Source organism: Ranitomeya variabilis, chromosome 5 (assembly GCF_051348905.1).
Source record: "Ranitomeya variabilis isolate aRanVar5 chromosome 5, aRanVar5.hap1, whole genome shotgun sequence".
Classification (NCBI taxonomy): Eukaryota; Metazoa; Chordata; class Amphibia; order Anura; family Dendrobatidae; genus Ranitomeya; species Ranitomeya variabilis.
The window spans coordinates 551,218,179-551,463,044 of record NC_135236.1 but is presented as its reverse complement, the minus strand read 5'-3'; the positions used below and the strand labels follow the sequence as shown (position 1 = coordinate 551,463,044).

Below are 244,866 nucleotides of genomic sequence, written 5' to 3'. Positions count from 1 at the left end.
ATTTAAGCAGGTGTCTGTTTTAGAACCCTGCTTTTGGTCACATTCTCATCATGGAGGAAAGTGATAGTGAGCAGCAGCCTCAGCTGCTGGATGAAGTGCGACAGAAGCCCAAGGGAAAGGAGCATGTCGGGAGTGACCAGTCTAGTCGTAAGAGCTCATCCAAGCAGGGATCCAGAGCATCGACTAGCAAAGAACCCCCTCGTATTCCGGTACCTGTTTTGGCGTGCATTGGTAAGTGATCTACGTGAATGTTCACTCAGTGTCGCGGGCCCCTTATACTTTGTCATTTTAGGGGAAGAAAAGTACAGGCAAGACGAAACATAAGGAGTGCGGGATCCCCTTACCAGATTCTTACCCAAAAAAATTATGCGCCACCTGTATACAGCAGACGGTGAGGTCTACAGGAGTGGTGGGGTTGAGTGACATCAGGTCGGTTAGAGGTTACCACCCTTATTGTCCTCCCCTAGGTAGCGGAAGAATCTGCGAGTGCGGCCAGTTTAAAGGAGATGATCCGCATGGAAGTAAGGGAATCTCTGCGATCCCTATACCAGGCGGGTGGTCCAAAGCATAAATCTCCCTTGGTGTCTGATTCTTCGGAGGAAGAAAGAGAAGAAGGTTCTTATGCCTCTATTCCCTCTTCATCTGAAGAGGACTCTGGCCGATTTTTGCCTACCTCTGGACCGGGTTGACAAATTAGTTAAATCAGTCAGAGGCACAATGGGCCTGGAAGAGCCTAAAATTCAACCTTCCAGGCAAGAGATTATGTTCAACGGGTTGGATCATAAAAAACGTAGATCCTTTTCCGGTGAACGATAAAATTCAGGATTTAATTCTACGAGAGTGGAAGAAACCTGAAAAGAAAGGCTCATTACCACCAGCATTGAAGCGCAGATACCCCTTCGATGATACAGCGGTGGTTACCTGGGACAAGGCCCCTAAATTAGATGCTGCAGTGGCGAAAGCATCAAAGAAAGCCTCATTACCATTTGAGGATATGGGGACCCTTAAACATCCTCTTGATAGGAAGGCAGACACCTTCCTTAAAGGTACCTGGGAGATGGCGACCGGATCTTTGAGACCGGCAGTGGCCGCAACATGCACGGCCAGATCGTTAATGGTCTGGCTGGATCAGTTGGAGTCACAACTTAAAGAAGGCGCGTCCAGGAATACAATCTTCAATGCGCTCCCGGTAATTCAAGATGCTGCGGCCTTCCTGTCGGACGCTTCGGTTGACTCAGTCAGAATGGCGGCCAGGGCAGCAGGACTTTCCAATGCGGCTCGTAGAGCCCTATGGTTGAAGTGTTGGTCTGGAGACATTCAATCAAGATCCAAGCTCTGCGCCATCCCATGCAAGAGGGAATATCTCTTCGGGCCAACTCTGGATGAGTTGCTTGAGAAAGCAGGGGATGACAAGAAAAAGTTCCCCAATTTAGCATCAGCATCTTACCGTCGCCCTTTCAACAGGAGGAGATTTGGTCGCGGAAGGAAACGCGTATCCTCACCCTCTAGAGATAATTTTAGATGGGAGGATAGACGCAGGAGAGGTACGGGCTACATGTTTCTCCGTTCCTCAAAAGAACGTAAAAAGCCAGACCAATGACTAGCAATCCCTGTGGGAGGGAGATTGGCAGCCTTCTCTTCCGCATGGTCTGACATCACAAATAGTGACTGGGTCCGAGGCATTATATCAGACGGTCTGAGACTGGAGTTTAACCACTGGCCTCGTGATAAATTTAAATTAATCCCCTTACGTTCCTCCACGGTTGAACAAACAGCTTTGGAAGCTGAAGTCATGAATTTATGTCTTAAAGTGCTGGTTGAAATCCCAGATTCAGAAAGAGGAAGAGGGTTCTACTCTCCTCTATTTCTGATTCAAAAACCAGATAAATCATTTAGAACTATCATTAATCTTAAATCCCTTAATGAGTTCCTGGTTAATAAAACCTTCAAAATGGAGTCAATCAGTTCTACAATAAAGATGTTGTTCAAACACTGCTTCATGGTAGTTGTAGATCTAAAGGATGCATACTATCATATACCTATCCATGAGAACTTCCAGAGGTTCCTAAGGGTTGCGGTGTCTATAGAGGGAACTGTTCGTCATTTTCAATTTAGAGCCCTTCCCTTCGGTATTTCAGCAGCACCTAAGGTGTTTACTAAAGTAGTCGCTGAGGTTATGGCGCATTTACGGGAATTCAACATCCTCATTATTCCTTATCTGGATGATTTCCTTATTTTGGGAAATTCAGCAGATCATTGCCTTTCACAAGCAAAGATAGCTGAGACCAAACTAGAACATCTGGGCTGGATTATAAATTAGGAGAAATCCCGTTTACAGCCCATAAAAATTCAAAGATTCCTTGGCCTGTTATTAAATTCAGAGACCCAACAATGCTGTCTTCCACCTGATAAATTGCTCCACATCCAACAACAGGTGTTAAAGGCGATTAATAGACCGTCCATGACCCTTAGGCAGGCTGTCACTGTTAGGATCCCTAACTTCGTGTATTCCCGCTGTGCGTTGGGCCCAATACCATACCAGACCTTTACAGTACGAGGTACTGGATAATGATAGAGCCTTACAAGGGTCCTTGCAGGGTCAGGTGACATTAAGTTCGGTAGTTCTTACGTCTCTCAGATGGTGGCTAGAAGAAGATAATCTGTCAGCAGGAGTCCCCTGGGTGACACGTGACTCGTGTAATAACAACTGACGCCAGCCCTACGGGGTGGGGGGCACACATGGGTGACATCGTAGTTCAGGGGCTATGGGACCCCCGAACATCAGCCTCTTCTAATCAGAGAGAGTTAATGGCAATTGAACTGGCAGTTAAGGAACTCCTCGTGTATCTACAGGGTCACCATGTCAAGATCCTCTCCGACAACCAGGTGGCAGTGGCCTACGTAAATCACCAGGGTGGAACACATTCCGAATCTCTGATGGAAGTAGCGGACCGCCTGCTTCAGACAGCAGAAAGCCATTTACTATCTTTAACTGCGCTGCATTTAAAAGGGAAAGAAAATATAAAAGCAGACTTTTTAAGCCGCAACACCTTAAAACAAGGAGAATGGTCTCTGAACAGAGACATCTTCAATCAGATTGTCCACATGTGGGGTCATCCAGAGGTGGACCTGTTTGCCACCAGGGACAACAGGAAAGCAAAAAAGTTCTGTTCCCTAAATCCCAGGGAGAATCCGTTGGCAGTGGATGCTTTCCTGATCAGATGGGATTTCCAATTGGCTTATGCGTTTCCCCCACTGGGCCTATTGCCTCTTGTGGTCAGAAAGATAAGGGAGGATCAAGCAAGAGTCATACTGATCGCCCCCTTCTGGCCCAGAAGGGCTTGGTTTCCATGGCTCAGGACCATGTCAGTGAAAGACCCCTGGGTACTCCCGGACATTCCGGATTTACTCCATCAGGGTCCAATCAGCCATCCGCAAGTGAAGGGGCTCCACTTGACGGCATGGAGTTTGAGAGGTCGTTGTTAAAAAACAGAGGTTTTTCCCCAAATTTAATTGATAGCCTTATGAAGAGTAGAAAACATATAACAACAAAGATCTACTCTAGAACCTGGAGGAAGTTCCTGGCCTCTTCAGATTTTAAAATCGAAAAAGGGATACCAATTAACCAGATTTTAGAATTCCTGCAGAAAGGGTTAGAGCTAAATCTATCTACAAGTACGTTAAAAGTACAAGTCTCAGCCCTAGGGGCCCTATTTTCTTGTAACATTGCTAATTATTTGGTATCAAGGTTTATAAAAGCATCTAGTAGAGATAGACCTATACACAAGAACAGGTCGGTGCCTTGGGATCTCAACCTAGTCCTTTCAGCCTTGACTAGAGAACCGTTTGAGCCCTTACATTCAGCCTCAGTTAAATTATTGTCCCTCAAAACAGCATTTTTAGTAGCAATAACATCTGCTCGTAGGGTAGGGGACATACAAGCACTCTCTAGACTCTCCCCTTATACCGAGTTTCTACAGGACAGAGTAGTCCTCAAACCGGACCCAGCCTATTTGCCAAAAGTGGCCTCACATTTTCACAGATCACAGGAGATGGTAACACTATCATTTCTCCCTAATCCTTCTAATTCTAAGGAAGAACTACTCCATACATTAGATGTTAGGAGATGCCTGTTAGAATATATCGCAGTCACTGACGCTTGGAAGAGAGATAATGCGTTATTTTTATCCTCCTAAGGTCCTAGGAAAGGGCTTAGAGTATCGAAGTACACACTAGCGAAGTGGATTAGGGAGGCTCTCTCTCTGGCTTATACTATAGGTGGAGGTCCGGCTCCGCAGAATCTGAGGGCGCATTCCACCCGGGCCATGGCTACATCCTGGGCGGAAAGGTCTGGAGTATCAATCGACCAGATATGTAAGGCAGCTACGTGGTCGTCCCCTTCCACTTTTTTCAAACACTATCGGTTGGACTTGGGGTTCTCCTCTGATCTCACCTTCGGGTTAAGGGTGCTACAAGCTATAGTCCCTCCCTAAGGTAGTTTTACATCTCTGTAATTCTCTCGTAGTGCTGTCATGGGAGTCCGAATAAAGCATTAAGCTGCTTACGGGTAGCGGCATTTTTCGGAGGCCCATGACAGCACCCTTAGTTCCCTCCCTTTTCACGTGGGGGTTGCACTTCCTATAATATATATAAAGAGATATATAGATCTCACGTGTGATTTCTAGTTATATTACAATGGATTGATTTGGTATATAATCTGTATATAATGTATATTTGTGTGCTACTAACCGCGGTAGTCCTCTCAGGCTCTAATATACAACTGATGCATGGGGAGAGGTGCCGCCCTTTTGTATCTGTAGGTTTCCTGTTCCTGAAGGGCGGATCCCCTCTCTCGTAGTGCTGTCATGGGCCTCCGAAAAATGCCGCTACCCGTAAGTAGCTTAATGCTTTTTGTTCAGTGAATGTGACCTCCTAATGCAGCAAATTCCACAAATGAGCATTTTCAGTTCTTTAAAACATCAAATGTTTAGAAATTCTACTGTGCCTAATAATTTGGAACAGTGCATTTTGAGTTTTTATTCATTTTGGAGATTATACTGTTATCATTGGGAGGTTTATTCAATAAAACTCGATGTATACTCTAACAGGTGATTACTTTTATTAGACTGACTGTCATTTGCACCGACCATTTAGGAAAATCAGAGAAAAATGTCATTTGCATAATAATTTGGAACATAGTGTATATGCACACTTTGGAGATCCCCTGACATTTAAAATCCTAGAACATGCCCATTGCAAACCTGTTTAGGGTAAAGTAATTAATTTTCTCAAGTGCTGCACAAATAAGGTAATTCTGTGTTGACACCATTGTGACAATATCAAATTGATATGGTTTTATTACTTTTGCAAAATACAGTGTCAATAGAGCTTATGTTGAGATTATAAGGGTTTATTTTTTAACAATATATAGTTTTGAGTGATGTCAATTTCTGGAACTATTTTTATTTACAGTGGGGCAAAAAAGTATTTAGTCAGTCAGCAATAGTGCAAGTTCCACCACTTAAGAAGATGAGAGGCGTCTGTAATTTACATCATAGGTAGACCTCAACTATGGGAGACAAACTGAGAAATAAAAATCCAGAAAATCACATTGTCTGTTTTTTTATCATTTTATTTGCATATTATGGTGGAAAATAAGTATTTGGTCAGAAACAAAATTTCATCTCAATACTTTGTAATATATCCTTTGTTGGCAATGACAGAGGTCAAATGTTTTCTGTAAGTCTTCACAAGGTTGCCACACACTGTTGTTGGTATGTTGGCCCATTTCTCCATGCAGATCTCCTCTAGAGCAGTGATGTTTTTGGCTTTTCGCTTGGCAACACGGACTTTCAACTCCCTCCAAAGGTTTTCTATAGGGTTGAGATCTGGAGACTGGCTAGGCCACTCCAGGACCTTGAAATGCTTCTTACAAAGCCACTCCTTCGTTGCCCTGGCGGTGTGCTTTGGATCATTGTCATGTTGAAAGACCCAGCCACGTTTCATCTTCAGTGCCCTTGCTGATGGAAGGAGGTTTGCACTCAAAATCTCACGATACATGGCCCCATTCATTCTTTCATGTACCCGGATCAGTCGTCCTGGCCCCTTTGCAGAGAAACAGCCCCAAAGCATGATGTTTCCACCACCATGCTTTACAGTAGGTATGGTGTTTGATGGATGCAACTCAGTATTCTTTTTCCTCCAAACACGACAAGTTGTGTTTCTACCAAACAGTTCCAGTTTGGTTTCATCAGACCATAGGACATTCTCCCAAAACTCCTCTGGATCATCGAAATGCTCTCTAGCAAACTTCAGACGGGCCCGGACATGTACTGGCTTAAGCAGTGGGACACGTCTGGCACTGCAGGATCTGAGTCCATGGTGGCGTAGTGTGTTACTTATGGTAGGCCTTGTTACATTGGTCCCAGCTCTCTGCAGTTCATTCACTAGGTCCCTCCGCGTGGTTCTGGGATTTTTGCTCACCGTTCTTGTGATCATTCTGACCCCACGGGGTGAGATTTTGCGTGGAGCCCCAGATCGAGGGAGATTAGCAGGGGTCTTGAATGTCTTCCATTTTCTAATTATTGCTCCCACTGTTGATTTCTTCACTCCAAGCTGGTTGGCTATTGCTGATTCAGTCTTCCCAGCCTGGTGCAGGGCTACAATTTTGTTTCTGGTGTCCTTTGACAGCTCTTTGGTCTTCACCATAGTGGAGTTTGGAGTCAGACTGTTTGAGGGTGTGCACAGGTGTCTTTTTATACTGATAACAAGTTTAAACAGGTGCCATTACTACAGGTAATGAGTGGAGGAAAGAGGAGACTCTTAAAGAAGAAGTTACAGGTCTGTGAGAGCCAGAAATCTTGATTGTTTGTTTCTGACCAAATACTTATTTTCCACCATAATATGCAAATAAAATGATAAAAAAACAGACAATGTGATTTTCTGGATTTTTTTTTCTCAGTTTGTCTCCCATAGTTGAGGTCTACCTATGATGTAAATTACAGATGCCTCTCATCTTTTTAAGTGGTGGAACTTGCACTATTGCTGACTGACTAAATACTTTTTTGCCCCACTGTATTTAGTGAAGGGTTCACTATTTCAAGAGCTATTACTCTATTTTTGCAGGACAAGTTAGTTTTAAATTATGCTTTTTTTAATATTTTTTTAATTTAAAGTTGAGGCTGGATGAGCAAAATACAATAATTCTGGAATTTTATAGCTAACAGCATCATGTGGGAAAATGTCATATTTTACAGTACAGGTCAATATGATTACAGGGATATCATGTTTGCTTTTTTACGTCTGCAAAACGTTTTTTAATGATTTGTTTGTATAAGTCAATTGTTATATCATTTACGGAACTGTATGATGGCTTGTTCGTTCCTGGCAACCTATAGCATTGGTGGTACTTTCTTTGTTTTGATTAAAAAAAAAAAAAAAAAAAAATTAACCAAGCAAATTATTTTCTTGCACTATTGCTATTAATTTTACTTACTGCAGAGTATTTGCGCATTTTCTTTCTTGGGTTTTGTCTGTCTTTGTGGCCAGTGTAACCATGCACATAAACGTGTATACCAACTTATATTCCAGTTAATTTCTATCGGTTTTTGCTTAGAAAAGAACAAAGAACTAACTTTGGGATCATATTGCAGTACTATTTTGTTGGTAACTGCAATGTGATACTGACGTGTGGACAGTGCTGTCAAAGAAATTTATAGGGTTTGTGGCACCACTTTTGAGACCCATAGTCCTTTTTCCATTGTGGCTTGTATTTTTCTTTGAGCTAATTTTATTTTTTAATGCCAATTTGTAGTATATATTTTGGTTTGATTGCTTTTTATTGCATTTTTTTTTAGGATAGGTGAGATGACCGAAAACCTGCAATTTTGGCATTGATTTTTCTTGGTGCTTATGAAGTTTACTGTAGTGCATTGATTTTAAATTGATTGACTATATTCATCATCAGCATATCCCTATAGGGACATCATTATGTGGCCTGTAGATACCAAGGACCTAACTCACTCCAAGCTGGAGTTCCAGACACTTTCATATTTCCAGGTACACAAATCCTCCAATAGATCTGTGCGTGGGGTTTGGTTATTTCTCATATGTGCCAATAGTTGTTAGACACTCCATGCTAAGCAGTGTCTCTTAAGGTACCGTCACACTAAGCGACGCTGCAGCGATACAGACAACGATGCCGATCGCTGCAGCGTCGCCTTTTGGTCGCTGGAGAGCTGTCACACAGACCGCTCTCCAGCGACCAACGATGCAAAGGTCCCTGGGTAACCAGGGTAAACATCGGGTTGCTAAGCGCAGGGCCGCGCTTAGTAACCCGATGTTTACCCTGGTTACCAGCGTAAAATGTAAAAAAACAAACAGTACATACTCACCTTCGCGTCCCCCGGCGTCCGCTTCCTGCACTGACTGAGTGCCGGCCCTAACAGCAGAACGGTGACGTCACCGCTGTGCTTTCACTTTACGGCCAGCGCTCAGTCAGTGCAGGAAGCGGATGGCGGGGGACGCGAAGGTGAGTATGTACTGTTTGTTTTTTTTACATTTTACACTGGTAACCAGGGTAAACATCGGGTTACTAAGCGCGGCCCTGTGCTTAGTAACCCGATATTTACCCTGGTTACCATTGTAAAACATCGCTGGTATCGTTGCTTTTGCTGTCAAACACAAAGATACACAGCGATCTGAGGACCAAATAAAGTTCTGAACTTTAACCCCTTCACCCCAAAGCCTGTTTTCACCTAAGTGACATGGCCAATTTTTACAATTCTGACCAGTCACTTTATGAGGTCATAACTCTGAAACGCTTCAACGGATCCTGGTGATTCTGAGATTGTTTTCTCGTGACATATTGTACTTTATGATAGTGGTAAAACTTCTTCGATATGACTTGCATTTATTTGCGAAAAAAACAGAAATTTGTCGAAAATTTAGCAATTTTCAAATCTTTCGTTTTTATGCCCTTAAATTAGAGAGTTATATCACATAATATAGTTAAATAGACAACATTTCCCACATGTCTGCTTTACATCAGCACAATTTTGGAAACAATTTTTTTTTGTTAGGGAGTTATAAGGGTTAAAAGTTGACCAGCGATTTCTCATTTTTGCAACAAAATTTGCAAAACCATTTTTTTTACGGACCACCTCACACTTGAAGTGACTTTGAGGGGTCTATATGACAGAAAATGCCCAAACGTGACACCATTCTAAAAACTGCACCCCTCAAGGTACTCAAAACCACATTCAAAAAGTTTATTAACCCTTCAGGTGCTTCACAGGAATTTTTGGAATGTTTAAAAAAAATTGAACATTTAACTTTTTTTCACAAAATTTTTACTTCAGATCCAATTTGTTTTATTTTACCAAGGGTAACAGGACAAATTGTACAACAACTTTTTTGGTCCAATTTCTCCTGAGTACGCCGATACCCCACATGTTGTGGTAAACCATTGATTGGGCACATGGCAGAGCTCGGAAGGGAAGGAGCGCCATTTGACTTTTCAATTAAAAATTGGCTGGAATTGAGATCGGAACCCATGTCGTGTTTGGAGAGCCCCTGACGTGCCTAAACAGTGGAAACCCCCACAAGTGACACCATTTTGGAAAGTAGACCCTCTAAGGAACTAATCTAGATGTGTGGTGAGCACTTTGAACCTCCAAGTGCTTCACAGAAGTTTATAATGTAGAGCCGTAAAAAAAAATAATAATTTTCACAAAAAATGATCTTTTTGCCCCAAATTTTTTATTTTCCCAAGGGTAGCAGGATAAATTGGACCCCAAAAGTTGTTGTGCAATTTGTCCTGAGTACGCTGATACTTCATATATGGGGATAAACCACTGTTTGGGCGCATGGCAGAGCTCGGAAGGGAAGGAGCGCCATTTGACTTTTCAATGCAAAATTGGCTGGAATTGAGATCGGAACCCATGTCGTGTTTGGAGAGCCACTGACGTGCCTAAACAGTGGAAACCCGCACAAGTGACACCATTTTGGAAAGAAGACCCCCTAAGGAACTTATCTAGATGTGTGGTGAGCACTTTTAACCCCCAGTTGTTTCACTAAAGTTTAGAATGTAGCCCTGTGAAAATTAAAAAATCATTTTTTCTTTCCACAAAATGATGTTTTAGCCCGCAATTTTTTTTTCCCCAAGGATAACAGGAGAAATTGGACCACAAAAGTTATTGTCCAATTTGTCCTGAGTACGCTGATACCCCATACATTGGGGGGAACCACTGTTTGTGCGCACGGCAGAGCTCGGGAGGGAAGGAGCGCCGTTTGAAATGCAGACTTAGATGGATTGGTCTGCAGGTGTCATGTTGCATTTGCAGAGCCCCTGATGTACCTAAACAGTAGAAACCCCCCACAAGTGACCCCATATTGGAAACTAGACCCCCCACGGAACTTATCTAGATGTGTTGTGAGAACTTTGAACCCCCAAGTGCTTCACTACAGTTTAACGCAGAGCTGCGAAAATAAAAAATATATTTTTTTTCCACGAAAATTATATTTTAGCCCCATGTTTTTATTTTCCCAAGGGTAAGGCTGGTTTCACACTTGCGTTTTTATCTGCATGCGTTTTTTAAAAAAACGCATGTGTGAAAAAACGCATGTAAACGCGGTAAAACGCATGCGTTTTTTTAGACGCATGCGTTTTTATAGAAAAACACAAGAAAAAACCAAATAACCCTACCCCTAACCTGAAATACATGGCACTGAAATACGTTTATATACGTATATAAGTGCCACGATATTTCAGTGGCCACGTATATAAGTGCCACGTATTTCACGTAAATGCCACGATATTTCAGTGCCACGTATTTCACTGAAATATCGTGGCACTTAAATACGTGGCACTGAAATATCGTGGCACTGAAAGACGTGGCACTGAAAGACGTGGCACTGAAATATCGTGGCACTGAAATATCGTGGCACTATGACTGTCAGAAAATGTTCATTAAACGGTTAGGGGTGAGTTTAGGGGTAGGGTTAGGGTTTGGATCCCTTTATCACCTTGATGGTGGTGAGTGACTTTTCAGTGTGTTCTGGTTTTTTCTATAAAAACGCATGCGTTTTTAACGCAAACAAACGCGTTGAGATCGGACACCATGTCGCGTTTGGAGAGCTCCTGATGTGCCTAAACAGTGAAAACTCCCCAATTCTAACTGAAACCCTAACCCCAGCCCTAACCCCAGCCCTAACCCTAACCCTAGTCCTAATCCTAGCGCTACTTTCACACTAGCGTTTTTTTGCACACGTCGCAATGCGTCGTTTTGGCGAAAAAACGCATCCTGCAAAGTCATCTGCAGGATGCGTTTTTTCCCCATAGACTAACATTAGCGACGTATTGACACACGTCGCAAGCGTCGTGCGACGGTTGCGTCGTGTTGTGGCGGACCGCCGGCAGCAAAAAACGTTACATGTAACTTTTTTTGTGCCGACGGTCCACCATTTCCGACCGCGCATGCGCGGCTGGAACTCCGCTCCCATCTCCCCGCACCTCACAATGGGGCAGCGGATGCGTGGAAAAACAGCATCCGCTGCCCCCGTTGTGCGGCGCTTGCACAGTATGCGTCGGTATGTCGGGCCGACGCAGCGCGACGGCCCCGTACCGACGCTAGTGTGAAAGTAGCCTAACGGGAAAATGGAAATAAATATATTTTTTAAAATTTTATTATTTTTCCCTAACTAAGGGGGTGATGAAGGGGGATTTGATTTACTTTTATAGTGTTTTTTGGGCGGATTTTTATGGTTGGCAGCCTTCACACACTAAAAGACGCTTTTTATTGCAAAAAATAGTTTTTGCATCACCACATTTTGAGAGCTATAATTTTTCCATATTTTGGTCCACAGAGTCATGTGAGATCTTGTTTTTTGCAGGACGAGATGACGTTTTTATTGGTTCCATTTTCGGGTACATGACATTTTTTTGATCGCTTTTTATTCCGATTTTTGGGAGGCGGAATGAACAAAAACCAGCAATTCCTGAAATTCTTTTAGGGGGGGCGTTTATACCGTTCCGCGTTTGGTAAAAAGGATAAAGCAGTTTTATTCTTCGGGTCAGTACGATTACAGCGATACCTCATTTATGTAATTTTTTTATGTTTTGGCGCTTTTACACAAAAACTATTTTATATAAAAAAATAATTGTTTTTGCATCGCTTTATTCTGAGGACTATAACTTTTTTATTTTTCTGCTGATGATGCTGTATGGCGGCTTTTTTTTTGCGGGACAAGATGATGTTTTCAGCGGTACCATGGTTATTTACATCCATCTTTTTGATCGCGTGTTATTCCACTTTTTGGTTTGGCGGTATGAGAATAAAGCGTTGTTTTTTGCCTTTTTTTTTTTTACGGTGTTCACTGAAGGGGTTAACTAGTGATATAGTTTTATAGGTGGGGTCGTTACGGACGCGGCGATACTAAATATGTGTACTTTTATTGTGTGATTTTTTTTTTATTTAGATAAAGAAATTTATGGGAATATTTTTTTTTTTTCTTTATTTAGGAATTTTTTTTCTTTTTACACATGTGGAAATTTTTTTTTTTTTACTTTGTCCCAGGGGGGGACATCACAGATCGGTGATCTGACAGTGTGCACAGCACTCTGTCAGATCACCGATGTGACAGGCACATTGCAGAGGCTTGCCGGCGCCTGCTATGAGGAATTCTCAGCAGACGCCGGCAAGCAGGGTCATCTCATGACCCGGAAGGCCATCTTGGATCCGGGGACTCCTTCCAGGTCATCGGAGCAGCACGATCTCATCGCGTTGCTCCGGTGGGAGAGCGCAGGGAGCCCCCGTCCCTGCGCGATCCCCCTCTATGCCACTGTCACTATTGACAGCGGCATCAGAGGGGTTAAATGCCCGCGATCGGCGACAGCGCCGATCGTGGGCATTGCTGCGGGGTGTCAGCTGTCATATACAGCTGACACCCGCACCCGATCACCGCAGCGCTCAGCACGAGACCGCGGTGATCGGGGCGCCGTACTAGTACTGCGGCTGGCACTAATGCAGTGCCGGCAGCGCAGTACTAGTACGGCGCATGTCGCGAAGGGGTTAATCAACGACCAGCGATATCACAGCAGGATCCTGATCGCTGCTGCGTGTCAAACACGATATCGCTATCCAGGACGCTGCAACGTCACGGATCGCTGGCGATATAGTTTAGTGTGACGGTACCTTTACTGGTTACCATCTACGTTCCCCCACCAATTTACTTTGCCTTTTTTAAATTGATCTCCCATAAGGTTGTGTCATTTTGCAGTTAGCCCTATAGTGTGTAGGTGACTTTAATGCAGTCCCTTAAGCCACTATTGACCAGATATGGTGGTCCAGATATGTCGCCCACTCATGTAAATGCCTAGTTTTCAGCTGTTCAATTAAGCCATGCTGAAAAAGTGGTCATTTCTTACGTACAGCTGAAATAAGTCCTTTTCCAGGATAGATCTGGCCTATGCATCTCTAAATCTTCTACCTTCAGTTCAATATGGTAAAGGAAGCCTGTCAGGGGAGAGAACCCTATTAGCCTGCAGGTTATTACTCTGCCCATACTAAAACAAATGCTATGGGGAGAAAATGAACTATATTCCCCCTGAAGCATTCCGGCTTTAGCTACAGTGTTTCAGCCACCGCTCTTGTTTATACAGAGTCAGCTGTAAGCTCGCCCCTACCCTGACGGCCCCCGATGCAGAGTGTCAGTCAGGGGCGCGGTCACTGCTCTAGCACCGCCCACATGGCTGAAACTGGAATGCTGCCAGGAAGAGTAAAGTTAATTTTTAAGTGCAGGCATTGGGCAGGTGAGTAGCTATAGTCATCTGCAAATTAACACATCTCCTGGTTAATGGCTTTTTTTTCTAGTGATAGGCTCCTTTTAACTATACATCTATGGAAATTTCAGATCACTCTGCATTAGTAATTAGTGAGGCTAGGTTGTCCGATTAATTCTAAAACCTGGGGTATGCATCATGTTTGGCTACCTGGCTGCTCAGTTAGTGTACTCTCACTAGTGAATAGATATTGATGAGGGGAACACAAGTCACTCATGCTGAAAGTAGAGAGATGATAAAGCAGGGACTCAACTGCTTTCTAAAGTGACAAATTTCCCTGCCTGTTATGAGAGTATTTCTAAATGTTTCTAGCCCTCTGCGCTCATCAAATCACGTCTGACACAAAAGCTCAGTGGACACTGAGCTTATATATGTCAGACTTTATTTATAACTAGCTGTACTACCCGGCTTCGCCCGGGTTAATGACTGCTGTTAGCAAAATAGAATGTGTTAACAAAAATTTATTCTGCACACAAAAACCACAAAACAAATAGATAGAAATGTAATTATTAAAAGGCAAAAACTAAGCAAATAGAAGCATTTCACAACATATATTAGCTTTGTTATACTGAGAATGTCTTTGTTGCCTATATTAACCAATCAGAGCTCAGGTTAATTAACTGTAGCAAAATAGAAGCTGAGCTGTGATTGGTTGCTATTGGCAGCCTGATAAATCCCCAGCCAACAGGAAGCCCTCCCCCCTGGCAGTATATATTAGCTCACACATACACATAATAGACAGGTCATGTGACTGACAGCTGCCGTATTTCCTATATGGTACATTTGTTGCTCTTGTAGTTTGCTTATTAATCAGATTTTTATTTTTGAAGGACAATACCAGACTTGTGTGTGTTTTAGGGCGAGTTTTATGTGTCAAGTTGTGTGTGTTGAGTTGCGTGTGGCGACATGCATGTAGTGACTTTTGTGAGATGAGTTTTGTGTGGCGACATGCGTGTAGCAACATTTTGTGTGTTGAGTTGCATGTGACAGGTTAGTGTAGCAAGTTCTGTGCAGCAAGATTTGTGCATGGCGAGTTTTGCGCGTGGCGAGTTTTATGTGTGGTGCATTTTGAGTATGTGCAAGTTTTGTGTGAGGCAACTTTTGCATGTGGTGCAACTTTTGTACATGTGGCAATTTTTCTGTGTGTGCAAGTTTTGCATGAGGTGAGTTTTCCATGAGGTGAGTTTTGCACGTGTGGCGAGTTTTGCGTGAGCCTAGTTTTGCATATGGCGAGTTTTGCATGTAGCGAGTTTTGAGTGGTGACTTTTGTGTTTCGACTTTTATGTGGCGAGGTTGGTGTGTGTGTGTGGTGAAATGTGTGCTGAGGGTGGTATATGTGTTCAAGCACGTGGTAGTGTGTGGCGCATTTTGTGTTTGTGTTCATATCCCCGTGTGTGGTGAGTATCCCATGTCGGGGCCCCACCTTAGCAACTGTACGGTATATACTCTTTGTCGCCATCGCTCTCATTCTTTAAGTCCTCATTGTTCACATCTGGCAGCTGTCAATTTTCCTCCAACACTTTTCCCTTCACTTTTTCCCCATTATGTAGATAGGAGCAAAATTGTTTGGTGAATTGGAACGCGCGGGGTTAAAATTTCACCTCACAACATAGCCTATGACGCTCTCGGGGTCCAGACGTGTGACTGTGCAAAATTTTGTGGCTGTAGCTGCGACGGTACAGATGCCAATCCCGGACATACACACATACATACATACACACATTCAGCTTTATATATTAGATATACCTGTATGTAATCTCCTGTATATAGTATATACCTGTGTGTCATCTCACCTATATATAGTATATATCTGTGTGTCATCTCCTGTATATAGTATATACCTGTATGTCATCTCCTCCTATACATAGCATATACCTGTGTCATCTCCTCCTGTATATACTATATACCTGTAGGTAATCTGCTCCTGTATATAGTATATACCTGTGTGTCATCTCCTCCTGTATATAGTATATACCTGTATGTCATCTCCTCCTGTATGTAGTATGTACCTGTATGTCATCTCCTCCTCTATATAGTATATACCTGTGTGTCATCTCTCCTGTATATAGTATATATCTGTGTGTCATCTCCTCCTGTATATAGTATATACCTGTGTGTCATCTCCCCTGTAAATAGTATATACCTGTGTGTCATCTCCTGTATATAGTATATAGCTGTATGCCATCTCCTCCTGTATTAGCCCTCGTTCACACGTTATTTGGTCAGTATTTTTACCTCAGTATTTGTAAGCTAAAATGGCAGCCTGATAAATCCCCAGCCAACAGTAAGCCCACCCCCTGGCAGTATATATTAGCTCACACATACACATAATAGACTGGTCATGTGACTGACAGCTGCCGGATTCCTATATGGTACATTTGTTGCTCTTGTAGTTTGTCTGCTTATTAATCAGATTTTTATTTTTGAAGGATACCAGACTTGTGTGTGTTTTAGGGCGAGTTTCGTGTGTCAAGTTGTGTGTGTTGAGTTGCGTGTGGCGACATGCATGTAGGGACTTTTGTGAGATGAGTTTTGTGTGGCGACATGCGTGTAGCAACTTTTTGTGTGTCGAGTTGCATGTGACAGGTTAGTGTAGCAAGTTGTGTGCAGCAAGTTTTGCGCATGGCGAGTTTTGCGCGTGGCGAGTTTTATGTGTGGTGCCTTTTGAGTATGTGCAAGTTTTGTGTGAGGCAACTTTTGCATGTGTTGCAACTTTTGTGCATGTGGCAATTTTTCTGCGTGTGGCAATTTTTCTGCGTGTGCAAGTTTTGCGTGTGGCGAGTTTTGCACGTGTGGCGAGTTTTGCATGTGGAGAGTTTTGCGCGTGGCGAGTTTTGAGCGGCGACTTTTGTGTTTCTACTTTTATGTGGCGAGGTTGGTGTATGTGTGGTGAAATGTGCACTGAGGGTGGTATATGTGTTCGAGCACGTGGTAGTGTGTGGCGCATTTTGTGTGTGTGTTCATATCCCCGTGGTGGTGTGATTATCCCATGTTGGGGCCCCACCTTAGCAACTGTACAGTATATACTCTTTGGTGCCATCGCTGTCATTCTTTAAGTCCCCCTTGTTCACATCTGGCAGCTGTTAATTTGCCTCCAACACTTTTCCTTTCATTTTTTCCCCATTATGTAGATAGGGGCAAAATTGTTTGGTGACTTGGAAAGCGCGGGGTTAAAATTTCACCTCACAATATAGCTTTGACGCTCTCAGGGTCCAGACGTGTGACTGTGCAAAATTTTGTGCCTGTAGCTGCGACGCCTCCAACACTTTTCCTTTCACTTTTTCCCCATTATGTAGATAGGGGCAAAATTGTTTGGTGAATTGGAAAGCGCGGGGTTAAAATTTCACCTCACAACATAGCCTATGACGCTCTCGGGGTCCAGACGTGTGACTGTGCAAAATTTTGTGGCTGTAGCTGCTACGGTTCAGATGCCAATCCCGGACATACATACATACATACATACATACATACACACACACACACATTCAGCTTTATATATTAGACTAGCTGTACTACCCGGCTTCGCCCGGGTTAATGACTGCTGTTAGCAAAATAGAATGTGTTAACAAAAATTTATTCTGCACACAAAAACCACAAAACAAATAGATAGAAATGTAATTATTAAAAGGCAAAAACTAAGCAAATAGAAGCATTTCACAACATATATTAGCTTTGTTATACTGAGAATGTCTTTGTTGCCTATATTAACCAATCAGAGCTCAGGTTAATTAACTGTAGCAAAATAGAAGCTGAGCTGTGATTGGTTGCTATTGGCAGCCTGATAAATCCCCAGCCAACAGGAAGCCCTCCCCCCTGGCAGTATATATTAGCTCACACATACACATAATAGACAGGTCATGTGACTGACAGCTGCCGTATTTCCTATATGGTACATTTGTTGCTCTTGTAGTTTGCTTATTAATCAGATTTTTATTTTTGAAGGACAATACCAGACTTGTGTGTGTTTTAGGGCGAGTTTTATGTGTCAAGTTGTGTGTGTTGAGTTGCGTGTGGCGACATGCATGTAGCGACTTTTGTGAGATGAGTTTTGTGTGGCGACATGCGTGTAGCAACATTTTGTGTGTTGAGTTGCATGTGACAGGTTAGTGTAGCAAGTTGTGTGCAGCAAGATTTGTGCATGGCGAGTTTTGCGCGTGGCGAGTTTTATGTGTGGTGCATTTTGAGTATGTGCAAGTTTTGTGTGAGGCAACTTTTGCATGTGGTGCAACTTTTGTACATGTGGCAATTTTTCTGTGTGTGCAAGTTTTGCATGAGGTGAGTTTTCCATGAGGTGAGTTTTGCACGTGTGGCGAGTTTTGCGTGAGCCTAGTTTTGCATATGGCGAGTTTTGCATGTAGCGAGTTTTGAGTGGTGACTTTTGTGTTTCGACTTTTATGTGGCGAGGTTGGTGTGTGTGTGTGGTGAAATGTGTGCTGAGGGTGGTATATGTGTTCAAGCACGTGGTAGTGTGTGGCGCATTTTGTGTTTGTGTTCATATCCCCGTGTGTGGTGAGTATCCCATGTCGGGGCCCCACCTTAGCAACTGTACGGTATATACTCTTTGTCGCCATCGCTCTCATTCTTTAAGTCCTCATTGTTCACATCTGGCAGCTGTCAATTTTCCTCCAACACTTTTCCCTTCACTTTTTCCCCATTATGTAGATAGGAGCAAAATTGTTTGGTGAATTGGAACGCGCGGGGTTAAAATTTCACCTCACAACATAGCCTATGACGCTCTCGGGGTCCAGACGTGTGACTGTGCAAAATTTTGTGGCTGTAGCTGCGACGGTACAGATGCCAATCCCGGACATACACACATACATACATACACACATTCAGCTTTATATATAGTATACACCTGTATGTAATCTCCTGTATATAGTATATACCTGTGTGTCATCTCACCTATATATAGTATATATCTGTGTGTCATCTCCTGTATATAGTATATACCTGTATGTCATCTCCTCCTATACATAGCATATACCTGTGTCATCTCCTCCTGTATATACTATATACCTGTAGGTAATCTGCTCCTGTATATAGTATATACCTGTGTGTCATCTCCTCCTGTATATAGTATATACCTGTATGTCATCTCCTCCTGTATGTAGTATGTACCTGTATGTCATCTCCTCCTCTATATAGTATATACCTGTGTGTCATCTCTCCTGTATATAGTATATATCTGTGTGTCATCTCCTCCTGTATATAGTATATACCTGTGTGTCATCTCCCCTGTAAATAGTATATACCTGTGTGTCATCTCCTGTATATAGTATATAGCTGTATGCCATCTCCTCCTGTATTAGCCCTCGTTCACACGTTATTTGGTCAGTATTTTTACCTCAGTATTTGTAAGCTAAAATGGCAGCCTGATAAATCCCCAGCCAACAGTAAGGCCACCCCCTGGCAGTATATATTAGCTCACACATACACATAATAGACTGGTCATGTGACTGACAGCTGCCGGATTCCTATATGGTACATTTGTTGCTCTTGTAGTTTGTCTGCTTATTAATCAGATTTTTATTTTTGAAGGATACCAGACTTGTGTGTGTTTTAGGGCGAGTTTCGTGTGTCAAGTTGTGTGTGTTGAGTTGCGTGTGGCGACATGCATGTAGGGACTTTTGTGAGATGAGTTTTGTGTGGCGACATGCGTGTAGCAACTTTTTGTGTGTCGAGTTGCATGTGACAGGTTAGTGTAGCAAGTTGTGTGCAGCAAGTTTTGCGCATGGCGAGTTTTGCGCGTGGCGAGTTTTATGTGTGGTGCCTTTTGAGTATGTGCAAGTTTTGTGTGAGGCAACTTTTGCATGTGTTGCAACTTTTGTGCATGTGGCAATTTTTCTGCGTGTGGCAATTTTTCTGCGTGTGCAAGTTTTGCGTGTGGCGAGTTTTGCACGTGTGGCGAGTTTTGCATGTGGAGAGTTTTGCGCGTGGCGAGTTTTGAGCGGCGACTTTTGTGTTTCTACTTTTATGTGGCGAGGTTGGTGTATGTGTGGTGAAATGTGCACTGAGGGTGGTATATGTGTTCGAGCACGTGGTAGTGTGTGGCGCATTTTGTGTGTGTGTTCATATCCCCGTGGTGGTGTGATTATCCCATGTTGGGGCCCCACCTTAGCAACTGTACAGTATATACTCTTTGGTGCCATCGCTGTCATTCTTTAAGTCCCCCTTGTTCACATCTGGCAGCTGTTAATTTGCCTCCAACACTTTTCCTTTCATTTTTTCCCCATTATGTAGATAGGGGCAAAATTGTTTGGTGACTTGGAAAGCGCGGGGTTAAAATTTCACCTCACAATATAGCTTTGACGCTCTCAGGGTCCAGACGTGTGACTGTGCAAAATTTTGTGCCTGTAGCTGCGACGCCTCCAACACTTTTCCTTTCACTTTTTCCCCATTATGTAGATAGGGGCAAAATTGTTTGGTGAATTGGAAAGCGCGGGGTTAAAATTTCACCTCACAACATAGCCTATGACGCTCTCGGGGTCCAGACGTGTGACTGTGCAAAATTTTGTGGCTGTAGCTGCTACGGTTCAGATGCCAATCCCGGACATACATACATACATACATACATACACACACACACACATTCAGCTTTATATATTAGATAAGCTCAGAGGGCTACAGATGTGGCAGAAACACTCACTCCTGTGATAACGGGCAGAAAAATGTCACCTTTTAAAAAGCATTTAAAACCCAAATTTAAAAGCGGAGTGTTTATGTATGTATTATATGGATCAAAGAGAAATGGTAAACAAATAATCTTAATATAACCTTAACCCATTAGTGACGGAGCCACATTTTTTTAAATCTGACCAGTGTCACTTTATGTGGTAACTAACGTTTCAACAAATCCCAGTGATTTAGATTGTTTTTTCGTGACACATTATACTTAATAGTAAATTTAGATCGACATGTTGTGTTTAATTATAAAAAATATCAGAAATTTGAGAAGTTTAGAAGAATTAACAATTTTCAAACTTTGAATGATTATCCCTTTAATCTAGATGGTCACACCACAGAAAAACATTAATAAATAACATTTTACATCAGCACCATTTGTAAAATGTTGTTTTATTTTGTTAGCATTTTAGGTGGTTTCAAAATATAGCAATTTTTCATTTTTACAAGGAAGTTTACAAAATTTTTTTTATCCATGTTTGAAGTACCTTTTAGGGGTCACATATATTGGGGAAACCCCCAAAAGTGATACCATTTTATAAACCGCACCCTCTGACATATTGAAAACTGAAAACCAAACACCAATAACAAAGTGCTATAGAGCAAACCAATGGCCTATATCTATTAGGAAGACCATACAGGCATGTAATGGTCCTCACTAAATTATGTTTCTCTTTCCCCCATGACGGCACCACGGAGAGAGAGGGATCCGCCCTCAGGGACAGGAAACCTACAGGTGAAAAAGGCGTTTCCTGTCCCTGATGGGGAACCTACAGCTCACCCTCCCTGGGACCTAAACTTAGTCCTGAATGCTCTAACTAAAAACCCTTTTGAGCCTCTATCTGAAGTTCCTTTAAAAATCTTATCCCTCAAGACCTCCCTTTTAGTAGCTTTAACTTCAGCCCGTCGAGTTAGTGATATGCAAGCCTTATCAGCGTACTCGCCCTTCACGCAAATACTTGATGATAGGGTCATTCTTAGAACCGACCCAGCTTACCTCCCGAAAGTTGCATCACAGTTCCATAGAACTCTACCTTCCTTCTGCCCCAATCCCAAAACTGAAGGGGGGAAAAAGTGTTACATATCTTAGACGTAAGGAGATGCCTGGTCCAATACCTGATAGCTACTAGGGAGTGTAGGAAGGATAGGGCTCTGTTTGTCTGCTTCCAGGGTCCACGGAAGGGACAAAAAGCGTCAAAGGCCACACTGGCAAGATGGATAAGAGATTCCATCACCCTGTCCTATTCCCCCTGTGGAACAGAGAGGGGATAAGAGCCCATTCAACGAGAGCAGTGGCGTGGTCCTGGGCGGAGAGAGCCGGCGCTTCAATAGAACAGATATGTAGAGCCACCACTTGGTCTTCTCCCTCTACATTCTTTAAGCATTACCGTCTGGACCTATCCTCTTCTTCAGATCTTACCTTCGGGAAAAGGGTGCTGGAAGCAGTGGTCCCCCCCTAATGTAAAATCTATTTCAATCTTCAATGGTGCCGTGATGGGGGAAAGAGAAAATCGTAGTTACTTACTGATAACAGTATTTCTCTGATCCCATGACGGCACTCGTACATTCCCTCCCTTCACACATAGGTGTACACACTAGAATTAATTAATAAATTAGTCACGCGGTGCCTCTAAGTTTAAAGCTGAATAATTTTTTGTTTGCATAATCATTTCAATTGCCGCTGAAAGTTCTGTATAATGCTCTCTAAGGCTACGTTCACATTTGCGGTGTGCGCCGCAGCGTCGCCGCCGCAACGCACAGCGCAAATGTGAACACATGCACAACGCTGCTTTTTGCGCCGCATGCGTCCTTTTTTCCATTGATTTTGGACGCAGCAAAAATGCAACTTGCTGCGTCCTCTGCGCCCCGACGCGGGCGCCGCAGGGACGCATGCGGCGCAAAAAGCAAGTGCACCGCATGTCCATGCGCCCCCATGTTAAATATAGGGGCGCATGATGCATGCGGCGCCGCTGCGGTGCCCGACGCTGCGGCGCTAGCCGCGAATGTGAACGTAGCCTAAAACAGATGTGGGAGAGCGGTACCGCCTTTTTCACCTGTAGGTTTCCTGTCCGAGGGCGGATCCCTCTCTCAAAGTGGTGCCGTCATGGGATCAGAGAAATACAGTTACTGGTAAGTAACTACTATTTTCTTTGCTTTTTTTTTTTTTTTTTTGTTAAACAGCACAATAATAAACACAAAATAGGGAGAAGAAACCGACCCATATAACAATGGAGTCAACAACATTAGTTTAGTAGTTAAAGGTTTTCAACAGAATGTCTTTATAATAGCCATTGCACCTTAGCTGTGTACCTTAAAGGGGTTGTCCAGTCCAAACCGGTAAGTTTGCAGACTTATGAATCCCGCTGCTCACACGCTGGGGATTCGCCGGCTTCAGACCCATATCAGGATGAGTTATACATACTCCTGGCCAGTGGAGGGGAAAGCCTTAAAACACAATCTCAGGTCCATAGTACGGTGCATACAAAATTGCTTTATTAAATATTTTATACAGGCATGGTTGGGTGTGAACAAACACATAGATCAACATACAGTCTGTATGCTGAGGGCCTACCGGACCATAAGATCACATAGAGCTAACTAAACATGCAGTATAATTATTGATAGGTACAATCCTGGATGCAACAATGTGATAGATGGCTTGTTATAGGTGAAACACGCTGCTCTGAATATATAGCTTTAAACAGGAACCTGAGAGTTATCCATGAATATTACTTTACAGAGGATGTAAGATAAATGCTTGCGATCCGAGAAATACATATTGGATGTTTCTTTACCTGAAGCAGTGCACCAGAAAGGGGCTCGTTTGGTCCGAATGCCCACCCTCATTATGTACAACTCATAACATACCCTCCAGTCTCGGGTAAGAAACCAGTGAATTCCTGCAGTTCACAATGTATGAGGATTTATCAGTTTGGAGTGGACAACCCCTTTAAAATGTGTATTCCCATCTCAAAGACCCTATCCCAATGTGTAATATTAGCAAATACCTTTAATTAGAAATGTAGTACAGTTCTTCCGATTTGCTATGTTGCTTACTCCATGTGCACGGCACTGCAGTAACTTAGTGGTCGTAACCATGGATACCCCAGAGCCAACTGTCAGTATGAGTGGTCATAACCATGGATACCTAAGCTTATTGCAAGTCCCTGTATGGATGAGGCATGTCAGAACTATACTACATTTTTAATTGGTGGTTTTCACTATTACTATACCTACTACATATTGTGATAGGATCTTTGAGATGGGAATACCCCTTGAGCAGGACCAGCAGTACAGAGCAATAAGTGGCACAGGGAACTCAGGCTTGAATGGCACAGTGCTGTGGCTACTCCAGACCACCAAGTGGCAGTGCATGGCACCTACCATTTTCTGGAGTATTGAAGGGCACAAACGCTGATAAAAGTGATAGGTAGTGTAGTTGCATGACTAGCTCATTTTGCCATGGTAATACCCCTTTATCGCTTCATTGGGGGACACAGGAAACCATGAGTGTATGCTGCTGCCACTAGGAGGCTGACGTAATGTACAAAACATTAGCTCCTCCTCTGCTGTGTACACCCCACCGACACCGACTGGCACTAGGTTAATCCATTTTAGGTAGGAGGTGGATACGGGTCTTTCACTAGACCCATATCTACCCCAGGTTTCGTTGTTTTCCTGGAACGTCTTTCTCAGATGGACCTTCTCCTTCCTCTGGAGGGATAGTGTGAAGTCGCGCTGTACTCCTACCCCATATGACTATCCGGCAGGACCCTAGCCCCTTACATATGAAGCCTGTTTAGGTGATCCGAACATTGGTCCTGCCCTGTCTCCTACTCACTCGCCCACCAGTACTTGTCGGTTTTAGGAGTCATGAACGTCCCACATCCCCAAGAAGTTCGGATGTCTATGAAAGATAACATGGATGGAGAGGTACATCTTTTTTTTTTTTTTTTTTCCTTCTCCATCAGGTTTTCTCCAGTGGCGACGAGGAGAGGGCTCGAGTAAAGAAGATTCAAAGTAATAAAGATGAAGATTTGAATGGATAGGCTCAGATGGCACAGCACATCAGGTGCTCAGATTCCCTCACTGTTAATGCTGTGGCAATCCTCATTCCCAACAGTGGGGCACTCTTTTCACTTATTTCCCCATGGGCTTGGTGGTGCAGACTGTATTACCAATAGGTTTTTCAGCCTTCGCGCCCCCTCCCATACCTCTTCGGCCACTGTGCTGAATCTAGGCCCCGGCCTAGTTCCTCCTCAGTGTCTTCAGCGGGCTTTTCTCCCACCTATTATTCACACACCTCCTTCCTGGCTTCGGCTCCAATGAGGGGGTTTTTCTTCTGCCTCTTGCTCTGGCGGTTAGCTCTTCCCCTCATTCCGGCCTCAAGAGCGGACTATTGCAGTTTACGCCTGCGCTCTCCCTGCAGCATGGCATCTGCGCTCGTTTTCTTGGCATTACCAGTTCCCCTCTTACTTTCTGCGGTTGCCATTTTCTGGCATCTGGACCCGAAAGGTGGCTTATCTCAACAGGTTCTATATCTTCTCCTGCAGTCACCCTGCTTGTGTCCTGGGCAACAGCCTGGTAGCAGTGTTTTCAGGACTGGCATCTTCCTGTGAATAGCTCTGCTTTGCCCTAACCTGGCATTAGTTAGAGAGGGTCTATTTCTTATCATGCCTAATCCAAAAGGAGAGTGCTCTCGCCCTCTTGCTTCTTCTGCCTCTGCTCGTCAGGCAATTTGTCTGCTTTTCATGTAATTGCAAGCTCCTTTCAGGCCAGTCCTCCCTCTGTCAGGCCTGCAACTGTCCCAAAAGATAATGGTGCCCCAAGCCCAGTGTGGGTTACCTCCCTGTCTCAAACCCTGGTGTTCGTTCTTGACAGGTTGCCCCTTCCTGCCTTTGCCGTCACTAGCGGATCGCAGAACTCACCGGCTGTGCCTACCAACATGGGCCATAAGAGATCCAGGCAGGAGCATCGTTCTAGGTCCTCCCGCTCTGTATCTTCCCCCTTGTCTTTCCCGGCAACTGCCTCTTCCCGGTCTTCCTCTCCCGAGTCAGGCGAGGCGGTTTCAGACACACTGGATTCTGACCATGTCTCTAATATGAGACGTGGTCCAGAGCCTCATTGTGGCAGTCAATCAGAACTTTATTATGGATACTGCTACGGAACCTGCAGAACAGGCTGTTTCGTTTACAGTTGAGATCAGCTCCCAAGTCTTTAACACAGAATTTGAGGAGGTACTTTCCAGAGAACGGGAAAACCTAACCAGATGCTTCCAAAGAGGGAAGTGCCTCGGCATCCTATATCCCTTCGCTCCTGAGCTAACGGCGAACTGGACCGCTTCTCCATCTGTGGACCCTCCAGATTATCAACCAGCACTGTCGTCCTACTTACGAATGGAGCATCCCTTAAGGACTCCAATGACAGGATCATACTCTCTTGCTACATCTGCCTTTGAAGCGGCTGCTTCTACATTGTGCCCTGCCTTTGCCACCACCTGGGTGCCAAAGTCCACAGCTGCATGGGCTAAGAAACTCAGTCAGGGCGTTCTTGCTGGTGCCCAACCAGAGGAATTGGCCGACCTCGCGCACCAAATTTCTCTTGCAGGGAAGTACATGGTATCCACCTCCCTGCTTCATGCGTGGCTCAGATGTCCAGCAATATTGTGACTATCCAAAGGACTACTTAGCTTAAGGCGTGGCAGGTGGACTTATCGTCAAAAAAGTCCCTTACCAGCTTACCTTTCCGGGGTTCCCGTCTATTCAGTTCCAAGTGGGACCAAATTATTAAGGAGGCCTCCGGGGGCACAAGCTCCCGCTTTCCAGACTTCGCCGGCTTCCTCTGAAGCATAGGTTTCTGCCGTTTGTCGGAGAATTTTTCCCTACCAGAGGTTCGCCAGGATGGGAAAAGGGCTTCCTTTTAAGCCCACACCCTACCAGCGTTCCCATAAGGTGAAGGGTAGAGCCACCAGGTCTAGACCTGGCAGACCTTCCGCTGCATAACTCATCTCTAGCTTCCAGGGAATCTCCCAGGCTAGGTGGCAGTCTCCAGTTTTTCAGAGACGTCTGGCTTGCCTCTGTAGAGGACTCATGGGTCAGGGAGGTTGTATCCTTAGGATACAAAATATTTTGTTCCTCACCCTGAGATCAATTCTTCAAATCTCGTCCAAGAGATGCTTCTCTAGGTCCGGGCTTTGCATCCATTGCCTCCCTTCTCGGTTCAAGTGTCATCGTTACAGTCCCAGACCACGACCGTTTCACGGGGTTATATTCAAACCTATTTGTTGTGCCAAATAAAGATGGCGCAGTTTGACCCATCCTGGATTTAACCCCTTTCTGCCAGCTGACTGAATAGTACGTCAGCTGGCAGATCCCCCGCTTTGAGGTGGGCTCCGGCGGTGAACCCACCTCAAAGCCGCAACATGTCAGCTGTTTTGTACAGCTGACATGTGCGCGCAATGAGCACGAGCGGAATCGCGATCCGCCCGCGCCCATTAACTAGTTAAATGCCGTCGTCAAGCGCTGACAGCGGCATTTAACTAGCACGCGTGGCCGGAAGTGCTCGCACCGCTGACCCCGGTCACATGATCAGGGGTCAGCGGTGCATTGCCATAACAACCAGAGGTCTCCTTGAGACCTCTATGGTTGTTGATGGCCGATTGCTTTGAGCGCCACCCTGTGGTCGGCGTTCAAAGTACACCACCATTTCTGCTACATAGAGGTGATCTGTACTTCACCTCTATGTAGCAGAGCCGATCGAGTTGTGCATGCTTCCAGCCTCCTATGGAGGCTATTGAAGCATGCCAAAATTAAAAAAAAGTGTTTAAAAATATAAAAAAATGAATATAAAAGTTCAAATCACCCCCCTTTCGCCCCAATCAAAATAAAAAAAAATAAAAAATCAAACCTACACATATTTGGTATTGCCGCGTTCAGAATCGCCCGATCAATAAAAACAAAGGATTAACCTGATCGCTAAATGGCGTAGCGAGAAAAAAAATCAAAACGCCAAAATTACATTTTTTGGTCGCCGCGACATTGCATTAAAATGTAATAATGGGCGATCAAAAAAAGTATCTGTACCAAAATGGTATCAAAAACGTCAGCTTGGCACGCGAAAAATAAGCCCTCACCCAAGGGCAAAGTTTGGAATTTTTTTTTCACCACTTAGACACCTAACATGTCTAGGTTATTTTTTATCTATGAACTCGTAATGACCTGGAGAATCATAATGGCAGGTTAGTTTTAGCATTTGGTGAACCTAGCAAAAAAGCCAAACAAAAAACAAGTGTGAGATTGCACTTTTTTTGCAATTTCATCACACTTGGAATTTTTTTTTCCCCATTTTCTGTTACACGGCATGGTAAAACCAATGGTATTGTTCAAAAGTACATCACGTCCCACAAAAAATAAGCCCTCACATGGCCATATTGACAGAAAAATAAAAAAGTTATGGCTCTGGGAAGGAGGGGAGCAAAAACCGAAAATGAAAAAAGCTCCGGGGGTGAAGGGGTTAAAGTTGTTAAACAAAAGGGTCCGTCTGTGACCTTTCAGGATGGAGTCTATTTGGTCAGTAATTGCTTCCATGGAGTCGCAGGAGTTCCTGTGCTCCATAGACATCCAGGACACCTATCCATGTCCGTATCGGAGGGCATCAGATTCCTGCGTTGTGCAGCAGGACCATTTTCCGTTTGTTGCCCTGCCGTTTGGGCTTGCAACCGCTCCCAGGGTTTTCACAATACATTTTGCGGATCAGGTCTTGAGCTCATGCCGCATCTTGATGACATCCTCATTAAGGCTGGGTTTTTTTGTTTTTTTTTTTTCAGGCGCAGGAAAGACTGTTCATCTTTCTCAACACCCTGCCCTATTGTTTAACCATCCAAATTGGGACAAAGTCTTGACTTGTCCCGACTCAGCACCTCATTTTTCTAGGCATGCTGTTCAACACCCGCCAGACAAGGGTTTTTCTTCCCAAGAAGAGTGCAATCCTCCACTTTCTTCCTTCCGCTCGGCCATGGTGGTCCTGGGAAGGATGGTGGCAGAATTGGAAGCTATACTTTTTGCGCAGTTCTTTGATCGCTTCAGCAGCCCATCCTCTCTCAGTGGAACAAGTCTGTTCTCTCTGGAGCGTCCGGTTCGGCTCTCCTCCCGAGTCAAACAATCTTTCAATTGGTGGCTGTCTTTCCTTCTAATAGTCCAGAGTGTCATTCCTTCCCATTCACGGGCAGGTACTGATAGGCGCCAGCCTTCGCGGCTGGGGTGCGGTCTTACGCCACCTGACTGTCCAGGGACGTTTGTCTGCCTATCAACATCCTCGAGATAAGGGCCATTCTTCTGTCCCTGCACCACTGGCAAAAGCAGCTAAGGGGTCTGCCAATCAGAGTTCAGACAGACAATGCCATGGTAGTGGCATATGTCAATCACCAGGGAGGAACTGAGTCCTTTGGCGATGGCCGAGGTATCCAAGATTCTCCTCTGGGCAGAGGCAACTGTTCTGGCGATATCTGCAGTTCATATCCCCGGCTTGGACAATTGGGCCGCGGCAGGAGAGTGGTCCCTGCATCAGGAAGTCTTCCATCAAATTTGCCTTCAATGGGGTACTCCGGATGTGGATCTCATGGCGTCCGAGCTGAACAGAGGTTCCATGGTTCATTTCCAGGTCCTGCGATCCTCTTGCGGTGGGCGCCGATACTCTGGCAATACCCGGGTTAGTTTATTTTTTCCCTACCTGGTTTCTCCCCTTCTTCCAAGGCTGTTGGAAAAGATCAAGGTGAAAGGGGTGTTGGTCATTCTGATTGTACTGGATTGACCCAGGAGGTCTTGGTTCACAGAGATAGTCAATCTTCTCGCGGATGCCCCCTGGAGGCTTCCAGACAGACCAGATCTTCTGTCATAAGGACCGATCTACCGCAAGAATTGTCACTCGGATTTAACGGCGTGGCTGTTGAAACCGTGGTTCTGAAAGCGTCGGGTTTTTTTTGATCGGGTAATTCGGACCATGATCCAGGCTAAAAAGCAGTCTTCGTCCAGGGTCTATTATCGGACCTGGAGAGCCCATTTCAGCTGGTGTGAATCTAATCACATCCTGCCTATGTCCTTTGCTCTCCCTTCTTTTCTGGCTTTTCTCCAGGCTGGACTTTGCTGTTCTGGCTCTTGGTTTGCTAAAGGGCCAGGTATCAGCGCTTTCTATTCTTTGTCAGAAATACGTATCTTCCGTTCTCAGGTCAGAACTTTTTCTCCAAGGGGTAGCACATGCTGCGCCCCCGTACTGGACACCCGTGGACCTTAATCTGGACCTAGAGGCCCTTAGGAGTTCTCCTTTTGAACCTCTGTCCTTTCCGTCTTGAAAGGTGGCGTTTCTTGTGGCCATCACCTCCATTAGATGCGTCTCGGAATTGGCAGCTCTTACCTGTTGCCCCCTTTCCTTGTTGTCCAACAGGACAAGGTGACTTTGCAGCCTCCACCTTCTTTCCTTTCCAAGGTGGTGTCCACTTTTCACCTAAATGAGGATATCCTAATCCTTTCCTTTTGCTCGACTCACTCATCCTTTGGGGCATTCACTTAACAGGTTAGACCTGGTCAGGGCGGTACGGGTCTGTTTGGCTAAGACAGCCCCCTTTTAAGACGACCGACTAATTCTAGAGGGTGCGTGTAGAGGCCTGCCTCCAAGGCCACGATTGCTTGCTGGATCTGGACAGCGATTTTTGGAGGCATACCTCCTGGGTGGTACACCACAGGGCATCCGCCCTGCAACTCTGCAAAGAGACAACCTGGTCTTCCATCCACACGTTCACCAAATTTTACAGGGTCCATACCTAAGCTTCGGCGGATGCCAGCCTAAATAGGATCTTGCAGTTTCTATTGTTCCGTCCCCAGGGACTGCTTTGGGATGTTCCATGGTTTCCTGTGTCCCTCAATGAAGTGATAGAGAAAACAGGATTTTTGGTTACTCACCGTAAAATCTCTCGGAGCCATTATTGGGGGACACTGCACCCTCCCATGTATATCAGCTCTACTTACTTTGTTATTGTTACAGTTTGAGTTGTGTTCATTTCTTTTACAAGTTGCTCCTCCTACTGCTTTCTCACTAATTGATTAACCTAGTGCCAATTGGTGGGGTGTACACTGCAGAGGAGGAGCTAACTTTTGTGCTTAGTGTCAGCATTATAAACCCATGGTTTTCTGTGTCCCCCAATGAAGGCTCCGAGAAACAGATTTTATAATAACCAAAACCCTGTTATAATTTCCATTCAACAATAAGCAAGCTCTGCCAAGTGCAAATACCGATGATGTCCTCACTTAAGGAATGACAAACCCCTTTTAACGGCCCAGTTTGAGACTTTGTAAAGTGAGTCGCAGAACGGTAGAAATGTGACTGCTAATAAAACTTTTTAAAGAACAAGGACTCAAACCAGAGACACTTTTTAAATGGGAAAATTGCTTTAAGAAAAAAAAAAAATTAAATTTCCTTGTTCTTAAACTTCCTCTTTATCGCTAAAGAACTTTGTTTACTACATGAGCGAACCTGCCAACTTTGGTCTTAATTTACACTTTTTCGTTGATATTGCTGTAAGAGATTGTGTTGCAGGATGAGTTGCATTAGTCAGTGGCACTTTTTGGGGGTAAATGCAACCTAATGCCCAACGTTGCTTTTAATTTTTTTTACATAATTATGCTGTTTAACCCTTTATGGGATGCTATGTAAAAACCAACGAACATGGGCAAAAACCTGCTTTTTAGGAATCAACTAAATGTCACGTAATGATGCTTTGTTTTTGTAGACATTATTAAACGACATTGTGAACTGGCACTATATTAGGCTCATTGGTGTCTACAGCAAGTGCAGTAGCTCAGGTCTCTACTTCCATAGCGGAGCAGGAAAGGCTAGAACATTTGAGGAGACTTGATTTCTTATGGCTGCTCAAGAAGTGGGGAATTAATCCACTCAATTACCAGGTTTTTTTTCAACAACAAAAATTTTTTTTACATAAATCCCTAGCATTAAGTTATGCTTCTGCCACAAACTGCAGGTTAATTAGGTCAATAAGACTGAATACCACATTGCTCTAGTAAAGAATGAGGGCACAATGGTACTACTCAAAATCCAAATATCTTATTACAAGATGTATTCTTTATAAGCAAATTATTCTTACAAATACATGTCAAACTTTTATACAAAGCACAACCTATTTACATAAATAAAGTGCTGAATCCTGCAGCCACGACAGATTAAAACTACCTGCATACCTCTAAAATTTATTAAAACAGAACATTTACCTTCGGTTTGGGAACTGCCAATAAAAACGAATAGCTAGGATATTTTTCTAACTATACCTTTTAGCAGCGGTACATAGCAACGAGCGCAAGAGAAACAGTTTATTCAGAAGAGCAGCAGAAGGCTCGGCTCCTAGACAAGTCCGTTGCTTGAAGACTGCGAGTGAATTTTCCACTTCTGATTCAGTGATGCCCCCTGAAAGAACTAATCGACTCTGTGGTCTTTTCAAAATTTCATCTGTGCGGTCCGTAACAGGGATTCGTAAGTGATCTACAAGAGAAGGTCTGTTCTGGTTTACAGCTGCATTGAAACATTTGCATGAAAGCGGTGTATTTACATGATGGCTACAGGCTGATTTTCAATTCACTGTTTTGTGAAGTGTATGGAAATGTGGATTTCTAATCCTTTTTAAAATAATCTGAAAACTGACACGCATTTGTCTCCAGCGCTAAGTAGTCTGACACCCCTAAACAAAATCCTGAGTGACCAGCTGCCCCCAGAAGTCAGTTAGTAAATTGGGTCGACCTGGCTGGAATTTTTCTTTAACTACAGCTGTTCTGTGAAGGCCTGAGGGATTTGTCTGAAATCATTAAGGATCAAACAGCATCGTGAAAACTAGGGAAGACACAAGACAGGTCATAGATAAAGTAAAGCATGGCTAGTAGTGATGAGCAAACGTGCTCTGATAACCTATTATCAGAGCATGCTCGGGTGTTATCAGTATCTTGGATTTGCTCGGATATGTCCGAGTAACTGCGGCTGCATGTTTTGCAGCTGTAACAGCTGCAAAACATGCAGCCGCAGGGACTCGACTGGAACATATCAGAGCACGCCAAAAATGCTCAGATAAAATGTTATCTGAGCACGTTCATTCATCAGTAAATGGTTAGGTTACATAAAAAAAAATCTGAACATGTCAAAGCGCTATTCAATCCATCATCCAAAAAAAATGGATTGAGTCTGACTCAACTGCAGACCTATTGAGACATGGCCTCCACCTAAATGGACATCCCAAGCAAGATCACCAATTAAAGAATCTGCCAAGTGGCCCATGGTGTCTCTAGAGGAGCTGCAGAGATCCACAGCTCAGGTGGGAGAATTTGTCAGCAGGACTACTATTTGTAGACACCAAAAATCTGGCCATCATGGGAGACTGGCAAGAAGAAAGTATTTTTTGAAAGCAAGCCATAAGATGTCCCATTTGCAGTTTGCAAAAAGCCATGCATGGGATGCAGCTAGCATGTGGAAGAAGGTGCTCTGGTTGGATGAGACCAAAGTTGAACTTTTTGGGTTAAAGCCAAAATGCTATGTGTTGTGGAAAACTAACACTGCACATGACCCTGAAAACACCATCCCCACTGTCAATCGTGGTGTTGTCAGCCTCGTATTGTGGGAAGCTGGTCAGAGTTGATTGGAAGATGGATAGTGCTAAATACAGGGCAATCCCGGAGAGAAAAACCCGTTAGAGGATGCAAAAGACTTGAGACTGTGGTGTCGGTTCACCTTCAAGCATGACAATTACTTTAAATATACTTTCAGATCTACAATGGAATGGTTTAAGTCAAAGCAGACTCATGTATTTGAATGACCCTGTAACAGTCCAGACTTAAATCCCATTGAGACTCTGTGACAAGACTTGAAAATTGATGATCAGAAGTCACTGAGCTAGAGTTTATTTGCAAAGAAGAATGGGCAAAAAAAGTCAGCCTCTGTGCAAATGTGATGGAGACATCCCCCAAAATACTTGCAGCACTAACTCAGGGGGCCTAAATACAAATGCACATCACAATTTTCATATTTAGATTTTAAAATAATTAGAACACCATGTATCATTTCCTTTACACTTCACAAATACTTGTTACTTTGTTGGTATAGCACAAAATCCAAAGAAAATGCTTTTAAAGGGAACCTGCCATCAGGATTGTGCAAATTAAACTACAGACAGTGTCAGGTTGACGCCTTTATACTGAATAAAACTATACCTTGGTTGGTTGATTAAAATCTGTCTTGTGGTTTAATCTGGGTTTGTAGTTTTCTGTTTGTTTCTGGTGCTCGGGAGTGGCCTTTGGGCGAGGCTTTATGGTGGCTTTATGACAGGTCACTGATACCTCAGTGATAGTCACCCTATTTTACATAATGCACATAACATTGTGGGCTTAGGAGAAAAAAAAAAAAAAAAAAAAATACATCCAGCGAAACGGCACCAGCGCTTGCGCAGTAGTTTCGATCGGTAAGAGATAGATGCTACTGTGCTGAGGCAGCCGTCATTTTTCTGGATGTATATTTTCTAAACTCACATTATATGCATTTTGTAAAATATGGGGCAGGTGAATGAAGGATCAGTGACCTTTCATAAGCCCATGAAGATACATATGTAAGCTGAGCACCACAAAGCCCCCCACAGGCCGCCCTGGATCACCATAATCTCATTAACTGAAAACTACAAATACAGATTAAACAACCACAAGATGGATTTCTTCACCCACGTATCATTTTAATCAGTATAACAGCGCCACCTGACAGTGTATGCAAATAAAGTTTGTGGGTGTTGTGTGGGAAAAAAGAGGGGGGGGGGAGTTCATGGGGTATAAATACTTTCAAGACCTTGTACATGTAGTTGGATTGAAGTTAACTACTGTACTCGCCATTTACTACAATGCTCATGCATTGTTAAGGACATGAAATATGCAAATTGCCTCTTCAGAGAGGAAGTGGACTTGAACTCTAGTGCCACCTATGGGAGGTAGAAATCCTAAAATTCAATATCAACCCTTTAAACGAGCTTTGCTTTATGACTTACTGTCTGCACTGATTAGGGGCAACACCCTAAAACACCAAAATTTCAATTTGCAAAGTATGAGATCTGATTTGGCTAGGTGAGAGGCTTAACACTGGGTTCTAAGGGGGTGACCAGCCAGTCCTGGCATGTCAGAGTGAGGAGACTTGTATGTAATGCATGCTCCTCTGAGAAATTAAATATGTACATTTTCTTCAGAGAAGAAGAGGACTAGAACTCTAGTGCCACCTATTGGAAGTAGCAATCCTAACAGTCAATACTGTTTAAGACTGTATTGCATTTAGTACATATTCTGGTAGAAGATACTATTCGATGACTTGCCAAGTTTTAGACCTTATCCAAACTGAAGGCAATAGTTCAAGTTTATGAACAATTTTTATATGTCCAGGGAATGAATAGGTTGCAGACTCTGGTACATTACATGCCACTTTTTCCCCCCATCTTTCTGTGAGGAATACAGATTCATATGCTAGGTAACAGCTTATGCAGGTGTTCTACTACTGAGACATTGCGTAATATCTAGTGAACAAGAGGTGTATGAAAAAGTGTATGCACTAACTTACACCTTGTAATGATGGGGGCATGCTGGCAGCAGTAAATAGTGCCTGCAAGAAGGTACAAGAATCATAGAAGCTGTTGAACTGTGTATTTGAATCCACCCAGAGAAAGCCATGACCGTCAAAGCAAAGGTATGACATACACATATCTATGGTGTCATTTTCTGGTGACCTTTAAAACACATGGAGATGCAATTTCCTATTTTTTTTTTTTTTTATAAGCTCTTAAAAAAAAATGTAAATTTAAAAAATTGTTTTCCTCAGCTGAGACAGTGACAATGTGGGCAGGGGCTTGTCTCCTTACCATCTTAGGCTGCAGCTAGTGATGGGCGAGTATACTCGTTGCTCGGGTTTCCCCGAGCACACTCGGGTGGTTTCCGAGTATTTGACTACTCGGAGATTTAGTTTATCACTGGGAGTTGAATGATTTACAGCTATTAGCCAGCTTCAACACATGTGGGGATTCCCTAGCAACCAGGCAACCCCCAAATGTACTAAGGCTGGCTAGTAGCTGTAAATCCATTCAGCTGCCAGTGATAAACTAAATCTCCGAACACTAACAAATACTTGGAGACCACCAGAGCGTGCTCAGGAAAACTTGAGCAACGAGTATACTCGCTCATCACTAGCTGCAGCCTCTAGCTTTCTGACACTGCGAGAGACGGGGTGCATTTCACTCTTGCCCTATGTCTACCACAACTTTTAGAATTCCTCAACTGCAGCACTGGGCTAGGCTGTATTCTCCTGGCCTTCACCATGTCCTACTCCAGATTCAGTAAATGGTTATTCCTTGAGCAGGAAATTAATAATGGTTCACTCTCCTGATCTATAGTTAGGAGGACATAAGGGAAAGGAAGGGTCTGGTTTAGGACAACAAAAGTCTTGTTACTACTTATGCTCACTCAGATGTATGGTTTCTGCTTATTTTTATAGTGGCAAATTGCATTAACTCTAGGTTATATAGAGTGATCAGATGAATTGCAAAAAACTGCAGACATCCATTGCCATAGAAAAACTTAATTTCTGCAGAGCTGGAATTCAATGGAAAACATTTTTTTGTGATTTAAGCAAGATAGTTATTAACAAAAAGGCAGCAGAAATAGGAGCAGACTGGTTCATTTCAAATGAGGGTTGGTGCTTGAAAGCGTTGTCTTCTGTTAACACTGGTTATCACCAAGGAAATACGTCATCATTGCTTTGAATCAAACAGGCTTTACAGGCACCTAAAATCACCCACTTACCAGATATCAAGAACTTAAAGGTTCATTTGCTGTAAAAGAGACTTCAAGGACCCGAAGAGTCTAGCAAGTGCCAGGATTGTCTCCTAAAGAAGATTCAGGTATCTGTTGGTTCAATACCAATAGAGAGCTTGTGGTGCATCTGGGCGTACAGTGAAGTGAAAGCTTTTGAATCCTGGCTTGGTGTCGAGAAGGCAGCAAAAAAGCAATTTATCGCTAAGAAAACCTACAAGGATTGGATGGCAGAGGAAAGTTTATCTGATGAAGCTCCCTTCAGACTGGAACATTTGGAAAAACTATTGTCCGAAGAAGAAAAGTTGATCACTACTATGAGTCCTGTGTCAATTCAACAGTAAAGCATCCAGAGACCATTCATGTGTGGGAATGCTTTTCATCCAATGAAGTGGGCTTACTCAGTTTTGCCCAAGAACACTGCCATGAATATAGAATGGTAAGAATACACATTCTCCAAGAGCAACTTCTTACACAAATCCAGGAGCAAGTTGGTGATGAGCAATGCTTTTTCAAGCATGATAGAGCACCCTTTCACATGGCAAAAGTGATAAATAAGTGCCTCAGTGGCTAAAAGTGTTAAATGTTGGATTCATAGCCAGGAAATTGCTCTAATCTCAATTTTATTGGTCAATCCTCAAAAGGGTGGGAAAACCCCCCACAAATAATCTCCAAACACTTTGGACCAGAAGTGTACATAAAAACTTATGAAATGCTTATTTTACACCATAGAAACATCCATTTCATTAAAAGCTAAAAGAAAAAAAAACAACACACATTTGGCTTTGACAAAATGTGTGCTTCAGTCTCAAAACTTTTGGCCACAACTCTACTCTAACATTACTGGCCAAAGAGTGATCAACATGCATCTAGCAATCACTAAATTCAATATAGTGGAAGCAATCATTCCTGGGCTACCTCAGAACCCAGATAAGAAGACAGCCTGTTAGGGGGCAACCTACTATATTCACACAAAGCACCCTGTTATATAGCAACATTTTTGGCGTTCCTGGGTGGGCTGGTCAAAACGGAAGACTACCAATATCTGAAGTCCGGCAAACCGCAGGCTTGAGATCAGAAGGACACAGACTAAATCCCAGGAAGGTAAGAACTTTGTTTTCTTGCAAACGTTCTCTGTGTCTGTCTCCACTTGTCTCACAGTCTGCAGCCAAGCTCCAGGTATGTTATAGTTAAGTCTTTCTAAACGACCAGCCCATATTGTTTGGCAAAGAACCGTAGAATATCCAAGTGATACTTAAAGTGTATATTGGATTGGTCAATTTTCTGTGTTGCTGTCCCTGTCATATGGGTTTTGTTATATATCTAGCGTATGGCTGAAGTGTGAATGTGTTCGTTAACCTTGAGGATACATCCTCTTGGGTGATAGAGATACAGTGTAAAAAGCTGATCAACTCGGGATAGGTGCTCTGCAGTTCTCTCCGGTGACCCAGTGGGCATCCTGAGTCAGGGGACAAGTCCGTCTGTCTTTCATGGTGTAAAGTCTGTCTGTCTTGTTCTATATGTACTAGGTGCTCCCATACGATGCAAAGAGATCTTGAGAGAATCATACTAATCTGCCTATTGTTTTGCTCTCTGGTTGATTTATAAGAATATCTGTGCTTACTAAAATTTAAAATCTGGGGAACATGCCACTTCTCTATAAGAGGCCATGAGGATTTGATGACTGTGACCCTGGAGAAGTCACATTGGCCAAGTCATTGTTCCTGAGGTCCGTAAGTTGAGGACAATAAGAGGAATTATTGTTTTTGGGAGTCTGCACACCTACAAACCATGAAAACAGTAAAGGTTTTGCAAGTTGTGGGCAAAAACGGGCACCATAGAAGCCAATCGAGGGCCAGGAGAAGTAGGCATAAGTAGGGCTGCACATCAGGACTGCAGTAAGGCATCAACCAGAGAGCGAGGCTAGGCAGAAGTAGAGCATATACATAGCAAAGAGCACCAGGAAGAAGGGGAAGGTCGCAGTGCATATGACATAATGAAAGACAGTAAAGGTCAGGTAGCTGTGAAAGACATGGACGTTCATTGTATTGAATAATTGTGTGTGGAAGAAGGTGAATGATATGAGACTCCTTGCATAAGCTGAAAGACTGTATGTATGTAATAAGGATTTGAAAATAAAACTCCTGATTGTATAAGGGTATGTTTCCACGTTCAGGAAACGCTGCGTTTTTGACGCTGCGTTTTTCTGCTGCGTCAAAAACGCAGCGTCCAGATGTTACAGCATAGTGGATGGGATTTTATGAAATCCAGACTCCACTATGCATTTAAAAACGCATGCGCTTTTGCCGCGAAAACGCATGCGTTGTGCGTTTTTCCAAAACGCTGCATGTTGCTACTATGAGCAAAACACGCAGGTACACCACAGGTGACCTGCCAGTGACCTCAGGTGCAGTTTTGGTCAGGATTTTACTTGCATAAAATCCTGACCAAATCCTGATGCAATCCTGAACGTGGAGACTTACCCTAAGGGAGTCTGATTAGGTGTGATCCTTGGTCAACAGGTACCAGGGATAAAACAAAGGAACACTAACAAGTAAAAATAGTCACACGTTTTTATAACCCCAAAATATTCTTTAACTACATAAATAGTAAGAAACTAAAAAATGACAGTGTTGGCCCCCTTAAAAATAGTCTGGGTGAAATGGTGGATGAGGATGAGGAAAAAGCCAATAAGCTAAATGACTTTTTCATCAGTATTTACAAAAGAAAATCCCATGGCAGCCAATATGACTAGTGATAATAATTCCCAATTTAATGTTACCTGCTTAACCCAGCAGGAAGTACGGCGGCGTCTAAAAATCACAAAAATTGACAAATCTCCGGGCCCGGATGGGATACACCCCCGAGTACTGCAGGAATTAAGTGCAGTCATTGATAGACCATTATTTTTAATCTTTAAAGAGTCCATAATAACAGGGTCTGTACCACAGGACTGGCGTATAGCAAATGTGGTGCCAATATTCAAAAAGGGGACAAAAACTGAACTCGGAAATTATAGGCCAGTAAGCTTAACCTCTACTGTGGGTAAAATCCTGGAGGGCATTCTAAGGGATGCTATACTGGAGTATCTGAAGAGGAATAACCTCATGACCCAGTATCAGCACGGGTTTACTAGGGACCGATCATGTCAGACTAATTTGATCAGCTTCTATGAAGAGGTAAGTTCCGGACTGGACCAAGGGAGCCCAGTGGACGTAGTGTATATGGACTTTTCAAAAGCTTTTGATACGGTGCCACACAAAAGGTTGATACATAAAATGAGAATAATGGGGATAGGGGAAAATATGTGCAAGTGGGTTGAGAGTTGGCTCAGGGATAGGAAACAAAGGGTGGTTATTAACCCCTTCCCGACCCATGACGCCACATAGGCGTCATGAAAACCCGTGCCAATCCGACCCATGACGCCTATGTGGCGTCATGGAATGATCGCGTCCCTGCAGATCGGGTGAAAGGGTTAACTCCGATTTCACCCGATCTGCAGAGACAGGGGGAGTGGTGCTTCAGCCCAGGGGGGGTGGCTTCACCCCCCCCGTGGCTACGATCGCTCTGATTGGCTGTTGAAAGTGAAACTGCCAATCAGAGCGATTTGTAATATTTCACCTGAAAAACTGGTGAAATATTACAATCCAGCCATGGCCGATGCTGCAATATCATCGGCCATGGCTGGAAACACTAATGTTACCCCCCCCACCCCACCGATCGCCCCCCCCACCGCTCTGTTATGGGGTCCGGTCCCCTCGGTGCTGTGCTCCGCTGCCCCGTGCTCCTGCCCGCTCCCCCCGTGCTGCTGTGCCCCCCCCCCTGTGCTCCGACGCCCCCCCCCGTGCCCCGATCTCCCCCCCCTTATACTCACCGAGGCTCCCGGTGTCCGTCCGCCTCCACGCTGGGCGCCGCCATCTTCCAGTCGGCAGATTCGTTAAAAGTACATTTTGATCGCTGTGACAGGTTCTATCACAGCGATCAAAATAAAAAAAATAATAAATAAACCCCCCCCCCCCCCCTTTTATCACCCCATAGGTAGGGACAATAATAAAATAAAGAAAATATATATATATTTTTTTTTTTCTTTTTCCACTAGGGTTAGGGTTGGAACTAGGGTTAGGGTTACGGGTAGGGTTAGGGGTAGGGTTAGGGTTACAGGTAGGGTTAGGGTTAGGGTCATGGCATGTGTGGATTTGGCTGCGGATCCGCAGCGGATTGGCCGCGGATCCGCAGCGGATTGGCCGCTGTGAATTCGTAGCAGTTTTCCATCAGGTTTACAGTAACATGTACACCTATGGAAAACCAAATCCGCTGTGCCCATGGTGCGGAAAATTCCGTGCAGAAACGCTGCGTTGTATTTTCCGCAGCATGTCAATTCTTTGTGCGGATTCCGCAGCGTTTTACACCTGTTCCTCAATAGGAATCCGCAGGTGAAATCCGCACAAAAAAACACTGGAAATCTGCTGTAAATCCGCAGGTAAAACGCAGTGCCTTTTACCTGCAGATTTTTCAAAAATCGTGCGGAAAAATCTTAAACGAATCCGCAACGTGGGCACATACCCTTAGGGTTAGGGTTGGAATTAGGGCTAGGGTTGGAAATAGGGTTAAGAATAGGCTTGTGGTTAGGGTTACGGATAGGGTTAGGGGTGTGTTGGGGTTACAGTTGTGGTTAGGGTTGGGATTAGGGTTAGGATTAGGGTTGGAATTAGGGTTACGGGTGTGTTGGGGTTAGGGTTGGGATTAGGGTTATGGCTACAGTTGGGATTAGGATTAGGGGTGTGTTGGGGTTAGTGTTGAAGTTAGAATTGAGGGGTTTCCACTGTTTAGGCACATCAGGGGTCTCCAAACGCAACATGGCGCCACCATTGATTCCAGCCAATCTTGCATTCAAAAAGTCAAATGGTGCTCCCTCCCTTCCAAGCCCCGACATGCGCCCAAACAGTGGTTTACCCCCACATTTGGGGTACCAGCGTACTCAGGACAAACTGGGCAACAACTGTTGGGGTCCAATTTCTCCTGTTACCCTTGCAAAAATAAAAAATTACTTGCTAAGACATAATTTTTGAGGAAAGAACAATTATTTTTTATTTTCATGGCTCTGCGTTATAAACTTCTGTGAAGCACTTGGGGGTTGAAAGTGCTCACCACACATCTAGATAAGTTCCTTCGGGGGTCTAGTTTCCAAAATGGGGTCACTTGTGGGGTGTTTCTACTGTTTAGGCACATCAGGGGCTCTGCAAATGCAATGTGACGCCCGCAGACCATTCCATCAAAGTCTGCATTTCAAATGTCACTACTTCCCTTCCGAGCCCTGACGTGTGCCCAAACAGTGGTTTACCCCCACATATGGGGTATCAGCGTACTCACAACAAACTGGGCAACAAATATTGGGGTCCAATTTCTCCTGTTACGCTTGAGAAAATAAAAAATTGCTTGCTAAAACATCTTTTTTGAGGAAAGAAAAATGATTTTTTATTTTCACGGCTCTGCGTTATAAACTTCTGTGAAGCACTTGGGGGTTGAACGTGCTCACCACACATTTAGATAAGTTCCTTGGGGGTCTAGTTTCCAAAATGGGGTCACTTGTGGGGGGTTTCTACTGTTTAGGCATATCAGGGGCTCTGCAAACGTAACATGATGCCCGCAGACCATTCCATCAAAGTCTGCATTCCAAAACGTCACTACTTCCCTTCCGAGCCCCGGCATGTGCCCAAACAGTGGTTTACCCCCACATATGGGGTATCAGCGTACTCAGGAGAAACTGGACAACTTTTGGGGTCCAATTTCTCCTGTTACCCTTGCAAAAATAAAAAATTCTGGGCTAAAAAAATATTTTTGAGGAAAGGAAACACATTTATTATTTTCACGGCTCTGCGTTATAAACTTCTGTGAAGCACTTGGGGGTTCAAAGTGCTCACCACACATCTAGATAAGTTCCCTTGGGGGCCTAGTTTCCAAAATGGAGTCACTTGTGGGGAGTTCCTACTGTTTAGGCACATCAGGGGCTCTGCAAACGCAACCTGACGCCCGCAGAGCATTCCATCAAAGTCTGCATTTCAAAACGTCACTACTTCCCTTCCGAACCCCGACGTGTGCCAAAACAGTGGTTTACCCCCACATATGGGGTATCAGCGTACTCAGGAGAAACTGGACAACAACTTTTGGGGTCCAATTTCTCCTGTTACCTTTGGGAAAATAAAAAATTGTGGGCTAAAAAATCATTTTTGAGAAAAGAAAAATTATTTTTTATTTTCACGGCTCTGCGTTATAAACTTCTGTGAAGCACTTGGGGGTTCAAAGTGCTCACCACACATCTAGATTAGTTCCTTGGGAGGTCTAGTTTCCAAAATGGGGTCACTTGTGCGGGAGCTCCAATGTTTAGGCACACAGGGGCTCTCCAAACGAGACATGGTGTCCGCTAATGATTGGAGCTAATTTTCCATTCAAAAAGCCAAATGGCGTGCCTTCCCTTCCGAGCCCTGCCGTGCGCCCAAACAGTGGTTTACCCCCACATATGGGGTATCATCGTACTCAGGACAAACTGGACAACAACATTTGGGGTCCAATTTCTCCTATTACCCTTGGGAAAATAAAAAATTCTGGGCTAAAAATCATTTTTGAGGAAAGAAAAATTATTTTTTATTTTCACGGCTCTGCGTTATAAACTTCTGTGAAGCACCTGGGGGTTATAAGTGCTCACTATGCATCTAGATAAGTTCCTTTGGGGGTCTAGTTTCCAAAATGGGGTCACTTGTAGGGGAGCTCCAATGTTTAGGCACACAGGGGCTCTCCAAATGCGACATGGTGTCCGCTAACGATTGGAGCTAATTTTCCATTCAAAAAGTCAAATGGCACGCCTCCCCTTCCGAGCCTTGCCGTGCACCCAAACAGTGGTTTACCCCCACATATGAGGTATCAACGTACTCAGGAGAAATTGCCCAACAAATTTTAGGATCCATTTTATCCTGTTGCCCATGTGAAAATGAAAAAATTAAGGCTAAAAGAAATTGTGTGAAAAAAAAGTACTTTTTCATTTTTACGGATCAATTTGTGAAGCACCTGAGAGTTTAAAGTGCTCACTATGCTTCTAGATAAGTTCCTTGGGGGGTCTAGTTTCCAAAATGGGGTCACTTGTTGGAGCGCTCCAATGTTTAGGCACACAGGGGCTCTCCAAACGTGACATGGTGTCTGCTAGCGATGGAGATAATTTTTCATTCAAAAAGTCAAATGGCGCTCCTTCCCTTCCGAGCCTTACCATGTGCCCAAACAGTGGTTTACCCCCACATGTGAGGTATCGGTGTACTCAGGAGAAATTGTCCAACAAATTTTAGGATCCATTTTATCCTGTTGCCTATGTGAAAATGAAAAAATTGAGGCTAAAATAATTTTTTTGTGAAAAAAAAGTACTGTTTCATTTTTACAGATCAATTTGTGAAGCACCTGGGGGTTTAAAGTGCTCACTATGCTTCTAGATAAGTTCCTTGAGGGGTCTAGTTTCCAAAATGGGGTCACTTGTGGGGGAGCTCCAATGTTTAGGCACACGGGGGCTCTCCAAACGCGACATGGTGTCCGCTAAAGATTGGAGCCAATTTTTCATTGAAAAAGTCAAATGGCGCTCCTTCCCTTCCGAGCCCTGCCGTGCGCCCAAACAGTGGTTTACCCCCACATATGAGGTATCAGCGTACTCAGGACAAATTGGACAACAACGTTCGTGGTCCAGTTTCTCCTTTTACCCTTGGGAAAATAAAAAAAATTTCGCTAAAAGATCATTTTTGTGACTAAAAAGTTAAATGTTCATTTTTTCCTTCCATGTTGCTTCTGCTGCTGTGAAACACCCGAAGGGTTAATAAACTTCTTGAATGTGGTTTTGAGCACCTTGAGGGGTGCAGTTTTTAGAATGGTGTCACTTTTGGGTATTTTCAGCCATATAGAACCCTCAAACTGACTTCAAATGTGAGGTGGTCCCTAAAAAAAATGGTTTTGTAAATTTTGTTGTAAAAATGAGAAATCACTGGTCAAATTTTAACCCTTATAACTTCCTAGCAAAAAAAATAATTGTTTCCGAAATTGAGCTGATGTAAAGTAGACATGTGGGAAATGTTATTTATTAACTATTTTGTGTCACATAACTCTCTGGTTTAACAGAATAAAAATTCAAAATGTGAAAATTGCAAAATTTTCAAAACTTTTGCCAAATTTCCGTTTTTTTCACAAATAAACTCAGAAATTATCGACCTAAATTTACCACTAACATGAAGCCCAATATGTCACGAAAAAACAATCTCAGAATCGCTAGGATCCGTTGAAGCGTTCCTGAGTTATTACCTCATAAAGGGACACTGGTCAGAATTGCAAAAAACGGCAAGGTCATTAAGGCCAAAATAGGCTGGGTCATGAAGGGGTTAATGGAGCACACTCGGACTGGGTCACGGTTAGTAGTGGGGTACCACAGGGGTCAGTATTGGGCCCTCTTCTTTTTAACATATTTATTAATGACCTTGTAGGGGGCATTCAGAGTAGAATTTCAATATTTGCAGATGACACTAAACTCTGCAGGGTAATCAATACAGGGAAGGACAATTTTATATTACAGGCTGATTTATGTAAACTAGAAGCTTGGGCTGATAAATGGCAAATGAGCTTTAATGGGGATAAATGTAAGGTCATGCACTTGGGTAGAAGTAATAAGATGTATAACTATGTGCTTAATTCTAAAACTCTGGGCAAAACCGTCAATGAAAAAGACCTGGGTGTATGGGTGGATGACAAACTCGTATTCAGTGGCCAGTGTCAGGCAGCTGCTACAAAGGCAAATAAAATAATGGGATGTATTAAAAGAGGCATAGATGCTCATGAGGAGAACATAATTTTACCTCTATACAAGTCACTAGTTCGACCACACTTAGAATACTGTGCACAGTTCTGGTCTCCGGTGTATAAGAAAGACATAGCTGAACTGGAGCGGGTGCAGAGAAGAGCAACCAAGGTTATTAGAGGACTGGGGGGTCTGCAATACCAAGATAGGTTATTACACTTGGGGCTATTTAGTTTGGAAAAACGAAGACTAAGGGGTGATCTTATTTTAATGTATAAATATATGAGAGGACAGTACAAAGACCTTTCTGATGATCTTTTTAATCATAGACCGGTGACAGGGACAAGGGGGCATCCCCTACGTCTGGAGGAAAAAAGGTTTAAGCATAATAACAGACGTGGATTCTTTACTGTAAGAGCAGTGAGACTATGGAACTCTCTGCCGTATGATGTTGTAATGAGTGACTCATTGCTTCAATTTAAGAGGGGACTGGATGCCTTTCTGGAAAAGTATAATATTACAGGGTATATATATTAGATTCCTTGATAGGGCGTTGATCCAGGGAACTAGTCTGATTGCCGTATGTGGGGTCGAGAAGGAATTTTTTTCCCCCATGATGGAGCTTACTCTTACCACATGGGTTTTTTTTGCCTTCCCCTGGATCAACATGTTAGGGCATGCTAGGCTATGGGTTGAACTAGATGGACTTAAAGTCTTCCTTCAACCTTAATAACTATGTAACTATGTAACGTGTAAGAATATCAGGTGAAACCAAATATTTTGTTAATATGGAAGTTAAGCAGAAAGACTAGGAAGCATGTAAACGGACCTGTCTTGTCCGTGCCACTGGTGGTGTATGACTCAACAATAATTTGACTAATATTTGGGGAGGCTGTAAGTGAAGCAACTGTGCTAAATGCTCTGCAGATTTTGTGTGGGTTGTGTATGTTTCACAAAATTAATAGATGAGAATAATGTCCTTTATGGTAGGTGGAAACTAACCAAGGTATTTCCCAGGACCGAAATCAAGCAAAGTCCAGCTCACCATGATTGACATCCTTGGACACTCGGAGCACGGAACCGCTGTGTCAGGGCGTGGAAGAATCAAGGAAATGATGAGGAATCCAGCTCAACGAGATGGTGAAAAAACCTTTTCTTTATTCACTTGAAAATTGTGTTCAGAGGAGGATAAAAACATCAGCAATAACAGAAAATAAAATGTGACATCAACGCGTTTCTGGTGACCAAGCACCCTTAGTCATGAAGTCTAACCCAACCATATAGCCCAGCTGAGCATAAGAACCCAAAGCACCTTCAACGGTAAGGATATTGGTTCTAGACATTTGGACTAAACATTTGCCAAAATATACATTCTGCTTCTGTTCATAGCCATATGTTTGGTCTACCAAGGTAACACCTGTATAAATTGTCCACAATGCAACATCTGCAGGGTTTCCATATGTTCTGTCCACCAAGCAATCATCTGCATAGATTCTGTATGTCTGCCCACCAATCTTCACAGAACATGCATGTTTCACAAACACCATTAGCATGGAATATGCATGTTATGCCAACTAGGCACATTCTACTTAGAATCTGCCATTTTGGGCAACATCCCCATAAAATCTATTGTATTCCCACCAGGGCGACATCTGCATAGAATAATAAGTCAATAACACTAAGAAAAAACAGCGACACTCAAATGCTATAATATGCAAACATTGAATATATGAAATTGTAACTGCATTACTGCTACAGAAAAAACAGCAAAACAAGGCAGAGATGCTTACCTGCCTAGGCCTCCAAACAAATGCACTATCAGGATGCAGTGGACCCATGTGGTCAAGATGAAAAAAACACAGGTGCAGCATAACCGATGAGGCAGCCACTCACGGCCTACCAAACTAATGGAGGGGGTGGCTGCTTGGCACATTGCTGCACATAAAAAAATATATAATATAATATAATATATAAAGTTTTTTATGTGCAGCAATGTGCCAAGCAGCCACCCCCTCCATTAGTTTGGTAGGCCGTGAGTGGCTGCCTCATCGGTTATGCTGCACCTGTGTTTTTTTCATCTTGACCACATGGGTCCACTGCATCCTGATAGTGCATTTGTTTGGAGGCCTAGGCAGGTAAGCATCTCTGCCTTGTTTTGCTGTTTTTTCTCATTTTTGGAGGATCTCTGAATCCTCTTTTTGTGCTTTTAGCTATTTTAGAGTTAGGACTCATGAGCGTGGGGACCCTTGACGTGGGTCATGAGCTTCTTTATTTTGGCCAAAATATCAACTAATACCTCACATAAAAATATATTTTTTTATGTGTTTTTTGCACTTTTTTTCGGGGTGCAGTTGGGCCCTATTTTCTCTTGTAAACTGTGGTGTCTGTTCACATGGGGTGCATTTGGATAGCGCTGGGCAGGCCCGCCTGATCTAATAGAAGGGTGTCACTACTAGGCCTGCCTGGATGCTGTGCATCTCCATTGTGTGAACAGCGCCACATACAAGTTTTTTATGTGCAGCAATGTGCCAAGCAGCCACCCCCTCCATTAGTTTGGTAGGCCGTGAGTGGCTGCCTCATCGGTTATGCTGCACCTGTGTTTTTTTCATCTTGACCACATGGGTCCACTGCATCCTGATAGTGCATTTGTTTGGAGGCCTAGGCAGGTAAGCATCTCTGCCTCTTTTTGCTGTTTTTTCTCATTTTTGGAGGATCTCTGAATCCTCTTTTTGTGCTTTTAGCCATTACTGCTACAGCAAATATATTTACCCCTTCATGACTGAGCCTTTCGTTTTTCGGGTTTTTTGCTTCCCTTCTCAGAGCCATAACTTTTTTTCGCGTCAATATGTCCATGTGAGGGCTTGTTTTTAGAGGGACAATTTGTACTTTTGAAAAACACCTTTTGTTTTACCACATAGTGTACTCAAAAATGGGAAAAAAATTCAAAGTGCGGTGAAATTGCAAACAAAGTGGAATTCCACAACGGTTGTTTTTTTTTTGTTTTTTTTACCATGTTCATCAAATGCTAAAACTGACCTGACATTATGATTCTCCAGGTCATTAAGAGTTCATGGGCGCCAAAAATGTCTAGGTTCTTTTTTTTTAAGCAGTGAAAAAAGAATCCAAAGTTTGTTTAAAAACAAATAAACTGCTTCATTTTTCGTGATCTCTGGTTGGGCAAGGGCTTTTTTTTTTTTTTGCGTGCCGAGCTGACTTTTTTAATGATACCATTTTGGTGCAGATGCGTTCTTTTGATTGCCCGGCATTGCATTTTAATGCAATGTTGCGGCAACCAAAAAAAAAGTAACTCTGGCGTTTTGTTACGCCTTTTAGTGATCAAATTAATTCTTTTTTTTGTTAGATTGAGATCCGGCGATTCTGAACGCGCTGATACCAAATGTGTATGTTTGATTTTTATTTTATATTGAATGGGGAGAAAGGGGGGGGGGGGGGTGATTTGAACTTTATATATGGGAGACAGGAAGCTGCCATAATCTGATCAGCTCTGCTACATACAGGCGATAATCAGATCGCCTGTATATAGCAGAATTGCTGACTTGCTATGAGCGCCGACCACCGGCTCATAGCAATCTGGCATTGACAACCATAGAGGTCTGCAGGAGACCTCTGGTTGTCATGCCTACCCATCACGTTATGGGGTCACCGATGGGAAGGATTTCTGGCAGCGTACATTAAATACCGCTGTAGCATTTAATGGGTTAACAGCTGCAGGTGGATTGCGATTCCACCCGCGGCTGCTCAGGGCACATGTCAGCTGTTGAAAACAGCTAACGTGCCAGGAAAGATGTGGGCTCACCACCGGAGCCCACATCAAAGGGGGAGACATGACATGTACGGCGCATGTTGTGAAAGGGTTAAAAATGAAGCTACTTAATGCACAATTGGATAATTCTTGAAAGTCCAACAGTCAGCGACCAGGCATACCCCCTTTGTTGAGGACGCTAACCTAATATGCTTCTCTCGGGGGAAGTCTACAATTTTAAGGGAAAGTAGGATCCAGCTCTAATAGAACCTGTATGTTTTGTCCTCCACATCAACAGCCGCCTACAATCTGTATGTTCACTAGAATGATGTCTGGGTAGAACATTTATGTCCTGCACTAAAGGACAACTGCATGCTATCAGAATGTGCTCTACACCAGGGCAACACCTGCATAGAACCCGTTTAATCTCATCGTCCCTAGGTAAGTATGAACTAGTCAACTGCACCATCCCAAAAGTAACTTATCAATGAATCTCTACACACCTCATCCAAAGTGTGGTCTTCCCAAGGCTCGACACCAACTCAGCATGCCCGCTTAGTCAATGCTGTCAACCCTTAAGTGCACAGGTAAAACCTGTCAAACCAGGCAGAATGCAAAGCTAATCTATTTACATCAGCGGTAGACCCCATAGAGCAGAACAGTAACTACTGTGGAACACATCATTTACAATGCTAGAGTCCATATGGAAACATGTGGCTTTCCCACGGGCTTCAACTATGCAGCACTTAAGTTTGGTTGTTTTTTTTTTTTCCCCACAGTTGGGGTTGATAGATTTGATGCTCACTGGATTTGGCACAAGTGTCAAAACACTTGAGGGCCTTGGTATGAACTTGCACGTATCCGGGTCAGAATATCTATTTACTGGCCTTTTTTCTCCGGTCGGATGACTGTCCTACACATGGTAATGTCTTACGCTTTTGAGGACTATGATAACGGAATTCCTTTCCCAGATCTACCTTGGGAACAGTCATTAGCTCTGCCCGTAACAGATGGCATAGCTACAACTGAATGAGCCAGTGTCAAAGATTATATTTGCGCCTCTTCAAAGAGTTAGGTTGATGACACTGGCTAAGTGCTAGTCAGATCAGAATCTTACCATCCTAGTTTTATCCCCATGCTGGGATCTCCTCTTCCAGAAGGGGTTTAACATTCGCTTTGAGCTCGTTTTAGAGCTAGCCTTTTTTTCCTTCTCATCTCCCTCAAAACATAAATCCTCATTATCTCAGTCCTTTAGCCTGTATACCTCAGAAGGCAAAGCTTATTACTACAAAAGTCTTTCTTCTACACCACCGCTCATAGTGTACCAATTCATGTTAACCTACATGCATGTGAGCCATCTTTACAAGGAGCGGCCTTCCTGAGCTGCTCAAGTAGCAGATGGGGGGCCTTTTTTTCCCTTTGGGACATGCATTCCCCTTTCCTTTTAACCCCTGGGTTCGTGACATACTTTCTATGGGCTACAAGACTCAATTTCCCCTTAGTACTGACTTTTTTTTGTTGGGGATTTGTGAGGCGCAGCCCTTCCTTAGGAATAGGGTCATTGCAGTTTTCAACCTCATCTATCCTGTCCAAAGGAAGCAAGTCTAAGAGTGCAGGCAGAGCTTGAAACACATCAGGTGATTATACTACCCCCAATCTCACCCTCACTTGATTGCTGGTGGTGTCAATCTTCTTGTCAAATACTAATTTTTTGGCAATAAAGGAATCATATATACCTGGTTCGGAAGCTGGATCTTTTCTTCTGCAAAGAAACAAGTGACAAACCTGGCCTCAACCTTGAAATCTAATCACTTCAATCTACAGTTGGCCTTCTTGCAAGTGCAGTCCCACCAAGTACATTTACAAGAGAGTACATTTAATCTTTTCCCATTGTTTAGCTTTGCTATAGCAGCTTCCAGGTTTCTGCATTTATAGATTGTCCTCCTCACCACCTACCTTAAGGCTGAGTCACACATAACTATATCGTTAACGATATCGTTGCAACATCACGCTTTTGGTGACGTAGCAACGATCCCGCTAACGATCTCGTTATGTGTGACAGCGACCAACGATCTCGTTATGTGTGACAGCGACCAACGATCAGGCCCCTGCTGGGAGATCGTTGGTCGATGGGAATGATCAGGGCCATTTTTTGGTCACCCGCTGGATCGGCGTGTGTGACGCCGATCCAGCGATGTGTTCACTTGTAACCAGGGTAAATATCGGGTTACTAAGTGCAGGGCCGCGCTTAGTAACCAGATATTTACCCTGGTTACCAATGTAAAAGTAAAAAAACAAAACAGTACATACTCACATTCTGATGTCTGTCACGTCCCCCGGCGTCCACAGGGTTAAAACTGCTTTCGGCAGGAGCGCTGCTATGCACGCGCTGCTGCCGAGAGCTACTCTGCACTGACTGTCAGCACCGGCCGTAAAGCAGAGCACAGCGGTGACGTCACCGCTGTTACTGCCGGCGCTGACATTCAGTGCAGGGAAGCTCTCTGCAGCAGCGCGTGCATTACCAGCGCTCCTGCCGAAAGCAGTTTTAACCCTGTGGACGTCGGGGGACGTGAGACATCAGAATGTGAGTATGTACTGTTTTGTTTTTTTTACTTTTACATTGGTAACCAGGGTAAATATCTGGTTACTAAGCGCGGCCCTGCACTTAGTAACCCGATGTTTACCCTGGTTACCCGGGTGCTGCAGGGGGACTTCGGCATCGTTGAAGACAGTTTCAACGATGCTGAAGTCGTTCCCCTGATCGTTGGTCGCTGGAGAGAGCTGTCTGTGTGACAGCTCCCCAGTGACCACACAACGACTTACCAACGATCACGGCCAGGTCGTATCGCTGGTCGTGATTGTTGGTAAGTCGTTTAGTGTAACGGTACCTTTAGTGAGAAAAGCGGGCCTCATCACATTTCAGACCTAAAAAGGTCCACTTTCACTGTAAGTGTCTGGTTGTTCCAGCACACTTTACATTTTTTATATCCATCCACACAAGTTGTGGGCTTTGATAATCCTTCAGTAAAGATTCCCTTAGTCCAACCCTGTGTTGAAGCTCTTTCTTCCTACTCTGATACAGGCCCACAAACATTCTGGACCACATCTCTATTCCGTTCTAGCAGAGGTGTGGCCACACAGTGATTAATCATTCTCTATGGAGGGCTTCGGCCAGTTGATTCTATTGCAATTGTGGCACTTGCCATTTCGGACACCAGCGGCGTCATTTTCAACCTAGTGGCTTAATCATAGTCCAACTATTCTTAATCCATCTGCGCTGGCCCAAGCTCCGGCCTGTTTCCTGGTGAAGATAACAATGCCAAGCCACTTTATAACAAGTCTCAGCTACGCAGCCATGTAAAACATTTCCTTAAAAGAAATTTTTCAACATCTGCATCGAGCAGCAGAGTGCCATAGATTTAGTCCCAAACTTGACATAAGAGTAATCCAAGAATCTACAGTAACTTCTGAACACCTATTCACAATAGAGCAGAGCGATTCCTAGGGTTTCTCCTGGCTCTGTATTTTTTTTTTTTTTTTTTTTTTACTTAGAACAGGTATCCTTGCCTATTCATTTGACTGCCAACACCTCCTGGTGTTCGTTTTTACTGAAAAACTTCTAGGATTCATTCCCACACCCAGGTTTTCCACCTAAAATCTTAACATCCTTGTTCTTAGTACTGCAACCTTAGAGAAAAACACAGTTGTTCGGTATAGATCTTCCAAAGAAAGGATTTAATCCAGAAAGCAATTTCCCGTGCATTGTTTTTTTTAGAACACACAATTATGTGATAATGAGGCACATTGCCAAATTGAAGATGTGATGAGCAATCCATTAGGGTGTGTACTTTCATCATGCAACGTCTTGCAGATTGCATGCTTGAGGAACAGCAGCCTTTGTACAAGACTGGCCCAAAAAGTCCTTATGAATTTTGCAAGGTTTATGTCCCCCAATAGCATGGACAAGAAACCAGTATTTTCTTACCATAAAATCCATTTCTTATCACATCCATTGGGGGGACAGAGCCACCTACCCATTTTTTTTCCCCCTCTTTACATTTAAAAGGTGCTGTATCTTAAAGGGTATAAAAAGGCTGAGTATAAAAAATAGCCAAAGAATAAGGCCTTATTTGGTTGATAAGAAAAACTATCGATACATGCTGACCTGATCCAAGATTTTATGACTGATGCGGACCCACAGGTGATTTCACAAAAAAAAAAAAAAGGCAAACATGGAAAATTTGTGGCGCATATCCGCGCTACCGACTTGTAAAGAAATGTTAAAAGCCATTCTATTTTTCTGTGCGTTTTGAAGTGTAACCCACTTCTCGGGAAGTAAAAAAAAAAAAAAAAATCAAAAGTGGGGCATTTTTCACAATAGATCTCAGATGCTCCACTTTATGAGAACCAAACATTCTCATTCTCATGTTCTCAGAGCAAACTGCAGTGCGCAGGCGCCGGGAAAGGTCAGAGGCCCGGCGCCTGCGCACTGCAGTACTTTGCTCTGCCCTCAACAGGGCAGACAAAGTACGCCTGCGCCAGAGCCGCAGCGTGAAGACAAGAAGAGGACCCCATCCTATGAAGATGGGAGGCCCCGGACCGGACCGTGACGCCCATCAGATCGGACCGCCCCCCAGGTGAGTTATAATCTAACCTGTTTTTCTCATCTTTCAGGTTACATCGGGGGCTTATCCTACAGCATTCCAGAATGCTGTAGATAAGCGCCTGATGCTGGTGGGCTTAGCTCATCTTCGATTTTGGGGGCGACAGGTTCCCTTTAACATGCCAGTCATTGAGTTTTAGTTTTTTCCTCTTTCCCACAGCCTTAACTTTCTGTCCACATAGACATGAGGGCTTTTTTTTTTTTTTTTTTTTACAGGACTAGTTGTACTTTTGAACAATAATTCATTTTACCACACCGTGTACTGGAGAATGGGGAACAAAAATTGGGGGTCAGGGAGACATGCAATTCTGACTTTTGAATAGTCTTAAACTGCCTCGCAATATGATTCTGCTCATCAGTATAATTACGATGATCCCAAATATCCATTTTCGAAAAAATTATTTTAGTTGTGGAAAATAAAAGATCAGAAGGTTGCAAACAAATTTTGGTGTTGCCATTTTCCAAGACCTCTAACCCGGTTGATCGAGCTGCGTGATGGCTTATTCTATGTGGGATGAGAATGTTTTTATTGATACCATTTTCAGATAGATATGACATTTTGTGGTGTTAGAGACCAAAAAAAAAAAATTCTTCATTTTGGCATTCTTGAATCTTTTGCGTTTACCGATCAGGTTAATTTTAATATTTTGATCAGACTTTTCTGAACACCGCAATACCAAGTGGGTATTAAATTCTTTATTTTTAAAAGGGGTTTTGAATTGAATTTTTATTTTATACTTTTTTTTTTTTTTTTTACTGTTAATAGTCCCCCTTAGGTGGCTTTAAGCTGTGATAGTTTGATTACTTGCGCTTATTTTGTCTCCCTCATTTTTGTGTGCTATACTATTAGTTTATCCGTATTCATCATCTGTATGCAACTCGCGTTGTATATCATTAAAGGGAACCTGTCACCCCGTTTTTTCCGTATGAGATAAAAATACTGTTAAATAGGGCCTGAGCTGTGCATTACAATAGTGTATTTTGTGGACCCCGATTCCCCACCTATGCTGCCGAAATACGTTACCAAAGTAGCCGTTTTCGCCTGTCAATCAGGCTGGTCTGGTCAGATGGGCGTGGTGTCTTCCCCCAGATCTTGCTTATTTTTCCGTTGGTGGCGTAGTGGTTTGCGCATGCCCAAGTCCCGAATCCACTGCACAGGGGAGGGAAAAGAGTGCGATCTGCGCTATTCCCCTGGTGATCGGTGGGGGCAGCCATCTTCCTGTGGCCGCGCGTGCGCAGATAGAGCGCTCTGCTGCCCGGGGCTTCAGGAAAATGGCCGCCGGATGCCGCGCGTGTGCGGATGGAGATCGCGGCGGCCATTTTCCTGAAGCAGAGATGCGAACTCTGCTTCAGGAAAATGGCCGCTGCGATCTCCATCTGCGCACGCGCGGCATCCCGCGGCCATTTTCCTGAAGCCCCGGGCAGCAGAGCGCTCCATCTGCGCACGCGCGGCCACAGGAAGATGGCCGCCCCCACCGATCACCAGGGGAATAGCGCAGATCGCACTCTTTTCCCTGCCCTGTGCAGTGGATTCGGGACTTGGGCATGCGCAAACCACTACGCCATAAACGGAAAAATAAGCAAAATCTGGGGGAAGAAACAGCGATGTCACCACGGCCATCTGACCAGACCAGCCTGATTGACAGGCGAAAACGGCTACTTTGGTAACGTATTTCGGCAACATAGGTGGGGAATCGGGGTCCACAAAATACACTATTGTAATGCACAGCTCAGGCCCTATTTAACAGTATTTTTTATCTCATACGGAAAAAATGGGGTGACAGGTTCCCTTTAATTTAATTCAATGATGTCAGGAAGGGGAGTGTTTTAAGGGTTCGAGCAGCATATTAGAATTCTATCAAGTCTGCTAAGTCGAAACGCATCTACATGAATCTGAACTGACCTGCTACGACTTTTTTAAATGCATAAAATTATCTAAAAAAAAAAACAATTATGCAAATTCTCTTGAAGTGTATTTTCCTGCTCTGGCAGACAGGCTTTCTGCAACCCAATCTTTCCAAGCGGTGGTGGGGATGTTTATCTGGGGAGTTATCATCTTTTGCAGAATACTACCTACGGTACTCAAATCTGTACAACCTTAGCTCTGGACTCTTCTGTCCCACAACCTCAAGGTCCTGATATACGTAACTTTCTAGACTCCATCCATCTCCCTAAAGCCAGAGAGTTAATTGGAATACCTCACTAGACCCTTTTCTGTTAAATATATACCTTTATTAAAACAACAAAACCTTAGGTTCCTGGACTGGATGGTCTTAAGTACTTTAATCTTTTTATTCCTAGTCTTTATTTCAAGGCTTTTTAGTTATTGGTAGCAATCCAGCTCCATCTCCACATCTAATATAGAGGTGACAATTTCTGCTCTCCCAAAGCCAAGTAAACCATCTAATAGGCAGAGAAATGGGACTGACATTTTTAGACTTAATTATGACCTTAAGTAAAGGTTTTTGACAGAGTGCACTGGCAAAACCTAAATTTGGATTCTTTGGCTTTATCATCCAAGCTGTGATAACACCATTACCTTCTACCAATCTCAGGGCAAATGTCCTGGCTTTTGGGTTATCATCTCATCTCCTTTTTGCTTTAGCAATGATACTGGCCAAGGGTGTTGCCTGTTTATTTTTTGGCTGCTAATGGGTCCCCTGAGTTAATATCAGGGGCATTCAGGTTACAACTTTGTTCTGCTCTACAGGTCTGCATGCGGACAATGTCATATGTTCAGGACAGATCAGAGATCTTTTCCTGTCAGTATCCACACGTTTACCAGTTTTTCTGATGGGTCATACATCAAATTAAAATTCTCATTATACTGACTGCCACTGTCCGCTAAAACCCAATTTTTTTCTTGGCCAGAGGTTGGCATAAGATTTAGGTATAACTTTATGCTTTCTGACCTGGAAAAATATCAGTGAACTTGTCGCCTCCCGTAGGCTCATACCGTATATTATAGTATATAAGCCGACCTGAGTATAAGCCGAGGCACCTAATTTTGCCTCGATAAATCGGGAAGTCTTACTGACTCAAGTACAAGTTGGGTATGCATTGTTCCCTAATCCCTATTCTGGAATGCATGGCTCCTTGTGCCTGTCCTTATGTGCATGGTTCCTTATTCCCATCCTTGTCTGCATGGCTCCTCATCACCATACTTGTATGTATGGCCCCCATGAGAGAAGCAAAAAAAAAAAAAAAAAAATCCTACTTACCTTCCCTACGTGCCCTTGCAGTATCTCATTTCGGTGCCAGCAGCTCTTGAGGCAGAGCGATCACGTGTTCCCGCTCATTAAGGTAATGAAAATTCACCTCTCCACGCCTATGAGTGGACAGAGGTGAACATTCATTACTTTAATGAGGGTGCACCTGTGATAGCTCGACAGCTGCTTTGAAGCCAGCGGCTGTGTGTGCTATAAGAGAAATTAATGTTCACTGCAAGTGCAGTGAATATGAATTTATTTTTAGCAGCGGGCACAGGCTTTAGCCGCAGGAGCGGGATTCTGCCTCCTGGCACCTGCTGCTCCCCCTCCCTCGCAGTCTTCTGGGACAATGACTCTTGTATAAGCCAAGGGGGGGCATTTTCAGCACAAAAAAAGTGCATAAAAATTCTGCCTATACACGAGTATATACGGTATGTATTTTATTTATATACCTTTTTTTAAACAATAAGTTAGGTTCATCTTTTTACATATTCATTTTACTATTTTTTTTTTTTTTTCAAATATCCCAAAGAGGATTTGTTTTTCACATTAGACAATCCAACTGGATTTATTTTCTAAAAAAAAAAAAGGAAAAAAGTCAAAAGTATTTAAAAATACACAGGGGAAAAAATGATTTATATAATAGGTCATTTTTTTTAATCACAACCCTAAAGAGGTTTTTTTGTTTACGTTTCAGAACACTCCAGAACAGACAAGATGAATGAGGAAAATGTTACAATGAATCCACGTACCTGTTATAATAGTCTGTAAACTCAGGCAAAGAACAGTCAAATGATGAAGCATTTCATCCCATTTTTGCCACTCTGGACCCTGTATATTTAAGCAATATATAAGTGGTCATTAAAGAAAGTGGGAAAAAAATGTATTGGATTACAACTGGCAAATTTAACAGTAAGATGTGAGTCTACAGAGATGATCATTTATCTGGTGAATCAATTGCATAAGATATCAAAACCTATTTTAGCTTATGTAAGGTTTGTTGAAACTACACACTGAACATTATGCGGCTGCCACCTTGAGCAGTTTCGAGAAGTTCAGCATTATATTTACAACACTAATGTGGAACAATGGATTGCTTTCTGTCCGAGGTCTGTGGTTGCTATAAAGAAAATCCTGAAGGTTCTTAATGGCTCTTAGAATTGGGAGAGGTAATACAGGTCCTTCTCAAAAAATTAGCATATAGTGTTAAATTTCATTATTTACCATAATGTAATGATTACAATTAAACTTTCATATATTATAGATTCATTATCCACCAACTGAAATTTGTCAGGTCTTATTGTTTTAATACTGATGATTTTGGCATACAACTCCTGATAACCCAAAAAACCTGTCTCAATAAATTAGCATATCAAGAAAAGGTTCTCTAAACGACCTATTACCCTAATCTTCTGAATCAACTAATTAACTCTAAACACATGCAAAAGATACCTGAGGCTTTTAAAAACTCCCTGCCTGGTTCATTACTCAAAACCCCCATCATGGGTAAGACTAGCGACCTGACAGATGTCAAGAAGGCCATCATTGACACCCTCAAGCAAGAGGGTAAGACCCAGAAAGAAATTTCTCAACAAATAGGCTGTTCCCAGAGTGCTGTATCAAGGCACCTCAATGGTAAGTCTGTTGGAAGGAAACAATGTGGCAGAAAACGCTGTACAACGAGAAGAGGTGACCGGACCCTGAGGAAGATTGTGGAGAAGGACCGATTCCAGACCTTGGGGAACCTGAGGAAGCAGTGGACTGAGTCTGGTGTGGAAACATCCAGAGCCACCGTGCACAGGCGTGTGCAGGAAATGGGCTACAGGTGCCGCATTCCCCAGGTAAAGCCACTTTTGAACCATAAACAGCGGCACTGGACTGTTGCTAAGTGGTCCCAAGTACTTTTTTCTGATGAAAGCAAATTTTGCATGTCATTCGGAAATCAAGGTGCCAGAGTCTGGAGGAAGACTGGGGAGAAGGAAATGCCAAAATGCCTGAAGTCCAGTGTCAAGTACCCACAGTCAGTGATGGTGTGGGGTGCCATGTCAGCTGCTGGTGTTGGTCCACTGTGTTTCATCAAGGGCAGGGTCAATGCAGCTAGCTATCAGGAGATTTTGGAGCACTTCATGCTTCCATCGGCTGAAATGCTTTATGGAGATGAAGATTTCATTTTTCAGCACGACCTGGCACCTGCTCACAGTGCCAAAACCACTGGTAAATGGTTTACTGACCATGGTATTACTGTGCTCAATTGGCCTGCCAACTCTCCTGACCTGAACCCCATAGAGAATCTGTGAGATATTGTGAAGAGAAAGTTGAGAGACGCAAGACCCAACACTCTGGATGAGCTTAAGGCCGCTATTGAAGCATCCTGGGCCTCCATAACATCTCAGCAGTGTCACAGGCTGATTGCCTCCATGCCACGCCGCATTGAAGCAGTCATTTCTGCCAAAGGATTCCCGACCAAGTATTGAGTGCATAACTGAACATTATTATTTGATGGTTTTTTGGTTTGTTATTAAAAAACACTTTTATTTGATTGGACGGGTGAAATATGCTAATTTATTGAGACAGGTTTTTTGGGTTATCAGGAGTTGTATGCCAAAATCATCAGTATTAAAACAATAAAAGACCTGACAAATTTCAGTTGGTGGATAATGAATCTCTAATATATGAAAGTTTAATTGTAATCATTACATTATGGTAAATAATGAAATTTAACACTATATGCTAATTTTTTGAGAAGGACCTGTATTTTGCAGAGCCACGTTGGGCTCGTACAGGACTGTGGCCTGTACCATTGTTAGCCACTGCAGTATATGAATTCGACCTAGTGGAAGGTACCAAAGAATTGTGAAACAAGCTACGACTTGGATATACCAAGCCGTTTGCCAACTCTTGGGGGTTGTTAACAGATATCAGCTGGAAGAGTATATCCCAATAGGTAAAACGTAACTTTTACTGAAATATATTAAAATGGAAATAAACTATAACACAAACAAATAAGTGCTCACGCCGAAAACTGTGCTCAAGATAAAAAACTGGCTTGATCTCACCAATTACGGACAGGGGATCCCCAAGACGGTAAATCGGATGATCCCAGGGAGGGTCCACACAGTAGAGTAATAAAGGGGACAGGAACCTACTACCCTGTCGTGCCCCAGTATCAGACTCCTGTCCTCACAAGGACAGGCCCAAGTATGCTCTACTCTGGACACCCCCCACCACATGTATATGACGCCTCCCTACGCGTTTCTTCACCAATAGCGGAGATTCATCAGGGGAGATATTTGGGCCATTCAGGCCTGGACATCAATTTCCAAGTCCATAGATAAAGTCCACTCAAGCATTCAAAAATACAGGGTATACGCAGTGGCTGTATAGCATCCTGAAGGTAAATAGTCTGGCACTCCACCCTGGTCAGTGAGTCAGCCCAGAGTGGTAGAAACATCCCTTTATATATGTAACCTCTTTGTAATGTCCCTCCTCCACCAGACAAGTATGTAGTGGCTAGTTCCCACCCCCATCCGGTTCCGTTGCTTACCAAGTACATGTATGCACTATTATCCGAGTGCCCGCCATCCCACCATGTGTTCCATGGCCGCCGGCATCCTCACAGTGCGTATCCCGCAACCGGAAGTGCCGGCGCCATATTAGGTGCCTCACTTCCGGTGCGCGGTAGCCGCTATGCGCTTCAGCCTGGAACGCAAGCGGTTGAAGCAGCCTGATACCAGTCTCCTCCCCAAACGTGCCGCGCAGATGGAAGCGCCCACGCCATCCCTGGTGCCTCACGTCCGGTGCGCAGTTACCGCTATGCGCTCCAATATGGATCGCAAAGCGGCTGCGCAAAACCCAGGACTACAGGATGACAAGGTCCAATTCATATAATTGTGCTGAGTTAGAGTAACAAAAACCCCCCCGGCACCTATATAGTTCACAAGTACATATACACCTACATCAAATGGACCATATTAGGCAGAAAATTATCATTAAGATGAGTACCCTAAATCACTAAATATCTAAATATCAAGTGGACCGTGTCAGGCAAAAAATTATCATTAAGGTAGGTACACCCTATACCGCTAGATATCCAGTGGGTAGACTATAACAGTAAAGCCATATTCTATTTATGGGAACTGGAAGTGTCCAGACCAAACATGAGATCATACACACATTTCTTGTAATGGAGAGAAGTATCCCAACATAACTGACACAAAAAAGGTGTAAATAGTACCATGCCCTCTACAGTAGCCGGTATACTACCAAAACCTTATTTGATATAGGGAAGTATATAGACGTAAGGGGGCTCAACCCCCCTATGTTACAACCAGATGGAAAAAACAGGGGGACATGCTGCATTATGAGACCCGGGGGGGGGGGGGGGGGGATTTGGGTGGAGAGGTTTGGGGAATAATCACTTGTTACACTTATGTGCCGTATGCGTATATACTTAATTTGTTCAAAGTTAAATAACCATTAACCCAATCTCTGGAACCTAATAGAGTTTGCAGGTAGGGTCCTGATCCAGTAAATCAGAGATATAGTCAAAAAAATGGCCCTATAAGGAATAAGAGCCCTGTGCATAAATATGCAGGCATAGAAATGTTTTGTTAATTATAGCTGGTTTAATGGACCGGAGGTTAGAGACCACCTACAGGAGAAGCCCTAATAAAGGATTGGGTCAGACAAGAAACAAAGAGAAAAGAAGGATAGAACAAGGTAGCAGAGGCCTATTACAGGAAGGGAGGGAAAACCGGGATAGAGACATAATATCAAAATATACAGGAAGCAACCCTGCTCGGCATGTACTGGGTCCCGCTTTAGGTGGGGCACGAAGTTACAGAAAACAACCGAAATTCAATTGTTCATTGAGTCCATGGGGATGACAGGTGTCCAACATAAAGATCCATCTAGTTTCCCTTTGTAGTAGGGCTTTGTCAAAATTACCTCCTCTGGGAGATGGAGACACCTTGTCAATCCCCATGAAACTCATGACACCCACATCACCCCCATGGTTCATTACCACATGTCTTGCAATTGGGGTATCCCTCTCATTGCGGATATCCCCCAAATGTTCTCCCACTCGTCTTCTGAGTTCTCTGACAGTTTTGCCAATATATGTCATACCGCAAGTACATGCTGCTCTATATACCACCCCTTTTGATTTGCAGTTGATAAATTCCTTGATGGTATATGTTCTTTGGGTATGGGCGTCATAGAAATCCTTACCCACCCGTATTGACTCACAGGCCACACATCCTCCACATCTATAGCATCCTTTCGGTCTCTGTGGTAGCCAGGTTGTTTTATTGGGTGTAGTAAGGTGACTATGCACTAGTCGATCTCCCAACGTCTTGCATTTCCTATATGTTATCTGAGGACATGTGCCCACAACCTCCCTAAGGTCCTCATCCATGCTGAGGATGCCCCAGTGTTTCTCAAGAATTGTTCTCACCGAAGAGGCGCCATTATCAAATGCACAAATCATTCTGATAGCCTTGTGGCTATCCCTCTCCTTCTTATGCGGTACCAACAGGCTATTTCTAACCTGGGCCCTAGCATGATGGTAAGCCTCCCTCAGCACCCGATCCGGGTACCCCCTATCCAAAAACCTAGATCTAAGGTCCATTGCCTTGATTTTAAAGTCCGCATCGTTGGAACAGTTCCTTCTCAGGCGGAGATACTGGCCTTTGGGAATGCCTTTTTTCAGGGAATACGGGTGGTGACTATCCCATCTTAATACCGAATTTGTAGAAGTAGGTTTTCTGAAGATTGTGGTTGTGAGGCCATCGTTATTGCCATTTTTTGAAACCAAAATATCAAGAAAGGGTAGAGTTTTTTCCTCTATTTCAAAGGTGAACCTGAGACCTATGTCGTTTAAATTTAGTGATGATACAAATTTATGGAAGACATCTCTAGTTCCCTTCCACAATATGAATACGTCGTCTATATATCGAACCCAAAGGTCGATATAGACAGTATAGATCTCATTCGCTTCCGAGAAAACGACATTGTCCTCCCACCAGCCCAGGAACAAGTTGGCATAGCTTGGCGCACATGGACTGCCCATGGCCGTGCCCCTGAGCTGGTGGAGGATCCTACCATCAAAACAAAAATAGTTGTTGTTCAAAACGAACTCCAAGAGTGTCATCACGAATTCGGTATGAGGGCCAAATTGTTGACCTCTTGTCCTCAAAAAATGCCGTACCCCTCGCATCCCACACTTATGTGGGATCGATGAGTACAATGCCTCAACGTCTATACTTGCCAACAAGGTACCAGATTCCAGGGAAATTCCCTCGAGCCTCCGCAGAAGGTCCATGGTGTCCCTAATGTAGGATGGGAGCGATATCACAAACGGTCTTAAAATTTGATCAATATATGTTCCTGCATTGTGGCAGATGCTCCCTATCCCCGAGACAATTGGTCTCCCCCTCAGAGGCTCGACTCCCTTGTGGACCTTAGGCCAGGCATAGAAGGTAGCCATAACCGGGTGCTGAGGGAGGAGGAAAGAGAATTCCTCTTGACTGATAAGTTTATCTATCAGAGCATGCTGAAGTATATTTTCCAACTCCTTTATGCAGGGTGTTATTGGATTATGCATCACTCGGGTATATGTGGTTGGATCATTTAACAAAGCAAGGCACATATCCTTATACCCCTCAACATCCATCACAACCACATTGCCCCCTTTGTCAGAGGGCTTCAGAATAATAGTTTTATCAGTTTCCAGATTGTGGAGTGCTGCAATCTGTGCCTTGCTAAGATTATGTCTGGACCATGTTCCCATAAGCTGTTTAACCTCCTTAATAACCAAATTTAGGAAGACGTCTATTGCTGAGACGTCCCCTCCTACAGGAGCCATTTTCTTGCTCGGGTTCTTCAATTGCGTAAATGGACCCATGCCTCTCTCTGTTTGGGGTATAGTGTCTAGATTGGCCAATAACTGAACATCCTGCATCATATCCATAGGAATCCCTAGATCCGCCGCGATTTTTTTATCTTTTTGTTGGAACAATTTGTGCCACCTCAATTTTCTGACAAATAAGTGTACATCCTTCACCATATCAAATACAGCGAAGTCTGTAGTTGGTATAAAGGACAGACCCTTTGAGAGAACCGACATTTCAGTAGAATTGAGATGCCTCTTAGATAGATTGATAACCTGTGGGGCTACTCCTAGTTCTAACTGTTGTGACTCCTTAATTGGTAGGGCCGGTCTAAAAAACCGGGCCTTGAGGTGGACGAATGGTATCTTCCTCCCCTTTGGTAACCTCTATTTTTGCCTCGTTGTCGACCTCTAAAGGAACCCACTCTACTTTCTGTGTCAGATATGTCGGTTTCAGTTGAGGAAAAATCAGTCTCTCTATCCCTTTCTCTTCGGTCTCCCACCACCTGATAGATTTTGTTGTCTTTAAAATCTTGGAGGTCTCTCAAATATTGCTTATGTTTCCTCTCTTTAAGGTTGTATTGAAATTTTTCAATAGTACTCTGCAGCTGGCTTTCTTTAGTAATAAAGTCACTTTCTGAACTAAACTTCTTGGTGATCTCTATTTGTTCCCTAAGTTTTATATTGAGCCTTTCAAGATTGGTCTTCTCTTCGCTAACCAAAATTTGCATTAATTTGAGGGAACTGGAGGTAGCTTCCTTCTCCCACAAGCTCATAAGCTGTGGTGTTCTACACCGCACAGCCGGTAACAGGGAGATTCGCAAACCCCTGGGTACGATGCTGTTAGCTAAATAATTTTCTAAGCTCTGTAGTTCCCACCAAGAAACTATTTGTTCCTTATAGATTCTGGTTAAATCCTTAAACACCGTGCCATATGTTGGTGTGTACTTTTTTTGGGCAAAGGTCTTTTCTGAAAAAATGTCTTTTGCTTCAGTCAACCATAGATTAGTGTCCGGCCCCGCTGCCAAAAAACCAGCCATACCAAAACCATATAATTGTGAAACAAGCTACGACTTGGATATACCAAGCCGTTTGCCAACTCTTGGGGGTTGTTAACAGATATCAGCTGGAAGAGTATATCCCAATAGGTAAAACGTAACTTTTACTGAAATATATTAAAATGGAAATAAACTATAACACAAACAAATAAGTGCTCACGCCGAAAACTGTGCTCAAGATAAAAAACTGGCTTGATCTCACCAATTACGGACAGGGGATCCCCAAGACGGTAAATCGGATGATCCCAGGGAGGGTTACCAAAGGGGAGGAAGATACCATTCGTCCACCTCAAGGCCCGGTTTTTTAGACCGGCCCTACCAATTAAGGAGTCACAACAGTTAGAACTAGGAGTAGCCCCACAGGTTATCAATCTATCTAAGAGGCATCTCAATTCTACTGAAATGTCGGTTCTCTCAAAGGGTCTGTCCTTTATACCAACTACAGACTTCGCTGTATTTGATATGGTGAAGGATGTACACTTATTTGTCAGAAAATTGAGGTGGCACAAATTGTTCCAACAAAAAGATAAAAAAATTGCGGCGGATCTAGGGATTCCTATGGATATGATGCAGGATGTTCAGTTATTGGCCAATCTAGACACTATACCCCAAACAGAGAGAGGCATGGGTCCATTTACGCAATTGAAGAACCCGAGCAAGAAAATGGCTCCTGTAGGAGGGGACGTCTCAGCAATAGACGTCTTCCTAAATTTGGTTATTAAGGAGGTTAAACAGCTTACGGGAACATGGTCCAGACATAATCTTAGCAAGGCACAGATTGCAGCACTCCACAATCTGGAAACTGATAAAACTATTATTCTGAAGCCCTCTGACAAAGGGGGCAATGTGGTTGTGATGGATGTTGAGGGGTATAAGGATATGTGCCTTGCTTTGTTAAATGATCCAACCACATATACCCGAGTGATGCATAATCCAATAACACCCTGCATAAAGGAGTTGGAAAATATACTTCAGCATGCTCTGATAGATAAACTTATCAGTCAAGAGGAATTCTCTTTCCTCCTCCCTCAGCACCCGGTTATGGCTACCTTCTATGCCTGGCCTAAGGTCCACAAGGGAGTCGAGCCTCTGAGGGGGAGACCAATTGTCTCGGGGATATGGAGCATCTGCCACAATGCAGGAACATATATTGATCAAATTTTAAGACCGTTTGTGATATCGCTCCCATCCTACATTAGGGACACCATGGACCTTCTGCGGAGGCTCGAGGGAATTTCCCTGGAATCTGGTACCTTGTTGGCAAGTATAGACGTTGAGGCATTGTACTCATCGATCCCACATAAGTGTGGGATGCGAGGGGTACGGCATTTTTTGAGGACAAGAGGTCAACAATTTGGCCCTCATACCGAATTCGTGATGACACTCTTGGAGTTCGTTTTGAACAACAACTATTTTTGTTTTGATGGTAGGATCCTCCACCAGCTCAGGGGCACGGCCATGGGCAGTCCATGTGCGCCAAGCTATGCCAACTTGTTCCTGGGCTGGTGGGAGGACAATGTCGTTTTCTCGGAAGCGAATGAGATCTATACTGTCTATATCGACCTTTGGGTTCGATATATAGACGACGTATTCATATTGTGGAAGGGAACTAGAGATGTCTTCCATAAATTTGTATCATCACTAAATTTAAACGACATAGGTCTCAGGTTCACCTTTGAAATAGAGGAAAAAACTCTACCCTTTCTTGATATTTTGGTTTCAAAAAATGGCAATAACGATGGCCTCACAACCACAATCTTCAGAAAACCTACTTCTACAAATTCGGTATTAAGATGGGATAGTCACCACCCGTATTCCCTGAAAAAAGGCATTCCCAAAGGCCAGTATCTCCGCCTGAGAAGGAACTGTTCCAACGATGCGGACTTTAAAATCAAGGCAATGGACCTTAGATCTAGGTTTTTGGATAGGGGGTACCCGGATCGGGTGCTGAGGGAGGCTTACCATCATGCTAGGGCCCAGGTTAGAAATAGCCTGTTGGTACCGCATAAGAAGGAGAGGGATAGCCACAAGGCTATCAGAATGATTTGTGCATTTGATAATGGCGCCTCTTCGGTGAGAACAATTCTTGAGAAACACTGGGGCATCCTCAGCATGGATGAGGACCTTAGGGAGGTTGTGGGCACATGTCCTCAGATAACATATAGGAAATGCAAGACGTTGGGAGATCGACTAGTGCATAGTCACCTTACTACACCCAATAAAACAACCTGGCTACCACAGAGACCGAAAGGATGCTATAGATGTGGAGGATGTGTGGCCTGTGAGTCAATACGGGTGGGTAAGGATTTCTATGACGCCCATACCCAAAGAACATATACCATCAAGGAATTTATCAACTGCAAATCAAAAGGGGTGGTATATAGAGCAGCATGTACTTGCGGTATGACATATATTGGCAAAACTGTCAGAGAACTCAGAAGACGAGTGGGAGAACATTTGGGGGATATCCGCAATGAGAGGGATACCCCAATTGCAAGACATGTGGTAATGAACCATGGGGGTGATGTGGGTGTCATGAGTTTCATGGGGATTGACAAGGTGTCTCCATCTCCCAGAGGAGGTAATTTTGACAAAGCCCTACTACAAAGGGAAACTAGATGGATCTTTATGTTGGACACCTGTCATCCCCATGGACTCAATGAACAATTGAATTTCGGTTGTTTTCTGTAACTTCGTGCCCCACCTAAAGCGGGACCCAGTACATGCCGAGCAGGGTTGCTTCCTGTATATTTTGATATTATGTCTCTATCCCGGTTTTCCCTCCCTTCCTGTAATAGGCCTCTGCTACCTTGTTCTATCCTTCTTTTCTCTTTGTTTCTTGTCTGACCCAATCCTTTATTAGGGCTTCTCCTGTAGGTGGTCTCTAACCTCCGGTCCATTAAACCAGCTATAATTAACAAAACATTTCTATGCCTGCATATTTATGCACAGGGCTCTTATTCCTTATAGGGCCATTTTTTTGACTATATCTCTGATTTACTGGATCAGGACCCTACCTGCAAACTCTATTAGGTTCCAGAGATTGGGTTAATGGTTATTTAACTTTGAACAAATTAAGTATATACGCATACGGCACATAAGTGTAACAAGTGATTATTCCCCAAACCTCTCCACCCAAATCCCCCCCCCCCCCCCCCCCCGGGTCTCATAATGCAGCATGTCCCCCTGTTTTTTCCATCTGGTTGTAACATAGGGGGGTTGAGCCCCCTTACGTCTATATACTTCCCTATATCAAATAAGGTTTTGGTAGTATACCGGCTACTGTAGAGGGCATGGTACTATTTACACCTTTTTTGTGTCAGTTATGTTGGGATACTTCTCTCCATTACAAGAAATGTGTGTATGATCTCATGTTTGGTCTGGACACTTCCAGTTCCCATAAATAGAATATGGCTTTACTGTTATAGTCTACCCACTGGATATCTAGCGGTATAGGGTGTACCTACCTTAATGATAATTTTTTGCCTGACACGGTCCACTTGATATTTAGATATTTAGTGATTTAGGGTACTCATCTTAATGATAATTTTCTGCCTAATATGGTCCATTTGATGTAGGTGTATATGTACTTGTGAACTATATAGGTGCCGGGGGGGTTTTTGTTACTCTAACTCAGCACAATTATATGAATTGGACCTTGTCATCCTGTAGTCCTGGGTTTTGCGCAGCCGCTTTGCGATCCATATTGGAGCGCATAGCGGTAACTGCGCACCGGACGTGAGGCACCAGGGATGGCGTGGGCGCTTCCATCTGCGCGGCACGTTTGGGGAGGAGACTGGTATCAGGCTGCTTCAACCGCTTGCGTTCCAGGCTGAAGCGCATAGCGGCTACCGCGCACTGGAAGTGAGGCACCTAATATGGCGCCGGCACTTCCGGTTGCGGGATACGCACTGTGAGGATGCCGGCGGCCATGGAACACATGGTGGGATGGCGGGCACTCGGATAATAGTGCATACATGTACTTGGTAAGCAACGGAACCGGATGGGGGTGGGAACTAGCCACTACATACTTGTCTGGTGGAGGAGGGACATTACAAAGAGGTTACATATATAAAGGGATGTTTCTACCACTCTGGGCTGACTCACTGACCAGGGTGGAGTGCCAGACTATTTACCTTCAGGATGCTATACAGCCACTGCGTATACCCTGTATTTTTGAATGCTTGAGTGGACTTTATCTATGGACTTGGAAATTGATGTCCAGGCCTGAATGGCCCAAATATCTCCCCTGATGAATCTCCGCTATTGGTGAAGAAACGCGTAGGGAGGCGTCATATACATGTGGTGGGGGGTGTCCAGAGTAGAGCATACTTGGGCCTGTCCTTGTGAGGACAGGAGTCTGATACTGGGGCACGACAGGGTAGTAGGTTCCTGTCCCCTTTATTACTCTGTGTGGACCCTCCCTGGGATCATCCGATTTACCGTCTTGGGGATCCCCTGTCCGTAATTGGTGAGATCAAGCCAGTTTTTTATCTTGAGCACAGTTTTCGGCGTGAGCACTTATTTGTTTGTGTTATAGTTTATTTCCATTTTAATATATTTCAGTAAAAGTTACGTTTTACCTATTGGGATATACTCTTCCAGCTGATATCTGAAGGTACCAAAGACCAACCACTGCCGCCAGAAGACAAGATTTTGTTGCCCACAGGACCGCGTTGGAAAAGACACCGCGCCAGCCGTTGTCAGTGCTATTCACTTCGTAAACTTAGTAACCACTGATTTTTCATCAGGACTGCCTTTATTTGAGCCATTATTTCTTCACCCCACCGTATCCTTTGCTAACTGAACTGTTTTTACCCTGTTTAACCCATTGCCTCCCTGCATGGAGAATTCCACTGTTTTAGTACAATTATTTCACCCTTGCTCTGCCTCGTGTCAGTCACTGCATCTGGCAACCTGCTTACACTTGGCGTAGTCGGCAGGATGCAGTCTATGGTCACGGAGGGGGCAGACCAAACGGTTAGGGGAGCTTCAAGGGCCAGTATACCGCTGGGGACAATATTGAGTAACCTCTCTAAGTTTACAGGGAGCAACATTCTATAAAGGAGCTGGACTGAGTGGGGTCAGGGGTATGTAGAGGATGTACCCCATGACCCCTGTAATGGAAGCGGATGTGGCCATGATGGCTCTTGACAGAGGCAAGGAATCCAGTCATGTTATGACTCCCTAGAGAACGGGACACTTGACAAGGTGTTAAAGATACTGGAGGAGACACACGGAGACCCCACAGACGTAAGGGAGTTACGCATGCGCTTTTTCCACAGTGTCCAAAAGGAGGGGGGAGTCCGTGATTCAATACATGAACGTGTTGCAGGAGATCCAAGCTGCGATTGTTAAGCAAGAGACATAGGGGGTAGGACTCCGACATAGTGCTGCGGAACCAGCTAGTGACAGGCTTTAGATATGCGCTGCTTATGCAAGCCCTGCGTATGCAAGCCCTGCGTGAGCACCTTCGATGACTCTTAGAAGTGGGAGCAGAAGCACGCAAAAGAGAGCAGGAGCAGGGGGTAGCAGCCTTGGCGGGGATGGTCTGGACCTGCAAGGTATCCACCTCGAACGAGGAAGAGCCGAAGTGGTCCCGCGAATTACGGCAGGGAATGCAGAAAATATGGGAAGAAAACGGGAGCTTGCAGAAAGCCCTTGTTGCTGTCTTGGGAGTCCAACGCCATACCCCGAGGTAACTCACGGCAAAAGATGAAAGTTAAAGGAAAGGTGCGGAGCATGAAAAAAAACAAAAAAAAAAAACAGCAGCAGCGCCAGAATTTAACCCCGTATCGTGGGGAGGTGAGCGAGTGCAGAGGCGGTATGCTCCCCGTAGAGGATGGCGATCCCGACCAAAGCGCCCACCAGACATACGTAGAAGTGGTTGTTGAACGTGTGGAAGGCTGGGACACCTGTCCAGAAGTTGCCCTATCCAAGACAGCCGACAGCAAAGGGCCGCTCACCCCTCCGAAGGTCCTGCTAATTGGAGAGAATGCCACCCCTTGGAGAAATGGTATGGTGAGAAGAGAGGAGCTGCACCAATAGCCAGGCGAACACGACGTCAGACGCCAAGAAGAGGAAGAAGGTGTCGACTGTCCACAGTGAGATGACTGCGCTGCTCAGGAGTGTGGAGGCGAATCTGCTGAAGCTCCAAATTGGATCCGAAGTTTCCATCTGTTAAGATCAACCCGAAGGGGAAGAAGGGACGCCTACCCAAGTAGTCCCCCTAAGTATATCGCTGCCTTGCCTGCCACAAGTTCCCAACGGAGGAGAGAAAGTGCCAAGTGTACCTGAAATGCCCACTCCCACAGTTCCAGATTGTGAAGAGGAAGAATTTCTCGACCCGCCAGATGTTGACCCAGAAGAGGAACAGCCTCCAAAGATGGCTGTTTTGTTGAACCCAGATGCACTCCCATTCCCTACGACCCAACCTGAAGTTCTGAGTACTCCTAATGAGCAAATCCAAGAGGATCCTCAAAGTGCTCAGTGTGCACAGAACAAACTTTTCTGGTAGAATGTGGTGCAAGAGGCAAGAATGGATGCGAAAACTGGGCAACTGTCCCACCTCAGAACAGAGGAGCCTGAAGAACTCTCGCCTTTGGAATGGCAAGTTAAAGGAGAGGGGGAATATAGGCAGGACAACCAGACCGCGGGTACCTGCATGGCCTATTCATCATCAATGTTGAAAAAAAATTGTACAAAATAAAATTTTTATTAAAGTTAAGATTAACTTCAAACATCAATCATACTTATCACTATACTGACACCTAATAACGGACCAGTGAAATACTCAAGACTTTCTATGAATTGAATGTTCTGCTGCTATCTTGTGACTTAGAAGGGAAATTAGAGCTAACTACCAAAATTATCTACTTTCTTTTCCTCTATTATGTCATTTAAAACTGAAGTGTTCCTAAAGAGTAAGATGATCATATGAAGTGAAGGTTCCTAATGGCTGTTAACAGAACAGGCTCAGAACCAACCCTTTACTAGATCTGATGGGGAAGGGGGGAGATAGCCCAGTTCAAGTCAACCTTCATCAACTGGCATCCGGATAACGTTCAAAAAAAAAAAAAAAAAAAAAAAAAAAAGAAGGACATCCAGACACCAACATAAACATCTAAATCTTCAAGGATATATCCTCTGCTCCACACAGCATTCTGGAAACACCTACAGCTGTTCAGACTCCAAGGGATAAATCGCCAGAAACATTCCTTTCTATTAACAGCACGTCTCCTAAACCACGAAGATCACAACAAAAAGAACAAAACTTGAAGCTCCTATTTCAGGAGAATGGGAGGACCCCTCTGAAAACTTGGGGGATACTCCCTCCATCCCAGGCTTAGTGGAAAGACCTGATCCATGGAAGACTCAAGACCCTTCCCACTCCACTGCTAAACTTGTCAACAAGGTCACCTATTCCTTGAAAGGAAAACTTCCTCAGAAGTGAAATCCACATGCAGAAATAACTGCGATGTGCCAAGACATCAAATTTATTGCAGACAGTGTGGATTTATAAAAGTCCATGATGATACACAAAAACATATGACCCTCATACAAAAGTTTCCTCCCATGCTGAAGCTCTCAGAAACACAAACAAACCTTAGAACACAAAAATACACCTTTCCAACTTTCTAGATCTCTCCTGGATAACTTTGCAAAAAGAATGGTACTTGGGTCCACTCTATCTTAAAGGACGGTCAAATTGTCTACAGTTGGGGTTTTCCCTTCTCACTCACAGCCAGAAAAGTCCTACTAAAACCTTGAACTTTGCAAAATACTGGACATTCCTTTTCCTGATCTCCTGGACTGGGAATTGGGATCTCCAGTGTGGCAAACAACAAACAAATGCAGAAGACCAAAATTCTACCCAATATTCCCCACTACCTGAGGGTCAAGATCCCCCATGAGAATTTGCACAGAAAAGTTATTTACTCATGATAATACAGCGTTGTTACAACGCTTTCGTGAAATGTTGCATTATAGTCTATTGGGTAAATGACAGGAAAGTTGTCAACACAATATTCCTGTCATCTGTTTACTAGTTCTACTGGTTATACTCATTCGCTCTCCTTTACTGGAGTATTTATAATCCTAAAACTCCCAAGGTAATCCTTGACTTGTATGTGGGAATAGGAAGGTTGGAAAATCCTTTTTCTATCTCCTGCTTTCTCAAGGACGTCATCTAATGTTGACCCAAACAAAAATGAATCTTCACAGGGAATGGAACATAATTTTGATTTTGTTTCAACATCTCCAGGCCAACACTTAAGCTAGAGAGGGCTCTAAGGGCTGCATTGGAGAATGCAGCAGATCTGGCCGCCAGTCTAACTGAAACAGCCGGTGAATTAGCCAGGAAAGTTGCAGCCCCCCCGCAATAAGAGAATGAAATCTAGAATTTTATCCCTAGATACCCTATCCCATTTAACTGTTAAATTACCGAATATTAAAAAAAAAATGAATCACAATTTTTTTAAAAAATTAAACCCAAGAATAGCACCTTCAAAGCCTTTAGTATAGCGGAAATAATTTTAAGTACTAACACAACAGGGAGTTGACCAGAATGTGGCATAATAATCCTACATTGGCCCTCATGAGTCCCTGTTGAGCTGGTGGCTTACCTAGCAGCAGAGGTTGGCACCCTAAAATTTGATACAGCGCCCCCGCTCAACGTTGGCAATCCCTCAAAATTCCTTTGTGCCCCTATCCTAAAGTTATAACTAGTGATGAGAGAGTGTAGTCGTTGCTCGGGTTTTCACGAACACGCTCGGGTGACCTCCAAGTATTTATAATCAAAAAGAACCTAGCACTCAACTTGATGCTTTAGAGTGAGTTTTATTGTAGTGGTACTTCAAAAAACGTTTCGGTCCTACACCTGGACCTTCGTCAGTTACTACATGTGAAATATAACCAAATGTGAAAACAATACAAAAAGGGTAAACCATAACAAAAACAATTATACAAAAAAAGTATATACAAATGCTGAGGAGAGAATATAGCATCGATTCCATACATGGTCAAGTGTATCCAAGTAACATATGCTAGAGAGAAACCCCAAGAATCTAGGCTAGGGTGCTCCACCTATGCTCAGAAGTGAGGGACCCCCCCTAAATAGAACAGTGAGGGGTGAGGTGAGGTACATACCGTACTGCAGAGTATAAAGAGGGACCAAGGGGTCAGAAGACACACAGGGGCGGCGTCTGTAGATGTGCAAACAAACCCCCAGGGGTTGTGTGAGATATGCATAACAGTTGGTGGATGTGAGAGGAGACACAAAGGATGACTCATACCTTACAAAAGAACCGGACAGGAGCGGTACTATGGGTGTGCAATGAAACAAAGGAGAGGGTTAATTACCTTCTCAAAGGAAACATGAAGGGGTGAGACAGGCGCTCCTGTGAAAATTACCTGTGGAGACCGTGGCAGATTGTATAGAGGAGCAGACGCGGATTCCACCGCTGGTCTGCCGGTGAGGAGACACATCGCCGTTTAAGAGGAAGTAGGGCGGGACTGACAGTGCCAGAGAGCCAATCAGCGGCAACACCGCTGACCGGAAGTGACGTCGCGCGGGAATAACCACATGATGCAGATGCATACAGAGATGTGATGTGTGGCGAGCGGAGATGACGTCAGGTTGTCAGGGTAACTGGGCGATACACAACCCCGGCAAGGGATAGCTAAGCGCTATTGTGAAACATAAATGGACACAAGTGTGGAGAACATAGGTACATTGCAGGAAGAGTGGACCTAGAGCTGAGGTGCCCAAATGGAGAATTCTGTAGAAGGTGAACGGACTCCTTGGTGGTGGTGATCCTATGTTTTATTATTTTGCCATATAACGATAGGCCGATGTGTATAGTGGACCTGGTTCAATGTGACATGCGGAAGTGACACAGATCTCAATACAGGCGATTCTAATGGCAAAAAAGAAAACTCCAGATGACTCCAGCCATCCTATTGTTTATATACCATTACAGTGTGTATCTACAGTGAGCTAACTCTCTTTTTCTTTTTTGCCATTAGAATCGCCTGTATTGAGATCTGTGTCACTTCCGCATGTCACGTTGAACCAGGTCCACTATACACATCGGCCTATCGTTATATGGCAAAATAATAGAACATAGGATCACCACCACCAAGGAGTCCGTTCACCTTCTACAGAATTCTCCATTTGGGCACCTCAGCTCTAGGTCCACTCTTCCTGCAATGTACCTATGTTCTCCACACTTGTGTCCATTTATGTTTCACAATAGCGCTTAGCTATCCCTTGCCGGGGTTGTGTATCGCCCAGTTACCCTGACAACCTGACGTCATCTCCGCTCGCCACACATCACATCTCTGTATGCATCTGCATCATGTGGTTATTCCCGCGCGACGTCACTTCCGGTCAGCGGTGTTGCCGCTGATTGGCTCTCTGGCACTGTCAGTCCCGCCCTACTTCCTCTTAAACGGCGATGTGTCTCCTCAGCGGCAGACCAGCGGTGGAATCCGCGTCTGCTCCTCTATACAATCTGCCACGGTCTCCACAGGTAATTTTCACACGAGCGCCTGTCTCACCCCTTCATGTTTCCTTTGAGAAGGTAATTAACCCTCTCCTTTGTTTCATTGCACACCCATAGTACCGCTCCTGTCCGGTTCTTTTGTAAGGTATGAGTCATCCTTTGTGTCTCCTCTCACATCCACCAACTGTTATGCATATCTCACACAACCCCTGGGGGTTTGTTTGCACATCTACAGACGCCGCCCCTGTGTGTCTTCTGACCCCTTGGTCCCTCTTTATACTCTGCAGTACGGTATGTACCTCACCTCACCCCTCACTGTTCTATTTAGGGGGGGTCCCTCACTTCTGAGCATAGGTGGAGCACCCTAGCCTAGATTCTTGGGGTTTCTCTCTAGCATATGTTACTTGGATACACTTGACCATGTATGGAATCGATGCTATATTCTCTCCTCAGCATTTGTATATACTTTTTTTGTATAATTGTTTTTGTTATGGTTTACCCTTTTTGTATTGTTTTCACATTTGGTTATATTTCACATGTAGTAACTGACGAAGGTCCAGGTGTAGGACCGAAACGTTTTTTGAAGTACCACTACAATAAAACTCACTCTAAAGCATCAAGTTGAGTGCTAGGTTCTTTTTGATTATGGTTTGAGAAGGTGTGGGAACCTAACCTTAGCACCTTCCTTTCCAGTAGTGCACACGGCAATTTTTTATGGTTACTTTTCCCTTACGTTGTGCACACTGACGGGTCATGTCCACATTCTCCTATAATGCTGAGGAGACCTCCAGTATCCTGGCACGCTCCACCTACAATAGTGATTTCCTGAAAATCCCCCCTAGAGAGGCGAGAGGCCGAGATTTAGAACGGGAGCTCCGTCACTTTACCAACATTGAACTCCACTGTGCCACACTCTCTGAGTATCTTCGAGCACAACGAATCCCTAGGGGTCTACGGGTCTCACTACGTCCCACACGGTTTCGGGACTCTCCTGAATATTGCATTAAATACGAACAAATACTAAACAAGTGTTCTTTTGATATTATCACGCTCACGATTGAGCATCTACAGAAGGCGATCACTGCCAGCTCCGAGACCATAAAATCCATTGAGGCTCAACTATCTTCATCCGGATCTCCAGAGGAACTCTCCATCCTTAAGGACCAGATAACAAAAAATATCGAGAAACATCGACGGGAGACACAGGACAGGAAACGCAGTAAGTTCAACAGGGACACAGAGGACTACGAGCGCCAGCAGGTATACAGATGGCAGGACTCCTTCTCTGGTCGACGAAACACATCTCGCCAAGGTCTACGCACCTCCCCAGACTATTCGACATCTGGCTCAGAACAGGAGTCGGGGGCCCCTGCTACTCTCCCACCGCGTTTTTTAGGCCAACGACACCGCTTCCCGAAAAGAAGGCCACGAGGCGCGGCCACGGACATAGGAGGAGACCCGTTCCAAGGGAGGATCACGAGATCACAGGTACGACCACCCCGTTGGTGATCAACATCTCTGATAGACTGTTGGGAGTTGCTGAATACAAAATCCTGCAGAAGGGCTTGTCCTTTTGCCCCTCTTACCAATGCCATACATTCGACTTGGAGATGGACCTCCAGAGGTTCTTTAGATCCCTAAGATTGAAAGCTTTCTTCTCTACCTCCCCTGAGTTACCCTCCATTCAGCCCCCTACTGTCTCACCTGATAATTCTCTCTCATCACGAAGCCTAGGCCTGTATACTAAAAGCCATTTCAGACCACCACAAGGCTCACATGCCATGGAGTCTTTTATAGGCTTCGTTAAAGAGTCATTTAAAACACTTTGTGATGACATCCGTAGGGGAAAGCTATTCTTCCCCTCTAACCTTTCCTCCATTGAACGACAAGCTCTAAGGAGCTTACAGAATGACAGTAATCTTATTTTCAAACCCGCAGACAAAGGGGGCGCCCTTGTCATTATGAATAGATCCGACTATCTCCAAGAAATAAAACGCCAACTTGATAACTCCACGGTCTATACTAAGTTACAACATGATCCCCAGTCCGTAACCCGACAAATCATTTCAGAGACACTTATAAAGTATACGGAACTAGGTGTCTTAGATCCCAAAACACGGGACTTTCTTACCAAATTACATCCCATCACTCCAGTGTTCTACACTATTCCGAAAATTCATAAAAACTTAGAGAGACCCCCAGGGAGGCCTATAGTTGCCTCCACCGACTCTATTCTTTCCCCGTTGGCTATTTATTTGGAAAAAATCCTCACCCCAATGATTAGGTCATCCAGATCCTTCATCCTGGATACAGGCTCGTTCCTCAGCACCCTGAAGGATATATGTCCCATCCCTACACATTCCATACTAGTAACCATGGACGTTAAGGATCTTTATACATCCATTCCTCACATGGAGGGCATCAACTCGGTCCATAAACTCCTGACCCAATCCGGCCTCTCACCAGACCAAATACAATTGTGTATCGAATTACTTACTATTATTCTCACCCGGAATTACTTTCTATTTCAGGACGATTTTTATCTACAGATCCGTGGCACCGCGATGGGCTTTAACGTAGCGCCCCCCTATGCTAACTGCTATATGGCGGATTTTGAGGAAAGTCTGATATACCCTCACCCGCTTGTCCGCGACAACGTCATCATGTGGAAACGATACATCGATGATGTGTTCTGCATATGGGGGGGCTCGTTAGAAGCCCTCACGGTGCTCTTTGACTGGCTCAATACGGCCTGGCCAGGAATCTCCTTCACCATGTCTCATAGTACTACACAGATTAATTTTCTAGATACCCTGGTCATACTCCAACCAGATGGCTCCATAACTACGGATCTCTACACGAAAAGCACCGATCGCAACAGCCTGTTGCACTTTACAAGCTTCCACCCCCCTGCTACTAAAAATTCAGTACCCAAGTCACAATTTCAACGAGTCTCCAGGATCGTGTCCGATACGGAGCTCAAACCGGTGCGCCTCCAAGAGATGGCCACTAAGTTTACCCAACGGGGTTATCCACCCTCGGTACTGGAAAAGGCTGCAGCCCCATCTACCCCACGACCTAACAGAGCCTCTAATCGGATTCCATTTGTTCACTCTTATCATCCGTATTCGTACATCTTACATAGGTCAATACGCCAACACTGGCACCTACTATCAAAGGGATACCCAAAAATACCTGAATTCCAGAACCCTTTCCTCCCCTGTTTCAGACGTCCACCCAACCTCAGGGACTCATTAGTTAGGGCGGACCTGGGTTCAGGCACGTCCACTCCTCGTCAACGGTTCCTACAGAATCCACGCATGGGGACCTTCCCATGCTTAAACTGTGCCCAATGCCATAATGTTCTTAAGGGCTCTTCCTTTCATCATCCTAGGTCCGGTAAGTCATTTCGCATTTCGGATTATTTCACGTGTGCTTCATCATGGGTTATATACCTAATCAAATGTCCCTGCGGACTTTTATACATAGGGGAAACCACACAACCTATACGAGACCGTGTCTCAACACAAATCGACAATCCGCCGCAAGAACTTACTGTTACCCATTCCCCTTCACTTTCACAACCAGGGCCACACTGTCTCTCAGCTACAGTATCAGGTCATAGAGCATGTTCCCCCTTTCAGGAGGGGTGGGGACCGGGTGGCCCGTCTCAAAAGACGGGAGGCATTTTGGATCCATACATTAGAGACACTTCATCCGCTGGGACTTAACAGAGACTATGATTTAGCCTCTTTTATATAAAAATGATTGATATGTATTATTCCATCTGTTGATTGTTCCATCAATTTGACATCAGCCACTGGTTTGTACGGACTCCAGCCATCCTATTGTTTATATACCATTACAGTGTGTATCTACAGTGAGCTAACTCTCTTTTTCTTTTTTGCCATTAGAATCGCCTGTATTGAGATCTGTGTCACTTCCGCATGTCACGTTGAACCAGGTCCACTATACACATCGGCCTATCGTTATATGGCAAAATAATAGAACATAGGATCACCACCACCAAGGAGTCCGTTCACCTTCTACAGAATTCTCCATTTGGGCACCTCAGCTCTAGGTCCACTCTTCCTGCAATGTACCTATGTTCTCCACACTTGTGTCCATTTATGTTTCACAATAGCGCTTAGCTATCCCTTGCCGGGGTTGTGTATCGCCCAGTTACCCTGACAACCTGACGTCATCTCCGCTCGCCACACATCACATCTCTGTATGCATCTGCATCATGTGGTTATTCCCGCGCGACGTCACTTCCGGTCAGCGGTGTTGCCGCTGATTGGCTCTCTGGCACTGTCAGTCCCGCCCTACTTCCTCTTAAACGGCGATGTGTCTCCTCACCGGCAGACCAGCGGTGGAATCCGCGTCTGCTCCTCTATACAATCTGCCACGGTCTCCACAGGTAATTTTCACAGGAGCGCCTGTCTCACCCCTTCATGTTTCCTTTGAGAAGGTAATTAACCCTCTCCTTTGTTTCATTGCACACCCATAGTACCGCTCCTGTCCGGTTCTTTTGTAAGGTATGAGTCATCCTTTGTGTCTCCTCTCACATCCACCAACTGTTATGCATATCTCACACAACCCCTGGGGGTTTGTTTGCACATCTACAGACGCCGCCCCTGTGTGTCTTCTGACCCCTTGGTCCCTCTTTATACTCTGCAGTACGGTATGTACCTCACCTCACCCCTCACTGTTCTATTTAGGGGGGGTCCCTCACTTCTGAGCATAGGTGGAGCACCCTAGCCTAGATTCTTGGGGTTTCTCTCTAGCATATGTTACTTGGATACACTTGACCATGTATGGAATCGATGCTATATTCTCTCCTCAGCATTTGTATATACTTTTTTTGTATAATTGTTTTTGTTATGGTTTACCCTTTTTGTATTGTTTTCACATTTGGTTATATTTCACATGTAGTAACTGACGAAGGTCCAGGTGTAGGACCGAAACGTTTTTTGAAGTACCACTACAATAAAACTCACTCTAAAGCATCAAGTTGAGTGCTAGGTTCTTTTTGATTATGGTTTGAGAAGGTGTGGGAACCTAACCTTAGCACCTTCCTTTCCAGTAGTGCACACGGCAATTTTTTATGGTTACTTCTCCAAGTATTTATGACTGCTCGGAGATTTAGTTTTCATAGCGGCAGTTGAATGATTTACAGCTATTAGCCAGGCTGAGTACATGTGGGGGTTGCCTGGTTGCTAGGGAATCCCCACATGTAATCAAGCAGGCTAGTAGCTGTAAATCATTCAGCTGCCACGATGAAGACGAAATCTCCGAGCAGTCAAATACTCAGAGGTCACAAGAGCATGCTTGTAAAAAAACCCGAGCAACGAGTACTCGCTCATCACTAGTTATAACACAAAAGACCATCATGCACACACTTCAGATTGTCTGACACTAAGCTGTATGAAAAATGTCTCTGATATTCAAGTGAAAAACATCTCTGATGGTCCTAATATCAGAAAGCCAGTTCACATAGCTCTAGGTGGCATCTCTGCTTGTCCACTAAATCAGATAGGATCTTCGACTCCTAGGCTGTGTATGAGAAATATCTCTGATATTGTAGCTCAGTGTCAGAGAGCCACATTTTCTAAATGGCATCTGTTTGTCCACTATCTCCTAGGTCAAAATAGCAGCTTTGACATTTAAAGTGCATGTGTGCTAAAGATGGGATGCATACACTATGAATGTACATAGACCACCCTCAGATATAAAGTGCTATATGCAAGCACTAAAGAGTCTTGTCATTAGTCAGACAGGAAGCCATTTCAGTTTGTGAAAGATCACAGTGGATCACTTAGCTGGTTGTTTAGTTCCCAGTATTGATGTCCCTTGAACCTACGTGGTTTGCCCCCTCCTGTTATCAGGACTCATCAGGGGGCCAGAAATAGGAGTATGCCATCGTAGGAAAAAAGGATGGGTGGGGGTGGACTGCAGGTACCTCAATTAATTCCGGGATTACCGTAATTACCGCTTTCGGTTTGGTAGGAAAGAGGGGAGAAGGAAGAGGCCCGTTATAGCATGTATACCTGCTCTTCACTCGTGCTCCATCCACGCTTGGTAGTGCATCCGGTATCCAGTCCGTGACACACTTCAAGTTAGTGAAACGCACGAGTGTCAGCCCGAATTCCGGTCTAGACGAATCCACTTCCGGGGTTGAGACGCAGATGCGTCTGATCTTTGTGACCTGCGCAGTGCATATTCTTTTGTGCATCCGCATATCTGGTATTTTAAACACTGCACAGGCATCACAATAGAGTGCAGATTTGTCCTGTTTATTTCAAGTGTCCCCCCAACTTATATCTACCAGTGCATATCAGGTCTGTCTGTATGGTGGGACCCCAAAGTGGGATTATGTAAAACCCCCCTCCCACACACACAAATTGTGGGTGCTTAATTAGCCAATGGCTCACACATACCATTAGTTGGTTACTTGGCATTAAATGGGTTATCTATCAGATATGGTACAAGAGGGCTCACATGAAGCTAGTGAAGCTGAGCTGTTTGTTCAGACCACTGGGGTTTATGCTCTCCAACCAAAAAACCCACCTGCTCGCCCTTTGCATAATTTTGTTATCCCAGTCACCTGCCTAGTAGATGGATTAACCACTTCTATAACTTTAAATGTAATACCATCAGGGTTACCTCCATGTTGGAATTCACGTGTCTTGCTAATGGGGTGTCCCTCTTATCCAGCCATGCACCCTCTTGTTTTGGGGGGACATAGTGGCTGTTGACAACTTGGTCCTTTATTGATCTTCCTCTTCTATAGGTCACTGATGGGAATGGGGAGATCCATTTGGCCAAAATCGGGATCATTTCTTAAAATCCCCCAATGCTTTCTCAAAAGTCTAGTCACTTATTTGTTGGTCATCATATGTGCCTATTACCGATGAGCGAGTATGCTCGTTACTTGAGTTTTCTGAGCATGCTTGGGTGTTCTCAGTATTTTAGGCGTGCTTGGAGCTTTAGTTTGTGTCGCCGCAGCTGTATGATTTGCGGCTGCTAGGCAGCCTGAATACATGTGGGGATTGTCCGTTTGTTAGGAAATCCCCACATGTGTTCAGGCTGTCTAGCAGCTGCAAATCATGCAGCTGTGGTGACAAACTAAATCTCCGAGCACGCTCAAAATACTCGAACAGCCGAGCATGCTCAGAAAAATAGTAACAAGCATACTCGCTCATCACTAGTGCCTATCAGTCTGGTTATAGGGTCCTTGTCCTTTTTCGTGGGTTGAGTAGTGTGGGTCTATCAATGACCCAAGCATCCTAACACTCGGATATCCGTGGTCACAGAACCTTTTCTTCAGGTCCTTAGACTTGCAGTAGTAGTCAGTCTCCAGGGGCAGTTCCTCCTGAGTCTGAGGAACTGCCCCTTGGGAATCCCACATTTTAGGGGAGCAGGATGGTGACTCAGACTTAAGCAGGTTACTGGCTGCTGTGAGTTTCCGATATAGTGTGGTTTTTAAGGACATATCAATTCATGACATCGAGGAAGGCCAAGTTGTTTCCACCTACTTCATATGTAAATCAATCCTAATTGGCTGTCATTTAGATGATCAATAAACTCAAAATCTGGATAATCCTCCCTTCCAGAGGACGGGGATATCTATGTAACGACCCCAGAACTCTATGTGGGGGACTCGGATGACATTCTTGTCCCCAAAGACCACTGTATTTTCCCACCAGCCCAGGAGTAGATTAGCTTATGTGGGAGCACATGGGCTCCCCATTGCTGTGCCCCTGAGCTGGTGGTAGAATTTTCCATTGAACAGAAAAAAAAAATTATGTTGTAGGATATACTCAAGCAATTCCAGAAAAAAGTTGTGTGGAAAGAGATGCCTTACCCTTGTGTTGAGGAATAATTCTTCTGACGAAAGGCCTGCTTTGTGGTGAATACTTGAGTATAAAGCCTCCACATCAATTGAGATCAGGATAGTGTTTGGTTCCACTATTATCCCATCAAGTTTGGTTAAAAGATCGGTGGTATCCCTTAAATAGGAGGGTAATGCCATGACGAAAGGTCTTACTATCTTATCAAGATAGACAATACTGTTCTGGGGCAGAGTGTCTATCCCTGACAAATCGGTCTCCCTCTTTGTGAGGAATCCTTTCCGGATTTTGGGGATAGCATAAAATGTTGCTTTCACAGGGTATTTTGGTAAGAGGTAGTTGTACTCATTGGTTGAAATCAGGCCAGCTGTTTTAGCTCTAGCCAAAATGCCAGTGAGTTTTTTTTATATTCAGGGGAGGGGTCCTGACGAAGGATCTCAGGTTGTACTGTCAGATATGTTAGTACACATCAACATATTGATCTCTAATCATGAGCACTGTGTTTCCCCACTTTTCAGAGGGCTTAATCACTAATGATTTGTCTGCGTGAATAGTTTCTAGAGGTCTTTTTTTCGCCTTGGGTAATGTTAGAGGGAATTGGCATGTTTCTTGGATTGATTCTTTTAAGGTCATCCGTGACCAGTTTAAGAAAAAGGTCTTTAGTTCCCTGGTCTTTTAAGGGTGGCATTTTAGTGCTCGTGGGTCTAAGGTCTGTAGATTGACCTTCCCCCAGGCCTCTAGCACCTTCTTCCGCTAAGTCTGTTAGGAGGAGTACATCAGCTAATTCATCCAATGCAATTCCCAGTTGTTGGCATTTGGTCCGATCGTTGTGAGCAAAGCGGATATCCTTCACCACAGGAATGGATCAAGTCTCGATACTTGTAGGTACAAAGGACATGTCTACTTCAAGGATTCCTTTCCTCTGGTGTTAGAATGTGATTTGATTGAGGATATTGTTTTTACCCTTGGTCCCTTTTAAGTATTCTCTCACTGATTCCTTCCTTTACTTGTTGTGGACTACTGTGGGTCCCTGGAGGTGGTATCGTATATCTGCTCTTTAAAAAAAGGAGTGGCTGATGAGGTACCCAAAGATGATGAAGCAAAGGTGTGGCCCTTTCCACACAACTACTTTGTTTTGGAATTCCTTGAGTATATCCTACAACAATTTTTTTCTGTTCAATGGAAAATTCTACCACCAGCTCAAGGGAACAGCAATGGTGAGCCCATGTGCTCCCACATATGCTAATCTGCTCCAAGGCTAGGTGGGGAAGATACGGTGGTCTTTGGGGATGAGGATGTAGTCTGGGGTCCCCACATTCAGTTCTGGGGTCACTATATAGACCAGAGGTGTCAAACTGCATTCCTCGAGGGCCGCCAACAGGTTATGTTTTCAGGATTTCCTTGTATTGCACAGGTGATAATTTAATCACCTGCACAGAATGATTCCAGCACCTTGTGGAATGCTAAGGAAATCCTGAAAACATGACCTGTTGGCGGCCCTCGAAGAATGCTGTTTGACACCTCTGATATAGACGACATCCCAATCCTCTGGACGAAAGGATAATTCACCTTTTGAGTTTATTGATCATCTAAATGACAACCAATTAGGGTTGAGAAGTAGGTGGAAAAAACTCAGCCTTCCTCGATATCATGATCTCAATAAGAATAGGTCCTCAAAAAAACACTATATCGGAAACCCACAGCAGCCAAAAGCCTGCTTAGGTGGAAGAGTCATTATCCTGCTCCCCTAAAACGTGGGATTCCCAAGGAGCAGTTCCTCAGACTCAGAAGGAACTGCTCTCTGGAGAAGGTTCTGTGACCACGCATGTCCCAGAGCCCTGATAGATCAAGCATGTCAGGATGCTTGGGTCATTAACAGACCCACACTACACAACCCACGAAAAAAAGGACAACGAAGACCCTATAACCAGATTGATAGATACTAGTGATGAGCGAGTATTCTTGTTACTAGAGTTTTCCGCGCATGCTCGAGTGTTCTCCGAGTATTTTGCGCGTGCTCAGAGATTTAGTTTGTGTCACCCGCAGCTGCACGATTTGCGGCTGCTAGACAGCCTGAATACATGGGAGGATTTCCAAACAAACATTGGGGGATCTTAAGAACTGATCCTGATCTGGCCAAATGGATCTCCCCATTCCCATCAGTGACCTATAAAAGAGGGAGATCAATAAAGGACCAAGTTGTCAACAACCACTATGTTCCCCCCCCCCCCCCTCCAAAAAAAAAAAAAAAAGAGGGTGCATGGCTGGATAACAGATCTGTGGGTACCTTTAGGGTGGACACTAGCTTTTGTATTACACCATCTAATATTTCAAGGCTCAGCAACTAAAAACGTATCAAAATAAATGTTTTGCAAACTGCAAAACTGAGGGAGTAGTGAATTTTTGCACCTCTTCATGCCCCAAGGACTATGAGGAAAACGAAGACAGTTACAGTCACAATAGGAAAACAGCCCTGATAGTATTAAATTTTGAGTTCTAGAAGTGGTTAATCCATTAGGCAGGTGACTGGAATAACAAAATTATGCAAAGGGAGAGCAGGTGGATTTTTCGTTTGAAGAGCATAAACCCCAGTGGTCTGAATAAACAGCTCAGCTTCACTAGCCATATAAGCCCTCTTGTACCATATCTATGATAGATAACCCCTTTAATGCCAAGTATCCAACTAATGGTATGTGTGAACCATTGGCTAATTAAGCATCAATGGCATTGTAAAGCACCTACAATTTTTGTGTGTGGTAGGGAGGTTTTACATAATCCCACTTTGGGGCCCCACTGTGAAGGAAGAAATTAAGAAAGATTCTCCATTTTGTGCTTTTCGACTCCATTTTCTTGTTGTTAAAGATAAATTCTGTTATTTAATTAGGTAAAAAGGTTATAGCTGCCATGAAATAACTATCTTGTTGTTCACAAGCCTGGTATTCAACTAGGCTATGGTTCATAATTGGTATAAAGACCTTGAGTCTTCTGACTCGAGCCAGATAATAGATTCGGGGGTGTATTGCTATACAAGATTGAAGCACCTGTTAATGTGTTTTTCTATGCCAAGAAGATATGACCATATATGTAGTTTCCGGTTTTTCTGTATTCTCATGGGTTAAGTTTTTCCTGCATTCTTATAGGTTAAGAACTGTGAGCGTGTTCTTATGCTGATTGGTTGAAGGTTAATTTCTATGATTATGAAAAGCGATACACAATAAAACGGGGGCCAGAGATCTGCTCGATCCCCCATACAGAGGCACACGTCTCCGTCTGGTCATTTTCAGTTGCCGGCAACGCCCTGTAGATTAATTTGGAAATCACTGAGTCAACCGTGAAGGATCAATTTAGATCCTCCCTCAACAGTTGGCGCCCGAAAACGTGGGGCCCCAAACAGGAACGCCTCTGCCCCCCAGAGGACAACAAGACAAAGGACCCTCGGACCGGACACAGGCAGTGGAAAATTGGGACTGATCATCCCCCACAACAACCACGGTAAGTTGGCAGTTATGCTGTCCAGACTGACCGTTTGGTGTGGTTTTCCTGTGTTTGTGCTGCAAAGAGGATCTGAGGTTTGTCCCCGATGGTGGGGTGATTTTTGGGTGGAATCATATAGAGGTGTAGTTCCGTTGGCAGCCCAGTGCTCGAACCGTACCTCATAAGGGACCGACACCCCGGATTGACCAGTGATGTAATTCTCTTTATAGTCAAAATATCCTGAATTCCTGATCACTGTTAGAATCAGGCGCGGTGAGGTGATCGAAGATTGGGTAGGATGCGTAACTCAGGAATTATATATATTTATATATGTCCAGAGGTGTCCGGAGGGAAAGTCTAAGACGCCCTCCTCCTTTCGCTGAGTACTGTGTTTTTGGGTTGTCCCAGCGGGGGACAGAGAGACCCAGTGGAACAAAACCGTAAGGCCGTCGGTATTGTGCACAACAAAGTAAGGATAGTTAGCTCTAAAGGAGAATCCGTTTCCGTGGAAGAAGACGACTTTCAATTTGTGTGATGAATCTGATATTGTTAGCCCAAAGACGGGAAAATAAATCTGTCAGGAATGCAGGAAAAATATTCTCAATTATGGGTTTTTCTAAGGTGGTCTGGCATATGAATTGTGTGATGAAGGTTTTGTAGAAATTAATTAAGTCTGAGAACTGCTGTATTCCGTTTCCGTTCATTATCTCTAAGATACCCGATGGGAGAGGTCAAACAGCTGCGTTATTGCTTTCTCTGTGTTGAGGAATGCTGTGATTTTCTTATCTCTACTGTCTTTCTGGTATGGAGGGGGCACGTAGCTGCTTTCTAAGTTTCTCTATATTTTCTGTCGCGCTGGGAGATTTGTGTTTAAACAATAGTTGAAATATGGTACCTAGTTTTAGAAGGAAACTTGTAAGAGATAGTTTGATTATCAGTGTAATTGAAAGATTGGTAAAAGATTCACCTGCTTCAAGTTGAGTGGTTGATATATAGCAAATTGAGGATCAACAGAGGAAGTGAATTACGCTGAAAAAGGAAAGTTGTCTATTACTATGACAAAAAACTGGATGTTTTGTGGTGCAAGAAGGAACTGAGAAAGTGACTGAGATTAATGTGTCGGGAAAGCAAACAATCAAATTTGGGACAGGGGGTCTCCCTGCTAGATAATATGGTCCCTCCCCAGGAAATTAAGCCTCTACTCCCGACTGTAAGCCCTATGCCCCTTAACCCCAAGGCACCAATATATCCTGGACTGCCGAGAAGTTCTATGGGCGTCTTATGGTAGTGTTTAAAGATCAGGGATTCTCACTGTATAATAAAGCCCATTCACACATTTTTGTGGCAGCTTTGATGTCCAGCCTTAAATCTGAATTGAAAGAGGCAATAATGTCAGTTAGACCGGATATCGAGACTTCCATTCCAGATGATGCATTAAAAGTAGTAAAAAAAGGTTTTAAGAACTTACCCCACTCTGCATCAGCAGGGAAATTAAAGGTTAAATCAGTGGCCGCAGTGATTTCTGCTCCAATCTCAGCCCCCCCACAGCTGCAAGGACGCAGCTCTGTTCCTTATCAGTGGCCCATGTAACAGACTTCAGCTCCTGCCCTCCCCACCTTACACAAATCCAATATCCCTTTTAACCCTATATCTGGGAATCTCCCTCCCCAGCCCCGCCATGTCAATTCTCAGACCAAGCGCTTGTGAGCTTGTTTAATCGGTGTAGATGGCAGACCTAATAAATATACTCTTATAAAACCTATCCCTGTGGGACCCTTTCCCTGAGGTTACTGCTCAGTTTCTAATCTCTCCTATATGTCCGGTAAATTTACTGGGGGCAGATTTATTATCACAGTTCCGCTCCAGAATACAATTCCAAGATGATGGTCAGATGGTACTTACGTTATATAACCCCTATACAGATGAACACAATGAGGAGATCTGTATCCTACACGCCCTTCCCACGGTTATGATGGCCCTGATAGGCCCAGATCCACCCCCAATAATGCCTGTAGAACCAGTAAAAGTGTTTTTCAAACCTGGTACCCCTTTTCCCAAAGTCCATCAGTACCCTTTGAAACATGATCAGGAGCGGGGCCTCAAGGGGCAAATACAAACGTTACTCGATAATGGTGCCCTAGTACCCTGTGTTTCGCCATGTAACATGCCCTTGTTTCCCGTTAAGAAAAAGACCCCACCCGGCCAACCCCCTGTGTACCGGCTGGTACAAGATCTACGGGCAGTTAATGCAGCTACTGTTATGGAAACTCCGTGCCTAATCCACATACTCTTGTCCCAGATACCTCAGGATGCTGCTTGGTTCACAGTCATCGACCTTGCCAATGTCTTCAGCATTCCATTACACCCAAATTGCCAGTTTCTGTTTGCATTTATTTATCAGGGATGACAACAGAGCAGGAAGCCATTGCTGCCACTGTTAGCCTCCTAAAGTATCTGGCAGATCTGAACTGTCGGGTTTCGGCCTCGAAACTTCAGTTCTGCCTTGGTCAAGTGATATTTTTGGGTCACTGTCTCCTTCAGGGTGTCAGACACCTCTCAAAAGAAAGAATAGCAGTCAGCTCCCTTCCTTTTCCAAAAGATGAGACTGAACTCCAGCGTTTTCTTGGACTATGTACTTATTGTTGTCAGTGGATACCGGATGCATCCCACATAATGCAACCTCTCTACAATGCCCTGGAAGACAGTTTAAGATGTGCTGATGATTTGGCAGATTCCACACCGGATACGCTGTTACTACGGAAAATACTGTAGTGCATGGAGCTGCACTCCCTCCCTAACTGTCAGCACAAGAAGTAGAACTTCAGACTCTGTCTACTGCATGTGTTCTGGTCAAAGACAGGTGGGCTAATACATACACGGACTCACAGTATGTGTTTGGTATTGTTTATGATTTCGGAGCCCAATGGGCCAATCGAGGGTTTATTACCACCGCCGGGACTCCAGTGAAGAATGCTGAAGCTCTTAAAACCCTCATGGACTCAATCAAATTACCTACCCAGGTGGCCATTATCAAAATTAAGGCGCACGGTCCTAGGAACAGTCCACAGACTGTTGGTAATGCCCTTGTGGATATGCAAGCAAAAGCTGCTGCTCTCCTACCCATTGACCTGACCATACCAACTATGGAGACCACATACTCTCAGCGTAAACAGTTACAAGAAACACTGACTCTACAGGAACCTGATGATCCACGACAGACTGAGGTTTTCTGCCGGACCCCGCGAGACCGCTTAATGACGATGCAGAGAATGTCCCCAAAGGAAGAAGTGAAGCAGTGGAAGGCTGATGGAGCATGTATGGACAATGGTCTCTGGAAAAATGACCAACTTGTGTGTCTCCCTAAGCAGATGTACCCTGCTATTGCCACGTGGGCATATGGGCCCACACATCGGGAAAAAAAACAAAAAACAGGCCTTTGCCCTGGTACAAAAATTATTCTGGGCTCCAAGTATTTCTACAGTCCTGACAGCACTCAACCATGCATGTAATATCTGTCAGACCTGCAATCCCGGTCAACTTCAATGTGTACCCCCGAAGCACCTTGCTAAGCCCGACTATCCTTTAGAAAGGCTCCAAGTGGACCACATCACGTTGCCTAAGTCTGGAAGGTATGAATATTGTCTGGTGGTTGTCGACATGTTCTCCAGTTGGCCAGAAGCATTTCCCGTTACTAACATGACTGCAAAGACCACAGCAAAGAAACTGGTGATGGAAGTTATATGCAGATATGGTGTTCCAGAAGTCGTCCAAAGTGACCAAGGCCCGGCCTTTTCTTCTCATGTGTATCAGGAGGTTTTGATAATGCTTGGATCCACTGTAGCTCTCCATACTCCGTACCATCCACAATCCAGTGGGAAAGTTGAGAGGCTGAACGGCACACTGAAGGGACAATTGACCAAAATGATGCAGGAGACTACGGCTCCATGGCCAGAGCTCCTACCCATTGTACTGTACCATATTCGTACTACCCCTAAGGCAAAATATGGCCTGTCCCCATATGAGATATTGTTTGGTGCTAGGCCCCCAGTTGCAAATTTCCAGCCTCAGTAGTTATCAGAGGAAACTGACCGTGCTGTTCAATATGTTATTCAGCTTAGTAAAAATCTTGCTAACACCCATGTTTTAGTTTCTTCTTCCCTTCCAGATTCAGCAGAAACCGGACACTTGTCACAACTTAAAGTCTGGTGGTTTTGTGGTCGTGAAAAGCCATGTCAGAAAACACGGACTAGAACCCTTGTATGACAGTCCCTACCAAGTCCTCAGTATCATTCCTATGTCAGTAAAGCTGGAAGGAAGGTAGAGGTGGATCCACGCATCGCACTGCAAGCTGGTCAAACAGACTAGTAGCAAATAAGGGGACATAATGTTTTGGTTTTTCGTATTTCCATATATTATTATTGGTAACCGCATGGGACAGCCTAAATTCCCCAATATCCTTGAATAATAAGTTTGTACAATATCATGAAAGATTAGTAGTACAGATGGGTATAGCCGATAAAATTATCAGTTCTATTTTTATTTACCCTATGATTACACAAATGTGGGATAAATTGGTTAGGGCCACAGATTTTCTAGATGATCAAATTTGAGATATATTTAATACCATTTAATACTACTGTTGCTGTCCAAAACCAACTTTTCATAGTCACTAATCAATATACTATAGCACTGGATTACTTAACAGCAGCACAGGGTGGTACGTGTCAGGTTATTGGACCCGCTTGCTGTTATTATATAGATCCCAATAGCACTATGAAGTTAAAGTTAGAAGATATTCAAAGACTCAGATCAATATAATAAAGACAATGACCGTAATAAGGACAGTTGGTGGGCAGACACCTTCTCCTTTCTTAATCTAGCCAGTTGATTTGAGGGACTTGGGGGCTGGATAGCTGGAATCTTGCAAAGTTTGTTATATATTGTTGCCTTTATCCTTGTCATGTATGTAATACTAAAACTTGTTCTTTGGTGTATTTCTGTATGTATTAGGAAATTCTGCACTAAGACAACTAATGATGAAACCAAAAGCGTTGCCACCCCTGCTCTTCTCTACACCGATTTCACAAAGATATCTGATGAAGATGTTGAAGCCAAGCGCATGGCTATCTTCAAAAGATCCCCACTACTGTTATCAATAATTGTTATTCGTAAATTCTAGTATACAGGGGGGACGGGTACGCCGCAACAGCCATGGCTGGTAACAAGGCACCAGCCATGTGAAGACCAGTACCCCTCGAGCTTAGAGCTTGGGATAGTACCTCTGATGCTGGACATTAATTAACAAAATTTATCTAGGGGGGAATGTGAAGGAAGAAATTAAGAAAGATTCTCCATTTTGTGCTTTTCGACTCTATTTTCTTGTTGTTAAAGATAAATTCTGTTATTTAAATAGGTAAAAGGTTATAGCTGCCATGAAATAACTATCTTGTTGTTCACAAGCCTGGTATTCAACTAGGCTATGGTTCATAATTGGTATAAAGACCTTGAGTCTTCTGACTCGAGCCAGATAATAGATTCGGGGGTGTATTGCTATACAAGATTGAAGCACCTGTTAATGTGTTTTTCTATGCCAAGAAGATATGACCATATATGTAGTTTCCGGTTTTTCTGTATTCTCATGGGTTAAGTTTTTCCTGCATTCTTATAGGTTAAGAACTGTGAGCGTGTTCTTATGCTGATTGGTTGAAGGTTAATTTCTATGATTATGAAAAGCGATACACAATAAAACGGGGGCCAGAGATCTGCTCGATCCCCCATACAGAGGCACACGTCTCCGTCTGGTCATTTTCAGTTGCCGGCAACGCCCTGTAGATTAATTTGGAAATCACTGAGTCAACCGTGAAGGATCAATTTAGATCCTCCCTCAACACCACCATACAGACAGACCTGATATGCACTGGTAGATATGGGTCAGGGGGACACTTGAAAAACATGACAAATCTGCACTCTAATGTGATGCCTGTGCAGTGTTTAAAATAGTTTGTGCAACTGCATATCTTATTACGCACTGCACAGGTCACAAAGATCAGACGCATCTGCATCTCAACCCCAGAAGTGGATTCGTCTAGACTGGAACTCGGGCTGACATTCGTGCGTTCCACTAACTGGAAGTGCGTCCCGGACTGGATACCGGTTGCACTAACAAGCGTGGATGGAGCATGAGTGAAGAGCAGGTATACATGCTATAACGGGCCTCTTCCTTCTCCCCTCTTTCCTACCAAACCGTAAGTGATAATTACGGTAACCCTGGAATAAATTAAGGTACCTGCAGTCCACCCCCACGCGTCCTTTTTTCCTACTATGGCATACTCTTATTTCTGGTCCCGTGATAACAGGAGGGGGCAAAACACGTAGGGACAAGGAACATCAATACTGGAAACTACCACAGCCAGCTAAGTGATCTACTACGATCTTTAACAAAGTGAAATGGCTTCCTAACTGTCTGACTAATGACAAGACTCTTTAGTGCTTGCATATAGCACTTTATATCAGTGGGTGATCTATGTACATTCATAGTGTATGCATCCCATCTTTAGCACACATGCACTTTAAATGTCAAAGCTGCTATTTTGACCTAGGAGATAGTGGACAAACAAATGCCATTTAGAAATTATGGCTCTCTGACAAATAGCTAAACTCTCAGAGATATGTCTCATACACAGCCTAGCAGTCGAAGCTGCCATCTGATTTAGTGGACAAGCAGAGATGCCACCTAGAGCTATGTGAACTTCTGCCTTTCTGATATTGCATTAAACCATCAGATGTTTTTCATTTGAATATCAGATACATTTTTCATATACACAGCTAAGTAGTGTCATAGACCATCAGTAGTGTGTGCATGATGGTCTTGTGTTATAACTTTAGGATAGAGGCACACAGGGATTTTGAGGCACTGCCGACGTTGAACAGGGGTGCCGTATCAAATTTTAGGGTGCCAACCTCTGCTGCTAGGTAAGCCATCAGCTTAACAGCGACTCATGAGGGCCAATGTAGGATTATTATACCACATTCTGGTCAACTCCCTGTTGTGTTAGCACATATTATTCCCCCTATTCTAAAGGCTTGGGAGGTACTATTCTTGTGTTTAATGTTTCTTCAAAAATTGTGATTTTTAATACTCTGCAACTAAAAGTTAAATTATATAGGGGTTTTGTTATGACCTAGCCATGCAGGTTGCTCCTATAGCAGGTTTTAGACTGCCCAGGAACCCTTAAGGAATCTGCCCTTTTATCTAGTGGATCCTTTAATACCCCCATGTCTTCAAAGGGAAGGACAAATTTCCTGGAAGCTTTAGCAATAACCACACCTAACTTTGAGGCTGTCACAGGATGTGGATGCCGGATCATCAAAAGGATATTTGCATTTGAGGGACAGAACACAGGAGTCCTTTCTTTCGTGTCTATTCCATTCTCTCAGAGATTGTATCTTCTTATTAAAAGGGGATGACTTACGTTTTTTCTGTCCAAGCCTACGAAACATTACATCCTGCACTGACTTTTCAGGGCGAGGGCCTATCACTCCCATTGTGGACCTTACAGCCTTAATAAGACTGTTTCCTCCACTGGAAAACAATGGCCCCCTCATATCTTCCTCTGATGAGTCCGATAAACCAATGTTTCTGCTCTTCAACTGTACTAGAGGCCCCGGTTTCAGAGCACCTCCTCCTGGATTTTTGTTTCTTGATACTATCCCACCCCTCGGGTGTGTTTGACCTCCGTCCTGTTCACAGATCTTAATTCGGAGGCAACATTTTGGGTCTCCTCACATAGCATCTGCTGTATGCACGATTTGCAGACTCTTTACCCCCAGGTGACAGGCAAATCTTCATTAGATTGGGCAACTTCTGTGCTTGGTCTTAGCAAAGCATTTTCCTTCTTATATAAAAGAGGGGGACCCCAATTACAAAGTTAACTTTCACGAAGGACACTTACCAATCAGACGCAGCCACGGGTACAGGTTTAGAAAGAGGGATCAAATCCACTGATTGGTTTCCTCTTGAGGCCGGGGATTCGGCCACCACACCAAGGCTCCTGTTCTGGTAGGTAGATCTGCTGCCAGAACGTCCTATGCGCCTGTGAGGGACAAAGTAAATGTCTCTCCACTCCTGAAATGTGCCCCCTCACTTGGCATCCCCCAAGGCCATAAAATGCCATGCAGTGTTTACCTTTAATTAACTCAAGCTTTTTGAAGCTCTTAACACAACGGTGTGAACTCTTCTGCAGCTATAGCAACCTGAACCTCTTTGTGTGACTAAGCACATGGTACAAGTCACAGCAGACTGAGTTGAATCTGGAAAATGACCTATAATAACAGAATGCAATATCTCCAAGATGAGCTGAGCACATATTCCGAATCGGCGTTCCTTTCCCCACGCGCCCATATTATTTAGTCACCTGTAGCACTCTGGATTATGGAGTTATAAAGCATAGCTAACAGACTAAATATACCGTTTGTAATTCCTATGCGCAGATAAAATCCAGCAGAATCCAGTGGTGGTACAACCAACCCATTCAGAGCTTCGGGCGCAAAGTTATGGGCCAGCCAAAGTTCTAGGCAGAAAATCATATTCTCAGACATGGGAGGAGAGACGCTGCACCACTCAGGGGTGGGAGCAGATGTGTGAGGTAGCAGCTTAGGAGATATAAGGCAGCCCCTCATTTTGAATGGTTTTCTGATGGCCGGAGGATACATTTGCTGACGCAGCCCAGAAAGCCTGTAACTAAGATTTGGAACTGATCCATCAGCAACTCCCTGTGGTCACATGCTACATAACACGGTAACTGCAACCTATCTATACCCCATCCCTGTACTACACTCCTGACTGTATATATTTGCTCTAGTATGTATGGCTGTATTTTAAAGTGCGCCTCTTCGGCGATTAAATATAAAATTAATCTTGGGCTGCTCTTATCTTGAGCAACAAATCCCCACGTCTGCACGCTCCGTTGGTTATTATACCCTATCCCAGGGTTGGTTCCTGACCCGATATAAGCCTGCTGTCGGACGGGGCTATTTTAAATGACGAACTGGTGGCAGAATACCGTACTGTTTCAGTGACGAGCTCTGGCAGTAACGGCCGGGAGGTTTAGATATACACTCACTGGCCACTTTATTAGGTACACCTGTCCAACTTCTTGTTAACACTTAATTTCTAATCAGCCAATCACATGGCGGCAACTCAGTGCATTTAGGCATGTAGACATGGTCAAGACAATCTCCTGCAGTTCAAACCGAGCATCAGTATGGGGAAGAAAGGTGATTTGAGTGCCTTTGAACGTGGCATGGTTGTTGGTGCCAGAAGGGCTGGTCTGAGTATTTCAGAAACTGCTGATCTACTGGGATTTTCACGCACAACCATCTCTAGGGTTTACAGAGAATGGTCCGAAAAAGAAAAAAAATCCAGTGAGCGGCAGTTCTGTGGGCGGAAATGCCTTGTTGATGCCAGAGGTCAGAGGAGAATGGGCAGACTGGTTCGAGCTGATAGAAAGGCAACAGTGACTCAAATCGCCACCCGTTACAACCAAGGTAGGCCTAAGAGCATCTCTGAACGCACAGTGCGTCGAACTTTGAGGCAGATGGGCTACAGCAGCAGAAGACCACACCGGGTACCACTCCTTTCAGCTAAGAACAGGAAACTGAGGCTACAATTTGTACAAGCTCATCGAAATTGGACAGTAGAAGATTGGAAAAACGTTGCTTGGTCTGATGAGTCTCGATTTCTGCTGCGACATTCGGATGGTAGGGTCAGAATTTGGCGTAAACAACATGAAAGCATGGATCCATCCTGCCTTGTATGGAGCATCTTTGGGATGTGCAGCCGACAAATCTGCGGCAACTGTGTGATGCCATCATGTCAATATGGACCAAAATCTCTGAGGAATGCTTCCAGCACCTTGTTGAATCTATGCCACGAAGAATTGAGGCAGTTCTGAAGGCAAAAGGGGGTCCAACCCGTTACTAGCATGGTGTACCTAATAAAGTGGCCGGTGAGTGTATATTCCCAGGCTGGACTAGTGATATGTATCCCCCCCTCACTGGGAGCGCCTCACTAACTCGTACCTATAAGGGAAGCCTTTCCGGCGACTATTTGCCCTCGGTGCAGTTCCCTGACTGACCTGAGGCAAGTGGTGGCACCAGAGAGCCGATCCCTGCTGGGTCCTTCTTTCCCCTCCCCAGAGGTGAGGGAAGTAGACGCCCCCCCTTCCCCTGTGAGATCCCTCACAGCACCGTGATGAAGCTTTGTGCTGCCGCATCTCTTTCTGCCTTTGTCTCCCTGCCTGCTGCTGAAGTGGTGGTTCTCCCTCCAAGACCTACAGGGGACCCCTTAAGCTGCTGGGAGGGTCACTCCTCACCAACCCCCTCCCATAAATATGTTTATCCTTTTCCCATGTTGTCTAGTATAATTACATTTTCTCCTATTAAATTGTTTACAATTCTAATTTCTTAATATCTTAAGCATAATCTAATGCCAATTATGCATTAGGGTTCACTAGTCATTGAAAATCTTGTTACATGTTTATATATCGGTCTTTTATATTTTTTTATTTTACATTTTGTGAAATATGAAAATCCTTAAAATGTACAATTGGAAAAAAAAAAAAAGTCTGGTTGAACTCAAATGGACTCAACATAGGGGCTTGTGGGACCATTAAAAAAAAACATTCATGGGTACAATCACTGGTCAACTAAAAGTTCCAAAAGGGACAGTCAGGGGCTGTACTCTATGGAGAGTTGCTTGCCCTCAAGTATAAGACAGATAGGGGCTCTGCAAATGCCATTGTTGTCAGCCAACGATTGCAGCCAATTTTGCATTCCAAAAATCAAATGGTGCCACATAGGGGTATCTGCGTACTCAGAATAAATTGTACAACTAATGGTGCATTTTCCTGTAAAATTTGGAGGTAAAGTAACATTTTCATGGGAAAAGGTAACCAATTTTCTTCAACATTGCTTTAGTTTGTGAAGCATCTGAAGGGTTAATAATCGTGGATGTGGTTATGAGCAGCTTGAGGTGTGCAGTTTTTAGAATAGTGTCACTTATGGGTATTTTCTGTTCTATAGGACCCTCAAATTCACTTCGAATGTGATTTGGTCAGTGAAAAACATTGGTTTTTCAAATTGGTTGGAAAAATCTGTTTTCTGTCTTATAAAATTGTTTCAAAAATTCTGCTGATGTGAAGTAAACATGTAGGAAATATTAACCATTTTGTATGACAAACATGAGTTAAGGGCATAAAAATGAAGTTTGAAAATAGCAAAATTTGGGCCGAATATCAGATATTTTCAGAAATGAAAGTAAATAATATCGAACAAATTTTGCCACCCCACCATGAAGTACAGTATGTCATGAAAAAGAATCGGTGGAATCCTTTGAAGCGTTCATAAAGTGAACTGGTCAGAATAAAAAAATTGGCCTGGTCAAAGGAAAAAACAGACAAGCGCAAAAGGGTTAAAGATAGCTTTCATAGATCAATGAGCACACATCCCCATCAGAGGATATACAGCAGGACAGGCTGCGTAAAGAACATACGCTGGAGACATGTCACAGCAGCTTCTGATCAGGCTCCGTGAATGCACATTGCTCTGTTCAGTCTACTTGACAGGACACGGAGTGGAGGGGACTAAGGAGAAGAAACCTTTTAGCTGACTGTGAATGAACATCTACAACCCCTGGCAAAAATTATGGAATCACTGGCCTTGGAGGATGTTCATTCAATTGTTTAGTTTTGTGCCATGTCTGATCTGCTTTTTTTTCTACAAAATTAAAGTAATTTCAAATGGCAACTTTCTGGCTTTAAGAAACACTAAAAGAAAAAAAAAAAATGTGGTAGTCAGTAATGATTACTTTTTTAACCAAGCATAGGGAAAAATTATGGAATCGCCCTGTAAATTTTCATACCCAAAAACAACACCTGCATCAAATTAGATCTGCTCGTTAGTCTGCATCTAAAAAGGAGTGATCGCACGTTGGAGAGCTGTTGCACCAAGTGGACTGACATGAATCATGGCTCCAACACAAGAGATGTCAATTGAAACAAAGGAGAGGATTATCAAACTCTTAAGAGGGTAAATCATCATGCAATGTTGCCAAAGATGTTGGTTGTTCACAGTCAGCTGTGTCTAAAATCTGGACCAAATACAAACATGGGAAGGTTGTTAAAGGCAAACATACCGGTAGACCAAGGAAGACATCAAAGCGTTAAGACTGGAAACTTGAAGCAATATGTGTTAGGGTTGGCAGAAAGCACCGAGTGTATGAGTGTGTGTATATATATATATATATATATATATATATATATATATATATATATATATATATATATATATATATATATATATATATATATTTATTAATCGGTGCGTTCAGAACCCGGGGTCCACAGTTCAGGAGAGGGACCTGCTGCTGGCAAATGGCGGCACTATATGGCAGTATAAGCGAACTCTTAACGCCACAGATTCGCTAGAAACCAGATGCTGTGCCGATAACCTCACAGAGGTACACAGCTACCAAACAGAGCAAAACTGTGGTCATGCAGTCAGGGAAACAGGCAAACAACTCCTCACCGGAGGTGCCGGTATTCTAGCGGCTTATTTCAGCTAAGGCCCTGAATACACACATACAAACTCCTCAACGGATGTACCGGTATTCTAGGGGCTTATTTCAGCCAAACCCTAACCACATCCAGACATGACCACACTGGCCCTGAGCTCATAGACTTTGGTTTGATACTAGCGCATGGCCATGTGAACCTTTTATAGCTGTAGCAGACAAGGACCTTATAAGTGGTCCAATAGGAGCTGCTACAGGGCCTGAGCATGTGACCCCCAAGCTCCAATTAGAGGTCCTCCCGTGGGCATGCTCAGTGTGTGCAAAGCAGGACTTAGTCCCAGAACCGCTGACCAGTGCTGGCTACAAAAGCAGAACCTGGAAAGGCAGCAGTAACCCTTTGCACAGTATCAGGCTGAGCGAGACGCTGGGACCGATGTCTCCACTGAGCAGGCTCCACTGCAGCTGAAACAGAATGGGAGACCGCAGCAGACATGGCTCAAGATTCCCCCTGTGCAGTGGCAGGAACTCGACTCCTAACAATATGTTTCCAAAACAGGAAATTAACAACAAAACAAATGAGGAACAAATCTGTGGAAACTGGAGTCAACGTCGGTGACCGAACTGTAAAGGTACCTTCACACGAAGCGACGCTGCAGCGACAACGATGCCGATCGCTGCAGCGTCGCTGTTTGGTCGCTGGAGAGCTGTCACACAGACTGCTCTCCAGCGACCAACGATGCCGAGGTCCCCGGGTAACCAGGGTAAACATCGGGTTGCTAAGCGCAAAAAAAGTAACCATTACTGAGTACCGCATTTTTTGTTCTTGATTTCTTTTTCTGTTTCTTAAAGCCAGAAAGTTGCCACTTGAAATGACTAGTTGTGTGCCATGTCTGCGATATGCATTTTTTCTACAAAATTAAACAACTGAATGAACATCCTCCAAGGCCGTTGATTCCATAATTTTTTGCCAGGGATTGTATCTGAGGCAGTCTGGCAGTTTTATTACAATACAGGGAGTACTAAGTCTTTCTTGCTCTTCAAGCAGCCAGTTGTAAGACTTCTGCACACTGATAGATGGAAACTGCCATCTTTAATATACTGACAATTTACTACATAAAAGCATATCTTTTTGCTAAATAAAAGTATTTGAATACTTTTAATTAAATAGCAAACATTTTTGTAATTTATTTTACCATATTTCTTGGAGAACTCCCTTTAAAGACATTACAAGACAATCTAATATTTTTTTTACTTATATAGCGCCATTAATTGCACTGGGGCTCACAATCTAGAATCCCTATCAGTATGTCTTTGGAATGTGGGAGGAATACGGAATACCCGGAGGAAACCCACGCAAACACAGGGAGAACATGCAACTCCTTACAGATGTTGTCCTTGGTGCGATTTAACCACTGAGCCACCTTACTGGTAGATATATATGTATATATAGTGGTATAGTGACCCCTGTGGCAGATAGGGGGCGCTGTGTGTGCTCCTTGAGATATGCATTGAGGCATATATATGGTGTGCAAGGACCTGTGGTGATGTCACGCTCACGTGACTAGCCATGTGACAGGTACCTGGGTGTGGTTACACCTATGTAAAGGAGGTGTGTGGAGCACATGGTGGAATGTGAGTGTTAGTGGGTAAGTGTCCGTCAGGGTGGACACACTTCCGTGTGTCCTGGCAGGACACTGCAAAGTGGCCTGTGTGCTGGACGGTCCCAGGTGGGGACAGACGTCCTGGAAGCACACAGTGACCATTCCAGGCTGGAGAGCCTGCGTGCTGGACATAGCACAGACGGTTGGTGTTGGAGGCTCCGGCGAGTGGAGTCGTCCTGGAAGCACCTGGAGACTGTAGACCTGGGAGGTCTGTGTTGAGGACCTGGGACTGACCTGAAGTCAGTGTGAGTGAGAAACGTCTGATGGATACCTCTGTGGAAAAGAGGGATCCGGGAAACCTGTGCGGCACCAACAGGTAACGGGAAGGAACTGTGTGACACTGACCGGGGTCAGAGTGAGAGACATTGTGTATGGGCACCTCGGAGGCCAAGGGGTGTCCAGGAACCCGTAAAGGTTGCCAACGGGTAACGGTCTGAAAACCGTGTATAATGCTGACTGGGGTCAGAGACGAACTGTGGTAAAGATGAATATATGCAGACTGTGTTCAAACTGTTACCAAGTTCCTGTGGATGTGGTTTACATTATGTGAAATAAACCGAAAAGACTGTTTTTGATAGAAAACCGTGCCCGAGTGCTTTGATTCTGCTGCCAAGCGAATGTTCCCCAAGACACGTAGTAGGCGCTATGCTACAATATATATATATATATATATATATATATATATATATATATATATATATATATCTCGTGTGTTAACGGGTTAAAGTGCGCTGCTGTAAAGTACTGGAGAGCCAGAACTGCAGTATTGTGTGCATTGTTAATTAATTCTTTGGATATTTGAGCTTAATGTGATAATTTTAGATTTTAACATTTCTGTTCTCGGATACACATTTATTTTCATAAATAAGCACGTTTACACCAAAATTCATAGATGATTTTAAGGCCTGCACAATGCTTTATTCCAGCAGATTGGTGCTCACCTGATTCTCCAGTTGTAAGGTAGAGTTACTGATGAAGTAGAGGATTTCACCAAAACTAAGCGATAGCTGTGGGGCTGGAGGTATTGCACAGCTATGGAGGAATATCAGCTCCAGGATCTTTGCTCGAAGCAGAACATTTCCTGTACTACTGAAGAACAGTGCTCTGTGGAGAAGAAAAAAACAAAACGTTCACAACAAAGTGCAGTTTTCCTACGAACACAAACTGTAGCTTCACACCTCTCATTCTTTTTTTCTGATTAACACCAAATGATTTGTGACTATTGAAAAAGTTGCATAGGGATAGTATGAAAAAACAGTGGACTGTAATACATACAAAAATCAAAGTTTCTATAATGCATTCCTATTTACTAATCTATGCCAAGAAGCCTCCACGATTGTAGAAAGGGTTGAGATTAGAAAGGTATGAAGGACTTCTGTAGTGGTAATTCATGTTCTACATACTCATTACCCCTACCCAAATCTTAGACAGTTATATTTAGATTAGGTTTTTCTTTTTTCACTATAAAATGGTCAGTTAGGGTACCGTCACATTAAGCGACGCTGCAGCGATAGCGACAACGATGCCGATCGCTGCAGCGTCGCTGTTTGATCGCTGGAGAGCTGTCACACAGACCGCTCTCCAGCGACCAACGATGCCGAGGTCCCCGGGTAACCAGGGTACACATCGGGTTGCTAAGCGCAGGGCCGCGCTTAGTAACCCGATGTTTACCCTGGTTACCAGCGTAAAAGTAAAAAAAACAAACAGTACATACTCACCTGCGCGTCTCCCAGCGTCTGCTTCCTGACACTGACTGAGCTCCGGCCCTAACAGCACAGCGGTGACGTCACCGCTGTGCTTTCACTTTCACTTTAGAGCCGGATCTCAGTCAGAGCAGGAAGCAGACGCTGGAGGACGCGCAGGTGAGCATGTACTGTTTGTTTTTTTTACTTTTACGCTGGTAACCAGGGTAAACATCGGGTTACTAAGCGCGGCCCTGCGCTTAGTAACCCGATGTTTACCCTGGTTACCAGTGTAAAACATCGCTGGTATCGTTGCTTTTGGTGTCAAACACAACGATACACGGCGATCGGACGACCAAATAAAGTTCTGGACTTTATTCAGCGACCAGCGACATCACAGCAGGATCCTGATCGCTGCTGCGTGTCAAACTAAACGATATCGCTAGCGATGACGCTGCAACGTCACGGATCGCTAGCGATATCGTTTAGTGTGACGGTACCTTTAGTCTATAGAAAGATCATTACCATATAATCTCCCCCCGCCTCCATTTCAGTTGACTTCAGAATAAGCTGTTGCATGTGCCTGTAAGAAAGGACACCATTTCTGGCCATTGTTTGAAATGTAGACTTGATTGTTTTCACCCACTTCAGGCTTTATACCACATCAGATATCTTGCCTTGTGGGTGGAGAATAGCTGAAATTGTGACCGATTTCCAAAAACGCCGCAAATACTGAGACAAGCACATACAAGACCCTTGTTCCAATATTAAAGTTCTCAATCAACAACATTAAATTCCCTGCTGAAAACCACAAATGTAAAAAAAATATTGCAGAAATAAAATATCAAGATAAATTGACAAATCTAAATCTGCACCAGGCAGACCCCTTTTATTGGAATATTCAATACTTCCTAACAGATCAGTCACTGAACTTAATACACTGCTCAAAAAAATAAAGGGAACACTTAAACACCACAATATAACTCCAAGTCAATCACATTTCTGTGAAATCAACCTGTCCTGTAATGAAGCAATACTGATTGTGAATCAATTTCTCCTGCTGTTGCACAAATGAAACAGACAACAGGTAGAAATAATAGGAAATTAGCCAGACAACACCTATAAAGGAGTGATTCTGCAGGGGATGACCACAGACCTTTTCTTGGTTTTCAACCTTTTTGACTGTTTTGGTCACTTATTTTGTCACTGCTCTCCCCCTAGAGGTACAGTAGCATAAGGCGGTGTCCGCAAGTCAAAGAGGTTGCTCAGGTAGTGCAGCTCCTCTAGGATGGCACATCAATGCGAGCTGTGACAAGAAGGTTAGCTGTGTCTGTCGACAGTGTCCAGAGCAGATAGCAGGAGACCAGCCAGTACACCAAGAGATGTGGAGGGGGGGCCGTAGGTGCAGGACTGCTAACTCCTCCTTTGTGCATGAAGAACCAGTTCCAGAGCTCTGCAAAATGATCTCCAGCAGGCCACTAACATCCATGTGTGTGCTCAAACTCAGACTCAATGAGGGTGGTATGAGGGCCAGACGTCCACAAGTGGGTATTGTACTTACAGCCCACAGTGTTGGGCGTTTGACATTTGCCAGAGAACACTAAGATTGGCAGATTCGACACTGGCGTCTGGTGCTCTTCACGGATGAGAGCAGGTACAAATTGAGTATATGTAGCAGGCGCGAGTCTAGAAACGCAGTGAACAACATTCTGCTACCTTCAATATCCTCCAGCATAATTGGTTTAGCAGTAGGTCAGTAATGGCATTAGGAGTAATTTCTTTGGAGAGCCACACAGCCCTCCATGTGCATGTACCCCGACTGCCATTAGGTACCAGGATGAGATTTCCAGACACTTTGTGAAACCTCAAGTTGATGCAGTGGGCCGTGGGTTCTTTCTGATGCATGACAATGCTAGGCCTCAAGTGGCTGAAGTCTGTCAGTAGTTCCTGTATGATGAAGGCATTAATGCTATGGACTGGGCTGCCTGTTCTCCAGATCTGAATCCAATTGATCACATCTGGAACATCATGTCTCGTTCCATTCAGATTGTCCAGGATTTGACTGATGCATTAATCCAGGTCTGGGAGGAGATCCCTCAGAACATTCGCCGCCTCATCAGAAGCATGCCCTGGTGTTGTAGGGAGGTCATACAGGCACGTGGAGGCCACATACTACTGAGCATTTCCTTGCCTTGAGGCACTTCCACTGAGACGCGGAGTCAATTATTAGGTCCTCGACAACCCTTTTAACAATTTATGTGGCCCATGTCTCCAGAAGCACAAACCATACACTGTATGAAGCACTAAAATGGCTTATTTGCCTTATTTGCGATTTTCACTCTGCCACATACGTTGCACACTACTTTCTGGAAACTGCCAGTGGGATCAAAAAGGTAATTACACCCCTAACTGATTTTCCCAAATGCAATTCTGGCTACAAGGGATCTACAAATCCAGTATGGTGCCCGTAAACCATATGAGCAAAGTCTGTTTCCCAAAACAGAACTCGTTTTGGAGCTCTACTGTGCATCAGAACACTAGTTTTCCCTCACATATGGGGCATCTTTGTACTCAGGACAATTTGCCCACCAAATTGGGTGGACCATTGTCTCTGGTTACGGGCTCTGCAAACGAGGCATGGCAACCGCTATTTATTACAGCCAGTTTTGTGCTCCAAAAGACAAATGGTTCTCCTTCCCCTCTGAGCCCTGCCAAAATAGTAAATTTTCAACACAAAAACGGCATCGGCATACTTAGGAGATATTGCACGACAAATTTTTGGGGTCCATTTTCTCCTATTATCCTTGTGAAAATGGGTTCATTTTTAACTTCCTTATGGCTTTAATTCCTGTGAAGAAACTAAAGGGTTAATGAACTTCTTGAATGTGGTTTTGAGAACTTTGAGGATTATTTTTAAAATGTAGTCACTTTTGGATATTTTCTGCCATGTAAGCCACAAAGTCCACAAGGGATGTAGTCCCCAAAGGAAAGAAAAAAAGTTTTGTAAATTGTTGGGGAAAAAAATGCTGATATGTTAAAGAAGTTGTCCACTACTATAAATTTTTTCTTTTTTTTTCATAAATCTTGCTATTATGTGCCACTGAAAACATCTACTGTGTTTATTGTAGCAATATTACCTTTTATCATGCAGTAGCAGCACATCTTTAGTGCTGGATTCAGCTCTCATGGGGTTAATCGACAACTTCCTTTCTCCTTAGTTATTGTGCTCTAATACTACAAGTTCCATGATGCATTGCACTCGCCTGTAACTCTGCACCTGGCACACCCACTCCAAAACACACCCCAACCCCTCCCTCCTCTCCCTCTAGCTTCAAAAAGATTTGTGATGTCATTTCTGTCCAACCTCCTCTTTTACATTTGTCCAACCTACACACCATTACAGATAGATAGATAGCTAGATAGATAGCTAGATAGATAGCTAGATAGATAGCTAGATAGATAGCTAGATAGATAGCTAGCTAGATAGATAGCTAGATAGATAGATAGATAGATAGATAGATAGATAGATAGATAGATAGATAGATAGATAGATAGATAGATAGATAGATAGATAGATAGATAGATAGATAGATGGGATTTTTTCTCTATTTAGTTATTGGATGTGACTGATCTTGCACTCCTCCCATTGACCTTGCAGGTGGCGGTAATCAGCTCTACCTGCCCATAAATTGTAGGTTTAGCCCAGAGTGACATGTTTTGTCCATAGTAGTAGGCTGGTGGCCCAAGAGTGGCATGTACGGTACAGTAGGACCCATCAGAGGGAGATCACCTTGCCGTGGTTGATGGGCACACATGAATTGGCCAATTTATGCGCTAAGAATCTTCATTACTGTAAATTTTATGAAAAATTTTTTTAAAAAAATTTTGTAAAAAAATATTTTTGAAGTATAATTCATATTGAATATTTGTCTGTGTTTTCACATGGCTTAGATTCATGTACATGTGCTGCTGTGTTTTTTTGTCTATAGGATAACAAATAGATAGATGAATACATACAGATATATCTATATATCTATGTCTATTTCCATAGATATGTCCATATCCATGTTTCTAAACCCCTTCACCCCTGGAGCTTTTTTCGTTTATCGCTCCCCTTCTTTCCAGGGCCATCATTTTTCCGTCAATATGGCCATGTGACAGCTTATTTTTTGCGGGACAAGTTCTACTTTTGAACGACACCATTGGTTTTACCATGTCGTGTAACAGAAAATGTGAAAAAAATTCAAAGTGCAATGAAATTGCAAATAAAGTGCAATCCCACACTTGTTTTTTGCTTGGCTTTTTTGCTAGGTTCACTAAATGCTAAGGCTGTGTGCACACGTTGCGGATTTAATTGCAGATCCGCAGCGTTTTTTGCCGCACAGAATTGCATCAAATCCGCAGTGTAGTGCACAACCAATGTAAGTCTATGGGAGCCGCAGACTTGTTGTGCACATGCTGCGGAAAAAGCCGCACCGAAACGCTGCTTTTTTTCTCGCAGCATGTCACTTTTGTGCGGAACTGCAGCGTTTATGCCCCCTGAGACTTTCATTGAGTCGAGCACATCCGCAGCAAAACCGCAGATGTAAAAAAGATCTGCAGTTTTGCTGCGGATGTGGGTCCGAGAAACGCTGAAGTTCGGGAGGAGGGAAGTGTGTGGGCGGAATGTTGGCAGTGACTGAGTGTATGTGTGTGCTGGGTCTGCGGGCTGTTCAGATGTGTGCGGGACTGTTCGGGTGTGTGCGGGGCTGTGCGGGGGGTCTTTTGGGGTGTGTGCAGGCATCATCCGATGGGACTACAAGTACACAGCATCCAATCTGCAGCTCATTCTGATGTAATCTGGACAGTGGACACATCCTACGCTATCCATACATCTATCAATAGATATATCTATCCAGCTATATGTATAGATATATGAATAGATAGATGTATGCATCTATAGATCTATCTATATGTAGATCGGTCTATCCATTTCATCTATCATCTATATGTCTATCTGTTTGTGTAATGGAGTGTGGGTTGGACAAATGTAAAAGAGGATGCTGGACAATAATGACATCACAAATTGTTTTTTTGTTCAATACATCTTTATTTAGCTTTCAAAAACGCACCAAAACGCATAAAAACCACGCAAAAACTACACCAAAAGTGAATTAAAAAATGCATCAAAACCGTGCAAAAAACTGCATAAAAAAACTCATCAAAACCGCACCAAAACTGCAAAACTGCACCAGGTTTTGATGCAGTTTTTGGTGCAGTTTTGATGCAGTTTTTGATGCTGTTTTTGGTGCAGTTTTTGGAAATAAACGGAAAATGTGCATGATTTGAATGGAAACATGCATGAAAAAACGGATTCAGAGGCTGGATTCATCATTTCACATCTCAGTTTCATACGTTTTTTGCCGGATCCGTCGCTGTGCGCTTTTTTGCTGGACAGAAAAAACGTTCCTCTGTAGTGTTTTCCGTCCGGCAGAAACAGCTTTGACGGATCTGGCAAAAAACGATGAAACGTGTGGCCATCAGGCGCAATCCGGCGCCAATACAACTCTGAGAAAAAAAACGGATCCGGTGGAGAAAAATTTATTTTACAAAACTCGCCGGATTGTGCCTGACGGCAAAAACCTGATGTGTGAAAGCAGCCATATATATGGATAGATACATCTATATCTATAGATATATCTATCTATAAATATAACTATAGATAGATATATCCATAGATATATAATAGAAAGGCCGATGTTTCTAAGGCTACTTTCACACCGGTTTTTAGCAATCAGTCTTTTTGGGAAAAAACGGATCCTGCAAATGTGCTCGCAGGATGAGTTTTTTACCCATAGTCTTGTATTAGCGACGGATCGCGATGGATGGCCACACGTCACGTCAGTCGTGCAATGGATCCGTCATGTTTTGGCGGACCGTTGGCACAAAAAAAGTTCAAGTGAACGTTTTTTGTCCGTCGCGTCCACCATTTTCTACCGCGCATGCGCGGCCAAAACTCCGCCCCCTCCTCCCCGGACTTCAGAATGGGCAGCGGATGCGTTGAAAAGCTGCCCACGTCGTGCACAAATTTCACAACGTGCGTCAGTACGTCGGCCCGATGCCTTGGCGCGGACCCGTACCGACACAAGTGTGAAAAAGGCCTTAATGAGCGTTTAATTTAATTAAAAAAAAACACGGCGTGGGCTCCCACGCAATTTTCTGCACCAGAGGGGGGAAAGCAGACGGCCGGGGGCCAATATTTGTAGCCTGCTATGCATATCAGCCCGCAGCTGTCTGCGTAGCCTTTACTGGCTATTAAAATATGGGGTCCCCCTATATTTTATAGCCAGAAAGGCTATGCAGACAGCTGTGGGCTGATATTCATAGCCTAGAGAGGGGCCATGGATATTGGTCCCCCCCAGCTACAAATCAAAGTCCGCAGCCGCCCCAGAAATGGCGCATCTGTAAGATGCGCCAATTCCGGCACTTAGCCACTCTCTTCCCACTCCCGTGTAGCGCTGGGATATGGGGTAATAAGGGGTTAATGTCACCTTGCTATTGTAAGGTGACAATAAGCCAGGTTAACGGAGAGGCGTCAATAAGACACCTTTCCATTATTAATCCAATACTAATAAAGGGTTAATAAAACACACACACTAGGAAAAAAGTATTTTAATATTCTTCATTTAACCATACTTACCATACTTCAGCGCCTGCAAAAAACGTAAAATAAACCGTATACTACCTGTCCGCCGTAGTCCAATTAATAACGAGTGTCCCACGACTATCTCCCCTATAGAACAGTGACATCGGGTGATGTCACTGCTCTACAGGACCCTCAGTGACACACTGACAGGAGACAATGGCTCCTGCAGTGCATCACTGAGAGGTTACCTTAGGACAAAGTCTCACTTTATGCCATTGCTGTGTGAGAAATTTTCCCAGGCAGCAATTGCCATAAAGTGAGACTAGGGACTATTTTCTCACAGGGGTGTAGGAATACATTGAGGAATACATTGTGGAAGGATACCTTCCATCATTGTATTCCTGGAGCCCCTGGAGAGCGGTCGCATCAGCTGATGCTCCTTGCTCTCCACGGGAGATCGTCGAGGGACACTCGTTTTAATTGAATTTCTGCGGATCAGGGAGTATAGTGTTTATTATTTTAATATTTTTTACTGATGACACTGGCTTCGGGGATCAAGGTAACAAGTGATGGTGAGTATGTACTCTGTTACAGTACATACATACAGTACATATATGTGGCATGTCGCATGTTGTTGCATGGTGCATGTCTTTGCATGTCACATCATTGCATGTCACATCGCATGTTGCATGTCATATGTTGCATGTCGTCGCATGGTGCATGTCGCATGGTGCATGCTGCATGTCATCGCATGTTGCATGTCATTGCATGCTGCATGTCGCATGTTGCCGAATGGTGCATGACGCATGGTATGTCATATGTTGCATGTCACCGCATGGTGCATGTCGCATGGTGCATGTCGTCGCATGATGTCACATGTTACATGTCACATGGTGTGTGTTGTATGTATGTACTCTATATGTGTATGTGTTTTGGTTTTTTTTACATTCAACACATTAGCCGGATGATGGGACTACTACTGTCCCATCATTGGCTAATGTGTCACTTACGGTCACTGTAGCAGGCAGAGCACGATGGGACTTGTAGTCCCATCGGACAAAGCCTGCACAGACACCCCCGCCGCCACCACCACCACCGCACTGCAGCAGACCCCAGCATGGCCAGCAGACCCACCGCAGACCCCAGCACCGCCCACACATACCGGCGCCGGCCCACACATACCGGCACCAGCCCACACAATCATCCCAGCCTAGCCCCGCCCGCCCCCAGCACAGCCCTGCAGCCCCCAGCCCAGTCACTCTTGATGAGTGACTGCTGACTGAGGCTGGTCACGCCTGCTCATGACGTCACATCAATTTCCAGAGTCTGGAAATTGACGTGACGTCGGCAGAAATAAGCGGTGGCTGCAGCCTGGGGGTCACGTGACCCGGACTCAGCCGCCAGCATAGCGCCGCTCACAGGCAAAAACGGCAACGGAAGGTATTTGCACAATTCATCAGGGGCCCTGGGGGGATACATTGGGGGGTTAATTGAAAGTAGTGGACAACCCCTTAACCCTTCTAACTTCCTAAAAAAAAAAAAAATGAATACAAAGTTTGTGCTGTATAACTATCTGGTTTAGGGGCATATTAAAGGTTTGACAAAATATATTTAAATATATTTTATTTGGAGGATCACTGTCGGAGCACAGAGATGGACAAATGTTCAATATGGATATCAAGACAATGAAAGTGATTAGAATCGATGTGCATCTGCTTCCCCTTGATATAGAAGGGTTAATAGGTTGCCTTTAAGTGCCTCTTGCCTTTAATTGATAGAATTACTAGAATCTGTTAACGCAGTAGTCTGATGGTCTCCCCCTCAAGGAGACTATACTTCTCATCATGTATGTTCTCAATAGTCAGTCACAACATGTTTTTGGTACGTTGTGAGGAATAAAGGTCAGTATGACCCTGGGTGATGGTGGGGGCTACATGAATTGCATTGTGTGTTACATTTGTTGTAAATGGTATAAAATACTGCATCTTGCTGCATTACATCAGATAAAAGTGACTTGCTCACAGGATATGTGTGAGGTGTCTTTGTCTCCAAGCGCGCTTGTAAAATGACGGGCGTAACTACCTGATTTGGTCTCACTGGTGATCTGGCGTACTGACATTGGGTCAGAATGAAAACAGCTACGACAGTTTTGGCGCCCGAACGGGGGCCGTGGTAACCAGCCTATTCGGAATCCGTATGTGGGAGCTTCCTGAGAGATTGGACATGCAAAACACCAGCTGCAGCAAGGTGAGAAATTTTATTCTTACAATCTGTTTTGCATTTGCAATCTCTCTTCTGGATCTCTTCATATCTCTGGGTAAAGGCTGCTAACACGGTTCAAAGAATCCACATCACCAGTGAGTTTTGTGTTTTGTCTGTTTATGTCCGTATGAGAGTTGAATAATAGAGTTATAAGATGATAACTGTGATAATTGTTCTGTATTATTTGTCAATATCCTAATTGGTTATGTATTTGTTTAGTGTGTGTAATACAGAGCTGGGATAGGCTCTGTGCAGTGTCAGTGTTGTTATTTTGGTCATTTTGGATTGGCAGTACATTATATGAAGCTGTATTTTGTATAAGGCCGTGGTTTTTGTTGTTTGGCCTTAAAGTGCTTTCAGAGTGTCAGTGGACACTGCTGCAGTTTTATTTATATAGAGTTGTGTTAATTCCAAAGTGCAAAATAGGCAGGCTGTGTGAAGTATGTATGTATGTATGTATGTATGTATGTATGTATGTATGTATGTATGTACTGTATGTACTGTATGTACTGTATGTACTGTATGTACTGTATGTACTGTATGTACTGTATGTCTATGAGAACCTCTGAATGAGATGAGAGGTGAGTAAATAAGTATAAGGGATAAGTAAATAAATCCATCCCTGATTGATGAGGGGTTCCGTTAGGTGTGGTCCTCTGTATGTGACAGAAGACATTATTCAACTCAATATGAGCTGAATTAGGTGGAGGGATTGAGATAAGGGATTTTCCTCTTGGAAAAAAAAATCAACTGAAAAGTGAAAGGAAAAGAAAAAACAATCCCTGAATGAGCATGTATGAATGAGTGATCACATAAGTATCATTACTTATCTAAATGTTGTTGAAGGTCCAGGATGAATGAGTTGTGGATATTTTTAATGTACATTTAATTTACATCTGAGATTCAGTGAAACCAGTGTTATATATGGTTTGATACTGGATAGGTTTCTATATGTGGTTTGGCTGGACGCGGTCAGAATCAGATTCAAGTTGTGCAGTGATCTGCCTGTATAGAGAAACTGTTTTTAATTCCGAGAGGATGAATGTTTTGTAGAGATAAGTCTGAAAACTGCTGCATTCCGTTTCTGTGTAGAAGACACTGAGCTCTTATCTGTGCAGAATACCAGATGGGAGGAGGGAAGCGAACCCCTGCGCAAATTGCTTGTGATTTCTCCTCTGTCTTTATCAGTCCTGAGTGCCCGAGGAAGGGGGGCATAGAGCTTGGTTTAGTACATGCTGAGAGAGTTGTGTTTAAGGCAATAATACTGTATGTATTGAAGTAGAAAGAAATATTGTAAGTTGAAGTTGAAAGTAAAAGAACTGTGCCTAGTCTTAGAAGGAAACTTGTAAGTGATTGAAAAGATTGGTAAAAGATTCACCTGCTTCAAGTTGAGTGATTGATATATAGCAAATTGAGGATCAACAGAGGAGGTAGCCAACTGCACGGCTAGGTGGATGGAACCTTGCCATTTCATGGAGCTGTGCTAGCCAGCTGATCTACCGGGTGATAGGTGGATGTAACCATCCCCGCTAAATCCTTTAGGTCTACCGGGTAATAGGTGGGTGTAACCATTCCCGCTAAACCTTGACACTCGCTCTGACTTGTCACGTGTGGCCGTCTGGTTAAGGCAAGGCACACTAAAAAGGGCATTTGCAGAATAAAGGTGAGTTTGAGCGGATAAGTTGAAGCCATGGGCAACTTATTCTGTGTGCAGTCAGGGCCCCCAATGGGATCCAAAAACCGCTGTATAGATTGGAAAAAGGAAGCAGTGAAAGATGTGAGAACCGAGATTGAAAAAGGCAAAAATGCCAGTGTGTGCCTTTTTGAACATCCAAACATCCACAGACAAGGGAGGAAAAATAGTAAGTGAATTGCACTGAATCCTGTCCAGAGAAGATCACATGTAGTGACATAAGAAGCTGACACAGGATTGTGGTTGCTGGAATTGTGGAGAAAATGGACACTCAGACCAATCTTCCACCTTCTTCACCTCCAGACTAGGAAACTGACAACCCAGTGACAAATGTGTGCCCTGTTCTTGTCCCCTCCGGACCTGGTACTGCCTTGATGACCACCATACCAATACCGGGAGGGAAAAACAGAATTTTTGATTGACACTGGGGCAGCCGGAACTGTGGTACACAAAGACTTGATAATGCCAGACATGATTACTGACCAGACTGTGGAATGTGTGAGTGTAGAGGGACAAGCGACTGAAGTCCCTATGACTAAACAAATAAGACTAGAATCACGAGACAGCCAAGAGGTGCTTACAAACTTATTGTTAGTGACAATACCCCTATGAATTTGCTGGGAGCAGAGTTGAGTGCTGGCTAGGCCACTATACAGTACTCTGAGGGTATTACAGTCACAAGTCCCCTTTCATATAAACACTTGGGTCAGAGGGACGCCAGGGTCTTCCACGTGCACACTATACCACAGGTAAATCATGCCCTATTATAGTTTAGTAGTTTCATTACACAAGATGGTATAGTTACCGTGTATTTCTAGGTTGTCTTCATATGATATATAGTTTTTTAGCCATTCATTATATTGGCTCAAACCATAGTCACTGTTTGTCTTTTCCACTTCCTATACCTTATCGCAAGCAACTGGCATTGATATTTGGTATTTTTCAAATCCCTTCGTTTTGTATTTGGAACTGTTAGTTATGGATTTATATAGGGCTGCTTCTTTCTTAGAATAAGCTTGTGCTTTGCTGTGCCCTATGGCATTGTGCTCCCCCATTTTATGACTCAGTATCTTTCGTAATTATATATTTTCACACACACATATATATATATTTTTTTTTCTTTTGGTAACATTCTGTGAATCAAATTTAGTTCTTAAGGGATACTCTACCCAATCAAATATGGGTATAAATAATATTTGGACATTAATGTGTGACTTATATAAACACTTGTGTAATATTGCAGAAGTGGTGTATATGGCAAGAGTAGTGGAAAGTAACACCTGACACTAGAATGTCTGAGGACAGGGAAGAGTCAGGTACCAGACACCGTTTGGGCAAGGGGAAAATCTGATGTGGGTCAGCTGCCCATTCCCCCTGTCATGATTAAATTAAAAGAAGGAACCACTCCCTTTTGGTTAAGGCAATACCCCTTAAGTCTAGTCAAATCAATGGCCCTGAGCAGGGATATTAAAGTGTACGTTAAGGCAGGGGTTCTGGTGCAAAGATCTTCCCCCTGCAACACCCCTTTGTATCCCATTAAGAAGAAAAAGGACCCAAGGGTTCCCCTGACACAGAATAGTTCATGACTTACAGGCTATTAATGATGTTACAGTGAGTGTGATCTCAATTGTCCCTAATACACACACCGTACGGTCACAAAATGTTTTGGTCATTAATTTGGCAAATGCATTCTTCTCTGTACCCCTGCACTCTGACTGTCAGTATCTTTTCTCTTTTACTCACGAAGGTAAACAATACTGTTGGATGGTCCTCCCACAAGGGGGAAAGAACTCCCCAACCATCTATCCAACAGCCATGGCAGGGATTCTTGAGCAGTGGCAAACACCTCATCCACAGACTGTACTATTGCAGTACGTGGATGACCTCTTGCTCTGCTGCCCGGACCAGACGTCCTGCAAGGAAGCTACAGTTTCCTTGCTGTGTTTTTTGGCAGAGAAGGGTTGCAAGGTCTCACGTGACAAATTACAGTATTGCAAACAAAAGGTGACATTTTTAGGACATTGTATTGCTGAAGGTACAAGACACCTGACTGAAGACAGAAAACAGGCAATACAAAATCTCCCTTTACCCAGGTCACACCAGCATCTATGCATTTTCCTAGGTTTGGTGACCTACTGTAGGCCTTGGATAAGGTCTGCTTCACAAATGATGCAACCACTCTATGACAGGTTGTCATCAGACCCCTACAATCTCACTCAAGAAGCAATTGATTCCTTCTATTCTCTGGAGCTGCTCATTGTGTCAGCCCCGGCCTTAGGCATTCCAAACTATGATCAGCCATTTTTCTTATTTTGCACAGAGCAGGGAGGACATGCTACCGCAGTACTGACACAACAACATGGAGAGAAATAGAGACCAATAGCTTACTACTCAGCACTAGGGTTGAGCGACTTTAGCTTTTTTAGGGTCGAGTTGGGTTTTGTGAAACCCGACCTTCTCGAAAGGTGGATCGCGTGAAATCAGCCGATTCTGCTGTAAAGTCGGGTTCCGGACCGGACCACGAGACCCAATGCAAGTCAATGTAAGTCAATGTGGATTATTTAGTTCTCTCTCTCTCTCCCCTCCGTGCAAGGCATGTGTTGTGTTTGACTTCGGAAATCACTGCAGCCCAAACGGTAATATGGCTCTATGACGCCGCAGAAACCAGGCCGGAACCTATGTCATCACGCTGCCCACACTCCTTAATTGGCTGAAAAAATGGCGGGGGAGGAGTCATACAAAACGCGACTTTGGCGCCAATATCGCCGACCACGTGGCCGATCCCACGCTGGAGTCGGGTCGGGTTTCACGAAACCCGACTTTGCCAAAAGTCGGCGACTTTTGAAAATGAACGATCCGTTTCGCTCAACCCTACTCAGCACAATTAGACCCAGTGATTAGAGGGTCTCCTACGTGTGTCCGTGTTGTAAGAGCTGCTGTATTACTGCTAGGCATGTGAGCCCACACTGACTTTCTTTTGACAATTTGTTCCCCACATGACATTAATGCCATACTCATACAAGTTCAACCAAAACACCTGTCTATGGCTAGATAGATCAGACTTGAATGTGCTCCAATACTAATTCCTGAATACGTCACCCTCAAAAGACATAATGTTCTGAATCCAGCCACTCATTTGCCTGTGGATTCAGAAAAGGGGGAATTGGTGACAGCATTAGAGAAAAAAAAAAAAAGTACTCTGGTACGTTGACATGACGCACAAACATAACTGCATAGGAACTGATGAGTCAGGAGAAAGTATGTTTTACATATGTTCATGAAAAACCTGTTCCTAATGCATATTTTGAGGTTTTTATTTTTGTAGATGGCTCCAGATACCACCAGGATGGGCGATTCTACACTGGACATGCAGTAGTATCCTCACATGAGGTAATCCGAGCTGAACCACTCCCTCCTCACGTCGGTGCAGGAGGCAGAGTTGAAGGCACTCACTGAGGCGTGTAGAGCTGCTGCAGGTAAAGTCGCTAATATTTACACAGATTCGAATTGTGCATGGGGAATATCCCATGATTATTGCCCTATCTGGAGAAGCAGAACATTTCTTGCATCAGCCGGTAAGCCCATTAAAAAAAAATGCAGAGCTGGTGAAACAATTAGTGGAGGCATTGACGTTACCAGTCCAGGTTGGCATCGTCAAGGTAAAAGCACACAAGGACGGTGACTGTGGAGGTAGAGGGCAACAGAAGGCCGGACGAGACTGCTAAGTAGCAGCAAGGTGGCCTAGGGAGCAGTAGACGATGGCGGGGAGTCAGCGTATTCCAGCCACACTGAGCCTAGAGGTCCTGAAATCCCTCCAGCTGCCCAAACAGAGAAGGAACATGGGGGAGAATGGGAGCTGAGCTCAAAAGGAGTTTTGTGAGAATAAGGATAAATTGTATATACCAAGGTCCCTGTTCCTAATTATGGCGCAAGCAACACCTGGCCCCACTCACACCTCAAAATGTCACATGTGTCCATGGTAGATGCCTTCTGGATCGCTCCTGGTTTCAGTTACGCAGCAGCAAAGCTCGTACAGTCATGCCTCATCTGTGCACAGCACAACCCTGGTAAAACAGTAAAAATCCCTAAGAAAGCGACACCCAGGCCTCTCTACCCATTTCAGAGACTGCAGACTGGCTACATACAGCTACCCAAGGTAGGAGTGTGTGGAAAAGAAAAAAAATGTCCTAGTATGTGTGGATCTCTTCTCTGGTTGGCTGGAAGCCTATCTGGTAAAATGTGCAAATGCTAAAGCGACTGCAGACAAACTGATGAAAGAACTGATCTGCAGGTATGGTGTCCAGAGACCATAGAGAGTGATAGGGGTACACTCCACGGGAGAAATAATGAGGGAAATCATGCAGGCCCTGGGAGCACAGCAAGCATATCATGCACCATATAGACAGCAAAGTAGTGGGAAAGTGGAAAGACTAAATGGGACACTTAAACTGAAAATTCAAAGGCCATGACAGACACAGGAAAGAGCGGGATAGAGTGCTTGTCTCTTGCACTCGTCAGTCAGACACATTCAAAATAGAAAGACAGGCTCATCTCCTTTTGAAGTCCTGTTTAGTAGTTTGCCAGAGACTGGTCTGTACTTCCCACAGGTGCTACAAATGCAACACGGTGCTATGACCGCCCATGTCCAGGCCAGGCGCGGGCTGGGCCGGGTGGCAAAGGGGCGTGTGCCCCCCGGGCCGGTCACTTAGCAGCGATTCGGGCTGCTGGTGGCCGGCGCTGTTCTCTATGTCCGGCCAGCTGCATCATCACACTCACAGTGGAGCTGACACGCCCCCTCCTGCTCCCTGTGTGCGGCCTCCTGAAGAGGGAACATGGCTGCATTTACCTGCAGGAGAGGATCTAGTGGATGACTCAGACTGACATCAGGGGGAGCTTCAGCTCTGTGTGCGGTGAGGAGATGGACGCTGCTGCTCACCTCCCGGTGATAAGTCCAGGGCCGGTCCCTCTATAGTATTAGCGGGCGCTCTGCTGATGCTCACAGATTTATTGCAGGAGTCTGAACTTTCAGGGTCACCCTGTCAGTGCCAGGTCATCGGCTCCAGGAAAGTTCAGTCTCCTGCAATAAATCTCCCTATACTGATAGTGAGCAGAGACTGTCTGCAGAATCCAGCACTGGAGTGATCACGCCTGAACCTGGTGACTGGACATCACATGCTATATACATGGCCCTGTATATATACAGTGCATGTATGTCCAGGGCCAGGTGCAGGATGGATCCATCCAGTGTATATAATGTTGTGTATCTGTGCCCATAGTATACAACTATCAAGGGCCTGGAGCACTCTGAGCTACAAAATGGGTCGCCCGCCCCTCAAATCCTCTGCACAGGCCTTTGTGCGCACTCTCTCGGTGCCCACGCTGACCAAGGCCATGGCAGCCCTCATTCGTGCTTGCGTATGTAGCTGAGGCCTTTGTCAGTGAGGGAAAACAGGAAAGCGCACGCACCTGGACCTGTGCAGAAGATTGAAAAGGCCGCCACTGCGTGCACAGATGCCCGAGCCTCACTGTGTCTGACCCTGGCCAGGACCAGTGTAAGAGAACAGCGCTCTCCTCACCAATCCCCGGCCGGCATCCGATCCATTATATAGGTGATACTGCAGCTGATGTGTATATACATTATATAAGTGATACTGCTGTATATATATACTGGAACTATACACTGCAATCATAGTATCACCTATATATTGTATATGCAGCATTTGCAGTTTGACCTGTCTAATGTATATTGACTGTTGTATATACAGTATATAAGTGATACTGCCATTATATACCGCAGTAGCAGTATCACCTATATAATGTATGTACAGCAGTCTATCAGTCTATATACATTACATAGGTGAAACTGCGACTACGGTATGTACGTTATATAGGTTATACCACTGTAATATACTGCGACCGCTGTGTATAGCCCATATAGGCCAGCCACAGTGTGTGTGTATGCATATATATACACACACACACACACACTCTCTGTAGCTGCCCTATATGGGCTATACACAGCGGACGCAGTATATTACAGTGGTATAACCTATATAATGTGCATACCATAGTCACAGTTTCACCTATGTAATGTGTGTATGAGTGTGTGTCTATGTATGTGTGTGTGTGTATATTATACCCATACATACACAGACACACACCACTCTGATTAATCGTGAAAAAAGTGCGGACTCTTTATTGGCCCAAATGGCAATGTTTCAGATCAATAACAGAGCATTTCTCTGATATGGAACTGAAATGTTGCCACATGGGCCAATAAAGCGTCCACTGCTTTAAGGGATTGTCTCCCACTAGGACAACCTCTTCTTAAACTAAAGCCTATACTCACCTCCTTTGCCAGCGCCGTTCCCACAGTGGCTGTGATGTGTTGTGACACGTGATGCCCGGCGCCAATCAGCGCTGGTGTCACTGTCTCTGCCTTCAGACAAACTGAACATGAAGAGGAAGTCCAGGATGAGCTGCTTGATCCTGGACGCTGGCACGGGAGGCAAGTGTAGGCTTTATAATTTTATCAGGGCCAAACATTTAGGGGTTGTCCTAGTAGCGGACAACCCCTTAAAGATTTGGTGCTGCTCAGTTATGATATATATATATTGCCTGCGTGGTGTAAATCTGTAAATCTAAGTATCTGTATATATACACTGCAAAGTACCACTCCTCCTGTCCTGTATATATACACTGCACAGTACCACTCCTCCTGTCCTGTAAATATACACTACACAGTACCACTCCTCCTGTATATACAGTTAGGTCCATATATATTTGGACAGAGACAACATTTTTCTAATTTTGGTTATGGACATTACCACAATGAATTTTAAACAAAACAATTCAGATGCAGTTGAAGTTCAGACTTTCAGCTTTCATTTGAGGGTATCTACATTAAAATTGGATGAAGGGTTAAGGAGTTTCAGCTACTTAACATGTGCCACCCTGTTTTTAAAGGGACCAAAAGTAATTGGACAATTGACTCCAAGGCTATTTCATGGACAGGTGTGGGCAATCCCTTCGTTATGTCATTCTTAATTAAGCAGATAAAAGGCCTGGAGTTGATTTGAGGTGTGGTGTTGCATTTGGAAGGTTTTGCTGTGAAGTAAACATGCGGTCAAATGAGCTCTCCATGCAGGTGAAACAAGCCATCCTTAAGCTGCGAAAACAGAAAAAACCCATCCGAGAAATTGCTACAATATTAGGAGTGGCAAAATCTACAGTTTGGTACATCCTGAGAAAGAAAGAAAGCACTGGTGAACTCAACAATGCAAAAAGACCTGGGCGCCCACGGAAGACAACAGTGGTGGATGATCGCAGAATAATCTCCATGGTGAAGAGAAACCCCTTCACAACAGCCAACCAAGTGAAGAACACTGTCCAGGAGGTCGGCGTATCAATATCCAAATCTACCATAAAGAGAAGACTGCATGAAAGTAAATACAGAGGGTTCACTGCACGGTGCAAGCCACTCATAAGCATCAAGAATAAAAAGGCTAGACTGGACTTTGCTGAAAAACATCTAAAAAAGCCAGCACAGTTCAGGAAGAACATTCTTTGGACAGATGAAACAAAGATCAACCTCTACCAGAATGATGGAAAGAGAAAAGTGTAGCGAAGGCGTGGTACAGCTCATGATCCAAAGCATACCACATCATCTGTAAAACACGGCGGAGGCAGTGTGATGGCTTGGGCATGCATGGCTGCCAGTGGCACTGAGTCACTAGTGTTTATTGATGATGTGACACAGGACAGAAGCAGCCGAATGAATTCTGAGGTATTCAGAGACATACTGTGTGCTCAGATCCAGCCAAATGCAGCCAAACTGATTGGTCGTCGTTTCATACTACAGATGGACAATGACCCAAAACATAAAGCCAAAGCAACCCAGGAGTTAATTAAAGCAAAGAAGTGGAATATTCTTGAATGGCCAAGTCAGTCACCTGATCTCAACCCAATTGAGCATGCATTTCACTTGTTAAGACTAAACTTCAGACAGAAAGGCCCACAAACAAACAGCAACTGAAAACCACCGCAGTGAAGGCCTGGCAGAGCATCAAAAAGGAGGAACCACAGCATCTGGTGATGTCCATAAGTTCAAGACTTCAGGCAGTCATTGCCAACAAAGGGTTTTCAACCAAGTATTAAAAATGAACATTTCATTTAAAATTATTGAATCTGTCCAATTACTTTTGGTCCCTTTAAAAACAGGGTGGCACATGTTAAGTAGCTGAAACTCCTTAACCCTTCATCCAATTTTAATGTGGATACCCTCAAATGAAAGCTGAAAGTCTGAACTTCAACTGCATCTGAATTGTTTTGGTTAAAATTCATTGTGGTAATGTCTATAACCAAAATTAGAAAAATGTTGTCTCTGTCCAAATATATATGGACCTAACTGTATACACTGCACAATACTCCTCCTCCTGTCCTGTAAATATACACTACACAGTACCACTCCTCCTGTATATATACACTGCACAATACTCCTCCTCCTGTCCTGTATATATACACTGCACAGTACCACTCCTCCTGTCCTGTATATACACACTGCACAGTACCACTCCTCCTGTCCTGTATATACACACTGCACAGTTCCACTCCTCCTGTCCTGTATATATACACTGCACAGTACCACTCCTCCTGTCCTGTATATATACACTACACAGTACCACTCCTCCTGTATATATACACTGCACAATACTCCTCCTCCTGTCCTGTATATACACACTGCACAGTACCACTCCTCCTGTCCTGTATATACACACTGCACAGTACCACTCCTCCTGTCCTGTATATATACACTGCACAGTACCACTCCTCCTGTATATATACACTGCACAGTACCACTCCTCCTGTATATATACACTGCACAGTACCCCTCCTCCTGTATATATACACTGCACAGTACCCCTCCTCCTGTCCTGTATATATACACTGCACAGTACCACTCCTCCTGTCCTGTATATATACACTGTACAGTACCACTTCTGTCCTGTATATATACACTGTACAGTACCACTCCTCCTGTCCTGTATATATACACTGTACAGTACCACTTCTCCTGTCCTGTATATATACACTGTACAGTACCACTCCTCCTGTCCTGTATATATACACTGTACAGTACCACTTCTCCTGTCCTGTGTATATACACTGTACAGTACCACTTCTCCTGTCCTGTGTATATACACTGTACAGTACCACTCCTCCTGTCCTGTATATATACACTGTACAGTACCACTCCTCCTGTCCTGTATATATACACTGTACAGTACCACTCCTCCTGTCCTGTATATATACACTGCACAGTACCACTCCTCCTGTCCTGTATATATACACTGTACAGTACCACTCCTCCTGTCCTGTATATATACACTGCAAAGTACCACTCCTCCTGTCCTGTATATATACACTGCACAGTACCACTCCTCCTGTCCTGTAAATATACACTACACAGTACCACTCCTCCTGTATATATACACTGCACAATACTCCTCCTCCTGTCCTGTATATATACACTGCACAGTACCACTCCTCCTGTCCTGTATATACACACTGCACAGTACCACTCCTCCTGTCCTGTATATACACACTGCACAGTTCCACTCCTCCTGTCCTGTATATATACACTGCACAGTACCACTCCTCCTGTCCTGTAAATATACACTACACAGTACCACTCCTCCTGTATATATACACTGCACAATACTCCTCCTCCTGTCCTGTATATACACACTGCACAGTACCACTCCTCCTGTCCTGTATATACACACTGCACAGTACCACTCCTCCTGTCCTGTATATATACACTGCACAGTACCCCTCCTCCTGTCCTGTATATATACACTGCACAGTACCCCTCCTCCTGTCCTGTATATATACACTGCACAGTACCCCTCCTCCTGTCCTGTATATATACACTGCACAGTACCCCTCCTCCAGTCCTGTATATATACACTGCACAGTACTCCTCCTCCTGTCCTGTATATATACACTGCACAGTACCCCTCCTCCTGTCCTGTATATATACACTGCACAGTACTCCTCCTCCTGTCCTGTATATATACACTGCACAGTACCCCTCCTCCTGTCCTGTATATATACACTGCACAGTACCCCTCCTCCTGTCCTGTATATATACACTGCACAGTACCACTCCTCCTGTCCTGTATATATACACTGTACAGTACCACTCCTCCTGTCCTGTATATATACACTGTACAGTACCCCTCCTCCTGTCCTGTATATATACACTGCACAGTACCCCTCCTCCTGTCCTGTATATATACACTGCACAGTACCCCTCCTCCTGTCCTGTATATATACACTGCACAGTACTCCTCCTCCTGTCCTGTATATATACACTGCACAGTACCCCTCCTCCTGTCCTGTATATATACACTGCACAGTACTCCTCCTCCTGTCCTGTATATATACACTGCACAGTACCCCTCCTCCTGTCCTGTATATATACACTGTACAGTACCACTCCTCCTCTCCTGTATATATACACTGCACAGTACCACTCCTCCTGTATATATACACTGCACAGTACCACTCCTCCTGTATATATACACTGCACAGTACCCCTCCTCCTGTATATATACACTGCACAGTACCCCTCCTCCTGTCCTGTATATATACACTGCACAGTACCACTCCTCCTGTCCTGTATATATACACTGTACAGTACCACTTCTCCTGTCCTGTATATATACACTGTACAGTACCACTCCTCCTGTCCTGTATATATACACTGTACAGTACCACTGCTCCTGTCCTGTATATATACACCGCACAGTACCACTCCTCTTGTCCTGTATATATACACTGCACAGTACCACTCCTCCTGTCCTGTATATATACACTGTACAGTACCACTCCTCCTGTCCTGTATATATACACTGTACAGTACCACTTCTCCTGTCCTGTATATATACACTGCACAGTACCACTCCTCCTGTCCTGTATATATACACTGTACAGTACCACTTCTCCTGTCCTGTATATATACACTGTACAGTACCACTCCTCCTGTCCTGTATATATACACTGTACAGTACCACTTCTCCTGTCCTGTGTATATACACTGTACAGTACCACTCCTCCTGTCCTGTATATATACACTGTACAGTACCACTTCTCCTGTCCTGTATATATACACTGCACAGTACCACTCCTCCTGTCCTGTATATATACACACTGCACAGTACCACTCCTCCTGTCCTGTATATATACACTGCACAGTACCACTCCTCCTGTCCTGTATATATACACTGTACAGTACCACTTCTCCTGTCCTGTATATATACACTGTACAGTACCACTCCTCCTGTCCTGTATATATACACTGTACAGTACCACTTCTCCTGTCCTGTGTATATACACTGTACAGTACCACTGCTCCTGTCCTGTTCTTGGAGAGGCGACATTGGTCTTTGGGAGGGTTAATATTGGTTTATATTGGAAAACCCATTTAAATGGATTATGCCAAGTAATCCCCATTCCCGAGAGCTTTGTAGTCGCTGGAGTCTGACCGCTGGGACCCCCATGATCTCGAGAACAGGCGCTCTATAGAGGTGGTCGATCATGCGCACTGCTGCGGCATTTACACGTGGCTCTTCAACTAACGCCTTTAAGAGGACTGTTGAAGGGCACAACACAATAAAGCAAAATCCACTGATCGGGTGTGGGGGGAGTTTTATAGTTTGTGGGGTTTGTGTTTCAGGGGTGCTTTTTAGTCCCAGTCCGGCCCTGGACAGCTCTGCAGGGAGGCTGCCATACTTTGTACTGGTTTTACTCCCTGCATATTGTGGGGCAGCTGAAGGGTTCAGGTAGCAGTGTCATCACCCTGTGTTGTTCTGTAGCCCACATCCCCACACTGACTATATACAGTGGGCAACTAAGGTGTAGACAGCAGTTCCTTATGAATAGTAGGGTCAGTGGGTAAATGTGTCTACCTGTTTTACAATGTTATGGCCCAAATGTGAGCTGAGGTAAAACATTGCCAGAAGCTAAGAGGGACCAAGCTTTCTTCTTTCTAACCTCTGACATGTCCATACACGGGCACTACACATCCATGTGTGTGGCAGTAGTTCTTTTAATAGGCTTATCACACCTGTCTGCCATACTTCCTTGAGGCGGGACGGGAATCATAGTTGACGTGTTCTAGTATTGAACTCCCATTTGCCAGCTCTGGAAATGCACAATTTATGGTTGGAGAATTGGCAATATTACTTGTCAGGATGTGACTTTCCCCACCAGGGTTTAGAGGGGCACACTTCCATTTATAAGGGGTCATCCCTGTCAGGCTGGGTTTACAGGAGCGTATTACCATAGACACATGAGGGTGTGAGTTCGGATTGGGATACCCTCCACAAGGCTGGAGGTTGTGGTCTGTATATATAAAGAAAAACCTTGCACTCAACTTAAATGCTCTTGGTGAATTTAATGTAGTACAACAAAACGTTTCGGTCCAACAATACCGGACCTTCATCAGTTACGTACTGTGAGGGACATAGAAGAGACAATGGTGTCTCTAGGCACACTGGACATAGTGTCCTGTTATAGGAATGCTGAGCCCGGGAAAATCCCACTGGTATTAGTGAAGGAGAAACGTGCCAGAATGCAGACGCAGAATCCTCTGCTCGTCTCTGCGTCTGCGTCTGCGTCGATTCTGCGTCTGCATTCTGGCACGTTTCTCCTTCACTAATACCAGTGGGATTTTCCCGGGCTCAGCATTCCTATAACAGGACACTATGTCCAGTGTGCCTAGAGACACCATTGTCTCTTCTATGTCCCTCACAGTACGTAACTGATGAAGGTCCGGTATTGTTGGACCGAAACGTTTTGTTGTACTACATTAAATTCACCAAGAGCATTTAAGTTGAGTGCAAGGTTTTTCTTTATATACTACAAGGTGTGGGAACCTACCTTTTGCACCATCAGCAGTTGTGCACACGTGTTTTTCTCTATATATGTGGTCTGTATATAGACCATGTACTTCACTCTTGTGAATCCAGCCTACAACTAATTCCATAATGGTGCAGGTATTACTAACGCAGATGTCGTTTGCGTGTGTCACCATTTCTAATTCACCTATATATTTTGGCATGGGGGGGACCCCATTTGAAGTTTGCATCGGGGCCCATAACTTTGTAGTTATGCCACTGCTCTGTAGTAAAGGTACCTTCACATTAAGCAACGCTGCAGCGATAGCGACAACGATGCCGATCGCTGCAACGTCGCTGTTTGGTCGCTGGAGAGCTGTCACACAGACCGCTCTCCAGCGACCAACGATGCCGAGGTCCCCGGGTAACCAGGGTAAACATCGGGTTGCTAAGCGCAGGGCTGCGCTTAGTAACCCGATGTTTACCCTGGTTACCAGTGTAAAATGTAAAAAAAACAAACAGTACATACCTTAGCGTCCCCCGGCGTCTGCTTCCCTGCACTGTGTGAGTGCCGGCCCTAACAGCAGAGCGGTGACGTCACCGCTGTGCTGTACTTTCACTTTACGGCCGGCGCTCACTCAGTCAGTGGCAGTGCAGGCCGGCGCTCACTCAGTCAGTGGCAGTGCAGGAAGCGGACGCCGGGGGACGCGAAGGTGAGTATGTAGTGTTTGTTTTTTTTACATTTTACACTGGTAACCAGGGTAAACATCGGGTTACTAAGCGCGGCCCTGCGCTTAGCAACCTGATGTTTACCCTGGTTACCAGTGTAAAACATCGCTGGCATCGTTGCTTTTGGTGTCAAACACGACGATACACGCCGGTCTGATGACCAAATAAAGTTCTGAACTTTCTTCAATGACCAGCGATATCACAGCAGGATCCTGATCGCTGCTGCCTGTCACACTCAACGATATCGCTAGCCAGGACGCTGCAACGTCACGGATCGCTAGCGATATCGTTTAGTGTGAAGGTACCTTAAGCTCGGTTCTGCACCCATATCTCTGTAGGAAGCTCGGTTCTGCTCCAATATCTCCAGAGTAAACTCTGTTCTGTTCCCGTATCTACATACCAGCCTGTTTTTAAAGCCTGTTATCTCTACTTCTTCAATGCAATGGCCAGATGTAAGCAGGGAAAAGGAGGGACACCGCGACTCGAGGGCCACTACCTTGTGATTGCCCCCCAGGCTGAAAAGTGCCAGCCAGCCCCTGGTCCAGGCCCTGCAGAAAAGACTTAATGTGATGCATAAACATGTGTTTTCATCCATTCCAGATCTTAATGCCAGTGCAGACATACATCTACTGAATCCAGGTGATTGGGTGGTCATACACAGACACGTGAGAAGGAGCCTAGACCCACGGATTGATGGCCCATTTTAAAGTCCAGCTGACCACATTCACCTCAGTGAAACTTGAGGGAAAGCCCACCTGGATCCATGCCAGTCACTGCAAAAAGATCTCTCATCAGTTACACATTATGAGACATTTATAATTGATCTTTGCAAGCTAAGCCCTATAAAGCTTTAAATTCATGTCTGGGAGCGCTATTTCCTTTGTATGATCTAGCTTAATTTTATGTCATGCCGAGATGAATAAAAACAAAATAGCCTGTAGAGGAGGCCATTCTCTGATATGGAAATACTGATGGTCTACCCAGGTCACACATCTGCAAATAGAAAAGAAAAAAACGGCTAAAAAGTCGTAGCCAGCTCACCAACCAGACCATCCAATGCGGAGCAAGGAAACTTGTCCCGACCAAGACGTCCTGCAACAGCAACTCCAAACAAAATAGATATTCCAGCTCCAGCAAGATGGGTAAAAAAAATCTATATTTATTTTATAACTCCAACATGGCAATAAAAAACTCCTTACATAAAAGGCAGACCAAACAGGTGATAGTGTGAATACGGCTACGCGTTTCGACCCATATAGGTCTTACTCATGCCTATGTAGTTCCAGGACTAAACGCTATAAATATAGCAAATTCAAGTCCAAGACACCCCACCGTGTCACATGATTAGTTCGTAAGTTCCTGGAACCACAAATATCTCATGTGCATTTTAAAAAGAAACTATACAAAACACATTAAAACATCAAACAATGATACAAAATGTCATACCTGTAGGGAAGCAAGTATTCAGATTATACATCCAGAAAGCCTCTCTCGTGAGTAAGCGTCTTTTAAGATCACCTCCGCGATATAACATATGAACTTTTTCAATGCCATGCACTCTTAAAGCAGTAATGTCCCCATTATGTTGCATATGAAAAGGTTTTGACACCATGGAAACATTTCTATTTATTATGTTTGAACTAGTAGCATCTCTAATATGCTCAGTTACACGTGTTTTTAGTTTACCTGTAGTGCATCCTATATAGGAAATATGGCATAATGTGCAATCTATATTATAAACTACATTTTTAGTGTGACAATTAATAAAACTATTTATTTTATATTCTTTAGTTTTCTCTGAATTTTGGAAAGTATTACCTGGCTGCATATGTGCACAAGTGCTGCAGGCAGGAGTGCCACATCTGAAAAAACCCTTACAATCGAGCCAAGTGGCAGATTTAGCTGTGAATGGGAGTGAATTTGGAGCAATTAAATCACCAATAGTTTGTGCCCTTCTGGCTACCACATTAACCCCATCTTTCAGTATATCCAATAACACATTATCTTCATACAAAATGGGTAGCCTCTTATTAATAATTTCTCTAATTTGATTAAATTGGGAAGAAAATTGCAGACAAACATACGGCTTTCCATATTTTATCTTTTTTAATCTTTCATCATTATTGAGCACCAATAGATCATCTCTACATTATCCACTATATTTATGGCTCTATTTATAGTTCAATTGGGGTATTTGCGATTCTTAAGTTTATTTCTAAGTTCCCCAAATTCTTTCAGCTTATCCTGTTCCCTGCTGCAATTCCGTTTGTGCCTAGTGAACTCTCCCACGGGTATAGATTTAATCGTGTGGGCAGGATGGCTGCTATCCGCAATGTAATATGGTATTTCCACTGATTGGCTTTACATAAGTTTTGCTCATAATCAATTCACCAGCACAACCAGATAATTCCAAATCCAAAAAGGAAATGCTACGCTGATCATGCACAAAGGTAAATTTAATACCACAATCATTATGATTAATGTATTCCACAAATCCTGGTATGGCAGACACATCACCCCTCCAAATAATGAGGGTATCATCTATGTATCTGCCATATCAGGAGATGTGTTCAACAAAAGGATCATCAACAGAGTACATGTATCTCTGCTCCCAATAAGCCATGGTCAAATTCGCCAAAGACGGTGAGTATTTGGCCCCCATTGGGACTCCCGACTTCTGAATGTACATTATATCAAAAGAAAAGATATTATTTTGCATAAGAAAATGTAAAACCTGCAATGCATAATTAATCAAATCTTCCGAAAATTGACCACACTCTTTTAAGTGGAAGTCCACAGCTCTCATTGCTACGTCATGCGGTATACTCGTATATAAAGATACAACGCCACAGCTTAGCCAACTGTAATCTTGTTTCCATGACCAATTAGAGAGTATTTTCAAAACTGCCTTAGAATCTTTAATGTAACCTGGGATTTTCATAACCGGAGGTTGTAATAATGAGTCCATCCATTTGCATAGATGTTCTAACATAGATCCGATACCTGATATAATTGGACGCATTGCTGGTAACCCATCGCCTTTATGTATCTTCGGGAGACCATACATAATTGGTAATTTCGGGGACTCCACATACAAATGATCCGCCTGTTTTTTATTAATCACTGCCAGGCTAACCCCCTCTTCAATTAGCTCAGCAACCTTGGCATTGATCTCTCTGGTTGGATTACTTTTGAGTCTCTCATAAGTGGATACATCAGACAAGAGTTCAATCATTTTGGCCTTGTAGTCATTTTCATTCATTACTACTATTAGGCCACCTTTATCACTTTTCTTGATGACAATATTTTTCATAGATTTCAATTCATTCAAAGCTTTTCGCTGTTAATGTGATAAGTTCTTATGAAGTTTTTTATTATTGTGAGTGTCCTGTAATGTTTTCAAATCCCTTTCAATCAATTCTTGAAATTTTTCTATACACTCAACTCTTGTCTGTAATGGATAGAAAAAAGGATTTTTCGTTTTAAATTTTTCGGATGTTTTAAGATAGCTGTCTCTTTCCTCCCTATGCTGTTCCCTAGACAATTTTATAGGACAGTTCAGTGTCACTTGTTCTATACTGAAAGATGGGGTTAATGTGGTAGCCAGAAGGGCACAAACTATTGGTGATTTAATTGCTCCAAATTCACTCCCATTCACAGCTAAATCTGCCACTTGGCTCGATTGTAAGGGTTTTTTCAGATGTGGCACTCCTGCCTGCAGCACTTGTGCACATATGCAGCCGGGTAATACTTTCCAAAATTCTGAAAAAACTAAAGAATATAAAATAAATAGTTTTATTAATTGTCACACTAAAAATGTAGTTTATAAAATAGATTGCACATTATGCCATATTTCCTATATAGGATGCACTACACGTAAACTAAAAACACGTGTAACTGAGCATATTAGAGATGCTACTAGCTCAAACATAATAAATAGAAATGTTTCCATGGTGTCAAAACATTTTCATATGCAACATAATGGGGACATTACTGCTTTAAGAGTGCATGGCATTGAAAAAGTTCATATGTTATATCGCGGAGGTGATCTTAAAAGACGCTTACTCACGAGAGAGGCTTTCTGGATGTATAATCTGAATACTCGCTTCCCTACAGGTATGAAGAAGAGAAATGAAATTTTGTATCATTATGTTTGATGTTTTAATGTGTTTTGTATAGTTTCTTTTTAAAATGCACATGAGATATTTGTGGTTCCAGGACCTTCCAAACAAATCATGTTACACACGGGGGGGGGTGTCTTGGACTTGAATTTGCTATATTTATAGCGCTTAGTCCTGGAACTACATAGGCATGAGTAAGACCTATGTGAGTCAAAACGCGTAGCCGTATTCACACTATCACCTGTTTGGTCTGCCTTATGTAAGGAGTTTTTTATTGCCATGTTGGAGTTATAAAATAAATATAGATTTTTTTACCCATCTTGCTGGAGCTGGAATATCTATTTTGTTTGGAGTTGCTGTCACACAGATCTAACTGCTGGCGATTATCTGGTTTCCTTAGTACCCATTTGACCAGTGCAAATATGAAATCTGTCCATCATTTCCTGTATTTTGCTCTGAAGCAACTTAAAAAAAAAAAAAAAAAAAGGCAAACACCCATACCATCAAAAACTTATTTTTTTTTTTTCATACAAACATCTTTTTGCCTCAATAATCAAGATCTTAATTATAAAAAAATATCCTCTATAATCCGAACTGGATAATGAGCGACTGGGGTAATAAAACCAGTTTAAATCAATTCTAAAAACTTGATAATGGCAAGCTATTTCAGATTTTAATTTGGTGTTTAATTTTTTTTATTTTTTTTTTAATAAGGAAGTTATATTCAAAGGGATAAAATTAGGATTGTCCACAATATTTATGCCCAAATACTTAAATTTGTTTACCTCAAATAGGGGAGCACAACATTTTTTGGTTTAACCCCTTAGTGACAGAGCCAATTTGGTACTTAATGACTGAGCCAATTTTTACAATTCTGACCACTGTCACTTTATCAGGTTATAACTCTGGAACGCTTTATCGGATCCCGCTGATTCTGAGATTGTTTTTTCGTGACATTGTACTTCATGTTAGTGGTAACATTTCTTCGATATTGCTGGCGATTTTTTATGAAAAAAACGGAAATATGGCGAAAATTTTTAAAAGTTTGCAATTTTCAAACGTTGTATTTTTATGCCCTTAAATCAGAGAGATGTCACAAAAAATAGTTAATAAATAACATTTCCCACATGTCTACTTTACATTAGCACAATTTTGGAAACAAAAGTTTTTTTTGTTAGGGAGTTATAAGGGTTAAAAGTTGACCAGCAATTTCTCATTTTTACAACACCATTTTTTTTTTAGGGACCACATCACATTTGAAGTCATTTTGAGGGGTCTATATGATAGAAAATAACCAAGTGTGACACCATTCTAAAAACTGCACCGCTCAAAACCACATTCAAGAAGTTTAACCCTTTACGTGCTTCACAGGAACTGAAACAATGTGGAAGGCAAAAATGAACATTTAACTTTTTTTTGCAAACATTTTACTTCAGAACCATTTTCTTTTTTTTTTTCACAAGTGTAAAAACAGAAATTTAACCATAAATGTTGTTGTGCAGTTTCTCCTGAATACGCCGATACCCCATATGTGGGGGTAAACCACTGTTTGGGCGCACCGCAGAGCTTGGAAGAGAAGGAGCGCAGTTTTACTTTTTCAATGCAGAATTGGCTGGAATTGAGATCGGATGCCATGTCACGTTTAGAGAGCCCCTGATGTGCCTAAACAGTGGAAACGCTGCACAAGTGACACCATTTTGGAAACTAGACCCCCTTAAGGAACTTATGCAGATGTGTGGTGAGCACTTTGAGCCCCCAAGTGCTTCACAGAAGTTTATAAAGTAGAGCTGTGAAAATAAAAAAAATTGCATTTGTTTACACAGAAATGATCTTTTCGCCCACAAATTCTTATTTTCACAAGGGTAACAGGAGAAATTAGACCACAAAAGTTGTTGTGCAATTTCTCCTGAGTACGTCGATACCCCATAAGTGGGGGTAAACCACTGTTTGGGCGCACCGCACAGCTTGGAAGAGAAGGAGTGCCGTTTTACTTTTTCAATGTAGAATTGACTGGAATTGAGATCGGACACCATGTCGCGTTTGGAGAGCCCCTGATGTGCCTAAACAGTAGAAACCCCCCACAAGTGACCCCATTTTGGAAACTAGACCCCTTAAGGAACTTATCTAGATGTGTGGTGAGCACTTTAAACCCCCAAGTGCTTCACAGAAATTTATAAAGCAGAGCCGTGAAAATAAAAAAAATTTTTTTTTTTCCTCAAAAATGATTTTTTACCCTGCAATTTTTTGTTTTCTCAATGGTAACAGGGGACATTGGACCCCAAAATCTGTTGACCAGTTTGTCCTGAGTACACTGATACCCCATATGTGTGGGGGGGCACCGCTTGGAATGCAGACTTTGATGGGATGGTCTGCGGGCGTCATGTTGCATTTGCAGAGCTCCTGATGTACCTAAACAGTAGAAACCCCCACAAGTGACCCCATTTTGGAAACTAGACCCCCCAAAGAGCTTATCTAGATGTGTGGTGAGCACTATGAACCCCCAACTGCTTCACAGAAGTTTATAATGTAGAGCCATGAAAATAAAAAAAATGATTTTTCACCCCCAAATTTTTACTTTCACAAGGGTAACAGGAAAAATTGGACCCCAAAATTTATTGAGCAATTTATCCCGAGTACGCTGATGCCCCATATGTGGGGGTAAACCACTGTTTGGGCGCACGGCAGAGCTCCGAATGGAGGGAGCACCATTTGACTTTGAGCGCAAAATTGGCTGTGGTGTTTAGAGACCCCCTGATGTACCTAAACAGTGGAAGCCCCCCAAATCTAACTCCAACCCTAATGCCAACACACCCCTAACCCTAATGCCAACCCGATCCATAATCCTTATCACAACCCTAACAATCACAACCCCAACCCCAAAATAACCATAACCCTAATCAGAACCCTAAATCCAACACACCCCTAATCCTAATCTCAACCCTAACCTCAAACCTAACCCTAGTCCCAATACACCCCTAATCCCAAACGTAACCCTAATGCCAACCCTAATCCCAACTCTAACCCTAACTTTAGCTGCAACCCTAGCCCTAAATTTAGCCCCAACCCTAGCCCTAAATTTAGCCCCAACCCTAGCCCTAAATTTAGCCCCAACCCTAAATTTAGCCCCAACCCTAACCCTAGCCCCAACCCTAACCCTAGCCCCAACCCTAAATTTAGCCCCAACCCTAAATTTAGCCCCAACCCTAAATTTTAAATTTAGACCCAACCCTAAATTTTAAATTTAGACCCAACCCTAAATTTTAAATTTAGACCCAACTCCTCTAGCTGCCGGCCGGCAGATCATGGCACTGCGCATGCACCCGCCATTTTCTTACCAAAGGAAGAAGCCGGCGGCCAGTAGAGGACACAGGAGGACCCAGGGACACCGGTAATCCCCCTATTTCTCTGTCCTCTGATGTGCGATCACATCAGAGGACAGAGAATTACACATCGCTTTTTTTTGCGGTCGCCGGTAAACAGTTAATTACCGGCGATCGCAAAACAGGGGTCGGTAAAAACCGACCCCGATCATGTTCTTTGGGGTATCGGCTACCCCCGGCAGCTGAAACCCCAAAGATCTCCTGGGTGCCGGCCAGCGGGCGCACTGCGCATGTGCCCGCCATTTTTTGGCCGGAAGATGGCGGCACCCATCGGGAGCCACGAGGAGCACCGGGGGAGACAGGTGTTAGGGTGGTCTCAAGATGATTGATATATGAGACTCCTTGCCTGAATTTGAAAGGATCGGGTGTATGTAATAAGGATTTAACAATAAAAATCCTGACTGTATAAGGGAGTCCACCTAGGTATGATCTCTGGTCAACTGGTACCAGAGATAAAGATTAAGGAACATTAGCAAAGTGAAAACACATAGCCACAAGTGTAAGAGATAAGCTGAAACCAAATGTTAATACTGTGGAGTTACGCAGACAGACTGGAAAGCACGTAGTCGGGCTTGTCCTGTCAGTGTTACTGGTGGCCTATGATTCTGCAGTAATTGACTAATATTTGGGGAGGCTGCAAGCAGAGCAATTGGGCTGTGTGCTGTGTATGTTGCGAGTTCTGTGCTGATTGTGTATGACAGAATTTATGTTTTCTGTAAGTCCGACTGTCTTCTGTCTTCTATCCTGTACTGGGTTAGATATTCCCCCTCATGGTGTCAGCAGAGTTTGAAAGAATTTGGACCATAATAGTCTGCCTAGCATTAGCTTGTTTTGCTCTCTGGTTGATGTATAACATTACTGTGTATGCTAGACTTAACCCCTTCCCGACCTGTGACACAGCGTATGTGTCATGAAAGTCGGTGCCAATCCGACCTGTGACGCATATGCTGTGTCACAGAATGATCGCGTCCCTGCAGATCGGGTGAAAGGGTTAACTCCAATTTCACCCGATCTGCAGGGACAGGGGGAGTGGTACTTTAGCCCAGGGGGGGTGGCTTCACCCCCCCGTGGCTACACCCCCCAGTGGCTACGATCGCTCTGATTGGCTGTTGCACTTTCAACAGCCAATCAGAGCAATTTGTAATATTTCACCTATGAAAATGGTGAAATACTACAATCCAGCCATGGCCGATGCTGCAATATCATCGGCCATGGCTGGAAATACTGGTCTGCCCACCCCACCGCCCCCGATCTACTCCCCAGTCCTCCGTTCGGTGGTCCGCTCCCCTCCGTCCTCCTGTCCGCTCCCCCGTCCTCCTATCCGCTCCCCCCATGCTGCGATCCCCCCCCCCCTGTGCTCCGATCCCCCGTGCTCCGATCTCCCCCCCTTCATACTTACCGAGCCTCCCGGTGTCCATCCATCTTCTCCCTGGGCGCCGCCATCTTCCAAAATGGCGGGCGCATGCGCAGTGCGCCCGCCGAGTCTGCCGGCCGGCAGATTCGTTCAATGTACATTTTCATCACTGTGATAAAACCTATCAGTGATCAAAATAAAAAAAATTGTAAATGAACCCCCCCCCTTAATCCCCCCCATAGGTAGGGACAACAATGAAATAAATATTTTTTTTTTTATTTTTTCCCCCACTAAAGTTAGAACTAGGGTTATGGTTAGAACTAGGGTTAGAACTAGGGTTAGAACAAGGGTTAGGGTTAGAACTAGGGTTAGAACAAGGGTTAGGGTATGTGCACACGTATTCTGGTCCTCTGCGGATTTTTCCGCAGCGGATTTGATAAATCCGCAGTGCAAAACTGCTGCAGATTTATCGCGGATTCACCGTGGTTTTTCTGCAGATTTCACTGCGGTTTTACAACTGCGGTTTTCTATTGGAGCAGGTGTAAAACGGCTGCGGAATCCGCAGAAAGTAGTGACATGCTGCAGAATGTAAACCGCTGCGTTTCCGCGCATTTTTTTTCGCAGCATGGGCACAGCGTTTTTTTGTTTCCCATAGGTGTACATTGAACTATAAACTCATGGGAAACTGCTGCGCACCCGCAGCTGCGTAAACACTGCAGATCCGCAGCGTTTTCTGCAGCGTGTGCACATAGCCTTAGAATTAGACTATGTGCACACGGTGCGGATTTGGCTGCGTATGTGCAGTGGATTGGCGGCTGCGGATTCGTAGCAGTGTTCCATCAGGTTTACAGTTCCATGTAAACCTATGGAAAACCAAATCCGCTGTGCCCATGGTGCGGAAAATACAGTACGGGAACGCTGCGTTGTATTTTCCGCAGCATGTCAATTCTTTGTGCGGATTACGCAGCGTTTTACACCTGTTCCTCAATAGGAATCTGCAGGTGAAATCCGCATAAAAACACTGGAAATCCACAGTAAATCCGCAAGTAAAACGCATTGCCTTTTACCTGCGGATTTTTCAAAAATGGTGCGGAAAAATCTCACACGAATCCGCAACATGGGCACATAGCCTTAGGGTTGGAATTAGGGCTAGGGTTGGAAATAGGGTTAAGATTAGGCTTGTGGTTAGGGTTATGGGTGTGTTGTGGTTAGGGTTGTGATTGGGGTTAGGGGTGTGTGGGGGTTAGAATTGAGGGGTTTCCACTGTTTAGGCACATCAGGGGTCTCCAAACGCAACATGGCGCCACCATTGATTCCAGCCAATCTTGCGTTCAAAAAGTCAAATGGTGCTCCCTCCCTTCCGAGCCCCAACGTGCGCCCAAACAGTGGTTTACCCCCACATATGGGGTACCAGCATACTCGGGACAAACTGGGCAACAATTTTTGGGGTCCAATTTCTCCTGCTACCCTTGTGAAAATAAAAAATTGCTTGCTAAAACATCATTTTTGAGGAAAGAAAAATTATTTTTTATTTTCACGGCTCTGCATTGTAAACTTCTGTGAAGCACTTGGGGGTTCAAAGTGCTCACCACATATCTAGATAAGTTCCTTTGGGGGTCTAGTTTCCAAAATGGGGTCACTTGTGGGGGGTTTCTACTGTTTAGGCACATCAGGGGCTCTGAAAATGCAACGTGATGCCCGCAGACCAAAGTCTGCATTTCAAAACGTCACTACTTCCCTTCCGAGCCCTGACGTGTGCCAAAACAGTGGTTCCCAGCGTACTCAGGACAAACTGGACAACAACTTTTGGGGTCCAATTTCTCCTGTTACTCTTGTAAAAATAAATTGCGGGCTAAAAAATAATTTGAGGAAAGAAAAAAGATTTTTTATTTTCACGGCTCTGCGTTATAAACTTATGTGAAGCACTTGGGGGTTTAAAGTGGTCACCGCACATCTAGATTAGTTCCATGGGAGGTCTAGTTTCCAAAATGGGGTCACATGTGAGGGAGCTCCAATGTTTAGGCACACAGGGGCTCTCCAAACGCGACATGGTGTCCGCTAATGATTGGAGCTAATTTTTCATTCAAAAGTCAAATGGAGCTCCTTCCCTTCCGAGCCCTGCCGTGTGCCCAAACAGTGGTTTGTAACCACATATGAAGTATTGGTGTACTCAGGAGAAATTGCCCAACACATTTTAGGATCCATTTCATCCTGTTGCCCATGTGGAAATTAACAAATTGAGGCTAAAAGAAATTTTTTGTGAAAAAAAAAAAATACTTTTTCATTCTTACGGATCAATTTGTGAAGCACTTGGGGGTTCAAAGTGCTCACTATGCATCTAGATAAGTTCCTTGGGGGGTCTAGTTTCCAAAATGGGGTCACTTGTGGGGAAGCTCCAATGTTTAGGCACACAGGGGCTCTCCAAACGCGACATGGTGTCCGCTAAAGATTGGAGCCAATTTTTCATTGAAAAAGTCAAATGGCGCATTTTCCCTTCCGAGCCCTGTCGTGTGCCCAAACAGTGGTTCCCCCCACATATGGGGTATCAGCGTACTCAGGAAAAATTGTACAATAACTTTTGGGGTCCAGTTTCTCTTTTTACCCTTGGGAAAATAAAAAATTGTTGCTAAAAGATCATTTTTGTAACTAAAAAGTTAAATGTTCATTTTTTCCTTCTCTGCTGCTGTGCAGCACCTGAAGGGTTAATAAACTTCTTGAATGTGGTTTTGAGTACCTTGAGGGGGTGCAGTTTTTAGAATGGTGTCACTTTTGGGTATTTTCAGCCATATAGATCCCTCAAACTGACTTCAAATGTGAGGTGGTCCCTAAAAAAAATGGTTTTGTAAATTTTGTTGTAAAAATGAGAAATCGCTGGTCAAATTTTAACCCTTATAACTTCCTAGCAAAAAAAAAAAATTGTGTTTCCAAAATTGTGCTGATGTAAAGTAGACATGTGGGTGATGTTATTTATTAACTGTTTTGTGTCACATAACTCGTTTAACAGAATAAAAATTCTAAATTTGAAAATTGCAAAATTTCCATTTTTTTCACAAATAAACGCAAAAATGATCGACCTAAATTTACCACTAACATGAAGCCCAATATGTCACGAAAAAACAATCTCAAAACCGCTAGGATCCGTTGAAGCGTTCCTGAGTTACCTCATAAAGGGACACTGGTCAGAATTGCATAAAACGGCCAGGTCATTAAGGTCAAAATAGGCTGGGTCATGAAGGGGTTAATCTAAAATACCTGCCATTTCTCACGAGAGGCCAACAGGGGGATCTAGGGACGGTGACAGAGTAGTCACAGTGGCCAAATCACTGATCCATTATTCCTAGGGGTTCACACGCCCACAAACTGAGAAATACAGTTTAGGGTTAGAAAGTGAGAACAAAAAGGAATTAACGAGTCTGCTGCCCCACAGATTGTGAGAACAGTCTAGGGTTCGAAAGTGTGGACATAAACGGGCACTATAGAAGCCAAATTGAGGGCCACAAGAAATAGGCACAAGCTGAGCTACACATTATAAAGGACCATATGACTTTGATAAAAGATGCCCCAGACCCATTTGATTTACCAATGGCCTTCTATAGGTGGATGGTAGGACTAAATAACTACACATGTACGTGGGTAGACTTAGAGTCCATCTTAAAGGGGAAAATTGGGGATGCAAGAATGGAGTCGGTGTTGGATAAGATTAACAAAGCGGGAAGATCATTCTCTTTAGAATATGAACTAGGAACAGAATATGTCAGGTGTGGAGAATCAGGAAAACACTTTTTAAAGGGGCTGCATGCATGGTGCCAGGCAAAGGTAGGAGAATCCACAATCTCCCTCTTAGATGTGGCACAGGGTCCCAAGGATACAGTAGACCACTTCTGGGGGAATTTAAAATTGAGACATGCAGATTTGGGCTATGAGGACATGGGAGAAGTAGGAAGGAATCTTTCATGGAGCATTCATGGCAGGTCTTAGAGCACCGCTTAAACAAAAGGTGCAGGCAGCAAAGCCTGATTAGAGAACATGCCCAATTGAGGAACTGGTACGGGTGGCAAAGGGGGTTGAATTAGATCAGAAAATCAAGCCAGTTCAGATACCGTATGTTTCCAATAATGTTCAAATGGATCAGAAAATCATTCCAACTGTAGCCAGAGGGGACCGTCAACAGATTGAATGTTACAACTGTGGGAAGAAGGGACATATCAGCCGTATGTGCAGGGCACCTAGAAGGGGAAACCAGACTAGGACAAACGCTCTCACCCAAAACCCACAATAGGAAACCGGCAACCCCGTAGCCATCTACTCCCTTAGGGCACCCTCACATCAGAGCCCACAAGGGGTAGTCTCAGTACATCTCCCAGATGGTAGAAAACTTCCATTCCTGGAAAACAGTTATCCGTCAGGAACATGTCATATCATCAGACCTATCGGATGATACCCTTTACACTCAAGGTTTTGAGGGGTTAATCCAAGAATGTAAATTGAACAAACCATTGCCCCTTAAATTAGTTGACCATACATGTTTTGCAAGGTTGTTAATCAGTGACAAATCGCCTGTGAACCTGTTAGGTTCTGATGTACTACAAGCAATACAGGCACATCATATATGAACCAGATGGTACAGTGAAGTTGACAGCTGGAATTCCAGAGCCTGCATTATGCAAGGTTTTAGCATGTTTTCACATCTGACTCAACCTCCCCACCTGATAATGAGGTACTGGCACGCGTCCCAGAAAAATTATGGGCGAAGTCAAAAACTGACATTGGACACATGCCAGTCCCTCCAGTAATGATTGAGTAAAAGCCAGGGTCAAAGGCCCCTCAGATCAGACCGTATCCATTGAGTGCTGCCCAAGAGGAAGCAATAGGGAAAAACATCACAGACCTAATTGCTTCTGGGGCCATAAGTTACTAAATCTGTGGCAAATACCCCTTTATTTCCAGTGAAGAAAAAGGGCAAGAAGGGGGAACCAGTTACGTACAGAATGGTCCATGACCTCAGGGCCATAAATGCTGTCACTGAATTACTCACACCAGTGGTACCCAACCCACATACAATCATGTCACAAATTCCAACAGCAGCCTGTTTCAGTTGCATTGATTTGGCAAATGCTTATTTCTCTGTGCCTCTGCACCCAGATTGTCAGTATTTGTTTGCTTTCACTTTCAGGGGTCAGCAGTATACGTGGATGGTGTTGCCGCAGGGAGCCCATAATTCTCCAACCCTGCATACTGCTGCATTGCAACTAGTTTTGCGGGACTGGGTCATCACGCATGCTGAGGTTGTTCTGCTTCAGTATGTGGATGATCTACTCCTTTGTGCCCCAAATAGAGATGTGTGCTGCGAAGCCACAGTCTCATTGCTTCAACACCTTGCCTCAAAAGGGTGTAAGGCATCCGAAGACAAATTACAGTTTTGTCAATTGAAAGTTGTGTTTCTGGTCACTGCATATCACAAGGCGCACGCCATCTGACTGAGGATAGGAAAAAGGCTATTGAACTACTACAGCCACCCACAGGTGTTCAACACCTACGTACCTTTTTGGGGTTAGCCTCATATTGTAGGCCTTGGATACGATCGGCATCCATTCTTATGCAGCCACTCTATGATTGCTTACCCACTCAACCTTTCCACCTCACTCAGGAAGCGCTAGATGGTTTTTACTCACTCAAACTGACAATTGTCTCCTCTCCAGCCCTGGGCACACCAGACTATGCAAAACTTTTCCTCCTCTTCTGTACAGAAATGCAAGGGCATGCGACAGGGGTACTAGCCCAGAAACACGGCCAACAAAACAGGCCGGTGGCATATTATTCAGGCCGGTTGGATCCTGTTGCCAGAGGAGCCCCCTCATGTGTTCGGGAAGTAGCAGCTGTCACACTCACTAGACAAAGCATCAGAAATTGTACTGGATTATCCAGTAACCATCTCCACTCCCCATGATTTACACAGCATCCTCAGCCAGGTCCAACCCAAACACATTGCAGTAGCCAGACATCTAAAACTACAATGTGCTCTTTTGATGCCTCCCAATGTAAGGGTACTGTCACACAGTGGCACTTTGGTCGCTACAACGGCACGATCCGTGACGTTCCAGCGATATAGTTACGATATCGCTGTGTCTGACACGCTACTGCAATCAGGGACCCCGCTGAGAATCGTACGTCATAGCAGATCGTTTGAAACTTTATTTTGTCGTCAAGTGTCCCGCTGTGGCAGCATGATCGCAGCGTGTAACAAAGGTGAGCACGATATTCCCAATGTCCCGTATGACTTCTACATCGCAACTACGTCATGAAATTATCGCTCCAGCGCCGTGCATTGCAAAGTGTGACCGCAGTCTACGACGCTGGAGCGATAATCAAGCGACGCTGCAACGTCACGGATCGTGCCGTCGGAGCAATCAAAGTGCCACTGTGTGACAGTACCCTAACTTTGAAACGATGCACAACTTTGAACCCAGCTACTCTAATTCCAATTGATGTAGTGGATTCAAAGGGGGGAGGGAAAGAGGAACAAGGCAAACCACTGTTTTTGCAAAATTTAACAGAAGATGAGATATTTGATGTGTACTATGAACATGATTGTGCCCTTATGGCACAAGAAACTGCAGGGTTTTCATATGTTTTTGATGTACCTCTCACTAATCCAGATGTTGAGCTTTTTGTAGATGGTTCAAGAAGCATCGGTGAGGATGGCCGGTTCTACACTGGGTATGCAGTGGTCACACAGCATGAGGTAGTGAAAGCAGAACCACTCCCTCCTATGTCTGCACAAGAGGCGGAGCTGACGGCACTCATTGAAGCGCTTAAAGGGGCAAAAGGTAAACGCTACACCATATACACGGACTCAAACTACAGTTTTGGGGTGGCCCATGACTACGGTCCTATATGGAGGGCGAGAGATTTTCTTACATCAACAGGCACTCCTATTAAACATGGGCACCTCGTTAAGCAGCTCATGGAAGCTCTACTGCTCCCAAAAGAGGTTGCCATAGTAAAGGTAAAGGCACATACGAAGCTCACTACCGATGAGGCACGAGGCAATAACAAAGCGGACCGAGCAGCCAAAGAAGCGGCAAGGAAGCCAAGGAAAAATGATGAGGCCCCTGATGCACCTCCACTGATCATGGTAAGCACTGAGGTTGACCAGTTGGACTTAAGTATCTTACAGGCTCTGACTCGGCAAGCAACCGGGGAAGAGCGGAAGGTTTGGTCAAAAGCTAGCGCTCAGACCCATGAAGGTTTGTAGAAGGTGGGACAGCGAGTGTGCCTGCCAAGATCTCTGTATCCAGCAATGGCTCAAGCAGCTCATGGTCCAACGCATCTGTCTAAAAATGCCATGTGTGCCTTGGTAGATAAACAATGGGTCGCCCCTGGTTTTACAATGGTTGCCACTAGACACACACAGGCATGTCTAATATGCGCACAACATAACCCAGGAAGTATAGTGAAAACATCACAAAAACATACGCCTAAGCCCCTCTACCCGTTTCAACGACTGCACATTGATTTCATACAACTCCCCAGGGTAGGAACGTATGAATATGTTCTTGTGTGTTGACCTCTTCTCAGGGTGGCCAGAGGCCTTCCCGATGCCAAAAGCTGCTGCAAGAGCCACTGCAAAGAAATTGATGTCAGAAGTCTTTTGTAGATTCGGATTACCTGAAACCATAGAGTCCGACAGAGGTACCCACTTCACTGGAGAGGTAATGCAAAATGTTATGCAAATGTTGGGGGTCACACAAGCATTTCACACCCCCTACAGACCACAGACAAGTGGGAAAGTTGAGCGACTAAATGGTACACAAGCTAAAAATTCAGAAAGCTAGTGAAGAGCTGGGGAAACCATGGACAGAGTGTTTGCCATTAGCTCTGTTCTCCATTAGGTACACGTAACAGAAAAACAAAAATTTCCCCCTTTGAGGTGTTGTTCGGGTCAGCACCAAGGCTAGGCCTATATTTCCCACAGACACTACAGCTACAATGTGACAACCTCACCGGCTATGTCCAGAGTCTCCAAAAGAGACTCTCTGTGCATAAACAAGTCTTTGATTCTATTCCAGATCCAGAGAGTCAAGAGGGAACCCATTCTCTCCAGCCAGGAGATTGGGTAGTGGTTAAAAGACACACAAGGAAACCACTGGAGCCAAGATTTGACGGCCCTTTTCAAGTCCTCCTCACTACAGCCACATCAGTAAAGCTTGAGGGAAAACCTACTTGGATCCATGCAAGCCACTGCAAGATCCTGGAGCGGAAGAATGATGATCCTGCTCCTGATGATGATGGCAGTCCTACAACAAGAGGGACAAATGGCTAAAATAACTCAAAATGATACAATAATAACTGTGGTTTGATCCGTCCAAGAATTTTGCTGACTTCAGATTTGACTTGTGCAAAATAGTAGATTGTCAATGGAATCTCAAATTGGGTAGAAAGAATAGCAATCCCAACTATAGATTTCTCACAGGAGTCGAAGGAGCTGTAGTGTATATATGTGTAACTAGACCAGGGAATGAAAATTGTAACTCTTGGTCAGATGCAGCTTGGAATACGGGAATTTCAAAGGGATATAAGCCAGAGGAAGCTATGAACCGTGTTAGCTTATCTGGGAAGCCTCTCCTCGAGAGGATAAAAATTAATATAGTTCTTCCCAATTGGAACTGTGAGCCAGAGGTACACACTTGGGGGATCATCTTGTAACCCTCTCTTTTTAACCCTAAATGAACCCTCACTTGGAGATGAAGGTCTTTAATTAACGGCGCTGTGGTTTAAGTACCCTTAACTGCCGCCATTAAAAGGCGTATCGGCGGTTGTTAAGGGGTTAACGGCTATACTGCCATAAGGAACAAGTCCCAAGGGCTGCAAAAAAAATGTAAAGTAGTATTTCCAAAGACATACTGATAGGAAATTTACTGTAGATTGTGAGCCCCAATGGGGACAGTGCCGATAATGTCTGTAAAGCGCTGTGAAATTAATGGCGCTATGTGAGTACAATAAATAAATATTTACATTAATACATTACCAGAACCAAGTATTGAGTATTTGAAGAGGATTTCAAGTTTCTGCCAAAAAAAAAATAAAAAAAAAAAAATCAGAACACATGATAATTTTTGGAGCAGAAACTAACCAAATCCTCAATCTCAAATCTTTAAATTTGCATATTTTTTACGTTTTAACAGCCATTAAGCACGTTTGAATTGCTATATAGTTGCAGTGCCAGAAGCACAGTTTACTGAGAAGCACTCATTACCTGTATTAATTGCACCTGTCCACACACTTCTACCTCTCCACCTTGGCCAAGACCTAAGAGTGGTCTAAGGACAACAGGGAGAAAATTGTAGACCTGCACAAGGCTGGGATGGACAGGACACTAGGCAAGCAGCTTGGTGAGAAAGCAACTGTTTGCACAATTGTTAGAAAAAGGAATAAACATGAAGACTACCAATCCTCCTCGGTCTAAGGATCTATGCAAAATCTCACCTCGTGGGGAAGAAGGATTCTGAAAAAGGTAAGAAGTTACCCCAGAACTACACAGGAGGATCTGACCTGAAGAGCGCTGGGACCAGCCTCAAACATAACCATTCGTAATACTACGCGATCATGGATTAAAATCCTGCAGGGCATGCAAGGTCCCCCTGCTCATGGCCACACATGTCCAGGCCAGTTTCAAGTTCTCCAATTACAATCTGGATGATACAAAGGAGGCATGGGAGAAGGCCATGATTTGGTCTTCTTCAACCGGTGGAATTCTAAATACCTTAATGCTAGAGAAACTAAGGCGTTAACTAGATGGCACTTAACTCCAGCTAGAGCAGCCAAGGCAGTTCCTGACTACTCTCCCAACTGAGGTTGTGATGTGCAGATGTGTGGTGTGCAGATTTTGGACTAGGGTATATTACCTTACTCTGTCACAAATACTATCCTTGAAAAAAAAAAAAAAAAATTCCTTTGGACCCCTTAAACATACTTAATATCCCTAAATACACACAAATTCTCAAATCATTTATATTCCTAGCAGCCAAGCAAACTATAGCTTTGGCGTGGAGAAGAAAAAAATTTTTAAAAAAAAGTTAAAAATAAGGTTTCGATCAAGTCAAGAAATTCCTTTCTTGGTATAAGATCAATGAAAGATTATCTGCTATACTTATAGATGAAGTCCGTAAATTTGAGAAAATTTTGCTTCCCTGGGCGGAATACGCCAACCACACCCCTTTTGCCACACCATCACTTCATCTACATGCTTCAGACTCCTCGGACTCATCCGCTTCTTAATATTGAATTTAGACTCTACTAACTCCCTTATGTAAACAAAAGCAAAATACACATTTGGCATCCTGCATCCAGAACGACGTGACCTAAAAAAAAAACAAAAAAAAAAACTGTCCCACTAGTTAAAGGGAACCTGTCACCTGAATTTGGTGGGATCAGTTTTGGGTCATATGGGCGGGGTTTTCGGGTGTTTGATTCACCCTTTCCTTACCTGCTGGCTGCATGCTGGCCGCAGTATTGGATTGAAGTTCATTCTCTGTCCTCCGGAGTACACGCCTGCGCAAGGCAATATTGCCTTACGCAGGCGTGTACTCCGGAGGACAGAGAATGAACTTCAATCCAATATTGCGGCCAGCATGCAGCCAGCGGGTAAGGAAAGGGTGAATCAAACACATGAAAACCCCGCCCATATGACCCAAAACTGGTCCCGCCAAATTCAGGTGACAGGTTCCCTTTAACCCCTTTAGTGAATATGCAAAAAAAAAAAAAAAAAAGAAACGTGAGGCATCATACCTCCAAACTTAAAGTGTAATACAATGCAATCAAAAAGTCGAATGTAAATAAAAATGACATAGCTGAAAATGGCATCTTGCCCCCCAAAAAACCACTATACAGCTCAGTCAATGCAAAAGCAATTTTTTTTCTAGAAAAAGTTTGTGTAAAAGCAAAAATATAAAAAAAGTTATATAAATGTGGCATCACTGTAATCATACTGACCCAAATAAATGTGGCTTTTATCCTGTAAAAAACAAGCCATGACATTAAATTTTCAGTTGCTCCTCCATCTGCTGTAGCCAGGCAACAGATCTTGCAGCACAAGTTCCTGCTCTGGCAGGTCTCAAAGCGCCCATTGATGTCTCCTAGGTAGCTGTCCGACTTCCTAACTGGTCCCTAAGAATACACAGATCTTTGAAGGACAGATTTTTTCGAGGATTTAGCTACTGCTACATCAGTCTTCAGGCTTTTATCCCAGGATGAGGTAGCCTCCTCCTCAAATGGATATTTTTTTCCTTAGGGATGAGGTCAATGAGGCCTTCCCTATCAGGCCTCTTCCACTGTTCCCTAATAGTTTTTTAATTTTCTCGTTTACTGGAAATTTACGCTTCCTTTTATGCTCCAGGCCCCTGCACATAATATCCTCAATTGATTTAAAGTCTTGTGTCCACCAGCCCCATGGTGGTACTTCTAGCCTTAACTAACCATGTCTCCCACGGGAAAACATTGTCTACCAGGGGCATCATCCTCAGACAAGGAAGAGATGGAGGAGGATCCTGAATCAGAGTTGTCCATTACTCTAAGGGACCTATCCGAATCCGATGATAATTGGCTAGGTCTACTTTTCGCTTTCTTTGCACCCGTCTGCATCAGGGCTTTGAGGGAATTTTTGACCTGTGATTTAATGATTGTTTTAAGACCTAAGACCAAAGGACCCACTCACATTGTTTTTTAAATGCATGCATACCTTTCTGCTAGTCTGATGGTAACGGAAAATTGCAAAGTACACTTATTTTTACACTTTGCAACAGCTTTTCTAGGCCTCTCTTTGAAAAGTAACGCCCCATTAACAACAGTGAACATTCTTGAATATCAGCAGGTAGTGAGTGATCTTAAAGGATACCGGATCTGTAGGCAAGATCAGATCACAGGGTTGTTGCTTCCTGGAGTCTCTGGACCTCTGGCCGGTCTTGCTGCCGCTTTCGCGAGTGTCACGGATGCGCTTGCTTCTCGGATGATGATGCGGTCACTGCTGCTGGGGGGTCCTGATGCCGATCCTCCATTATAGAGGAGAGTTGGAGAATCACAATCTCTACTTCGACATATATCTTCCGTTTAAATGTTGTGCATGCAGAGTCTTCCTGCCTCCTCCAGCACCCGTAAGTGAAATAACTTCCTGAATGCCACCTGATGACATCATGTTTTAGGCCTGTGTAACCTGCCCGATGTACTGGGCGACAGGGCACGCCATCTTGAGGCAGGTCGTGCGCATGTGCCGGGCAGTTACTAATTTACTCAGCGCCCTCGTCATCAAGGTGTGCCATGTGACACACTGTGCACACACGCCAGTCTTCCTGGATTCATCCGGCGCACAGGTCAACAGGGCCTACTATTACCTGGAAAGCAATGCGCACACACAGACCCAAGCTGCATGTAGGCAGCAGATTTCCTAGACATCTTGCCTGCTATATAGACTAAGGCCCTGGGGTGGCACTTCCAGACCCAACTCATCGGTGCCATTGCCAGGTAAGCCACTCTTGCAGCTACTGGGTCAGGCCTGGGACATTTTTCTAGCAACACCTATCTTCTTGAGGTCTCCCATCGAGGACAGGAAACTGAACAGATGCAGAGGAGAGGTGTCGCCCTTTAATTTCACTGGGTTTCCTGTCCTTGATCAGCAGATCCTCTCAGGTGGTGCTGTCATGGGTGAATGGAAAAAGAAGAACGACTTCAATTAGAACAGATCTCACCTATAAAAAGGTACCTAAATGTGAATATGTGATACTGCCTGCATCTCTTCAGTACTGTGGTATTTATATTATGAAGAGGTTTTGGAGAGTTTCTGCTCTAAAAATGTTTATTTTTATTTTTTGTAACCAGAAAATCAAAATCCTCAAATACTCAAAACTTGGTTCTGGGGGCGTATTAATAGACTAACAGTTGTTCTGGTGATGTATTCATGCAATTGCCCCTTTGTACATTTTTTGCGGCCCTTGCGATTGCCATACTAAACCAATGTGGCCCTTCAACCAAAATAAATGTTGTGCACCCCTGATGTATTAATTTGCGACATTACTGATTTCAAACAATCCTCAAAGCAATGGATACATCCTAGGCATTACATTATGTGAACGGGTACATCAGGAAAGCAGAAGAAACAGGATGTGGTCTATTAGGTGAAAAGATGCATTCTACTTGTTTTATTCTTAAGCGACTATACAGGAGATGTGGTTTCAGGGAAGTAAAGAAGTCTTATCCAGGCTAATCTTTTATTCACTTAGGGTACCGTCACACAGTGCAATTTTGATCGCTACAACGGCACGATTCGTGACGTTCCAGCGATGCATTTACGATATCGCTGTGTCTGACACGCTACTGCGATCCGGATCCCCGCTGAGAATCGTACGTCGTAGCAGATCGTTTGAAACTTTCTTTCGTCGTCTAGTGTCCCGCTGTGGCGGCATGATTGCATTGTGTGACACAGGTTGTATACGATGTGCACACAGTAACCAACGGCTTCTACATCGCAAATACGTCATGAAATTATCGCTCCAGCGCCGTGTATTGCAACGTGTGACCGCAGTATACGACGCTGGAGCGATACTTAAACGACGCTGCAACGTCACGAATCGTGCCGTCGTAGCGATGAAAATGGCACTGTGTGACGGTACCCTTAGTTTCCTTTCGGTTTGGTGGCTTGTTGGGAGGTAGGTGGACTGCCAGCTGGTATGAGGTCTTCATTAATTATACACAGTGGGATGGTTTTTGGGAGGTGTGAGGGTATGGGAGGTAGAATGAACCACAATATGAAATGTGCATTTTTTTCCCTCACTCAGCCAAGATATCCAGGTGATTGAATTAAAAAATGCAGTGCGTATGACTCAGTGAGTAGACTCCTCCACACTGTTTTATTTAATATTTAATCAGGACCTTTCACCAAATTTTTAATGCTAAACTGGGAACACTAGGTAGTAGCCGCAGAGCAGAATAACTTATTTCGCCTCTCAGTATTAGCAAATTAGCAAGTATATGGCACCTAAAGAGTCAGCTTTTGTTAAGCTGCGGTGGCGCAGTGGTTAGCACAGCAGCCTTGCAGCGCTGGAGTCCTGGGTTCTAATCCCACCTTGGACAACATCTGCAAAGAGTTTGTATGTTCTCTCCGTGTTTGCGTGGGTTTCCTCCGGGCACTCCGGTTTCCTCCCACATTCCAAAGACATACTGATAGGGAATTTAGATTGTGAGCCCCATTGGGGACAGCGATGGTAATGTGTGCAAACTGTAAAGCGCTGCGTAATATGTTAGCGCTATATAAAAATAAAGATTATTATTATTATTATTAAAGAGATCAGCACTATCATTGCTGATTGGGAAACCCAAGTTATTGGGGAGTCATGTTCTTTTTCTGCTATACTGCTGCCTGCTTATGATTTGGCAACTAATACAAGGATAAGAAGTACATGCCCCTGGTGAAAAATATGATCTCATTAGTTCCCCAATACTCAGTGCTAATATAACTCCGCAAAGGAGAGAGGTAAAAAAAAAAACCCACAAACGAATACAACCCACAAAGAAAAAAACAAAACAAAAAACACCAAAGAAGTTGGAATTAGTCCTACTGGTAATGGTGTTTCCAGGAGTCCATCATGACAGCACCACCAGGAGGCAGTCCTTCGTATCCTTGATAGAGACAGGAACACAAGAGGTTAAATAGCCCCTCCCCACCACCACCCTTCAGTGATTTCTCAAGTACCACACCAGGATGGACGCAACAATTATTGAATTTCCTCTCTACACATGTTCATATCACAAATCAGACAGAAAATAAAAAGGGAGGTCATAAGGGGTGCTACCAAATAACTCCTACTAGGGAGGAGTCACTGCTTGGAGGACTTTCCTCCCATAGGCTTTCTGTTGATTTCACAGAGCGTCCAACTTCTAAAGTCTGCAAAAAGGTATTCAATTTTGACCAAGTCGCAGCCCTGCAGATCTGATCCACAGATGCCCCTGCGCTCTGCCCACGAAGTCGAGATCGCCCTCAGTGAGTGAGCCTTAAGGTTTTCTGGCAGAGTCTTTTCCGCCGAGACGTATGCTGCGCTAATTGTCGATTTTATCCATCTAGCCAGCGTAGACTAATGCTTTCTTCCCAGTTTTTTCCTGCTATCTAGACGAGGAGGTTTGAGTCCACTCTCCAGCTTTCCGTGAGCTTTAAGTATTGTAGAACTGTCCTCATGTCCAAGGAGTGGAGAGAGTTCCTGCTCATTACTATAATTCTTTCAGAAAGCAGGTAACATGATCTCTTGGCTTCTGTGAAAGTCAGTAACTACCTTGGGAAGGGCCTTTTGAATCTTTAAATATGGGTCCCTTGTGGAAAGGGCCTGAATTTTGCCTATACACCTTGCCGAAGTCATCATCACCAAGAAGACTGCTTTAAGTGACAGACCTTAGATCTGCTTGGTCCAATGGTTTGTAGTGTCTCCTGCTTAAGTCGTTTAAGACTAAACAGAGATCCCAGGGAGGCACTGAGCTTCGTATTGTAGGTTTACTTCGCTGAATAGCATTAACGAATCTTACTATCCAAGGATGGTTGGCCAGCAGATAATCAAATAATGATTCCAGGGCCGATATCTGTACCTTCAAATGTATTAGGTCTCAGATTCTTATCGAACCCAGACTGAAGAAAGTCTAGAATGAGGAATATCTGGACCCTGAGTGATGGAAATTGGGACTCTACTTTGTGAACAGCATTTCTTCCAGTTCTTGAGATATATGGCTGAAGTTACTGGTTTCCTGCTCTTTTGGACAGTAGAGATGACTGACTCCGACAGACCTTTTGATCTCAGGATCTCCCTCTCCGGATCCAGGCTTACAGGTGTAACATCTTCAGATTTTTATGGAAAAGAGGGCCCTACCTTAGAAGGTCTTGTCTTGGTGGCAGGAGAATAGGATATTCTAACACCATCCACTTCAATTGGGAAAACTAGCTCCTTTTGGGCCAGTAGGGGACTATTAGGATCACAGCTGTCCGGCTGTACTGGATCTTCCTCAATACTCTATGAATTAATATGAGTGGTGGGAAGGCGTATGCCAGCCCCATATTCCAGTTCTGTGCCAAGGCGTCCACCCCGGTTGGATTGTCTCCTGGTTTTATTTAAGAACTCTCGCGTCTTGACATTTTTTTCTTGAGGCGAATAGGTCTATTTTTGGGGTACCCCAGTGCTATGTCAGCCAAGAAAAGACTTCCTTGTTTAGAGACCACTCCAAGGGTTGAACCTTTTCTCTGCTTAGGAAGTCTGCTATCTGATTTTTTTTTTGAGCCCTCAAGAGCACTGTAGTGATTGATCTCACCATGTTTTCTGCCCAGGAAAATATTTTTCATGAAATCTCCTGTAAGTGACGGCGCCTTGGACCTCCCTGGTGCAGGAGGAAGGATACTGTGGTAGAATTGTCCGAAAAGACTGACGTGTCGATCTTTTAGCTTCACTTGACATCTCTGCAGTGCTTCACAAACTGCTCTGAGATCCCTCCCTGTGGTTTGAGGAGCTGTTGCGCACAGATGCGGACCATGTTCTTCGGAGGTAACGTCCTATGTGGGCTGCCCAATCTGAGCTTGCATCCATAGTGATGCTCACATGGTTACACTTTCCAGGGTCTTCCTTTCCCAAGGTTATTTATTCTGGTCCACCAACACTTCGGATACCAACATCCTGTTGTCCAGTGAAGCCTCTGCAGACCCAAGCCGAAAGGACCTCCCGCCGCAAGATTCATGAATGGAACAGACTCCATTGGATGCTGGGAATGCATGAGGTCATTAAAAAGGAACCAGTCACCAGATTTGGCCAATATGAGTTATGGCCATCACCTTCCAAGGCTTATCTACAGCATTCTATAATGCTGTAGATAAGCCCCCGATCCAACCTGACCTGTAAAAGAAAAATAACTTACTCACCTGGGGGCAGTCCAGTCTGAGGGGTGTCGCTGGTTTTGGTCTGGCAACTCCCATCTTCTTGTGATCCCCATCCTCCTGCTTGCTTCACATGCTCCCCGGCATCACGTTCCTGCACAGACATTTATCTACCATGTTGAGGGCAGAGCAAATTCCTGCAGTGCGCAGTCGCTGGGCCTCTGACCTTTCCTGGCGCCTGCACACTACAGTACTTTGATCTGCCCTCAACAGGCCAGATAAGTATGCCTGCACACGGGGAGCCCATGTGGATGACACAGACATCATCCACATGAAGCAAGCAGGAGGGCGGCATCACAAGATGGGAAGCACCAGACCAGGAACTGCGACACCCATCGGACCGAACCGCCCCCAGGTGAGTATAAGTTATTTTTCTTCTCTTGCAGGTCAGATCGGGGGCTTATCTACAGCATTATACAATGCTGTACATAAGCCCTGAAAAGGGGTAACCGTAACTCGTATCGGCCAAACCTGGTGAGAGGTTCCCTTTAAACCTAGGATTCTCATGGCTTTCCTGATTGGGATATACTTTTGCTTCTGAGTAGACAATCATTCAGATTTTCTGCTGTTTGTGCAGCGGAAGGAAGGAGTATTCCTACTCGGAATCTAGGAGTACACCCAGAAATAGCTTCTTTCTGTTTTGAGACTTAATGTTTTTAGGTTTATTAACTACCCCAGCCTCTCCTGGACTGTCATGGTTGTTCGATATTCCTCCATCTGCTCTGGAGAGTGCTACCAGGAGTGGGTCGTCCAAGTATGGGACGATGAGGATCTTTTCCCTTAGGAAAGCCATTATGTCCACCACGAGTTTCTGAAAATTCAGAGCGCAGGAGAGAGACCGAATGGAAGACACCGAAATTGGAAATTCTGTACCTTCCCCTGGTTCTTTATCGCAAACCTGAGATTTTTGGTGCAAGGTATGGATAGGTACATGGTAATAGGTACTATTTAAATCCAGCATGCTCATTACAGAGTCCTTTTTTGATCAGAGGTATGACCGATCTGAGTGACTATCTTGAACCGTTTGTAGACCACCCACCGGTTTAGTAGTTTCAGGTTGATTGTTCGGTACTCCCCTCCTGGCTTTTTTCTGGAAAACAGACTGGAATAGTGTGCCTGGAATAGTTGGGAATGTGGCACCTGAACTATGACCTGCAAGTCTAAGTTTTTATATCCTTTAGGAGCCTCTGGTGGACCACTGGAGACTGGGTAGATGCTGCACAGTATCTTCTGGGGGGGTGACTGGGTGAACTATCCTGTACCCCTGAGCAACTGTCCACAGAATCCATGGATTTTTGGAAATTTCCTGCCAGCCCCCCAGGAGGTACTAAAGTCTCCCCCCAACAACCCTGGCATCATTGTCTGCTGGGTCTTGGTCCTGAAGAGCCTCTACCTCTGCCACCCTTGGGGTAGCTTCACCTGCCCGACTTCCCCTTCCCTCTATAGTCCTTACTGGGATGAGAGCGAGTCTTCCGAAACACCGGCATCCGCTTTGGTTTTTCTTCAGAGAAGCCTTTCTTTTTATCAAATGCTTTCTCAAGCAACTCATCCAGGACTGGTCTGAACACATGTAGGCCAGAGAAGGGTATCGAGCATAACTTATTTTTGACTGGGTATCCACTGTCCATGATCTTATCCACATAGCCTACCTTGCTGTGTTTGATTAGTAATAATGATCGTTTAATAATGCATTATTCCTTGCTGCAAACCGGACTGGCTGCTGCATGATCTGCCATGAAATCGGTTGCCTTTTTAGTAAAAAGGTAGCGATTTCAGGATTTCTTCCCTGGGAGTTGTTTTTAATATGACTCCAGCTCATCCACCCATAGACTCTGAACTGGCTAAGGAGGTGGCTGCAATCTTTTTATAATAGCTGCAGACAATTCCCAAGCCTTCTTAAGGAGGTCTTCTGATCTTTTGTCCATCGGATCTTTAAAGTTACCGTTACACTAAATGACTTACCAACGATCACGACCAGCGATACGACCTGGCCGTGATCGTTGGTAAGTCGTTGTGTGGTTGCTGGGGAGCTGTCACACAGACAGCTCTCTCCAGCGACCAACGATCAGGGGAACGACTTCGGCATCATTGAAAAGGTCTTCAACGATGCCGAAGTCCCCCTGCAGCACCCGGGTAAACATCAGGTTACTAAGTGCAGGGCCGCGCTTAGTAACCCGATATTTACCCTGGTTACCATTGTAAAAGTAAAAAAAAAACACTACATACTCACATTCTGATGTCTGTCACGTCCCCCCGGCGTCCACAGGGTTACGCGCTGCTGCTCAGAGCTTCCTGCACTGAATGTGTCAGCGCCGGCAGTAAAGCAGAGCACAGCGGTGACGTCACCGCTGTGCTCTGCTTTACGACCGGCGCTGACAGTCAGTGCAGGAAGCTCTGAGCAGCAGCGCGTAACCCTGTGGACGCCGGGGACGTGACAGATATCAGAATGTGAGTATGTACTGTTTTTTTTTTTACTTTTACAATGGTAACCAGGGTAAATATCGGGTTACTAAGCGCGGCCCTGCGCTTAGTAACCCGATATTTACCTGGTTACAAGTGAACACATCGCTGGATCGGCGTCACACACGCCGATCCAGCGATGACAGCGGGTGATCAGCGACGAAATAAAGTTCTGGACTTCTAGCTCCGACCAGCGATATCACAGCGGGATCCAGATCGCTGCTGCGTGTCAAACACAACGAGATTGCTATCCAGGACGCAGCAACGTCACGGATCGTCGTCGTTCTCGCTGCAAAGTCGCTTAGTGTGAAGGTACCTTAAGGCCAGAGGAGTCCTTGAAGGCAATTGCTATTTTCCTAGAGACCCTTGATACTGGTATGTCAATTTTTGGGACTGTTTCCCACACCTTGGTCTCTTCTGGATCAAAGGGAAGGCGGCACTTAAAATCTTTGGACAACCAGCTTTTTTCCCCACATCTTCCCACTCTTCCAGTATCATTGCTGTTATAACGATTATTAACTGGGAAAACTGTTCCTACGGGTTCTTAGACCCCCGAACATTTTATCCCTGACAGTCAGTGGTTCAGTATAGTCCTCAATTTTCATGGTGCCTCCAATAGCTTGTAAGAGCACATCCGTGTTCTCAGAGGAAAACAAGTATCTCTTCAGGAAGCACTACTGAGGAACCTTCGCCTTCTCCAGTGTCCGGATCAGAATAGCCAGAATTCTCCTTCCTCTAAATTTGGATCCATGTCCCATCTGGGTCTGTTAGGATGAGGGGATTGTGACGGCATTAGAGTGGAAACTGTAATAATAATAACATATTCCGCAGCACTTTACAGTTTTGCACACACATTATTATCACTGTCCCTGTTGGGGCTCACAATCTAAATTTCCTATCAGTATGTCTTTGGAATGTGGGAGGAAACCAACGCAAACACAGAGAGAACATACAAACTCTTTGCAGATGTTGTCCTTAGTGGGGCTTGAACCCAGGACTCCAGCGCTGCAAGGCTGCTGTGCTATCCACTGCGTCACCGTGCTGCCCGTAACTGACGTCCTCTTGTCATCGTAAGCAGATGGGAGGCCCCGGACCGGACCGCGACGCCCATCGGACCAGAACAGAATCGGGACTGCCCCTGGGTGAGTATAATATAACCTCTTTTTCTCATCTTTCAGGATACATTGGGGGCTTATGTACAGCATTACAGAATGTTGTAGATAAGCCCCTGATGCCGGTGGGCTTAGCTCACCTTTGATTTTGGGGGTGACAGGTTCCCTTTAAGTAATCTGGAAATGCAGCATTCAGAGATTCTTATTATATCTCTCTGTGAACCTGGCGCTCCATATGGAACATCTGCTAGCCTTTTGAATGCAGAGGTGGACCATCTAGGAGTCTTTGCCCTAAAAAACAGTATATGGAGAAGGCTCCTGTAGCTAGTGCTTAGTAGTGCGATATACTACGCTTTTACTCACATGATCCAAGGATGGCTCTAAGGACTGGACATCAGAACGGCTAGCACTCTCCATACTAAAGCAAGAGTTCTGCCAGCTGTCCCTCACCCCTTAAGTAGTCAGCCTTACCCAGCTTCAGGACATCTGATTCGTCTTCCTGAGCCCCAGCCGCTGCCAATCCCAGTTGATCTCCTGCAGGTGTTTGTCATACTGCGCAAGCTCCGCCTCGAATGCACTCCAGCTACAGTAGAAACTCTGGTATATGGCGCCATTTTCCCTGTCCTGCCATCTGACACCCTGCAGACATGCCCCCAGAAGCCGCATCACCGGCGCTCCCACAGATGACACGGTGCACCAGAGGTTCCCTCAGGGTAGCGCGCTGCCGGTCGGAAGCCAACCCCGTGCACACAATCCAAAACTGACAACCGATGCCCAGAGCCCTCTGAAGAGGGATAAGGCAGTTTCTGGGAGCACACAGCTCGACTGGACTCTGACGGACCTCTCTGGTATCAGCGTGATGTCGGAGCCTGCACGACCAGACATGGTCCCCAAAGCCACAGAGCCCTCTAGAGGGATGCAGGCAGCTGCTCCAGAAGCCACCAGCTCGACCAGACCCCGAAGAACATCAGCGAGGCTCTCAGACATGGAGATTCTTATCCCAGAATCTTTGCACCTGTGTGCTCCGCTTCTGCGTTTGTCCCTGATAGGGAGAGGAAACATTGTAGGGTGGTGGGGAGGGCCATTTAACCTCTTCTGTGTTCATATCCCTATCAAGGATACGAAGAACTACCTCCTGTTTGTGCTGTCAGAAGGGATGTCCTTGAAATTAGTGTTATTCAGCTCTGTATCCACTATCGCATTTTATATCAGGTTCAACATGAAAAATTTGATAAACTGTCTACTACCCCCTTAGTGACGGAACCAATTTTGACCTTTACGAAAATATTGACATTTTAAAATTTTGCAGCCTTGAAGCTTTACATTTTTATGCGTTAAAGTCAGATTGTTATACCACACAAAATAATAAGTAACATTTCCCATATGTCTACTTTACATCTCACTTTTGAAACATCATTTGTTAGAATAGGGCAGCAATTTCTCATTTTACTCAACAAATTTTCAAAACCTGTTTTTTTTTTACTTCTGCAAGTGGCAAACCCCTTTTCTTACAAGTCAAAAAGGTCTGTTTGGACAAACGGCAAGGCTTGAAATTGAAGGAGCAATAATTGAATTTTGGAAATTTGGCTGAAATATTGCGGGCACCCTGTCGCATTTTGAACAGCCCCTAAGGCACCAAAAATAGAAGAAAAACCCCACAAAACCCCCAAGTAACTTTTTAACGCAAAGACTGCCTCCTGTGCCGTTGAGTCAAATAGACACTTGACCATTTTCTCCTGGAACTTGAGAAACATTAGGACTCCTTGTTACTTTTTATGTCAGGACCTGGTCTTCTGCTTCACCGGGTATAGTTGTAGCATCTGGTCTGACAAGTCAATGCCACCCATAAATTTATTAAAATCAGTGATGAAGACCATTTTTGTTTGTCCCTGGTGACATACCTGTCTCCGACAGACAGTGGTTTCTGCATGCGGTATGGTCAGCATGTAGACATCCTTGTCATTCCACTTCACCGCAAGAATTTGGTCACTTGCACTTGTGGAAATGACGCCCCCTTCTCCAAATGTCTGGAAACCAACTGTTACGAAAAACCTACTAGTTTTCTTCTGACTGTCCCACAGGCCCCTGTATTTGTAATGTGGAGGGATTTATATAGGGGGATACTCTTGTAGTAATTATCGGTGAACACGTGATAGCCTTGATGAAGAAGGGGTGTCATTAGCTCCCAGACAGTTTTACCTGCAATGTCTGTTGTCTGGGGGCAGTTTGGAGAGTTTATTTGGTGGCGGTCGTTAAGGGGTTAAGGATAATTTATGATTTTAGAAATTCCCGGTGAAAACAAGAATTTAATTTACTACATTTACCCTACTTGCATGACCTTTGTGTTCTGATACATGAGGATATAGATTTTATGCTTAGTGCCACCAATGAGACTGGGGGTAATCTTTTCTCGTGTGGAAAACTGGTGTATGTTATGTAGAATGGCATTTAATTATATTCCTCCTTTTTCTCCAGCTTCTGAAACACCAAAAAGTAGTAGCACGAAAGTAGGAATGCCAAATTTTATAACGAGATTTTAATTGCCTCATTGGTGAATGGCTCAGAACCTTTTCAGGGGGCTCTAAGGACAGTAAATAGTAGCTCTATTTGCTAAATTCTGCCTAGAAACAGTCGTGGGTCTCTGGAGGCTACGATAAAAAAAACAAAAACAAAAAAAGGTATTCTCCAATATACGGACTTTAATAGGCAGCGTCAATCTGACACCTCAGCGTGTTGGTAGTCAGGCATGAATATTATATTCATTATGCTTCTTGATACACTATAGGATTAACGTTATACTGATATTATGAGCTTAAGTGGGGATAGTGGTGACAATCGAAGATTCCCAGTATGTGTTCAAGTGTGAGAGGAAACCCACCAACTCCATACAGCTGTTGTCCTTGGTGGCATTTCACCTAGACAAACTCTGCAAAGCAACAGTACTAACCATTCAACCACCATGCTGCCTGCAGTGAGTTCAGGAGGCAGGAGAGAAGTGGAGGAAGCATATTTCTCCGACAAGATATATTACAAAAGTTTCTTATATTCTCTTGATCTAACTAAAAATTGTTAATATAATGTTAATAAGCCTTTACAGCTTAAGCCCTAGATGCTAGCTTTAGAACATATCAAGTGGACGCCACAATGGGCATGTGCTAGCGATGTGCCGTCATTGAGTGATGGACCCTGGGACGCGGGCTGCAGTGTTTCCGGGTCCGTCACTGCTAGCGCAGATAGAGCATCTGCTAGCTTCATCCGCGCTAGCGCAACGACATATCGGCACTTGCGTTAACAGCACCCCTTTTAACGCATGTGTTGAACGGGCTGCTGTTAACGCAATGTGAACCTAGCCTTAGAAATTTTATGGATGGAGGCAACATGACGCTCACTGTGTCCCTCTGCTAGTAAAGCCAGAATTGAGGCCTTTTCCTCACTCAAGACTTTTCTTTTAAACTCCTTTGGCATGGTTAAAAGTTATTTTTTCATTCCTATTACTTTTGGGATATTAGTAGCACTTGTTTTGCCATCCAGCTTGTCCTATTGCAAGAGGATTGTGAACACCACAGCAGTGTTATTTATACTTTCCTTTGTTAAATAAGGTTTGGTTCAGGTGATCACCTAATCAGAAGCACATTAAGTAGAATGAGGTGTACTCTGGTTAGAATTCAACTGACACTGGAATGGAATGGCTGTCAGACATGTAGAGAAGCTGATTTTTATGAAACTGCAGTGGTCTCTTAATTTTTGCCAGAGCTGTATATTGAGGTTTTGGTTAGCATGACTATAAATGGTTTTACATAGATGCAATTTAACATAAAACATACCTCTGTTGTCTTGTGTTTAGGACCAGCATATACGGAAATATATATTCTGCCATTTTATTTGAGCTCATTGTAGGAGAATTATCCACATCTACAGCTATGGAGAGCATACGTTGTAGAAGAAAAACGGTCCTGGGCCACGGAAACAAGAGCATAGATTGCTTTTGTTTTCTGATTAATTGAAAGTAGGCAATACATAAAATATACATTCTCATTACCTCTGTAGGTTGCACTGTGAGGAATCCTCCTGACCAGTCTCAGGAATTCGTTTCACAACATCAATCAGCCAGTCAACGACTTGTCTGCAAAATATTACAAATCCATCAAAAAATAAAGGAGGAAGAGATGGATGGCCATATGGTAGTAGATATATGCCATCTACGAACAATGGCAGGCAGAGGAAGTCCTTCTGGAGGTGCCGATACAGAACACTTTGGTTGACTATTGCTATAGCTACTGAAATAAGGTAAACCAAGTAGATTATCCATTTGTAGGGGAGTCTACACTCGTAGAACATCGGAATGCAGACTATATCTTATAGGGGTCATACACTAGCACCATCCCTGCCCACTCCCACACTTACTTGACATTACAGAAAGTCTTGTCACAAGAGAGCATGAGCTTACATAGAGATTTATGTAGAGCTCGGCGTTGTAAGCAGAGGTGGAAGTTGTCATCCAAGGTTTGTACTACATACTGGAGGAAAAGCTCTATGGACTGGTACTCCTACACAGAAATAAGGAGAAAAATAAAGTCTTAAAGTGGTTGACTACTACTTTAATGATGGCCTATCCTTTTGCTAGGTGATCAATATCTGATCATTGGGGGTGGACGGAAGTTTTTCATACCTGTCAGAACAGCAGCTAAATCATTTCTTTAATTGTTGTGGCTGGGTACTGCAAATCCACACTATTACAAATGTATAGGGGGTGAATCTGCAGTAACTGGTTACAGCCACTGTAGTTTTGACTGAGCATGCAGCCTTTAGATGGGATTTTCTATGTGCTCCCCAAACTGCTCTTCCACCCCGCCATGTACTCTGCTGCCGCCTCATCTTTGTATGAGAAGGTTAACCCTTTACTCCCCTTTGCGCCGAGCTTGTGCCGTTGTATATCCCCTGATCTGTGGCTTATCACATCCACACCATAGACTGCAATAAAGATCTTCCCATCCCCCTCCGCCTGTCGCCTCCTGCCCCATATGTGCTGTGGATCTATGCATATGGAGCAGGGTTGGGCAACTTTTGTCCCAATGTTCACAATTTATATATTGCTTGATTGAATGTAAGGGTATGTGCTCATGACCAGGAACCGCTGCAGATTTGATACTGTGTACTTATGCAGATGCAAACCCACAGCTGCCATCTGTGACAGCACCGTGGATGGGATTTCTAGAAATCCCATGTCCACCATGCGTGCATAGTAGTCTGCGGATCTCCCGCTGACATCAACATGCAGCATGTCTTTGCAGACCGCAGCATGGCAATTTCTAACATCTCCGCAAGAGAAATTACATCAATAGAAATGTATTATGGTAAATCCGCAGGGTTCAGTGAATACATGCAGATTTAGCTGCGTTCAATAGATGGCAGCGCTTTGGATGCAGGGAACATATGATCCGGTCCAAAGTGCGGCTAGTACCAGATCGTGGGCACCCGGCCCAATACTTGTTACGATAAGCTTTATTGCAGCAGGTATTATCGGGATACATTCACACAACTATTTTCAATCCAAGTAAGGTCTGTGAAAGAAAAACCAGACCTCAGACAGACAGCACTACGAGCAATGTTATGGAATTAACCCATTTACATCACAGTTTGAAAGTGTCTGAGAAATATCATAGCACGCACCAATCTCTTTATTTCAGATGAAACTCGCCTGTTGAAGTCTATGGGTGTGCAAATTTTTAAAAAAAAAATCGGATCCCATATAGCATCCAATTTTTACAAACATTTCTATTACTAACATAGGACACTATCTGTTCTTGTAAGTTTTTTTCACTTCTGATGTATAAAAAAGGGTGCTCTATACAGATGAGAATATAGACAGAAAATAGTCTTTCTGGATTAAAATGATTTTTTTAATACGCTCATGTAAACAACCTTATAATCAACTGCTTATTATAAAAGCAATAAAATTAACATTATGCAGAATTAAAAGGGCGGTCTGAAACCAAAGGTAAATTTCATAGACGTCCATTTAATTCAATAATGTAATCACTTTTCTAACATACTTTCTCACAATTTCTACCTGTTGCCTCTATAACTTCCTGTCTTGCTTGTTCTTTGTTTTTTTACTTCCAACATTTCGTTTGAGAATGCCAGTGCATTTTGGATACTCACATGGGACGTCAGGGAGCAGAGACTGCGGTCTCTGCCACAGCCGATTTCCACACCTTGAAATGAAGCATCATCAGTGGCATCTGTTTCAGAGACTAGACTAGTCCCTGCTAGCCGCATTGCCTCCTTACAATTTGGACTGACAGTTCGCTCTTATGCCGGGCTTGTCTCCTCTCCTTGTCTCCAGCAAGGGAGCAAATTGTCACTGTGCCTTCAAAGAAATATAGCACAGGGAGCTCATACTGAGTATATATATGTCAGAATTTACAACCAACGCCTTATCAGGTGAGCAGGACTAACAGCCCCTGAAAGTCATCACTGATGATGCCTCATTTCAGAGAAGTTGCAGAGACCTTTGACCCCTGATGACTGGTCATTTGAGTATCCCAGCATTCACTGGTGAATCTCAAACAAAATGTTGCTAGAAGTTTAAAAAAAAAAAACAGAAATCATAATGTAATGAGATTAGATTACACTAAATAGGTACATTAAGTATGAAATTCACCTTTGGTTTTGGACGGCCTCTATAAGTCAGCCGATTTGTTCGGCCATCCACAACAGTGACAGTTTCATGTGGCCCCTTGGGAAAATTTATTGCCCACCCCTGACATACAGGGAGAGCAGCAGCACAAATACCTAGGACTTGATAGCAGAAGCTCATTGGGAGCACTAGCAGAGAGCATCAGCAGAAAAACGGTAATTAGACCTACTGGTAATTGTATTTCCAGGAATCCATCCTGACCGCACCATAGAGGACGTCCTTCTTATCCATAGTGGGACAGGAAACCACGAGAGTTTAAAAGGACCCTCCCCCTTCCACCCTTCAGTGTTTTTCCTGTCCCACTGTGGATTGGAATGACGAGAGTCATCCGTCTGTTCTGTGCAGAGTGTGGATCGGGGGGGCCCGGCCTCGTCCTTCCCACTAGAAGACTCTGCCGAGCTGACACCCGAGCTATAGGGTCCCTCAGCTTCAACCGGTGTAGCGCTGCTCCTGGTTTAAGAGTCGCTTCCCCCTGGGGGGGGGCTCTCGACCCTGGATGCAAGACCCAGATGTACCTGCTAGTGTGGCGCCCTCTGCTGGGTAGGATCCTGGCAGGTGGTTTCGGGGGGGTGATGCCGCAGGTCATCGTGGAGGGCTGGAATCGGGGTGGCTGCAGTCCGGGAGCGCGGAGCGTGCTTGCTTCCGGATCGCGCTCCTGCGTGAGTCGCTTCCGGTTTGCGGCTGTCGCACTCGTCACTTCCGGGTCGTGGCCGGCAGCATGGGTCAGCATCTGCATCTCCTTCTGTTCCCGTAGCGAGGGAGGTCCGGAACATGGCGGCAACAATATAAAAAGGTATGTGGGGACTGGGGGACTTATCCAGCACAATGGAGGACAATCCAAAACCGGAGGCATTGCAGGAGGCCCCGACGCATGTGAGTCCCAGGCAGTCCTGCTGCCTCACAGACTTTGTTCAGAATAGCCCATACGAACTTTACCTGTATGTATATTATACATTATAGGCGTCTACGGCTAAGAAATCTGGAAAGTGCAGGAAATGTCCCATTTGTGCCATAAGACTGAATGACTCCTGGCAGAAATCCCTGTGCGAGTCATGTACCAGTCGTATCGTGGGTGAAGAACAGGCCTCTCTGATGACAAATATGAGAGCCATTATCAGAGAGGAGGTGCAGGCCTCAATATCTGGCTTAACATTTCCCCAGTCCATACAGTCTGACCCCCAGGATCTGCAGAGATCCAAGAAAAGACAGAATCGGATCTGTCGTCCGAGGACAGCTCTTTTGAACCAGATCTGGGAGACGAGGAGTTAAGTTCTATGATTCTAGAAGAATGGGAAGAAGCAGAAAGGAGGCTATCAATTCCTAAAGACTTTAGACTCCACCTCCCTTTTGATCATGAAGTCAAGGACTGGGAGGATATCACAAAAATTTACATTCCTCTTGCGAAAGTTTCCAAGAGAACCACCATTCCATTTGAGGGCTCCTCTAATTTAAAGGAGCCGATGGATCGTAAGGTAGATGGACTCAAAAAGCCTGGGAGAGCTCAGCAGCGGTAATCCGCACAAATATAGCGGCAACGTCCGTGGCGCGGGCTATGCATTTGTGGGTTGATGACTTGAAAGATCAATTGTCAGCTAGAACACCTAGAGAGACCATTATTAAGGCAATTCCTCTACTAAAACTAGCAACCGGTTTTCTAGCAGATGCTACTGTAGAGTCGGTTAGATTTACAGCTAGAGGCCAGTCTTTATCAAATACAGCCAGGTGAGCCATTTGGTTGAAAAATTGGTCAGGTGATGTCCATTCTAAAAATAAGCTGTGCTCCATCCCTTTCTTAGGAGGAAGGGTCTTTGGACCTATTCTTGATATCCTGGAAAAAGCTTCAGATGAAAAGGGGTTTCCAGAAGAAAAACATAGGAAGTACCAGCCCTTTCGCAGGCCCTATTATAGTCAAAGATCAGACTACAGGGGTAAGGGAAAGCAAGGGAGATGGAGCTATCAAAAAGGGGGAGATAATAGGAACAAAAATAGGGATTCGGGTCCCTCGACCTCCAGAACAGAACAGAATTCCGAAAGAAATGACGCCATCAGAATAGGAGGGCGTCTGTTGAACTTTCGAATACAATGGGGGAAGATTACCAGAAGTCCTTGGGTTCTCCATATCTCAGGGGTACAAAATAGAGTTCAGCTCTCTTCCCCCAGAAAGATTTTTTTGTGTCCAACGTCCATCTCTCTTCTGTCTCCTCTGTGGTTGGACATCCAGGATCTTCTGCGAATGGCAGCAATATCCCCAGTTCCTCATGGGGAGATGGGAAGAGGTCATTATTCAAGCCTCTTTATAAAAAAAAAAGCCCTCTGGGGAATCCAGAACCATAATTAACCTCAAACCCCTAAACAAGTGGCTGGAGTACAAGAGGTTCGAAATGGAATCCATTCGCTCTACAATTCCCCTCTTAGGAAAGGACGTGGTAAAGTGCACCTTAGACCTAAAGAGTGCATATTATCACGTTCCAATCTGCATAGATCACCATAAATATCTCTGGTAATGGTAGATTATTCCCTCTTTTTCTACCACAAATCTGTTTTGCTGCCTCCCCTTTGGGTTGGCAACAGCGCCCAGGGTCTTTACAAAAATTGTTGTAGAAATAGTGGCTTATTTGAGAAATCGAGATATCACGATAGTACCCTATTTAGAAGATTTCCTGTTGGTGGCAGACCCTATAGGGCAGCTCAAGATTGACTGTCAGGTGGTGATCTCCACTCTGCAGAAATTGGGTTGGGTGGTGAATTGGTCAAAGTCACACTTGACACCCAAACCAAGAATAAAATTTCTAGGAGTTATCCTAGACTCAAATGTCAGAAAATCTTTTCTTCCAGACGAAAAGCAGACCGATATAATAAGAATCTGCCATTTTTCAGGAAGCTGAGTGTCCATCAGGGATGCAATGAAGATTTTGGGGTTGATGACGGCCTGCATTCCTTGTGTCAGCTGGAGCCAGTCTCAGTCCAGTCAGCTACAGAGAGCAGTTCTCGCTTCCTGGGACAGAAGACACATCTCTGGACAGGGAGTTCCGTCTATCCCATCAAGTCAGACGATCCCTGCGCTGGTGGACTGTCCCCGGGAATCTCCAGGTCGGCGTTCTGTGGATCCAGTCTCCAGCTGTCACGGTGACCATAGACTCAAGCCAACAAGGATGGGGTGGTCAAGTCCTCGGAAGATACTATCAGGGACAGTGGAATTCAGAGGAAAGCATGAATTCCTTGAATCAGAGTTACACGCGGTCTGGAAGGTCCTCTATTCAGCTCAAGATCTGCTAAAGAACAAACATCTGAAGATTCTCTCGGACAACACGACGACGTTAGCCTTCCTGTGGCATCAGGGGGGTCCAAGGCATCTAAGATTACAACAGCTAGCGGATCAAATCTTCAGTTGGGCAGAGAGATCGGTTCTCTCAATTTCAGCGGTGCATCTGGAAGGATCGAAGAACCAGGTGGCGGATTTTCTGAGCAGAAAAAAGCTGTCAGCTACAGAGTGGGAGCTAAATAGCGAAGTTTTCAGCAAGCTGTGCCAGCGCTGGGGAACTCCAGAGGTGGACTTATTCGCCGTCAGAGGGAACGCGAAGGTCAGAACCTTTTATTCACTGAACCCTTGGGAAAGACCGGCGGGAGTAGATGCACTTTCCCAATCATGGAGCACGGGTCTCTTATATCTTTCCCCCCTCTTGCACTAATCCCAAGAATCCTCAGGAAGATATACGAGGACAGAGCTCAGATTATCCTAGTGGTTCCGTTCTGGCCCAAGAGGAGCTGGTTCCCCTTACTAAGGAAGTTGGCAGTAGAGGAACCTATTCTCCTTCCGAAAAGAGGAGATCTACTCCTCCAGGGCCCGATTCTTCTTCAGGACCCAGACAGCCTCCAATTAGCAGCTTGGATCCTGAGCGCCAGATCTTGAAAGCGAAAGGTCTATCGGAAGAGGTCATCTCCATTCTCCAAGCAAGTAGGAAGCCAGTAACTTCTGCAATTTAAGAATTTGGAAGAAATTCTGCAGTTTTTGTGGAGACACGATGGTTGATCTTGATCACCCTAACATTCCCAAAATCCTTGATTTTTTGCAGCAGGGGTTTAAGAAAGGTCTTAAACAGAGTACTCTGAGGGTTCAAGTGGCAGCCATCAGTGTATTTTAGGATTCTTCCCTAGCCTCCCACCCCTGGATTGCTTGTTTTTCCAGGGCAGTTTTAAAGCTAAGGCCCTTGATCAGGAAAACCATCCCACCTTGGGATCTTAACCTGGTCCTTAATGAATTGTGCAAAATTCCTTTTAACTTAGCTGAGGATATAAACATCTATAATCTCTCCCTCAAAACTGCATTTCTAGTGGCCATCACTTCAGCCAAGAGACAGGAGAACTCCAGGCCCTATCTATTCAAAACCCCTATCTGCAAATATTTGATGATAGGCTAGTCTTAAAGGTACCGTCACACTCAGCGACGCTGCAGCGATATAGACAACGAGCCGATCGCTGCAGCGTCGCTGTTTAGGTCGCTGGGGAGCTGTCACACAGACAGCTCTCTCCAGCGACCAACGATCAGGGGAACGACTTCGGCATCGTTGAAACTGTCTTCAATGATGCCGAAGTCCCCCTGCAGCACCTGGGTAACCAGGGTAACCAGGGTAAACATCGGGTTACTAAGTGCAGGGCCGCGCTAAGTAACCCGATATTTACCCTGGTTACCAATGTAAAAGTAAAAAAAAAAAAAAAAAAAACCCAGTACATACTCACCTTCTGATGTCTGTCACGTCCGCCGGCGTCCGCGCTGGTGCTCAGAGCTTCCTTCACTGAATGTGTCAGGGCCGGCAGAGCACACCGCTGTGCTCTGCTTTACGGCCGGCACTGACACATTCAGTGCAGGAAGCTCTGAGCAGCAGCGCGGACGCCGGGGGACATGACACATCAGAAGGTGAGTATGTACTGTTTTTTTTTTTACTTTTACAATGGTAACCAGGGTAAATATCGGGTTACTAAGCGCGGCCCTGCGCTTAGTAACCCGATATTTACCCTGGATACCATTGTAAAACATTGCTGGCGAAAATAAGGTGTTGGCCTTCTAGCTCCGACCAACGATATCACAGCGGGATCCAGATCGCTGCTGAACGTCAAACACAACGATATCGCTATCCAGGACGCTGGAACGTCACGGATCGTTGTCGTTCTTGTTGGAAAGTTGTTCAGTGTGAAGGTACCTTAAGACTTGACCCAGGCTTCCTTCCTGGTGGTCTCAGATTCCAATATAAATCAGGAGGTAGTGCTTCCATCGTTTTGTCAGTTTCCCAAAAACCAGAAAGAAACAGTTTATCATAACTTGGACGTTAGGAAGACCGTACTTAAGTACTTGGAGGCAACTAGGGCCTGGAGACAGGATACTAATCAATTTGTTCTCTTTAGAGGCCCTAATAAGGGGGAAAAAAGCTTCAAAATCTACCATTGCGAGATGGATTAGGTCCACCATTAGCCTAGCATACGAGGCACAGGGAAAGAGTCCCCCAGGCAACCTAAAATCTCATTCATCCAGGGCGGTAGCCGCCTCATGAGCAGTGAAAAGGGGGTGCTTCAGCAGATCAGATCTGCAGGGCTGCATCCTGGTCTAATCTCAGTACCTTTTCTAAGCATTACAAACTAGATGTAGTGTTGTCTCAGCTAGCCTTCGGTAGAAAGGTGCTAAATGCAGTAGTCCCGCCCTAAGACCAAAAAGTCTCCTTTGGTACTTCTCAATGGTGCTGTCAGGTGGTGACCTGGAAAACGGTAATTAGACCTACCGGTAATTGTATTTCCAGGAATCCATCCTGACAGCACTGTTAGTTCCCTACCTATTTCAAATACACGGTATACTTATGTGAAGTAACATTTGTATAATGATTGTTATGTTAAAATAAAATTCTTTTTTGCATCCATCCAGAGGTGTTACTTTGGAAAATCACTGAAGGGTGGAAGGGGGAGGGTCCTTTTAAACTCTCATGGTTTCCTGTCCCACTATGGATAAGAAAGACGTCCTCCATGGTGCTTTCAGGATGGTGACCTGGAAATTCAGTGTTTTACCAAAACTGCAGCAAGCAGCCCAGTAAGTGACAGTGAGATCAAAGTCTACCCTTACTTCATGTTGCTCTCTCAAAAGGGGCATAATGCATCTTTGATGACACTCTCCTAATTACCTGATTGGTACTAGAGCCACATGTGTGCCTCAGGGTAAGGGTTTTTCCAAATGATCAAAAAAAAAAAAAAAAAAAATCATCTTCAACATCTGACAACAACCCATTACAATCGGTTAGCTGCAGTAGCAGACCCTCCATGGGCAGCTGTAGTGGTATCTACACGCACACACCCTCGCTCTGAAAACACCAACCAGAAATGACCAGGAAAACCAAAATCTCATTGACTTGTTCCATCCATCTCTATACTTAAGCTGTATGATAGAAATGGCTGCCCGCAATTATGATCTACAAGAAGTGTGAATGGATAGTGAATTTAATGGCAAATTACAATTTTACCATACCTTCCTTGATGTCATCACATCGGACAGCAGATTCCACTGCCAGGCCACTGACTCGGAGGTAGCTGGATGTAGTCTAAAAATGCAAGAGGCCAAATTTACTATAAGAGTACTCTGTACTGGGTACATACAACTGCTGACATTTACACAAGTTATTTTTATGCTTAGATCGGGCGGCTACTATGCGCCATATAAAGTAAGCTTAACCCCTTACTGACCTCTGCCGTACTAGTACAGCAGAGGTCGCATCTCTTCCTTTGATGTGGGCACCGGCGGTGAGCTGTTTTGAACAGCTGACATGTGCCAGCAATAGCGGCAGGTGGAATCGTGATTCACCCGCCGCTATTAACTAGTTAAATGCCGCTGTCAAACGCTGACAGCGGCATTTAACTAGCGCTTTCGGCCTTTGGGACGGAAATGAGCACATCGCTGACCCCGGTCACGTGATTCAGGGGTCAGCAATGCGTTGTCATAACAACCAGAGGTCTCCTTGAGACCTCTATGGTTGTTGATGCCGGATTGCTATGAGTGCCACCCTGTGGTCGGTGCTCATAGCAATGCAGTAAATTACTACATAGGAGCGATCTGAGCATCGCTTTTATGTAGCAGAGCCGATCGAGTTGTGCCAGCTTCTAGCCTTCCATGGAGGCTATGGAAGCATGGCAAAAAAAAGGTATAAAAAATATGAAAAAAATAAAAAAAAAAAGGATATAAAGGTTTAAATCACCCCCCTTTCGCCCCATTCAAAATAAAACAGTAAAAAAAAAAAATCAAACACACATTTGGTATCACCGCGTTCAGAATCGCCCGATCTATGAATAAAGAAAAATGATTAACCTTATCGCTAAATCGCGTGGCGAGAAAAAAAATTTAGAAATGCCAGAACTACGTTTTTTGGGTCGCCGCAACATTTTAATTGATATGCAATAACGGCGATCAAAAGAATGTATCCACCAAAATGGTATCATTAAAAACGTCAGCTCTTCCTGCAAAAAATAAGCCCTCATCCGACCCCAGATCACAAAAAATGGCAGGTTACTTTTAGCATTTAGTGAACCTAACAAAAAAGCCAAACAAAAAACAAATGTGAAATTGCATTTTTCTTGCAATATCACCGCACTTGGAATTTTTTTTTTTCCGTTTTCTAGTACACGACATGCTAAAACCAACGATGTCGGTCAAAAGTACAACTTGTCCCGCAAAACACAAGCCCTCACACATGGCCATATTGACGGAAAAATGAAAAAGTTATGGCTCTGGGAAGGAGGGGAGTGAAAAACGAGAACGCAAAACCGAAAAGGGCAAGGTCTTGAATGGGTTAAAAAGAAGGTGCCAGAATTTTTATTTTTCTATAATTGTTGATTATATAATCAACTAGATGGAGGCCCCGATGCTATCGGGAGGGCGGTAATGTCACGATGGGGGCAGGCTTTGCAGCGTTGAGAATATCCCCCCCCTCCATGTGCTCACCCACCTATCCACTCTCTTTCCCCATGTGCTGACTTCTCTCGTCTGTGCTCTCTTTGACCTGTCTACCCCATGTGCTGTCCCCCTTGTCTGCTGTCTCTCCTTCCTGTGCTGTGTTCCCCCCTCATGTGCTGTCCCGTTTGAGCTGTCTCCCCCCTGTGCTCTCACCCCCTGTGCGCTTTCTCTCTCCCCCATCAGCTGTCTTCTCTCATGTCATCTCTTCTTTGACCTGTGTACCCCATGTGCTCGCCCCCTTGTCTGCTCTCTCCCCACCACTGTGCCATCTTCCCTCATGTGTTCTCTAGTTTGAGCTGTCTCCCCCATGTGTCCTCTTTCCTATGTGCACTCACCCCTCCCCCTGTATTAAAAAGAAAGCAAAGTAGGTAAAGGTAACATTTTATTAAACATGAAAAAATTTATGACAAAGGTGCTTTAATTTACATTGTATCCACATAAGGCCAAAAAAAACACGATTTATTCTATAATCTATGTCTATCTATCCCTGTATCTATGTATTATATATGTATTTTATATTGATCTATCATCTATGTCTCTATCATGTTATTTGCCTGTCTCAATCTTTAATGTACGTACGTCATTTTTATCTCTCATTTACGTATGTCTCTCATTGATGTATCTCATATGTATATATACTCTATCAATGTATGTCATAAGTATCCATCATCTATGTATGTCATCTATCTAGCCATCTATTTATCTATCTATACATGTCTATATCCATCTGCTTTCCTTTCGTTGGCGTACTTTTTAGGAGGAGCTATGTTGGCATTGATATTTGCTTTTTAAAGGGGTTTTCTCCAAGAACGAAAGTTCGTTTTAAAAATTGTCTGTGTCTGACCGTGTACAGAACATACCACTGCTCCTGGGCAGGGGAGGAAGCAAAAGACAATACTGACATTACAGCAGGGGATCGCAGAGGAGACATTTTGTGAGGTAAAATATTGTTTAAAAACAGTCAGTGAAATATTTCAGGTATAAATACCTGACAAAAGAAATCCCCAGTGATCCCCTGCTGTAATGTCAGTATTATCTTTTGCTTTCTCCCCTGCCCAGGAGCTGTGGTATGTTCCGTACACGGTCAGAATGTCAATTTTTAAAATGAAATTTCGTTTGTGGGAAAACCCCTTTAATGTGACCGGCTTCCTCTGTCTGTAGACACGTCGCGCATCTGACGCCGGGATCAGCCAAATGATTCACTGCACCTGTACGGAATTCACGCAGGTGCAGTAAATCAGACCGACGCTATCTTTGTGTAGACATAACGGCGGTTACATTAAAACTGCGCATGCACTCCTCCTGTACAAAGATGGCGGCAGTCAGTGAATCATTCGGCTGATCCCGGCGGCAGCGTGTTCGCAGCGCCATCTGTAGCACTTTTCCTATCATAAGCTGAGCGAGAGCAGAGCAAAGACAGGAGATGCCGGGGAGCAGAAGTCCAGGGTGAGGAGAGTATCGGGGCCAGAGGAGAGGTGATCACAGCCTGTTATCAGTATTACAGTACAGACTGATCACTGCTCACCACCAATTTGTTTAGAACACAGCAGGGAAGTCACACTGCTGTGCTCTGAACTCACTGACATAATAGGATGTTGCGCTGCAGGGGAGTGGAGGGAAGGCGAGTACAAGAGTTCTTCTACGTACCAGGATGCACTATGTGGGACCCATTCTACTGTGGGGCATTATATTATATACTGAGGGAAGCGTGACTCGGCAACTGACAAGCGGTGTAGTTACTGATGTCAACAATCACAACCGCCGGGTCTGGTGGAACGCAGCAGGATCCGGAGTGGTGGCTGCTACAGCCTATGGAGCTTGGTTCTCTGGAAGAGTATAACGCTCGCGCCGAGACTAGATGGCGCGGGCGCCAGGGGGTGTGGCCCCACTGGACCACAGACCGAACTTCCCTGGAAGGGGCGTAACTAAGTAGCTTCCTAGGTGTTCGCTGGAGCCTCTGATGGTGAGGTCAGACTTGTGCAATAGGAAGCTACCAGGTACCACTCCAGGGTGGAGTCGGACTGTGGATGCTGATCCCACCGGGAACAAGACACAGGCAGGCAGGCACGGCTGTGACACTGGCTGACAGACGGGTATGGCTGAGGCCCTGACGGGCAGACTGGCTTGACAGATACAGGCAGGCACAGCTGGCACTGGCAGACAGGATTGATACTCTGGTAGGAACTGGTATTCAGGTGGGTGTATGGAAACAGGCAAGAACCTGTTCAGACTGGAGAATATAAAGAAACAGGTAGAGTAAGAGCAGGAGGAGGAGCTAAGAGTAGAGAAGAAGGCAGAGCCCAGGAAGAGCAGAGGAGGAGAGGGTAGAGCAAAGAGTAGAGAAGGAGAAGGTAGCGCCAAGAGCAGAGGCGCTGGAGGCGGAGCCAAGAGCGGAGGCGGAGCCAAGAGCGGAGGCGCTGGAGGCGGAGCCAAGAGCGGAGGCGCTGGAGGCGGAGCCAAGAGCGGAGGCGCTGGAGGCGGAGCCAAGAGCGGAGGCGCTGGAGGCGGAGCCAAGAGCGGAGGCGCAGCCAAGAGCCAGAACCGCAGGAGGTAACGCCAAGAGCAAGAGAGTGAGGAAACAGGTTGTGGAGAGGAAAGCTGAGAGGCACAGATCCACAGGTTGTGGAAGAACTGAGCAGAGTAGCGCAGAGCCACGGGTAGTGGCGAACAAGGCAGAGAGATGCAGAGCCACAGATAATGGCAATCAGAGCAGAAAGATAAGGCGGAGGTACACACAGCAAGGTGGGAAATGACAAATGACAAATAAGGAACAGGAACGGACATAGACCAGAGTACAGACAGGAACGGACACGGATACGGATAAGGATACACAAACAGAACACAGATGAAGGCCTGCTAGTTGCAGCCCTCAGAGACAGGAACAGACACGACCTGGCAGCTCAGTAGCAAGTGCTAACTGAGAGAAATAGTTTGCTCAGGCATCCTCCAATGGGTGAGGATGCCTTAAGTATCAGAGGCCTCAAGGCTATTGGTCAGGAACACCCCAGGGAGGTGCACACAGTCTCAATAAGAATCCGGAGTGGCTGGCGCCGCCCCCCTATGCACACAGCCAGGAAGTGTACACAGAGCAGGCGGCCATGAAGCACATGGCATGGAGCCGGCAGCAGACAGATCTCACAGCATGGCACTGGGTGAGTGAGTTGATGTAACAGGCAGGTGGGGAATGGAAGGCCATGCAGTGATGCCGGCAGGGTTGTTACAGTACCCCCTCCTTTACGCCCCCTCTTCTTCAAACCCGCCAGAATGATCTGTAGAAGAAAGAAACCGCTCACAGTCCAAATCATCATAACATCTTCAAGGTAGGATAAGGCAAACGGGTTACCAGGAATCTCAGAAGACAAAGTCTCTTTTGCTCAACAGGGTTAGCTTCACCCAGAATCTCAGATAGCAAAGTCTCTTGGTACCCAATGGGGTTGGCTTCTACAATGGACTGGACTATTTCCTCTGGGTAGACAAGAAGCAGGGACTTGGATGCTACTGACTTGATATCTTCACCAGCCACCCACATGGAGGCCAAAGGAACATTCACAGGATACATCTTCTGCCCGATATCCAGAGACAAACTTTCAGGTAGCGGAGATGTCTTGATATCTTCACCAGCCGGCCATATGGAAGCTGAAGGAACACTCACAGAATACATCTTCTGCCTGACATCCAGAAACAAACCTCCAAAAGATGGGGATGTTTCCACAAACCGGTTACAGGTATAGTCATTAGAGTTGTGAGGAGAGATTGTCACCGCTCTCCCATCTTTGGTAACATCAGCACTCCTTGACTCGATGACTGACAGGTTACTGGTATAGTCTCTGGAGACGTGTGGAGAGATAGTCACCTGTCATGAATCCCAATGGCTAGGGATAGCACAGGACAAGCAAAGTACAAATATATTACGGACGAGCTCTAGGGTGATGGAACCTGGGCTGACCGCTGCCCTACGCCTGACAAACGCAACTAGAGATAGCCAGGGAGCGTGCCTACGTTGGTTCTAGACGCCACGCACCAGCCTAAGAGCTAACTAGCACTGCAGAGAAAATAAAGACCTCACTTGCCTCCAGCGGAATGAACCCCAAAAGATATAGTTGCCCCCCACATGTATTGACGGTGAAATGAGAGGAAGGCACACACATAGAGATGATATATATAGTTTTAGCAAATTGAGGCCCGCTGTAAACTAGAAAGCAGAACGATACAAAAGGGGACTGAGCGGTCAGCAAAAAACACTAATCAAAAAAAAACCATCCTGAGATTACAAGAACCCATGTGCCAACTCATGGCACATGGGGAGAACCTCAGTCCACTAGAGCTACCAGCTAGCATAGAGACATAATAAGCAAGCTGGACAAAAAACCAAACAACTGAAAATCAGCACTTAGCTTATCCTGAAAGATCTGGGAGCAGGTAGGCAGGAACCAAACAGAGCACATCTGAATACATTGATAGCCGGCAAGGGAAATGACAGAAAGGCCAGGTAAAATAGGAAACAACCAGCCACTGATGGACAGGTGGAAACCAAAGGCCGCAACCCACCAAAGTCACCCAGTACCAGCAGTAACCACCAGAGGGAGCCCACAAACAGAATCCACAACAGTCACCGCTTCCCCATCTTGGGTGACGTCATCACACCTTGACTCGACGACTAGCAGACCAGCAGAAGAAGATAACACAGTTGACTGTCCTAGACGCATGGGAACCAGACACCTCTCATGACTGGGTAAATTCAAACGAAGCATTTTGCAGGAACTCTTGACCAGGGCGGGTGGTAGAGTCCTAGGCTCAGAATGACCCATGGACATAACAGACAGCATACGATAGACAAACTTCTTCGAGTATAAGACTCCAACCTGGAGCTGAAATTGTTCTTGAAGGACTAGACTGCTCTTGAGTAGGGCTTGACCAACTTCAGACAATGCCCTCACCGGGTTCTGGAGCTGTATAACGGAGACCACACACTGACTCCGAATGGCAGGCGACTTTACCTCGCCAAAGCTCCCGGAAAACAGAGACACAGTCTTTGATTTAGATGGAGGGGAAGTACTCTCACCTAGGGCAGCCTCTCCTGCTGACCCAGGGTTTTGGAGTTTAACATCCACAGAGCAGAGACCGTCTGGATGTTCCTTGCAACCGCAGCGATACCGCGTCCCCTTCTTGCAGTTGGATGCGGGCTGCGGCTTTGCCAGCCCACTTTTACCAAACTTCTTGGGATTTGTTTGGGTAGCTGCAGGAACAGGTAGAGGAACCAGCGGGTTTTGGACGGGCTTGGTCCGACATGATGGTTTCTTTGGGGAATTCGCTCGTCTAGACCGCCTCTGGGATCTGGTGAGGGAAGACTTTGCAGGAGGAGCTGGCTTAGGTGCTTTGAAGGCTTTAAGGAAAACTGTCAGGAAGGCATCAAGGTCAGAGAGGATAGGATCCCTTGCTTCCCAGAAAGGGTTAATCCAATTCAATGCATCTCCTGCTAGGTAGGACATCAGAAATCCCACCTTGTGCAGATCAGAGGGAAATTCAGAAGCATTCAATTCCATATACAACAAACTTCGCTCCAGGAACTCCATGCACTCCTCTGGATCTCCGTAGTATCTTGGCGGAGGCTTCCGACGGAATTCATTATAAGCAAGGAGATTATACAACTCATCTGAGACTATGAGTGGACCACCTGGAGGAGGTGTAGGCAGCTCTCAACCGAGCGTAGAAACCCTCCGGGGGCCAATACTGGCTAGAAGAGAGTTCATTTTGCTCCGAGAGCAGCGGCTCATGGGACTCAGCGGGGACCATGGCCTGAGCAATCTATAAAGCTCGCGCCGAGACTGGATGGCGCGGGCGCCAGGGGGTGTGGCCCCACTGGACCACAGACCGAACTTCCCTGGAAGGGGCGTAACTAAGTAGCTTCCTAGGTGTTCGCTGGAGCCTCTGATGGTGAGGTCAGACTTGTGCAATAGGAAGCTACCAGGTACCACTCCAGGGTGGAGTCGGACTGTGGATGCTGATCCCACCGGGAACAAGACACAGGCAGGCAGGCACGGCTGTGACACTGGCTGACAGACGGGTATGGCTGAGGCCCTGACGGGCAGACTGGCTTGACAGAGATACAGGCAGACAGGCGGGCACAGCTGGCACTGGCAGACAGGATTGATACTCTGGTAGGAACTGGTATTCAGGTGGGTGTATGGAAACAGGCAAGAACCTGTTCAGACTGGAGAATATAAAGAAACAGGTAGCGTAAGAGCAGGAGGAGGAGCTAAGAGTAGAGAAGAAGGCAGAGCCCAGGAAGAGCAGAGGAGGAGAGGGTAGAGCAAAGAGCAGAGGCGCTGGAGGCGGAGCCAAGAGCAGAGGCGCTGGAGGCGGAGCCAAGAGCGGAGGCGCTGGAGGCGGAGCCAAGAGCGGAGGCGCTGGAGGCGGAGCCAAGAGCGGAGGCGCTGGAGGCGGAGCCAAGAGCGGAGGCGCTGGAGGCGGAGCCAAGAGCGGAGGCGCTGGAGGCGGAGCCAAGAGCGGAGGCGCTGGAGGCGGAGCCAAGAGCGGAGGCGCTGGAGGCGGAGCCAAGAGCGGAGGCGCTGGAGGCGGAGCCAAGAGCGGAGGCGCTGGAGGCGGAGCCAAGAGCGGAGGCGCTGGAGGCGGAGCCAAGAGCGGAGGCGCTGGAGGCGGAGCCAAGAGCGGAGGCGCTGGAGGCGGAGCCAAGAGCGGAGGCGCTGGAGGCGGAGCCAAGAGCGGAGGCGCTGGAGGCGGAGCCAAGAGCGGAGGCGCTGGAGGCGGAGCCAAGAGCGGAGGCGCTGGAGGCGGAGCCAAGAGCGGAGGCGCAGGAGGCGGAGCCAAGAGCGGAGGCGCAGGAGGCGGAGCCAAGAGCGGAGGCGCAGGAGGCAGAGCCAAGAGCGGAGGCGCAGGAGGCGGAGCCAAGAGCGGAGGCGCAGGAGGCGGAGCCAAGAGCGGAGGCGCAGGAGGCGGAGCCAAGAGTGGAGGCGCAGGAGGCGGAGCCAAGAGCGGAGGCGCAGGAGGCAGAGCCAAGAGCGGAGGCGCAGGAGGCGGAGCCAAGAGCGGAGGCGCAGGAGGTAACGCCAAGAGCCAGAAGCGCAGGAGGTAACGCCAAGAGCCAGAAGCGCAGGAGGTAACGCCAAGAGCCAGAACCGCAGGAGGTAACGCCAAGAGCAAGAGAGTGAGGAAACAGGTTGTGGAGAGGAAAGCCGAGAGGCACAGATCCACAGGTTGTGGAAGAACTGAGCAGAGTAGCGCAGAGCCACGGGTAGTGGCGAACAAGGCAGAGATGCAGAGCCACAGATAATGGCAATCAGAGCAGAAAGATAAGGCGGAGGTACACACAGCAAGGTGGGAAATGACAAATGACAAATAAGGAACAGGAACGGACATAGACCAGAGTACAGACAGGAACGGACAGGGATACGGATACACAAACGGAACACAGATGAAGGCCTGCTAGTTGCAGCCCTCAGAGACAGGAACAGACACGACCTGGCAGCTCAGTAGCAAGTGCTAACTGAGAGAAATAGTTTGCTCAGGCATCCTCCAATGGGTGAGGATGCCTTAAGTATCAGAGGCCTCAAGGCTATTGGTCAGGAACACCCCAGGGAGGTGCACACAGTCTCAATAAGAATCTGGAGTGGCTGGCGCCGCCCCCCTATGCACACAGCCAGGAAGTGTACACAGAGCAGGCGGCCATGAAGCACATGGCATGGAGCCGGCAGCAGACAGATCTCACAGCATGGCACTGGGTGAGTGAGTTGATGTAACAGGCAGGTGGGGAATGGAAGGCCATGCAGTGATGCCGGCAGGGTTGTTACAAAGAGGCTCCATAGACTTTGGAAGTCAGATTCAGGGATCGTCAAGGACTGTCAGACCATCATGGGAACTTTGTTTTCTAATAAATTGGAGAATGAGGGACAGTGTCTGGTCATTCTCTCTTTTTGTATGTTTTTCAGGATTTCCATTCGTGAACTATGGCAGATTCCCTGGGTTTTTTTTTTTTCTAAACTAAATTGGTGAATCAGGGAAAACGTGTGGGGAGGGAGTTTTCAAATTAAGATTTATTTTCTGCCTATTTTTTCCCCAAAACTGAATTAGTAATAGGGTTATCTAATAGACACCTCTCCATTACTAACCCCAGGGTTTGATGGCAGCTGTGATTTTTGACAATTCACAGCTGACAAGAACTCCAACTACCTTGACCCTGATTGCCACCACACCAGGGCAAACGGAAATAGCCAAACAAAGCACCAGAATTGGTGCATCTAATGTGACGCACCACTTCTGAGGCAGCTGCGGGTTGATATTTTTAGGCTGAGAAGGGACCAATAACTGGGGACCTTCCCAGCCTGATAATATCAGCCACCCAGCTGTCTACTTTACCATAGCTGGTTAGCAATAATAGGGGGACCCACAGTTTTCTTCATTTATTAGGGTAAACAAGGCTAAAAACCCTTTAGTGCCAAATGAAAGGCACTAAAAAGTGCAACTTTATTTTATGTAGGGTGCTTGTGAAATTAATATCTATAGGACATCCATCTATTTATGTGGAGCCCCATGCACTACATGGGAAATCAATAGGATAAAAATTACTTTGTAAGGGCTGCAAGGTTATGAGATATGCTCTTCCATGGTCTTTACATAAATATTTTTTTGTTGGAGGATGGGGGAGGGGCAATTAACGTGTGATACTGCCCTGTCCACTTCTATGGAATCAGTGGTGTAATGTGTAACCCTGCTCTGTCTGTTTCTATGCAAGTGGTAATATAGTGGATGGAGTATATCTAATCCCATCCTGTGATACACTCCATTGAGCTTACTATCTAATCCCATTATATGATACCCTTAGACCTGCTCTATCTAATCCTAGCGTGTGTTACTCAAAACTTAGGGTACTGTCACACTCTGCAACTTTCCAACGATCACAACCAGCGATACGACCTGGCCGTGATCGTTGGAAAGTCGTTGTGTGGTCGCTGGGGAGCTGTCACACAGACAGCTCTCCAGCGACCAACGATGCCGAAGGCCCCGGGTAACCAGGGTAAACATCGGATTACTAAGCGCAGGGCCGCGCTTAGTAACCCGATGTTTACCCTGGTTACCATCGTAAAAGTATTAAAAAAAAAACGTACATACTCACATTCCGGTGTCCGTCAGGTCCCTTGCAGTCTGCTTCCCGCTCTGACTGAGTGCCGCCGTAAAGTGAAAGCAGAGCGCAGCGGTGACGTCACTGCTGTGCTCTGCTCTTACTTTCCGTCCGGCAGTCAGAGCAGGAAGCAGACTGCAAGGGACCTGACGGACACCGGAATGTGAGTATGTACTGTTTGTTTTTTTTACTTTTACGATGGTAACCAGGGTAAACATCGGGTTACTAAGCGCGGCCCTGCGCTTAGTAACCCGATGTTTACCCTGGTTACAAGCGAACGCATCGTTGGATCGGTGTCACACACACCGATCCAACGATGACAGCGGGAGATCCAGCGACGAAATAAAGTTCCAAACGATCTGCTACGACGTACGATTCTCAGCAGGGTCCCTGATCGCTGCTGCGTGTCAGACACAGCGAGATCGTATGGATATCGTTGGAACGTCACGGATCGTACAGTCGTAGCGACAAAAGTGCCACTGTGAGACAGTACCCTTAGTCAGGCACATGATATACTCCGCGTATCTAACCACAACTTATAATACCTCAAGCAGCACCAACTAAATTTTACGTTTCCGTGCGGTCGCCGCACACGTCAAACCGCCACATGCAAACACATCTGCATACAACGCACGTCCCTACGTACTTAATGTTAAGCCCTTTCTGACATTGGACGTACTATTCGAGGTGGGGTGGGCCCGTATGACCACCGACGGGATAGTACGTCCAGCGCGATCGGCGGCGCTCACGGGGGGAGCGCGGACAAGTGTCAGCTGACTATCGCAGCTGACATCCGGCACTGTGCCAGGAGCGGTCACGGACCGCCCCCGGCACATTAACCCCCGGCACACCGCAATCAAACATGATCGCGGTGTGCCGGCGGTACAGGGAAGCATCACGCAGGGAGGGGGCTCCCTGCGTGCTTCCCTGAGACCCCCGGAGCAATGCGATGTGATCGCGTTGCTGCGAGGGTCTCTTACCTCCTCCTCGCTGCAGGTGCCCGGATCCAAGATGGCCGCGGCATCCGGGTCCTGCAGGGAGGGAGGTGGCTTACCAAGTGCCTGCTCAGAGCAGGCGCTAGGTAAGCCTGCAGTGCTGTAAGTCAGATCGGTGATCTGACAGTGCTGTACAAACTGTCAGATCAGCGATCTGTGATGTCCCCCCCTGGAACAAAGTAACAAACAAAAAAAAATTTATAATATAGTTAACCCCTTCAGTGAACACCGTAGGGAAAAAAAAAACCGAGGCAAAAAACAACGCTTTATTATCATACTGACGAACAAAAAGTGGAATAACACGCGATCAAATAGACGGATATAAATAACCATGGTACCGCTGAAAACAATCTTGTCCCGCAAAAAACGAGCCGCCATAAAGCGTCAAAGAAAAAATAAAAAAAGTTATAGACCTCAGAATAAAGCGATGCCAAAATAATTATTTATTCTATAAAATAGTTTTTATCGTATAAAAGCGCCAAAGCATAAAAAAAAAAAATGATATAAATGAGGTATTGCTGTAATCGTACTGACCCGAAAAATAAAACTGCTTTATCAATTTTACCAAACGTGGAACGGTATAAACGCCTCCCCCAAAAGAAATTCATGAATAGCTGTTTTTTTTTTGTCATTCTGCCTCACAAAAATCGGAATAAAAAAATGATCAAAAACTGTCATGTGTCTGAAAATGTTACCAATAAAAACGTCAACTCGTTCCGCAAAAAACAAGACCTCACATGACTGTGGACCAAAATATGGAAAAATTATAGGTCTCAAAATGTGGAGACGCAAAAACTTTTTTGCTATAAAAAGCATCTTAGTGTGTGACGGCTGCCAATCATAAAAATCCGCTATAAAAAAATGCTATAAAAATCAAACCCCCCCTTCATCACCCCCTTAGTTAGGGAAAAATAATAAAATTAAAAAAAAGGTATTTATTTCCATTTTCCCATTAGGGTTAGGGCTAGGGTTAGGGCTAGGATTGGAGCTAAAGTTAGGGTTGGGGCTAAAGTTAGGGTTTGGATTACATTTACGGTTGGGATTAGGGTTGGGAATAGGGTTAGGGGTGTGTCAGGGTTAGGGGTGTGGTTAGGGTTACCGTTGGGATTAGGGTTAGGGGTGTGTTTGGATTAGGGTTTCAGTTAGAATTGGGGGGTTTCCACTGTTTAGGCACATCAGGGGCTCTCCAAACGCGACATGGCGTCCGATCTCAATTCCAGCCAATTCTGCATTGAAAAGTAAAACAGTGCTCCTTCCCTTCCGAGCTTTCCCGTGCGCCCAAACAGGGGTTTACCCCAACATATGGGGCATCAGCGTACTCGGGACAAATTGTACAACAACTTTTGGGGTCCATTTTCTCCTGTTACCCTTGGTAAAATAAAACAAATTGGAGCTGAAATAAATTGTGTATAAATGATTTAAATGTTAATTTTTATTTAAACATTCCAAAAATTCCTGTGAAACACCTGAAGGGTTAATAAATTTCTTGAAAGTGGTTTTGAGCACCTTGAGGGGTGCAATTTTTAGAATGGTGTCACACTTAGGTATTTTCTGTCATATAGACCCCTCAAAATGACTTGAAATGAGATGTGGTCCCTAAAAAAAAAAAAAAACGGTGTTGTAAAAATGAGAAATTTCTGGTCAACTTTTAACCCTTAACTCCCTAACAAAAAAAAGTTTGGTTCCTAAATTGTGCTGATGTAAAGTAGACATGTGGGAAATGTTACTTATTAAGTATTTTGAACCAGGCAGGGAGTTTTTAAAAGCCTCAGGTATCTTTTGCATGTGTTTAGAGTTAATTAGTTGATTCAGAAGATTAGGGTAATAGGTCATTTAGAGAACCTTTTCTTGATATGCTAATTTATTGAGACAGGTTTTTTGGGTTATCAGGAGTTGTATGCCAAAATCATCAGTATTAAAACAATAAAAGACCTGACAAATTTCAGTTGGTGGATAATGAATCTATAATATATGAAAGTTTTATTGTAATCATTACATTATGGTAAATAATGAAATTTAACACTATATGCTAATTTTTTGAGAAGGACCTGTATAGTAAAAAGTTGGTCACACTTGTCAAACACTATGTTTGACAAGTGTGACCAACCTGTCAAACAGTTTTCCAAGCGATGCTACAGATCGCTTGGAAAACGCTAGCACTCTGCAAGCTAATTATGCTTGCAAAACGCTAGTTTTCTGCGGGTATATGCATGCAAATTCTGCTTGCGATATACCCGCGGCAGGAGGCGCAGAATTGCCGCGGAAATTTCCGCGGCAATTCTGCTACGTGTGAACTCAGCCTAAAGAGAATCCTTAATTAGGTAAGATTAGATAAGTGGTGTGAAAGTTTTATGGACCCCATATGCAGGTGAGATCAAAGGGCTGGTGGTGCCTCCATTGTTTTTAGAGGAAATTGCTCAGATTTCATAGGGAGCCATAAATCCTTCTGACAAATTGAGTCCTATGTGAACAGAATCAAAGATGGTAATGAATTTGTATTCCCAGACCCTGCGATATTTGTGATTTGAAATTGCCTTTCAAAATGACAACTTTCACATTGTCTATGTTGTGTCCTGGACCACAAATGTTTGGCTACAGGTAATTTGTTTTGTCTAATTGTATGACAATGAGACCTCATCCTTTCTCAGTCTGTCCTGTTTCTCCAACATAGAGGCCACCCACAGGACATATATTGCATAGAATACACCACATTGGAAGAGGAACATGTGTATGTCCCGGGGATCTTATAGTCCTGCTGTGTGTTGGGGATTTGGATCTTGTCGTTGATCTCTATATGAATGCAGGTTTTGCATCTCCTCCCATTGAAAGGATATGTCCCTTTTGGTGAATCAGAGCATTGAACTTCGGATCATGATGTTTCTTAAATTAGGAGGTTGCCTGCAACATAGCAAGGAGGGTCTGAATCATTTTTAACTGGTCATCCTTGTGTAGGATATGGTGAACTTTTAGCCGTTTTTCTCAGTATTTCAAGCTGTGGGTTGTAGGCTACTACCAGAGGTACACGATTTTCCTCTTTCTGTATTGAACTACTTGATTTCTAGGGATCCTTGTGGCCCTAATGATCTGATCATCAATGGAGTTGGGATGGTAACCTTGATTTAAAAATGACATTTTAAGCTGGGTTAGGTGTTCATCTCTGTCCTTAGGACTGGAACAGATATGGTTCTATTCGAGGGCCTGGCTGTAGACAATGGACTTTTTAATGTGTTCAGGATGGAAGCTGTCCCATCTGAGGTATATGGGACAGCCAATTTGTTTACGATACACTGATGTTTGGATCGAACCATTTTGGACTTTTACGGTGGTGTCTAGAAAGTTGATTTTTGTTTTCGAGTGGTCCAATGTTAAGTTTATGGTAGGATAAAATTTGTTGAATTTGTGATGGAAATTTAGAAATTCTTTTTGGGACCGAGTCAAGATTATTAAGAGGTCATCGATGTAACAAAGTAGGCAAAGGGCTTGATGGAGCAGGACGTTAAAAAGTAATTTTCCAGTTTAGCTATGAAGAGGTTGGCATACTGAGGTGCTATTTTACTTCCCATAGCAGTGCCGATGCGTTGTAGATATAGCTCCTCACCAAAAGAAAGTTGTGTGTGAGGATGAATCTGGTAAGTGTTATTACAAACTCGGCCCATTGGCCTCAAGAAACATTCGGCAGGCAGTTAGTCCATCTTCATGTGGGATGTTAGTATATAAGGATTCAACATCCATGGTTGCTATGATGGTGCAGTCTGGGAGGGGACCTATAATGGATAGCTTATTCAGCAGGTCTGTAGTGTCCTGTATATAACTGGCTGTCTTCCTTACCAGCGGCTTGAGGATGTTTCCTACCCACCCTGAGATTTTTTCAGTGAGTGTCCCCACCCCTTAGATGATTGGCCTTCCTGGGTTGCCTGGCTTATGAATCTTGGGAAGCATATAGAAAGTTCCCATCCTTGGATTCTCAAGTATTAAGTCCAGAAGGTTTATGGAGTCTGTACTCATACAGATGACTCTTCATCTCCCTCATATTTTCGAGTTGGGTCATCCAGTTTGGTGTAGTACTGTATATCCATCAGTTGTCTGTGTGCCTCTGATGTAGTCGGTTGTATTAAGGAGAACTATGGCACCACCTTTATCAGCAGGCTTAATAGTGATCTCCCTGTTCTTCAGGCCGTGAATCGCCTTTCTCTCCTGCAAGATATTAGTTGTTTCCTTTGCTTTTTTTATTCAGTATCGTGGGCTGTACCAAATGTCTAAATGAGACCAAGAAAAAGATAGCCAATGCATATAAATGTGCACACCTGCTACATGATACCCAGAAAATAGTATAAATTTTTATTACAATAGCAAAGACCGATACAGAATGTAAAATCAATTAAAAACATAACAAAGCACGACACTCTTACCAAACAGCCTGTATAAAGCAATATATAATATAATATGGTGCACACGCTTCTAATGCTATGACCAACACACAAAGCACTATAGAAATATCACGTATCGTACAATAGTCACGTATGGAACCAACATATAATATATGACAACCAAATGACGTTAAATCATAGCCTGAGAATGACAAGATATGGGCGTCCCCAATTATGTCAAAAAAATGCCCGTGAGCATAAAGTGTGCTGATGTATAAGATGGAGCAATAGCCCTGACAAAATCAGAGAAGGACTGCAAAGAGGATAAACCCAGCCATATGCAGAACTGCAAATGTAACCTAAGGAGTCTTCCAGATAAAGAAACAAGGTCTGGTGTGACAAAAAATGATGATAATGCATAAGAACCAGCCTAAAGCATGGTGTAACTGATCAGACCTTGGGGAAAGCAGGATCTGTTCAGTGCATAAAGACAATTACCGCTGGAGTGCAAGTCCAAAAAGTAGTAGGGCAGAGCATGGCTGGAGACGGGTTGTGAGAAGATCCCACGCGTATCGCTGCCAGCAAGCAGCTTCGGCAGGAACATTTAGAATGTCTAAATGAGTCAACATATTGGTCCAAAAGGAGGTGTCCAGTCAGACTATTTCGTATTCTCTAGTCTGACTTGAGTTTGGCTGCCCAGAAGCCCCAAGTCCTCTTTGACGGAAGAACTCCTTCAGTCCAAGTCTCCTGAAATATTGTTCCATGTCACTACAAAGTTCTGTTGTCTAGAGATTTTGTAGGAAAGAATGTGAGACCTCTGGAAAGTACACCAAGTTCTAGAGCTTGCAGAATAGAACAAACGGCTCAGACGTTTAAAGTCAATGGGTTGCCTAATGTGTATAGGGGTGATAATACATGCCCAGCAGTCCCTCCCTACACCTCAGGTCCAGATCTTGTCAAAACCTTGGGTTTTTGAACATATTCAGAAACTACATCTCAATGCCTTGACCATTCTTTCACTGACCTTTGAACTTTCATGAGGATTTCATAAGCTTCACATCGGACTGTTTGTTCCTCTGCTCCCAGGAGAATAGAATTGATGACATGGCCGACTATTTCTCTAGGGGGGTAGTGAGCTTCAGATACAAATTCCGACAGGAAATACAAGGTGCCCGGGTGGAAGCTTTCTTCTATTGTGCTGTTTACCAGATTCATACGAGTTAGCGGCACTCGAGCTGACTGCAAGTTCTGCAATGAAAAACAAAAACTGATACAAAGTGCAAAAGTTTTCCAGCTGTATGTAAATAAGACCTCATGTGTAAAAGTTAAACATTTCCATTTGACATGTTGCAAAAAATGTTTATCTGTGGTCATTGAATGGAAATAAAAACTGGTGCTGGCATAGTAAGCTAAGCACCAGAAATAAACGTTCATGCCATGAGCAGAAATATTTAAATCCACCGACAAGCCAAAATACTGCACCCCATATTAAATAGTGATTACCTTATGAGGAAAGAAATGAGTAACTGGAGGCTTCTTGAAGTATCGAAGTTTGTACAAGAGAGACTTGTTGACCAGGCCGGATTTGCTTTCCGAGGCTTCTTCATTGTGCAAGAGGGACTTGTTGACCAGGTCAGATTCGATGTCTGAGGCTTCTCTAGCATCTTCCAACACTGCTGCAAATTGAGCAGGCGTTGAGCTCTTTACTTGTTGGATTTGGGTATTTGTTTCTGCACCGTCATGTAAAGGCAAAGAATTTACAGTTACATGGTTTTTGCTGCTTGTTGAAGGAAGGTCTGCATCCATAGATTCAGAAAGGTCATCATTGGGTAGACCGTTCCTCATACTTTTGGAGGAGCACATGCTGCTGCACGCACTTGACTCATTATCAGAGTCCCAACCCTCTCTGTTACAAGACTTAGTCATAGATGAGCTATTGACCTCTTGTCTTCCAGGGTCCGACCCTCCATGTTCAGACAGAGAACTGCTATTGCATGGAGAATCAGATGTGATATTCTGCAGAAAGCCATGTGATGCATCTTCTTCAAGGCCGGTCAAGTCTATGACGTCATCATCTGAGCTTGACATATACTCAAATACTTCGCCATTATCAGTCAAGTCAATAACATCCTGGAAAACAAATTACCATTAACAGGACATGTTGGTATGGGAATTTACTAATCAATCCTATGAAGGATTGCTGGCATGATTGTTTTAGCAGAATGGTACACGTTTTAGAAAGTTACAGAAAAATATTAAACTCCTTTAGCCTGACATTTAATGATGAAAAAAAACCCTACTTATTTTGCTCATCTTGACATTCATATCATTTGGCAGTGTGTGTAACATGCTGAATTGTAAAGTACTCAGGATTCCAGTGTGACTTGTCACTGAACTGCTCATATTGCATACTTGTGATCATGTGGAGACTGCTTTCACTTTCACTTAAAGGGAAGGTGCCGTGATTTTTAATTAATTTTGTATTACTAATTATTGATTATATAATAAATTACTTTTAATATTAAATTCACTGGTTTAACTTTATTTTTATTCAACTGAGGGCTACCATTTGCTGGTGTGTGACAGTTACCTCAAATACGGCACGCCAACTGGTCACATTTATGGGAGGAGATTGGCGCCGTTTTTTTAAACCCTCAGCTATGCTGCGACCTCCAGTTTTCCCCAGGAGGGTGTGGGGCCTCCTCCACAAGGAAGCAGCATTATGCAGAGGCTGCTGGAGAAGAGACTAGTTGTGTGGGCCAGAGAGGACTGGGGGGCTGCACTATGGAGCGGTGTGGAGATAGGAGTGAGGAATTTGTCTTTTCATACATAGGACCATATGTGACTGTTCCGGGCATGCATTTCAGGGAAAAAAAACATGGATGAAGTTACTACATGGGGGCTGCATGTTGGAGGCTTGCACAGGGAAGGGGCTGCTGCTACTTGTATGGGGCTGCTGCTACTTGTATAGGGCTGCTTATTGGGGGGATTTTACAGGAATGGAGTCTATGTTCCTTGTGTGGGGCTGCGTGTTTTGGGGCTGCATGCAGAAGATGATGCATGCTTGGGGGGCTGAAAAAATAAGTGGCGACGGTCCTTTTGTGGGGCTACATGGGGGTGAAGCAAGGCTGTATGTTGAGGGGGCTGCGTGGGGAAGTTTTTTTGTCTTTTTATCGCTTTTCATAATAAAAAGGTTACACATATCCTGAGTGTTCAGTTTAGATGGAAATCTACTCTTTCCGTATGTACAAAAGTCTCAGCACTACCAATGTTAAGAGTGGGTAGAGCTGTGCAGAGAGGGGCGAGACCATGACATAGGACAGCTGACACTCGTCATAATTTACAGCACAAAATTGGCCTAAAAGTTTACTCCAGTGACCTTGTACAATTCTGTCATAATTTAGGTCACTTTAGTGATGTAATTTTATGTTAACTGTCGGCTGTGCTGTCATACCCCTCCTCACAAAGCTCTACCAACTCCTCAATGTTGGGGGTGCTGAGACTTGTGTACATAAGGGAAAAATCACATCCTATCAAACTGAACAATCAGCACTGAGTGATTTGCCCCATCATACATGATATGCCCCAGAGATGTTCATCTAATGCCTACACATTACACCACTGCTCCCATAAAAGTAGACAGCAGGGTCACGCATTACACCACTGAGCCCACACAGATCTGTCCACTTCTATGGTGGCAGTGGTATAATTTGTCACACAGTTCTGTCCACTTCTATAGGAGCAATCATTTAGACTATGGGCACACGTTTAGGAATTTTTGCGTTTTTTTCACGTTTTTCGCTATAAAAACGAATACATTAAGCATCCTATTTTTAGAATGCATTCCGCATTTGTACACGCTGCGTTTTTTTCCACGGTGGAATAGCATTCCGGAAAAAAACACAGCATGTTCATTAAAGAGCAGAATCGCGGCGATTCCGCACACAGGAATGCCCACCATGCAGTAAGTGGATCTTGTGCGGATGGTACCCAGGGTGGAGGAGAGGAGACTCCTCCAGGCCCTGTGTACCAAATAATTGTTAAAAAGAATTAAAGAAAAAAAATCTTGATATTCTTACCTTCCGACGTCCCCCGCAGCTTTCCCGCTCCTCCCGACGCTCTGGTCCTAGTAATGCATTGCGAAAATGACCTGTGATGACGTAGCAGTCTCTCGAGACCGTACATCTGGGGTCTTGCCGCAAAGCATTACTGGGACCGGAGCATCGCGAGGAGCGGGAAAGCTGCGCGGGATGCCAGAAGGTGAAAATATCATGATTTTTAATTTTCTTTATTATTTTTAACACTATCTTTTACTATTGATGCTGCATAGGCAGCATCAATAGTAAAAAGTTGATCACGCTTGTCAAACATTATGTTTGACAAGCGTGACCCCCCTGTCAATCAGTTTTCCAAACGATCTGTAGCATTGCTTGGAAAACTTATTGCATTCTGCAAGCTAATTACGCTTCTAAAACGCTAGTGTTTAGCAGGAAAACGTATGCCAAGTCCACATGCGATATACCTGCAGCAGGAGTTGCAGAATTGCTGCGGAAATTTCCGCAGCAACTCTGCAACATATGCATGTTGAGTTCCAACGCATTGGTGACATCGCACACCAGTCGGGAAGCTGTAAGTTGCAAACACTGCTGCAGCACTGCCAGGGTGGGGTCAGTTGTAGCAGACTTGCAGAAATGGGCACACTCTTTGCTTGCATGTGCCTGAGCATGCTGGTGGTGGTGGTCAGGCTGGCAGTTATTTTGCCCCTGCTGATGCTGGCATGGAATATTTTGCAAATGGCCTTTTCTGGGTTAATTGGACTGTTAAAAAAAAAAAAAAAAACCCACAACAGACTCGGGAACACCTAACCGTTGCCTTGGCAACTTCACCCGTATTGGTGCTCTAGGGAACAGTTGCCCACCTTGAGTCTCTGGCAAACCCACTGCCTCCTCCTGCCTATTGTGGTGCTGCTGATGCCTCCCACTACGCTGCTGCCCTCGCTCTGCTTGTCACCTTCCCAGGTTGTGTCAGTGACTTCATTGTCCACCACCTAGTCTTCAACGTCCACACGCCAGTCCTCCTCCTGACATAACACTACTTGTTAGCAATTGTGTCTCCTCATCATCCACCTCTTATGACCATAATTGCATTTTCCCCACAGTCACCTTCTTGTAAGTGAATCTGCTCAAATATCTGCACATCGCTACATGCGATCTCATGTCCCGCTTTAAGTGGGCAGGGCAAGAGGCCAGAATCTATAAACGGAAATGTGAACAGCTCTTTGGCGTGTTTAAGTGTGGGATTACTTGTCTCCTGGCACTCAGCATGGTGGGAGGAAGAAGGATCAGGGGGAGGATTTATGTGGTCTAGAATCACAGCTACTGAGGCTGGACAATGTGGAAGACAGGGTGGTGCTAGCAAAGTGACTGGAAGCATTATCGGATATGCATCCAACAACCTTTTCACACTCGACTACTTTCAAGATTGGTGTCCCACTACAAAGTGGGACAGAAAGACAGCGTGTGTGTGTTGCAGTAAGCACAGTTTCACCTTGCCCATAGCCTAGGCCTCTGCGCTCACCATCTGCATCACATCCACTTTCCTGTCCCTTACCATGCCGCTTGCCCATTTTAAATTACATATGATATATCCCTGTTGAGACAACGTTGCAGTACAACAATGGCAGGAAAATTGGCCCACCTCAGATACCGCAGCTTAAGAAAATGTATCAATAGAGATGTTATTTCTAACCAAACAAGTTTTTTTGTTCTGAGGCCCAAATAAAGCACGATAAATGCAGTATAAAATTTCACTGCTAAAAAAAATTGCTGTGTTACTATTGCAGGAAAGTTTGCTTGTATGGACGGGTTACAATCCACGCACAATATAGCAATGATATGGAGACCCATCCAAGTCTGACTATGATTTTGATGCACAACTGTAGCAGTAAAAATGGTGTATAATATTTCCCTGCTCAGAACCATTTCAGGATTAAGGGCAAACAAATTATTAGCCCTGAGAAGGGGTTTTGGGATGGGCTGCAGCATAAAGGATGTGTAATTCACCCTATCCTACACTATCCCGTCAGCACAATCTCTTCCCAAGTGCTGCTAACAGCAGGATTACTCTTTGTTAGGGGATGTGCCAACTAACCGGAATTACAGCAGGTAGGACGCTGCGTATTTATGCCACACGTTACAGCATAGTGGATGGGCTTTCTAGAAACCCCATGTCCACTATGCGTGCATGCAGATCAGCTGCGGACACTGACACGTGGCGCGGCTTTCAGGAGCGCAGCATGCCAACTTCTCTTGCAGAGATGCCAGTCTCCACAACAGAAATGTAATCAATAGAGAAGTAGTGGAAACAATGTATGGCAGAACTGTAGCCCCTTTTCACCCCACTCTGTTTCCCTTGTACAGTTAAACAAGTACTGTTATAAAGTACAACAAATACGACGTCACGTGTCCCAGCAGAAAGATACAGTGCTGGCTCCAAGTGTGGCCAATACGCAGCACCCTGGGTGCAATACACGGTGGAGTGAAGTGGAGAATCCCTTTAAGAGGCTATTAGGCACCACACCACGACAACACTAGCTAGAGGACTACAAGCACCAGCAGACCTCTTGGCGCTGTATATGTATACGAATAACGCGTGTTATTCATGCTCGCCAAGATAGTGACTGATGGGCGGTCTCCATGCTGAGAACTGCAGGAAGTTTCACTTTCGCTTCCTATAAGGAGGGGCAGCAGCCCAGCAGCAGAGCGCCCCCCAGGAATAACGGCCCCCCCCCCAGGAATAACGGCCAGCGGCCCCACAACCGCCGCTCCAGCCCCGACACAGCCCCTCACGTGTACGCACCTGTGCGGGCGAAAGGCTGCGGTGCCGCCTCCCTGCTGGCTGCGAGTCTTCTTCCGACTCATCCGAGCAGCTTAAGACTATAACCTCGTCCACCTCCATGCTAAAGCCCCCTACGGCAGCGCGTCCCGGGGCCCCGCATTACTTATACTCGCTGCTGTGCCCGGTACGAGGCGGCGCCCAACACAGCCAAGAAGTAAACAGCGGAGCATCGCCGGCGGCGGCACTGATATAATGGCAGGAGGTGCAGTGCTGCGCACTGATTGGGTAACTCCACATGTAGCCACGCCTCCCAAGTGCCAGCGGTGCCAGCCTACCTCTGATGGGCGTGCAGGAGTAGCATAGACACATAGCCACAGGGGGTTGTATCATGTACACAAGGGCCCCACAGGAGAGGGAGGCCCATCAGCTGCTGAATGTTTTGTTCTGTCCTTTTATGGCGACCAAGCTACAGATTATATATATATATTACATCGTCTCCTCTCATTATGTATATTGTCACCCCTTAGTATTCAGTGTCCTCCATTGTTATTTAAAGCACTGTCCCTCATTACATATTGTCGTCTCTTGCTATAAACAGCACTGTCCCTTATTACACCGTGCCCTCTCGTTAAAGCATCTGCCCTTATTACACAGTGCCCTCTCTTGTTAAATACAGCGCTGTCCCTTATTACACAGTGCCTTCTCTTGTTATATAATGCACCGTCCCTTATTACACAGTGCCCTTGTCACAATATTGTATGAAATAATATAAGTTTTAGTTTTCTTGCTAGCATGCTGTGGGCTAAAGACCCCTTCTTGGAGTGATTCTGCAACAGCTTTTATGGCTTCTTGCTGCATTCCTGACTTTCAGCTCCCAAATCCCTCATGCCCCTCCCAAAAGAATTTTTACGATCGCTTGGGTAGGCACAAACTCTTCTCCAGCTATAACTGGATTAGAAGTCTCCAGAAACATGAAGTCCTTTGTTCCATTATTGTAAGATATTGGGCCAACCATTGAGGCTAGAAAGAGGAAAAATACATATTGTTATAGTCCATTGGCGGATCTATCAACCCCTGTAAGGAGCAACCTCTAACTCCATCAGGTAAAAAGTAGGGATTTCTCTGAAATTATGCATCACAAATAGGACATATTTGATCTCATTAGAATGCCAATGTTAATACGAGATAAATGCTGGGTTTGTTATGACTATGACATGTTTTGTAGCTGAGTTATAGGCATTAGACAAACTTGTGTTAAATTTACTAAGACTGAAGAGATAGGAGGGACTGTGGAAGCCAGCCCTGTTGGTGAGGTCACAGGCTGCGGTTTATAAGTTTCTGCCACTGCCAGGCCCCCAGGAGAGTGAGTTTTAACCTAAGAAGCCTGACTGCCGTCCTAATGCATTGGGACTAGGGTTGAGCGACTTTTACTTTTTCAGGATCGAGTCGGGTTTCGCGAAAAAGTCGGGTCGGGTGAAATCGGCCGATTATTGCGAAAAGTCGGAGATCCGACCGAAACACGAAACCCAATGCAAGTCAATGGAGAATCAAAGTCGGCAGTGAGTGGAGGACAGGAAAACACCAACAGAGCCCATTTTAATGCCAAAAACATCAATTCTTGTTACTTAAGCTTGTCAATCTTAATTTACCTTATAATAATAGTTAGCCATTGAAAATTTGGGGGTCATTTGGCAACAGTTGTGGGGGGAGTAGGGCTGGCTCAAGTTTTTTGTGGGCCCAGGAAACGCGGACTACGTCACGGCGGTGGAGCAGGGAGAGGTAAGTATTTCAACTTTGCAAGTGCTGTGATCCTGACCAAGCGGGGGGGCACATTCGTTCGCATTGCCACTGGCACAGGGCCCCTCAAAGTACGGCGTAGTGATTGACGGCGGGGGCGCCTCCCACCGGCAGAGACAATTTTGCGTACTATGAGGGGCCCTGTGCCAGTGACGTCGCCAACGAGTATGCCCCCCCCACCTGTTGAAGGAACCTGCACTTTCATCTGCACCTTCCTCTTTGTCCCCGTGTAAGGTGGTATAGTATGCGGGAAGGGGAACCAGACTTTCTGCAGGGTCAGATACTGGCTATGTAGAGTGCAAGGGGAATGTAGTGGTCTGGGTCAAGTATCCAGCAGACTCATCTAGCAGGGGCTGGGCAATGGGAAGGATGAGGAGGAAACACAGATATAGGCCCAAAGAATAAAGTAGGCTAAATGCAGTTCAAAATTGGTAACAGGAGTAAACAGGCAGCACTGCTTTGTTCAGTGGAGGAGAACAGCAAGGAGCGGCAGACACCGTTAGTAGGCCCAACCAAACCAGTAGGCCAAATGCAGTTTTAAAATTCCTATAGGCCGAAAGCCTGAAGATTGAAACTCAGGAGAAAAACACAGGAGAATACCAAGGAGCGGCAGACACTGTTAGAAGGCCCAACCAAACTAGTAAGCCAAATGCACTTTAATATGTGATATCAGCTGCAAATTGAGGCTCTGCTTTGTGCAGTGAAGGACAGATATATTGAGTGGCGCGGACAGACACATGTAGTAGGCCTAAATTAAAAAAGTTGGCTCAATGCAGTTTAAAATGGGTAACGGGTACACAGGCAGCACTGGTTTGGTCAGCGGAGAACGATTGCTAGGAGTGGCGCAGACAGACTTACTAGGCCTAAAATAAAAAAGTAGGCTCAATGCAGTTCAAAATGGGTAACGGGTACACAGGCAGCATTGTTTTGGTCAGCGGAGGACGATTAGTAGGAGTGGCGCAGACAGACTTACTAGGCCTAAAATAAAAAAGTTGGCTCAATGCAGTTTAAAATGGGTAACAAGGGTACACAGGCAGCACTGGTTTGGTCAGCGGAGGACGATTGCTAGGAGTGGCGCAGACAGACATACTAGGCCTAAAATAAAAAAGTTGGCTCAATGCAGTTTAAAATGGGTAACGGGTACACAAGCAGCACTGGTTTGGTCAGCGGAGGACGATTGCTAGGAGTGGCGCAGACAGACTTACTAGGCCTAAAATAAAAAAGTAGGCTCAATGCAGTTCAAAATGGGTAACGGGTACACAGGCAGCATTGTTTTGGTCAGCGGAGGACGATTAGTAGGAGTGGCACAGACAGACTTACTAGGCCTAAAATAAAAAAGTTGGCTCAATGCAGTTTAAAATTGGTTACAGGGGTACACAGGCAGCACTGGTTTGGTCAGCGGAGGACGATTGCTAGGAATGGCGCAGACAGACTTACTAGGCCTAAAATAAAAAAGTAGGCTCAATGCAGTTCTAAATGGGTAACGGGTACACAGGCAGCATTGTTTTGGTCAGCGGAGGACGATTAGTAGGAGTGGCGCAGACAGACTTACTAGGCCTAAATTAAAAAAGTTGGCTCAATGCAGTTTAAAATTGGTTACAGGGGTACACAGGCAGCACTGGTTTGGTCAGCGGAGGACTGTCATGTCGGACGCCGTTCAGACCAGGTCGTCCGACAGACAGCGGTAGTTCCGCTTTTGACCACTATTTGCTCATTGGCGTCTTCTAGATTTTGTCTAGCTGTTCCGGGGTTAATTTACCTGATCCTCGGATTGGAAGCTGGGCCATGCCCATTGCCTTTAAATAGCTTTCCTGATCATTGGGCGTCGCCGATTATAGCTTCTGTCTTGCGTTGTTATCGCGGTCTGGAGTGGAGAGCTGGTTGTTGGAGAATCGTTGCTGGTGGTGTATTTTCCTTTGTCTTAGTTACTCCTTCCTATATTTGTGTTTATTTTGCCCTGCACATTTATAGTGTATTCCTGAGTGACTGCGGCGTGGTGTATATTTTCCTTTATCCTTGTCTGTGCTAACTGTGGGTATTGGTGTATTGCATTCACCGGGTGGAGGGTGGAGGTTTTCAGCCTAGGGTTGTAACAGGAGGCAGGGTGAGGTTCGAGGCCTGGACATGCACACCATCAGTGTAAACTTCAGGTAGAGGGTCAGTCAGCATTTCCCTAGTCTGAGGGAAATTGCAGGGGCCCGGGTTATTAGCTCTCGCCCACCTAGTCTCCCCGTGACATTATAATCGGCCCAACAAAAAAAAAAAAAGGGGGGTTCTTTTTTTGTGTGTTTTGTCATGGATCCCATGACTTCCATAACCAGCCAGTTGGAGGCACTGTCCCTACAGGTCACGGAGTTGAGGGGGGCAGTACAGCAACAGGGACTAGCAGTATCTAATGTGCAAGCTAGAGCGACAGAAAGAGTTGCTGAGCCTAAATTTTCTTTGCCTGAAAAATTTGCTGGGGAACGCAGTAAATTTGTTTCTTTTCCTGAAGCTTGCAAACTATATTTCCGTATGCGCCCAATCTCCTCGGGTAATGAGGCTCAGCGTGTGGGCCTGGTGTTTTCATTGTTAAGTGGGGATCCCCAAGCATGGGCGTTTTCTTTGCCATCTGATTCTGCTGCATTTGACTCTGTGGAGAGTTTTTTTTCTTTCAGGTGGTTATGGGTTTTCCTTGGTTGTCTATGCACAACCCGGTAATTGACTGGAAAACTCAGGACATAATTCAGTGGAGCGAGTTCTGCCAGGAGAATTGCCTGGCCACATGTGTGGCTGCGGTGACTTCAAGCGTTCCGGAGTCACTTCTGGATTTTGTGGATGTGTTCTCTGAGAAGGGTTGTTCAGAGTTGCCGCCACATCGTCCCTATGACTGTTCTATCAGGTTTAAACCAGGGGCCAAATTGCCTAAAGCAAGGATGTTCACATCTCCGGTCCGGAGAGACAAGCGTTAAAAGATTATATTGCTGAAAGCTTGAGCAAAGGGCACATCAGGCCGTCATCCTCGCCGGAGGCAGCAGTGTTCTTCTTCGTGAAGAAGAAAGATGGCGGATTACGCCCGTGTTTGGATTTCAGGGAGTTGAACCAGATTACGGTTCGTGATCCATACCCTCAGTGGCGTAACTACAAAGTTATGGGCCCCGGTGCGAACTTCCAAATGGGGCCCCCCCCGCCATAAAATTCAATGTAACCCCCATAGAATACAATGCAGCCCCCCTCATAGTATAATGCAGCCCCTCCATACAGGGGCAGTGAGAAAGACACGAGCAAATGGTGACTAGGGGGCAGGGGAGAGGGCACAAGTGGGCAAGGAAGACAGGCACAAGGGGACACATGGGGGCTAGGAGGCAGGGGAGAAGGTTACAAGGGGACTAGTGGGCAAGGGAGACTGACACAAGGGGACAATGGAGACTGACACAAGGGGCACATGGGGACAAGTGGGCAAGGGAGACTGACACAAAGGGCACATGGGGACTAGTGGACAAGGGAGACTGGCACACGGGGACACACGGGGACAAGGGACAAGCACAAGGGGACAAGGGAGACAGGCACAAGGGGACACACAGGGACTAGTGGGCAAGAGACTGACACAAGGGATACAAGCACAAGGGGACACACAGGGACAAGTGGGAAAGGGAGACTGACACACAGGGACTAGTGGGCGAAGGAGACTGACACAAGCACAAGGGGACAAAGGAGACTGACACAAGCACAAGGGGACATAGGAGACAGGCACATGGGGACACACAGGGACTAATGGGCAAGGGAGACTGGCACATGGGGACACAAGCATAAGGGAGACAGGCTCAAGGGGACACATGGCCCCCTGACCTGCCAGAGCCGCTTGCAGCTGTGACCGTGGTAGTTACGCCGCTGCCGCTGCCATACTACAGATATCACACACACACACACACATCAGTTATCACACACACACTACAGATATCACACATACACACATACTACAGATATCACACACACACTACAGATATCACACACACACACATCATATTACAGATATCACACACATACTACAGTTATCACACACACACTACAGATATCAAACACACACTACAGATATCACACACACACACACATACTACAGATATCACACACATACTACAGTTATCACACACATACTACAGATATCACACACACACCAGAGATACCAGCTCATATACACAACTCACAATCTCCTCTCTGGTACAGGGGTGGCTGATGTAAACCGGCTGCAGCTCCTCAGCTTCTCCTGACTAAAGCGGCTCTGTCCCGCACCTCCCCCCTGCTCTCGCCTTCTGTCCCGGGGTTATTTTGGCTTTCTCTTAAATACGATCTCATTCAGAGGTACATGAGATGTATGAGGGGGAAAAAACAGATTGAGAAGCTGTCTCATCGTGATGACTGGAGCTGCTTCCTGTCTCTCACGTGCCCCGGCTGCCCCCTTCCCCTAGATACGCCTCGGACTGTTGCTGTGCAGGAGGAATCCCCTGCACTGCAATATGGTGTTGGGTGCCAGCACAGCCCGCACAGTGGTCTATCCAGCACAGCCCGCACAGTGGTCTATCCAGCACAGCCCGCACAGTGGTCTATCCAGCACAGCCCGCACAGTGGTCTATCCAGCACAGCCCGCACAGTGGTCTATCCAGCACAGCCCGCACAGTGGTCTATCCAGCACAGCCCGCACAGTGGTCTATCCAGCACAGCCCGCACAGTGGTCTATCCAGCACAGCCCACACAGTGGTCTATACAGCACAGCCCGCATCTCTCGCCCCCCCCCCGAGAATGCCCCCACAGTCCAGTAAAAAAACAAAAAAACACTCTCCTTACCTTTCCTCTTGCCAGCGTTGCTTCCTGCTCCGATCTCAGGCTCGGCTGCAGTCTGCCCGGGACACAGCAGGTGCGCGATGATATGACGTCATCGCGCACCTGCAGTGTCAGAGGCAGAGCGGGGAATGATGGGAGAGGGAGCGTCTGTAGACGCTCTCTCCTCCGTCATTGCATTTAACTGTACCGGCGTCATAGACGCCGGTATAGTTGAATGCGACGGCGGGGGGGGTGAGTCGGTGGCGGGGGGAGGCGGATCGAGCAGCCCATGACTGGCACCGGCTCTTCTGGCATTTGCCAGAAGTGCCCGATGGCCAGTCCGGCCCTGCTCTGACCTGCCGGCCCCGGGCCCCTGACCTGCCGGGCCCGGTCGCAGTGGCGACCGCTGCAACCGCGGTAGTTACGCCCCTGTCCATACTGTACAATGGCCACACATAGTGCTCTATACTGTACAATGGCCACACATGATGCTCCATACTGTACAATTGGCCACACATGATGCTCCATACTGTACAATTGGCCACACATGATATTGCCTACAGTATAATGGCCACACATAGTTACTCCTACACACGCGGCTGAGCTCCGTACACATTGCACATGCGGCTCCCCTCCGTACACCTCGTACACACCCGGCTCCGCTCCGTACACCTTGCACACACGGCTCCGCTCCGTATACCTCGTACACACATGGCTCCGCTCCGTACACCTCGTAAACACACGGCTCCGCTCCGTACACCTTGCGCACACGGCTCCGCTCCGTATACCTCGTACACACATGGCTCCGCTCCGTACACCTCGTACACACACGGCTCCGCTCCGTACACCTTGCACACACGGCTCCGCTCCGTACACCTTACACACACGGCTCCGCATACCTCGTACACACATGGCTCCGCTCCGCACACCTTGCACACACGGCTCCGCTCCGTATACCTCGTACACACATGGCTCCGCTCCGTACACCTTGCACCGTACTCCGTGTACGGAGCGGAGCCGTGTGTATGAGGTATACGGAGCGGAGCCGTGTGTGCAAGGTGTACGGAGCGGAGCCGTGTGTGTACGAGGTGTACGGAGCGTAGCCGTGTGTGTACGAGGTGTACGGAGCGTAGCCGTGTGTGTACGAGGTGTACGGAGCGTAGCCGTGTGTGTACGAGGTGTACGGAGCGTAGCCGTGTGTACGAGGTGTACGGAGCGTAGCCGTGTGTGTACGAGGTGTACGGAGCGTAGCCGTGTGTGTACGAGGTGTACGGAGCGTAGCCGTGTGTGTACGAGGTGTACGGAGCGTAGCCGTGTGTGTACGAGGTGTACGGAGCGTAGCCGTGTGTGTACGAGGTGTACGGATCGGAGCCATGTGTGTACGAGGTATACGGAGCGGAGCCGTGTGTGCAAGGTGTACGGAGCGGAGCCGGGTGTGTACGAGGTGTACGGAGGGGAGCCGCATGTGCAATGTGTACGGAGCTCAGCCGCGTGTGTAGGAGTAACTATGTGTGGCCATTATACTGTAGGCAATATCATGTGTGGCCAATTGTACAGTATGGAGCATCACGTGTGGCCATTGTACAGTATAGAGCACTATGTGTGGCCATTGTACAGTATGGACAGGGGCGTAACTACCGCGGTTGCAGCGGTCGCCACTGCGACCGGGCCCGGCAGGTCAGGGGCCCGGGGCCGGCAGGTCAGAGCAGGGCCGGACTGGCCATCGGGCACTTCTGGCAAATGCCAGAAGAGCCGGTGCCAGTCATGGGCTGCTCGATCCGCCTCCCCCCGCCACCAACTCACCCCCCCCGCCGTCGCATTCAACTATACCGGCGTCTATGATCTCCGTACACCTCGTACACACACGGCTCCGCTCCGTACACCTTGCACACACGGCTCCGCTCCGTATACCTCGTACACACATGGCTCCACTCCGTACACCTCGTACACACACTGCTCCGCTCCGTACACCTCGTACACACACGGCTCCGCTCCGTACACCTCGTACACACACGGCTCCGCTCCGTACACCTCGTACACACACGGCTCCGCTCCGTACACCTCGTACACACACGGCTCCGCTCCGTACACCTTGCACACATGGCTCCGCTCCGTATACCTCGTACACACATGGCTCCGCTCCGTACACCTCGTACACACGGCTCCGCTCCGTACACCTTGCACACACGGCTCCGCTCCGTATACCTCGTACACACATGGCTCCGCTCCGTACACCTCGTACACACACGGCTCCGCTCCGTACACCTTGCACACACGGCTCCGCTCCGTATACCTCGTACACACAGGGCTCCGCTTCGTACACCTCGTACACACCCGGCTCCGCTTCGTACACCTCATACACACCCGGCTCCACCTTGTACACCTCATACACACCCAGCTCCGCCTTGTACACCTCATACACACACGGCTCCGCTCCGTACACCTCATACACACCCAGCTCCGCCTTGTACACCTCATACACACACGGCTCCGCTCCGTACACCTCGTACACACCCGGCTCCGCCTTGTACACCTCATACACACACGGCTCCGCTCCGTACACCTCATACACACACGGCTCCGCTCCGTACACCTCATACACACCCAGCTCCGCCTTGTACACCTCATACACACACGGCTCCGCTCCGTACACCTCATACACACCCAGCTCTGCCTTGTACACCTCATACACACCCAGCTCTGCCTTGTACACCTCATACACACCCGGCTCCGCCTTGTACACCTCATACACACACGGCTCCGCTCCGTACACCTCATACACACCCGGCTCCGCCTTGTACACCTCATACACACACTGCTCCGCTCTGTACACCTCATACACACACGGCTCCGCTCCGTACACCTCATACACACCCAGCTCTGCCTTGTACACCTCATACACACCCGGCTCCGCCTTGTACACCTCATACACACACGGCTCCGCTCCGTACACCTCATACACACCCGGCTCCGCCTTGTACACCTCATACACACACTGCTCCGCTCTGTACACCTCATACACCCACGGCTCCGCTCCGTACACCTCATACACACCCGGCTCCGCTCTGTACACCTCATACACACACTGCTCCGCTCTGTACACCTCATACACACACGGCTCCGCTCCGTACACCTCATACACACACTGCTCTGCTACATCCACACAAACCCCTCCTGACCTCACACAAAAGCTTACCCTCCTCCAGCAAGATGACAACCAGCACTGCACTACTGTCCTGCACTACACGGAAGCCCTTGATCATGTGACTCCGACTCCTCCCCACCTGTGACCTCATCCTAGGTCCTGTGCGCACAGAGCAGCTGCAGCCATAGTTGTGGTGTGCGGCTCTCTGCGGTGGAGGGGCTCTGCTGCCGTGACAAGTGCAGTCCCACCCGTGATCGCGCATGCACTGAGAGAGTGCACGCGCACCAGGGCCTGTAAAGAAGGTTTATAAAGGGCCGGCGGCCCATTTTGTAGCTCAGAGTTCTTAGGGGCCCCTAAGCACTGCGGGCCCCGTCGCAATTGCGACCCCTGCGACCGCGGTAGTTACGCCCCTGCATACCCTATGCCACTGATACCAGACTTGTTCAACCAGGTGGCAGGTGCTAAGTGGTTTACCAAGCTTGACCTCAGGGGGGCGTACAACCTCATAAGAGTCCGTCAAGGTGATCAGTGAAAGACGGCTTTTAATACCCCTGAGGGTCATTTTGAAAATTTGGTGATGCCATTTGGGTTGACTAACGCACCTGCAGTGTTCCAACATTTCATCAATAATGTGTTCTCGCATGTTTTGGGGAAATTTGTTATCGTGTACCTAGATGACATTCTCATATATTCTTCATTTAGTTCATGTCAGGCAGGTGTTACAGCTTCTCAGAGAGAATAAGCTGTATGCTAAACTTGAGAAATGTGTATTTTTTGTTCAAGAGTTGCCGTTCTTGGGTTATATTGTGTCTGCTTCTGGTTTTAAAATGGACGCCGCTAAGGTGCCAGCGGTGCTTCATTGGGAACGTCCTGATAACCTGAAAGCACTTCAGCGGTTCCTTGGGTTTTCTAACTACTATAGGAAATTTATCAAGGATTTTTGCATCATTGCTAAACCGCTAACTGACATGACTAAAAAGGGTACCAATATCTCCGTTTGGCCTGAGGCTGCTGTGCGCGCATTTGAATTTCTTAAGAACAGTTTTGTTTCAGCCCCCATTCTTGTGCAGCTAGACGTATCAAAACCCTTTGTTGTGGAAGTTGATGCGTCTGAGGTTGGTGTGGGGGCGGTACTATCTCAAGGCTCATCTTTGAGTGGTTTGCGTCCGTGCGCCTATTTCTCCAAGAAACTGTCGTCCGCCGAACGTAACTACGATATCGGCAACAGGGAGTTGTTGGCTATTAAGTTGGCCTTTGAGGAATGGCGACACTTCTTGGAGGGGTTGGTACATCAGGTTACTGTTATTACCGATCATAAGAATCTGCTGTATTTGGAGTCAGCCAAGCGTCTGTCCCCCAGGCAGGTTCGCTGGGCATTGTTTTTCAGGCGGTTCAATTTTGTTGTCACTTACAGACCGGGGTCTAAAAACACTAAGGCGGATGCTCTGTCCAGGTGTTTTCCGGGGGGAGAACCTCGGCAGGATCCAGTACCCATCCTCCAAAAGGGTGTTGTTGTTTCGGCTCTCACTACCGAGGTTGAGGCTGAGATTGCCGAGGCTCAGGAGGACGTACCATCTGAACTTCCCATCAACAAATCTTTTGTACCGCTTCATCTCCGCTTAAAGGTTTTGGCGGAGCATCATGATGCTGTCCTGGCTGGCCACCCAGGGGTTAGAGGTACCTTGGAGTTGGTGTCACGTCGGTTTTGGTGGCCCAAGATCTGACAGGACGTGGTCTCATACGTGTCAGCTTGTACCACGTGCGCTAGGGCTAAGACGCCCCGCTCCCGTCCTGTTGGCACACCACTTCCTCTTGAGGTACCTAGTAAGCCATGGACGGAAATCTCCATGGATTTCATCACTGATTGCCCTCATCAGCTGGGAACACGGTCATCTTGGTGATTGTTGATCGGTTTTCAAAAATGTCGCACTTTGGGTCTTTGCCTTCGTTGCCTAACGCTAAGGGTATGTGCACACGTCCGGATTTCTTGCAGAAATTTCCTGAAGAAAACCGGAAATTTTCTGCATGAAATCCGCATTTTTTTTTGCGGTTTTTTTCCGTTTTTTTTCGCGTTTTTTTAGCATTCTGCAAGCGTAATTAGCTTGCAGAATGCTAAAGTTTTCCAAGCGATCTGTAGCATCGCTTGGAAAACTGACTGACAGGTTGGTCACACTTGTCAAACATAGCGTTTGACAAGTGTGACCATCTTTTTACTATAGATGCTGCCTATGCAGCATCTATAGTAAAAGATAGAATGTTTAAAAATAATAAAAAAAATGGTTATACTCACCTGCAGGCGTCCGTTCCTATAGATGCCGGTGTGGTTCAGGACCTTCCATGACGTCGCGGTCACGTGAGCGGTCACATGACCGGTCTCGACCAATCACAAGACCGTGACGTCATCGCAGGTCCTTCACCGCACACCAGCTATAGAAACCGAAGCGGCAGCATGCAGCGGAGAGGCGGGAAGACATCGAAGGTGAGTATAGGACTATTTTTTATTTTAATTCTTTTTTTTTGACCAATTATATGGTGCCCAGTCCGTGGAGGAGAGTCTCCCCTCCTCCACCCTGGGTACCAACCGCACATAATCTGCTTACTTCCCGCATGGTGTGCACAGCCCCGTGCGGGAAGTAAGCAGATCAATGCACTCCTAGGTGTGCGGAATCCCCTGCAATTCCGCATTTTAATGAACATGTTGCCTTTTTTTCCGCGATGCGATTTTTTCGTGGAAAAAAAGGCTACATTTGCCCAAAAAATGCGGAATACACTGAAAATAATGGGAGGCATATATTAGCGTTTTTTTCGCATTTTTATCATGTTTTTATAGCGAAAAAACGCGAAAAAAACGCGAAAAATACTGAACGTGTGCACATGGCCTAAGACTCTGGCAAAATTTTGGAAAGCATTTGGCTCACGGCTCGGGATCAAGTTGTCCCATTCTTCGGCGTTTCATCCTCAGTCAAATGGTCAGACTGAGCGTATGAACCAAAATTTGGAACAGTACCTACGCTGTTTTGTCTCTGATAACCAGGAGGAGTGGTCTGCCTTTCTTCCTTTGGCTGAGTTTGCCATCAATAATCACCGCCAGGAGTCATCTGGGGAGTCTCCGTTTTTTTGTGTTTACGGGCTACATCCTCAATTTTGTACTTTGAGTCAGAGGGGCTCTTCCGGCGTTCCGGAGGAGGACCAGTTAGGAGCACAATTGTCGTCAGTTTGGAGGAGAGTTAAACAGCGCCTGTTGAGTGTGGGTGCCAGGTACAAACGTGTGGCTGACAGTAGGCGTGTGCCAGGTCCGGACCTGAGTGTGGATGACTGGGTATGGTTATCCACAAAAAACATAAGACTCAAGATACCATCCCTTAAATTGGGTCCAAGGTTTATTGGTCCATTTAGGGTCACCGCCGTCATTAACCCACTAGCGTACCGACTGGAGCTCCCTACGGTGTATAAGATACACAACGTGTTCCACAGGTCTCTTCTGAAGAAGGTGGTGGGTTCTGTGGACGCGGCGCCTATGCCACCTCCAGTTTTGGTGGATGGTAACCTGGAATTTGAAGTCTCTAAGGTGGTTGACTCTCGTGTAGTGCGTCGCACTTTACAGTATTTGGTACACTGGTGTGGTTATGGGCCTGAGGAGAGGTCCTGGGTACCAGCCTCGGACATTCATGCGGATCGGCTGGTCAGGTTTTTTCATCATCGCCATCCGGACAAGCCGGGTCCTATAAGCCGTGAGGGCCCTGGGGTCCCTCGTAGAAGGCGGGGTACTGTCATGTCGGACGCCGTTCAGACCAGGTCGTCCGACAAACAGTGGTAGTTCCGCTTTTGACCGCTATTTGCTCATTGGCGTCGGCTAGATTTTGTCTAGATGTTCTGGGGTTAATTTACCTGATCCTCGGATTGGAAGCTGGGCCATGCCCATTGCCTTTAAATAGCTTTCCTGATCATTGGGCGTCGCCAATTATAGCTTCTGTCTTGCGTTGTTATCTCGGTCTGGAGTGGAGAGCTGGTTGTTGGAGAATCGTTGCTGGTGGTGTATTTTCCTTTGTCTTATTTACTCCTTCCTATATTTGTGTTTATTTTGCCCTGCACATTTATAGTGTATTCCTGAGTGACTGTGGCGTGGTGTATATTTTCCTTTATCCTTGTCTGTGCTAACTGTGGGTATTGGTGTATTGTATTCACCGGGTGGAGGGTTGAGGTTTTCAGCCTAGGGTTGTAACAGGAGGCAGGGTGAGGTTCGAAGCCTGGACATGCACACCATCAGTGTAAACTTCAGGTAGAGGGTCAGTCAGCATTTCCCTAGTCTGAGGGAAATTGCAGGGGCCCGGGTAATTAGCTCTCGCCCACCTAGTCTCCCCGTGACAAGGACGATTGCTAGGAGTGGCGCAGACAGACTTACTAGGCCTAAAATAAAAAAGTAGGCTCAATGCAATTCTAAGTGGGTAACGGGTACACAGGCAGCATTGTTTTGGTCAGCGGAGGACGATTAGTAGGAGTGGCGCAGACATTTTACTAGGCCTAAAATAAAAAAGTTGGCTCAATGCAGTTCAAAATGGGTAACGGGTACACAGGCAGCATTGTTTTGGTCAGCGGAGGACGATTAGTAGGAGTGGCGCAGACAGACTTACTAGGCCTAAAATAAAAAAGTTGGCTCAATACAGTTCAAAATGGGTAACGGGTAGTGTTGAGCGATACCGTCCGATACTTGAAAGTATCGGTATCGGAAAGTATCGGCCGATACCGGCAAAGTATCGGATCTGATCCGATACCGATACCCGATACCAATACAAGTCAATGGAACTCAAGTATCGGAAGGTATCCCTGATGGTTCCCAGGGTCTGAAGGAGAGGAAACTCTCCTTCAGGCCCTGGGATCCATATTAATGTGTAAAATAAAGAATTAAAATAAAAAATATTGATATACTCACCTCTCCGACGCAGCCTGGACCTTACCGCTGTGAACCGGCAGCCTTCTTTGCTTAAAATGAGCGCGTTCAGCACCTTCCATGACGTCACGGCTTCTGATTGGTCGCGTGCCGCTCATGTGACCGCCATGCGACCAATCAGAAGCCGTGACGTCATCCCTCAGGTCCTAAATTCCTAGAAGGGAATTTAGGACCTGAGGGATGACGTCGCGGCTTGTGATTGGTCACGTGGCGGTCACATGAGCGGCACGCGACCAATCAGAAGCCATGACGTCATGGAAGGTGCTGAACGCGCTCATTTTAAACAAAGAAGGCTGCCGGTTACCAGCGGTGTTGTCCAGGGGCCTCCGGACAGGTGAGTATATCAATATTTTTTATTTTAATTCTTTATTTTACACGTTCATATGGATCCCAGGGCCTGAAGGAGAGTTTCCTCTCCTTCAGACCCTGGGAACCATACACTGGAAACTTCCGATTCCGATTCCCGATACCACAAAAGTATCGGATCTCGGTATCGGAAGTCCGATACCGCAAGTATCGGCCGATACCCGATACTTGTGGTATCGGAATGCTCAACACTAGTAACGGGTACACAGGCAGCATTGTTTTGGTCAGCGGAGGACGATTAGTAGGAGTGGCGCAGACAGACTTACTAGGCCTAAAATAAAAAAGTTGGCTCAATGCAGTTTAAAATGGGTAACAGGGGTACACAGGCAGCACTGGCTTGGTCAGCGGAGAACGATTGCTAGGAGTGGCGCAGACAGACTTACTAGGCCTAAAATAAAAAAGTTGGCTCAATGCAGTTTAAAATGGGTAACGGGTACACAGGCAGCACTGGTTTAGTCAGCGGAGGACGATTGCTAGGAGTGGCGCAGACAGACTTACTAGGCCTAAAATAAAAAAGATGGCTCAATGCAGTTAGAAATGGGTAACAGGGGTATACAGGCAGCACTGGTTTAGTCAGCGGAGGATGATTGCTAGGAGTGGCGCAGACAGACTTACTAGGCCTAAAATAAAAAAGTTGGCTCAATGCAGTTCAAAATGGGTAACAGGAGTAAACTGGTGGCACTGCTTTGTTCGGTGGAGGACAACTGAAATAAGTGGCTGACACAGTACGTTGGCCTAAATAGTAAAGCGGGCTAAATGTCCGCAAAAAATGTTTTCGTAAATAAACAGGTGGCAAAGCGACGTACAGGGGTGGGTTCCTCTGCTGAGTACCAGATAGTGGTAGTTCGCGCACAGTATTCACAGGTCAAAATGGAGGGCATGGTCCCTGTATATATTTACTATCATCTCTCAATTTGTATTGGCAGTGCCATTGAAGGATTTAACAGCACCGACTAAACTGCGGTGGAGCACTGTTTGAGCTGGGGGGGGAACACTCTCGTGGGCGGCGGTACTGGCCCAGGGCCCCTCATATTACGACGGTGTGTCTGACGTTGGGTGTGCAACCCCAACGCCAAAGACACTTAATTGTACGATGAGGGACCCTGTGCCAGTGCCGTCGGCCAAAAGTGGGCATACCCACCTGTCCAGGCAAACGGCACTCGCACGGGTGCTTGCGCCAAGTGGTGACCACTGGCCCGTGGGGGGTGTCAGCCCATTTAGGGAGGTGTTAAAAATGGCCTATGGTGGACATTCAGCAGCAGCAAATGGAGGAATTGGAGCAGTCAGTAAGAGGAGTCCAAAAGCAAGACCTTTTTAAAGGAAAACTACGTGTCAGCAGGGGAAGGTGGGGCAAAAGAATGTGAAATCCATGATTGGTTCATTTTAATGAAGGTTAGATCATCAACATTTTGGGTAGCCAGACGTGTCCTTTTTTCGGTCAGTATTGAACCAGCAGCACTGAAGACTCTTTCTGATAGCACACTGGCAGCAGGGCAAGCGAGCTCCTGTAATGCATATTCTGCCAATTCAGGCCAGGTGTCTAGTTTAGATGCCCAATAATCAAAGGAGAATGACCTGTGAGGGAGAACATCGATAAGGGAGGAAAAGTAGTTTGTAACCATACTGGACAAATGCTGTCTCCTGTCACTTTAAATCGATGCAGCTGTCCCTGTCGTGTCAGCGGTCATTGAAAAATCACTCCACAACCTTGTCATAAAACCCCTCTGTCCAACGCCACTTCGGATTTCTGCACCGCTAGCACCTCTGCCATGCTGCCCCCTACGGCTCGTGTGAGAACCATCACCACCGCTGTGTGCTGGGAATGCCAGAACCAAACGGTCTACAAGAGTTGCTTGTTTGGTAGCCAATATTTGCTCTTGGTTCTCATGTGGCATGATATTTTGCAATTTCCCTTGTAGCGTGGACCCATTAGGCAGGCCAACCAGTAATCGTCATCGGTCATCATTTTAACAATACGGGGGTCCCTTTTTAGGATACGCAAGGCATACTCAGCCATGTGGGCCAATGTTCCAGGTGTCAATTCACTGCTTCTGCTGGGTTGAGGAGCACTTTCTTGCAAATCTACATCACAAGTGTCCCGCAAGAAACCTGTACCAGACCTTGCAACGGCACCAGTTTCTATTGCCCCCTGAGAAGCTCCCTCCTCCCATACATATTCAGCCCCATCATCCTCCTCCTCCTCATCCTCTTCATCCGCCACCTCGTCCTGGACAGTTCCCTGACCAGACAATGGCTGACTGTCATCAAGGCTTCCCTCCTCCTCAGCTGCAGATGCCTGCTCCTTAATGTGCGTCAAACTTTGCATCAGCAGACGCATAAGTGGGATGCTCATGCTTACCAGCCGTGTGCATTCCTCAAAACACTGAAGGACTTGACAGAGGTCTTGTAGCTTTGACCACTGCACACCAGACAACTCCATGTCTGCCATCCAACTGCCTGCCCGTGTATGCGTATCCTCCCACAAATAAATGACAGCACGCCTCTGTTCACACAGCCTCTGAACCATGTGCAGTGTGGAGTTCCACCTTGTTGCAACATCTATAATTAGGCGTTGCTGTGGAAGATTTAGCGATCGCTGATGGTTCAGCATACGGCTGTAGTATACGGGCGACCGGCAGATGTGCGAACAAAGTTTTTGCACCTTCAGGAGCAGGGCTGGTAACTCCGGATAATTTTTCAGGAAGCACTGCACCACCTGGTTCAAAGTGTGAGCCAAGCAAGGTATGTGTTTAAGTTGTGAAAGGGCTATGGCAGCCATAAAATTCCTTCCGTTATCACTGACTACCTTGCCTGCCTCAAGATGTACACTGGCCAGCCATGACTCACTTTTTTGCTGCAAGAACTCGGCCAGTACTTCCGCGGTGTGTCTGTTGTCACCCAAACACTTCATTTCCAACACAGCCTGCTGACGCTTACCACTAGCTGTTCCATAATGAGACACCTCGTGTGCAACACTAGAAGCTGCGGATGGAGTTGCCAGGCGACTGCGCTCTGTGGACGAGCTGTCGCTTCTGGAGGAGGAGGAGGAGGGGTGTCGAACACCTACTGCCAACTGTTTCCTAGACCGTGGGCTAGGCAGAACTGTCCCACTATGGCTGTCCCCTGTGGACCCTACATCCACCACATTAACCCAGTGCGCCGTGATGGACACGTAACGTCCCTGGCCATGCCTACTCGTCCATGCATCTGTGGTGAGGTGCACCTTTCCACTGACAGACTTGCCTCAGTGCATGGACAATGCGGTCTTTGACATGCTGGTGGAGGGCTGAGATGGCTTTTCTCGCAAAGAAGTGGCGACTGGGTAGGTCATAGCGTGGTACTGCGTAGGCCATCAGGTCTTTGAAAGCTTTGCTTTCGACCAAGCGGTAGGGCATCATCTCTAACGAGATTAATCTGGCAATGTGGGCGTTCAAACCCTGTGTACGCGGATGAGAGCATGAGTACTTTCTTTTCCTCACGAGAGTCTCTTCTAGGGTGAGCTGGACAGGAGACCTGCAGATGGTGGAACTAGCGGTGGTGGTGGTGGACATGGCGGATTGAGAGACAGTTGGTGATGTTGGCTGTTATGATCCTAGTGGCAAGGATCGCAAGTAGGACTAGCTAAGAAACTAAACCGACTACAAACTCTGGGGAAGTGGTAACTGAATTGACCGCAACCTGATCCTATCCGCAAACAACTATAGGCAGCCGTGGAACGTTACCTGAAAATCCTAGACGTCTCTTCACGGCCTGAGAAACTGACTATTCCTAGAGGGAACTAAAATCCTCACTTGCCTCAGTGAAATGACCCCAAAGATATAGAATAGCCCCCCACAAATATTAATGGTGAGTTAAGGGGAAAGCACAAACGCAGAGATGAAATTAGATTTAGCAAATGAGGCCCGCTAACACTAGAAAGCAAAAAATAGAAAGAGAACTGTGCGGTCAATTAAAAACCCTATTCAAAATATCCACGCAGAGATCGCTCAAGCCCCCGCACCAACTAACGGTGCGGGGGAAGCAACTCTGTACCCCAGAGCAAACCAGCAGAAGAAATCACATATTAGCAAGCTGGACTAAACTCATCATACACAGAAATCATATTGCAGACTGATGAGCAAAAAATAATTAAACAGAACTTAGCTTCTCCTGAAGAGACTGAAACCGAAGATAATCAGGAGTAATCAGAATAGCACTGAGTACATTGACAGCCGGCAACAAGTGGAAGTGAAACAGAGCTAAATAGGAAACTCCCAAGTGAATAACGAGGCAGCTGATAGCCACAGACCCGCAGGATAACAAACAAAGCCACCAGGGGGAGCCCAAAACAAAAGTCACACAATACCACCTGTGACCACAAGAGGGAGCCTGAAAACAGAGTTCACAAAAGTTGGCCTACATACAGTGCTTCCTACCAATAACCTTCTGATTCCCTGCCTGCTTTGGCCTCTACATTTGCTGCTGGTGGTGTCCGAACCGGTGGGCTTACAGTGAGGGAAGCAATGTGGTGTTGCTGACTACCTTCATTCTGACCAGGTGCACCAACGGTACAGGACGTTTGGTAATTAGTCCAGGCTTGCAAGTGCATGCTGGTTAAATGTCTACGCTTGCATGTTGTATTTAAATTTTGAAGAATCTTCCCTCTGCTAAAGGTCTTTGAGCATTTCTTACAGATCACTTTAGACTGATCATTGGGATCTTGGTCAAAAAAATGCCACACTGCACTCTTCCTACTATGGAATTCCTTTTCAGGCATTGCACGCTGTGCAACTTTCAGCGGTTGGCCACGCTGTCCTAAAACTGTTTTTGTCACACGTTTTGGGCCTGATACGGGTCTGGCTGATGACAGCTGTTGCGATGTAGATTGGTGTTGCTGCGGATAACCCTCCTCCGCTTCTGAGCTAGTGCCAGCGGCACCCTCTTCCCCCAATGGCTGCCAATCTGGGTCAAGAACTGGGTCATCTATCACCTCCTCTTCCACAATGTCATGTGCACCTTCCTCAGTGTCACCGTGTAAGCCGGTGCAATAGCATTCGGGACAGGGCACCATAGTCTCATCAGGGTCAGATTCTGGCTCAGGAAACTGCGAGGTCAATGTAGTGATCTGAGTCAATGGAACAGCATCATAATCTAGCTGTGGCTGTGCATCAGTGCACTCCATGTCCGATTCTTCTTGTAATGGGCAGTGTACAATTTCCCTTTCTAACCCTGGCACAGTATGGGTAAAGAGCTCCATGGAGTAACCTGTAGTGTCGCCTGACGCATCCTTCACTTTTGGTTTGGGAGAAGGACACAAGGAAACGTCTTTTTCCGGACAGGAAGCATCCACTGACGACTGGCTGCTCTTAGATTTTGAACTTTGGGAAGAGGAGGCGAAAGAGCTAGAGGCTGAGTCAGCAAGGAAAGACAAAACTTTTTCCCGCTGCTCCGGCTTTAAAAGCTGTTTTCCTACTCCCAGGTAAGGGAGCCTTCGAGGCCTTGTGTAACCAGACGATGACGCTGGCTCAACACCTCCAGCCTTAGATGCTACTGTGCTTTTGCCACCACCACCACCATCAGTACTAGCTGGCAACCCCCGCCCACGGCCTCTTCCACCAGACTTCCTCATTTTTTGGGGGGAGACAATGAACCACAACTCTGGCCCAGTGGTATAACACAACACTATGAACGTGGCAGAAAGTGGCTGCCTGATATACGACACACTAGCAGTACAGCAGAATATAAACTGTGTGATCTCACTTTTGGGGGGAGACACTGAACCACAACTCTGGCCCAGTGGTATAACACAACACTATGAACGTGGCAGAAAGTGGCTGCCTGATATATGACACACTAGCAGTACAGCAGAATATAAACAGTGTGAAAAATACTATCTCACTTTTGGGGGGAGACACTGAACCACAACTCTGGCCCAGTGGTATAACACAACACTATGAACGTGGCAGAAAGTGGCTGCCTGATATATGACACACTAGCAGTACTGCAGAATATAAACTGTGTGAGAAATACTGTCTCACTTTTGGGGGGAGACACTGAACCACAGCTCTGGCCCAGTGGTATAACACAACACTATGAACATGGCAGAAAGTGGCTGCCTGGTATACGACACTAGCAGTACAGCAGAATATAAACTGTGTGAGAAATACTATCTCACTTTTGGGGGGAGACACTGAACCACAACTCTGGCCCAGTGGTATAACACAACACTATGAACGTGGCAGAAAGTGGCTGCCTGATATACGACACACTAGCAGTACAGCAGAATATAAACTGTGTGAGAAATACTATCTCACTTTTGGGGGGAGACACTGAACCACAGCTCTGGCCCAGTGGTATAACACAACACTATGTACGTGGCAGAAAGTGGCTGCCTGATATATGACACACTAGCAGTACTGCAGAATATAAACTGTGTGAGAATTACTATCTCACTTTTGGGGGGAGAAACTGAACCACAACTCTGGCACAGTGGTATAACACAACACTACGAACGTGGCAGAAAGTGGCTGTAATTATTATTATAAAAAAAAAAAAATTACTGCAATAACACGCTCCCTAGTCCCTACAATGATCTCAGGACAAGTATGGCAGCAATAAAAAGGACTTCAGAACAAAAAAGTGTGGACAAATAAACAAGACAGGTAACTGTGCAGAAAGGAGCAACAGGATTTTTTGCTTTGAAAAAAGCAGTTGGTTTGCACAGCACCGTGCACACAGCTATGCAGCTGCTGCACTAAAATACGACCTCCACTGTCCCTGCACAAAAAGCTGGTGTGGGACAGTGAAAATCGCTCCAGCACAAGCGGTTTGGGGGTTTATATTTCCTCCCTAACTCTGTCCCTGCTTCTGACTAACTGCAGCAAACTCTCCCTATGCTCAGATCGGCAGAAGTAAGATGGCGGTCGGCGTGCACGCCCCTTTATAGCCCCTGTGACGCCGCAGACAGCAAGCCAATCACTGCCATGCCCTTGTCTAAGATGGTGGGGACAGAGACCTATGTCATCACACTGCCCACACTCTGCGTCCTCCTTCATTGGATGAAAAACGGCGGTAACAGCGTCATACGAAACGCGACTTTGGCGCTCTGATCGTGTACCGCATGGCCGATCCCACACTAGGATCGGTTCGGGTTTCATGAAACCCGACTTTGCCTAAAAGTCGGCGATTTCTGAAAATGACCGATCCGTTTCGCTCAACCCTAACTGGGACATATGGGAACTCCACCCACTAGCCTGGGTGCCTGAAATGAACTGAGAACATGTGAGTTTTACTTTTTCTCATTTAATCCCTTTATGTTATAATTACCTTGTACGTATTTGAAATTGTCTCATATTGTAACATCTTTATATAACTGTTTATAAACACTGCCTTAAACCTTTTATGGAGTATAATATTTAATACTAGTTCGTTCTTCCTGTTCTAAAATGTACCTTAAGCCTTCTGAAGGGAATTACGCTACTGTTTTGGGTTAGCTTCAGACCCGTTTAATCGAAGCTGGTGGCAGCAATACCGTGCACTGTGCCTTTGGGAGTCGTTGTAGCGACGGCGACATTGTTAATTATTGTTCCTGCCTGAGCGGGAGTAGTTAAATCGCCTCGCTGCAGCGTGCCCAATAGCCAGTACATAGCAGGCAGCCTTTCTGGCGACTAATTATTCTAGGTGCAGTACCTAATCTGACCTGAGGGTAAGGGGGGCGCCAGAGAGCTGCAGGTTTCAAGTGGAACTTACACTTACGGGATATACATAAATCCCTGCAGCTCGTCGTATATTGAAGAGCAGTGGGATTCCTAAAATAAGCCCCTGCTGTAAACTAAGAGGTCAATAACCTTGTGTGTGTTTTTCATCACATTGTAGCAATGGAGGGATAACTAAGATAAGCCCCCTGCACATGTGATAGCGGTCTGTTGGCCTAAAGTCACCCCGATCCGTGACGTAGGGGTGACGGTCACGGGGTGAATCCGTGACATATTGGTGGCAGAGGTGTGGAGTCGTGACAAATTGGTGGCAAGGCGGTGGGATATTAGAGCATTAGTGACTTGGTTTGAGCAATCATTCCTCTCACTAAAAACTTGCAGAAAGTTCTTGCGAGGACTCCGCGCAAATAAGTTTGGAGAACGAACTCAGTGTTTATTAGTCCTGAGACAATTGTGTACTGGTAATTATCCCCTACCTTTCTCTTCGTTTTTCTATCCTATCTTTTATTTGGCAACCATGGCTGCGAAAGGAGAAGCCTAGTATGCCCAGCAGAAGAAGGACGCTCTTGCTGGGATATGCACGTACCATTGCCTGAACCCCCAGGGCAAGTCCAAGACTCAAATGGTCTCTGAACTGGTGCAATTTGAAGCAGACCAGGCCAGGCCACAGAGCCCAGAGGCCGCAGAAGCCAGCACAAGCGAACATGGTGCTGCAGCAGAGGTCCAATGTTGTGAATTTGGATTCTGGGCTCCCCCGGTGGCTACTGGTGGAATTGAACTTGTGTCATCATCTTCCCTGTTCACCTGTTCTCATCAGATCTGGGTGTCGCTATATAACCTGGCTTCTCTGTTAGTTGCTTGCCGGTCAACAATGTTATCAGAAGCCTCTCTGTGCTTGTTCCTGCTCCCAGACATCAACTAGATAAGTTGGACTTTTGTCCATGTTTGTTTTTGTTTTTTGGTTCCAGTTCACAGCTGCAGTTTCGTTACTGTGTCTGGAAAGCTCTTGTTGATCAGGAATTGCCACTCTGGTATTATGAGTTAATGCCAGAGTTCTAAAGTAATTTCTGGATGGTGTTTTGTTAGGGTTTTCTGCTGACCATGAAAGTGTTCTTTCTGTCTTCTGCTATCTAGAAAGCGGACCTCAAATTTGCTAAAACTATTTTCCTGCTGCGTTTGTTATTTCTTCTAAAATCACCGCCAATATATGTGGGGGGCCTCTGTCTCCTTTTTGGGTATTTCTCTAGAGGTGAGCCAGGTCTTATATTTCCCTCTGCTAGCATTATTTAGTTCTCCGGCCGGCGCTGGGCATATAGGGATAAAAAGTAGGACATGCTACCTGGCTACTTCTAGTTGTGCGGTAGGTTTAGTTCATGGTCAGTACAGTTCCCATCTTCCAAGAGCTTGTTCATATGTAGGCTTATGCAATGTTCTCTGGCCATGGAGATCATGACAGTTTGACCGGCCCACTAAAGGGTTAAAATCCTAGGCTGAGAAAGGAGAGAAATAAGAAGTCTGCTGAGAGTTTTTTTTTTTTTTTTTTTTTGTGCTCTTGATTGGATCACTTGCCAGTCTGTCTATGCTGCAGTCTTTCTTTTTTTTCTCTCTCCTTCTAATCTTTGAATGGCTCTGTGTTCACCTGTTTATAATGGATCTTCAGAGTGTAACTGCAGGTTTGAATAATCTAACCACGAAAGTACAAAATTTGCAAGATTTTATTGTTCATGCTCCGGTATCTGAGCCGAGAATTCCTTTGCCGGAATTTTTCTCGGGGAATAGATCTGGTTTTCAGAATTTTAGAAATAATTGCAAGTTATTTTTGTCCCTGAAATCTCGTTCTGCCGGAGACCCTGCACAGCAGGTTGGGATTGTGATTTCCTTGCTCCGCGGCGACCCTCAAGACTGGGCTTTTTCATTGGCACCAGGGGATCCTGCGTTGCGCAATGTGGATGCGTTTTTTCTGGCCTTGGGGTTGCTTTATGAGGAGCCTCATTTGGAACTTCAGGCAGAAAAAACTTTGATGTCCCTATCTCAGGGGCAAGATGAAGCTGAAATTTACTGCCAAAGATTCCGTAAATGGTCTGTGCTTACTCAGTGGAATGAGTGTGCCCTGGCGGCTACTTTCAGGGAGGGTCTCTCTGATGCCATTAAGGATGTTATGGTGGGGTTTCCTGTGCCTGCGGGTCTGAATGAGTCCATGACAATGGCTATTCAGATCGATAGACGTTTGCGGGAGCGCAAACCAGTGCACCATCTGGCGGTGTCCACTGAGAAGACGCCAGACAGTATGCAGTGTGATAGAATTCTGTCCAGAAGCGAGCGGCAGAATTTTAGACGGAAAAATGGGTTGTGTTTCTATTGTGGGGATTCTACTCATGTTATATCAGCATGCTCTAAGCGTACTAAAAAGCTTGATAAATCTGTTTCCATTGGCACTTTACAGTCTAAATTTATTTTGTCTGTGACCCTGATTTGCTCTTTGTCATCTATTACCACGGACGCCTATATCGACTCTGGCGCCGCTTTGAGTCTTATGGATTGGTCCTTTGCCAATCGTTGTGGGTATGATTTAGAGCCTTTGGAGACTCTTATTCCTCTGAAGGGGATTGACTCCACCCCATTGGCTAATAATAAACCACAATACTGGACACAAGTAACTATGCGTATTAATCCGGATCACCAGGAGATTATTCGTTTTCTGGTGCTGTATAATCTACATGATGATTTGGTGCTAGGATTGCCATGGCTGCAGTCTCACAACCCAGTCCTTGACTGGAGAGCTATGTCTGTGTTGAGCTGGGGATGTAAGGGGACTCATGGGGACGTACCTTTGGTTTCCATTTCATCATCTATTCCCTCTGAAATCCCTGAGTTCCTGTCTGATTATCGTGACGTCTTTGAAGAACCCAAGCTGGGTTCGTTACCTCCGCACCGAGAGTGCGATTGTGCCATAGATTTAATTCCGGGTAGTAAATACCCAAAGGGTCGTTTATTTAACCTGTCTGTGCCTGAACATGCTGCTATGCGTGAATATATAAAGGAGTCCTTGGAAAAGGGACATATTCGTCCATCGTCATCTCCCTTAGGAGCCGGTTTTTTCTTTGTGTCAAAAAAGGACGGATCTTTGAGACCATGTATTGATTATCGGCTTTTGAATAAAATCACGGTTAAATATCAATACCCATTGCCGTTGCTGACTGATTTGTTTGCTCGCATAAAGGGGGCCAAGTGGTTCTCTAAGATTGATCTCCGTGGGGCGTATAATTTGGTGCGGATCAGGCAGGGGGATGAGTGGAAAACCGCATTTAATACGCCCGAGGGCCACTTTGAGTATTTGGTGATGCCTTTTGGTCTTTCTAATGCCCCTTCAGTCTTCCAGTCCTTTATGCATGATATTTTCCGCGAGTATTTGGATAAATTTATGATAGTGTATCTGGATGACTTTCTGATTTTTTCGGATGACTGGGACTCTCATGTCCAGCAAGTCAGGAGGGTTTTTCAGGTTTTGCGGTCTAATTCTTTGTGTGTGAAGGGTTCTAAGTGCGTTTTTGGGGTTCAGAGAATTTCCTTTTTGGGATATATTTTTTCTCCCTCTTCCATTGAGATGGATCCTGTCAAGGTTCAAGCTATTTGTGATTGGACGCAGCCCTCTTCTCTTAAAAGTCTTCAGAAATTTTTGGGCTTTGCCAACTTTTATCGTCGATTTATTGCTGGTTTTTCGGATGTCGTTAAGCCATTGACCGATTTGACTAGACAGGGTGCTGATGTTGCTAATTGGTCCCCTGATGCTGTGGAGGCCTTTCAGGAGCTTAAGCGCCGTTTTTCTTCTGCCCCTGTGTTGCGTCAGCCTGATGTGGCTCTTCCTTTTCAGGTGGAGGTCGACGCTTCTGAGATCGGAGCTGGGGCAGTGTTGTCGCAGAAAAGTTCTGACTGCTCCGTGATGAGGCCTTGTGCCTTCTTTTCCCGTAAATTTTCGCCCGCTGAGCGGAATTATGATGTTGGGAATCGGGAGCTTTTGGCCATGAAGTGGGCGTTTGAGGAGTGGCGCCATTGGCTTGAGGGGGCCAGACATCAGGTGGTGGTATTGACTGACCACAAAAATTTGATTTATCTTGAGACCGCCAGGCGCCTGAATCCTAGACAGGCGCGCTGGTCATTATTTTTTTCTCGGTTTAATTTTGTGGTGTCATACCTACCGGGTTCTAAGAATGTTAAGGCGGATGCCCTTTCTAGGAGTTTTGAGCCTGACTCACCCGGCAACTCTGAGCCCACAGGTATCCTTAAGGATGGAGTTATTTTGTCAGCCGTTTCTCCAGACCTGCGGCGGGCCTTGCAGGAGTTTCAGGCGGATAGACCGGATCGTTGTCCGCCTGATAGACTGTTTGTTCCTGATGATTGGACCAGCAGAGTCATCTCTGAGGTGCATTCTTCTGCATTGGCAGGTCATCCTGGAATTTTTGGTACCAGGGATTTGGTGGCAAGATCCTTCTGGTGGCCTTCCCTGTCACGAGATGTGCGAGGCTTTGTGCAGTCTTGTGACGTTTGTGCTCGGGCCAAGTCTTGTTGTTCTCGGGCTAGTGGATTATTGTTGCCCTTGCCTATTCCTAAGAGGCCTTGGACGCACATCTCGATGGATTTTATTTCAGATCTGCCTGTTTCCCAGAAGATGTCTGTCATCTGGGTGGTGTGTGACCGTTTTTCTAAGATGGTCCATTTGGTTCCCCTGCCCAAATTGCCTTCTTCTTCCGAGTTGGTTCCCCTGTTTTTTCAAAATGTTGTTCGTTTGCATGGTATTCCTGAGAATATCGTTTCTGACAGAGGAACCCAATTTGTGTCTAGATTTTGGCGGGCATTCTGTGCTAGGATGGGCATAGATTTGTCTTTTTCGTCTGCTTTTCACCCTCAGACTAATGGTCAGACCGAGCGGACTAATCAGACCCTGGAGACATATCTGAGGTGTTTTGTGTCTGCTGACCAGGATGATTGGGTTGCTTTTTTGCCATTGGCGGAGTTCGCCCTCAATAATCGGGCCAGCTCTGCCACTTTGGTGTCCCCGTTTTTCTGTAATTCGGGGTTCCATCCTCGATTTTCCTCCGGTCAGGTGGAATCCTCGGATTGTCCTGGAGTGGATGCTGTGGTGGAGAGATTGCATCATATCTGGGGGCAGGTGATGGACAATTTGAAGTTGTCCCAGGAGAAGACTCAGCTTTTTGCCAACCGTCACCGTCGTGTTGGTCCTCGGCTTTGTGTTGGAGATTTGGTGTGGTTGTCTTCTCGTTTTGTCCCTATGAGGGTCTCTTCTCCTAAGTTTAAGCCTCGGTTCATCGGTCCGTATAAAATATTGGAGATTCTTAACCCTGTTTCCTTCCGTTTAGACCTCCCTGCATCCTTTTCTATTCATAACGTTTTTCATCGGTCGTTATTGCGCAGGTATGAGGCACCGGTTGTGCCTTCCGTTGAGCCTCCTGCTCCGGTGTTGGTTGAGGGTGAGTTGGAGTACGTTGTGGAGAAAATCCTAGACTCCCGTGTTTCCAGACGGAGACTCCAGTATCTGGTCAAGTGGAAGGGATACGGCCAGGAGGATAATTCTTGGGTCACTGCATCTGATGTTCATGCCTCCGATCTGGTGCGTGCCTTTCATAGGGCCCATCCTGATCGCCCTGGTGGTTCTGGTGAGGGTTCGGTGCCCCCTCCTTGAGGGGGGGGTACTGTTGTGAATTTGGATTCTGGGCTCCCCCGGTGGCTACTGGTGGAATTGAACTTGTGTCATCATCTTCCCTGTTCACCTGTTCTCATCAGATCTGGGTGTCGCTATATAACCTGGCTTCTCTGTTAGTTGCTTGCCGGTCAACAATGTTATCAGAAGCCTCTCTGTGCTTGTTCCTGCTCCCAGACATCAACTAGATAAGTTGGACTTTTGTCCATGTTTGTTTTTGTTTTTTGGTTCCAGTTCACAGCTGCAGTTTCGTTACTGTGTCTGGAAAGCTCTTGTTGATCAGGAATTGCCACTCTGGTATTATGAGTTAATGCCAGAGTTCTAAAGTAATTTCTGGATGGTGTTTTGTTAGGGTTTTCTGCTGACCATGAAAGTGTTCTTTCTGTCTTCTGCTATCTAGAAAGCGGACCTCAAATTTGCTAAAACTATTTTCCTGCTGCGTTTGTTATTTCTTCTAAAATCACCGCCAATATATGTGGGGGGCCTCTGTCTCCTTTTTGGGTATTTCTCTAGAGGTGAGCCAGGTCTTATATTTCCCTCTGCTAGCATTATTTAGTTCTCCGGCCGGCGCTGGGCATATAGGGATAAAAAGTAGGACATGCTACCTGGCTACTTCTAGTTGTGCGGTAGGTTTAGTTCATGGTCAGTACAGTTCCCATCTTCCAAGAGCTTGTTCATATGTAGGCTTATGCAATGTTCTCTGGCCATGGAGATCATGACAGTCCAACCACTGAATGCTGGCCCGATTAGCAACCAGGGCGAATTGGACCCCCACCTGCGGGCGGCCTTGGAAGAATTCCCCACTGACGACCATGAGGGACGTCAGCAGCTGATTCAGCAATACCGGCAGGAAGCCCAGGCCCAGCGAGCCGAGCGAGAGGCCCGAGCCGAGCGGCAAGCAGAGCGAGAGTACCAGCTGCAGTTAGCCCGACTGCAAATGCAGGGGTCGTCCCAGTCCAGCCGTGAGCCCAGCAGCGCTCAGATACCGAAGCCCCTGCCCGACCACTTTCCTGTTATGGAAAAGGACGGGGACTTGGACACTTTTCTGCGGGCATTTGACAAAGCCTGCAGGCAGTACCGGCTGCCTACAGATGAATGCGCCCGATACCTGACACCAGGGCTGAGAGGCAAAGCTCTGGAGGCGTTTGCTGCCCTCCCTCAAGAACAAGATGGTGACTACGAGGCCATCAAGCAGGCTCTGATAGCCAAGTACCAGCTTACACCCGAGGTGTACCGTAGAAAGTTCCGGAACCTCCAACGTGGCCCACATGACAGCTATGGCGATGTGGCGCATGGACTGGGGACCCACTTTGACCAGTGGACCCAGGGACTGTCAGTGACCACCTTTGCACAGCTACAAGACCTGATGATCAAAGACCAGTTCTTACATCTTTGTCCAGCTGAGGTGCGACAGTTCGTGATGGACAGAGAGCCCAAAGACGTGACGAAAGCAGCGCAGATTGCCGATGCCTATGAGGCCAACCATAGATCGGAAGTGCAGAAGCCAGTCACCACCAGCTGGAGAGGGGGTAAGCCTGCAACCAACGCCAGTACCCCTGCCAGCCAACACACCAGAGGTCCTGTCCCCGTAGCCAACAGCATCAGACCTACCACCGAACCCCGCAAGTGTTACTTCTGCAATCGGACTGGTCATATCAGTCCCCACTGTCCAAACAAGCAGAAGAACCCCTCATCCAAGGCCTCAGGGCCTAATGCAGCAGTTCTTTTGGTGGGTGGTGTGGCTGGGAGGGTGTGTGACAACGTACAGCACGTCACCATGGGAGGCCATGTTGCTACAGGTCTCAAAGACACCGGGGCTGAACGAACCCTCATCCAACCCGAACTGGCTGCCCCTGAAGAAATCATTCCGGGCAAAACCCTAACTGTCACTGGGATTGGGGGCATCAGCTGTCCCTTGCCAATTGTTAGGGTTTATATTGATTGGGGTGCCGGGAGCGGGGTGAAGGAAGCGGGGCTGTCTGATAATTTGCCCACTGATGTTTTGTTGGGGACTGATTTGGGGAGGATGGTTGCATACTACGTCCCTGACACCCCTCCCCAATCTGCTAATAAGGGTAACGTTAACCCTGATGATGATGATGGGAAATCGCATGTGTTACCTGACCATGCTTTATCTTATAATGATGCATCTGATAACCATTTTTTCCCTAGGAGTGATGGTGAAAATGTTGTACCTGGCCAACTGAACCTGATAATGATTTTTCTGTGAAAGTTGATGTGTCCATAGGTACAGGAGTGCTCAGCCACGTCGCTCTGTGTAGTGAGACGGCTGAGGAACCCCTAGCAGGGGCAAGTGTCGGTGCTACAGGAAATGGGGAGATACATGGGAACCGTGAGGAAGGTGATGCCATGCAATTGACCAGTGCCACCGAGGACGGTAACTAGCCCATAAGTAGAACTGCTCCTGAGGTAATGGGGGTGGATGGAGAGGTAGAGCCCATCGCAGTGTCGGCTGATGGGTCGGTAGAAATCCCCGGGGAGACAGCCTACTGTTATGATCCGGTGATCTTGGAGCCGCATGAAAACTTTCTCTGGAGTCGGTGGAACCTGTACTGACCGCAAATCCTGAACTAACACCGCAACTAGAAGTAGCCGTGGGGTGTGCCTAACAAACCCTAGACACCTCGACAGACCCGGAGGACTGAATACCCCTATAGATGGAAATAGGAATGCTATCTTGCCTCAGAGCAGACCCCCAAAGGATAGGCAGCCCCCCACGAATAATGACTGTGAGTAGGAGAAGAATAGACACACGCAGGTAGAAAACAGGATTTAGCAAAAGAGGCCACTCTAGCTAAATAGGAAAGGATAGGACAGATTACTAGGCGGTCAGTATTAAAACCCTTCAAAAATATCCACAACAGATAATACAAAAAGTTCCACAATCTAACTAAAGACATGGAATGTATATCTGCCACTCCAGAGAATCCAACAAGACTGAGAAAATACTGACACAATCTAAGCTGGACAAGAAAACACAAGGAATAGCACTGAATTGTGAAGCACACAGCATGTGTGCCACAGGAAAAAAAAACCAGACACTTATCTTTGCTGATTTGGCGGAAAGACAGGAGGAACCAGGCAGAGGTCCACACCTCCCAACAACAATTGACAACTGGCAAGGACTAATGAATCCTGCACACCAAAATACCCCAGTCAGAACTGCAATCAGCAGACACACCTGACCAGGACTGCAACCCAGGGACAGCTGCATTACCACCTACTACCACCGGAGGGAACCCAAAAGCAGAATTCACAACAGGGCACATGACAGTGATGTGGCAAGCCAAAGTCAGCTGCTGGCTTTAGAAGTGGACGCCACGTGGCGTGGGAGAACTGGGAAGGTGGGTAGGAGTGTTGTTTTTTTCTGTGTTTGGAACAACAGCGGGGCCATATACCAGGATGGGGAAGTGCACCAGGATGGGGCCCAGGGTGAGGGCCATATACCTAGATTGGGGACATACACCTGGGTGAGGCCCAGGTTGAGGACAATATACCAGGTTCAGGCAAATATACCAGGATGGGACCCAAGATGAGGGCCATATAACAGGATGTGGACATATACTAGAATGAGGTCCATATGGTTGGATGTGGACAAATACCAGTATAAGGGCCATATTGTAGGATGGGGACATATACCAGGATGGGGGCCAGGATGAAGAATGTATACCAGTATGAGCTGTGCATTATACTATATGAATGACTGTGCTGTATATTATACTACATGTAACACTATGGGCTGTGCATTATAGTATGTGGACATATACTAGGATGAGGGCCATATTGTTGGATGGGGACAAATACCAGTATGGGGATCATATTGTTGGATGGGGACATATAACAGAATGGGGAACATATACCATGATGGGGAACATATACCGGGATGAGGCCAGGATGAAGAACATATACCAGGATGAGCTGTGCATTATACTATATGGATGACTATGGGCTGTGCATTATACTACATGGATTACTATGGGCTGTGCATTATACTGTATGGAGGACTACGGGGGGCACATTACACTGTATTAAGGATAATGGAAGGGTGCACTATATAATTTGGAAGTGTGGCGCCCCAGGGTCCTGGTCATCACAGTGCCATTGCTTTCCTCACAGGGAGAGTGCTGTTACGCTTGGAAGCGATGAAGGATGTCTCTTTATCCGGTAACCACAATGCACACAACATGTTCACACTCCAGGTCACAAGGGAGAGCTTTTGATCCTATTCCTAGGTAACTACCCTATATATATATTGTGGTTTGGAGGGAAAGAAAAGGCAGTTTTCAGTCAGAAAGTGCCAGGAAGCAGACTGGAGCAGTCTGAGTCAGGAAGAACGTATGAGGAGCTGTGCAGCCACGAGAAAGTGCTGCAGCTCCTGGACAGAGATAATACCGAAAGCAGAACAGATTGTAGCGAGAGTGAAGGAGAGCGAAGCACAAGAGAGTGATATCAGGGGAGACCAGCTGTGAACGGGCTGCCTCCCTCTGAGGCGCAGATAACTGGTAGCCGGAACACCAAGGTTGTAAGGGACTCTACGACTTACAGCAGAGACCGGCAGGACAGCTAAACTGCAAGTTACCTGTCCGCCACACACACACCTGAAGACACAGTAGCACATAGAGCCTGGGGCGTGATAGAGTCCCTGTAAAAAGGCTCGAGTTACCCGTCGTGCAGGTATTGTCCTATCCTATATAGGGGACAGAGAAGAACAGTGAAGACCTTATCAGAAGCCATAGGCAGTAAGGGACTACAACACCACCGCGCTAGAGGAAGGCTTTTAACTCCACCTGGTAAAGGGGACTCTGGATTCGCTTCCAAGCTGGCCGGACTCTGCCTGCCCTGTGATCTGGTACCCTGGACAGCAGTTGCCTTAAGCCTACAGTAAACCAGGTAAAGAGACTGCAAACCTGTGTCCTCGTTCTTTACTGCGCCATTCACCATCTTCCATCTACACACTGGGAGCCATGGGGATATACTGTACCTGTGGGAAGTTACACCATCTAGCTGCCATAACATCACCCCAGAGGACCCCTTAAAGCAGCGCCGGTCCCCACTGACTGAATACCACAGGTGGCGTCACGAACATAAACTTTATTCAATTTCCCTTTTACATGGGTGTAATAATTATTGGGGATAACTCAGGAGACTCTTTGTGTGGAACAAAACAACTACAGGACACAGTTTTATAAGTGGTAAAGTCTATATTATCACACGGTGATTCAAACAGATGCAGAGAGAAACTCAAGTCCACAACACTTGGTGTAAATATTAATCGCAGCTTAGCAGTCTATAGGAAATGTGATGCAGTGACCCCTGTAACAGGTAGGGGGCGCTGCATGGTCTCCCCAGTATGCGCACGGAGTCGTATTGAGGCCGTGAGAATCCATGGCAGTTGTATGCTTGGATGTGATAGTGAGTCAGTGTCAGGCATTGTGGTTAATGGGAGGTATGTGGCGCAGAGGAGGAGGTCTTCTGCGCTGTAAGTCTCCCTTGATATGGGGAGATGCTCCCTACAATGCAACCCGGAGTATTTGGTCTTTGGTGCACATGAGCACTAAGATGTTGTTTAGTGAATCTGGGTCTGGGTTGCGGGTAGCTATGAGAGATGGGAGGGTCTGGCTACCCACATACCTCACCACTGGATGAGGGTGCTCACTGTACCTCTTTTTTCTATTCGGCAGTGCGGGTGTTTTGAGGACCTGCAATGATGTCAGGATCACGTGACCAGCCCATGTGATCCATACCTCACCTGTGGGAGTGGTTACAAGTACATAATGTGACAAGGGTGTGGGTCACATGTTCCTGTATGCTCTCTGAGTGTATGATCCTGAGTAACCTGGGTGTTGGGAGGTCCTGGGAGTAGGACCGGATCCCTGAACAGCACGAGGTGAGGACAGGTCACCTGTGGTGAGGACCATGGACTGACGAGGAGTCAGCCTGTGGAGCAGGAGCTCCTACGAGGTAACCCCGGGTATGGGGAAAGGACTATGTGCCTTAATGAAGGTCAGTTACTGAACTGTTCGGCATGCAGTTACCCAGGACAACTGGACAATGTAAGGTCCTGCATGTTTACTGACTGTGCTTCAAAGCCATATACTGTGAAGTGCTAAGTATTATGTGAGGTCTGTGATGTGGAACATGGCCTTCCGTGGTTTATGCTGAATGGATAATAAACCACATGGACTATTTATGTGAAAAAACCGTGCCTGTCTATGTTTATCCTGCTGCCAAGCGAGTATTCCCAAACCCGTAAGTGCAATCTTACATATGGTGCTCGAATGCGGGCAACGGTCCAGGAGGCACGTTCAGAGTTGTTTGCTGTGGCTCAGCTGGGCCACGAAGATTGTGTCTGGCTGTAACTCGGCGGGGTTACAAAGCTGACAAGCGGCTTGCTGTGGATCGGCGGGTCCACGAAGGTGACAAGCAGCTTGCTGTGGATCGGCGTGTACACGAAGTTTGTGGAGGAGCCGTGCAGAGCCTTGTGGAGCATAGCTGCAGTTGCAGCAAGAGGTTCCGCAGCAGGCGGAGCTGCAATGGCTTGTGGTCGGCAGCTGGAGGTGCTGGTTGTATGTGACTGCAGCGGGAGCTGCGGCAGTACCAGCAGGAGCTGGTGAAGGGACATATAAAGAAAAAAAAAAAAAAAGAAGAAAAAATTATTTTTTTTTTTTTCTCTCAAGTCGTGCAGACTTTTAAAGGGCCAGTACAAGCCCAGAGACATAGGGGTGTACTGTGCGAACTGGGGCCTGAGTGCCGTGGGGAAGTCCACGGGGTGTACCCCAGGGAAGGGGTGGTGTCCATAAAAGTGGTGACCCAAACGGGGATGATTGCCCAAAAGGGGGTGGAGTCAAAAAAAGGGCCGGTAACCCGAAGAGGGGTAGTAGCCCAAAAAGAGGTGGAATCTCAGGAAATGTTGGTTTCCCAAAAGGGGCAGGAGCATCCCAAAGGGGTACCGCAGACAAATTGGTGCTCGGGGCCTGTTAGTTATGTGTGTACGGTATGCTGTGTGAACTATCCACCTGGTGAAAGTTTACGGGGGTGTGCCCTGTGGATGCATGAGAAGGAAATGTACGGACTGGTTGATTCTGGGGGCCCGGTGACTCTAGTGAGGGTTGCACCTGAGGGATTCGAAATACCCGGTAGGAAGGTCAGGGTCACCTGCATCCATGGCCACACTAAGGGCTATCCATTAGCCAGAGTGGTCCTCGAGACGGCCAAGGACAGTGCAATCCATGATGTGGCCATAGTCTCAACCTTACCCTGCCCAGTGATAATTGGCCGTGACTCTGGGCTGTTCACAGACCTGTGGGAGAAGGGAGCTTCTTTACAGCAGGAGAATGGGGGGCTCTCAGCTGGTGGGGTTGCGTACCTTAAAACATGTATTCCTCCCAAATTTGAAGGGTCAAATGTCAGGTTGACCAGTGGGGAGGGAGCGTCTGCCCAACTTACGGACATGTCACCTGATGTGTACCCCAAGAAGACTGTAAGTGACGTGGTTAACCCCTTCACCCCCGGAGCTTTTTCCGTTTTTCCGTTTTCGTTTTTCGCTCCCCTCCTTCCCAGAGCCATAACTTTTTTATTTTTCCGTCAATTTGGCCATGTGAGGGCTTATTTTTTGCGGGATGAGTTGTACTTTTGAACGACATCATTGGTTTTAGCATGTCGTGTACTAGAAAACGGGAAAAAAATTCCAAGTGCAGTGAAATTGCAAAAAAAGTGCAATCCCACACTTGTTTTTTGCTTGCCTATTTTGCTAGGTTCACTAAATTCTAAAACTGACCTGCCATTATGATTCTCCAGGTCACTACGAGTTCATAGACACCTAACATGACTAGGTTATTTTTCACCTAAGGGGTGAAAAAAAATTCCAAACTTTGCAAAAAACAAAACAAAACAAAATTGCGCCATTTTCCGATACTCGTAGCGTCTCCATTTTTCGTGATCTGGGGTCAGGTGAGGGCTTATTTTTTGCGTGCCGAGCTGGCGTTTTTAATGATAGCATTTTGGTGTAGATACGTTCTTTTGATCGCCCGTTATTGCATTTTAATGCAATGTCGTGGCGACCAAAAACACGTAAATCTGGCGTTTTGAATTTTTTTCTCATTACGCCATTTAGCGATCAGGTTAATGCTTTTCTTTAATTGATAGATCGGGCGATTCTGAACGCGGCGATACCAAATATGTGTAGGTTGGGTTTTTTTTTATTGATTTATTTTGATTGGGGCGAAAGGGGGGTGATTTAAACTTTTATATTTTTTTTATTTTTTTCACATTTTTAAAACCTTTTTTTTTTTACTTTTGCCATGCTTCTATAGCCTCCATGGGAGGCTAGAAGCAGGCACAGCCCGATCGGCTCTGCTACATAACAGCGATCATCAGATCGCTGTTATGTAGCTAAAATGCAGGTGTGCTGTGAGCGCCGACCACAGGGGGGCGCTCACAGCCACCGGCAATCAGTAACCATAGAGGTCTCCAGGACCTCTATGGTTACAATGGAGGAGCATCGCCGACCCCCGATCATGTGACGGGGGTCGGCGATGCGCTCATATCCGGCCGCACGGCTGGATGCGGTAGTTAAATGCCGCTGTCTGCGTTTGACAGCGGCATTTAACTAGTTAATAGCGGCGGGTGATCGCGATTTCACCCGCCGCTATTGCGCGCACATGTCAGCTGTAAAAAACAGCTGACATGTCGCGACTTTGATGTGCGCTCACCGCCGGAGCGCACATCAAAGCGGGGGTCCCGACATGTGACGTACTATTCCGTCACATGTCGGGAAGGGGTTAATAAAGCCCCTGAAGCTGACACCCGGTTAGGAAGCAGCGGGAAGGTTCACCATGTTGTGGAGTGTGAGACTGGCTCTGGGGGTGACTGTGACATGTCTTGGCCAGTAACAAGCGCTAGAGCGGAGTATGATGCTGTGCTATCAGAGGTACTGATACAGAGAAACGACAGGGCTCCACAGGCTGAAGTCATGATAGCGATGGCAGCCATTCCAGAAAATGTGACCTGTTTAGATGGGGACGGCTGGTTCCCGGATGACCGATCGGGTGGTGGTGACTCCCATTCAGACGGTGATGAAAGCGGAAAAGAGGGCAGTAAGACTGACTCTGGTATAAATAGCAAAACTTCCTCCCGTCGCCGGAGACGTAAAAAAGGAAAAGGGGTTGAACAAATTGCACCCTCGGAGAAGAGTGTTAAAGAGGAGACAGGGACAGGTGCCAACAAAGATAATGTCCCTGAGATAGAAGTCGCCAACTCCGCGCAGCTGGATCAGGTGTGTTAACTGGAGTCCGAGCTCTCAGCAATCAAGGCCTGGCTTGTAGCGAAGGAAGCACAGGGGTTCCAGGAACTCGCTAAAGGATTATCTCGTGAGAAGGAAAAGGTGGCAGATCTACAGGGCGAAATAAAACACTAAAAGGGCATGTTGAACGAGAAAAGGCCCTAAGACAAATGGCGGAGCACAGGTTGGGTGAGCTGGAGAAGGACGTCTCTGAGCTCAGAAGTCACCTGACAGCGTGGCACAGTGAGAATAAGGCCTTAGGCGAAAATGTGGTAGTGCTACAAGAAGCAGTAAGAGATCTTCTGCCAGAGGAGAAGTTATGAGTCCGAGACATACAGCTGTCAACTCTGAGTGATAACAAGGCGGAGCTGCTGATGCCCATCTTGGCAAAGGATGTTGAGAAGTTTAAAACTGAGGAAGAGCTCGCGCTAAAGGCAGAACAAGACAGTCACCCGGTCGTGACAGATGTCTTGATGGAAGTTTCGGAGGTAAACCAGGAGCCATCTGTTCGTGAAGAAAATGAGACCTCATTCTTCAAGTGCGTGGTGGAGATACCCGAGGACGTGCGGGGTGCATGTACCAGTGAGGGTGCGCATGAGGCCTTTAAAAAGGCAGTAGAAGCATGTAGTGTGCACTGGGCACCAGAGACAGAACAGTTGGTGATACTGTCGAGTAAGGAAGTCACAGTGAAGCGGGTGGCTATTCTAAGGGATATGCACCTACAATGTCTCCACACAAAACAGATGATCCTGTTGAGAAATGAGGAAGCCGCTCGACGTCTGGAGCTTGCGAGAGAAGCTCAAAATCAGTTAGGCCTTGTGGAAGAAGTCATCCAAGTGCCCAAAGCTCTGGTGGCGAAAGTCGTCGGAAGACTTGGGAGAGTGATGCAGGAGATAGTGAATAAATCCGGTGTGAAGAGGCTGAGGATTCCGGCTGATTACGAGGCCCAGGACGTGGGTGAAGATGGGATGGTTCCATTCCTTATTGTCGGGTCCATGGAGAGTCTTGAGAATATCCGGATGCTCCTGGGGTATCGCGTGGCGTACCTAAAAGAAATTGAGCAGCTAAGACGTGAGAGGGAGCAGATCAATAAAGAGCTGCAGAAAATGGGAAACGGATGGCCGCCAGCATCATCTCATGGGTTAGAGAGGCGAAGAGGTTCGCTAAGGGCTGAAGCTCCTCAAGATGAAGCTAACATAAGAGATAAATACCATGGAAGAAATGGCCAGCAGAGAGGTTACAAAAAGAGGCCTGATGAAAGAGATAAAAGTAGTGTCGTCTCAGTTAGCTCAGGGATGAGTGACTTAGGTGGGAGACCCGGTAGCGAACGTGGTGACAGAGTCAGTCCAGACAGGTCGTATGGGTGCAAGGGGATTGCGACGCCAGATTGACCATGATGCCCCAACCCGACTGAGAGGGCCCTCTCGACTAGTAGGGCAAGGTGACTTGGGTACCCGGTCTCGAGTCCCCAGGTGTCTGATAGATGTTTAACCCCACAAGTTTGAACAGAGGGGGGGGGGGATATGTGATGCAGTGACCCCTGTAACAGGTAGGGGGCGCTGCATGGTCTCCCCAGTATGCGCACCGAGTCGTATTGAGGCCATGAGAATCCATGGCAGTTGTATGCATGGATGTGATAGTGAGACAGTGTGAGGCATTGTGGTTAATGGGAGGTATGTGGCGCAGAGGAGGAGGTCTTCTGCGCTGTAAGTCTCCCTTCATATGGGGAGATGCTCCCTACAATGCAACCCAGAGTATTTGGTCTTTGGTGCACATGAGCACTAAGATGTTGATTAGTGAATCTGGGTCCGGGTTGCGGGTAGCTATGAGAGATGGGAGGGTCTGGCTACCCACATACCTCACCACTGGGTGAGGGTGCTCACTGTACCTCTTTTTTTCTATTCGGCAGTGCGGGTGTTTTGAGGACCTGCAATGATGTCAGGATCACGTGACCAGCCCATGTGATCCATACCTCACCTGTGGGAGTGGTTACAGGTACATAATGTGACTAGGGTGTGGATCACATGTTCCTGTAGGTTCCTGTATGCTCTCTGAGTGTGTGATCCTGAGTAACCTGGGTGTTGGGAGGTCCTGGGAGTAGGACCGGATCCCTGAACAGCACGAGGTGAGGACAGGTCACCTGTGGTGAGGACCATGGACTGACGAGGAGTCAGCCTGTGGAGCAGGAGCTCCTACGAGGTAACCCCGGGTATGGGGAAAGGACTATGTGCCTTAATGAAGGTCAGTTACTGAACTGTGCGGCATGCAGTTACCCAGGACAACTGAACAAAGTAAGGTCCTGCATGTTTACTGACTGTGCTTCAAAGCCATATACTGTGAAGTGCTAAGTATTATGTGAGGTCTGTGATGTGGAACATGGCCTTCCGTGGTTTATGCTGAGTGGATAATAAACCACATGGACTATTTATGTGAAAAAACCGTGCCTGTCTATGTTTATCCTGCTGCCAAGCGAGTATTCCCAAACCCGTAAGTAAGTGCAATCTTACAGAAACTTCAGAGGAAAATGCAATCAAGCAGAAAGTCTATGAAGCACAGTATTCTTGAGCATACTTGACACGAATAAATCCTTGTCTTAGTTCAAACACAGATAGATAGCTTATAAGGCAGTTCAAATAATATCTTAGCTCAACCAGGGAGGCCTGGTTAATAGTCTCAGGTTTTTGCAGAGCAGAAACAGCTTACATGTCCAGCAAATGCAGATGGAAGTAAACACCAGCAGCAGATGAAGGAGGATTACTGGAAACTGGTGTATGCAGCAGGAACTCAGAGCAGAGTAGCAGGATCACCACACAGGTTCACAGAAGCAGGTATATAGCAAGGGAGTAAACAGAGGTCAGGAGCTGGATGCAAGGCAGAATACTCTAGCACAGACTGAAGGCTGGGGTGGAGATTTATAGCAGGAAGACACAGTGCACATGAGACCAAAGACGCCATCTTGGAAAAGGGCAGTAATGCACAAAAGGTAAAAAATGTTCAGAGTCCTGACATTACTCCCTCCTTAGAAGCGGCCTCAGGACGATCCTGGACCTGGTTTCTCAGGGAATCTCTGATGAAAATGAGAAATCTTCTGTTAGGCATTGATGTTTTCCACAGGTTCCCAAGAGTCTTCCTCAGGGGGATATCCCTGCCATCTTATCATATATTGGAGCCGATTCCTGCGAATCCTGGAATCAATAATTTCCTCCACCACAAATTGTTCTTGCCCATCAATCACCACAGGCTGCGGAGTTGGCACAACACGTCCCTGGAAGGTATTAGGAGATACAGGCTTTAGTAAAGATACATGAAAAACTGGGTGTACCTTCATAGTCCTAGGCAGCTTCAGCCGGCAGGCCACAGAGCTCACAATACCGTTGATCTTGAAAGGGCCAATGAATTTCTGTCCAAGTTTTTGTGAAGGAACGTTTAACTTCAGATTCTTAGTTGCTAACCACACGGAATCTCCTACCTTGAACATGGGTGCAGGGTTACGGAATCTATCAGCTGATCTCTTATAACGTTCTTGAGCTGTGGTCAGGGATTCCTTCAGAACCTCCAGATTTTGTCTCATCGCAGTCAGCTTTTCCTCCACTGCCAGATCAGAAGAATTAATTGGAGACCTAGGTAAAATACACCGATGATAACCCAGATTGGCAAAGAAAGGTGTAAATTTAGTGGAGGCGCTCTGAGAATTATTATATGAAAATTCAGCTAACGGCAGCAACTCCAACCAATCATCCTGGAGATGGCTGACATAGCATCTTAGATATTGTTCCAGCATCTGGTTGGTACGCTCAGTCTGACCATTTGTCTGGGGATGGTAAGCGGAAGAGAGACAGACATTAATATTGAGTGCAGAGCAAAACCCCTTCCAGAATCTTGAAGTGAACTGTACTCCACGGAAAGAGATGATCTCATCCGGAACCCCGTGCAACCGAAAGACATTCTGTATAACCAAGTTCACTGTATCTTTAGCTGAGGGGAGGCCGGTGCATGGAACAAAATGAGCAGCTTTAGTCAGGCGATCAACTACCACCATGATTGTATTCATGCCCCCCGATGTAGGCAGCTCCACAATAAAGTCCATTGATATAGACCCTCAAGGGCGGGACGGAACAGGTAATGGTTGTAGAAGGCCCGTAGGTGCCACATGAGGAGTCATGTAATGGGCACATACCTCGCAAGAGAGAACATAGTCCTTGGTATCCTTCAGGCAAGTTGGCCACCAGAAGAATCGGCTCAGGAACTCTTGTGTCTTCTGTACCCCCTGTGACCAGCCAACTTGGAGTCATGTACCAACTTGAGGATCTGCAGACGGCCGACCTCAGGGACGTAGATACGTCGATCTCTGAACCACATGCCACCCTTAAAGACAAGATTAATATCCACAGGTGGGTTGGCCAGAAATACATCACCGTCATAGGCCTCCCTGCACTCCTTCCACAAGTCCTGATCGTGGATAACTCCGATGAAATTGGCATCAGATAGAATGGTCTTGGACGGGGCTCCAGGTACGGAATCCGCAGCATGGATTCGGGATAAAGCATCAGCATTCCCATTACGAGAACCTGGACGGTACGAGATAACAAAGTTAAATTGATTTAAAAATAAGTTCCAACGAGCCTGACGAGGAGAAAGACATCTAGCGAATTTAAGGAACTCTAAATTGCGATGGTCAGTTAGCACTATAATCTGTTGTGCAGCTCCTTGCAGATGATGCCTCCATTCTTTGAAAGCCGCAATAATAGCCAGCAATTCCTTGTCTCCCACGTTGTAATTCTTCTCTGCTGAGGTTAGTCTACGGGAAAAGAAAGCACAAGGATGTCGCAGACCCTTCTCTCCAGTTCTTTGGGAGAGAATAGCCCCCAAAGCATTATTAGAAGCATCCACTTCCACAATGAATGAAAGTGTTGGATCGGGGTGTATCAACAGCGGTGCTGATGTGAAAGAGATCTTAAGCTGATCAAAAGCTTCTTGAGCCTGTGATGACCACTTAAAGGGCTTTTCCTTCTTTGTCAAGGAAGTAATGGGACGGACAATATCAGAAAAATTTCGAATGAAGCGTCTGTAGAAATTTGCAAAACCAATAAAACGTTGGACCACCTTAACGTTCTTGGGTACCGGCCAGTCAAGGATAGCCTGAATCTTACCAGATTCCATGTTCAGCCCCTGGGGAGAGATGATATAACCTAAGAACTGTATCTCAGAACGATGGAACTCACATTTCTCCGGCTTAATATACAGATGGTTCTCTTTCAGACGTCTTAAAACAGTTCTGACATGCTCTTCATGTTCCTGTAGAGAGTCAGAAAAGATTAGTATATCGTCCAAATAGATCACCACAAACTGGTCCAACAAATCTCTGAAAATGTCATTAGCAAGGTGTTGAAACGTTGCAGGGGCGTTACAAAGCCCGAAGGGCATCACAGGAGATTCAAAGTGTCCATACCGGCATCTGAATGCTGTCTTCCACTCATCCGCTGGACGAATACGCACCAAATTATAAGCCCCACGAAGATCCAGTTTAGAGAACACCTTAGGATGGCGGAGTCTTTCCAGTAATTCGGGAATCAGAGGCAAGGGGTAACGGTTTTGTGCGGTTACCTTATTGAGTTCCCGATAGTCAACACAGGGTCTCAGGGTCCCATCCTTCTTTTTAACAAAAAATATAGGTGCCCCTGCTGGTGAGGAAGAAGGACGTATGAAGCCTTTGGCCAGATTTTCATCAATATACTCTTTTAAGGCTTGAAGCTCAGGTGCCGCCAAAGGGTATACGTTACCAAAAGGAATAGCTGCCCCAGGAAGCAGCTCAATGGGACAGTCATAATGCCTGTGTGGAGGAAGCTAATCTGCATTCTTCTTGTCACAGATGTCAGAGAACTCTTTATATGCTGGAGGTAAAGAAAATACCTGTACATGTGGTTCCGTAGCCGTGGACTCCGGGACAGCTTCTGTTAACGCTGAGTTGCTCCTTGTTGCAAAGGTAATCTCATTGGTCTCCCAGTTGATAATTGGGTTATGAGAACGCAACCAAGAAATGCCTAAAATCACAGGAAAATGAGAAGAAATTAGCAAGAAAGAAAGTTGCTCCTGATGATTAGGCTCCAACAAAATTTCAAGGGGTACGGTATCCTGATCCACAGGCCCAGAGATTAAAGGTGACCCATCCACTGTTTCCATGGTAATTGGAGAGGCTCTTTGCTGAATTTCAATACCATGTTCCTTGGCAAATGCGATATCCATGAAATTGCCACCTGCACCAGAGTCAATCATAGCTGCACTGGAAATCCACTGTCCTGAACACAGGATCTTAATAGGGAGAGAACAGTGAGAGTTCTTTTCCTTCAGCTCCTTGGGGGGTGAAGTCATAGTACTCTATGCCAGCAAGTTTGTTTTCCTGGGCTGCCATGCGGTTGCTTAAGTCCTGCAAAGTTTGTCCAAACACTTGTTGATTCAGTTCAATGCTTCCAAACTTCTTTTGCAGACCTTCCACATCTTTCTGCAGTGATCTAATTATGGAAAACACCTGCTCTAGTCTGCTTTCTGCAGTCATTGTTCCAGCAGTCTCCTTTTTTTTTTTAGGCTAGAGTATCCTGTAATAATTATAGGGGATAACTCAGGAGACTCTTTGCGTGGAACAAGACAACTTCAGGACACAGTTTTATAAGTGGTAAAGTCTATATTATCACACTGTGATTCAAACAGGTGCAGAGAGAAACTCAAGTCCACAACACTTGGTGCAAATATCAAATGCAGCTCAGCAGTCTATAGGAAACTTCAGAGGAAAATGCAATCACGCAGAAAGTCTATGAAGCACAATTGTTCTTGAGGATTCTTGACACGAATAAATCCTTGTCTTTGTCCAAACACAGATAGATAAGCTTATAAGGCAGTTCAAATAATATCTTAGCTCAACCAGGGAGGCCTGGTTAATAGTCTCAGGTTTTTGCAGAGCAGCAAACAGCTTACATGTCCAGCAAATGCAGATGGAAGTAAATAGGAGCAGCAGATGAAGGAGGATTACTGGAACTGGTGTATGCAGCAGGAACTCAGAGCAGAGTAGCAGGATCACCACACAGGCTCACAGGAGCAGGTATATAGCCAGGGAGTAATCAGAGGTCAGGAGCTGGATGCAAGGCAGAATACTCTAGCACAGACTGAAGGCTGGGGTGGAGTTTTATAGCAGGAAGACACAGTGCACATGAGACCAAAGACGCCATCTTGGAAAAGGGCAGTAATGCACAAAAGGTAAAAAATGTTCAGAGTCCTGACACACACAGCTCCGCTCCGTACACCTATTACACACACGGCTCCGCTCCGTACACCTCATATACACACAGCTCCGCTCCGTACACCTCATACACTCACGGCTCCGCTCCGTACACCTCATACACACACGGCTCCGCTCCATACACCTCGTACACCCACGGCTCCACTCCATACACCTCATACACACACGGCTCCGCTCCATACACCTCATACACACACACGGCTCCGCTCCGTACACCTCATACACACACAGCTCCGCTCCATACAACTCATACACACACGGCTCAGCTCCATACACCTCGCACACACACGGCACTGCTACATCCACACTGTACACCTCCTGACCCCACACAAGGCATTACTTACCTCATCCTGCAGCACCGCAAGTTGGCAACCAGCACAGAGCCAAGTCCTGCCATCCACGGAGGTCCCGATCATGTGACCCCTGACTCCTCCCATCCTGTGACCTCATCACAGGTCCTGTGCGCAGAAAGCAGGTAGCCATACGGAAGGGTAAGGGCCCGGTGCATGGCTTAACACAAGGGGGCGTGTCGGTCCTGCTGTCACTTTGCGGGAAGCAGAGCGTCCTGTGCTAGATAGCGGGGCAAAGGCTCAAAACCATGACAGTCCCGCCCAATGAGGGACGGTTGGGAGCTATGCTGTACGCTGAGGTATTCGTCAATAGGAGAGACGTGGAATCCCATCTCAGAGAAGGACACCCGGAAAGGGACCTGTAACCAGGGGATACTGTGACTTACACTAGGCATTTTGGTGACAAAGGGTGGTACGCCTTAAACGTCAGAAAACTCAGAGACACTGTTCCAAAAGTAAAGGAAACCAGACCAAAGACAGCAGTAGCGCCACCTAGTGCCAAAGTAGCCACAAACACTACTACTCTTACTGTGACACCAACCTCTAAAGCCATCACTAAAACAACAGTGTGCACAATAACCACCACTGAAACAGCAGTGGCAACCTCACCAATCATTACGCGTACCCAGGCTACGCAAACTCTTATTGCAGGACATGACTTGACTGTACATGAGGATCAAACACATTTTGGAAGATAGACCCCCTATGGAACTTATCTAGATGTGTGGTGAGCACTTTGAACTCCCAAGTGCTTCACAGAAGTTTATAATGTAGAGCCGTAAAGATAAAAAAATCATATTTTTTATTCACAAAAATGATTTTTTCCCCCCCAAATTTTTTAATTTCCAAAGGGTAAAAGGCGAAATTAGCCACCAAAAGTTGTTGAGCAATTTTTCCTGAGTAATCTGATACCCCATATGTGGGGGGGAACCACTGTGTGGGCGCATGGCAGAGCTTGGAAGGGAAGGAGCGCTGTTTTGGAATACAGACTTTAATGGAATGGTCTGCGGGCGTCACGTTACGTTTGCAGAGCTCCTGATGTACCTAAACAGTAGAAACCCCCCACAAGTGACCCCATATTGGAAACTAAACTACCTAAGGAACTTATCTAGATGTGTTATGAGAACTTTGAACCCCCAAGTGTTTCACTAAAGCTTATAACGTATAGCCATGAAAATAAAAAATCATTTTTTTTCCACAAAAATGACTTTTTAGCCCCCAATTTTGTATTTTTCCAAGGGTAACAGGCAACATTGGACCCCAAAAGTTGTTGTGCAATTTGTCCTGAGTACGCTGATACCCCATATGTGGGGGGAACCACCATTTGGGCGCATGGCAGAGCTTGGAAGGGAAGGAGCACCGTTTTGGAATGCAGACTTTGATTGAATGGTCTGCGGGAGTCACGTTGCGTTTGCAGAACCCTGATGTACCTAAACAGTAGAAACCCCCCACAATTGACCCCATATTGGAAATTATAACCTCCAAGAAACTTATCTAGATGTGTTGTGTGAAATTTGAACCCCCAAGTGTAACACTAAAGTTTATAACGCCGTGAAAATAAAAAATATTTTTTTTTCCACAAAAATTATATTTAGCCCACAATTTTGTATTTTTCCAAGGGTAGCAGGCGACATTGGACCGTAAATGTTGTTGTCCAATTTATCCTGAGTATGCTGATACCCCATATGTGGGAGAAAACTACTGCTTGGGCACATATCGGGGCTCGGAAGGGAAGTAGTGACGTTTTGGAATGCAGACTTTGTTGGAGTGGTCTGCGGGCGTCATGCTCCATTTACAGAGCCCCTGATGTGCCTAAACAGTAAAAAAAACACAAGTGAAATTTCTTTGGAAACTACACCCCCGAAGGAACTTATCTAGATGTGTTGTTAGAACTTTGAACCCCCAAGTGTTTCACTAAAGTTTACAACGCAGAGCCGTGAAAATAAAAAATATTTTTTTTTCACGAAAATTATTTTTTAGCCCCCAAATTTTTATTTTTCACAAGGGTAACAGGAGAAATTGGACTGAAAAAGTTGTTGTCCAATTTGTCCTGAGTACGCTGATACCCCATAAGTGGAGGGATCCACTGTTTGAGCGCACGGCAGAGTTCGGAAGGGAAGGAGCGCCGTTTTACTTTTTCAACGCAGAATTGGCTGGAATTGAGATCGGATGCCGTGTTGCGTTTGGAGAGCCACTGATGTGCCTAAACAATGGAACCCCCCAATTCTAACTCCAACACACCCCTAACCTAATCCCAACCAAAACCCTAAATACACCCCTAACCCGAACACACCCTGTTAGGGCTGGCGGAACGCACCGAGTAAATATAGAGATGTTATTTGGTGCGTTCGCAGCCCGGGGTCCACCGTGCAGGAAAAGAACCTGCTGCTGGCAAACGGCGGCACTATATGGTGGTAGAAGCGATCTCTGTTGCTTCACAGAGTCGATATAAAGAAAGGACTGTGTCCTGTTAAACTCCACAGAAATACACAGTAACTGCTGAGCAGATAGCAGCTTGTGGTCACGCAGTCAAGGAGGCAAACATACAATCTCCTCACCGGAGGAGCCGGTATTCTAAGTGGCTTATTTCAGCCGGGTCCCTGAATCCACATAAGCGTGACCACATTGGCGCAAAACTCATAACATGCATTGATACTAGCGCATGGCCGTGTGGCCATGCGAACCTTATATAGCTGCAGCAAGTACAAGACCTTCCTAGAAGGACCAATGAGAGTCTGCCACAGAGCCTGAGCACCTTCAGGACCTTCCTGGAGAACCAATGGGCTTTGCTGCAGTATCCAAGCATGTGACCCTTGATCTCCAATGAGAGATCTTACCCTGGGCATGCTCAGAAGGAGAAAAGCCCCAAAAGCATCTGCTCGCCACTGCTCAGCACTGGCTTCAATGGCAGAAGCTGGAAAAGCAGCAGCAACCCTTTGCACAGAGTCAGACTGAGCGAGACGCTGGGACCGACGTCTCCGCTGAGCAGGCTCCACTGCGGCTGGAGAAGAATGGGAGATGGCCCAAGATTCCCCCTGTGCAGAGGCGGGAACTCGACCCCTAACACACCCTCAACTCTCATCCCAACCCTAACCATAACCCTGACCACACCCCTAACCCTAATCCCAGCTCTAATCCCAAACGTAACATAACCCTAACCACACCCCTAACCCTCACACATCCCTAACCCTAATCCCAACCGTAAACATAATACAAACCCTAACCCTAACTTTAGCCCCAACCCTAACTTTAGCCCTAACCCTAACACTAACCCTAATGGGAAAATGAAAGTAAATATATTTTTTTAGTTTTATTATTTTTCCCCAACTAAGGGGGTGATAGAGGGGGTTTGATTTACTATTTATAGCAGGTTTTTATAACGGGTTTTCATGTTTGGCAGCTGTCACACGCTAAAAGACGCTTCATTGCAAAAAATAATTTTTGCATCTCCACATTTTGAGAGCTATAATTTATCCATATTTTGGCTCACACAGTCATGTGAGGTCTTGCTTTTTGCAGGATGAGTTGACGTTTTTATTGGTACCATTTTCGAGCACATGACATTTTTTGATCGCTTTTTATTCTGATTTTTGGGAGGCAGAATGAATAAAAACCAGCAATTCCTGAATTTCTAATAGGGGGGCGTTTATACCGTTCAGCGTGTGGTAAAATTGATAAGGCAGTATTATTCTTCGGGTCAGTACGATTACAGTGATACCTCATTTATATCTTTTTTTATGTTTTGGCGCTTTTACACAATAAAAACTATTTTATATAAAAAATAATTGGTTTTGCGTCGCTTTATCCTGAGAGCTATAACTTTTTTATTATTCTGCTGATGATATTGTATGGTGCCTTTTTTTTGCGGGACAAGATGACATTTTCAGCGGTGCTATGTTTATTTACAGTACAGACCAAAAGTTTGGACCCACCTTCTCATTTCAAGATTTTTCTGTATTTTCATGACTATGAAAATTGTACATTCACACTGAAGGCATCAAAACTATGAATTAACACATGTGGAATTATAAACTTAACAAAAAAGTGTGAAACAACTGAAATTATGTCTTATGTTCTAGGTTCTTCAAAGTAGCCACCTTTTGCTTTTTTGCTTTGATGACTGCTTTGCACACTCTTGGCATTCTCTTGATGAGCTTCCAGAGGTAGTCACCGGGAATGGTCTTCCAACAATCTTGAAGGAGTTCCCAGAGATGCTGAGCACTTGTTGGCCCTTTTGCCTTCACTCTGCGGTCCAGCTCACTCCAAACCATCTCGATAGGGTTCAGGTCTGGTGACTGTGGAGGCCAAGTCATCTGGCGTAGCACCACATCACTCTACTTCCATGTCAAATAACCCTCACAAAGCCTGGAGGTGTGTTTGGGGTCATTGTCCTGTTGAAAAATAAATGATGGTCCAACTAAACGCAAACTGTTTACTATTCTCTACATATATTCCATGTTCATTCCCCACCTATCAGGCACAGGGAATATAATATATACCTGTTTATATGGGATATGTGTTCATTCCCCCATTCTCTACATATTTCATGTTCATTCCCCACCTATCACGCTCAGGGAATATAGTATACACCTGTTTATATGGGATATGTGTTTATTCCCTCATTCTTTACATATTTCATGTTCATTCCCCACCTATCACGTTTAGGGAATATAGTATACACCTGTTTATATGGGATATGTGTTTATTCTCCTATTCTCTACATATATTTCATGTTCATTCCCCACCTATCAGGCTCAGGGAATATGATACATACCTGTTTATATGGGATATGTGTTCATTCCCCTATTCTCTACATATATTTTATGTTCATTCCCCACCTATCAGGCTCAGGTAATATAATATACACCTGTTTATAAGGGATATGTGTTCGTTCTCCAATTATCTACATATTCTCCATGTTCATTCCCCACCTATCAGGCTCAGGTAATAAAGTATACACCTGTTTATATAAGCTACATGTTCATTCTCCTATTCTCTACATATATTTTATGTTCATTCCCAACTTATCAGGCACAGGAAATATAATATACACCTGTTTATAAGGGATATGTGTTCGTTCTCCTGTTATCTACATATTCTCCATGTTCATTCCCCACCTATCAGGCTCAGGTAATATAGTATACACCTGTATATATGGGATACTTGTTCATTCTCCTATTCTCCACATATATTTCATGTTTATTCCCCACCTATCAGGCTCAGGGAATATAATATACACCTGTATATATGGGATATGTGTTCATTCTCCTATTATCTACATATATTTCATGTTCATTCCCCACCTATCAGGCTCAGGGAATATAGTATACACCTGTTTATATGGGATATGTGTTCATTCTCATATTCTCTACATGTATTTCATTTCTCACCTATCAGGCTCAGGGAATATAATATACACCTGTTTATATGGGATATGTGTTCATTCATCTATTATCTACATATATTTCATGTTCATTTCCCACCTATCAGGCTCAGGGAATATAATATTCACCTGTTTATATGGGATGTGTGTTCATTCCTCTATTCTCTACATATATTACATGTTCATTCCCCACCTATCAGGCTCAGGGAATATAATATACACCTGTTTATATGGGATGTGTGTTCATTCTCCTATTCTCTACATATATTTCATGTTCATTCCCCACCTATCAGGCACAGGGAATATAGTATACACCTGTATATATGGGATATGTTCATTCCTCTATTCTCTACATATATTTCATGTTCATTCCCCACCTATCTGGCACAGGGAATATAGTATACACCTGTATATATGGGATATGTGTTCATTCCTCTATTCTCTACATATATTTCATGTTCATTCCCCACCTATGAAGCTCAGGGAATATAATATACACCTGTTTATATGGGATATGTATTCATTCTCCTATTATCTACATATATTTCATGTTCATTCCCCACCTATCAGGCCAAAGGAATATAGTATATACCTGTTTATATGGGATATGTGTTCATTCCTCTATTCTCTACATATATTTCATGTTCATTCCCCACCTATCAGGCTCAGGGAATATAATATTCACCTGTTTATATGGGATATGTGTTCATTCCTCTATTCTCTACATATATTTCATGTTTATTCCCCACCTATCAGGCTCAGGGAATATAATATTCACCTGTTTATATGGGATGTGTTCATTCTCCTATTCTCTACATATATTTCATGTTCATTCCCCACCTATCAGGCTCAGGGAATATAATATACACCTGTTTATATAGGATATGTGTTCATTTTCTTATTCTCTACATATATTTCATGTTCATTCCCCACCTATTAGGTCAGGGAATATAATATACACCTGTTTATATGGGATATGTGTTCATTCTCCTATTCTCTACATATATTCCATGTTCATTCCCCACCTATCAGACACAGGGAATATAATATACACCTGTTTATATGGGATATATGTTCATTCTTCTATTCTCTACATATATTTATGTATATGTATACATATATGTATATATGTTTATTTCCACAGCAAATTGCCGGTGGGATCGGATCCGTGATATTTTGACCAAACATTGGTCGGTCTTAATGACGGATAATGTTCTGGCGAAATATTTGTCTCCAGCCCCATGTATGGTACAGCGCAGGGGAAGAAATCTTAAAGACAGTCTGGTGAAAAGCCATTATGTGGCAAAATGTGATACCTTCTTGGCGAAAATAAATCCCAGACTGGGTTGCTTCCCCTGCGGGTCATGTGTCGCGTGTCCTAATATCCTTAGATGTGGGACCTTTTTATCATCTGATGGGAGCAGGGAATATACAATTCGTGATTATATTTCATGCAATTCCACCCATGTGGTATATTACGCTACATGTCCCTGCTCCCTGATTTATATCGGTCTCACATCTAGGGAACTGAAGGTTAGGACGCGCGAGCATGTTCGTGACATTCTGGCTGCAAAAGAAACAAAGGATATATCAACTTTGAAAACCCTACCTAGGCATTTCAGTAGTGTAGCGTCGGGACCATTCGTCAAACTCAATTTGACAGGTGGACACGCCCCTATCAAAGTGTATCAAAGTGTGTAACCCCTCCCCTCCCCCCTGCCAGCTGTCCTCCTTGGCTTCTAACAGCAGCTGTGTGGCAGCTCCCCCTCCCTTTTTATATAGTTTAATTTGTTAATAGAGTGAATATTATCTCCGTAATTGTTTTATATTAGAGTTTTATATTTATAGGGGAATTATAACGCGCGCATTATGTATGCGGGCATGTTACAACATGAATATTATCCCCGTAATTGTTTTATATT

At 45.2% G+C, this 244,866-nt stretch overlaps 1 protein-coding gene across 7 annotated transcripts; it reads right to left on the bottom strand.

Annotated features, from left to right (window-relative positions):
• Nucleotides 1-22,995: 22,995 nt before the first annotated feature.
• SIMC1 (SUMO interacting motifs containing 1) lies at nt 22,996-192,422 on the bottom strand. Of its 7 annotated transcripts, none has more exons than XR_013215837.1 (11): nt 192,178-192,422; nt 186,823-187,449; nt 186,344-186,567; nt 169,343-169,415; nt 160,542-160,684; nt 160,177-160,260; nt 159,962-160,090; nt 101,808-101,970; nt 94,587-94,727; nt 57,608-57,686; nt 22,996-32,068 (listed from the first exon to the last, which is right to left on the bottom strand). XR_013215837.1 is itself a non-coding variant. In XM_077265894.1 (10 exons), exons 1-10 carry the CDS (start codon nt 192,274-192,276, stop codon nt 31,848-31,850), a joined length of 1,842 nt encoding a protein of 613 aa, XP_077122009.1. In that variant the 5' UTR covers nt 192,277-192,422; the 3' UTR covers nt 22,996-31,847. The 7 variants fall into 7 exon arrangements, 4 of the variants coding, with proteins under 4 accessions (XP_077122009.1, XP_077122010.1, XP_077122012.1 ...); XR_013215839.1 differs by lacking the exon at nt 94,587-94,727 and adding an exon at nt 144,643-144,682 and having other exon boundaries at nt 192,178-192,421; XR_013215838.1 differs by lacking the exon at nt 159,962-160,090.
• Between the last annotated feature and the right edge of the window lie 52,444 nt (nt 192,423-244,866).

Excerpts from the sequence above, each read along its gene's own strand:
- SIMC1 (XM_077265894.1), bottom strand. The coding sequence starts at position 192,276 with ATGGAGGTGGACGAGGTTATAGTCTTAAGCTGCTCGGATGAGTCGGAA. Across the intron at positions 186,568-186,822 it reads CTCATTTCTTTCCTCATAAG|AACTTGCAGTCAGCTCGAGT; the intron begins GTAATCACTATT and ends TTTTCATTGCAG. Across the intron at positions 32,069-57,607 it reads TTTACAGACTATTATAACAG|ATCACTTACGAATCCCTGTT; the intron begins GTACGTGGATTC and ends CTTCTCTTGTAG.